At 40.6% G+C, this 288358-nt stretch overlaps 5 protein-coding genes and 2 non-coding genes across 7 annotated transcripts; 6 read left to right on the top strand and 1 right to left on the bottom strand.

Moving 5' to 3' along the window:
• The first annotated feature begins 5186 nt into the window (after positions 1-5186).
• On the top strand, positions 5187-146523 carry LOC122477337 (melanoma-associated antigen B18-like). The gene is made up of 4 exons (XM_043570258.1): positions 5187-5306; positions 143677-143750; positions 144692-145823; positions 145934-146523. Exon 3 carries the CDS (start codon positions 144741-144743, stop codon positions 145800-145802), a length of 1062 nt encoding a protein of 353 aa, XP_043426193.1. The 5' UTR covers positions 5187-5306; positions 143677-143750; positions 144692-144740; the 3' UTR covers positions 145803-145823; positions 145934-146523.
• Positions 146524-152449: 5926 nt separating this feature from the next.
• Positions 152450-152578, bottom strand: LOC122478122. The gene has a single exon (XR_006295872.1). It is a non-coding gene; the product is annotated as a U8 small nucleolar RNA (small nucleolar RNA).
• A 19435-nt stretch (positions 152579-172013) lies between these two features.
• LOC122477494 (melanoma-associated antigen B17-like) lies at positions 172014-176666 on the top strand. Its single transcript, XM_043570514.1, has 2 exons — positions 172014-173853; positions 174969-176666. Exon 2 carries the CDS (start codon positions 175006-175008, stop codon positions 176032-176034), a length of 1029 nt encoding a protein of 342 aa, XP_043426449.1. The 5' UTR covers positions 172014-173853; positions 174969-175005; the 3' UTR covers positions 176035-176666.
• A 29994-nt stretch (positions 176667-206660) lies between these two features.
• Positions 206661-206764, top strand: LOC122478081. Its single transcript, XR_006295846.1, has one exon. It is a non-coding gene; the product is annotated as a U6 spliceosomal RNA (small nuclear RNA).
• Positions 206765-210970: 4206 nt separating this feature from the next.
• On the top strand, positions 210971-211804 carry LOC122477029 (melanoma-associated antigen B4-like; the record flags this gene model as incomplete). The annotated part of the gene is made up of 1 exon (XM_043569962.1): positions 210971-211804. A coding segment is annotated over one exon (834 nt), but the record flags the coding sequence as incomplete, so codon positions are not given.
• A 14402-nt stretch (positions 211805-226206) lies between these two features.
• On the top strand, positions 226207-226873 carry LOC122477030 (melanoma-associated antigen B5-like). The gene is given in 3 exon segments (XM_043569963.1): positions 226207-226264; positions 226267-226469; positions 226472-226873. Coding segments are annotated over 3 exon segments (663 nt in total).
• Positions 226874-230298: 3425 nt separating this feature from the next.
• Positions 230299-237845, top strand: LOC122476831 (melanoma-associated antigen B5-like). Its single transcript, XM_043569680.1, has 2 exons — positions 230299-230394; positions 236427-237845. Exon 2 carries the CDS (start codon positions 236488-236490, stop codon positions 237610-237612), a length of 1125 nt encoding a protein of 374 aa, XP_043425615.1. The 5' UTR covers positions 230299-230394; positions 236427-236487; the 3' UTR covers positions 237613-237845.
• The last annotated feature ends 50513 nt before the right edge of the window (positions 237846-288358 follow it).

Consider the following 288358-nt stretch of genomic DNA (forward strand, 5'->3'; position numbering starts at 1 on the left):
CTGGTTTACTGAGTTTCTCTACTCAAATGGTGCCGAATTTTATAACGTTTTGCATTATGAGGTCAAATTACTGCCTTTCTCCTGTCGTCTCTTGTGGAGAATGGTCTTTACATATATTCTAATGTTGAGCTACCATTGTGATCTTTCAATATATTCATTTTGGTTATATTATAATTCTCTATACCATACATTTTTCTAATACTTTGTTGGTGATTTCTTGCATGTGTATTCATGAATGAGCCTCCCTAAGTGAATTTTGGTGGGGATTAAATTAAAGCAGTAAATTAATTTATGAAGAATCAATTGCAATATTCTGTGTTTCCACTGAGCCACAGATTTACTCTTTTTTTGTCAGAATTTTGTCAAGTTATTCAAACATTTCTTCTTTTATATCCTAATTTTTTTTTTTTTTTTTGCTCTTAAAATAATTCTTGGGCATAGCATGTGCTATTGTGTTTGCTGATGCTGTTGTTACTGTTAGGATATTGTTTGGTTTTGTATTCGCTACTTGGAAGGGAATCTTTTTGTTTCTTTTTATTACTTAAATATTATTGAAATTAAACTGGGAATCTGTTGACTTAAGACCTTTGTAAGCAGTTTGTCTTGATCAGCTGGTATTTCTAGATGTGAAACTATCATTGGCAAATGATTTACTGCTTCTTTCCAGCATTATCTAATATTTTAACATTGTGTTTTATGTCTACCAGAACTTAAACCAGCTTTACATAGTGACCTGGACGTTCTGCGTTTATTTTTACTATTTTTGATGTTTATGATTTTTAAAATAATATACTTGAATATATTTCTCTAACTATCCAAGTCAAGGTTGAATGGCTTCTTTTGGGTTGGGCCTACATAAAACACAAATTACAATAGTGTTTCACATCCATTTCTTGTTGCATCCACTTTTTGCTATATATTTATACAACGGATTATTTGAAACTACATTGTTAATATCATCAAAATTAGTTTTGAAATTTGCATTCCATCTGACAACTATATTTGCTCAACAGCTTGATGTGATAACATAGGATGAACAAAGCATTCTGCCGGCAAAAGTAAATAGCAATGGGCTTAATTGAATCCAGCAACCAAATTGGAAGAAAAAGCAGGGCACCTGTAAGGTGACTTCTCCTGAAGTAGAGCTGCTGACAAGAGAGATGACATCTCCTGCATGAAACTCATAATAGTTGTTGAGGAAACTCACTTGTAGCATTCCAATGCAAAACATTTCTGGAACTAAAAAAGAATATCAATGTACTTTTCTTAATTTTAAAATGCAGTAGATAAGTTAATGAAGAGAATAGCCACCTCTGAGAACCTATTGACCTGAGAAATTAAGTGAAGAAAACAGGACAAAGTATGCCTATATATGATCTGCAGAAAAATTAAAAGGAACAGAAGAACAATATCAAAGAAGATTTCCTTGGTTTGAAAAAAGATGCTTGCAGATTCAAAGGGCTCACTAACTCTTTTGGAGAATTGATGGAAAAGATAGGCATTTAGATAAAATTCCTAAATTCAATGCGAGGAAAATAAAATGTACAAGTTTTTAGAGAGAAAGACAAGTTACTTGAAAAAGGATTAGACTGTCAATGAAATTTTTCATAAGCAATCTGGAAGCTTCAGATAGGGAAAAATAGTATGTGTAGGATGTGGAGAAAACATGATTGTAACACAGAAAAATTTATACCTAGCTCTGATGTAATTCACTTTCCAGGGTGAGCAATGGACATTTGTGGTTATACAGAAAATAATGGAACATATTACCCATCTACCTTATCTCAGGAAGCTACTAGAAAGATTATTCTAACCAAACAACAAATGGAACAGAACCTTCAAAACAGGGAGTGAGAAATAGGAGAGGAAACAGTAAATAATAAAAAACCAGAGGGGTGTCTACGTGGCTCACTCAGTTAGGCATCTGACTTTGGCTCAGGTTATGATCTCACACCTCATGGTTTCAAGCCCTGTGTCAGGCTCTCTGCGGACAGCTCAGCCTGCTTCAGATTCTGTGTCTCTCTCTCTCTTCCCTTCCCCCACTCACGTTCTGTCTCTCTCTGTCTCTCAAAAATAAACATTAAAAACATTAAAAGAAAAAACCTATGACCTAGCCATATTTGTATGTAATTGGATTGTGATATTTGGAATGAAAATTTGAAATACAAATACTAAGTGATAACACTTAGTAGTAATGATTCTTGGCAAAGAAAAATGCTGCAAGGAAGAGACTAATCATAGTAAGGTATCAAAAGTACTAACCTATCTCATCAAAACCTAAGAGTGGGTGGAACTGCAAAGAAATTAACTGAAAACATTCTAAGTAGGTCCTAAGAGTATGAAGCATTGAAAGAAGTAAAAATGTTCAAAATGTTTCATTGTACTGGAGGAAGGAGTAAACTCAAGAAGCATGGTCAGCATTTTCTTTTGGTATATTTTAAAATAACTATATGTTTGATTCTGGGCACAGAAGACATACTAGTAGAATGATAAGAGCCAGTATAAGGTCCAATTAACAAAGGAAAGAAATGGAATTAATAGTAGTGTAGCCAATCCAGCAAAAAACTAAGAAAAAATAAAGAAAAAAAATAATGGATAAACATAAAGTGAGATGGATGGAACAAAACCCAGAACATCTATTAAATTACATGTATAGCAGATGAATCCCGCTATTGAAAGAGAAACTTGAGGTTGGACTGCAAAGAAAGTCTTCAGGTGTATGTCATTCTGGACTTGATTTCCTCTTCTATACACCTATCTGCCTCTAAACTTATAAAATCATTTTTTACTTTATTATTCATATTTTTCAGATGTCTGCAGCACATTCTTTTTTTTTTAATTTTTTTTAACATTTATTTATTTTTGAGACAGAGAGAGACAGAGCATGAACGGGGGAGGGTCAGAGAGAGAGGGAGACGCAGAATCCGAAACAGGCTCCAGGCTCTGAGCAGTCAGCACAGAGCCCGACGTGGGGCTTGAACTCACGGACCGCGAGATCATGACCTGAGCCGAAGTTGGACGCTTAACCGACTCAGCCACCCAGGTGCCCCATGCAGCACATTCTTGAATGGTATATTTTCTAGAATAGCTTTGTATCATTTTGTTTACTTAACAAATCATCGGGTTGTTTTAATTTTAATGTATTTATATTTTAACTAAGGAGAATAGAAATATTTGCTATTTAGATTTGTATTTATAGGAACTCTGTATTTCTATTGGTTCACCAAAGATTTTTTTATACCTTTGAATAGAAGTTTCATTTTTTTTAATACATGTTGTACTTTTCTTGATAAATATTTTTCTTGAGATATTACCTTATAGATTGCTGTTTGTTTTTAAATTGCATTTTTTATTATGGTAAAATGCATACAACATAAAACTTAGAGTGTTATCCATTTTTTAAATGTACAGTTCAGTGGTATTAAGTACATACAACCATCACCACCAATGGATTGTAACCATTACCACCAATGGATTACTATTTAAAAATTAATATTTTTAAAATTCCAAATAGATGAAAGACCTAAATGTGAGGCAAGAAACCATCAAAATCCTAGAGGAGAAAACACACAGCAACCTCTTTGGGCTTGGCTGCAGCAACTTCTTACTGGACATGTCTCTGAGGGCAAGGGACATAAAAGCAAACATGAACTATTGAGACCTCATCAAGATAAAAACCTTCTGCCCAGCAAAGAAAACAGTCAACAAAACTAAAAGGCACCATTAGGAATGGGAGAAGATTTTGCAAATGACATATCTGATAAAGGATTAGTATCTAAAATCTATAAAGAACTTGCCAAACTCAACACCAGAAAAACAACTAATCCAGTGAAAAAATGGGTAGAAGACATGAATAGACACTTGTCCAAAGAAGACATCCAGATGGCCAACAGACACATGAAAAGATGCTCAACATCACTCATCATCAGGGAAATACAAATCAAAACTACATTGAGATATCACCTCACATGGGGCAGAGTAGCTAAAATTAACAACTCAGGCAACAACAGATGTTGGCAAGGATATGGAGAAATGGGAACCCTTTTGCACTGTTGGTGGGAATGCAAAGTGTTGCAGGCACTCTGGAAAACAGTGTATAGGTTCCTCAGTTAAAACATGAATTACCCTATGACCCAGCAATTGCACTACTAGGAGTTTATCCAAAGGATATAGGAGAGCTGATTCATAGGGGCACATGTACCCCAATGTTTATAGCAGCACTATCAGCAATAACCAAAGTATAGAAAGAGCCCAAATGTCCATCAGGTGATGAATGGATAAAGAAAAAGTGGTATATATACATATGCCATGGAATACTACTCAGCGATGAAAAAGAATGGAATCTTGCCATTTACAACAAAGTAGATGGAACTGGAGGGTATTATGCTAAGTTAAGTCAGAGAAGGACAGATGTATGTTTTCACTCACATGGAATTTGAGAAACTTAACAGAAGACCATAGGGGAAGAGAATGCAAAATAAGTTACAGAGAGGGAGGCAAACCCTAAGAGACTTTTAAATACAGAGAGCAAACTGAGGGTTGGTGGGGGTGGAGGGTGGGGGGTGGTGGGAAAAATGGGTTATGGGCATTGAGGAGGGCACTTGTTGGGATGAGCACTGGGTGTTGTATGTAAGTGATGAATCACAGGACTCTATTCCTGAAGCCAAGACTACACTCTATGTTAGTTAACCTGACAACAAATTATTTAAAAAATAAAAAATAAAAGTAAAAATTAATATTTTCAGTTATATTTTTGAATGATCTCTTTGTTGCATGGATTAGAATTATTGGTTCTATATTAATTTCATAGCCAGTAGCCATATTTCATTTGCTAACTTTTTAAGCATTTTTCATTTGTTTCTCATAAATATTCTAAGTACATACTGAAAATATAGTGTCTCTTTTCCAATGTTTAAACCATTGGGAAAGGCAGTCTCCTGCATATAGTCTTTCCACCCCCACTTAGCTGCTTAAGGATGGGCCTTGGGTCTGGAACATTCCCTTACTAAGAGATAGAGTCCACACAGCTTGTGCCCAGCTTATCACCTTGTGTGGGAATATTTTTCCTTGTTTCAGACTCAATGAGTACTCTTTTGTCTCTGATGAAAGTGTGTGCGTCATATGGCACCTAGCCAATCCCACTGTTATATCTGCCCTCTGAGAGGAAGGGACAGGGTTCCCTCCACTCTGGCATCGGAAGTCTGTGCGTAGGCGAAATGCCCTGCATCTGGCCACAAGGAGAAACCTACTGACCATAGGGGACTGACGCCCACCATCGAAGCTGACTTTGCTGTCTCCTCCTCTGTGTAAGTAAGGTAGTCCATCCAGTTCTTGACGGCAATGTTTTTTGTGTTTTTTTTTTTTTTTTGGCAATTCTCATACCAAGACGCAGTGGGCAGAAGTGTTTACAGTAATCCCCTGGGATGGCATGGTGGTCTGCACCTTTGGGATTGATAACTGGTGTATGGTACTCTGGCCAAGATAGAGCTCTCCTGCATTTTTGAACTGGCTGCATTTGCAGTGGTAACAATGATAAGCATTGTCCTCTCCACCTGAGAGCAATGGAAAAACATTGAGGATTTCAACCAAGGTCATTGCCTTTGTTTCATTTGTCTTCATTTCTTTTTTAAATATTCCAGTTATTTGTAGATTACTGCTTTACACTCCAGTCTTCATATCAGCTATCTCTTTTTTTTTTCTGTTTTGCATCATTCTTTTTTTCTGACTTTTTGGGAGAACATCTATGCTTCATCCTCTACATCAATCCTAATTTGCACTTTCTTCTTTTTTTTAATTGCTTTGTTTATTTTGAGAGAGATAGCTGGGGAGGGGCAGAGAGAGAGAAGCCCAAGAAGGTTCCACACCATCAGCGTGGAGCCCAAAGCAATGCTCAGACCCACGAACTGTGAGATTATGATCTGAGCTGAAACCAAGAATCAGAAGCTTAACTGACTGAGCCACCCAGGGGCTCTGTAGTTTGTACTTTCTCATGTGAGTTTTCATTTTACTTTTTCCTTTCTTGTCTTCTCCTCAGCTTTCCTTATTTTTATTATATCAGTTTTCTCTTAGAGTATTATTTCACTTTACTGACTTTTCATCCTAGTCTGTTCTTAAGATTCCTAGTTCCCCTTTGATAAAGAGTAACGCCAGGTAGAATAACTTAAGGGCTTTTAAAAATACCCAAACTGAGGCCCCTACATAGACCTCTTAAAATCAGAATCCATGTTTAAAAGGTCCCAGTTGATTAATACGCACTTTACAGTTTGAGAAGCACCACCTTCCTATTTTATTGATAGTACATATCATCTTTTAACATACTATATAACTAATTATCTTTATTGTCTAACCCCATTAAGATGAAAACTTCATGTAGGTAACAATTTTTTAAAGTTTTGTTCACTGATGGACCCCTTTTATCTAAGATGGCATCTGGTTTACAGTAGATATTCAGCAACTATCTGATAAATCAATGAAAAATTTTAAATAAGACCTAAAACTCTATTCTTGATAAACATAATAATTATCCTTACTTCTCATACTTAGAGCATAAGATATGGGGGAGGAAAAATAATTTTCCTTCTTCCTTTATAGGTTTTTGGCTGAGGTGCCCATATAATAAAAGACAGATTAACAGGAGAAAGAGAAATAGAAGTTCAAGAACATGTATACCTCCTATATATCTGGGAGAACCCATGAAAACTGAGTTAGTCCCTGAAATGGCCCAAGTGACCACCTTAAATGTCATCTTCACTTAAAGACAAAAGATGTATAAGGGGGTCAGTTATGGGAGGTTACCAGGGAAAGCAGGGAAAGGTTTTTAAGCAGATTTAAATTCTTGCCTTCTAAGTAGTGAATGAGGAATATGGCAGAGCAGTAGGAGGACCCTAGGTTTGCCTTGTCCCATGAATACAGACAGATAACTATCCACTCATGGTAAATACCCCAGGAATCGGCCTAAATCCTTGCCTATTCATTGATAACAGTTTCTAGAGATTTAGACTCATCCTTTTCTTCCTATTACAGAGAAAGAGATAGCCTTATAAATGATTTCGTTTATAAATACAAATTTCGCTTACAGAAGGGTAACTTTTCAGTTTTCAGAGCTTTTCCATTTTCTGATATTTCTTAAAAGTAATCAGTCTAAAATAATCCTTATGCCAAAGAGGCATAAGAGGTAGTATATCTTACTTCCCTGCAAGGCCTACTTGAAATAGATATCAATAAAATAGAGGGGTGCCTGGCTAGCTCAGTCATTAGAGCATGTAACTCTCTTTAAAAAAAAATTTAACATTTATTTATTTTTGAGAGAACAAGACAGAGTGTGAGCAAGGGAGGGGCAGAGAGACAGAGACACAGAATCCAAAGCAAGCTCCAGGCTCTGAGCACAGAACCCGACGTGGGGCTGGAACTCATGGACCGCCAGATCATGACCTGAGACGAAGTCGGACGCCCAACCGAGTCGCCCAGGTGCCCCTAGAGAATGTGACTCTTGACCTCAAGGTCTTGAGTTCAAGCCCCACATTGGGCTTGGAGTGGAATGGAATGGGATGGAATATCATTAGTACTGTGTTCAGTAGCAAGCCAGTTACTAAAATACTCTGTTTACATAAACTTTGAGTACAAATTCATCATTAAATTCTATGGGTTTTATATTTAAAATATTTCTTGAGTCTGATTACTTCTTACAAAGACACCTCTAATGCTAACACTTTATTCAAGCCATTGTCAACTCCCACAGGAAGTATTGTCCTAGCCCCCTATTTAATCTCCCTTGGTTCAGTCTTTGCCATGGATATTATTCTCCATATAGCAATAAGAATGATCTTTTAAATTTTTTTAATGTTTATTTATTTTTGAGAGAGAGGGAGAGACAGAGTGTGATCAGGGGAGGGGCAGAGAGACAGGGAGACACAGAATCTGGAGGCGGCTCCAGGCTCTGAGCTGTCAGCACAGAGCCCAATGTGGGGCTCGAACTCACAAACCACGAGATCATGACCTGAGCTGGAGTCGCATGCTCAGCTGACTGAGCCACCCAGGTGTCCCCAAGAATGATCTTTTAAATTAACAGCTGATCATGTCTTTTTTCTGATCAAAACCTTATAATTGTTTTCACGCACTCACAATACAATTAAAACTGCTTACCTTGACCTACCAAGATGCATCTCCTGCCTCATTTTTGAACCTCACTTCTTTGACCTATGATACTGTATTTTATAATAAGAAATACGTATTTGATCTTTGTCTCTGTTTTTGGCACAGCACTCCTAAACCTTGTGGAATTTCCTGTGATGAGAACCATGAAGGTGTCTTTGGTTGTGCTAACGAGGTGACTTTTGGACCAGCATTTAATAGGGGCAGGTTGCCGGGAGAGCCAACCATGTGATTAAAGGGTTGGAACTTTCAGCCCAGGGAAGTGAGAGGGGCTGCAGATTGAGTTTACTTGCCAATGGCCAAGACTTAATCAATCACGTCTTTATCATGAAGCTTCCACAAAAACCCAAAAGGACAGTGTTCAGAGATCTTCTGGTTTGGTGAGTATGTGGAGATTTCAGGAGAGTTGTGCACTGTGTAGCGTCGAGGCTCCTTGCCTTTTTCCCATATTTTGCTTTACGTGTCTCTTCTATCTGGCTGTTCCTGAGTTATATCCTTTTATTATAAACTAGTGATCTATTAAGTAAAATGTTTCTCTGTGTTCCGTCAGCTGCTCTAGCAAATCACTTGGACCAAGGAAGGGGTCATGCGAACCTCTAACTTATATAGCCAATCATTCAGAAGCACAGGGGACAACCTGGACTTAGGACTGGCATCTGAAATGCAAGGAAAGGGGGGTCATTGAAACATCCAATCTATAGCCAGTTGGTCAGAAGCACAGGTGGTAATTTGTTTATGATTGGTGTCTGAAGTAGAGGGGAGAGACCATTTTATAGGACTGAACCCATAAAATGTAGGGTCTGATACTCTTTTCAGGTAGTCATTGTCAGAATTGAGTTTGAATTCTAGGGCACCCAGCTGGTGTCTGGAGAATTGGTGGTGGTGTGGAGGGAACCCCCTTTCCCTGAGGGTGGAATTGGATAGAAAACCCTTTAATATAATCAGCTCACTCCTTTGCTCGCTCCACTTAAGCCACAGTTGCCTTCTTGCTCACTTGTCATTGCTTCTATATCATTCATGACAAGCTAATTCCAACTGGGAGTTATAACACTTGATACTCCCTCTTCTTGAAGTATTTTTCCGTCATTCTGCACATGACTTGCTCCTCCTCCTTCCCGAAGTTTCTGTTCAAATGTCACATCTTCAGAGAGTCCTTTCCTGAACATATCTCTACCATGTTCTATTCTTTCTGTCTTCATATGACTAATTAAAAACTGAAAATATTTATTTCCATGGCAATGTAAGCACTATAAAAGCTAAAATAACATTTATTCACAGCTATATCTCTGGTATCTAGAGTAGTACCTGACATACAATAAGCCCTTGGCAAAAACAGGGATGTCTTGGTGGTTCAGTCAGTTAAGCATCCGAATTCGGCTCAGATCATGGTCTTGTGGTTCGTGGGTTTGAGCCCCACATTAGGCTCTGTGCTGACAGCTCAGAACCTGGAGCCTGCTTCAGATTCTGTGTCACCGCCCCCCCCTGCGGCTCACACTCTGTCTCTCTCAAAAATAAATAAACATTTAAAAAATTTAAAAAAAAGAAATGATTATTAAATGAATGGTAGAGGGATGAATCAATGAAGTCATCTATGAATTGCATATCTTTATAGAATATGTCACATATAATTCCATGCAATTTATATACTAAGTTATGGAAGTTCATACTTTCTGTGTAAATAACTGTTCATCCCCAGTTGAAGGTAATTATGTCAAACCTATACACAATAACAATAGCATTTTACTACCTTTATTTCTAGGTTCCGTTTCCTGCTTTCTTAACCCTAGCAAACAACATCCCCTTCCATAACCCTGGATTTACCACCTTGTACATACTCAATTTGGACATGCATAAGGAAAGAATCCATGATCTTAAGGATAATTCAGTAGTAACTTGCCAAACTAAAACGCAAAGAGAAAAAATAATTTTAAAAAAGAGAATATCCAGGCACTATAAGGTAATTTCTCATGGTGTAACGTGCATAATTTTAATACCAGAAAAAAAGAGAAGCACAAGTTTTTGAAGTTAAACAGCTGAGAAATTTAGAAATTAATAATAGACAACAACTTTCCCCTCAAAAAAATACCCTGCACCTTGTCATATCATATTCACACTTGAGGAAATCAAAAACAAAGAGAAAATCGTACATGAAGCCACAGGGTTCAAAAAAATTAAAACTTAGAATTTTATATCTGGCAAAATTATTATTCAAAAGTGGAGCAATAAAGCCATTTTCTGACATAAAAAAAAACTGGAGAATATATTGCCACTAGACCATCCCTACAAGAAATGCTGTTTAGAGTAAAACTAGTTAGGATACACTGGGCGATTACAGCATTTGGATAAGTGAAATGAACTACAGAAATGTCTTAAGAGAAAGGAGGGAAGATATTGGGATATTCTGTTATAAGACAGTATACATATAGCAGTATAGTTTTATACTTTAAAAAAGTAGAAAGAAAGTAGACTTAAGTTTAAAATACATATTGGAAGTCCTAGCACAGCTACTAAAAAAAAAAAACAAACTTTAAAAGAAATATAATGTGTGTATACTAAGAGAGGAGATAAAATGAGATTATGTAAAAGACTCATTTAAAACCAGACAAGGCAGGGGAAAAAAGCAGGGGGTTGGGGGATGGGGTGTGAAAGAAACAAAAAAGATGCAATGAATGTAAAAGTTACAAACATGGTAGAAATTAATCCAACTCTATTAGTAATCACTTAAAATATTACTCAATATGACAATTAAAAAACATATTCTCAGAGTGGATAAAAAAAAAGATCCAACTGTATGTTGTCTACAAATATTTTACTTAAAATAAAAAGATTCTCTGGCACCTGGGTGGCTCATTCAGTTAAGCATCCAACTCTTGATTTTGGCTTGGGTCATGATCTCATGGTTGATGAGTTCCAACCCTGCATCAGACTCCTTGCTGACAGTGCAGAGCCTTCTTGAGGTTCTCTCTCCCGCTCTCTCTCTGCCCATCACACACACACACACACACACACACACACACACACACACACTCTCTCTCTCTCTCTCTCCAAATAAACAAACAAACAAACAAACAAACAAAAAAGCTTAAAAATAGAGAGATTGAGATAAGTTAAAGGAATAGAAAATTATATACCATTCTAGCACTTAACAAAAGAAATCTGGAGTGTTATATTAATTTCAGAAAAAGTAAACTTCAGGCCAAGAAAAATGATCAGAGATAAAGAGGAGCATTATATAATGAGAAAGGGGTTAATTCTCAAAGAAGACGTAACAGTCTGAAATATGAATGTACCTAAGAGGAGAGTGCAAAAAATATGTGAAATAAAAACTGAGAGAACTAAAAGTGGAAAAAATCCACTATTATCGTTGTAAGTTCCAACATCCTTCTCTCAATAATTGAAGTTCAAGTACACAGAAAATTAGTAGAAATATAGTTTGCCTGAATATCACTCACAATCTACTTAATCTGATATTTATAAGCTACTCCATCTCATGATGGCAGAATACACATTTTTCTTAAGCTCACTTGGGATATTTAGTAAGATGAACCACGTTCTTGGGTCTTAAAACTCCCGTTAAGAAATTTAAAAGAATAGGAATTACATAAAGTATGTGTTTAGACCATAGTGTAATTAAAATAGAATTCTGTAACAGTAGATAGCTGGAAAATCTCCAATTATTTGGAAATTAAGCAACACATTTCTAAATAACACATGGCTCAAAGAAGATGTATCAAGAAAAATTTAAACATGTTTTGAACCAAATTAAAATTCAACTTACCACAATTTGTGGGATGCAGTGAAAGCTTTACTTAGATACTCTGTCCTCCAGGAGATGGAACATCACTTTTTACTCCTTTGGTGTGGGCTGGGCATAGTGTGTTCCTTCCAAAAATTAAGTACGATTTGGAAAGGGGAGGAAAAGAAGAACTATCCAGTGGGGAAACCTAAACAACACTACCTCAACCAGGCAGTCAAGGTTAACATCAATGATGATAAGTCACGAAGTCACGCTGATGTGAAGAAAATGACATATTATCTTTATCATCTTTCTCCCTGCTCCATACATGTAACTCCAATCTAATCATGAGAAACATATCACACACATCCCAATTGGCTGAAATTCTTCAAAATACCTGACCAATAATCTTGCAACAGTCAGGATAATAAAAAATGAGAAATGTCTCAGGAACAATCATAGCCAAGAAGAGCCTAAAGAGATATTATAGCTACAGGTAATGTGGTACCCTGGAACAACAACAACAAAAAAGTGAGATAAAAATGAAGGAAATCTAAGGATTAAAGGACTTTTGTTTTTAATAACAATATATCACTGCTGGTTAATTGTAAGAAATCCACCATGCTAATGTCCTGTAAGATATAATAGAGACCAGATGTGTGGTGTATGAGAAATCTGAAATTTCTGATCCCTTGAAAATTGTTCTAAAATAAAACGTTTATTTTTTAAAAAGCAGTGGGGAATTGTTTCCATGTGCAGGTAAATCCTGATTTTATCCTTTCAGGGTAATGATGTTCTACAGTTCCTACTTCCACATAAACTCTGCTTATTTTGAGTTTAATAGGAAATTGAACAGCTAAAGACCTATTTTAGGAGGCTCTGTGACTAAAGAGGATTATCAACATCTCCTTCAGGGACCTGGAGTGTGTACTGCTTAAGTTTAACCCAGGCTTGCTCAGCCAAAGCTCTTCTCTAAACTTTCCATCTCCCCTGGTCTTCCTGTCCCACAACTCAAACACATAGAGAATTCTTAGTGCAGTATTTTCCCTCTATACAAGGGAAATTACTGCACACATTGATTTCATCTGTGGAAGGCACAAGTAGGATGTAAATATGAGAAAGAGGAGAGAAGAAAAAACTGCACACTTTTGGAAATAAACTTTGTTTTCCTCTTCTTGAGTCATTTGTTGGTTGCCTGGCAGCCTGCACTGGTTGGGGCTATTCTGTCCTATTGATGGGTCATCAGAGGAGACAGTTTGGTTGTTTGCAGCTTGTCCAGAAGACCTTCGGAGTTCAGCTGTGTAGTATACCTAACAGGCTGCTTCCGTATTATGTCTTTCACTGTCCTTCTGAGCACTTGCATCCTAGTTATTACAAGTCAGCGTCTTTGCCCTTACAGAATTTCTCTTCCTTCCCTGCATCAGCAGAACTTTATCCTTCCTTTCCCTCAAGTTTGCAACCCCGTTTCCTTCTTAAGACATTACAGTCATCAATACAGGTAGTTGTGTTCCGTCTTCCAGGCATCATTCAACTTTCCTGACATTCTGAGGCATTTTTGTATGCCTCCTATATTTCTCTGCAAACTTTTAGAAATAAGGTTTCCATATATTTGCTATTCATACTCTTAATATCACTGTTACTGTGCTGCAACAAGTTGTAGCTGCAAGTCAAGTATTAATTCTGCCCACTTTCCCCCTCGTTATGAGGGGAGTCCTCTATATGTCATTTCCATATCAGTCCTGTGTGTGAAAATACTAGCATGGGTATAACATTGAAGGTCTTGGAGCATAATTTCAGAAATAGTATTTATTCTTTTATATTGTGAGAAGATCCTGATTTTACTTGGTTATTTAATTAAAGGTAGATTTTTCTATCAACCAGAGCAAGCTGAATTAATGATTTCTCTTTGCAGTACAAATTATATTTTTTAAAGAATTTTTTCATGGTTATTTTGAGAGACAGAAAGAGAACATGAACAGGGGAGGGACAGAGAGAGGGAGAGAGAATCCCAAGCAGGCTCCATGCTGTCAGGGCAGAGCCCGATGTTGGGTTCAATCTCATGAACCAGAAGATCATGAACTGAAATCAAGAGCCAGACAATTCACTGACTGAGCCATCCAGGGGCCTCCAGATTGTGGTGGTTAGTGTGCTAATGATCCCAATTCCTCTTCCTCAAGGTAGGAAGGAAGTCTGTGCCAGTGTGTATTTGTATGGGTGTGTGCATGCACATTTATTCTTGTTTAATTTACAATGACTGGTTCCAGTCTAGGATTTTGTTTCTTGCTGGATTTTTGTTGTGGTTGTTTCTCTTTTGAATGTTTTAAATATGCTTTGCCCTTCTCTTTGGAGAAATGTCTATTCATGTCTTCTGCCCATTTCTTCACTGGATTATTTGTTTTCCAGGTGTGGAGTTTGGTGAGCTCTTTATAGATTTTGGATACCAGCTCTTTGTCTGGTACGTCATTTGCAAATATCTTTTCCAATTCTGTCATTTGCCTTTTAGTTTTGTTGGTTGTGTCCTTTGCTGTGCAGAAGCTTTTTATCTTCATGAGGTCCCAGTAGTTCATTTTTGTTTTAATTCCCTTGCCTTTGGAGATGTGTCAAGTAAGAAATTGAATGTGTGAAACTGTGGCTGAGGTCAGAGAGGTTTTTTCCTGCTTTCTCCTCTAGGGTTTTGATGATTTCCTGTCTCACATTCAGGTCCTTCATCCATTTTGAGTTTATTTTTGTGAATGGTGTAAGAAAGTGGTCTAGTTTCATTCTTCTGCATGGTGCTGTCCAGTTCTCCCAGCACCATTTGTTAAAGAGACTGTCTTTTTCCCATTGGATATTCTTTCCTGCTTTGTCAAAGATTAGTTGGCCATAGTTTTTGGGGTCCAATTCTGGAGTCTCTATTCTATTCCATTAGTCTATATGTCTGTTTTTGTGCCAATACCATGCTGTCTTGATAATTACAACTTTGTGGTAGAAGTTAAAGTCTGGGATTGTGATGCCTCCTGCTTTGGTCTTCTTCAATATTGCTTTGGCTATTCGGGGTCTTTTGTGGTTCCATACAAATTTTAGTAATGCTTGTTCTAGCTTCAAGAAGAATGCTGGTGCAATTTTGATTGAGATTGCATTGAATGTGTAGTTTGCTTTGAGTGCTATTGGCATTTTAACAGTACTTATTCTTCCAATCCATGAGCATGGAATGTTTTTCCATTTCTTTATATCTTCTTCAATTTCTTTCATAAGCTTTCTATAGTTTTCAGCCTACAGATCTTTTACACCTTTGGTTAGGTTTATTCCTAGGTATTTTATGCTTGTTGGGGCAATTGTGAATGAGATCAGTTTCTTTATTTGTCTTTCTGTTGCTTCATTATTAGTGTGTAAGAATGCAACTGATTTCTGTACGTTGATTTTGTATCCTGCAACTTTGCTGAATTCATGTATCAGTTCTAGAAGACTTTTGGTGGAGTCTGTCAGGTTTTCCATGTATAATACCATGTCATCTGGAAAAAGTGAAAGCTTGACTTCATCTTTGCCAATTTTGATGCCTTTGATTTCCTTTTGTTGTCTGATTGCTGATGGTAGCACTTCCAACACTATGTTAAACAACAGCGGTGAAAGTGGACATCCCTGTGGTGTTCCTGATCTCAGGGAAAAAGCTCTCAGTTTTTCCCCATTGAGGATGATGTTAGCTGTGGGCTTTTCATAAATGGCTTTGATGATGTTTAAGTATGTTCCTTCTATCCCGATTTTCTCTATAAGAAAGTTTGCTGAATTTTGTCAAATGCCTTTTCTGCATCGATTGACAGGATCATATGGTTCTTATCTTTTCTTTTATTAATGTGATGTATCACATTGATTGATATGCGAATGTTGAACCAGCCCTGCATCCCAGGAATGAATCCCACTTGATTATGGTGAATAATTCTTTTTATATGCTGTTGAATTCGATTTGCTAGTGTCTTGTTGAGAATTTTTGCATCCATATTCATCAGGGATATTGGCCTGTAGCTCTCTTTTTTTGCTGGGTCTCTGTCTGGTTTAGGAATCAAAGTAATACTGGCTTCATAGAATGATTCTGGAAGTTTTCCTTCCCTTTCTATTTTTTGGAATAGCTTGAGCAGGATAGGTATTATTTCTGCTTTAAACGTCTGGTAGAACTCCCCTGGGAAGCCATCTGGTCCTGGACTCTTATTTGTTGGGAGATTTTTGATGACTGATGCAATTTCTTTGCTGGTTATGGGTCTGTTCAAGTTTTCTATTTATTTCTGTTTGAGTTTTGGAAGTGTGTGGGTGCTTAGGAATTTGTCCATTTCTTCCAGGTTGTCCAGTTTGTTGGCATATAATTTTTCACAGTATTCCCTGATAATTGCTTGTATTTCTGAGGGATTGGTTGTAATAATTCCATTTTCATTCATGATTTTCTCTATTTGGGTCATCTCCCTTTTCTTTTTGAGAAGCCTGTCTAGAGGTTTATCAATTTTGTTTATTTTTTTTAAAAACCAACTCTTGGTTTCATTGATCTGCTCTACAGTTTTTTAAATTCTATATTGTTTATTTCTGCTCTGATATTATTTCTCTTCTTCTGCTGGGTTTGGGGTGTCTTTGCTGTTCTGCTTCTATTTCCTTCAGGTGTGCTGATTTTGTATTTGGGATTTTTCTTGTTTGTTGAGATAGGCCTGGATTGCAATGTATTTTCCTCTCAGGACTTCCTTCGCTGCATCCCAAAGCATTTGGATTGTTGTATTTTCATTTTCATTTGTTTCCATATATTTTTTAATTTCTTCTCTAATTGCCTAGTTAACCTATTCATTCTTTAGTAGGATGTTCTTTAACCTTCATGCTTTTGGAGGTTTTCCAGACTTTTTCCTGTGGTCAATTTCAAGTTGCATGGCATTGTGATCTGAAAGTATGCATGGTATGATCTCAATTCTTGTATACTTAGGAAGGGCTATTTTGTGACCCAGTATGTGATCTATCTTGGAGAATGTTCCATGTGTACTCGAGTAGAAAGTCTATTCTGTTGCTTTGGGATGCAGAGTTTAAATATATCTGTCAAGTCCATCTGATCCAATGTATCATTCAGGACCCTTGTTTCTTTATTGATCCTGTGTCTAGATGATCTATCCATTGTTCTAAGTGGGGTATTAAAGTCTCCTGCAATTACCACATTCTTATCAATAAGGTTGCTTATGTTTGTGATGAATTGTTTTATATATTTGGGGGCTCCCGTATTCGGCACATAGATATTTATAATTGTTAGCTCTTCCTGATGGATAGACCCTGTAATTATTATATAATGCCCTTCTTCATCACTTGTTACATTCTTTAATTTAAAGTTTAGTTTGTCCGATGTAAGTATGGCTGCTCCAGCTTTCTTTTGACTTCCAGTAGCATGATAAATAGTTCTCCATCCCCTCACTTTCAATGTGAAGGTGTCCTCAGGTCTAAAATGAGTCTCTTGTAGACAGCCAATAGATGGGTCTTGTTTTTCTATCCATTCTGATACCCTATGTCTTTTGGTTGGCGCATTTAATCCATTTACATTCAGTGTTATGGAAAGATAGGGGTTTAGAGTCATTGTGATGTCTGTAGGTTACATGGTTGTAGTGATGTCTGGTACTTTGTAGTCCTTGCAATATTTCATTCACAGAATCCCCCTTAGGATCTCTTGTAGGGCTGGTTTAGTGGTGATGAATTCTTTCATTTTTTGCTTGTTGGGGAAAACCTTTCTCTCTCCTTCTATTCTGAATGACAGACTTGCTGGATAAAGGATTCTCAGCTGCATATTTTTTTTTCTGTTCATCACATTGAAGATATCCTGCCATTCCTTTCTGGCCTGCCAAGTTTCAGTAGATAGGTCTGCTACTACTCTTATGTGTCTACCTTTGTAAGTTAGAGCGTGTTTATCCCTAGCTGCTTTCAGAATTTTCTCTTTATCCTTGCATTTTGCCAGTTTCACTACGATATGTCGTGCAGAAGATCGATTCAAGTTATATCTGAAGGGAGTTCTCTGTGCCTCTTGGATTTCAATGCCTTTTTCCTTCCCCAAATCAGGGAAGTTCTCAGGTATGATTTCTTCCAGTACACCTTCAGCCCCTTTCTCTCTCTCTTCTTCTTCTGGAATTCCTATGATATGGATATTGTTGTGTTTGATTGCATCACTTAGTTCTCTAATTCTCCTCTCACACTCCTGGATTTTTTTCTCTTTTTCTCAGCTTCCACTTTTTCCATAATTTTATCTTCTAATTCACCTATTCTCTCCTCTGCCTTTTCAATCTGTGCCATGGCTGCCTCCATTTTATTTTGCACCTCATTTATAGCATTTTTTAGTTCCTTATGACTATTTCTTAGTCACTTGATCTCTGTAGCATTAGATTCTCTGCTGTCCTCTATGCTTTTTTCAAGCCCAGTGACTAATTTTACGACTCTTATTCTAACTGTTGTTCTGTTATATTGCTTAAATAGGATTTGATCAGTTTGTTAGCTGTTGCTACTTCCTGGAGTTTCTTTTGAGGAGAATTCTTCCATTTTGTCATTTTGGGTAGTCCCTGTGGTAGCTCCAAACTGCAGGGCACTTCCCCTGTGCTGTCTGGAGTAACTTGTGTTGGTGGGCGGGGCAGCAGTCAGACCCAATGTGTGCTCCCAGCCCATTGCTAGGGCCACAGTTGGACTAGTGTGTACCTTATCTTCCCCTCTCCCAGGGGCAGGACTCACTGTGGAGTGGTGTGGCCCCTGTCTGGGCTACTTGCACACTGCCAGGCTTGTGGTGCTGCTTCTATGGGCTAATCTGGCATATTAGCCGGGGTGGATCCACAAGGTGCACAGGGGCAGACTCAGCTCGCTTTGCCTTCGGTGGTCCGCCTCGGGAGGGGCCTTGCAGCACCAGGAGGGAGGCAGACCCGTTGGAGGGATGGATCCACAAAAGCACAGCATTGGGTGTTTGTGAGGTGCAAGCAAGTTCGGTGATGGGAAATGGATCCCTTTGGGATTTTGGCTGGGGGATGGGAGAGGGAGATGGCACTGGCTAGGGCCTTTTTCCCCGCTGAGCTGAGCTCTATCTTCCAGGGCTAAACACCTCTCCCTCCCAGTGTCCCCTCGCCCTCCCGCTCTCCGAGAAGAGCTGTTGACTTATAACATTCCAGGTGTTAAGTCCCGCTGGCTGTCTGAACTCACACAGTCCAGGCCCTCCGCTTTTGCAAGCCAGACTTGGGGGCTCTGCCTTGCTGGGTGGGCTGGCTGCCCCTCCACTACCCCGGCTCCCTCCCGCCAGTCCATGTAGTGCGCACTACCTCTCCACCTTTCCTACCCTCTTCCGTGGGCCTCTTGTCTGCACTTGGCTCTGGAGAGTCCGTTCTGCTAGTCTTCTGGCAGTTTTCTGGGTTATTTAGGCAGATGTGGGTGGAATCTAAGTGATCAGCAGGAAGAGGTGAGCCCAGTGCCCTCCTACACCACCATCTTCCCTGTTTTTCTCTTCAAAACAATTTAATTACAGTATTGTCTGTCATAAATGATAATGCTGTTTTCTAGTTGTATTAGTTTACTGTTGTTGCTATAACAAATATAAAAAATGTAGTGGCCTGACACACCAGAGATTTATTATTCTACTGTTTTGGAAATCAGAAGTCTGAAATCATTTTCACTGGGTTAAAATGAAGATGTTGGCAGGCCTATAGTTCATCTTGTAACTTTAGGGGAAAATCCATTTCCTTGTCTTATCCAACTACCTGAAGCCGTCCCACTTATAGAATTGTGGCTCTTTTCTCCTTCTTCAAACCCAGGGGTGTAGCATCTTCTCTCCTCTCTGACCTCTGCTTCCATTGTTACACCTTCTCTCTCCGAAGAGAAGGATGCTTACAGTTATAGATTGAGCCCTGAAATAATCTCCCCCTGTCAAGACCCTTAATCACATCTTCAAAGTCCTTTTTACCATTTAATGTACCATATTCACAGATACTGTGTATCAGGATATCTTTGGAGGATAATTATTCTATCTTCTATACTAGTATAGGAAACAGTTTGCCTAGGAGTTGATTGATACTGGATTTTGAGGTTGAATTTTGAAAAGTGGTTGTTTCTGTGTTTGCCCATTACTAAAATTTATGCTATGGTGGGCCTGACCCAAACAGATATTTGGGTCTGTTACTTCCCTACATCTAGAAATGCTCTCTAGGTCTCTACAATTTAGGACTTCCCTCAGAGTATGAAAATCCAGATCCTGACAGTAACATCTGGGGATACACGTGACCGATTAGAAAACTCCATATCTCTATTAATGTACAAATCATATTTCCAGGAATAAAGTATAAATGATCTGGCATTTTACAATAGAAAGAGTAGACTGGCAGATACTTCTCATGATTTCTACCTCTACTTCAAGTGTGCTTAAAGATTTCTGAGAGTCTTTTGCCCTGTACTTGTTAGTATCTGACTGGTATTTTAACTTTCCTGTGAAATGTGAACTAGTATTTATAATGTCCATGGAGAAGGGAGAAGCAGAGGGAGAAGGGGATGGATGGTCACACTGAATTTTATTAAGCTCTATGTGTTTAACGCTATTTAGAGATTTTTTAGGTGGGTGAGTGCCCTCAAACTTTAAATAAGTTACATCAGATTGTGACATACTAAAAACTGTGAGAGAAGCAACTTCCCACAGACGAACCATTTGGCTATAAATGTAGTTCAGATAGATATAGGATAAGGATGGTTGTAGAGAGCATGTCTTTATTTTTTCATTTCTGAGCTTAAGTATCTCTTCCTTCACTGATCATGTCCTGGGACTGAGTTTGATGCCAAGTGTATTTACCCATGATAATGTATTTTACTGCACATTATAAATGATTATTTACCTATACTACTTCTTCTTTTTTTTTTTTTTTTTTAGGGAGAGTGAGAGATGGATGGGAAGAGGGGTAGAAGGAGAGAGAGAGAGAGAGAGAGACAGAGAGAGAGAAAATCCCAGACAGGCTCCACACCCAGCACAGAGCCCACACAGGGCTATATCCCATGACCCTGAGATCATGACCTGAGCTGAAATCAAGAGTGGGTTGCTCAACTGACTCAGCCACCCAGGTCCCCCTTACCTGTACTTCTTAAATAAACCTATATCCCCTCCTAAAATAGTTTCTTGCCTTTCCCTTGCATAACAGTAAATGTAATTTTACTGCCTGGTTACTTAATGTCAGAAACCTGAAAGGTCTGAGGCCACTTTCTCCCCTCATCAGTATTTACCATACATCATTAGATACACTTAATACTATCTTCTGTATGTCACCAAAACACATCTACTTCTTTCCATTCCCACTATCACTTCCCTAGCAAAGTTAACCATTCCTGAAATTATTATAATAGCCTCTAACTAGTCTCCTCTTGCCTCCCTCACAGGTTCTTCCAAAAGTGAAAATTGATCCTAATCTTAGCCCCACCATCACTCCCCAGAAAAATTCTTAAATCATTCTCCTTTCCTTTTACAGCCAAAAAAAAGCATTGAACGGTTTGTAAGGCCTTATTTTCACTAATTTGTACACCCAGACTCTTATATTTTCCCATTGTGATAGCTGAAAATATAATGCAATGACTCAAGAGTTCAGGGCTCTGGAATTAGAATTCTGGTTCATCTCAGTACAAGTCTGTGTGGTTTGACAAGTTGCTTCCTTTCTGTGATTCAGATATATCATCTGTTAAATTAGGATGATAATAATAGCTCTTCAATTGACTCATGACAATGCGTAAAAAGGGCCTCATTATGGTATCTCATGTACTTTTAAATGCTCAGTTAATTATGTGTTATAATTATTAATATTATTATTCATAGTTAACCAGGTATTTTAGTGTGTGTTCCTCCAGAATTGGAACTTGAAATAAGGATTCAAGTGTAAATACTTTTGAGAAGTGGTGGCTCCCAATGACCAAGTGGAGAGTAGAGAACCCAAATGGAGGAGAGAAGGAAGCCACTAAAATGTGTGCTAATTAGTAGGTAACCATTATAGGGAACTGAGGCTCAATCTCAGTATGAACACTGTAAGATTTTGTTGAACACACCTCATGGTTACTCTACCTAAGGAGTAAGGAATTCAGGTCTTAACCTCCAACTCATGTCTACCATTTTTTCAGGGCTCCTTTCATGGACATCAGCAACCCACCTCCTCACACAGGTCAGAGATGCTCCTCTGGTCCAAGAAAGCCCTCAGGCACAGAGTTATAGGTACTTGCAATGGGAAGCTATATGACATACACATGAACTAGCAGTCAGGTCTTAGGTTACAGGCAGCATCTGCTATAACAGGCAAGATAATTGAGGCTCAGTGAGGTGAAATGACTGGTCCACCATCATTGCTCGAAAGTGTTTGAGTCAAGATTTGAACCCAGGGACATCAGACTCCAAAGCCCTTGGAGTTTTCACCAAATTATGATGAGGATCAGATTAAAAGTAGTCTATGTGGGGCGCCTGGGTGGCTCAGTTGGTTGAGCGTCCAACTCTTGATTTTGGTTCAGGTCATAATCTTGAGGTTCATGAGATTGAGCCCGCATTAGAGTGTAGTGTATTTTTGTATATATTATATATCATAAAATATATATTAAGATCGTAATTTGAATCAGGCAGTATGACTTTAGAATTTACTTAGACTAAACTGATTTTTATACTTCAAGTATTTAAGATTTCACATTAAGAGTCAGACCTGATTCTGAATTTTGATTGTGCCTCTAATTAAATTCATATCCTAAGGGAAAATTATTTGGTCTATCAATTCCTTAATTTAATTTTACATAAATGAATCTTACATAAGTACCTACCTCATATGGTGGGTGTAATAACTAATGTGAGGATTCAATGAAAGTGATTAGTATACAGAACATGAAAAATAGGCTTGAGAAAATCACACAATATATGTCTGCAAAGGGTAGATATAAAAGAGGGAAAATCCAGCAGATATGAAGAGCAAGACACCGCAGAGCCAACATGCAACATTCCCAGAATTCTTAAGAAAAGAAATGTAAATAAATTCTAATACAGTAGAGGACAAATATCCTGAAATAAAGGGAGACTTGAATTTGTAGTTTAAAACAGCATGTTTCATGTTCCAGGAATCATGAACAGAGATCAAGACATAAATATATTCTATAAAAATGATTAAAATGGAAGGATACAGATAAATTCTAAAAGCATGCTTACCAAAAAGCAAGGAGAAATATATCAGGTTTACCCTTGATTTCTGACTGTATCATTAAAGACAAGTGGGACTGTATTAGTTTTAATTATTTTTGCCTGCAAATTATAAGAAACTTGACTTCACTAGTTATAAACAATAAAGAAAATACATAAAATGATAGGAAGTCCATAGATCAGTTGGCTTATTCATTGATTCACTAATCTCATTGAAGACCCACATAATTTCAAATATTCTTCTTTGCTCTTCTCATTGTTGGCTTAATTACTTGTTCGAATGCAAAATGGCTTCATGTCAGTGAGTATACAGACATGATATTCAGAGGAATATAAAAGGACTTTCTGCTATTGGCATTCTATCTTAGGAGTGAAGAATCTTTCCCAGGAGTCTTTCTTTAATACAGTTTATTTATTAAATTTGAGAGAGTGGGGGGGGGGAGGGAAAGAGAGAGAATCCCAAGTAGGCTCTGTGCTGTCACTAGAGCCTGATGTGGGGCTCGAACTCAGTAACCATGAGATCATGACCTGAGCCAAAATCAAATTGGATGCTTAACCAACTGAGCCACCCAGGCACCCCTTCCAGGATTCTTCAATAAGTGCTATTTATGAATTATTAATTACAATTGATTTATGTGCTGAATTCAGAACCAGTACCTGGTAATGAGAATAAGATCACCATAGAATGATATGGAGCTCAGGATAGACTCAACATCCCCGAAGTCATTTATGGGGGACAGAAGAAGGAAGACTGAGATAACTGATCAAAATCAAGGTTGAAAAGAAAAGAAAGTAATGGGTACTAGGAAGGCACCTGACAGTGTGCACTGCAAAGACAGTGGAGTAAGAGGAGCAAATTCTAAATAAATTAGAAGAGAAAATGCTGTGGCTCCGAAACTCTCTACCTATGTAAATTTCCATTCATATGTAACAATAATTTTTAAAAAGATCTCAACTATGCAAGGATTCAGAAGATGTATTGCCCAAAGGCAATCCTTAAAAACAATGTGAATTCATAACTCAGCCAACTGAATTACTGAAATATACAAGTGCTGATGATGAATCTTGAATTCAGTGGAAAATATAATGAAATGTAAATTGCTATTTGCTCATTGTAAACACAGGTTAATATCAAAATTATTAAAGAAAAGATGCAAAATAAAAAACACTATTATTAGTCTAACTATAATAACCTCAAAAAAATACTAATTCCAGAATGTATTACAATTCACAGAAGAAGATGAAGTGTAAGAATACTGATTTATTTTATCTTTCATTGAAATTTTTCAGTGACTATATATATATATGTGTGTGTGTATATATATATACGTGTGTGTGTGTTTATATATATATATACATATATATGTACATATATATGTGTGTGTGTGTTTATATATATATATACATATATATGTACATATATATGTGTGCATGTATATATACATGTATGTATATGTACATGTATATATACATATATATACACACAGTATATATATAATACATATATATATATACACACAGTGTGTATATATATATATATATATATATACACACACACACACACACACAATTTTTTAATGTTTGAGAGAGGGACAGGGAGCACGCAAGCAAGGGAGGGGCAGAGAGAGAGGGAGACACAGAATCCAAGACAGGCTCCAGGCTCTGAGCTGTCAGCACGGAGCCAGACGCGGGGCTTGAACTCACAAACTGCGCGATCATGACCTGAAGTTGGATGTTTAACCAACTGAGCCACCCAGGTGCCCCAATTCTTTTAAAGTTTGTTTATTTTGATAGAGACAGTCAGTATGGGTGGGTAGGAGCCGAGAGAGAGAGAATCCCAAGCAGGCTCCATGCTGCCAGCTTTGGGCCTGATGCAGGGCTCAAGCCCACAAAGCCCTGAGATCATGACCTGAGATGAAATGAAGAATCAGATGTTTAACTGACTGAACCACCCAGGCATCCTAGCAGTAAATATAATTTAGGTTTTGAAATTAGAAGAAGATAAGTATAAAATAAAACTAAACTGCATAACTTACAAATTATTTGAGGACAATAATAAAGCAAAATAGATCATTAAGCTAAAAAAGAAAATAAACATATCCAAGAGAAAAAATAACAGAAAAACACAGAAATTGGAGCACATAAAAGAAATTCTGTTCCATAATATATTAGTAGAAGAACATTATCAACCTGGCATTTCAGGAGTGTAGATATTCTTTCAGTATAATCAACTGCATGAGTATGTTAAAGGAAGTACTAAAAAGGATCTTGAGGAAGTTCATAATCCAAGCATGGTTGGTAAGAAGAGAGGAAAAGAAAGGACAGGGAAGGGAAGGGCAGATTTTTGATAATTACATCACAGAAGAAAGATATTTTCTAATCATGATGGGGAATATATTTTTCAAACTGAGAACTAAAAATTATACCAGTGACAAAACATAAGTATCCATTAAATTCAGTTTCTCCAATAAAAGGATCCTCCAAAAGTCTGTTACTTACAGCTGTTAAGAATTTGAGCTATTTTAATAAAGTGAACTCCAAAAGTAATAAAATGCGATTAAAGAAGTGTCCCAAGAGAATTTAATGAAAAATTACTTCTAGAGAATTTGGTAAAGTGGTATATTGAAAATATATTTAGATATTAAAAACTGACATAACAAATATATATAATTAGATAGATAAATCTAATTAATTTATAAGTAGATTAGATGAAATAAAGAACTTCCATTAAAAAACCCATTGAAGGCCACATTATCCTGATTACAAAGTCAAAGAAAGATACTGCATGAAAATAAAATTACAGACCAATATCATTTATGAATATTGATGCAAAAATCACCAATAGAGGCATGCCTCGGTGGCTCAGTCCATTAAGCGTAGACTTTGGTTCAGGTCATGATCTCACAGTTCTTGAGTTCGAGCCTCGTATTGGGCTCTGGGCTGACAACTCAGAACCTGGAGCCTACTTCAGATTTTGTGTCTCCCTGTCTGCCCCTCCCCCACTTGCACTCTTTCTCTCTATGTCTCTCTCTCTCTCTCTCTCTCTCTCTCTCTGTCTCTGTCTCAAAAATAAATAAACATAAAAAATACTAAAAACGGAAATGTTTGTACCTTTAAAAAAAAGGGGGGGAAAGACAATTCTGACATATTTTACAACTTGGGTGATCTTGTACACATTAGTTTAGTTGAAATAAGCCAGTCACAACAGGGCAAATATTGTATGATTGCCCTTAAAGGATGTATGTAGAGGTTGAGTAATTGAAGGATTAAAACTATTCTTAAATTACTGTATAGACTTAATGCAATTGCAATACAGACCTATTAATTTTGTTTAATTATTGATAACACGATTCTAAAGTTTTTCTGAAAAAACAAAACATATCTGAGTTTTTGAGAACGAATAAAATGTGAAATTTTCAGTATCAGTTATTATAATTGCTTGTAGAGCCACAGTGTTTATTTTTTTTTTTTGTTTTAAATTTTTTTTAACGTTTATTTATTTTTGAGACAGAGAGAGATAGAGCATGAACGGGGGAGGGCCAGAGAGAGGGAGACACAGAATCCGAAACAGGCTCCAGGCTCTGAGCTGTCAGCACAGAGCCCGACACGGGGCTCGAACTCACGGACCGTGAGATCATGACCTGAGCTGAAGTCGGCCACCTAACCGACTGAGCCACCCAGGCGCCCCGAGCCACAGTGTTTAAAAGAGTGTGGCACTAATTCTATGACCAAGTTAAGAAAACCCAGAGAGATAGCCAGGCATATATATGTAAATTACCTATATTAGGGTTATAAGAATAAGTTATAACCAGCGGGGAAAGAAAATATTATTGAATAAATATTTTGAGATAAATGGTTACTCTTTTGAAAAATGCATATAGGCCATGATACAATACACTTCACTAAAACTTTTCAACATTACTGAGAAAATGATGAGCATGCCAGGAGACACATGGGAAAAGGAGATGGATTCTCCATTAAAAGAAAAAAATTAAAGAGTGTACAAATTACAGAGCATTATAGAAGTTGTGCAAGTTTCAGTAGTTATAAAAAAAATGGTTAAGATTCTTATTTCCCCATGAAATTGGTAGTCATGTTGATGACATGTGTATAGGGTATGTGTGTATGTACTTGATAAGAATCCTAGAATTGATAATGCAGGAAAAATAATTTTTTGGAAGTGTAAACCCTTACAAAAACTGTCTGGAATTCATTTTAGCAATATGATAACAAATCTTAAAATTCAGTTAAAAAAAATTCAAAGGCATTATGCTTAGGAAATCTTCAATGATGTATGCAATTTAGCATATAGGGATGTTCACCATAGCATTCATTCATTCATTCATTCATTGGACAAATATGTATTGATCATGATCATTTAAAACCCACTGTCCTAGGCCCTAGTTTAAGTCCATGTTTCATAGAGTTTGCTTTCTAAAGAAGACACACAATGAAAACTGCAATGAATAAAAATGGTAACTACGTACAGTGATAAGAGCTGTGAAAATCCTGAAATGGGGTAGCATGTTAGACAGTGAAGAGAGGCAAAGGGCTCCCTCAGGTAGTGAAATTCCAGCTGAGATAGGAGTGTTAGAAAGGAGTCACCACAGATTTGGGGAACAGAATACTTTCCAAGCAGAGGAAACAGCAAAGACAAGGAGAGCATGAAATTGGAATGTTTGAGCACCAGATGGAAGGCGTATATAAGCCCAGTTAGAACAGAATGAGAGGAAGAGAGGTAGGAACTAAACGGAAAGGTAGGCAGGAAGGTGTGTATACCCTACAAAAGAACTGGGATTTTGTTCGACGCCCAATGTGAGTTATTACAGAGTTTGTGGCAGGGAAGCATTGATACCTGATTTAACTCAGCAAAATCACATTGGTTAAGGAGAACAGAATGTAGTATGGGAAAAGGAGTAGTAGAGACACCAGCTAGGAATTCAATGTGGTGAGAGATGATAGTGATTTTCACCACATCTGTTCTTCTCCAGCTTTGCTGTTCTTATGTTTCTCTCCTGAATCTTGCTGAAGTTCAGATTCTGACTCAGTTTGCAGTGGGATCTTAGATCTTCCATCTCTATCAGGCTCTCAGGTCCACAGACCACACTTGGAGTAGCAAGGCTCTAGTCTAGATGGTATGTTTAAAGTCAGGGAAGGAAGAAGGAAAAGAGTTTCCATTTACATTTGGAGTTAAAAGTGGTAGGTACCCTCGTAGGGATGGATTTGGGGAGTAAGACAAAGAAGGGAATGTTCTGGCTGCTAGAATTCTTTTTGATAGTGAAATATAAAAACAACTATTATCTAATAGACTCATGAAAGCAGATAGAGCATTATGTGAAATCTGAAAATCATGCTTTTAAACAATCTTTTTATATGAGCATGGGGCACCTGGGTGGCTCAGTCAGTTAAGCGGCCGACTTAGGCTCAGGTCATGATCTCGCTGTCCGTGAGTTCGAGCGCCCGCGTCAGGCTCTGTGCTGACAGCTCAGAGCCTGGAGCCTGTTTCAGATTCTGTGTCTCCCTGTCTCTGACCCTCCCCCGTTCATGCTCTGTCTCTCTCTGTCTCAAAGATAAATAAAAACGTTAAAAAAATTGATATGAGCAAAGAAGATTTACAATATCTTAACTGTAAAGCAGGTCCAACACACACGGACAGATATATATCAATATAAGACCATACTAGGATTTTTCTCCTTTGTATTTTTTTTTGTTTCATTTTAAAAAATCAACTTAGATTACTTTTATAATCACAAATACTTACTATTCCTTTTCTGTAAAGATCTAAAACCTGTATAGCAAGAGGCCACATCTGTTTAAGCTATAGTCATGGGCACATAAATTTCTGTTATATTTTCTCCTATACTGTTGGTACAGTTGAGGTATTTTATAATTTAAAACCACATATAAATAAGTCCAAAATTAAATCACTATTTAAAAAGATCTCTTATTTTCATAAAAAAGTATAATGTAACCTGCAGCTACACAAGCCCATCTCTTTGAGTGGGCCGTCTCACTTAGTCTTAAAATTCATTTTTATATCTCTGCAGTGTGAATTGCTTGCCTAGAGACTTGATGGTATTTGTTGACCAAGTTTCAGTGATTTTAACATAGAGTATTTACTCTTCAGTCAGGACGTGACCTTTTAATTATATATACACTTTAAAGTGTAGCCGTGACTTTCAGCTTCAGGCTTCTACCTTTCTTTCCATGAATCCTGCTGGAAGTACCAGTGTTCCAAGGTCTCTAGAGGCCTGTCTGAGCAACAGGGGTTCTTGGGGGCCTGTAGAGTGCTGGATCTGACCCTGACAGGTGGCTTGCAGTCGGAGTGAGAACGAGTGGGAGTGTTTGGCATGGCAGTATGGGGAGGGGGGCATCTTTGTACCCCTGCAGAGCCAGCAAGAGTGAGGAAGGATGATGATACTAATAAGTGAAAGTCTGATTCCATTGCTGGCAGGCCATGACAAGAAAAGAATGGATTTAGGTCTGGTCCTGTGCTTTTCAAGCAACATATCATTCCGTAAGCATTAGGTGGCGACAGCATCCATAGTCCTCTGGGAGGCAAAAGCAGATTTTATATCCTCTGCCTTGCCCTGCAGGGCTTTAAAACCTACAGAAAAGATAAGATCTGCATGGAAGGACCAATTTGAGAACATATTTTAAAAGTTCTAATGGAGCAGGCAATATCTTTGATGATAGACAACTTAGCACTTATTATATCTGGTGGCATCATTGATTTTGCATATAATCCAATCTCAAATTTTTTAAAACATTTATTCATTTTTGAGAGACAGAGAGAGATAGAATGTGAATGGGGGAGGGTCAGAGAGAAAGGGAGACATAAAATCTGAAGGAGGCTCCAGGCTCTGAGCTGTCAGCACAGAGCCCGAGCCCAGCTCGGGGTGGATCTCACAGAACTTGAGATCATGACTTGAGCTGAAGTCAATCGCTTAACAGACTGAGCCACCCAGGTGCCCCACATGTAATCCAATCTTACAAATGAATCCTAGCCAGGCTGACCTGAATATGCATGCATTTTTTTTTTCCTATTTGTGTAAAATGCCTTTCTACATACAGGGTTTCAGATGATAGCAAGAGGGAATTTTGCACGTGCTGTGTATCTTTGCAGCTCTTTATCAGTCTGCTTTATTTTCAAGTAAAGTCATATTTAATGAGTGCCTAAGAGGAGGTCAGCAACTTTTCTTTGTTTGCATTTTCACCCTTCATTTATTTCCTCAATAGGGTGGAATAAGAGGACGTTCAGATTTGGGCAGCAGCGTGACAGGGGAAACAGGATCAGGGTTGTGGAAGAAAAATAGATGGACACAAAGACTATACTCCCACAAGAAGAAAAGCAGAGAGCTGCCATTGGCAATTACCCACTGGTTTCCTAAGTGTTCGGTAGCTCATGGACCCTGGGTGGGGACTAAACTTTGGAAGGATGTTATGGAGGGCTCTTCCATACAGACACGAGCGTGTCTCCAATTGCACAGGCCCCAAATGTTCTCCCATCCCCAGTGACACGTGTGCTGTCAATTGTCGATTCTGCACTGAGCACATTAGCTGAAGCTCTACAGAAATCCTTTTACCTCTAGTTACAAAATTTAGCCAAAGTAAGAATTGTTGGTGTTCTTTCAAGGAAATTTCGCTTCTGAAGGTTTAAGTAAAACTCCTTTTACTAGTGTAATAGCCTCACATATAAGCTTCACCCACACTTATTCCTGAAGTTGAAATTCTAGTGAAATAAAGGTGTGTATGGTACTGATGCTTTCACATGGATACCGTATTCACGGTTTTATTTACAAATGCAAGATTGCCCACAAAATTCCCTGGATCACCACAGTCTCCTACTGGTATTTGCTTTCCGGGCTTATTATTTGGGGAGGTGCATAAATGATTAACTACAGCTTATTTTGTTTTAGCCATGGCATTGTATAGACTGCATTTGTCACTCTGTCTTCTCGGCAGTTGTGTGGATGATGATGAGCTGTGGTTCTAGCAGAAAATGCATCATTTATATGTGTCAGTTGGATGGCATCACATGCCTGCTCTGGACTTTCTCTCAGAGGCTGTGAGATTTATGACCATCATAAAGGTTTTTTCCCCCCATAGATCATGTTGGTAGAATACGTGTACCTTTTCTGGACTTCACCCTTTCAGAAACGAGCCGGGATCAGAAAGAATAAGATGATGTTTTGGTAATTTTCACTCCCAGAGCGGGTGAAAATGACCCCACTCCCTTCAAACTTCCCTCTCCTGCCACATTACTAATTAGAGTTAACAGAGAAATCCAGTGAATTATTTTTCCTTTTCATCATATTTTGTTTGGGAAAAAAGCATATATTTATTTTTATGAAAACGTTTTTAGAGCAAAAGATATAACTTGCTTAGCTTGGCAGAGATAAAAATCCATGCGCACACAGGACTGTTTTCACTAATATTATGCACAATTCTCGGCACCATGTCCCATCCAGATTATTGTCTGTCACTGGTATCATGTGATCAGAAAATAATTTGTATAATTGGACAGGAAATGTTTGCGGGAAATGTGAACCTTAACCGTATAAAGCTCCCATTCGTGAACTACTTAGAAAGGGAAGACATTTGGTGATTTCTCCTCTCAATTTCACCTGCCTCTGTCCCTGCCTCCCAGCAATGCAAAGAGGAATAAAACCTAATTTCTATCTCTGAAAATGGCACCGGTTAGTGAAAAGAAAAACACAGAGATGATACATACCATAAGAGATGATTAATTATGATTACACCAGAATGATGTGTGATTACCTAAGAAAATGGTCATAGGCTTCATAGAAAAGGTAATACTTGAGCTGGAGATTTCGGACATAAATTTCCCTTCCGGTTGAGACCTTTTCTATCAGTAAGAAAAAGGAAACTCAGCAAACTTGAGGTATTAAAAATATACATAATGGAGCATGTAGAATCAGACAATAGTAACATAGTTTTAAGCGCACGCGCGTATGTGTGTGTGAACGAACATACTGCTTGAACCACTGTTATATTAACATACTTATTATACCTACACATCTATATTATATTTATCTATATCTAGAAACCTACAACTACACATACAAACATACACGTGAGCAAAGACAACTGTCAGGAGGCAAAACTCTTTTTTCATCTTTTTAAAATATTTTCTTCATTGATTCCCCCCTTTATTTGCATCACACCTTGAAATTAGTGAAGATGGGGTTTATTTACTTTTTGACATTTACATCATACACCTGCATTAAAGGGTTACTGTGTGATATGGAAATATGGCTATAAAAAGTTTAGATTGAATATGCACTAACTTTAGGAAAATCACAAATTAATAACAACAACAAAAAAGACATGAGCTGCTTCATTGGTGATTCATTTCTTTTGCCTAAACATTTAATTCATCAAAGATTTATGATACTGAGTCTTGTTCTTCCTTGGGAACACCAAGGTTTGTTTGCATGTTGGTGAATTATATTCAAGAAAAGGTTATGTAATCATCTAAGTTATGTAGTAGAGAGACCGCACGTTATCCTGACAGCTTGTGAAAAAGAACCTGAATTCACAGATTCAAGGGATATTCAAGAAGGAAGGATCATAGAAATGTTGGAATACATCTTAGCCATACAGATGGAGAATTTGAGATACAGAGAAAAATGAGGTCACAGTCTTCCCTTATGTGTTGCTGACTATACTGGTTTAGTAATATGGATCTGGGTATTTTAAAATGAGTTATTTTTTTAACAAGTTAAGCAGCACTTACTGAGTGCACGTTTCTATGCAGTAAAGATAACAGTCCATTTTTATAAAACATTTATATTTTTTGGTACTGCTAATCCTTTAGTTATTTCAAAAGTTCTCTATGTCTACAGATAATGGACTTTTTCAAATATTTTATTTTGAAACTCTTTATGACATTTTTGTGGGAAACTTGAGGAGCCTTCTGTACATTCTGTGTGTCCTGAATTAAACCAGGAGCCCCCGTTTTGAGTTTTTCACTTTATAGTATAATGGGCATAATCTATTCTCAGGAAAATTAGCTTTATACTTACATGTCTGTCTACCTTTGACAGAATAGGAAGCTAGAGATGTGTGAGAATGTATACACACTTTCACAGTTGTGATACTCCTCCTTCAGAAAGTGCCAGAATATCTGCAAAGAAAACTCTTTTGTCAAAATCAATTTGATATGAAGCTTGAGTTAATGAGCAGTTTTTACAGGGCATAGAACTCTCTGGCTCTTTCTTTTTTCGTTGCCGACCACTTTTATTAATCACAGAGCAGCTACCTGTCCATTAGGATTGATTTCCGGGTCTTTGGCAGACCCTTAACTCTAAAAATTCTTTCAGCAATATAGAATCAATTTCTCCAAGGATGTAATGTATTGAACTTCAAATCCTGTAGGGTGAAATAGGCATTCTAATTAAGAGGGAATGGTGATAGGATACATATTGTATCTTGTAATATTAACTAGAACAAAATGTCACCCTGCGATCACTCTAGGACAAACTGTACACTAAGTCCTTATTACCTGCTCAGTAGTAGAAGGGGATTAGCAATGAGGTGACCTTAATCACAAAATATTGGGCAAGCCTCCTCAATTCAGAGCAAGTGTCATTCTGAAAGACACAATTATAATCTCCCCAGTCCACATGGTTGATTTTCAATTTTGTCAAGGAAGGCTGCCTTGTAGTAATTCAGTGGTTTCCGTGGTGCTGTTACTTCTTAGACCATCAGGTTTTACTTTCTGGGTTCTAAGTTTCCTAAATATGTCTTGCATTTTTCTGATTCTCCCTGGAATCAGAGAGGGCATTCATGGTCAAAGAAGAGTTGAGCAAGAGATTCTGTTTCCTGGAGGATTCACAATGCATTACCTCACTCATTCCTGGATAAGCTCAAAGCAAATATTTTACAATGGATCTTTTGAGAAGTTATCATTTGTGAATGTTTATATTTCAAAGTTGAAATTAAAGAAAGTTACAGATCTTCGAAGAGTTTATGTTATAAATTTTAAATACTTTTCCTTCCATTCTTCAAAGCACAGAGATTTTTCTTTTTCTTTCTTTTTTTTTAGTTAATAGACACTTTAATACATAGATTGAAACAGAAATTAGGGAATATAGAGATCAATGTGACTTCATTAGGACAATAAAAATTTGATCTTATATAATATTTATAAAACTTATCAGAGTAATTATCATCTCATAAATTATTTTCACTATTCATATAATATTTAGAAACCAGCTTATAGATTGCCTTTTTTCTTTCTACTTTCTACTTTCTAAGTAGTTGAATTAAGATAACTCTGGAATAAGTTACTCATTTTAGAAACTTTTCTCAGTAACTATTTGTTACTTTTATTTACTTTTTTAATTGAACTATAGTTGGCACATAATGTTACATACTGATTCCACAGATCTGTACATAATGCTCTGCTCACAAGTGTAGTTACTGTTTGTCACCATGTAATACGATTATAATACCATTGATTGTATACCCTATTCTGTCCCTTTCGTTCCCACGATTTAATTCCCCAAATGAAAGCCTTGATTTCCCACTCCTCTTTACCATTTTGCCCATTCCCATGGCCCTCCCCTCTGGCAGCCATCAGTTCTCTGTATTTATGGATCTGTTTGTTTTTTGTTTGCTTATTTTTATGCTTTTTAGATTCCATATGTAAGTGAAATCATACCAAATTTGTCTTTCTCATTTATTTCACTTAGCATAATACCCTCTAGGTCTCTCCATGTTGTTGCAAATAGGAAAATCTCTTTTTTCTTTTCTTTTCTTTTTTTTTTTTTTTTGGCAGAGTAATATACATACATACACACACAGATACATCTTGGCTATTGTAAGTAATGCAGCATACAACATAGGAGTACATCTATCTTTTTGAATTGGTGTTTTCACTTTCTTCTGGCAAATAGTAGTGGAATTACTGGATCTCATGGTATTTCTATGTTTAATATTTTGAGGAACAACCATACTGTTTTCCTCATTGGCTGTGCCAGTTTGTATTTTCACTAGCAGTGCACAAGGGTTTCCTTTTCTCCACATCCTTGATGACACTTGTTATTTCTTGTTTGTTTTGTTTTGTTTTGTTTTTTATTCTAGCCACCTGACAGGTATAAGGTAATACCTCATTGTGGTTCTGATTTGCATTTCCCTGATGATAAGTGATGTTGAGCATCTCTTCATGCGTCTGTTGGCCATCTGTATGTCCTTAGAAACATGTCTATTCAGCTTCTGTGCCCATTTCTAATCAGATTTTTTTTTGGTGTTGAGTTATATGAGCTCTTTATATATTTTGTATATTAAGCCCTTATCAGATAAATCATTCTCAAATATCTTCTCCTCTTCAGTAGGTTGCTTTGTTGTTTTGTTGCTGATTTCTTTCAAGACAAAAACTTATTTTGATGTAGTCCCAGTAATTTATTTTTACTTTTGTTTCCCTTGAATGAGGAAACAAGTCTAGAAAAATGTTGCTAAGGCTGATGTTAAAGAGATTATTGCCTATGTTTTCTTCAAGGAGTTTTGTTTTCAGGTCTAACATTTGGGTGTTTAATTCATTTTGAGTTCATTTTTGTGTATGGTGGAAGAAAGTGGTTCAGTGTCCTTCTTTTGCATGTAGCTGTCCAGTTTCCCCACTACTATTTATTGATGAAACTGCCCTTACCCCACAGTATATTCTTGCCTCCTTTGGTATAGATTGACCAGTAAAAGTGTGGGTTTGTACACCATTGATTGGTTCCATTATGTCTGTCTCTGTCCATCTGTCTATCTTGGTGGAATCATAGTGCTTTGATTACAGCCACTTTGTAGTATACTTGGAGTTTGGCATTGTGATATCTCCAGCTGTATTTTTCTTTCTCAAGATTGCTTTGGCTAATCGAGGTCTTTTGTGGTTACATACAAATTTCACTATTATTTGTTCTAGTTCTTTGAAAAATGCTGTTGGTGTTTTCAGAGGGATAGCATGGAATCTGTACATTATAAGCACAGAGATTTAAAAAATTCTGAGGGGCTTTGGTTTCTGGTGATATGATAGGTTAGATACCCTAAACAATTCTGACCGGCTTAAAAAAAATGTGTTTGAAATATATGAAAATGACTTAATGGATCCCTGAGTTGGCAAGAAAAAATTTTCCAACTTCAAAACAAAATGAAAACAGTACACCTGGAAGATGCATGTCAAAATAAGTTCTGGACGTGAGGATACAAGAGCTGCAGATGCTTAGTGAAAATGAGCTTTCTTTCCGTTGCCTGATGAGGATTAGAAGACAGGAGAAGGAGCTATGGTTTGCTCACACCAGAGACTCTAAAAAGAGAGCTGCATCCTCACTTGGATTTTAAATGAAAAGAGGATGGATGCACAAAGGCAAAAAAATGTACCTACCTTGACTTTAAAAAAGATTATATATAAAGAGTGTAAATTGCTATCGATTTAGAAGAAAGCAATTGAATGATAGGAAAAAATAGAACCTTAATCAATAACAAGACAGAAAGGAAAGGGTGACACAATGACCCAAAGCAGGATATAGAGAAAGTGTAATAATTCAGAGTAGAAATAAATTAAATATAGCAGATGATCATAATAAGTACATACAGACAAAAGTATTTGTTTAAAAGTAAAAGAGGGGTACTTGGGTGGCTCAGTCAGTTAAGCATCTCATGTCATGATCTCGTGGTTCATGGGTTTGAGCCTGACATTGGGCTGTCTACTGTCAACATGGAGCCCACTTCAGACCCTCTGTCTACCCCCCCCCCCACCTGCACACACTCCATCTCTGTCTCAAAAATAAAGCATTTAAAAAAAGAAAAGTAAAAGAAATGCAGACCTGAATTTATTACATCTAGCCATTTCTTGTGTATAAAAGACACCCTCAAGACATTAGGATACAGAAGTTTGAAAATCAAAGGATAGAATCACACATACCAGGCAAATGTTAATAAAAATAAAAGCTAATATATGTAAAGTAATAATAAAAAAACAAAAAAAGTTTGTATTACTTCTAATGAAGAGGATCATGTTTTAATGACAAAAGCTTCAATTCATCAAGAAGACATGCAGAGTCTAGAGTTATGTGCATATAATAGATGGTATCAAAATAATTACATCGCAAATTTATAGATAAAAAAGGGGAAATGGACAATTATATCAACATAGTATTTCAACATACTTCTCTCAATGATGAATAGATCAAAGGTATAAAAATCAATAAAAATACAGGAGATTAACATGTTTCATCTAATTAACATATATAGGGCACTAAACCAAAAGAATTTTATTCTCATTTCTTTTCAAGAGCACATGGAATGTTTAAGGAAATTGATCATGTGTTAGATGATAAAGCAAGTCAACAATATTCAAGAGAATGCTATAATACAGATCATACTCATTAACTACAATGCATTTAATATTTTAAATGAATAACAATAAAAGATAATTTTAAATATTTGTATTTTTAGAATTTTAGAAAACATTCAAACAACCATGGATTAAATAAAAATAATAATGACTATTATAAAATATTCACTTGATGTATGAATGTTATACCTCACTAAAGCTGTTCAGTATAGTTAAGATCTAAATACAAACCTAAATGTTCTTTAGACCCTAATAGTCATCCTCACGGTAATGCTTAAACTGATTCTTACATGTATATGTAAGAACAGAAGACAGACTCTGAAGAAGAACAGAGCAGAGATTTGGCCCAACCACGTGTCAGGACATTAAAAGCAATGGTAGTAGTAATTACGGCATAGATTGGGTATTGCAATATACATCCTGACCAAAAGAAGAGAAAATGTAGAAATTGTGGAGGGGTGGATTATTCAAAAAGGCACTGAGACAATCTGTAATCTATGTGGAAAAGCAAATTAGATCCCTACCCTCATATACTATAAAAATTGAGTTGGATTAGATACTTCAGTATAACATTTTTAAAAAATTGAAACTTTTAGAAGAAAGTATAGAAAGCTATCTTTTTTTTCCTTTTTAATGTTTATTTATTTATTTTGAGAGAGAGAAAGAACATGAGTGGGAGAGGAGCAGAGGGAGAAGGAGAGAGAGAGAATCCCGCTGACAGTGCAGAGCCTGATATGGAACTTGAACTCGTGAACCATGAGATCATGACCCCAGCCAAAATCAAGAGTCGCACGTTTAACCAACTGAGCCACCCAGATGCCCCAGTATAGAAAGCTACCTTTATGAACCCTGGGTAGTAAAGAATTTCTTAAACAAGACTAAAAATCCATAGCTATAAGAAAAAACCATAACCTGAAAATTAAGAATATTTGATTAACAAGAGACACTGGGAAAAGAATGAAAATTCACAGTACTTATTTTGGAGAAGTCATTTCCAATTTGTATAACTGATAAATATCTATTTATGTATCAATTGTTTAATTATCTAGATAGATATCTATCTTTAGATAAATAATTGATACCTAAGATAAATAATTGATAATAAAAATAGGAAAATAGACAAGAACCATGAAGAAAGTTGCCAGAAGAAATAAGTCCAAATATATTGAGAAAAAAAATACCTGTGCAAACCTATTTTTTTAAGTTTGTTTATTTTTGAGAGAGAGACACAGTGTGAGTAGGGGAAGGGCAGAGAGATGGGGGGGGGAGAGAGAGAGAGGAGAGAGAGAGAAAGAGAAAGAGAAGGAGAGAAAATATGAATCCCAAACAGGCTCCATGCCATCATCACAGAGCCTGATGCAGGGCTCGAACTCAGGAAACTGAGGTCATGACCTGAGCAGAAACCAAGAGTTGGCTGCTTAACCGACTTAGCCACCCAGGTGCCCTATTTTTTTTTTTAACTAATCTCCATACCCACCATGGATGCCAAAATCACAACTCTGAGACCAAGAGTTGCACACTTCACTGGTGGAGTCAGCTGTGCACCCTATATATATGTGTGTATACATAGGTATATATGTGTATATGTACATATATGTATACATATAAATGTGGGTATATACATATGCTCATCATTAGGACCATAAAATTAGCAGTTAATATTTGTCCCAGATTACTAAGAGTTACCAATATGTTTTCAATATTGTTAATAGTCCAGAAAAAACATACAAAGAGAAATGAAATATAGAAACATTTACTCATATTGCTTGGGCACAATGAATTACTGAGAAAACCATTCAGATTTTGTAAACCAGTTATTCAAGTGGTTCACGTATCCAAGGGCTTCTACCCACAGAATTCTTAGTCTGTAAGAATTAAGTGATTATTTTTATTGAGTTCCTAGATTTATTTTTCTACGAGAGATGTAATAGATATGAAAACTTGGTATAACTTTTATAGTTTCAAAAGTACTTTCAAACAAACACTTGCCTTCATGAGGCAAATAAAGGGATGCTGTCCGTGTTAGAGATGAATCACTTGAGGCATAGTGATTGAGTGGCCTGCCTCTATTCAAACATGTACTTAAGCCTCAGAGCTGTATTTAAAGCCTGGCCTTCTAACTTCAAATTCTGTGCAATATATCATATCTCCTATGCTAAATAGTGTTAATTACTGTCATAAAAAATATGTCAGTCAGTGTCTTCATATCCTAGGTAATTTTGTATTTGTATTTTGTGATACTGGAGATTGGTTCTCAAGAAACATTAAAAAACAATTAAGATCAACAATTGCCATAAAAATCCCTCACCCCCTTACTCACCACCCGAGCCTGTGACATAGAGCAATTCTTCTTTCTCATCCACTCACATTCAGTATTTGAAACACAGAGAAACCCAAAAGGAAATCCTCTGACTTCGGTTGAGAACCTTGGCGTTTCCAAAACCCGCTGCCCTCTCCTTTTTTTTTTCTTTTTCTTTTTCTTTTTCTTTTTCTTTTTCTTTTTCTTTTTCTTTTTCTTTTTTTCTTTTTTCTCTTTTCCTTTTCCTTTTTTCCTTTTCCTTTTCCCTTTTTCTTTTTCCTCTCTGGTACCAGTCTCTAATTAAGTATGCAGAGTGTTGCAGACCCCCCAGCGAGTTGATCCATTAAAAGACATTTTGTTGTTAAATATTTCATTGTTATGAGCTCACATTTAAACCTAAAGAGCAATTTGTGAAAGAATGAAGTATTCAAAGATTTTATAGCCCGTAAAACGACAAGGAAATTACTTTTAAGAGAACTGCCACATCATGGAGACCCTGCCTTTTTGCATTTCTCTCTTTCCTGCTGGTTTTTTGCCTGTTTTTCTCTCCACCACCCCAGTACATGAGATCTGAACCACAGAAAATTACACACTTTGAGACATGAGTCAACCCAGGGCATAGGATGATTAAAGATGCAAGATCTTGCTACTTAATTTCATTCCCTCCTCCTTTAAGATGGTCTTTTTCAAGTCTACCATCTGTGCTATACCACTACCTAGAGGACTCCTTTCGGTGTGCAGTCTCACTGGCATTACAAAATCATTTTCTCACATAAGGTACCTGTCCTGGGAAAGTAAAGGAGGCCAAAACACACCAAGGGAAAGGCAGGAACGAGTACCATTGCAAAATACCAGTACAGCCAGGGCTCCTGGACATGTATAAAGGTCATGTTGAGAAGGTGAGAGAAGCCAGCTTTGCCGTCTTTACTTCTGGTCCCGATGCCTGTCTGCCCGAAAGCTGCACTGAAAACAACCCCCTTCCCCTAGTGTCCTAAAGCTGTTTGTGCAGCTGTGCCTCCCCCTAAGTGGTTTCCCAGCATAATGCTTCTAGGGTGAGCATATTAAGCTGAATCATGGTCTCTTCCGACATAGATAGCACAGCTCCACGTGCACCAAGATAAGAGGCACAAAGGAAATGCAATCAGTTCAGCTACTGCTAATTTACCACTGTACAATAAAATTAAAGAAAAATGAAAAATAAAATACTTCAGGGGCACCTGGGTAGCTCAGTTGGTTGGGTGTCCGACTTCGGCTGCGGTCAGGATCTCACACTTCCTGAGTTCGAGCCCTGTGTCGGGCTCTGTGCTGACAGCTCGAAGCCTGGAGCCTGTTTTGGATTCTTTGTCTCCTTCTTTCTGCCCCTTCCCCGTTCATGCTCTGTCTCTCTCTGTCTCTCAAAAATGAATGAAAGTTAAAAAATTTAAAAAAATAAAGTACTTCACTGCCGAGGAAGACCAGAAGAATCTCTCATTAATTCCCCCTTTTATTTTTAGGCCCTGATTTTAAAGATGAAAGTTTTGAGTTACAAAAATTATATGACTTGTCTGAGGTGCCTCAACTGATAATTGATACGGTGAAGTCACCAAGGCAGTGTAATATACTGGAAGTTTCCTAGTCTAATCACACAATTAATTCTTTTTTAAAAAATGTTTGTTTATTTTTGAGAGACAGCATGAGCAGAGAAGGTGCGGGGTGGGGGGGTGGGGGGGGGTTATTCCAAAGCAGGCTCAGCCTTGACAGCAGAGAGCCTGATGAGGGGCTCGAACTCACAAACAGTGAGATCATGATCTGAGCTGAAGTTGGATACTCAAGTGACTGAGCCACCCAGGCGCCCCACATAGTTAATTGTTAAAGTATCTTCTTAATTTTTTTAAGTTATTGTTTATTTATTGTTGACAGAGAGAGTGTGAGCGGGGGAGGGGCAGAGAGAGGGAGACACAGAATCCAAAGCAGGCTCCAGGCTCGGAGCTGTCCACACAGAGCTGATGCGGGGCTCGAACCCACGAGCAGTGAACTCATGACCTGAGCTGAAGTCGGTCGCCCAACCAACTGAGCCACCCAGGCGCCCCTGAAGTGTTTTGTAATGAACACTCTGAGTCACACTGAGAGAGAGAACACTCATTTCTTGGTCAACCAGAACATTGTGGGCCAGTTTTAAGGATAAGAAACATTTTTTTCCTTTTTACCTGAAGTTTAGTTCTCTGGATGTTCCATTTCTTCATTGCCTTTTGGCCTCTTGAAACTAAAGGGAACATTGAGCCTTGTTTTGCTTCTGCCTGACCTCCATCTATTTTAATTATGCTTCCAAGGACTTTATTTAGCCCTGCCTCACCCCCGTCACTGTTTCTAAATAGCGGTATTGGCCCCATCTGCATCTCCTTTTCTCTCTGCAAATGGCTCCATATTCTTCAACCTCACTTCCATTACATACTACTCATGTAACTCAGTTGTTGGCTGGCCTCCTTCATTTCTTTTCATGATTATTATAATTATTATTTCATCAGGACAGTTTTGCAGTAACCATCTGCTTCCGTTGCCCACTTGTGTAAATATATCCACAAGGTAAAATGTGAGCCATCGAAATTATTGGATCAAAGCATTTGTGCGTTGTTTTAGTGTGTTAGAGCAAATACTCAGCACCCAGGAAGAGACAGGGAATCTGGAAAAGACTGTTTTTGCGTACCAGTGCCGGCCCAGTGGAGTCACCTCCAAAGGCTGAGCCCAGACCTTGGCATTGGGCTCCTTTTATGGCTGGGATGGTAGGGGGTTGCAAGACAAAAGGAAAAGGGGAGGGGGCCCTTATCAGTGGTGCTACAGGGGTAGTGGGTGGAAGCAGGAGGCAAACAAAAAGTGGAGGGGGCCCTTATTGTGGTGCTGTGCAGGCAGTTGGTGGACACAGGAGGCAAGCAAGCTTACAGAAGCCAAAAGTATGCAAGGGAAGTATCCAGCCTCGCACATCTGGCTTGCCCCTTTTATCTAGGTTTTACTAGCTTTTCTTTGCAAGAGGACACTTCTGTATCTTTTTCCATTCCATTATCTGCCAATTATATTTGTCCCCTTATGCTTCCAGATGACAATTCATAAGCTCTTTGAAAACAGAGTGTGCTGTAGTGGAAATCATTATTCTGAATGTCATGAGTTGGCTGTGACTTTGACAAGGTATCTAGGGCAAAGTGTTGTGATTTATAAAAAGAAGGGTCATTCCATCATTGGCATTGTTTTTGCCCTTACTTTGTAGCACTCCGTAACTCCTACTTATGTTCATTATGAATTCGTTATCTTGAAATTTTAAAGTGATCCTCAGAAGTATTTTCATTGTTTTATGCTCTCTTTCTTGTCTATCAAGTATGGCCTTTCAAAGACCCCTATTAAAATATGGTACTAGAAATAAACACAAAACTCGTGATCTACTCTGACCAATAAAGAACAGTGAGGTACCACTTCACTGTTTATGGAGACTATAGTTCTAATACTGTAGCCTTTTGCTGTGTTAGGTTTTCTCTTTTTCTGTTTGGTTTGATTTTTAAAACTGTGTTAACTGAACTTCTTTAGAAGTGAAACTTAATATTCTTTGACTTGTTGACTATTGTCAATCCATGTTTTCCTTATCTTATATGTTGTTTAATTACTATTTGAAAACCAAATTACAGGAGAATACATTTAGCTCAGTTAAATTTCATTTGGGGTATATAATCCCAGTACATTTGGTATGTTTTTAGTGTGGCTTCTGCTGCCAATTATGTTAGTATAACTTTTAGCTTTCATTCTCCCTAAACGTTATTTCATATCATACAGTAGGAAAAGTTATCCCTCAACCTTAGTTTCCGTAGCTGGGTCTGAAAATGAAACTGACAAAAAAAAAGGTTAGAGAGGGAGAGAGCCAAAGCATAAGAGACTCTTAAAAACTGAGAACAAACTGAGGGTTGATGGGGTGTGGGAGGGTGGGGAGGGTGGGTGATGGGTATTGAGGAGGGTACCTGTTGGGATGAGCACTGGGTGTTGTATGGAAACCAATATGACAATAAATTTGATGTTAAAAAAATAAAAACAAAACAAAACAAAACAAAACAAAAAGAAACTGACAAAGATAGAGTTACAGAAGAAAAGGATACCAATTTATTGAATATTAGGTTTTTTTTTTTTTTTTCAACGTTTATTTATTTTTGGGACAGAGAGAGACAAAGCATGAACGGGGGAGGGACAGAGAGAGAGGGAGACACAGAATTGGAAACAGGCTCCAGGCTCTGAGCCATCAGCCCAGAGCCTGACGCGGGGCTCGAACTCACGGACCGTGAGATCGTGACCTGGCTGAAGTCGGCCGCTTAACCGACTGCGCCACCCAGGCGCCCCTTTATTAGGTTTTTTTAATATTTATTTTGAAAGAGAGCGTGCACATGTGTGAGCGGGGGGAGGGGCAGAGAGAGAGGAGGGAGAGAATCCCAAGCAGGCTCTGGGCTGTCAGGATGGAGCCCAGCCTGGGGGCCTGATCTCCACAACCATGAGATCATGACCTGAGCTGAAATCCAGAGTCGGGCACTTAACCAATTGAGCCACCCTGGTGACCTTTGAATATAAGTTTTATGTCACATGGAAGCCTTCATAACAAAATGAAAGCCCAAAGAAACACTTAAAGTGGAGTACTTTTATGCTAGGTCTGATGAAGATTGGACAGTCATGTAGAAATATGCTAGGTCAGGGGTGCCTGGGTGGCTCAGTTGGTTAAGCATCTGACTCTTGGTTTCAGCTCAGGTCATGATCTCATATTTCGTGGAAGCAAGTCCTACATCCAGCTCCACACTGTTAGTAGCATGGAGCCTACTTGGGATTCTCTCTGCCTCTCCCCAGCTGGCACTCACTCTCTCTTTCTCTTTCTCAAATAAATAAGCATAAAAAATATGCTAAGTCAAAGAGCATGAGGGAAATGTAGTAAACTGGGGATACACAGCAAGTGCTGTTTGTTTGGATTCCTTTTGGAATCTGTCTTTATAGATAAAGGATACAACTCTCCTCCAGGTATAGAGAGAGGGTACCTCTCACATGAGGGTTCAATGACCGGTTTCAGGAGATAAGGGCTGGGGAACATCAGAGTGACCTTCCTGCTTCTTCTGTTTTCTCAAACTCCTTCAGCTTAAAATATTCAGTATGGCTAGGTGTCATATTTGGGGGTAACTGGTCCTGAATCCCATCAGCATGTTTCTCTGTCTTTGCACACAGAATGCCTCGAGGGAAACAAACCTGGAGCATGTCCTATAGCATGCTGCACAGTTGACCGTGAGCTATTAATCTATATTGTGACTGTTTCTGTGACGAGCAATCCAAGTATCTACCGTTATTTTAAATCTCATCCACGGGATCCCATTAGAAATTCTGAAAATATAAGTCTTCCTGAAATTAAAATATACCTGCAGTATTCCTGTAGTTATCAATCTAGGAAATTTACCAAAAAAAGAATGTTTTCCATAATCCATTTGCCTTCTGTTTACTACCATTTTTTCTAGCTTAGTTGTTTATTATTAACTAATTAATAATCTTATAAGGTACCAATTAAATTGAGATTTGACAATGAACTTCCTCATTTATGCTTCCTGCTACCTGTTTTTCTTGTTCTGAAAAATCAGCATGTGTATTTCTTTTACTCTCATGCATGACTTCCATTGTCTCATTTCTCATAAATTTTTTTACTATGTTCTATGATCATTTGTAATGTACTTTCGTTATCTTAGGACATAACTTATTGAAATAGGAGATTTGATCTCATTTATAGTAGGCAGTTGCTATTCTACTTATCTTTGGGCGTTTATTGATTTTGAGCTTGTACTAAATAATTTGTCATAAATCTCGCAAATGTTAAGTAATGTTACTTATTAGAAAGTATAGGAGTGCCTGGGTGGCTCAGTTGGTTAAGTGTCCAACTCTTGGTTTCAGCTCAGCTCATGATCTCAATAGTCTGTGGCTCCGCACTTGACAGTGCAGAGCCTGCTTGGGATTCTCTCTCTCTCCCTCTCTGCCCCCTCACACTGTCCCTCTCTCAAACTAAATAAACTTTAAAAAAAAAAAAGAAATACTAAAAATACTTAAAAAAAAGAAAGTAGAAAATCAGCATTATATAAAAGTAACACCTAAGTTTACTTACCTTTTGTGGGGCAGGATCTCAAAGAGAACAAGTGAGTTGAATTTTTAAGCTTGTTAGTATATTGAGGTTCAAATATTCATTCGATTCTATTTCTCTAGAAAAACAGAAGCATGTTGAATCATTTACTGTAATCTGTCTTCATTCTTAGTTATCTTACTTCCTACGAGTGTTTACATTAAGCAACCAAATCCTCTAAAATTCTGAAGTATATTCCACAAGTGCTTCTACATTAAAATACTCTACAAAACGGTTTTACATCCAAATATATTTGGAAAACCCTTTTTTGTGTATCCCAATGTTGGGAGATTCATATTTCACCTTAGCATGCTATTACTTTTGAGAAATATTGTTGAGCCCAGCCTTCCAAAGTGATAAAAACTCCTTGCCTTTCTTTTAGCATCGGGTGGAGTAACTCTTTGGGTAGTGCTGCAGAAAGCCAAATTTTGCAGTGGAACTGAAGCCACATTTCATGTGGAGTCAGGTTCAAATTCCTCTTGCTCTGGTTCTTCCATCATATTTCCAGACTTAGGAATATTTATTTTTCTTAATTTTTACCACCCTGTTTATTATTTATGATATTTATTGGCTCTTCTGTTCTTCATACAAGTGCAGTGAATAAGACATAATCTTTGATTTGTGTCCCTCTTGGATCCATTCTTTTTAAGGCTATTTACCCAGGTACTCAGTCACAAACCAAACCTAATTATCAAGTTTTTCTCATAAATAAAGTTCTTCCTACTGAATAATTTTATTTATGCTTAACAACTCTTTCACTCGTTTATACTAACAGTGCTCATTATTTTAACTTTGAATTAAAACTTACTTGATTATTCTAGTACATAATTACATAAAAACATTCTGTTTTCTGAAATCAGCTTCATACAGCATAATACTTTCTCCAGTATAATTGTAATTAACTTGTGTCTCACAGAAGACAAAAATAAATAGAGTGGTGATTAGCAGTTCATGTTCAGCAGGCAGCTTATCCTGGATTCCAATTCTGCTTCCGATGTTATTTAACTTGTTTTCTCATTTCTTAAATGATAAAGGTTCCTTTCTCAGAGAGTTGCTGCAAGATTGGGAATTGAATGGCAAAACAAAGTTATCAAACAGAGTTACAAGAATATAGTAAGCACTTCATTCACTATAATTTAAATATGAAACAATGTGCAGTTGTTAAATGTACAGTTCAATGAATTTTGGCAAATGTGTACACCCATATAGTATACGCCGCTAGGAAGATATAGAGCATTTCTAGCATCTCAAAAATTTCTCTAGTAACTCTTTCTGGTCTACTCCACTTTCTCCCCAGACAACCACTGTTCTCATTTCTATTACCATGTATCAGTTTTGCCTGTTCTAGAACTTCATGTAAATTGAATCATAATAACTGCCTTCTTTTGCTCAAAACAATCTGAAAAATTCATCCACGGTTTTGTGTGTTTCAGTAATTTATTCTTATTACTGAACTGCTACCACGCTATTTTTGTCATTTATTAGCAATGTAACAATTCCCCCTAAAATGTACGCAAAAGCATGCAAAGTATCATTAATCCATAAAAATATTGTTTTCAAAAAATCACACATATAAATGTGTTCTACTTTTTCAGTTTTGTTTATATCTGAGTTCAATAATGAGTCTGTGTTAGCTAATTTTTTTGAGAGAGAGAGAGAAAGAGCACAAGTGGGGGAGAGGGACAGAGGAAGAGAGAGAATCTTAAGTAGGCTCCCTGCTCAGCACAGAGCCTGACATGGGAGTTGATCCCACGACCCTGAAATCAAGAGTCAGATACTCAACTGACTGAGCCACCCAGGCACCCCTGCATTAGTTAATTTTTAAAATCGTCTTTTTTTTCTTAATGGTATTATTATATGGGACTTTTGTTTTCCTTTTAAGTAGGCTCCATGTCAGCACGGAGCACAGTAGGGCTTCAACTCAAGACCCTGAAATCAAGACCTGAGCTGAAATTAGGAGTCAGACATATAACCAACAGAGCCATCTGAGTGCCCCTTAATGAGATTATTTAGAATTGTCATATTTTTTTTTTGTCCTCTCATTCCTTCAAGACTTTTTTTTTGTTTGGAATTTCTAGCCGTTTTTCTATTTTCTCTGAGTTGTTTTTTTTTTTTTTAATTTATTTTTGAGACAGAGAGAGACAGAGCATGAGCAGGGGAGGGGCAGAGAGAGGGAGACACAGAAGCCGAAGCAGGCTCCAGGCTGTCAGCACAGAGCCCGATGTGGGGCTCGAACTCACAGACTGTGAGATCATGACCTAAGCCAAAGTCAGAAGCGAACTGACTGAACCACCCAGGCGCCCCTATTTTCTCTGAGTTTTTAAGTGTCCCTGAAGTTTCGCCATATCTGAATATGCTCAGTTTCGTTTCCTTTACTCTTTTTTTTTTAATTTTGAAAAATTTTAGTACTTTTTAAAAATGTATTTATTTTTACTTTAGAGAGTGAGCAAGAGTGCATGCAAGCAAGGAGACCGACAGGGAGGGAGGGGGAGGGGGGGAGGGGGAGAGGGGGAGGGGGAGAGGGAGAGAGAGGGAGGTAGGGAGAGAGAAAGAAAGAGAGAAAGAGAGAGAGAGAAAATCCCAGGCAGGATCCACACTTAGCACAAAACCTAATGCAGGCCTTGATCCCACGACCCTGGGATCATGACCTGAGCCCAAATCAAGAGTCCAACGCACAACTCACTGAGCCACCTAGACGTCCCACGTTTCCTTTACTTTTACCTATCCTAAAACCTCATGGTAAATTCCTCCACGATCCCTTCCATATCCACATCACCAACTAGTTTTTGTTGTTTGGAATTAAGTTTAGAATTGCAGCTTCCGGGGCGCCTGGGTGGCTCAGTCGGTTAAGTGTCAGACTTCGGCTCAGGTCATGATCTCCTGGTCCGTGAGTTCGAGCCCCGCGTCGGGCTCTGTGCTGACTGCTCAGAGCTGGAGCCTGTTTCAGATTCTGTGCCTCCGTCTCTCTGACCCTTCCCCGTTCATGCTCTGTCTCTCTCTGTCTCAAAAATAATAAAATAAAACGTTAAAAAAAATTAAAAAAGAATTGCGGCTTCCATAATTCTCAACATTGCTTTTATAATTGCAACTTGCTGGTGAGATTCTACCATATTTTCTTACTACCAATAAGAACTTTCACACAAATCTTTAACTTTTTGTCATTCAGTTTAGGTTTCTGAAATGGTACTTACTTTTTCTGGATTTATATTTCAGTGACCAAACCAGAATATTATAGTGTTTGTACATTGGTATTTCAGTTTAAATCATGTTTAAATTTTGCATTTAAATAATGTTAACGAGCATTTAGTGATGGAACTGGAAACAGTTAATGTATTTTACTGAATTCCTTTGAAGACCGTGTTTCATCATATTCATCTTCATATTATAAGGCTTTAATAGGCAGTTACCAGGATATAATAAACCTTTATGGATTAGCTGATATAAACTTTGCCTACTAGAATTAATATAATTAAATTAAGAAGAGATTGTTTATGTCTCCTTTATTTTCCAAACTCCTAAATGAGAATATAGTATAAATAATGAAGAAGTTTTTGATAGCTTATGATCAGAATTGGAAAAACTTGAATCAAATAATGAAATAGCTACTGATTTGATTCGAGCCCTGGGCAAATTAATGCATCCTTCTGTACTTGAAGTATTGGTCTTAGTATGTATATATATAAGTGTGTATGTATGTTTTAACTTTGTGTTTTATTGAGGCATAATTGGTATACAACATTATATTAGTTTTAGTTGCACAACATAATAATTCAATATTTGTATATATTATGAAATAATCACCACAATAAGTTTAGCTAACATCCATCAGCATATATAATTACAGAATTTCTCTCTTATGATGAGAACTTACAAGATTTACTCTCTTAGCAACCTGCATATATGCAATACAGTATTATTAACTGTAGTCACCGTGCTGTACATTATATCCTGCTCTTAATGTTTTTAAATGAATTGAGGAACATTATAATATCTCTTCATAGGGTTTTTATGTAGGATGTAGGTTTAATATGATAATTTATGTAATGTGTGTTGACCTGGCAAACAAGTATTCTTCCTATATAATTTATTATTATCAATATTATTACTACTACTACTGTTATGGTCGTTTAAAAGATAGCTGTTATTTAAAAGGTATCTGAATAAAGGTAATGTCTGGTTGTTTGCATAAATAATTTTAGGACTCAGGGTAAAGCTCGTAAAGACCTAAACCCATACAGACAAGCGTCCAGAACAGTAAATTCTGGGTTTTGTAAACACATTGAATTCTGGTATTGAAACTTAAATATCTGTTGAGAATTGAGCTCAATAGTACTCAGGATTCTCACCCACCTATCTGAAATGTCACACACAGCTGGGTTGGAATAATATATAGCCTGAGACCGTACTGAATCACTTTAACATTCCAGCAGAGAGGTAAGACAGTTACATGTCTGTTAAAACTTCAAGATGACTAAATCTTACCACCGGTATATCTGTGTAGAGTAAAAAAAAAAAACTGTAGTTGTTACCAAGTTGCATGAAATTAAAAAAAAACAAAAACAAAAAATAAAAACCTTATATATTGATCTTTATGGCAAATACAGGCTTTGTAACTTAACAAATATATCTAGGCCTGCACTGTAATTCTCTCTTTTAGAATTTCTACTTATGATTACATACAGAGATACACATAGTCAGATTAAGATAATCTACTTCATTCATGATAGTAACAAAAAAGGAAATAAAATTTGTAACAAGAAGATTCATCATTATTAAAAAAAATCTATTAAACTAAAAACTTGTTTTATCAAAAGGAAGACCATGGAATTAATTATATATAGTGACACTTTACAATCTGTCAGAAGAGATTGTGTTGAAAAGAAGCTGAATGGGCTTGGTTCCTTCCTAGTGGTCCCAGTGGTAAGGATTTCCTATAGAAGAGAACAAATACCGAGTTTGCCATGGCAATTCTTCATATACATTTGTGACAACATATAGAGATCCTTTGAGCTTGGGAGACTACCAAAGTCTCTAAAATAAAGCCCAATAATTACACATTGGGCATTAACTGGTAGCACAAGCTTCATCTGTTGAGATTTGGGAGAGAAAAGTGATAACCTGTGTCATTTTAAGCAACTCTCAAGATAGTAAATTAATCAAAAAAGAGGCATTGGTCTCAAGTGCGACAGTTTCAAAAGGAGTTGGGAAAAGTTAGTTAAGGCCAGACCGTAAGGCTTCTTTTTGCACAGAATAGGCATCCACAGCACATTTCACAATAAATAAGAGAGACTAATGAAGAAAAGCAAATGTAGGGTCAAATTTTTAGAATAACAAGTTTAGGTGAAATCTGAAACACACACACACACACACACACACACACACACACACACACACACCCCACCCCACCCCACCCCACCCCACCCCACACCACACCACACCACACATTTCTTAGCTGTCCAGACACTGGCAAACCTCATGGTCTCTAGTTCTATCCTACCTAAACCTTGGGCACCACTCCCAATGCAGGGTTTGTGGACCCCAGTCTGGATAGATTCAGCTTCATCACTCACTTGAGAGCAGGTCTTGCCTGAGTGTGCAAGAGCCCAGTCCTCTGAAGCAAATTCAGTACAAGGTTGGTTTTACTGTCCTCAGAGTGGTAGGGTATGATCCTCAGACACCATGCCCACCAAACACTAGTTGTCAAACTCTCACCTTTATTGGTTTATTCAGCAGTGTTTTCGTCATGGTTTTGTGTCAGGGAGCTGTTTGTTTATTTTGTGTGTGTGAGTTTTGAAGAGAATTTTATTTTTTTATTTTTAAAAAATTTTTTGATGTTTATTTTTGAAGGAGAGAGAGACAAAGAGTGAGGGTGGGAGGGGCAGAGAGGGAGAGTCACAGAATCTGAAGTTGGCTCCAGGCTCTGAACTGTTAGCACAGAGCCTAATGCGGGGCTTGAACCTGTAAACCACAAGATCATGACCTGAGCTGAAGTCGGAGGCTTAACCGACTGAGCCACCAGGCGCCCCCTGAAGAGAATTTTAAAGGAATTATTTACAGAGGAAATTTGGACTCTGTTTTTGAATACCTCATCACTTGTCCGGAGTCCTGCTTATTAAAAGGATCCCTTGAGACATATCAATACTATATATCCAACCAACTTCTATAAATGCATAACACTTTTGTCCCTTGGAGGGTGACAATGGGTTTATTGACTAGTGCTTCACATCCTTTGATGTTCCTCTGATCACCCCTGCAGCCACATGAGTAATCATATATTTCCCATACTCTTCAAATATATACTGTATTAGCAGATAAGGAACCTGTTGACTCAGGATAACCTTAAAACTGTTTGACTTTAAAAGAATTTCCCAGAATAATCATCCTGGTCCCAAGTGTTCAATTATTCTTTTCCTTTTCCCATAAGTTTGCAACTCAGATTCCAAGAGACTTTGTGAGGTAGGAGAAATTTAGGTAAAACGTAACATAATATAATTAACTTTCCACTTGCCTCCTAGGTTAGGAAGAATTTATGGGGCTCTGTCTAGGTTGATACTTGGGTGACTCAGCATTAAATCAAGCCTGCTTTTAGTATGGATTTTGCCTGACCCTTGAAAGCAGATTTGTATTTTCTCTTTTTCCAGTAACAGGATTCACATTCTTATCATCTTCCCAGTTCTCTCATCTCTCAAAAAGTGAAGCCTTGTCTTATTCTTAAGGCTAAGAAATTGAACTTCCATCAGCTCAGTATCAGGAATTTTTGACTAAATAATGCAAAAATTGTTTGCTGTCTGGGTTGTCTTGGGAAATGCCTAGGAGTAGAATTGCTGGTGACTGTTAAGATTTCCTTTGTATCACTGTGTTTCTGAAATTGTATCGTAACATGCTTGTCCCCGTCTTTCTGACTGTGTATGTCTGTGTATTCAATCCTGCTTCTGATTCATTGAGGTTCTTGGATTTATCAGCTTTAGTTTGTCAAATCCGTGAATGTTTTGGTATCATTTCTATACTTATTTTTTCTATCTCACTCTGCCTTCCTCTTTTCTCTGGGACTCCAGTTACACACATTTTAGACCATCTAATAATATCCCATAGTTCAGGGGTGCCTTGGGTGGCCCAGTTAAGTGGCTCAGGTCATGATCTCACAGTTTGTGAGTTTGAGCCCTGCATCAGGCTGTTTGCTGACAGCACAAAGCCTGCTTTGGAATCTCTCTCTCCCTCTCTGTCTGCCCCTCTCCTGCTCATGCTGTCTCTGTCTCTCTCAAAATAAATAAATAAAGTTAAAAAAAAAAAATATATATATATATATATATATGGTATCCTGTAGTTCATTTATTCAATCCTTTCTTCCCCATCTATCTGTGCTTCATTTTGGATAGTTTTTATCACTATGGCTTTATCTTTCTTGATCTTTTCTTGGGCAGGTCTATTCTGCTGTAATCCCATCCAGTAAAATTTTTATTTTAAATGCTGTAATTTTTGTTTCTGTAAAATTTAACTTGAATGTTTTTATATCATAAATGTGAATCCTCATTATCTTTCTCTTTTTTTAGATTTTTGAACATATTTATAATCACAGTAAAGCTGGAGCAAAGGACAATTAGCTTATCAAGTTGATTTAATATAGAACTGAATTGGGGAAGCACTGGAGAGTTTGTGTAATAATCTCAGAGAGAATAAGGTCTTGTAGGATTAGGACAAGTGGGAGAGAAAGGGGTAGCATGGAGAGAGACTGGGAAAGCAGATTCTACAACTGTGAGGATCAAAGGAGAAGAAAGAAGTCACCTCTGATTCTCGTTTTCAACCCGAGTAACAGCACAAAAGATCTTTCCTCCCTCCCTTCCTTCCTACCTACTTAGCTACCTATCTATCTAGAAAAGCCAAGAGGAAAATTAACTTTAGTCAGAAAGATAATGGATTTTAACACTTGGAATGCTGGTGAGGAGGCAGGAACAAAAAAAAATCCTTTGGAAACTCGAGTCAAGACCTTTAGAGAAAAGAGGTCATAGTTGATGTAAAAGTAGATAAGGTCACCAAAGGAGAGAGTCTAGGCTGAAGGCAGAACCTTTGGTTACACTTAACATTTAGTGTTCAAGAAAATGTGCAGAATACACAACCTTTTTTTTTTTTTTGTAAGTAATCTCTATTCTCAACATGGAGCTTGAACTCATAACCCTAAGATCAAGAGTCCCATGCCCCACTGACTGAGCCAGCCATTTGCCCCACAAACCAGTTTTTGTGAGGGGGAAACAGTCTGTAGACATTTTGGATCAAAATCTGTATATTAAATACTGATAGAAACAGAAGATTTTATATACTTTTAAAGCTTCCTGAAATTGGAATTAATAACTAAATGGTAACAATCTCAAGGAAGACAAAAAGATTTGAATTGAACAATGGCATGCTTATTTGGTTTCCAATTGTGTTAAAGTTCATTATTTGACAGCTGGGTCTGTTTTCAAACACAGAGTTAGTTCTTTCTCCCAGTGGGAGAGAAAACACATGTTAATAAGAAAATAGTATACATATGCTATTTATATTGTTACACCAAATATCCCATTGTTTAATAGGTGATTTAGTTTTGAAGCAAACCTATTTGGCGAGTTGTCAAAAGTGTAATAATATCCTATTATTTGTTAAGCTCTATTTATACAAAGAACATTTCTATTATTTCTCCATCTAAGTGGAGTCTTAATGTAATATGATCCTACAGGAGTGAAAAAAACAAGTGCTACCCCTGGTATTTGCTCAGGAAAGAGGAAGGTGAACCTTCTCTCCACCCCTGGCCAACAGACACATACATTTAAGGAAAGAAGCTGAGGAGCCTTGACCTTCACTTTTGCTTCAGAACTTTATCTCAGACCTGGGAGGTTCTTCGAGAAACACTGCCGTTTCAAAGGCTCTGTGTGTTGCTAAAGATGGAGTCTTGAAAATCACTTTTGATGGTAGAAAGCTCTTTCCTTTAGGAAAATACAGTTGAAAGGATCTGGTGTCAGATCAAGTAAAAGAAAAATCCAAAATGGCAAAGTTCAGAACAATAGGAAGCCTAAAATGTTCTGAATACTAATGTAACATGGTTATTTTATTTGAAGAATTTTTAAAGAAGATTTTAGTTTTCCTTGGTGTCTGAGAAAGCAGCTTGTTGAAGGAATCTGAAAGTGGATTGGAGAACATATGAGAGAAATGACTAGCTCTTGATGACTCACAGAGGAGTTTTTTTTGTTTTTTTTTTTAATAGGAAGCCAAGGCTGCGGTGGGGGGAGGGAAGAACTGACAGTTAGGAATTACCTATGCTAGACTTTGGAAACATTATTATCTGATTTGCAAAATACCTTACCCTTTTATTCTGTAATTATTCCATCCTTTAATAAAAGTGTGATAATCATTAAAAACTCTAGTATCAGCTTAGTTTAAGCACCACCATAGGAAGTGGAGAGAGGAATGTGTTTGGGGATGTAGAAAGCCTGGAAAAAAGTAGAAATACAAATCATTTATATGAAACAATAGGTTTTCAATCCCTGGAAGACAGCACAAGACTGTGATGACTGAGAAAGGAAAACAATGTATATAGAAATGCAACAGATGTAGAAATGCCAAGATGATTTCATTTCAAAATGCAAAATGTGGAGGAATCATACTACCTGATAATCAGGTCTACTATAAAACTGTAGTGATGAAGAACTTTTAAAGATAAACACATACAGGGGTGCCTGGGTGGCGCAGTCGGTTAAGCGTCCGACTTCAGCCAGGTCACGATCTCCCGGTCCGTGAGTTCGAGCCCCACGTCCGGCTCTGGGCTGATGGCTCAGAGCCTGGAGCTTGTTTCCGATTCTGTGTCTCCCTCTCTCTCTGCCCCTCCCCCGTTCATGCTCTGTCTCTCTCTGTCCCAAAAATAAATAAACGTTGAAAAAAAAAATTTAAAGATAAACACATACATACACACACACACGCGCACACACACACAAAGATAAACACATACATAATTGAAACAGGATAGTCTAAAATGGATCCACTCATACGTGGTTAATTTATGACTAAAGTGCAAAGGCACTGTGATAGAGAAAACGTAGTCTTTTCAGTAATGGTGCTGAACTATTAGACATCCATGTGCAAAATTGTTTTTGAACTTTACCTCATATTAAACACAAAAATTGAATCAGAATCACTAGTAGGTATAAATGTAAAGCTAAAAACATAAGGCTCTTAGGAGAAAACGTAAGAGAAAATACTTAGGACTGAGGCAGAGATTTCTTGGATAGATTATAAAAAGTACAGTCCATCAAAGGAAAAGAAAAGTTTAGAATTTGGTACTACACAATTAAATTATAATTAAAAATCAAATTTTTAAAACTTAATTTATTTTTACTTTTTTAAAAGTTTATTTTATTTTGAGAGAGAGAGAGAGAGAGAGAGAGTGTGTGTGAGCAGGGGAGAGGGGCAGAGGGAGCGATAGAATCCCAGCCAGGCTCCACACTCAATGCAGAACCCGATGCGGGGTTCGATTCCACAACAGTGAGATCAAGACCTGAGCCAGTATCAGGAGTCAGACATGTAACTGAGCCACCTAGGAACCAGTATTTTTAATTTTTTTTAATTAAAAAATTCTTCTCTTTGAAAGATACTATGAGAAAATAAAAAGATAAGCTGCTGACTCAGAGGAAGTATTTGGAAAATACATACATGATTATGATGGTCAGTTTCAATTTAACTAGGCTATAGTTTCCAGTTATTTAATTAAAACTAATGTAGGTGTCACTGTGATGGGTATTTTGTAGCTGTGGTTGGCAACTACAGTCAGTTCGCTTTAAGTAAAGTAGATTATCCTCAATCATCTGGGTGGGCCACATCCAATCAGTTGAAAAGCCCTAAAAGCAAAACTGAGATTTCCTTGAAGAAGAAATACTGCCTGTGGAAGAATAAATTCTGCCTACAATTTTGTTCTCCTTCAATATTGCATTGGCTTTTCTAGGTATTTTGCCTCTCCATACAAATTTTGGAATCCAGTTATCTGTCCATATGCACAGAATCACATGCTGAGATTTTGAGTGATATTGTATTGAATTTATAGGTTAAGTGGGAAGAGCTGACATCTTGACAATATCGTGTCTTCCTGTCCATGAACAAAAGAGTTCTCTCTGTTTATATATTTTTTCTTTGATTTTGTTCATCAAAGTTTTATAGTTTTCTTCATGTTGATCCTGTATTATATTGTTAGATTTATACCTAAATATTTCATTTGGGGGAGTACTAATATAAATGGTATCGTGTTTAATTTCAATTTATATTTGTTCATTGCTGATATATAGAAAAGTCATTGACTTTTGTTTATTAACCTTGTATCCTGCAACCTTGCTGTAATTGCTTATTAATTACAGTGTTGTTTTGTCAATTCTTTCAAGTTTTCTACCTAGACCATCATATCTTCTATGAACAAATACAGTTTTATTTCTTCCATCCCAATCTATATGCCTTCTGTTTCCCTTTCCTGTCTTACTGCTTTAGCTGGGGCTTCCAGTACGATGTTGAAAAGCAGTGGTGAGAGGGGATATCTTCCCTTTTTACCTTACCTTAGGAAAAGTTCAAGTTTCTTACCAGTAGGTATAATGTTAGCTGTAGGTTTTTTGTAGATATTCTTTATCAAGTTGAGGAAGTTCTCCTCTGTTTCTAGTTTACTAAGAGTTTTTATCATGAATATGTGTTGGGTTTTGTCAAATGCTTTTTCTACATCTATATGATATGATCAAGTGACTTTTACTTTTTTAGCTTGTTGATGTGGTTAGGTTAATTGATTTTCAGATGTTAAACCAGCTTCACTTGCTAGGTCCCCAGTGAGTTTTTAAATGCTGCCAGTTTTCCACAATGAGCCTCCAGCAGTTCATCAATTATGCTTCAGGATTTCCTGCCCTGGAAATTTTATTACAGTGTTTCTTTGCATTTCCATATTTTATTTCATCCTTGGCTTATCAGCTGTGTGACCTTGGGCAAATTCCTTAACTTTTCTCTCCCTCAGTTTCTTCATCTGTAAAATTGATATGATACTTACCAAGTTGTCACATTGGCTAAGTGAATTACTATAAAACACTTGAAATTGTTCCTATCTATATAGTGAATATTAAACAAATTTCATGCTATTATTACTGTCTTCCTCTGTCACTGGATGATTAAAAGACAGAATTATGATGAGTGTAGTTACTTGAGACCCAAGAATAAAGTAAAATAAGTAGAAATGCAAAGAAATATTGTCATAAAGTTGGATGTGACAGAAACAAAATCAACTACTTTGAGGCAAGTTATTACATCTCTTCAACCCTTAACATTATATTTATTCTTTAGCCTATTTCAACTTTGTTTATGAAAAAGAAGTTCTAAAGTAATTCTTAGAGACTTGGATAAATCTCAGTATAGTTTTTTTTTTTTTTAATTTTTATTCAGAGTGGGGGAGGGGCAGAGAGGGAGAGAGAATCCCAAGCAGGCTTTGTGATGTCAGCACAGAGCTGGATGCAGGGCTTGAACTCATGAATTGTGAGATCATGACCTCAGCTCACTTTAGTAAAGTAGTTCAGGGGTGCATGGGTGGCTCAATTAAGTGTCTGACTCTTGGTTTTGGCTCAGATCATGATCTCACAGCTCGTGAGTTCAAGCCCCCCATCAGGCTGTGTGCTGACAGCACAAAGCCTGCTTGGGATTCTCTCTTTCCCTCTATGTCCCTGTCCTGCTCGTGCTGTCTCTGTCTCTCTCAAAATAAATAAATAAAGTTAATAAAATAAGATCCTGTAGTTCATTTATTCAGCCCTTTCTTCCCCATCTATCTATGCTTAACCGACTGAGCCACCCAGATGCCCCCAGAGTACAGTTTTCATAGTTAGGACAGCTCTGCCTCATTAGTTTGAATTAGAAGGAAATACATTTGGATCACAAGTAGGAGGTTTGGATATAATCTACTAAACTTCTGGACCTACTGATAAGTATTTTTCACCATGAAAAAGAGTCTTGAAGACACAGTAAATTTCCAGCTTAGACACAAACGTTTTCAGAAAACTGCATTAATACAGACAATAAGGGTTTTTAGAATTTATCTTGAAATCACATCATCTTACCAAAAGGGCAAAATATAAATGAACTGATACTGTCTGCTTAATTTGAGGGGCAATGCTTTGTGGTGTTTCTAATAATACAGAAAATATAATATTTCTGATAAGCTGAATATTTAGAAGACCTGGGACTTTAAAAAATAATTTGTAAAAATGATAACAGATTGGATTCTAGGATATAAGTTCTAATTACAGGGGTCTGTGGAATTATTTTCTATTATGACTACAGCATAATGGTATTTCGAAGTTACTTTGTTTCCATAGTACTAGAAAAGAAGACCTTTTTCTCCCAGAAAGATATAAACAGTGAAATGGGACAACACAAGTGAGGAAATGAGGACAAAATGATGCTTAAATTCTTCTAACAAAAAATGATAAGTAAAATTTTTGTAGCCAGTCTGTCAGTTCACATTTGTATAATTTTATACCTAGTTCTTTAAAATTATAAAGAATTTAATGCTGTAGGTTAGCACATTACTTGGAGAGAGAGATATATAGGCCATATATATATGAGTGTGTGTGTGTATATATGTATATATATATGTATATATACACACACACACTCATATATGTATATACACATGTATATATACATATGTGTATATACATATATACACACACATACCCACGTTTGTCTATGTATGTATATGTATGCATGTATGAGATATATATTCTGAACCATCCATGAGGATGTCAAGACCATGCTGATATCATTTTCATACATAGTGATCAGGAAATTTCATAGACAAAGAAATTACAGGATTAGAAAGTGGTTTTGGCATTTAGTTTCAATGCTCTTAAATTCAACTTCTTTTTCATTCTGTTGCTTGTTATCTTTGTAATGGCTGGTACTCTTAAAGTATTTTGGTGACCTTTTACTTAAAAGAAAAGATATCTACTCTCTGTCTTCACATTTAGATAATCCATTGTTAAATGATATCAAGTATGAACTAGAAAGCTCTTATTCCATTTGATCACTGAATCCAAAGGAAACAAATACCTAGGGATACCACTGTACTTTGCACTAACTTATGTAAGGCTCATTTTTCTAAGAGGCTCATATATGCAGAATGTAGGTTAGAAATATGAAAAAGTTTTAAAGCTTCTGGAAAAAATATGGAAAAGCAACATGGGTAAATTTAGGGTGGGGATAATGAGTTACATATGTTCCACACTCCCTGAGCTTACGACTACCTTTTAACAATGGCGAAATAATCCTTATAATCTTCCTTTTTATGAACAGTTCACAATTTTGATGTGTTTTTGAAATTGTTACAGTATTGTAAAAGTGCCTCTTAGAAAGCCTATTTTTTTTTCTTCAGTCTAAGATTTTGGTAATTGAAGGGTAAATTTGAATTATCTAGACAATTAACTTGGCCTGGAGTGGAATCACTCCCTTGCTTGTGGGTTCGACATTATGGAACATTTCGTGTTGCCTGGTTATAGCTGAGAAATCATGTATATGATAACATCTCAAACACATTACGTGCGTTAGATACGGCACTGAAGGAGTATGCTATGAAATAGCACCACTGCTGGAAGCAATGTCAGCAGCTTGCAAATGCTTTAATCCTCATATCTTTGCCTTCCACACAAAACAAACAAAAATATTGAAGCCTGTCCAAACTGGCCTTTGCCCACATGTTTGCCAAATGGCCTATTTTTTGTGTGTCCTTCACTCCCTGATGTTGTAGATGCTACAGAGTCATTTTATCATATTTCTAGTTTCTGTCTAATCTGACTCTCTCATTAGATAAACGAGGAAAAGATTCAGAGAGCTTAGGGTGTATTTTTATGCACTTATCAGCTCTGGATGAAGCTCACATCTAAATTTCCTCATTTCTGGCTTTTTTTTCACTTTTACTATGATTCTAAATAAAAGTTGCATTTTTCAGGAGATACATCCAGTGGACAAGGATCCACAGGGCTAAGATGCCCCAGAAACACAGTCTTTGCTTTCCCTGGAATAAAAGCTTTCTTCTTCAAACTAAAGTTCTTTTTACCTGCTGCAGACTAGGCTGAACTTGACTTTTTGGTTTTATTCAATTCAAAGCTGCATCTCTGAAGTTGTAATTCTTACTAGGCACAGTTCTTAGTCATTTCTTCATCTGACTGGAACCAGAGTTGCTAATTCAGGATGCAGAATTACTTATAATAGTAGAGCCAGCAGCATCAGGTGCTGAATATGTGTCCTGAGTAATTTTCACACATTAACTCATTAATCATCTCATCTGGGATGATTACTACCACCCATTTTTTTTTGCAGGTTAGGAAAATGAAAGACAGAGAGGAGGTTAAATAAATGGACTGAGCTCACATCACAAGTATGAGGACAAACTTGGATTCACATCCAGGCAGGCAGGTTTCAGAGGCCATACACATTAACCACTAGTCAAAACTACCATTCCAAGGGTTATGGATGAATCTTTAATAGTCCCACTGCAGCTAGGAAGTAAATTTCTATACTTTATTAGGAATAAATTTAACTAAACTTACTATTACAGGAAGGAAGGAAAAGTAATTTGCATGCAAGTCCTTCGTCTCTTTTTCTCTCTAGTCACTTGTCAGTCTATTTGATCAATGTTGGAAAAAATAGCAATGACAAAACCCACTTTAGTGGGGCCCAGAACACAGAAACAACTAAACAAGCAAGCATGCACACCAGGTGGTGAAAAGCACCCCGAAGTGCCGGGTCTGTTTTATTTCAGTAATCGGGAAAGCCACATCTGTATTTGAGATATTCTAGTTACTTAATAATTCTTAGCTGAATGATCATACTAATAACAGTGTCTGATATTTACCACAACCCTGATCTATCAGGTGCATTACTTTGATATGGCCATGTTTTGGCCACAGAAAAGAGATCAGACTGACCTACTTGCCTTTAGATGGTGGTGGCTTGCTGCCCTTGAACCAGCTGGAATCACCTTCTCTGTGGGCAAACCCTACCATCTAACACAGCCGATTATGGTCTTCTAATCATTCTGTCCTCAGACCTTCAGCTCTGATATAGTTATGTTCAAAACCTCGGTTCACTGATGGCTCACCTATCCATTCACCTTCTTTCTATTGTTTGATGATGGGTGGGGAGGTGGCACAGAGGGGCCTCTGAATCACCTGTATCCAAAAATAAAAATAAGCCACACCAGGGATTGAGTGTGCAAGGAAAGAAGGGGATTTGTGCTATATCTTGACAAGGATTTGGATTACACAAATGTATGCATTTGTAAAAATTTAGTAAGCATACCCTTTAAACTTGTGCACTTCATTGTGTGTGACTTTTACCTCAAAAGCAGTATTACTGGCAAACAGGGATATTATGCTGAAATGTTTAGGGGAGAACTGTTCAGAAGTCTGCATTTCACTTTGCATTGCCTCGGTGTATAAGATGGGCTGTTAAATGGGTAAACAGAGTCAAAATGTTAACGATAGAATTTATAGAGGACTTAGGTGTTTAAATGTCTTTAAACTTTGCTGTAAATTTGAAATTTTCCATAATAATATTTGGGAGGGAGTGCTAACCCATGGAAAGCCAGTACATTATCTCAGGGATTGTTAACTTGGAATAACTGTATCCTAGGGGTCCAAGGTTAGAGTTTATGGGTTTGTACACTGGAGTGGAAAAAATCCCACATCTTTATTTTCACAAATACCCAACTGAAATTTAGCATTTCCTTTGACCTCCAAACATAGTAGCCTTAATAGAGCCTGTGAGTTCTTCAGCACTACAGCTGTTTCACATGACTGAGTTAGTGTTTAAACCCATCACTATTTTGAAATTACAGTGAGGTTGAGAGTCTTTATTGTTTAATCTTGTAATTAAAAGCCAACATTACAGTATCACAATTTATTTTAAAATATTTGTAGCCATCAGGCTATAGTTTATTTTTTTTTCACAATAAGCATTTTTTCATTATTTTATCTGTTTTTCATCATGATAAGGGTACTCTTTAATCCCCATCACCTATTTTACCCATTCCCCTAAAATATTTTGATAAATGCAGTTTCATGTAATTGGTTTCTTTTGTAATCCATTATGTCATGTTTGGTGTATTGAAAAACATTATTTTGGGAGGTTCACAAGCACCAGACTTTCTCTGTGGCACAAAAATGTATCAGATCCCTGACGGATCATCTACCATGCTCTGCTCTCCTTCCCATGATATGTCAAATGTGGCTCCATATAGGATGTGGGGCTTGCGTGGAAGCTGTGCATCGTCCCTTAGTCTAGGCCTGGAAATGATGGTCTCAAGCCCCAAGGATCCATTGCGTTGTTGAAACTCAGTAGTAGAACCAGTCAAAGATCTTTTCAGTTCATTACTTTCTGTCTCTCCTCCCCATGCAGTACTTGGGGGACAGACTTATACTATAGACAAATATTTCTGGTTTATCTGAAATTCAGATTTAACTAGGTGTCCTATGCTTTATCTGGTTACCTCAGTCATAGGACCAAGAAATATCTGGATAGATATTTAAGTGAAGGCATACAAACCCTACCAGATAACATCAACCTGCAGATAGGACTGACTAGTGTGTGTGTGGGCAGGGGAGGGGAGTGTTAATCTTGCACCTGAAATCCAGGAAATCCCACCTGCTAGGTGTGCTGGTTAGTACTGGTTACTGTTTTATTAAAAACACAGTTACTCCATCCTGTGGATTCAGTGTGGATTGACTTAGCGAGTTTGGATGAAGCTTTATTATTCCTCAGTTCTTTATGTTCATTTTCTCATTTGAACATCATTAAGATCTCAGAGAGTGGGCACGTTTCCCCCAGTTCAAAGAGGTTAATAAACTTGTCCTAATTTACACAACCGTTCATTGATAGAGGCAAGGATTTAACCTAAATCTGTCTGGCTCAGGCTTTTCCACATTGTTTCTCATGTTAAGTCAGAAAATGTCAGGAAAGCTCATTATGCTAGGTGTGTTAGAGAATTTCATTTTTTTTTAAATTTTTTATTTATTTTTGAGAGAGAGAGCACGAACAGGGGAGGGGCAGAGAGAGGACACACAGAATCCGAAACAGGCTCTAGGCTCCAAGCTACCAGCACAGAGTCAGATGCATCGCTCGAACTAATGGTCCTCGAGGTCATGACTTGAGCCGAAGTCAGACGCTTAACCTACTGAGCCACCCAGGCGCCCTGAGAATTTCATATTTTAATGGAGGGAAATAATAAGGTAGCATTTAAGAATATTTACAAATGTTTAGTCCTGCTGTAACTGAAAAAAACAATTTTTTTTAATCCTGTCTCTTTTGTTTAAACATTGAGACAGATTGTATAGACAACGCAGAGGTTTTTTTTCTCCTAGTTTAGGAAATGCTGAGAGAGGTGATAAAAATCAACAAAGATAAAAATGTATACAAGTTTGTTTTTAAATTAAATGTCATTAAAACATTAAAAGGCCCAACATAGTAACAGTGTATGGAATATACTAATATTTAGCATGCAAAATGATGACAGAGCAGAAAGTAGTGATTACAATAAGACAAAACCAAATAATACACAAAAAGTAAGTAAATGCAGAATGTGGTATTTAATCAGTGAAAAACATAGCTGAATGGCTATAAATGTCACATCTTCCTTATATATTAGAAAATATGAGTGCTGTTTCCTCTTATGTATGTCCCTGAGCAAAACCAAAACTGTCAGTGATGTTAAAGGGGATGAGATACTATAAAAACAAAAGACAATTATGTTTGCTGAGTACAATAATTACTTTGTACTTTTAATTGTCCTGTGCTATTATAGTAAACATGCCACTTTTGTTTAAAAAAAAAAAAAGAAAGTATTTCGAGATACTAAAGGTGTCTTTCAAAAAGGATACTTTGCAATTCCGGACAAATATCAAAGGAATAGCCTTATTTTGTAAAATGTAACTGCTTTTACAAAGGTTGGGTATTGATTGATGCATGTGTGAATTAAATCATATTATAAATAGTGGAAGTCTTTTTAAGAACTCCTGAATATATTTGTTCAGAAGTATATTGATACTCTGTAATGTGAATGAATACCTGATAAATTTGACTCTGCAGATTCTGAATTTTAAAAATCGCCTTTTAAAGTACAATACAACTACGGGCACCTGGGTGGCTTGGTTGAGCGTCTGACTTTGGGTCAGGTCATGATCTTGTGGCTCCTGAGTTCAAGCCCCACGTCGGCCTCTGTGCTCACAGCTCAGAGCCTGGAGCCTGCTTCACATTGTGTCTCCCTCTCTCTCTGCCCCTTCCCTGATCACACTCTGTCTCTCTGTCTCTCAAAAATAAATAAATGTTAAAAAAAATTTTAAGCACAAGACAACTCTATGATAACTCAAGCATTTATAGTATTTTTCTTTTGGCTAATTCATGCATACCCTCTATGTAGCATGTATTTTAATTTCTACATATTCATCATTAACGAACAATTTGAATGAAACAATTTAAGGCATTTTATGGAATGGGGCAAGCTATATTTATATATTACAACTGTATGAATAATTGTTATTATTATACAATACATCATTAGTTACACAGGTATCAGTATACGACCATATGGCCTTATTTTTTTTAAGGTATAACACTCCTCCCCAGTTCTGAATGGTAGAATTTTTTTATTGAAGTATAGTTGACACAGAATGTTACATTAGTTTCAGGTGTGCAACATAGCGATTGAACAAGTGTGTATGTTATTCTGTTCTCACCACAAGTGTACTACCATCTGTCACCGTACAACACTATTATAACACCACTGACTATATTCCCTGTGTTGTACCTCTCATCCCTGTGACTTCCCCATTCCTTAACTGGAAGCATGTGTCTTTCACTCCCCTTCACTCATTTTCCTCACACCCTGCACCTCTGGTAACCATCAGTTTGTGGTCTGTATTTATGAGTCTGTTTCTGCTTTTGTTTGTTCATTCATTTATTAGATTTCGTATATAAGTTAAATCGTAGGGTATTTGTCTTTGTCTGACTTACTTAACATAATACCCTCTTAGGTCCATCCATGTTGTCACACATGGTAAGATCTCATTCTTGTCTATGGCTGAGTAATATTCCATTATATATATAGATATATTTATATATATCTATATCTATCTATCTATCTCTCTATCTATCCCCCACATTCTTTATTCATTTATCTGTTGATGACACTTGGGTTGCTTTCATATATTTGCTGCTGCAAATAATCCGGTGGTAACCATAGGGAAGCATATATCTTTTCTTTTCCAGCTGGAGTTTTCATTCTCTTCGAGTAAACACCCAGTAGTGGAATTACTGAATCATGTGGTATTTCTATTTTTGATATTTTTGAGGAGCCCCCATACTGTTTTTCTCCACAGTGGCTACACCAATGTACATTACTACCAATAGTGCGGAAGGATTCCCTTTTCTCCACATCCTTGCTAATCCTTGTTATTTTTTTGTCCTTTTAAAATAAACTTTTTTAGTTCTCTCTACACACAACATAGGGCTCGAACCCATGACCCTGAGATCAAGAGTTTCACACTCTTCGAAGCCAACCAGGCACCCCATTTTTTGTCTTTTTGACTCTAGCCATCTGAGAGGTATTAGATGATTTCTTCTTGTGGTTTTGATTTCCGTTTCCCTGATAATTAGTGAAGTTGAGCATCTTTGTAGATCTCTGTTGGCCCTTTGGCTGTCGTCTTTGGAAACATGTCTATTCAGGTTCTCTTCCCATTTTTTAATTGGATTTTTTTTTTTTGGTGTTGAGTTTTATGAGCTCTTTATATATTTTGGATATTAAGCCCTTACCACATAAATCACTTGCAAATATTTTCTTCCATTCAGTAGGTTGCCTTTTTGTTTTGTTGGTTTCCTTTGCTGTACAAAAGGTTTTATTTTGGAGTAGTCCCAGTAGTTTTTTATTATTATTTTTTGAGGGTTTTTTTTGTATTATTTTTTGTTATTTTTGTTTGCCTGAGGAGACAAGTCTAGCAAAATGTTACTAAGGCTGATGTCAAAGGGATAGCTGCCTATGCTTCCTTGGAGGAGTTTTATGGTTGGGGGTCGCAGATTTAGGCCTTTATTCCATTTTCAGTTTATTTTTGTGTATGGTGTAAGATAGTGGTCCACTTCCATTTTTTTGCATGTAACTGTCCAGTTTTCCCGGTACCATTTATTATAGAGACTATCTTTTTCTCATTGTATATTCTTGCCTTCTTTTTAATAGGCTAATTGACCATATAAGTGAGGGTTTATTTCTGGGCTCTCTGGTCTGTTCTATTGATCTCTGTGTCTATTTTTGTGCCAGTTGAATAGTAGAATTTTCATAGTACAGAGCTGTCATTCTCTTTTTTTTGCTAAGTTGACTCTTCATATGCCAGGGATTTTTTTAGATGCTGTATATGGACAAAGCCAAACAAATGATTTAAAATGAAAATAAGCCCAGCAACTTACTGGTTTTTCTCCATGATGTCACATACTGTTTCATCTTTATAATGTTCTATAAACTGACTCCTCTGATGCTTTTCCTCTGCTGCTGATACCTATAACTGGTCGTGCACCTGTTCCCCCAAATATCACCATGCCCATAAGGCCTGTGTGAAACCTGAGGCGGTCAGAAAAATCACAGGAGGTTTAATTAAGCCCTTATATATTTCATTCTTGTTAATGCTGATTGACACACTTGACTCTTCACTTCTGCATTCATTGACTTGGACCCTGAATTTTGAATTACAAATTAATGTAAAAATTCTCAAGAGGGGCCATACATTGGAATCTCAAGAAACACATTTGCCTTAATTGCTTGCTGACATACATGAGAGAAAATCCAGGGATGGGGCCATAGTATGAGGCAGGTGTACTAAGTGTGTACTCATGGCTGAAAACTGGCTCTATACCTCTGGTTTTTGTTCCCTTTCCTCTCATCTCTTCCTATCCCCTGACTTTTGACCTTTAACTTCTGACGTAGACCTTATGTCCAATATCCTTGAGTTTTGATGGGTAAACCATTTACTTTCTTGGGCCTCAGTTAAATTATTTAATTACTTTGTTTAGATTTTACTTTCTACTTTCTCTCTATGGCCCACACCTGTATGTTGTTTTCCAAGTCCCTAGTTCTGTATCCATAAAAACAAAACAAAAAACAAAAAAAACCCATGCTTTCATTCATCAAGTTATCTTGCTACATTTCAGATATAATAATCCCTTTGATGGTCTATCATCTCAAAATTAGGAAAACAAAGGCCTGATATTTGTACTGACATTTGATTGTTATTACTTTAACTTTTATTATTTATGATTAAGCAATTCTATAAATATGCCAGAGTCCCACAAACAGTATGTTAAAAATTAAATTCTAGCTATCAATCCTTACAGCTAGTGGGCATGGCAATATTCCTAAATAATGCTAGGTATCATTTAAACTTAGGAAGGAATTTTAGTTTCAGTTGGAAGTTTTAAGTCAGAATGCTTGGGGCTGGTAAAGGAACTGCTATGCTATTCAGGTGTGACCCTCACACCTTTAAATCCCAAGGCCTGGCTCAGATTATTGAATCATTGTTCCAAAGGCATAAAGGCATTCAATATTAAAAGCATTAATATTTTATTTTTTGCCTCACAGCTAAAATGTTTCTCCTACCACTGTGCATCATAAAGTCATGCTGATAAAGGGTGGACAGGTGTAGGCATATTATTCGGTTCACTTATTCCTAGTTAATTACCTTTATGGTTCAAATACCAAGTGATAATAGGAAAGCTTGATAAATAGCTCTCCATTAAAATGCTCGGATTATTATAAAAAATGACTTGCTTTCTGCCAGCCAATTCTCAGCATATTATTCACTTCATAGTATGATGTCTCCAAAGCAAGACATAGATATTTTTCCCCTTATCAGAGGGATATTTGATAATAGCTTCAAGCTAGTTAGGACATGCCAATAGAATATTTCCTACAATATGCACTTTAACATGTAATTTGCTTTTAATTTTTTATTTAAGAAAATAAATTTAATGTTAAATTTCTACATGCATTTTTCTTTAAATTTTGTATTATAAAAGCATAAAAAACATTTCTGTCCAGGAAAATTTATTAATGCTAAAAAATGATTTTAGGTTTGGGGGTGCCGCTGTCTTCATTTGGTAACTATATTTTTCAAATGGTCATAATGGTTTCTGTGTGAATGCAATTAGGGTTACTCATAGTCTGTATAAACTTCTGAAGAACTAGAATTGTGTCCTTGAAGGACACTAATTAATTTCAGAGAATTTTGAAGGGCAAGCGATGAGTCATCTTGCAGTAGGCAGAATAATGCTCTCTGACCCCTAAATATATCTGTCCTAATCCCCAGAACCTGTCAGTGTGTCAGGTAATGAGGCAGGGAGGAATGAAGGTTGTTACTCAGCTGACCTTGAGGAGAGTAGCCTGTATTGTCCAGGCGGGCCCAATGTAATCCCAAGAGTCTCTATAAGTGAAAGAGGGAGGCAGAAGAGTTAGAGCAAGGCCTGTGGCCATTTGAGAAAGCATCTTGGAGGTGCAACACTGCTGGCTTTGAAAGCAGAGGAAGGGGACCACAGGCCAAGAAATGCAGGTTGCCTCTAAAAGCTGGAAAAAGGAAGGAAATGTATTGTCCTTTCAAGCCTCCAGAAGGAGCATAGACCCACTAAGACCTTAATTTTAGCCCCCTGGGCCCTGTGTTGGGCTCATGACTACAGAACTGTAAGATAGGATTTTTGTTTGTTTTTGAGCCAACAAGTTTGTGATCCTTTGTTCCAGTAGTAATAGAAAACTAATGCAGATGTGTTATTCAAAGGTTTTCTTTCTTGTTAGCTATTATGTTGGAAATGTGTCCAAGGAACTGCATTTTTTAGATAAATTATTTTTTCAAATTTTTTTGAATGTTTATTTATTTTTGAAGGAGAGAGAGACCGAGTGTGAGCAGGGGAAGGGTAGAGAGAGAGGGAGACACAGAATCCGAAGCAGGCTCCAGGCTCTGAGCTGTCAGCACAGAGCCAGATACAGGGCTCAAATCCACAAGTTGTGAGATTATGACCTGAGCCAAAGTCAGACACTCAATGGACTGAGCCACCCAAGCACCCCATTTTAAAGAAATTTTTCTAATTTTTATTTATTTTGAAAGAGAAAGAGCTCAAGTTGGGGGGGGGGGCGGTGAGGCAGAGAGAGAGGGGGACAGAGAATCCCAAGCAGGCAGCACAGAGCCCGATGTGGTGTTAGATCCCAGGAACCATGAGATGATGACCTGAGTCCAAAGCTAGAGGTGGACGCTTAACCGACTGAGCCACCCAGGTGCCCCCAAGGAACTGCATTTTAACATTACATGCAGAGGACAACCTTACATGCAGATAACATTACATGCAGAGGAATAGAGCATACCTCTTTGGGAGGAGCTGTATAAGCTGTATTCTATAAGTGTTTTTATTTTCTTAATTTTTAAAAAAATATTTATTATGAGAGAGAGGGAGGGAGGGAGAGAGAGAGAGAGAGAGAGAGAGAGAGAGAGAGAGAGAGGGAGGGAGAGAGAAAGAAAGAGCAGGGGAGCGGCAGAAAGAGTGGTAAAGAGAGAATCCCAAGCAGGCTCCACAGTGTCAGCACCGAGCCGGACGCGGGGCTCAATTCCCAGAACCGTGAGATCATGATCTGAGTCGAAATTGATGTCTAACCCAGTGAGGCACCCAGGTGCTCCAATTCTACAAGTGGTTTTAAAAAAACATCCAAAGACTTGCAGTTCCAGTTAGTATATAAAAACTCTCCAATAGTTATTGCCGTTTTAATGATAATAGCAAGCTGAATATATTAGACATGCAAAATTCTTAAGCATATAGTAGAGCTGAGGATGCAAATAAATACAAATAGACTAAGTTCTAGACATGTACGAGTTCCTCTTAGAAGACGTACACGTTTGCCTTCACTCTGGTGGAGCAATGGTAGGAGAAGACACCTACCACAGACAGAATTCGGGACAAACCAGCTCAGGTAGTGAACAAAGTTGAAGGGCAGTGAGTGGGATCTCCTGATGGATTAGAATCCTGCGGATCTTGAGCCAGAGTGAGTCTGGCTGGACCTGCCACACCTTTCCTACCACCTTTCTCTAAATGTGCAGGAGTGGTGCAAGCAGGAAGGGCTCAGAGAGGTTATCCCCGAGGCATGTGGGACCAGCCAGCTGCCATCTGAAGGCAGAGCTTAGAGCTGGTGAAATGAGAGCATTCGTTCCAAGGCCTAGCAAATGTTTAGCATGACCTTTATAAACTGCAGGCAGGGCAAGCACCGGTTAAAAATTCCCTCGAGGCACTAGAGGCCTTTCAAGGCAGATGAGCAGCTGCTGAGGGCTGAGGACGGAGCGGGAGAGACAAGGGAATTCCCCCGAGAGTGCCCGGCAGGAAGTCCCTGGAGACCAGGAAAGGGCATCAGGGCTGATGGAGAAGGAGATGTGCAGAAAGGTTCTCACGAGTCTGGTGAGCAAAGAGGAATGTCCCAGGAACCAAAAATGGGGCACCAGCGCAGGAGAGCGGTCTCTCCCATCCGGCGAACATGGGTGTCAGCCTGAGAAGCATCACAAAAAGTTCCTTGCAATACCAGTGCTCAGATCCCAAGTGTTGCGGAAGTAAAATGCCTGCTCCTTGGTGTAAAATATTGAAAGCCCCTGATGCTTCACATCAAAGAGACACATAATGTCACTTTGCTCCGTGACTGGGGATGCTATGCCGGTAAGTTGGAGTTCTCCCCATCTCCATGTTTACCTATGATAAAGACACCCTTTCTTTGGCAGTTATAACCAGTGGGGTGACACTTTTCAAGGTAGTGAATATGGAAGTCCCCAAGAACTTGCAGTCATTGGTTTCACCGTACATTGATACCCCGCCTAAACCCAAGATCACTTTGTTTATTGCTAATTGTGACTTTCTGTTTTATTCCATATATATTTTTAGCTGTCATTCTTCTATGAAGAACTTTGTCTTCCTTCACCCTTCCATCTTTTCGAGTACTACTACAGACTTAATCGATTCCCCTACCACCACCAAATTGTGTTCTAGCCTTTACTGTCACTAGCCTTTTTGGTGGTCAGTTGAACAAAATTTGGCCAGTGGGAACCTATTCAAGTTGACGTATTCTCATTGATATTGGAGCAAGTCTTTGGCAAGAAATTCTAAGCTTTTAGTTTCTTCCATATCCAGATCTAGAATCAATCTTTTGTTCAAGGATCCCTGGTCTTTTTATTTTTATTTTTTATTTTTTATTTTTTTAATGTTTATTTCTGAGGCAGAGAGAGACAGAGCATGAGTGGGGGAGGGTCAGAGAGAGAGGGAGACCCAGAATCAGAAGTAGGCTCCAGGTTCTGAGCTATCAGCACAAAACTTGATGCGGGGCTCGAACCCACAAACCATGAGGTCATGACCTGAGCCGAAGTCGGTCGCTCAACCGACTGAGCCACCCAGGCGCCCCACCCTGGTCTTTTTAAAGAGTAGAGGTTTTGAGAAACAAATATTTGGGTGTTAAATGTTGTGACAGTAATCTGTTTTATTGCCTCTTGGTTCCAGTTGCACACTGCAACATATACTCTATGATAATACACACATTTTTTTAGGCTTATCTCCTGGGAAGTGAGCGTGATGTTAAGCTTTCTCAAAAGAGGGCACTGGACGGTCACTGCTGGAGAAAACGGCCCTTCTGGGGCATGGTGGGACAGCTGCGTAGGTGGGAGGCCATAGGGTAGACCTGTGCCCCATGTTGCACCCAGATTGTATGGTCCCTGGCAACTTGGTTTCTTTGGTCTGGCAATACCAGTGCCTCCAGGGCTTCTTCCCTACAGCTGCCAAATCCCTCTGCAGGCCCCATGCTGCTCACCTGTGGCCCACAGGGTTTTCACCTCCTTTGTGCACGTGTGTACCCACATACCCACACACACACGGGTGGTTGCCGATTGGCTGCTCAGTGCCCTCTTCTTTGCCTGTACTCTGAAAGGTTGCCTCTTGCTTGTCTAGTGTTTCTAGACCAGTTCTGGCTTTGGGAAACAAGGAAACTTCTCTGCAGTTGAGGGGACTGAATTACACCTTTCACCAGTGAGGTCTGAAACCCAGCCTTGGGAAGGGGCTCCCTTCCATGGTATCCTTGCTTGGGTCCTCTCCTTCAGCCAAAGAGCACCATATAGAGTTTTGGTATATCTTATAGTCAATGCTATATCCCAGATTATTATCTTTTATTAAACATCCCCCTTTTAAAGCCACACTGTAATTTCTATCTCCTCATTTGGCCCAGACTGATACACTGGTGCTCAGTGCTCTGAGTGCCATTATTTATAGGTTCTTTGAGTAGAGATGGAATTCTTGTATAAGGCACTCACACTGATCCTTCTAATTCACATATACACTACAGGCTTACTTGCCCCTACTTAATAGTTTTATCTCCCTTTCCCACATGGAGAAACTTGGTTTACAGTAACATCAGTATATCTATCATTTGCACTATCCTATGATATACACAGTGTAGTTTAGAATCAGTATACCAATACCCCTACAGACAACAAACTTTATAAAATTCAGTATTTCCTTGAAGGTTTTTATTCTGAAAAAGTATCCACTAACTATAGTCTTCTAAGAGGAACTCGTACATGTCTAGAATTTAGTCTATTTGTATTTAGTTAGTTAGTGGATATAGTATCCACTAACTATAGTAAGCAAAATGAATTTATTAATTTTTCTGTGTGGTCCTGTAATAGGTCTGACAGAGCCTTAGATTCGTTTATCTTTGTTTGCAATTTTGGGGTTTGCTTAGTACCTTTTGGTCTTTTTGAAACATAAAATATTCATTGATGCAAAGTGGATGCTGCATTTTAAAGACTTTCTAAGTCTTTCCTCTATTCGACCATCAGCTATCTTAGAGAGGCGCTATGACTGCATCCCTAATAGCTCCTTTATTCCCCCAAACATTATAATTTTCTACTTTTTAATATTCCTCCCCTAGGAAACAAAATATCCAACTTTGTTCAAATCAAAGTTAAACTGTCAGTAAATAAGCTCTACCTGGGAGCCTGAGGTGTTCTCTAAATAGCATGTGTTTAAAAACCTATTACTTGTGAAGTGATTTTTGTAACACTGTAGGTTTTTCAAATATCTTGGTGCCTTCTGCAGTATTCAGAATTACTGCGATTACAGGTGATCGTGAGTACACAAAATACTGGCATATTCCAATAAAATGTTAAAATGACCTATAAGGGGATTAGGATTCTTATTAGGATTATGATCAAAATCGTGTACAAAGTATTCTCTATATGAAAACCTAGGAAATAATGATTTTAAAAATCACGTGGATTAATTGCTACATACTATAATAAACTGTTGAAATCAGCTAAGTACTGCACACGCACACACACACACACACATTTGGTTTTTTTTAACTTTTAATTTATTTCTTTAATTTACATCCAAGTTGGTTAGCATGTAGTGCAGCAGTGATTTCAGGAGTAGATTCCTTAATGCCCCTTACCCATTGAGCCCACCCCCCTCCTACAACCCCTCTAGTAACCATCTGTTCATTCTCCATATTTAAGAATCTCTTATGTGTTTGTCTCCCTCCCTGTTTTTATATGATTTTTACTTCCCTTAGGTTCATCTGTTTTGTATCTTAAAGTCCTCATATTAGTGAAGTCATGTGATATTTGTCTTTCTCTGACTAATTTCGCTTAGCATAATACCCTCCAGTTCCATCCACATAGTTACAAATGGCAAGATTTCATTCTTTTTGATTGCCGAGGAACACTCCATTGTATGTTTCTACCACATCTTCTTTATCCATTCATCCATCAATGGACATTTGGGCTCTTTCCATACTTTGGCTCTTGTTGATAGTGCTGCTATAAACATTGGGGTGCCTGTGCCCCTTTGAAACAGCATCCCTGTATCCCTTGGATAAATACCTAGTAGTGCCATTGCTGGGTCATAGGGTAGTTCTATTTTTAATTTTTTGAGGAACCTCCATACGGTTTTCCAGAGTGACTGCACCAGTTTGCATTCCCACCAGCTGTGCAAAAGAAAGCCTCTTTCTCTGCATCCTCACCAACATTTGTGGTTGCCTGAGTTGTTGTTAGCCATTCTGACAGGTGTGAGGTGGTATCTCATTGTGGTTTTGGTTTTGATTTGTATTTCCCGGATGATGAGTGATGTTGCGCATTTTTTCATGTGTCGGTTGGCCATCTGGATGTCTTCTTTGGAGAAGTGTCTGTTCACGTCTTTTGCCCACACACATTTATATAGTAGAGTTTATCATTTTAGTTTTTGTACATAAATAGCATAAAACATTTTAACCCTATAAATATTGTTTATATGTCTAAAAATGCGATTAAATAAAAACTGAAAATGCAAACCTTAAAAGTGACTACAAATAGGAACAAATAAATGTAATATTGTATCAAACTGATAACAGTCAATTAACAAAATTCATTTTCATATAAATGGCTCTTAAATGTTTGATATAAACATGACATAAAATCCACCAGTCCACATTTTTTATAAAAATGATGAAACTGTATTTATTTGGAATGAGCATGTCTACTTGCAACTGCACCAATGCATCTATTCATTCTCAAGTAGGACATATATTTTCTGTTTTTTCATAGTGCTAATTTGCAGGATTGGTGAGGGATAAATCCAGAATTATATAAGTATTTATGGTATGTAGTAACTTTCCAGAATTGTGAATCATGAAGGGAGTAGAAAAAAAATATTATATGTCTGGTTAAGCAAAGAATACAGTCTACTAGAAGAATGATAATTGAACAAATTGGATTGGTCACACATAAAATCATGAAAATATTATGAGAAGCTTGACTTTGAAGTGTTATACAAATAATATACTTTGTTGATGAACTTTTAAAAATTCAGTTCTTTTATTCACTTTTATACCAGATCATCATTGTATAAAATATGATTTCTAATTCTTGGCCAATATTAAAGGTAATTTCTAAAAGTAATTATGTAATATTTGGTACATACTTCCAAATATATTTGGTCCATGTTATATACTTTATTCATTAAAAAGCATGATGATAAAGTAAGTACTCAAGAACATGTCATCCATCTTAAGAACTAGAGCATAGCATTATCTTGCTTTTAGTTTGGGACTCTTTTTTATATCTTCATCATGCTTTGTCAGAGGTAACTACTATTTTCAATGCTGAATTTATTATTCTCTTGCCTTTAAAAATATCACCATAATGTAATGCTCATTAATACCTTTACCTTTCTCCCAGTTAAAAAAATCTATACTTTAATATCATTATCTTTTGACTATTTCATAGCGTATTTTAAAATCACACATTATTATTTGTGTGTGTGTGTGTGCGCGCGCGCGTGTGTGTGAAGTTTCTTTTTGTTCCTTCAGGAATGTCTACCTTTCAGAGATTTCCTTATCTCTAAATTGCAACGTTTAGAGGTCTAACTGATCGCAAATTCTAATTTTAGCTTTCTTTTGTTTCTTTTTGCCCCAAACTGCTCTTATTCATACTTAATTTTTATCTGTATGACCATAGGCAAAGTGTATTTGAGCTTTTATTTTTTGAATTTCTTCACTTTTTTTAAGTTTATTTATTTTGAGAGAAAGTGAGAAAGAGAGAGCACGTGCAGAGAGAGAGAGAGAGGGAAAGAGAGAGAATCCCAAGCAGGCTCTGCTCCATCAGCACAGAGCTCGACACAGGGCTCGAATCCACAAACCACAAGATCATGACCTGAGTTGAAATCAAAAGTCTGATGCTTAACCTACTAAGCCACTTAGCCACCCCTAATTTACTTTTTTAAAAACTTTTTTCTGAACCCATGATTTCATTGCCTTCTGAATTCTTCTGTGACTTATAGTCTGTCTCCCTTTTGAGGGTTATCTCTTAGATGATTTTTAATTGTTTTTTTCTGTTTCACTGTGTCTAGTGAGTGTGTGTGTGCACGCGCGCATGCTCATGCACGTGTATTTCATCCTGATGGAGATTTGCTGGGTTACTTGAATCTGTGGTATGATATCTATCGTGAGTTTTGGTAATTTTTTCAACCGTTATCTCTTCAAATATTGCCTCTTCCTTATTATTCCTCTCTTCTCCTTCTAACTGATATTAACAATATATTAGAGCTTCTTAGTGTATCATCCATGACTTTTATCCTCTCTTTGGTTGTTTGGGATTTTTGTTTTATTGTGTTTTATTAATTTTCTGACCTGTCAGAAACTGACCTATAGTTGAGTTAACGAATTCTCTTTGTAAATTTTGTTTGACTTCCACTTAAGTAATTTTCTCTTAAACTGCATCAATCTGCTATCAAACACATATATTGAATTCTTGATTTTAATTGCTTTTGTGTTCTAGTGATTGTTTTGTTTTCTTACATGCTATGTCATGTTTATAATTCTGTTTCCTGCATATATTTTCAAGCCTTTCTTATTATATATTAAAGAAAGTATAGTTATTTTATACCCTGATAATTCTATTAGCTCTAAGGTGTATGGATCTGTATGTTCTACTCTCCTCTCTCTTGCTTCTCTATCCCCAAAAGGCCACTAAAAACTAGTTTACGTTTATAGCTATTGCTTTCCAAGAAGCATATGCCCTGAGGAAAAAAATTACTTTCGGTGCTGAGCTTCTTTCTCTTGGTTCTTGCAACTTCCCCTACATCTTGGTCTGGCAATTTCTTATTCTAGTATCAGCTGTTTGATGCACTAAGGAATTTATTTTTAAAAGTTCATCCAATTGTTTTCATTGTCCTCAGTGGGAAAGTTGGTAATAATTCTCTAGCTCTCTTTTTCAGACGTAGAAATCACCAGATGGCCTCATTCCTTTACCTTTAAAGAATAGTTTTGTCATATTTGTTTGTATCCTTAAAAATACGATGTTTAGTTTTGCATATTTTGGGTCCATATAAAAATAGTATTGTATAATGTAATTCTCTGACCTAGTATTTTTACTCAGTGTTATAATCTTTGCTCTTTCTTGATAATCTATTTAAAGATACTTTGAAATTCCTGCATGCTTAGAAAAAAGTAATAAAGCTTCATAAATACCAAACTATTTAAAGATTCAGGAAATAAGTTTTTTCTATAACATTTGGGTAACAATAAATCTTTTATAATAGGCAATTGATAGTGTATATGGGGCTAGAATATCCTATTCTGTATGCTCCACTATTCCTAAAAAGTAAAGCAGAAACAGGACACCTGGGTGGCTCAGTTGGTTAAATGTCCAATTTCACCTCAGGTCATGATCTCATGGTTCATGAGTTCGAGCCCACGTTGGGCTCTGTACTGATATCTCAGAGCCTGGAACCTGCTTCAGGTTTTGTGTCTTCCTCTCTGTATTCCCCTACCCTGCTCATGCCCTGTCTGTCTCTCTCCCTCTCTCTCAAAAATAAATAAGAACTAAAAAAAAAAAAAAAGTAAAGCAAAAACATCCTTGACTACAATATGATTAACATTGATTTTAAATGTAGTCATTTTACAGTTTGTAGTTACAGTGATTCAGATAGAGAAATGTAAATTTTAAAATACATTTCTTGCGGTGCCTGGGTGGCTTGGTCGGTTAAGCGTCTGATTTCGGCTCAGGTCATGATCTCACGGTCCGTGAGTTCGAGCCCCGCGTCGGGCTCTGTGCTGACCGCTCGGAGCCTGGAGCCTGTTTCAGATTCTGTGTCTCCCTCTCTCTCTGCCCCTCCCCTGCTCATGCTCTGTCTCTCTCTCTCTCTGTCAAAAATAAATAAACATTAAAAAAATTTTTTTTAAATAAAAATAAAAATAAAATAAAATAAAATACGTTTCTTTAGGGATGCCTGGCTGGCTCTGTCCTAGAGCATGCAACTCTTCATATCAGGGTTGTGAGTTCAAGGCCTAACTTGGGTGTAGAGATTACTTAAAAATAAAATCTTTGAAAAAAAATAAAATACATTTCTTTAATACAATTCACGTTGCTCATTAGTTCTTCTAACCTGTACGTGGAAAAATTGTAATATTCCCACTAACAGTTATCTTTGTAAAACTCTGTGCTTAGTTGTGAACCTTGAATTGGACTTCTGTGCATAAAGGCAGCTTTGAGAATTGTGAAAAGCATCATTTCTAGAAATTCTAGGGAACCATAAATACTGAGGAGATGGTAGCAAATACATTGCATGGACCACCGTAAACTGGAGCTGCCCAAGTAAAAAAAATTACAAGAATGATGATATCCACCTGCTTCTCAATCAATGAATTGCATCTCCCCATACTCACTTGCCCCATAAGAATACTGAATAAATTTCACTCAAGGAATTACTGTCTTTTGAAGTAATTTTGCATAAACTGTCTATACCTCTAACTTGTCTTGATTTCTACTTTTATGTTTTAATCATCTCACACTTACATGTGAGGCTCTTTTAGATTACTTTGGTTTCTGTTGTTGCCACAGGTCATATCACAGACAGCGGGAAGCTTATTATGACACTAGGGCTGGACGGTCTAAAATATGTTGGTTTCCATTGAAGCTGCAGCTGTTCCTGCATGGCACTGGGGCAGGGGGCAGTATCTGCTTTGGATATCCCTGATCCCTGCCATGATTTTTGGCTTAAAGGTCACCCTTATGCCAGTGCTTGGTTCTCTTCTATCAACTAGACTTCACAGCAGATATGTGCTCAAATGGGGCATATGGAAGCTTTTCTGTAAACAAATGACATTCTCTGCCTGAGTATACCCTGTTAGCATTCCTCCTCTTCCAAATCAACTCAATCTTTACACTAGAAATGCAACCTTGTACTGTCTCACAGTTCAATTTTGGAAGTAAGTCACATGCTCCCACTGGTTTAGGTTCTATCTTTAATCTAGCGGGGGTTTCTACTTGACTTTCTCAAAGGATAGGCTCTTGAAAAATTGAAACCTAGTTTTCAGAACTCTTATTTCTAAAAATTGGCTTTGGTAAACTCTTGTAGATTTCAAGAGATGAACAACGACCTTTTCTTGCACTCTCCAGGTATAACATAGGACTCCCTGAGGAATGGAGCACTCTAGCAACATAAGATAATATTCAGAGAAAAACACATGAATAGATTTTGAATTATTATCTTTGTACAGATATCATGACTTAAAGAATGTTTTTTAAACTCAACTTTCCATTAAGCTCTAAAAGTAAAGATGTAATGATAGACAATGTAATAAAATTAAAGCATTGATTTATGTTGGTTTTCATCCTTAAATTATTAAGTTGTTTCTTTAGTTTCACAGTTCAGGAGCTGGGAGGTCTGAGATCAGGGTCCCAGTATGGCCACATTCTGATAGGAGCCCTCTTCACGGTTTGAAGATGGTCATCTTCTTGCTAGGTCCTCATATGGTAGAAAAGAGAGCAAGAGGAGTCAAGCTTTCTCCTATCTAGTCTTAAAATGAAACTGCTCTCATCTTGAGGGCTCTGCCTTCATGACCTAATTACCTCTCAAAGACCCCATCTCCAAATACCATCACCCTAGGGATGAGAGTGTCAACGTACAATTTGGGGGTGACAAAACCATTTACTCTATGGTACTTATGTAGTTTATTTTAAAGAGACAATATGTCAATTACTGATTTTTTTTTAAATTTATTGTCAAATTGGTTTCCATACAACACCCAGTGCTCATCCCAAAAGGTGCCCTCCTCAATACCCATCACCCACCCTCCCCTCCTTCCCACCCCCCATCAACCCTCAGTTTGTTCTCAGTTTTTAAGAGTCTCTTATGCTTTGGCTCTCTTCCACTCTAACCTCTTTTTTTTTTCCTTCCCCTTCCCCCATGGGTTTCTGTTAAGTTTCTCAGGATCCACATAAGAGTGAAACCATATGGTATCTGTCGTTCTCTGTATGGCTTATTTCACTTAGCATAACACTTTCCAGTTCCATCCACCTTGCTACAAAGGGCCAGATTTCATTCTTTCTCATTGCCACGTAGTATTCCATTGTGTATATAAACCACAATTTCTTTATCCATTCATCAGTTGATGGACATTTAGGCTCTTTCCATAATTTGGCTATTGTTGAGAGTGCTGCTATGAACATTGGGGTACAAGTGCCCCTATGCATCAGTACTCCTGTATCCCGTGGGTAAATTCCTAGCAGTGCTATTGCTGGGTCATAGGGTAGGTCTATTTTTAATTTTTTGAGGAACCTCCACACTGTTTTCCAGAGTGGCTGCACCAATTTGTAGTCCCACAAACAGTGCAAGAGGGTTCCTGTTCTCCACATCCTCTCCAGCATCTATAGTCTCCTGATTTGTTTATTTTGACCACTCTGACTGGCATGAGGTGATATCTGAGTGTGGTTTTGATTTGTATTTCCCTGATGAGGAGCGACATTGAGCATCTTTTCATGTGCCCATTGGCCATCCAGATGTCTTCTTTAGAGAAGTGTCTATTCATGTTTTCTGCCCATTTCTACACTGGGTTATTTGTTTTTTGGGTGTGGAGTTTGGTGAGCTCTTTATAGATTTTGGATACTAGCCCTTTGTCCGATATGTCATTTGCAAATATCTTTTCCCATTACATTGGTTGCCTTTTAGTTTTGTTGGTTGTTTCCTTTGCTGTGCAGAAGCTTTTTATCTTAATGAGGTCCCAGTAGTTCATTTTTGCTTTTAATTCCCTTGCCTTTGGGGATGTGTCAAGTAAGAAATTGCTACGACTGATCAGAGAGGTCTTTTCCTGCTTTCTCCTCTAGGGTTTTGATGGTTTCCTGTCTCACATTCAGGTCCTTTATCCATTTTGAGTTTATTTTTTGTGAATAGTGTGAGAAAGTGGTCTAGTTTCAACCTTCTGCACGTTGCTGTCCAGTTTTCCCAGCACCATTTGTTAAAGACACTGTCTTTTTTCCACTGGATGTTCTTTCCTGCTTTGTCAAAGATTAGTTGGCCATGCGTTTGTGGGTCTAGTTCTGGGGTTTCTATTCTATTCCATTGGTCTATGTGTCTGTTTTTATGCCAATACCATGCTGTCTTGATGATTATAGCTTTATAGTAGAGGCTAAAGTCTGGGATTGTGGTGCCTCCTGCTTTGGTCTTCTTCTTCAAAATTACTTTGGCTATTCGAGGCCTTTTGTGGTTCCATATGAATTTTAGGATTGCTTGTTCTGGTTTCGAGAAGAATGCTGGTGCAATTTTGATTGGGATTGCATTGAATGTGTAGATAGCTTTGGGTAGTATTGACATTTTGACAATATTTATTCTTCCAATCCATGAGCACGGAATGTTTTTCCATTTCTTTATATCTTCTTCAATTTCCTTCATAAGCTTTCTATAGTTTTCAGCATACAGATCTTTTACATCTTTGGTTAGATTTATCCCTAGGTATTTTATGCTTCTTGGTGCAATTGTGAATGGGATCAGTTTCTTTATTTGTCTTTCTGTTGCTTCATTATTAGCGTATAAGAATGCAACTGATTTCTGTACATTGATTTTGTATCCTGCAACTTTGCTAAATTCACGTATCAGTTCTAGCAGACTTGTGGTGGAGTCTGTCGGATTTTCCATGTATAATATCATGTCATCTGCAAAAAGTGAAAGCTTGACTTCATCTTTGCCAATTTTGATGCCTTTGATTTCCTTTTGTTGTCTGATTGCTGATGCTAGAACTTCCAACACTATGTTAAACCACAGCAGTGAGAGTGGACATCCCTGTGGTGTTCCTGATCTCAGGGAAAAAGCTCTCAGTTTTTCCCCATTGAGGATGATGTTAGCTGTGGGCTTTTCATAAATGGCTTTTATGATCTTTAAGTATGTTCTTTCTATTTCCGACTTTCTCGAGGGTTTTTATTAAGAAAGGATGCTGAATTTTGTCAAATGCTTCTTCTGCATCGATTGACAGGATCATATATTCTTATTTTTTCTTTTATTAATGTGATGTATCACACTGATTGATTTGCGAATGTTGAACCAGCCCTGCAGCCCAGGAATGAATCCCACTTGATCATGGTGAATAATTCTTTTTATATGCCATTGAATTCGATTTGCTAGTATCTTATTGAGGATTTTTGCATCCATATTCATCAGGGATATTGGCCTGTAGTTCTCTTTTTTTACTGGGTCTCTGTCTGGTTTAGGAATCAAAGTAATACTGGCTTCATAGAATGAGTCTGGAAGTTTTCCTTCCCTTTCTATTTTTTGGAATAGATTGAGAAGGATAGGTATTATCTCTGCTTTAAACGTCTGGTAAAACTCCCCTGGGAAGCCATCTGGTCCTGGACTCTTATTTGTTGGGAGATTTTTGATGACCGATTCAATTTCTTCCCTGGTTATGGGTCTGTTCAAGCTTTCTATTTCCTCCTGATTGAGTTTTGGAAGAGTGTGGGTGTTTAGGAATTTTTCCATTTCTTCCAGGTTGTTCAGTTTGTTGGCATATAATTTTTCATAGTATTCCCTGATAATTGCTTCTATTTCTGAGGGATTGGTTGTAATAATTCCATTTTCATTCATGATTGTATCTATTTGGGTCATCTCCCTTTTCTTTTTGAGAAGCCTGGCTAAAGGTTTAGCAATTTTTATTTTTCCAAAAAACCAACTCTTGGTTTCGTTGATCTGCTCTACAGTTTTTTTAGATTCTATATATTTCTGCTCTGATCTTTATTATTTCTCTTCTTCTGCTGGGTTTAGGCTGTCTTTGCTGTTCTGCTTCTATTTCCTTTAGGTGTGCTGTTAGATTTTGTATTTGGGATTTTTCTTGTTTGTTGACATAGGCCTGGATTGCAATGTATTTTCCTCTCAGGACTGCCTTCACTGCATCCCAAAGCGTTTGGATTGTTGTATTTTAATTTTCGTTTTTAATGTCTTCTCTATTTGCCTGGTTGACCCATTCATTCTTTAGTAGGGTGTACTTTAACCTCCATGCTTTTGGAGGTTTTCCAGACTTTTTCCTGTGGTTGATTTCAAGCTTCATCGCATTGTGGTCTGAAAGTATGCATGGTATGATCTCAATTCTTGTATACTTAGGAAGGGCTGTTTTGTGACCCAGTATGTTACCTATGTTGGAGAATGTTCCATGTGCACTCGAGAAGAAAGTATATTCTGTTGCTTTGGGATGCAGAGTTCTAAATATATCTGTCAAGTCCATCTGATCCAATGTCTCATTCAGGACCCTTGTTTCTTTATTGACCGTGTGTCTAGATGATCTATCCATTGTTGTAAGTGGAGTGTTAAAGTCCCCTGCAATTACCACATTCTTATGAATAAGGTTGCTTATGTTTGTGAGTAATTGTTTTATATATTTGGGGGCTCCTGTATTCGGCGCATAGACATTTATAATTGTTAGCTCTTCCTGATGGATAGACCCTGTGATTATTATGTAGTGCCCTTCTTCATCTCTTGTTATAGCCTTTAATTTAAAGTCTAGTTTGTCTGATATAAGCATGGCTACTCCAGCTTTCTTTTGACTTCTAGTGGCATGAGAAATAGTTCTCCATCCGCTCACTTTCAGTGTGAAGGTGCCCTCAGGTCTAAAATGAGTGTCTTGTAGACAGCAAATAGATGGGTCTTGTTTTTTTATCCATTCTGATAAACTATGTCTTTTGGTTGGAGCATTTAGTCCATTTACATTCAGTGTTTTTATAGAAAGATATGGGTTTAGAGTCATTGTGATGTCCGTAGATTTCATGCTTGAAGCAATGTCTCTGGTACTTTGTCTCACAGGATCCTCCTTAGGATCTCTTGTAGGCCTGGTTTAGTGGTGACGAATTCCTTCAGTTTTTGTTTGTTTGGGAAGTCCTTTATCTCTCCTTCTCTTTTAAATGACAGACTTGCGGGATAAAGGATTCTCGGCTGCATATTTTTTTTGTTCATCACATGGAAGATCTCCTGCCATTCCTTTCTGGCCTGCCAAGTTTCAGTAGAGAGATCGGTCACGAGTCTTATAGGTCTCCCTTTATATGTTAGAGCACGTTTATCCTTAGCTGCTTTCAGAATTTTCTCTTTATCCTTGTATTTTGCCAGTTTCACTATGATATATCATGCAGAAGATCGATTCAAGTTACGTCTGAAGGGAGTTTTCTGTGCCTCTTGGACTTCAATGCCTTTTTCCTTCCCCAGATCAGGGAAGTTCTCAGCTATGATTTCTTCAAGTACACCTTCAGCCCCTATCCCTCTCTCTTCCTCCTCTGGAACACCAATTATGTGTAGATTATTTCTCTTAAGCGCATCACTTAGTTCTCTAATTTTCCCCTCACACTCCTGGATTTTTTAATCTCCCTTTTTCTCAGCTTCCTCTTTTTCCATAATTTTATCTTCTAGTTCACCTATTCTCTCTTCTGCCTCTTCAATCCAAGCCATGGTCATCTCCATTTTATTTTGCAGTTCATTTATAGCATTTTTTAGCTCCTCCTGACTGTTCCTTAGTCCCTTGATCTCTGTAGCAATAGATTCTCTGCTATCCTCTATACTATTTTCAAGCCCAGGGATTAAATTTATGACTATTATTCTAAATTCACTTTCTGTTATATAGTTTAAATCCTTTTTGATCAGTTCATTAGCTGTTGTTATTTCCTGGAGATTCTTTTGAGGGGAATTCTTCCGTTTCGTCATTTTTGATAGTTCCTGGAGTGGTGCGGGACTGCGGGGCACTTCCCCTGTGCTGTCTTGAATAACTTGCATTGGTGGTCGGGTCCACAGTCAGACCTGATGTCTGCCCCCAGCCCACCGCTGGGGCCACAGTCAGACTGGTGTGTACCTTCTCTTCCCCTCTCCTAGGGGTGGGATTCACTGTGGGGTGGCGTGGCCTGTCTGGGCTACTGGCACACTGCCAGGCTTGTGGTGCTGGGGATCTGGCGCATTAGCTGGGGTCGATAAGGCCAGGTGCACAGGAGTGGGAGGGGCGGGCTCAGCTCTCTTATCCTTCTGTGATCCGCTTGGGGAAGGGCCCTGCAGCACCAGGAGGGAGTCAGACCCACTCCCAGAGGGATGGATCCGCAGAAGCACAGTGTTAGGTGTTTGCTCAGTGTTTGCGTGGTGCAGGCAAGTTCCCTGGCAGGAACCGGTTCCCTTTGGGATTTTGGCTGGGGGATGGGCGAGGGAGATGGCGCTGGCGAGCGCCTTTGTTCCCCACCAAGCTGAGCTCTGTCATCCGGGGCTCAACAACTCTCCTTCCCATTGTCCTCCAGCCCTCCAGCTCTCCGAGCAGAGCTGTTAGCTTATAATCTTCTAGATGTCAAGTCCCACTTGCTGTCTGAACACACTCCGTCTGGCCCCTCCGCTTTTGCATGCCAGACTCGGGGGCTCTGCTTGGCCGGTGGGTCGCCCCTCCGCCCCGGATCCTTCCTGCCAGTTTGTGTAGCGGGCACCGCCTCTTCGCCCTTCCTACCCTCTTCCGTGGGTCTCTCATCTGCACTTGGCTCCGGAGAATCTGTTCTGGTAGTCTTCTGGCGGTTTTCTGGGTTATTTAGGCAGGTGTAGGTAGAATCTAAGTGATCAGCAGGATGGGTGAGCCCAGCGTCCTCCTACGCCGCCATCTTCCCCTCGGAATCCTCAATTACTGAATTTTGAAGTCAAAACCTGTACACTGCTTGGATTTACTTTTATATTGGTAATTACTTTCTCCACATATTGAATTAGTCAATGGAAAATCTGTTCCATTTCAGTTAGTGAGACTTCCTTATTACTTGTCCTGATTTTGCTTTCGCATTTACTCACCTTGGCTATATATCATTCTTAAAGCCACCAAGTAGCATACACGTAACCCTCTATAGGACACAGAGCATGGAAAGTTTTTTTAATACTTGTGCCTCCATTGTATCATTTGCAAACTCTGAAATTAGCAACAGACTTAATCCAGAGTTCTTATGAAAATTAAATCAGATAATGTAAATATCAAGGACATACCATGTAGGTGTTTGATATGTTAATGATTCCCTAGTTTTAAATTTTCTTTTTTTTAATTAAAAAATTTTTAATTTCTTTTTGAGAGAGAGAGAGAGAATGAGAACAAACAAGTGAGGGAGGGGTAGAGAGAGATGGAGACACAGTATCTGAAGCAGGCTCCAGGCTCCCAACTGTTAACACAGAGCCTGACATGGGGCTCAAACCCACTGTGAGATTATGACCTGAACTGAAGTTGGCTGCTTAACCAACTGAGACACCCAGGCACACCTCTAGTTTTAAAATTTCTAATCAGTACTTTATTTTCTTTACTAAATTTGTTGATTAGATTTAACAGTTTTTTGGTGCAGTCTTGAGAATTTTCTGTATATAAAATCATGTCATATGCAGATAGAGCTAATTTTACTTTCTCTTTTGCAATTCTGATGACTTTTCTTTTTTTTTAATTTTTTTAAATTTTTAAAAAAATTTTTTTAAACGTTTATATATTTTTGAGACAGAGAGAGACAGAGCATGAACAGGGGAGGGTCAGAGAGAGGGAGACACAGAATCTGAAACAGGCTCCAGGCTCTGAGCTGTCAGCACAGAGCCTGACGTGGGGCTCGAACTCACAGACCGCGAGATCATGACCTGAGCCAAAGTTGGCCGCTTAACCGACTGAGCCACCCAGGCGCCCCTTTTATTTTCTTTTCTTAACTGAATGCTCTGGCTAGGACTTCCAGTACTATATCAAATATGAGTAATGAGGGTGTGCACCATTTTCTTGTTCCTGACCTTACTAGAACAGCTTTCAGCTTTTCATCATTGAGTATATTAGCTGTGGGTTTCTTGTACACAGCCTTTGTTATGTTGATTATGTTGTTTTTATACCTAATTTGTTAAGAGTTTTTATCATGAACTGATGTTGAATTTTGTCAGATGCTTTCTCTGCATCTATTGAGATAATCATGTGTTTTTATTCTGTTAATGTGATGTATTACTTTTATTGATTTGTATACATTGAACTATCCTTGCATACCAGGGATAAATCCCAGTTGCTTGTGGTTAATGATCCTTTTAATGTGCTGTTGAGTTCATTTTGCTAGTATTTTTTTGAGAATTTTTGCATCTATATTCATCAAGGATCTTGGCTTGTAGTTTTCTTGGAGTGTCCTTTTCTGGCTTTGTATCAAGGTAATCCTGGCCACATAAAATGAGTTTGGGAGTGTTACCTATGCTTCAGTTTTTTGGAAGAGTTTGAGAAAGACTGGCATTAATTCTTCTTTAAATGTTTGGTAAAATTCACCACTGAAGCTCTGTGGTCCTGGGCTTTTCTTTGTAGGGAGATTTTATTTTATTTTACTTTATTTTATTTTATTTTATTTTATTTATTCATTTTTAATTTTTTTTTTAAATTTTATTTATTTTAGAGAGAGAGAGCATGAGCAGAGGAGAGGGGCAGAGGGAGAGAGAGAAAATCTTAGGCTCCATGCCAAGCACAGTGCCCAATGCAGGGCTGAGTCCCATGCCCCTGGGATCATAACCTGAGCTGAAATCAAGTCAGATGCTCAACTGACTGAGCCACCCAGGTGCCCCCCACCCCTGCTTTAAAAAAAAAAAGGTTTTGGAGGGGGGATATATTTGATTACTGATTCAGTCTTCTTACTAATAATTGGTCTGTTCAGACTATCTCTTTCTGTCTTGGCAGGCTGTACATTTCTGAGAAGTTTTCATTTTCTTCTAGGCTGTCTAGTTGGTATATAGTTGTTCCATTCAGTTTTTTTCTGGCTTGCCTAAGTAACATTACAATTCTAATTCCTCTTTTTCTCATTTACAGTAGGATTTTTCTCTTCTTGTTCTTATAAGGATGATTATAAAGCTCCCCTTTCTTTTGATTCTGAATCCTCATATAATATGTTTCAGGTTTAATACTTGTTCACCAGTTTGTAAGTGGCTTTCTTAAAACACAATTTCAAATAAAAATGACTTTACTCTTAGCAATAATAGATGAATGGCTTCTTATAGGTGGTTTAAATACTAAAAAAAATGAAGTTGAAGAATTTCCTTTAAGAGAGATATTTGTTGAAGGTAAGAATTACATAAGGAAAAGCCATATCCAAAGTCACAGGAACCATGTTTCTAAATACATAAAATATTTAAACTACTCATTCAGGTATCCACTCTGACTTGGTGAGAAATATTACTCACCTAACATTCATGGTTTTCCTAAAAATTGAAAAATGTCTAATATTTGCATACATTTGTAGGCAAATATGCCATTACCTACCTAATAAGGACATTTTCTATTAGTTTTTATTAGGCAACTCAGGAAGTGGTAGATAAGCTAGATAAGTCAAAATCATATATACAGCTGGAGCAAGTATGGATCATCCAGATGCCAACTGTGCACCATAAGTAGAGAAGTATAAAAAAACCACTAACTCCTACATATCTATGTAACCTTTCCAATTCACCTGAAATCCTTCCAACTTAACACTCTTCTCCAATTTACGTAATTTTCTCATAAAGAACTCTTTTAAAATTGCAATACCTAATTCAGAGGGATAACACATTATGACATTCCCTGCCATTAGCCTACTTTCTATGATTAGTTTCGGACTGATTCCCAGGCCTACCTCCTTCAGCATCTCATACAGTAAAACTGCAACTTGGCCAAGGAATCTGTATATTGTAACAATCGTCCCTGTTGAGTCTGTTGCGGTCGGTCTTAAAAAGTATTTTCAGAAATGCTGCCTAAGAAGTCAGGGCTGCTGCACAGAGTTAATAAGCAGCTGGGGGAAACTTCAAATTGCAAAGTGATTACAGGTTAGGCAGCAGGATCTTTGAGAGTACATAATCAATTTTGTAGTTTAGGCCCAAACTGATCTCTGATGGCATCTGGGTTTGCTCTGGGAGGCCATTGCTCAACATGTCTGAATTCTATGAGACTACATAAAAAGGTTAAAAACAATCACTATAAAGGGTAACATATTAAGGCAAATTCCAAAAATATGATTTAATTAAAAATTTCATACCCATATTGAAATTTTTCTTTGCATCATTCATTCATTTTAATCATTAGTGTGACTATAAAGAAATTGCCACAGAAATTTTGTGGAAGTTGAAAATTCTATTTTCTAAACCTAAATTTGGCACCCCTTCCGTAGCATTCAGCTCTTCTTCAAAACCGTTACTTCTGGGTGCCTGGGTAGCCCAGTCAGTTAAGCATCGGACTCCTGGTTTTGGCTCAGGTCATTATCTCACGATGTCTGAGTTCAAGCCCCACATCGGGCTCCATACTGATAGTCCAGAGCCTGCTTGGGATTCTCTCTCTCCCTCCCATCCCTGCTCACGCTCTCTGTCTCTCAAAATAAATTTTAAAAAACTTAAAAAGAAAACAACACTTACTTTTGAAGACCAGTTAAGGATCTGTTTTTAATCCTCAGTTGTTAAAGGTCTAACAGAGCAGAGATTGTGTCTACTGTTGTCATCACAAAGTCATGATTGACCCAATGTCATGGAAGAACCCTGTCCTAAATGGGGAAAAAAAAAATCACATGCTGATGTAAATTGGTAGCACATTACAAAATGCATGTGTCTCTAAGTGAAATAAAAACAGTCCATTGTGAGTTTGAAGCTGAAATTGGCAGTCATCATTTATGATCTTTTATTTTAGCTTTTAACAGTTAGTTGGAAAGACCTTAGCTAATAAAGAATAATTTCCCACCTTTTAATGGTCCTAGCAACTAGAGCGTATTTTCTCTTAATGGGGCTAATCTGTCTTTTCAGATAGTCTTTTGATAAAAATGGCTTATGCTGTTATATTTTCCTTTAGATATTATTAAAATAATAAAATCTTATATGCAATTTTAATACTTATGATTAAAATGGAAATTAGCCACCTCCATATGCTCCATTTAGACTGGAATGTGTGGTGCATTATTTATTGCACAAATAGTTTTGAGGATACAAAGCCTTATTTTAGCAACTCCTTACAGGCCTACTATTTAAAACATGCCCCAGGTAGCTGTAAGATTTATGCCACCTTTTACAGCCCCTTCATACCTATTTTTCAGACTATCTACAAATATTAAAACTTACATCACTGTGATGTGAAATATCTGAGACTAAAAACTGTAATTTTATAGACAATTTGTCTTTGTGTTCATATATTTATAAATGAAAGACAACTATAAAATACATTCAAAACTGGCCTCCACAGGCAGGAAATCATTACAAAGAACTGTTGTTCAATAAGGTTTCCCAGTGTTCCTTGATTCAATTTCAGTTTGAACCGTTTTGAAGCTAAACAACAGACATTGTTAACCAGGTGTTACAGTTGGATTTTAATAGCTTTTACTTTGTTTTCTGTGGGATAAAAACTAAGCACTTGTAAAAGGAAACTTAATGCTCATTCCTCATGGGTTTAAAGAGGGGCGGGCAAACATATAATGGAAAAGTCCAGGTAGTGGATATTTGCAGCTCTGTGGACCACATACAATCGGTAGCAACTACTCAACTCTGCCATATGAGCTTTCTGGTTCTAATTTACTATAACATAAATTACTTTTATCTATAAAAATTAGAGCATATATGTACAGTTATGTATCCATATACATATATTGTACTTTTTCACATATACGTTTCTTAAAGTTCTCTTTAAAACAAGTTTCAAGTTGTAGCTCAGAAAATAGATACCAATTTCTACTCATTATCCTTTCACATAAAATGTTTACATCTAAACCTTTCAGTCCTACCCAGACGATCTTGTTTGTAGTAATTGTGCTCTTTTGTCAGTCTTTCCTCTTGCTAAGTGCCAATGTACCTGACACTGAGGTATACTTGCTGCCTTTTAATAGGTGATATCAGAAATGCAAACATAAATAATTTGCCTTATGGCATTTTATAGAATAATGTTTATCCTTCACATTCTACACCAGTTACTGATGAAAAAAATAGATGTAAATAAGATGGACTAACTGATCAATCTTAAAAAAACAAGTAATACAGCCACATTTTGAAATCTGATTTAAAATTTGTGATAATTGAATATGCCAATTTTATGTATTTTGCTATAATATAAAGAAAATGAAAAAATAATTCAATAATAAGTTGTAGGTTATTTTTTATGATATAGATTCCTATTTTATATTTTTATTATTTTTACTTTTTTAAGTTTATTTACTTAGAGAGAAAGAGAGTGAGTGCATGTGCATGTATGCATGAATAAGCCAAGGAGGGACAGAGAGAGGGAGAGAGAGAATCCCAAGCAGGCTTTGCACCATCAGTGCAAATCTCATGAAGTCATGACCTGAGCTGAAATCAAGAGTTGGACTGTTAACTGACTGAGCCACCCAGGTGACCCCTGTTATATATATTATATTATAATATATTATATATATTATAATATAATATATAATATATTATAATATATATATGTTATATATTATATATATATAATAGGCCACCCAGGTGACCCCTGTTATATATATTATATTATAATATATTATATATATTATAATATAATATATATAATATATTATAATATATATATGTTATATATTATATATATGTTTGTTTCTTTTTAAAAAAAATTATTTTTGGGACAGTGCAAGCAGGGGAGGGGCAGAGAAAGGGGGACAGAGAATCCTAAGTGGGCTCTGCACTGACAGGCTGACAGCAACGAGCCTGATGTGGGGCTTGAACTCAAGAACTGTGACATCATGACCTGAGCTGAAGTTGGACACTCAACTGATTGAGCCACCCAGATGCCCCTATATTTTTAAACTCTAATAAAGGTATGCTTTTTTAAAAAAACCTAATATGCTTTAAAAATCATTTAGTATTGATCCTATATATTATGCTTAATCACTAATTTCAAAAATAAATTTCAATAAAGGAGACAAAGTACATTGAAGTTCAGGAAAAAATGGCAAGCTCTCATTTTAGCACTCCTGGGTATTCAACTATAATTGTCATTTTTCTTAGGGTATGCAGAAGTACTAAGAAGTTTCAGGCAGAAAGCGTGCTGAATAACCAAAATGATATCACATAGGCTTTGGGAGTTTAACTAGTGCAATTCAATGAAATTGCTGATTGAAGAGATTTCTCATGTTATTAGTAAATGAATTTAGAGTTTCAAGAGACGAGTTGTAAAAATGGCAAACATTGGTAATTGTCAGATGCTTACAGTGCATTACAATGTACTTGCATCATGTAAACAGTAAATCATCACCTGTTAGCATATTAATACAATAAGAATTATAAGATTACAGAAAAAAATGAAAAAGATTAAAAGAAAAATTACTACACATAGTAGTGTCAGGTCAGAAAAGTAGCTCTGGATTACAGAAAAAGAACAAGAAGTTATGACATTTAAACCTATTTTTAGTCCTGGACATGAAGGGACTTGGCACTAAATGAGAATTTTAAGGTAATCAAAAATTACTGTGGCTGTAACAGGAAGTCATTGGGCTGAATGAACCTGATTTTACCTTATTTTTTTCTTAAATGCTATTATATTACCATTATTATTTCCACTCTTGAATCTTCTTAGCAGTTGTCATTTATACATAGATACATGTCAGAGATTGCCTTTTTTTTTTTTTTTTTTTGGTTAGCAGTTTCACTAACAGTTTCTTACAGATTTCTTGTAGATGCTGACTTCCCATGTTACATTTACAATATTGCTTAACTTGTATTTGGGTGTTCTGGCCCTTCCTGTTCCATAATGTGCTTTACTTTGCCTAATATTTGGTATAATATGCCTATCGCTATTTTATTCAGTCATGAACTGATTTATTTGATCACTACACAAAGGGATGGCCTAACTCTTGATGGATGGAGGGGCTGATTATATAAACGGAGCCATCTGGGGTGGAAGACAAGTCAAACTAGACATTTTAGTAAGTAAGCAGAAGGCAACATTATGGTTGACATCTAGGCAGTCAGCCTAAGGACAACACACTGGAAAAGTTAGTCATCCATTCTCTTGGATGATACCTAAATATTGTATTAATGATCCTAACGATAGCAGTAAGTACTATTTCTTGACTACTGGCTATATGTTTGGTACCTGCTAAGTGCATTTTATATGTTGTCTCTTCTGGAGGTCAGTCTTCTTGCCTCATATTATGGAAGAGGAAAGTAAAACTCAGAAAAGAGAATATCCATGGTCACCCAGTTAGTTATGGGAACAACTCACTTGTAAACCCAGGTTAGTAGGATTTCAGGTTTCCTGCCTTTTTATGACTAAGGTTGTCATCTCACAGAAGTACGTGATTACTAGATAGGCTACCAAGAAAATCAGTCCCCCTCTCCCCCCAAAGTCAATGATTATCAGAATTTGGATACAGGGTTTATCTCAGGAGCACTTACCAGTAATGAGGCTCAGAGTAGGATATGCTGAGTCCTACATTCATGCTGAGTCCCATATTGGTGGGTAAGACTAGAAGCATTCAAATATTTCTTTATTTTATTTTATTTTATTTTATTTTATTTTATTTTATTTTATTTATTTTTCAATGTTTATTTTTCACACACACACACACACACACAGAATCCAAAGCAGGCCCAAGGCTCTGAGCTATCAGCTCAGACCCTGACGCTGGGCTCAAACTCACGAACCTGAGATCATGACCTGAGCTGAAGTCGGACACTTAACTGACTGAGCCACCCAGGCACCCCTCTTTTGTTTATTTTAAACATAGGCAATATGATCTGAAGCACACCCATACTGGTTATTCTGTTTTGTCCCTTAAATCCATTCCCTCCTCCTCCCCCTCACCACCACCACCATTTTCTGCTCTGTTCTAAGTCCTCGGAGGCTGACCTCCACAGAGGATATTAGCCAGCTTGCCCTGTGGATTCTGGTCATAATGGATCAACAAGAAACACCAGTAGGAGACTAAAGTGTGGGAGAGAGGCCAGGGTGAGTGTTCCTGCCTACCCGAGTCCTGGTGGTGACTGCCTGCCTTCATATCTACAGTTCTTTAAGGCAGTCCCTCTTTCCTTCCAGTGTCTCCAGCTCTAACAGGGTTGTAGCTACCAGTGCTGGGCTTCTTACTCCTCAAGCCTGCTGTTGCTAATCACTTGGGTCTTGCCATCCATATTGGATGCTTTACACCTGCCACATCTCTAGGTTTTATTCCTTTGTTGAATTATTTCAGTTAAATCTTTCCCAGTGTGTCCTCTACTTTCTGCCTGGAACTTTAATACAAAAGGGACCATATTCCACGGGGTACACATACTGCCTTGAGGTAATTTTTAAGCTTCTTTTAAAAAGCTTTATTGAGGTATAATTGATATACAAACAACTGCACATATGTAATGTGTATAATCTGATGTTAAATGAGGTTGGACATACACACCCACTCGTGATGCCATCACCACAATCAAGGTTCTAGATACATCTAACACATCCCGAAGTCTCCTTGTGTCCCTTTGTGTTTTTTGTTTTTTTTATTTTATTTTGTGTGTTTATGGTAAGAACACTTGATATCTACGATCTTAAATTCATAATCCCATATTGCTGACTATAGCACTATGTCGTATAGTGGGTCTGTAGGACATAGTCACCTAGTATAATAGAAACTGTGTGACCATTGAATAATAACTCCCTGTGGAGATTTTTAATACTCCCCTTTTACTCTGAAACGTATTCTGGGTTGGAGGATAATTTATATGGTCCTCCTGTTGATACACCCTATAAGTGTTAATTTTATTTTCTTATTTTTTTAATCCAAAAACAATGGAGGAGTTGGGAGTTGAATTCATGAAGGCAGGATGGCAAAATGGACAACGCTACCGAGTCAGAAGGAGGAGGGATTTACTCCCAACTGTTAATCATGAGCTTTGTAAACTTGGGTCAGTTAGTCAATTTCTCTGAACCTGTGATATTATCTGTAAAAGGAGAGTAATAAAACCCACAGTGAAAGATTGTTTTAAACGTGAGAAAATATATAAAGTGCCCTGAATATAGTAGGGGCTTGGTAATAATATTTTATCAAAATTATTATTACTGGCATATAGGCACTTATCTTTGAACTCTTATAACAATCTTTGATACAGAGCAGGTTTAATGGAATTATGTAATGGATGATTTTCAAATGTGAAGCAATTCTAAACCAAAACTGGATTCTTAGCTAGCTTTAGTTTTGAAATAATTTTTCATAATGATCCTCTTTAACAGTGTAATTTATGTTACATTTAACTGAGTTACTCAAAAGTATACAATTATTACTTCCAATTTCAATTATAGTTATCAGTGTAGCCTGTTAGCTTGCTTAGTTTTAATATGGGCAGTCATGTCTTCCCTCCTGTCTAGCCCAGTAATTGATCTGTTCTAAGCAGTAAGTAAAGGGGACTGGATAAAAATCTCAGTGTACCTACTTTCAGGCTATGTACTATAGGCTGAAGCGGAGTGCAGAAGGCTTCTTCTTACTCTTAGACCAAAATATCGAGGAACAAAGGTGGAATGGTACCTGCCTATGACAGTTAATAACTATATGCGTAGGCTCACAAAAATTCAGATTGGCCTTGGAATGGCCTGATGTGACAGGGCTGAGAGGTAGTTGATTCTTCTGCTGCTACTTTACAGTTTTTATGGAGGATCTCTACAGCCTTTTATGAATACTCCGTGAACCATAGGTCCATGTTACAGCTAGGGTAGTACCTTTACAACTTAAGCTTTTAATCAGTCTTATCTTCAGCTACCTCAAGAAACACGAATGAAATTATTTACATCCAAAGATAATGTGTGCAAACTATGTCTAGTACATGATGCATAGGTAAAATTTCTTTTTTGCATAAGCATGAATTGGCTCTCTCTCTTTCCTCCTCTGAACAGGATAGCTATTGTAAGGGATATAGTATGGTCTAATACAATGGTGTTATACCCTATCACACATAACAACTAGTACAGAAGAAGTCAATGCTGTTAACTCTGTCATGCATTCATATGTCAACATTTACTTATATCTGACTCACAGGCATTAGGCAACACATCGGAGACATAAAGATGAATAAACCATGGTCTACTGTTCTCAAGAAGTTTACCATCTCTTGTAATTTTGCTATGCTTCCTCACCCACTGTACTCATTTATTCTCTGTAGAGTCTCCTTGGACTTTGTTGAGATATGAGTTATAATTTTTATAATTATGAATATACAAATGAATCGTCACCATTGTTATAAAGCGTACTACCCGAATTATATTATTTACACATAGACGAATGACCTGGAAGGGGGTCTTGCTCAATATTTAATGTTAAAATGTCCCTATCAAAAAGCAATCTGGTAGGTTAAGGTGAGTTATAAGCCTTGGTGTATAACTGGCAAAAATGATCCCTTACGGATCACAAACCTCAGTGTAAAATGCAAAATTGTAAAACTCCTAGAAGATAACATGGAGGAAATCTAGATTACCTTGAGTATGGTGGTGATTTCCTAGATACAACACCAAAGCCATGATCCATGAAAGAAAGAATTAATAAGCTGGACTTCATTAAAATGTAAAACTTCTGCTTTAAGAAAAACAATATCAAGTGAAGGAGAAGACAAGCCACAGAATGGGAGAAATATTTGCAAAAGACACATCTGATAATGGACTGTTAACCAAAATATACAAAGAACCTGTGTGTGCACATAGAGAGACCAGAGTAAACAGAAGATTGGGGTTTGCAGTAGGAGTTCTTATTTTCTTTCTTTATTCTTTACCAAGCATAATTTGTACACAGATTTCTTTTTAAGAAAGCATGGCCTCAAATGCCTAATTACCTTCTACAGTAGTTAGTCATGGGCTCATCTATAATCACTAGATACATTGAAGGCTAAGTATTGTCACCAGAGAGTTGATGGCTATAACGTTTGAAAGACAGGACAAAAACAGGTAACTAAGCTTTTTGTAAAAAGTAGTAATTATGTAGTTGCCATTAAGTTTCCTTTCAAAATTCTAGAAATAACCCTTTACAGAAAATATAGGTAAGAATGTTTTATTTCGCATCTGCTGGGCTCTGAACACTTAATTTCAAAGTTAGATAAATGCAGTATAAACCATTAAAAGTCTATTTTTCATACTACCTGGGGAAAAAGTGTCAGACTGAGGAGAAACTATGAAGTTGGTTTAGTTTGCCTTTGGCGTGACACAGTCCATCTGAGCTTAACCCCAACTTCATCTGTTGCTCTTCTGTCCCTTACAATCCTTCCCCCAACGGTGCTTTCAAGCTTTACTGTGTTTTTCCCTTTAAGAAAGAATGGTATGATAAATGGATTCATACTAAGAGACTAAAGCTCCTTGTTTCTCAGAATGTGTTCCACAGAGCAGAGAAGTTGGCATCGCCACATTTACTAAGGATCTGCGTTTTCATAGGTTTGCCATGTGTTTTGTATACATTTCAGTACGATAACCAGGAGATTCATATGCATGTTCAACTTTGAGAACAGTGGTAGGAACTTGGCTGTTTTCCAGAGCACTGTTCTTGAAGTGCAATCCCAGGGCAGGCAGCATCAGCATAGATAGTATTAGAAATGTAAATTCTCAAGGCCCAGTCCAGACCTTCTGCATCAGGAACTCTGGCAGTGGGGCCCAGTCACCAGTGTTTTAAGAAGCCCTCCAGGGGATTCTCATGCTTAAAAAAAAATGTAGAGACCGCTGTTGCATGGTCTGCATGTAAAGTATCTACACGTAAAGAATTGCTCATTTCAGAATTGTTGAGCCCAGTGCAATATTAAATATGGAGAGGGCTGGGAGTTTTATCTCCTAGAACCTCCTGGCCTTCCTCTAACTTGCATAATCCTGAAATTCAAGACTTTTCCAAAAATCCCCTATGTATACTTTCCAGATTAGGCTGTTAACTTGTTTCATACCTTCTGAGAGTAAAGCCCTTGATACCAATTGGTTTAATTCAAGAATTCTGCTCCATTACTATAGTTATTCCGACCTGTGAAATTTTGTAGTACCAGGACATCCGGCTGTATAACCATTTTAATTAGCTGCTGATGGCATGGAGATCACTTACTTGCTGAAATTACTTCAATAACTTAAAAACCTCTGCAAAATTTAACTGTGTATTTTTTTCTTTTTCTCCCCCAACTCGTGGTCTAGATGCCCCTTGTTTAAATTTCTTAACACTGCTTTTCAATCTAAATTGGTGTCTGTGTTTCTGTGTATGTGTATATGTCAATTAATGTTGCAGATCATAGCTTGTTGCTAGCAAATACTACTGCAAGGAGGCATCCTTCACTGATTTTAATGTGCTTTTCAACTGAAGAAGGAGTGGTGATTAATACAGCTTAAACTCCAAAGTAAACAAGAAGTATATGAAAGTATGAATGATTGCCTTTAGTAGTGATCACACTGTAGAAGAGGGCACTTTTCCTACAGTGAATGTAGTTACAATACTTTTATTACTTTAAGATAGCCTCTGTTGTTCTTCTAGGACTAGACAATGGATTAATGGAATGGCTAGGCAAAAATATTCTGTACTATTCACTTAACTTGTCTGATGTTATTTAAAGCCTTTTCTCAGTGTTCAGCAGGGGAAAAGTGCTCTTTTGCTGAAATACCTTTCCACCTTTCCAGTGGTATGGCTCTTAGTTCATTTCACCATCATGGCACTGAATGAGTTGCTTTTACTTTCAATAATGCTTATTTTGTTACAAACTATGAAATATTTGTTCTACCTTACACGGAGGTGTAAAGAAGTTAGTCTTCATGCCCAAGATAATTGAAGTGATCACTGCTTTGGCACATTCGTGTAAGTGTTAAGCATGTTCAGTCTCACTAACCCACAACAATCATCTATTAGTTATGACATATTTGATGTCTTTAACAGGGGAGCACATTAGTGTAAGTGCTTAGGCTTACAGCTTTATATGTGCCCTGGAGATGTGTTGAGACTTTCCCGGAAATTGTTCAAACTAAGTGAGAATCATAGATAACAAAGAAAACCATCTCTCGGGGAACTTTTCTTTGTCACGTTAAAAAATTTTTGGTGCTTTCTCTGAGTGCAACAAGAATACATTCATACTGGGGTTGGAATTAATAGGTAGAAACAGATAAGAGCTGTTAATTAATATCCTTTCACAACATTGAAGAGAATCATTGACCAGCCAAGAATTTACCTTTTAAGAAACTTGCGCAAAGTGGAATGTTGATAGGGTTGAGGAGTTTACTGGAAATGAAAGGTTGGTCTCCATTCCCTTCTAATGGAGCTGGGAAATGAAATCAGCCTACTTGTCAGCCATTTGTAGTAATGATTGTCATCAGCTGAGAAACATTCATTCTGTACAGAAACGGAAGTGTAAACATAAATGTAACGAATGTTTAGCTTAGTCACTATTTAAAAAATTCAGTTTTATAGCTTATTTTATAGTTATTTATAGGTATAGCAACCAGTATATAAGCCTACCCATCTCTCAAAGTTTATTTATGTTGAGAGAGAGAGCCTGTGTGCACTTTTGAGTGGGGGAGGGGCAGAGAGAGGGGGGAGAGAGAGAATCCCAAGCAGGCTCCACACTGTTAGCCCAGAGCCTGACATGGGGCTGAATCTCACAAACCGTGAGATCATGACTTGAGCTGAAATCCAGAGTCGGATGCTTAACTGACTGATCCACCCAGGCATCCTGCAAATGTAAATTTTAACTCTGGGGGCCCCTGGGTGACTAAGTCAGTTGGGTATTCGACTTCGGCTTAAGTCATGATCTCCTGGTTTGTGAGCGGGAGCACCGCATCGGACTCCCTGCTGACAGCTTTGAGCCTAGAGACTACTTCAGATTCTGTGTCTCCCTCTCTCTCTGCCCAGCCCCCACTTGCACTCTCTCTGAGTCTCTCAAAAATGAATAAACGTTAAAAAAAATTTAAAATTTTAAACTCTGTACATACACGTTTCTCCATGCATCATCTGTCAATCAAACTATGCTTGATTTCAGTCTTATTTGGTTGATAGAGTGAAGTCCTGTGTTTTAAGAATTAGTAAAGATAATGAGACTGGCACTTAGGACTTTCCATTTATATATTCTAACTTTACTAAAGTGTGGTATATATATGGTAAAGGTGGAAATGATAAGTGTATGTAACTTGTTTAATTTTTACTAACTGAATGCAGTCATAGAATTAGCACTTACCAGTACCTTGCTATGCTAGAAACCTCTCTTTGCCACCTCGGAGTTTTTACGCATCTCTTGCTCAAGAGTAATCACTACTTGTCTTCTAATAGCAAATAGTTGTACTTTGTCTTATACTGCATAACATAATTAATAGAAGATGAAAGCAAATAATCAACTAACATTTCCTTGAACACCTTGCTCCTTTCCACCAGTGGCAGTATCTTTATTCTTTGTTTTGTGGTCTGGCATGGCTGCTACAAGGTATCACACATAAATATCTAGATTTGTTCTGGGTTTTTTTTGTTGTTGTTGTTTTTAATGTTCATATATTTTTAAGAGAGAGAGTGTGTAAGTGGGAGGGAGACAGAGGATCTGAAGCAGGCTCTCACTGACAACAGAGCCCAACATGGGGCTCAAACTCATGAACCATGAGATCACAACCTGAGCCAAAGTCAGCCACTTAGCAAACTGAGCCACCCAGGTGCCCCTATCTAGATTTCTTCTATTCCACAAGTTCTGAAAGTATGATCCAGGGACGCTGGGGAGATAGCTGAGAAACTTTCAGGGTGAGGGGCCTCAAGGTCAAAACTATTTTCATAATAATTCTAAAACATTGTTCACCTTTTTCACTCATTCTCTCCTAAATGTATACTAGAGTTTTCCAGAGGCCTTAAAATGTGATGTCATAACAGACTGAGCACAAAAACAAATAGGAGAATTCACTTATCTTCTATTAAGCCACGTATTAAAGAAATTTTTAAAAATGTAAAATAGTGCCACTCTTTCCACTTCTTGTTGTTTTGGAACATCATGTTTTCTTCAATATTTTATGTTAAAATGCAGTGAGCTTATTGTTACTTTAAAATGAATTAATAAGCCAATGTTTACAAAAAATAGTGTTAATTTTTATTATATAAATATCCGTAGATATATCTTACATTTGCAAAGGTTCATGGGAGTCCTCAATAATTTATGAGTTTCGGAGTCCTGAGACCAACATGATGGAGAACCACTGTACTAGTTACTTGAAAGTTCACTTCCCACACCATTCCTCTGAATTAGCTTCCACTCATATCCCACATAACTTAACTGTCAAGTTCACTTATCATTCTTCCGTCTTTGTTTACTTGAACTTCATAAATTTGGGGTATTACCTTCTTTCCTGTTTTTCCTTTATACCTCCCCCATCTTTTATTTCCATAAAATGACTCTCATACTTTATCTCTTCTCAGGTTTACGTATAGGCTCAACTTTAATTTCCCACCTGTGATATTCAAACCTTTACAAAACACATCATGATCCATTATCAGGTACGGAATTTGATTTTACCTTACATAAAAGCTAATAAATTATCAAGCTAGCCTACTTCCTATTTCATGGATGCTCACAGAAAACACAAGACTCTGGAGTCAGAGACCAAGAAATTTATTATTCATAGCACAGCAAGCCCTGTGAGCATCAGGGTGTTTGTTTTGGCTCCCCTTTCCCCAGAGTCATGTGATGCTGATGTAGCGGGGCCCTGATGGATGTTCCACATGGAGTGGGCTTCCATTGCAGCTGAATAACACTGGGCTTGGGGTGTCTTCCTTTTTATAGCAACCAGTACATAAGCCTACCCATCTCTCAAGATTGCTCCTGCTAACCCAACCCTAACAAATGGCTTGAGTACAGAGTCATCGTGACCTTGCATTCTTGACATACCCAGCAAAAACATGCAGAAACACTCAGGTTCATGGACGCTCTCAATACCCACTGGAGAAGCTTACTAATCTGGGAACACTCTTTACAAAATGGGAGGCAATCCCCCTCACACATACAAATGTTAAAAAAATTTAAGGGGTTCAGTCATCCTTCAAAGTACATCCAAGGACTTTTGCCTTAAGGACTTATGTTTGTCAGGATACTAACATGACCATCTTCTTATCTCAATGTACATACACTCTGTGTGTGATCACTTAGCACCATCGTAAAGGCTTAGACTTTTGTTATCTGCTTTTATACTTTTACCCAAGTTTATAGTAGATACCTTTACTTGGTTATCAAATGGGCACTTCATATTCAACACAAACAAAATGAATCAAATCACTTCCCCCTCCTAAAGCGTGTGTGTGGGGGGAGCATTTTTCTGCATTGTTTAAAATTTTGATAAAAATCTCCTATCATTCTATCACTGGAGCTGAAATACAATGCCATTTTTTTTCTTTTCTCTCTCTTCTCCAATATGTCTGATGATATTTTTCTCTAAGATATTTCTTGGATCTGTTCGCTGCTCTCAATATCTGACTCTATAGCCTGTGTTCACGAGCTCTGTATCCCCTGCTATCATCTGTAGAAATAGTCCTTGAAAGATTGTCTATTATTTCTATATTATTCTCTGTATGTTTAGCTTCCTTCCTATCCACTGCATCCTCCACCCCCATTCCAAATTACCTAGAGAGAGGGAGAGGGGACAGCTTTTGGTATCAGACCAACTCTGGCTCTGAGTCTATAATGTGGGGCAATATATTGTTTCTAGTGCCACTCCTTATAACATCAGGGCAATGCTTCCTCCACTCTGAAATAAATTGTTAGGGTTATACAGTATGATATATATTACAAGTACAATTTAGGGTTAATTCTTAGAAATACTTACTCCTTTCCTGGTCTTTCTCTAAAAACAATTTCAAGGCTTTCAGTGACCATAAAAATAAATCTGTACTCTTACCATCAAATGTAACCCATTTCTTGACCTGCCAGGCACCCAGTTTTGTTTTCCCATTGCTTTTGACAGTTTTTCCATGTTGTTATATATTTTAAGTGAAATACTGATCCTTACTGCAGGAATCTAATATTAAAATTTGCTTCTACTAAAAAAAATGTGCTTCTATTGCTGCATTGTAAAACATGCAGAAAACAAATCTATTAATACTAAATTAATAACAGAAATAAATATGGGCTTACTAAGTATTTTTACTAAATTATCTAGTAAGTACTTGATAATTGAAGTTCTGATTCAAACATCACAGAGGCCATAGAGAAAAATGACTAAGAAATATGTGTAGAGATTGTTATCTTTAACCAGATAAAAACTGCCTGTTACTTACCAGCCAAAGATGGGTTTGTTCAGGAATAAAGAGAATTGCCATGCAGGACAAACAAGCTGTGGCAAAACCTCAGGCAAGTCTGGGGAACAAAGGAGAGGTACAGTTTTTAAGGAGAAAAGGGGTCAGTTGGAAGGGCTGTTATGAACTAAAAGTCCATGACAGTAAACTTGGAGTTTGAAGTATGGTGGCTGAGCTGTTGGGGGGTTGGGGTGGAGGGTAAGGAAAATGTCTCTTCCTTCTGCTGGAATACTAAAGTAGTATCCAAGTACAAGGTCAGTCTCTTTCTTTTGGGTCTGCAACTGACAATGAGTGGTAGGGTCTGAGAACTACCCCAGCCAAAGCCATTTTAGTGAGGTTTCTTACTACCAATTTTCTCAAGGTTGTAGGGAAGAGAAAAATAATGTTCCCTCTACCCTTCTAGGTGCCTGGTTGAGATCCCCACCCCCTAGTAATAAAAAAGACAGATGAACATGAGAAAAACAAACCGAAGTTTAATAACATGTGTACCTCTTTTTGTATATATGGGGGACAACTACTATATACATGTGGGACACCCAGGAAAAACTGACTCCTTAAAATGGCCCAAGCCATCATCTTAAATGTCATCTTCAGCTAAAGACACAAGATGTTGGTGGGGTTGGGGAGAGGATAGCCAGTTATCAGGAAGGGCACAGTAAACAAGGGAAAGGTTACATAGATTTAGGTCCATGCCTAATCGATTGATGAGTTTCTAGAGATTGAGTTATCCTCCTCTTTTTGGTACATAAAGTAAGATACCTGTACAAATGGAGATTTTCCTTATAATTCTTTATCTTAAGAAAGGATAACTCCTAATTGGTTTTCAGAGGTTTTCCTATGTCTGCTGGTTTTTAAAAATAATCAGCCTACAATAATCTTTGTGACAAAGAGGAATATTTTGGGGTGGCACATTCTCCTCCCCTTCATAATCTTTCATTTCTATAAGAAATATAGTGATGGGGTCCAAGTCAGAAGAAAAGAGTGAAAAAAAAACCCAATTTTTAGACTAACAACCAATTACATCCTTGCTAGAGAAGATGACAGAAGAGAAAGCTGCAACCTGGAGTTGTTCCTGTGTTAGTAAAGCAAACTGGAGTAGATGACCCCGGCTTACCTTGGGTCCACTACCACTCTACACTGTACTGCCCTGTGCTCTTTATGATTATTTATTATTGTAACCATTCTTTAGTAAAAGCTCCCAGCTTTGTACAATGCAATTATTCGATTATTTGTCACATGGCAAAACACTGTTTTACAGGAACAAATACAAGAGTATGGTTTGGTTTTAACAACAAGTTTTATATGATACATAGAGACAAATACCTACATATATGCAAGGGTAGCCTGTTTCAAAATGAACTTTGGGTTTGTGGTCATCAAGAGTTAATATCCACTTAGTGTATTAACAGATTTTATGCATTTTATTGTAACAGCCAGAAGCAAGAATAACATATTTCTTCTGTCCAGTAAGGTCTGTAGTCAACAAAAATTTACTAATGTGTATCTCAGGGGATCTTTGGGAAGAATGATACTGAGGTTGATGAATGATTGTGTTGGGTTGTTGTCTTTGCTTTTACGTGGTGCTCCATCTTATGTAGTTCTTTAAAAACCTTATTAGAATCCACCTTCAGTATAGATGTTAAATTAACAAAAGGGGAATTTCTAGGCCTTTGATATTTCCTTTAAATCTTAGAAGACCAAATCTAATTCCTAATTCTGATGAATAATTTTCCCTCTGCCTTTACTGCCCTGTAGAGGCACTCCTCATGTTGACCCAGAGTACCTTCTCTTCTTACTTCTTTTCTATTCCATGCACATAATTAGCCAAGTGATTCTTAGGTCATAACATTTTGGGAGCCATAACATAAGGCATTATAGAACCTACCCAAAGGACTAATGAACTTAAATGCAGCTAAAAATAAATGCAAAATCACGTGTAGTTAATGGGTAGTATAATCCCAATTTATTTCTTTGATTGGTTTTATAAATAGCAATATCTCTATCAGAATTAATAGTGAGTGCAGTGTCACTTACCAGTGACAATTTATTGGATCTTGATAATTTAGTTCTAGGTTGTCTTCATTGGGGATGCCTGAGACCTTTCCCTTTCATTACTAGTTATCACATTTTTACTTTAGTATTTGATTTGGGGAGAAATTATGTCTTACACTATATCAACCTTCAAATTGGCAGAGTTAATTAAGCTTACAATGAGGGTTTCAGGTCAGAGGCATCAGAACCACTGCATATGGTTGTACATTTTTGCCCTGCATACAGTCACCTGGCTGTGGGGGTGAGATGAGGATACTTGCCTAGACACGCCCTGCACCCTTGAGTGTAATTCAGGCTTACAGAAGATGGGGCACTTTTTTCCCGAAAAAAAACGTATTGCCTGTACCTAAGTCATGGAAGCCTGCCCAGAGGGAGGCTTTAACGAATTCTAAAAGAGTGCTGAGTAGGGTGGAGATGGCCCTGAGAGTAGTTTCTCTTCACAGTCATACTCGCATATGAACTGTTACCCCTATCATCTGGAGTCAAGGTTTCATAAAGTCTGCCTTTTTGCATATTAAGTCTTAATATAGTATAAATAAGGATGCTAAGTATCAGAAACCAGTTTTCATTAATGGCCTTATCAGAATTACACTGAATTTTCTAATATTCTAAATGAATATGTGACTAATTTTATTCACAGAACACACATTTTTACCATTAAAAATGACATGACACATGAATTCATCCGAGCTGTTGATTTTTTTTCCTCAGAGTGTAAGTGTGTGTGTGTGTGTGTGTGTGTGTGTGTGACGGACACGGAGCTAGGGAGACAACTGTTACCCACATATCACTGGAAAATAATTGTGCTTCATGGTCAAATTTTTCCTTGGGCTTTGTGGTTATTTTTCTCTTAGTATGCAGCCTCTTGCTCACTCTCTTGCTCTTTCTCTTTGTTTCTTAGCATGTTTATCCTTGGATATCGATAATAATAATGAGAGAAATGTAAAATGTAGCTACCCTGATAATCAGGATTAATGGAAGGGAACAGTGTTCCAGATGATCTCATATGACAATGAATTTGCCTGAACTTTAAAATATATAATTGTTTTCAATATAGATGGCATGCATGGCATATATGGGAGTTTATATATCCCATATATGGCATCTTTCTTTATATCATATACAAAAAATCCTGATCAATTAGTATAATATTTTAAAATATCTATAAAGTTATTAAAATAGCATATGCTTTAAAAAATGCCATCTTAAGTAAAACATTATTAGATCCAGAATCCATAGAAAAATATTAATATTAGTAAATTTTATTACACAAATATTACCATGGTCAAAGTTTGTTTTAAAGCATTGTAAAGTTAACAGTCAAGTATAAGACTGAGAGAAAGTACTGCAATGCATGCGACATATAGACAGTTAACTTCCAGAATATAGGAAGTATCACAGAAATCACTAAGAAACACACATCCTAATAGAAAAATGTGCAAAGGATATGACCTGACAGTTCACAGATGAAAAATACAGATGGCTAATAAACTTTTAAAGATTTATTTATTTATTTATTTATTTATTTATTTAAAGTAAGCTCTCTGCGCACTGTGGGGCTTGAACACATGTCCCTGAGATCAAGAGTCACATGCTCTATCAACTGAGCCAGACAGGCGCCCCCAGATGGCCAGTAAACTGCTAAAAGAATGCATTATTGCAGTAGAAAGCAGAGGTATATGAGTTTTAAAAACTAGGGCACATTGTTTTTCATCCATCTAGTGGGCAAGACTGAAAACAATCGTTAATCTGCTATCAGAGAGGACATAGGAAAGTGAATATTCTAATTCACATTGGTATATTATTTGGGAAAAATGTGCACCAGTCCTAGTTTAAAATGTAACGATCTTTTTATCCATTAATTCCTTTTCTAAGTCTATAACCCAGAAGAAATCATACATATGCCCACAAATGTTCAAGTACAAGAATATTTGTGATGTCTCTTTTCTACTGCAGCAAATATTACATGATACAGTCTATCCAAAGTGCTTAGCCTCTGTTTGCTCACCCACCGCTGTCAAGGAAGCTGTAAGTTGGTATGGATACTATCCCCAATTTATGTTTGAAAAACATATTTTAAAGATACTAAGGAGACACAATGGCTAAATACAATATGGGATCCTGAATTGGATCACGGGACAGAAAAAGGCCATTAGTGGAAAAACTGGTGAAAAATTAATAAAGTCTAGAGGGAATAATATCGTAGCAGTGTAAATTTCTTAGTTTTAATAAATGTACTACACTTCTGCGGGATAATAGAGGAAGCTGGGTGAAGGGTATACGGGAACTGTCTGTACCATCTTTTCAACTTTTCTATAAGTCCACATTCACCCTTTTTAAATAAAAATATGTAAAGGTATTCTCAGTATCACACAGCTAGCAAGTGGCAGAGCTACTTGGGACAGTGGGAGGAAAAGCTGTAGGCGGCAAAGGGACCCATATGGAGACAGAATTTGAGAACAACCAACTCTTTTATTTGCATTTGACCAACCTATCTGACTGCAATCTTTAAACACTACATGATAATTTTACTCTCCATGTAAAAGAAGCTGTGAAGGCAATGAAACCGAATGAGGCAATACTTAATACTCAGGAAAATCAGCAGGCTAGACAGACATGTAAACAAGTACAACATAAAGAAAGGTTCCTTGAAGCTCATTGACAACCCGGTGGGAGATGTCACCATCATAACATGGGTTTATGATATTCTGACTTTTGAAAATATATCCTGACTAGATAATCAAAAATAGTAATGCTAGAATTTAAAACTTTAAAGTGTTCTCTCTACGTATAGATGTATCCCTATTACTCTGTCTTTGTTTCTATCTATGGAGAACTCTTCTGAAAATTTTGCCAAAGTTAAGAATTCATTTGTTTAATAGATGATGGAAATAATCCTTTTGAAGTATCTTGTATGGAGCAAATACTTCAGTATACTTGTAATATGCAATGCCAGAGTTGGTGGCTTTTATCTTTATATAAGAATTAAAAATAAAAACTGAAATCCCCATCAGCAGAAAAATTAAGTAGACTTTATTACATGTAGAGTATAAAATATTGCATGCCACTTAAAATGGGAATAGCTCTAAGATATTTTGTCATTGGGAAAAATGGCACTTGGAGAATGGCGTATAATGTGAGCCAGTGAGCCTGTGATAAGCAGAATTTCTAATATACCCCTCAGTGCTAGTCTTCTGAAATCTCCAGATCCTGCAAATGTGATGAAATTTTACTTCTGCAGTTATGTTGTGTTATATGGCACAGTTATCTTTCAGTAAGATAAAGAGATTATCTAGATACACCTGCTAATCACTTGAGAACTTTGGCTGAAGTCAGATGTGAAAGATACATGAATTCCTACTGCTGATTTGAGGATGAAGTGACTGAGATGGAATGCAGGGAACCCTGAAGGGCTGAGAGTAGTCCACAGTCTATAGCCAGCAAGTAAACAGGGACCTTACTCCTACAATCAAAAGGAGCTAAATTCTGCCAGTGACAGAAATGAGCTTGGAAGAAGACTCTGAGCTCCAGGTGAGAACACAACGAGCCAAAACCTTGACTTTGGACTTGTGAAGTCCTAAGTAGACAATCTCTGCTTGCAGAAATGTGAGCTAATATATGGATGTTATTGTGAGCCATTGACTTGGTAGTAACTTATTACGGCAGCAATATAAAACTAATACAGAGCCAATCCAGGTATAATGCATACAATGCTGGTATTTTACACTCTAGGGAAAATGTGTAGAGGTAAAAAAGTGTTTGTAAAAGATACATTTGATAAAGAACCGTTATCTAAAACATACAGAGAACTTTCAGAACTCAAGAATAAGAAAACATACCACATGAATAATAAATAGACTGTAGAGGGGCACCTGGCTGGCTCAGTTGGTAGAACATGAGACTCTTACTCTCACAGTCTTGAGTTCAAGACCCATGTTGGGTGTGGAGCCTACTTAGAATAAAAATAAATAGATGGGCCATAGATATGAATAGACATCTCACCAGAGAACATGCCCAGATGACAAGCATATGAAAAGATGTTCCACATGATAAATGCAGATTAAAACAAGGACATACCACTACACACCTATTAGAATGGCCCAAGTCCAAGTGCGGGTGAGGATTTGGAACAAGAGGAACTCTCAGAGCTAGTGCCAATGCAAAATGGCACAGCCACTGTGGAAGATACTTGGGCGATTTCTTATAAAACTAAACTTATTCTTTCCATACAGTGGGGCACTTGCACTCCTTGGTATGGTCCAAAGGAGTTAAAAACTTATGTCCACAGAAAAACTTGCACATGGATATTTATAGCAGCTTTATTCATAATTGCCAAAACTTGGAAGTACTCAAGCTGTCCTTCAGCAGCTGAACGGATGAACTGTGGTACATCTCAACAATGGAATATTACTCACTGCTAAAAAGAAACGAGTTACTGAGCCATGAAGAGTTATGGAGGAACCTTACATGCATATTACTAAGTGAAAGAGGCTAATCTAAAAAGGCTACATTCTGTATGATTACAATTCTGTGACCTTCTGATAAAGGCAAAACCCTGGAGAAAGTGAAAAAAAAAATTAGTTGTTACCAGAGGTGGAGGAAGGAGGGATGAATAGGCAGAGCCAAGTAAATTTTTAGGGCATTGAAAACAGTCTGTATGATCCTATAATGATAGATACACGTCATTATACATTGGACCAAACCCGTACAATATACACCACCAAGAGTTCCTTAGTGTGAAATACTGGCTTTGGGTAATTAGGATGTGTCAATGTCAGTTCATTATTTGTTCACAAAGGTATCACTCTGGTGGAGGATATTGCCAACAGATAATTCTAGGTATGGGTGGGGACAGATATATGAGAAATATCTGTATCTTCCTCTCACTTTTGATATGAACCTAATACTATACTTAATATATAAAGTTTTTTGAAATATTCACATCGTAATGATGAGTTAATTGGGAAAAATGAAATCACTAAAAGGGAATTCATTTGTTCATTCATTGGGGTAACAGTTTGCGCATTTGTTCCAGGCACTCCACTAATCACTGAAGAGCCAGCCTGCATTATCATGAAAGGTTACAGGAACCCAAACAAATGCCTGTGTGTCCTGCAATGCTCATAACAGACATGAGCAGCTAATTCAACTAATTCTTTCCCCCTCATGCCAAATAGGACCTCAGAATCATTATGAACACAACCCAATAAGTCACCACTAGCCATTGATCAGATTTGGGCATGCAGGATATAACCTATTCATCACCCCTCCTTATCTGGTGCATTGTATATATGCTAGAGTTGAACCTTAACATAAGTCTGAAGAATAATACAGAATGTTTTCAAATAATTCAGAGCTCTACTTTAAATTTAGAAATACATCTGTTTTAATTACAGCACAGTAATCATGTGTTACTGTATTATAATAGTCCTTTGTCTGCCGATTTATAGGTTATATGCTAATTGTGTACTTGTTTTTCTTTCCTTTACATCCATCTCATATATTTACAAAAACGCAGACTGCAAAGTCATCAACATGATTAATGCAGAGTTTAAAAATTTCCGAGAATATACTCTCTCTCTTTTATACATTCAAATAGATAATAATCTAGGAATATGTTAAGCTTTGAAAATTACCGGAAAATATTTCTCACATGCGGCTGTCTTTGCTGTATGTGAAATATACTGATTGCTGGTACATTTGGTTCTGCATCTAGTAACTGATGTGTGGGTTAGTGACTTTTTCTGCGTTGGTTTGAGGCATTTAACCCTCAACCTTCCACTAAACCCAGAAAGCCAAAAATCAAACATTTTGTCACACTGTCCAGTTGATTTTCCACAGGAATGGTCTTAAAGTAAGGAAATCTAGTGAACATTTTAAAAGATGATAATGAAATGTGACCATCTACAAGTAATTGCTGCCATTTTTGAGCACAGAATCTGTGAGAAGCAACTTACATTCATTATCACATATAACTGTCACAATAAATTATCTCATTTAATTATCACAATTGTCACAAAGCACTCTTGACCACTGAAGGATGAAAACAACTGAAGTTTAGATTCACGGCCAATGCAACTAGTATGTTGTAGAGCTAGGAACTGAATTCAAATATAGCCTCCTATAAAAGTGAGGAGGATTAAGGGGTGCCTGGGTAGCTCAGTTGGTTAAGCGTCTGACTCTTGATTTTGGCTCAAGTCGGGATTTCATGATTTGTGTGATTGAGCCCTGCACCAGGGTCTGTGCTGACAGCTCAGAGTCTGCTTGGGATTCTCCCTGTCCCTCTCTCTCTTCTCCTCCCCCACTGACACTCCCTCCCTCCCTTCCTCTCAAAAATAAGAAACAAACTTTAAAAAAGGATCAAATATGTTAATTGAGTAAATACACTTCATTAATTTTCAAATATTATAGAAAAATGCATATTTATGTGTTATCACATGTGTCTTTAGAAGAGAATTTACAAAATTTAAGCTGGGCATAATGCCTCCCTGGCACAGATTACATTTCCTGGACTCCCTTGCAGCTAACTAGGCTCAAGACGTGGTGTGAAACCATTCATGTCATCTACTTAGAGGCAAAGCTGCTTTTCCTAGACTTTGTCTTTCCTCCATTCCGTAAGCTAGAAATTGATTGCGGCAGTGACCAAACTCCACCATGCAGAGGAGGAAAACCAGCCCAGCAGGTGGTGGAGGAAGATGGAAGGAACCCTGCTTGTGGCCATTCCATCCTCCCAGCCTGGAATACTCACTACTGGACTGTTTGTCATGTGACAGAGAAATAATGTTCTGTCTTATTTAACTCAAATAAACTACTGTCACTCTGTTAGAAAGTTTAGCCTTAATGAATATAATTTAGTTATCTGAGTTTTACTGTCAATCTACCCCACCCTCTACTTTAATCCTAACCCTGACCTCAACACTACACCCCTTTTTTTCTGCAATTAGTCTCACAAAACATAAGAAACAATGAAAATATATCACTAATTAACATATAAAATGGGAGACAAAAATCACATCATAATATCATGGGACTATATAGGACACAGGTATGTATTCTATACGTTCTTACAGTATTTGATAGTTCTCCTCATTTTTGCTCTTTCATGCTTTAATTCAGGTTTACATCATTAGTGTTTTTCAACACAATTTTATTAGTAGGTCTGTTTCCCCCCATTCATATGTTAAAATCTGTTTCCCCCCATTCATATGTTAAAATCCTGCCCCACAAGGTGATGGGATTGAGATGGGACCTTTGAGAAGTGATCAGGTCAAGAGGTCAGAGCCTCATGAATGGGATTAGTGCTCTTATCAAAGAGACCATGTGAAGTTATACAAAAAGACATGACACACTAAATCTGCCAGTGCCTTGATCTTGGACTTCCCAGTCTCCACAACTCTGAAAAATAAATTTCTGTTATTTATAAGCCACTCAGTAGAGTCCTCGCTTGTTTGCAACCCAATGGGGTATCAGACATGTAGGGAAATACCATCTCAGTGGATTCAGTAGTAGAGAAAGAAACCAAGTCTTATGGGAGAATAAAGAAAAAGTTGCTTCAGGAGAGTCTCCTAGTCTACATTTGTCTATTCACACTGCCATAACAAAATACCACAGACTGGACGGCTTAAACAACAAACATTTGTTTGTCAGAGTTCTGCAGGCTACAAGTCCAAAATCAAGGCAATGACACATTTGGTTTCCTAGTGAGGGCCCTTTTCCTGGCTTGCAGATGGCCACCTTCTTGTTGTGTCCTCACATGGCAGAGGGAGAAAGGGCGGGGGGGGGGGGTGGGGGCAAAACTATGAGCAAGCTTTGGTCTCTCTTCCTCTTCGTTTATTTTTTAAACATTTAGTTTTGATAGAGAGTGAGCAAGGGAGGGGCAGAGAGAAGGGAACAGAGGATCCAAAGTGGACTCTGAACTGACAACAAAGAGCCCGATGTGGGGCTTGACCTCATGAACCACGAGATCATGACCTGAGCTGAAGTTGGACACTTAACCTACTGAGGCACCCAGGTGCCCCTGTCTTCCTCTTCTCATAAGGATACTAATCCCATCATGGGATTATGGGAGAATAAAGAAAAAGTTCCTTCAGGAGAGTTTCCTAGACTAAACCTAAGTATCTCCCAAGGGCCTTACCTTCGCATACCATCACACTGGGGGTTAGAGTTCCAATATACAAATTTTGTGGCATGAAAACATTTGTTCCAAACACAGATGATGTAAAAAGTGCACTCAACATTGAAGGTTCACTGACTTCTAGCCTTTGGGTTATTACAGTTTGTTTTGAAGGCATGTAGGGTATAGGATAATTGAAAAACTCCATGCTTTCTCTTCATTCTGCAGATACTGTGGTATTTGGTTTACTCTCTGCTTCAGACTGTGCAGAAAAACTAACCCTTCACATTTATAAAGCTGGAAATAACTACTCTTGTACCTCGTACTCTAATACCATCTTGTATTAGAAAGGGCTTTTTGTTTTTGTTTGTTTTTTTATCTTGAAATAATTATAGGGTCATAGGAAGTTGCAACAGTAGCACAGAGAGATCGCATGTACCCTTCACCCAGCATCCTCTGATAATAAAATCATGTAGAACTCTAGTACAGCATCAAAACCATGACTGCACAGGTTATTCAGATGTCACCACTTCCTACAAGCACGTGTGTGTGTGTGTGTGTGTGTGTAGTTCTGCGAATCTTACCACATATGACAGCCACAATAAATATGCCAAACTGTTCCATCATCAGGAAGGAATCCCCTTGGGCTTCTCTGTTATAGTAGAATACTCCCCAGTCCTGATCCATGGTAACAACTAATATGTTTTCCATCTCGATGATTTTGTTATTTTAAGAATGCTATATAAATGGAATACTACAATTTAAAACCTTTTTTTTTTTAACAGTAAGGATACAGTACAATGCATGTGACCAATCTCAACCAGATGTTGTCTCTCATCTGGCTAATTGTTTAGGCTTTCCCCAGATATTTCCTTGTAATATCTGCTGTTGCTACATTTGGGCTCTCCTCTGTTTACGTCTGGGAACAGAAGACAAACCAAAGATGGCCACATAGTCCTGACTAAGAGGCATGCAGGACCATATTCCTAACCAAAAACACTCTGCAAGGGCTTGACAGCACTCAGTTATCTAGTTTATATGTGAAGGGACGCTTTTTTCCATCGTGCATTCAAAGGGATGATGCATCGTGCTCACTCGAAGGTTTGGGCAGCAAATGGGGTTATTTTTCCATAGGAGGGCAACAATATACAGTGACATCAATGACCATTGTTGCATCTTTGGATGAAATAAGAGTGAGAAGAAATGAAACCAACCAGCAACAAATAACAAGCATCAGCAGCATGGTCCTTCACTGCCTGGACCATCCGAGAGGTCAGAATAGAACAAGGAGACTGGGTTGCTGGTGAGCCTTGCCGTCTCAGGGCACGCAGTGAATTGGCAGCAGGTATTAGTCTTACCTTTGGTATACACAGCAAACTGGCTTCATTGCTACTCACAGTCTGCATGCTTCTCACGGCCAGGGCACAGGTGTGCTCTTGCTGTGGGAAGTGAAAAGACAAAGGGTGAGTTTTTCTTGACTAACTCTAAACCCTCCTCACATCTTAGTACCAGATGGATTTTACTAAAGGTAAAACGTTAAATCGTACAGTTACTAGAAGAAGCATAGATACATATGTATATAACTTGGGGGTAGAGAAACCTTTTAGTGCATCATAATATAAAAGACATTTTCAGAAAGTTTATACTAAATAATAAAATATTTTTGGCAAAAACCTAATATATAAGTTAAAAGACAAGTGATAAATGGATAAATATATTTTATAGTATAGTAGGTCTATAGTATGTACAGTTGGTATATTTTGTAGTCTCTCTCTCTCTCTGTCTCTGTCTCTATATATATATATACACACACACAGAGGAAAGGGTTAATATATTTAGTATGTATTTATATAATATATGTTTCATATATTAATGCTTCTTGGTAATTAAAGAAGAAACTATAAATTCTGCAATAGAAAAAATGATCGAAATAAGCATTTTTTAGTATAGTTGACACATATTTAGTTTCAGGTATACAGCATAGTGATTCAACAAGTTTATATATTATGTATGCTACGCTCTCCACGAGTGTAGCTACCATCTGTCACTGTGCAGTGTTGTTACTATACCGTTAACTTTATTTCCCTATGCTATGCCTTTTATTCCTGTGATTTACTCATTTCATAACTGAAAGCCTGTATCTCTCACTCCCCTTGACCCATTTTCCCCATCCCCCCTCCACGCTTCCCTCTCGCCACCATAAGGTTGTTCCCTGTATTTATAGATCTGATTCTGCTTTTTATTTCCTGAACAAGAATTGTAGAAAACAAATAAAAGTATTTATTGAGTGATCCTTTGTTCCTGGTATTGTGCTACGTAATTTGAAAAAAGCAGAGTATCAGAAATTTAACAATTTATTGGAAGCTTACAGGAAATTTATAGTGGGAATAGTATTAGTGGTCAGTAAATATCAAAAATAAATAGAGCCTCATACTTAGCCAAAGAAGTGCAGTCCAAACAACCATAAAATGTAAGTTTCAACTGATCAAATGGCTAATGATTAAAAAAGGAGAATAGTCAATGTTGATTTGCATGTTGGGAAATTGGCATTCTGCAGTCTACTAACAACTTTTTAGATATAATTGTCAAATATATTAAAATTACTTAGCAATATATACATATACATATAGACACAGACACAAAGGTTATCATAGCATTACTTACAATTGTGAAAAAATTGAAAGAACATACATATTCCACAAAGGGAAATGGGGCAAGAACATTACGTTACACTTCTATAATGGGGTACTATGCACCATTACGAATTATGATGTAAAACTACTTTACCTATGTACAGGTTATCAGACAAATGTGCATAGCATTTTATATGTGCAAAAACAAATACACAAATGCCATGAAAAATGATGTTTTTCTCTAGGTGGTGATTGGTCATTAGAAAGAAATTACTTCTACTCCCTATTTTCTTCTCTCTCTTTTTTTTTAAACGTAGAATTAGCACTTATTACTTGTAACAACAAAGCAGTGAAGAAAAAGAGGCACATTAAAACATAGGAGTTATAACACATCGAAAGTTAATACATTAGTGTTTTCTTGAACTCTGTTTTCTGTTTTTAAGGCTGTTCAGGAATAGCAGCTAGTTTGACCCTCAGAACAACTCTGTGAGTTAAGTGTTGTTTCAGCTGAGCAAAAAGACCCTCTAGAACACACTCACAGCAGGAGCATAAAATCAAAGATTCATCACCAGTGAATTAAAAGAAAATTGTACACATTAATCAGTGTTGGAAGAACAGGATGAGCCAGACATTGTAGAGATACCCTCTCACTTTGTTCTCTTTTCCCCCGGGAGATTCACTGGAGGCCTGTGTGCTCACTTCTTAAACCCAGTGGGGTAACTGTGAGCAGGTGGGAACTGTCAAAATTGGGTTCTGCACGCAAAGCATACTAACCAGGCCACACAGGGAAAACTGTTTCTTCCATAATAAAAGTTGGACTAGTACTATGTGGCCTTATGATTTCTTCCACCTGCAGTTTGCTATATAATTCTTCCAGTGAGGCTCCTTGCAGACTTAAATATCTTCCTCCACATTTCAAAACAATCCCTGCAATCTGTAACAGGCATTGCCTATGTACACATGCATATGTGTGCGTGCACATACAAACAAAATACATAAACAGTGCTTTTACTTTTTAAAAATTTTAATCTCCTATAACAGTATTAATATCTTTTTTTATGGATGATAAAATCGAGACCGTGTAAATGTAGTTGACCACACTGACATACTGCTGGCAAGTTGCCGAGCCTGGACTTAAACCCAAGTTTCTTGGTTCCAAAGGCAATACTGTCCCCGTTAATGCCACCTCAAGTGTCCCCAAAGGGTTTTTGACTCTGAAATTCTAAAACTTTGACTCCTTGTAGAAGAGAGCTTTAAATTATGCAGGATGTTGCTTTTTCGTAGTGAAGAGTCAAGGCAAGGTAAGAAGAAAGTGATTAATCAGGCATGGTGTAAGCACTAAAGATGCTATAGATCTTAAGTAGTTGTAGGATCAAGACCAGTGTCATTACTTTGTGGGAGTTATGTCTATCTGTTCACCATTGTATCTGCCTTAGTGATCCCATAAGTGAGAAACATATTCTCCAGCTCATTAAAACACAGTTGGCATGACCATATATATTCAAAGGTATTCAAATAAATGTCTCCTGTCTTCACTTTTGACAACTCTCATGTTGTTGTTTTTTGTTTTTGGTTTGTTTTGCTCCACCAATAGAAACTGACAAAAGGACCTAGAAGTTTAGACTTTGCTAGAAGCATAGTTCTCCTAATAGACAAACTTAAAGTTGCAAAGTTCTTTTTTCCATGGCAATCTTCTGAGTCATTGAGGCACTGGAACTTCTGCAAATTCCTTCTCGGTAGAGCACCGACGCAATTCTGTGGCCAATTCTGTGGCCCTGAAGTTCTTGATAACTTACTTAATATAGTACAGAGTTTTTCTAAGGTGAAGCTTCATTTCTGAATTCTCCCTGTCCCTGTGTTTTCTCCTGTGAAGCTCTGAGTGGATATATAATACTTAACTGGTGCTGTAATGCTCTTCTGAGAAGTCAGGGACCTTCTGAAACTCCCAGGTTTCATCATAAAGAAGATTACAATAGATTTATTGTACATAGGAAGTGAGTTATGAAGTGTTTTCTGTTAGGCATCGTTTTAACAGAGAATCTTTCTTGAAAATTTGGTGTTGGCAGAAAAGAACACTCTCGCCCGAATGAACAAATTATTTTCTTGAGCAGAGATTTTCCCATAAACTCAGTCTTCCTTGAAGAGTTATCGATTTACTTCTTGGCTTATGAATCACTAGTAAGACTAAAGAAATCAAAAGGAAAATTAAAAACATATACTTCAAAGTGAACAAAGAATTGAATCTTTTATTTTTTATCCTCTTTGATATGACTGTGGTTAGAAAAAGCTCAGGGGCAGCTATGTGGCCATTATCTTAGTAGTTCTTGGCATAATCAGACCCCACCCAGAAAATAACTGTTCTCAATTAAAAGGTATAATTTGGACGATATATTATAGACATCGATGCCTGTTACATTTCTGGGATCTTAAACCTCTGTATTTAAATTTTTAAAAATTATGTTCATTTATTTTTGAGACAGAAACAGAGGGGTAGGGGCAGAGAGAGAGAGAGAGAGAGAGAGAGAGAGAGAGAAAGAATCCGAAGCAGGCTCCAGGCTCTGAGCTGTCAGCCCAGAGCCTGATGCGGGGCTCAAACCCACCAACCGTGAGATCATGACCTGAGCCCAAGTCAGACGCTTAACCAAGTGAGCCACCCAAGTGCCCCTCAAACTTCTATATTTAAATGTTAGTCATAATTAAATCAGGTAGTAGCTATGTTTAGTCAAAGGTCATGCTAAGTGTGCCACCCAGAACAGTCTTCACAAACCTCAAGAAGTGATGAAGAGGACAAGTTCTCACATCTCCTATCTAGAAAGCTTCACTGACTGATTTTATTTTTTATTTTATTTTATTTTATTTTATTTTATTTTATTTTATTTTATTTTAGTGTCTATTTATTTTTGAGAGAGACAGAGACAGAGCAGAGTGCAAACAGGGAAGAGACAAGAGAGGGAGACCCAGAATCCAAAGCAGGCTCCAGGCTCTGAGCTGTCAGCACAGAGCCCGATGCGGGGCTCGAACTCACAAACTGTGAGATCATGACCTGAGCCGAAGTCCGACACTTAACTGACTGAGCCACCCAGGCGCCCCTGATTTCATTTTTTAAACACAATGGGAAACACACTGGTGGTTCTATTTCTTAAATACCGTATGCCCCTTCTGGCTTCAGGATGTGTACATACATGCTTTCTCTTTGCCTGGAACGTTTTTACCCACCTCTTGTCCTCAGGTCTTGGCCAAGATGACAGATCCTTACAGGGGGAGGCTTTCTCTGATCCAATTTTGCCACCCCCTGCCATTGTTCTTACAGTATTCATACTTGCCTTTATATTGTCCTTTGTGTATATATCCCACTTACGTGTTTGCTTGTTAAAATTCTGTGGTTCCCTTTGGCATATAAGGTGTATAAAGGTATTGCATCTCAAGTGTGGGTGGACTGACCATGATGCCAGTGACCTGTAGCTTCACAGGTACTTACTTATATTGGCAAATTTATATTATTTTTTTCAAGAGGGCTCCCAAATTTATTAAGTACTGGGCCCCAAGAATCTGCCTTTGCCTTGACCACTAGAGCAGACACGCTTGAAGTACTCAAAAATAATTTTTAAAAGGATGATTTTCAGGCTCCTCTGGGCCCATTATTGGGTTTCAGCGTTTATTTAAAGAAGGGATCTACTGAATTGAAACCATTAAACTTAAAACTTTTCCTTAATTACATTATGTTGTTTCAGTTTGTCTCATTAAATTAAAAATATTCTGAGCTTGGCTTTTTATTCATCTAGAAGACTTTAGTCCCGTCACATCTATCACAGTACTTGTAGTTTGTGGGGTGTTTTTTTTTTTTTCCTGTTACCTGGCTTTCCCTTACCTACGGTTGTCCCTTTTGATTTCTGAAGTACTTCCTGCTTACGTTTAACTTTTACATGGTTTAGAAGATGGAAGAGCAGATTAAAAAAACTGGTGAAAGGATTAGTATAGGCAGGTTATCTGTATCTGGTCCAGGGAAAAATATTAAATCCCTGAGTTAAAATGCAGGCAGACCCTGAGATGGAGAAAATAGCATTTTTGTTCGGGTTGTTCCCTCTTCCCAAAATGACCTCACCTAGCTTCTCTGCTTGCCTAACTTTTCAATTCTCACAATCGCAGAGGGTCTCCCAAGTGTTAGCTCTGCTCCCCTCCTTTTCCATGAGTTAGGTATTTCTAATATGTACTGCTCTAGCCCTCTGTAAGAAAAAAAAAAAAAAAAACTCCATCAGAGAGCACTCTCCACACCCATTCTTCCTTTGGTTTACTTGCTGTTCCCCATGGAGAGATTATAAGCAACCTGAGAAGTGGAAGAGTGTCTTCCATTTCTAGATCTTCAGCACTGTTCAGAATGCCTGGCAGGTTGGACAGCTCACTATGTACTCGATGACCGGATGGTGAAGTAAACGAACTATAACTAGACTCTAGTGGAAGATGCAGTGGGCAGGCAAGCCTACAGGGAATGTAAGGCTTGACCTGAAACCAGCAAATAAGTTGACATTGACTTAGCGGAGAGGCATGCAGAGGAAACAACTCGAGAACGGGCACAGAGGCGGGAGTCAGCGTGTTGTGCCTCCAGGGTGAGGAGGCAGGAATATGTGGAGCTGAGAGATTATGTTGGGAAGTAGGAAATTTCATAGGAGTGGTTATATTTAAGGCCTTACATAGAAAAGAGAGCTCTTTGTTTTGGGCGTACTATGCAAAAGGGGAGCTATGACTGTTAGAATCCAAATGCCAGAGGAGGTAGTAGTCTTTTCACTGAATTTGCTAAGGCTTGCTGCTCTTGTCGTTTGTTTGTTTGTTTATTTTTACTGAGAGTGTTCTGCTGTAATTTCTTTTGATCTTGTTCCGTGTGACATAACTAATATGGCTCGCTTGGACAGAACTGTTAGGAACATTAATTAAAATTATTCTATTACACAAGCATTTAAAGCCAGAGAAAAACTTTGGTAAATGGAAAACCTTGGAAGACATGACCTTCAAACCATTCTTTATGCGTTAGCGTCACATAAAGATACTAAATGAGAAAAACAAGAACTATTGTTATATTAATGCCAAATAATATCTATTTCAGTTAAAGGGCAACTATTATTTGAATGACTGAATGTGATGTGTTGCAGAAGAAAAATAGCCTTTCTTTCAAAGAAGTTTAGGGTTTTTTCCCTTTAAGATACTAAATGAAAATCTTGGTTATCAACTAAAATACAGTAGAGGAAAGGCTCTTTAAAATGCCATTTAAACACTTTCTAGCATTAGAGAGTGTATTTAGCGAGGAAAAAAAAAAGAGCAACCTTTTACTTAGCTGTCAGATTTTTAGAACCATGACTTAGAAACCTGAAGCTTCAAGGGCACCTGGGTGGCTCAGTCAGTTAAGCATCTGACATCGGCTCAGGTCACGATCACACGGTTTGTGAGTTCAAGCCCCACGTCTTCCGGCTCTGTGCTGACAGCTCTCAGGGAGCTCTGATCTCCCTGTCTCTCTGCCCCTCCCCCACTTGAACTCCGTCTCTCTCAAAAATAAATAAATGTTAAAAAAATTTTAAAAAGAAGAAACCTGAAGCTTCCACTTTTATCTTCTGAATGAAGTTGGCAACTTGATACAAGAGGAAAAACTGATTGCATTCTACTAAAAAGAGTGGAATTTTAATCACATGTACTTGCTTTGATCACATAATTTCCCATTAAATGAAATTGATATTAAAAAAGTTTTCAAGATGATTTTATTGTGCCTTTTATGTCAAAGTTTGGGGCCATATTAAAATTATCGAGGACTCATCCCCAAGTGCTCTGTCGTAGATGCTAGTGTATGATCAAAGAGGCCTGACAAGCAAGTAAACTTAGAAATTTGAAAAGGCCATGAAGAGGCCTGAATTTCAGAAGTATTGTCCAAGGAAAGTTTATTTTTTTTATACAAATTATCTTAAATTACTGTTTTCTTCTCCCAAGAGCAGAAACTATGACTAAGAGCAGAATACCAGAGGTATCATGACTCTGACATCTTGGGAAGGAGACAGCAGTAGTGGATTCAGCCATAAGGCAGGCAAGGTATTCTTCCTTCAGTATTTCATTCATGAGACAATTAAGAGTACTCCTGGCTTGCTTTGATGGAAAGGTAAAGTCACACAAAAACGTCTGCAGAGGGGCATCGGGGTGGCTCACTTGGTTAAGTGTCCGACTTTAGCTCAGGTCATGATCTCATGGTTTATAGGTTCAAGCCCCGCATCAGCCTTTCTACACACAGCCAACTTGGGATCCTTTGTCCCCTCCCTCTCTCTGCCCCTCCCCCTCCCCTGAGTGTACTTGCAGTCTCTCTCTCAAAAATAAATAAAAATTAAAAAAAAAAACCTTCTGCAGATAGGTTTTCTCCCAAAGGAGACCTAGGCAACTATAGCGGGTCTCCCATGGAGTCTCGGAACACATTTTTGCCCAAATATGCCTGTATTCAAGACAGCCGGGGCTTTGTACCTGCTGAAATTGCCAGCTTTACCAAAACAGAATAGTCCCAAGTTTCCCTGTGTTTCTCTATCTTCTGCTATGAAATAAACCACTTAGTTGCTTAAAACAAGAGCAATGTATTGTTTCTTAGAATTCTCTAGGTCACGAATTGAGGCAGGGCTTGGCTGGGCAGATTATCTGCTCTAGGTAACAATGGCGGTAGTTACACTCAGCTGCATTTGGCTGGTGGCTGAGCTAGTCTAGGAGATAGAAAACTTCACTCACGTGTCTGGTACCTCAGTGCTCTTCTACATGGCCCCTCTTTTTTCATCCTCCAGTTGTATGGCATAATCTTCCCTTACATCATGAAGGCTGGCTTCCTGTCCAGAGAAAGCAGAAGATGCTTCTTCATAGTTAGGCCCAGGACTCACACAGTGTCCAATCTGCTATATATATCCTGTTGGTCAAAGTAATCACCAAGCTGGCTCAGATTCAAGAAGAGAGGAAACTGACTCCATCTCCTCATGATGTGCATTCAAAAAGGGAAAGAATTGATGGTGGTCACCTTTGGAGACCAAACACTGTGTCTCTAAGTGGGTTACTTAGAGTCCCAGACTGGCCTTCCTTCTGTCCCCATAGTAGTTCTGGTGACCTCAAGCACATCTTCTGGCAATGTGGTACAAGCAAATCTAGGGCAATGTGGGAATTTAGAGTTGAACAGATCTAGAATGGAATCATGGTTCTACCTCTTCTCAATTAGGTAATGCAATATAATGAAAGCCCACTTGAGCAATGTGTTCTACATCTATGAAATTGGGATAATATTATTACCTTGGATAGTTACGGGAATTAGATACTTACATGAAGAGATTTGCATATGTCAGGTGCTGAAGAATGTCTGTTGTTGTTGTCATTATTTTTATTATTAGGTGAGTGTTGGAGAATAGCTTTCTAGCATACTTCTTCCTAAAATCCTTTCTATTCAGAAAGCAAATTGAAAGACTAGAAGGAGATTGTGATGCTTTTCTGAGACACTCAACTGTGAGAAGCTCTGGCCTTCTTTTGTCAGGAGCCTCTTAAGTGGGAAGAAATCTTAGAGAATTAAGGATAAACCACACATTCAGAATTTTAGGCTGATCTTGAAAGAGGTGAAGATTGCTGATCTTCACCCCATTTCAACATATGAATGGGATAAGCCCCAGAGAGGAAAGATGTAGGACAATATATTACAGACCTCCTATCAAGTGCTTTGGTTACATAACTCAAATATATAATAGTAATATAATTACATAAAGTAGACTTCCCTTATTGAAATACAATATATGATATAAACATATGACATGTATACTCTTGTCTAATTTCTTACATATGTATGCATATACATATGCTAAAAGACATTCATTCTGTTAATCTTCCCAAAGACAATAATTTCTTATTTTTGTTATGAAAGAACATTCTACACAAGTAGCCCATCCTTGGGTCAGGACCAGCTTCATGGGCACAGTACCTGTGCAGTTGAGAAGGTGCCCACGCGTAGAAGGCTTCATGCTTGTTTTAACACCCTTCTCTTACCCTCTTGACATCCTTAGTAATATTTGAATGAGGGACCCTGCATTTTTATTCTTCACTGAGGCTGGCAAATTACTTAGCCAGTCCTGACTTCAGTATACTGTTAGCTATGAAATCATATAATTCTGATTAGAATTAATTTAATTTTTAATATGTTTATTTGTATGTGCATGTCAGTAAGTAGATACATGCATAAAATATTCATAGATAAAATGTCCATCATTCAACAAATAATTATAGAGGGTTAACTTGGTATGTGTGTGAAGAATATATTACTTCATTATTTATCATTTTATTATTTTATATATTATTATGAGGAAGAGAGAAAGATCAAGAAGTTTTGTGATTCCTGAGACAGATGTTCCAAAGAATGTTACCTGGAAGCTCTTTATTAACTATTCAGAGGAGGGCCAGTGACAGATAGATGCCTTCTCCCCACGTGTCAACCCAGAGGTGTCTCTAGTGGCCCGCTCAGTTCTCTTGCGGTCACTCAGCCAAGAGTAATAATTTTACTGTCACAAGCATCATTTTAATTATGCAGAATAAAGTGACTCAACTGCCAAAAGTAATGTTTATGACAAAAAACAACAGTTATTTTTTCTCTCTTTACAAATACAATGAAGTATGATAACAGTATATTCAGCTTGAGGAATGACAGAATTCTCTTTCTTTCTTTCTCTCTCTCTCTCTCTCTCTCTCTCTCTCTCTCTCTCTTTCTGTATGTGGTTTTAGAATTCCTTTGCCTATGAATTAGAGTAATTACTTTATGTAGAAACAGTTTGATAAAAAACATCAGATGATTTCCAGAAACTTTGATATTTTGAAACTTAAAGAGAGAAAATAGAAGCCAGTAGTCCAATTAAGTAAGTCATTAAAGGCTGTGATAGTGAGGGAGGTCTTAGGGCTTCCAATGGTTTTGAAAATATAAAGTAGTAAATCACATTTCATTTTATCCTCACAGAAGGCATCATGATGGCTCAGCCTCCATCACAGAGGTGGGATTACCAAATGTTTGCTTCTTAGTAATGACAGTCCTGATAAGAAAATTGGCAATCTTCAGCTTATTCAAAAATCCCAAGTTTTTATTAAGCCCAGTCAACAAATCTGCAGTTTGAATTCTATTTTTGCATCTCCCTGACAAATCCCTAATTAAAAATACAATAATTTTCAGTATCACACTAAGGCAGTGGATTACAGTTTATGCTTTCTTATTTCTAAATGTTAATATGAAATTCCAGCATCTAGAGAGTCCTCCCCACCTTTTATAAATGTTGATAAAGAATTTCAGAAAAACTAAGACTATAAGCAAAACCTCTGTATATATGTGAGAGCTTTGATGACAAAGGCCTATGGTATACACATACACACAAGTTTTTGTGTTGTTTATGAACAAAAAAAAAGTCTTAAAGAACTGCTGATGTTAAAACACTTCTAGCTACTTTACCATTTTCTTGGTGTGACAAATAGAAAACAGTTTGTGTCCTCGGGAATCCATAATAAAATCTCAAAGGCACATTGCATTTTGATTAAGGTATGGATGGTGGATTAGAATCCTGCCGAGCAAATAAATATTCACTTCCCACCTCCCCTGCCCCCTACCTAGATGGGAAGAGTATATATCCATGATCCACTCATGTTGACTTTGGCCATGTAACTTGCCTCTGCCAATGGGATGTTAGCGGCGTGACATAAACTGAGACTTGAAATGTGGCTTACGTGACTCTGGGCCCGAGCTCATTCTCTTCCTCCTGCACCACTGCCATGAGAAGAGGTCACCGATAGCCCCTAGTTCAAAGAGGATGGAGAGACACATGTAGCCGACTTGGTTCCCAGCTTCAGCTTGGAGCTGAGCCCAAAGTCAGCCAAGATCACAAAACATCAGCCAACCTGAAGAAGCATGAGAGAGAAATAAATTCTTGCTATATGCATTGAATTTGAGTTTTTTCTTTTATACAACACAACTGTGACAATAGGAACCTGATTCAACCCACTATTCAAAGAAATACACAGGCATTTTTAAGCTCTTCCAGGGCAAACTCTGGTTCAGTACCTACCCAGGCAAGGTACATTAGATTCATTGCTAGAATGTTAAACAGAGACACCAAACAATATGAAATTAGTTGAGAATAACATTCTCTACAAAAATTATTTATGAAAAATTACTGTTTATTTTAAAATACACATAAATTTCAGTTATCTTCTATAATCAACAATATGTTCATACTGACATTCACCAAATATTTTTTAAGGACTATTATGCATTACTAGGCACATGTGAGGATTATATAGATTCCTAACCAGATGTGCACAAGGAGTGGCCAAGAGTTCAATAAGCCAGAAAAAAAGATCTATCTAGGAACTTTCTGACACGTTCTCCTCCTTACTTTCATCTCATGTTGTTTTCATTTGGCGTCTAACCTCTCTCCTGCTGACTTGGCTATTTTCAGAAGTCTTACTACTATTACTGTTTACTGCATTTCTCCACCTCTTTTAAAAAAAATTAATATTTGTTTATTTTGAGAGAAAGTGAGGGAGGGGCAGAGAGGGAGAGTGAATCCCAAGCAGGCTCTGCACTGTCAGCACAGAGCCTGATGCAGGGCTCGAACTCACAAACTGTGAGATCATGACCTGAGCTGACATCTAGTCAGACGCTTAACTGACTGAGCCACCTAGGTGCCCCTCTACATCTTTTTAATGAATTTCTCTTTTTACAGCATTTTAACTAAAGCGTCACCAAGAAGAAAATTCTAACCTACCTTTCTAATTTAGGGCAATTTGGTTCTTGGAAATAGGAGAAAAGAATGGTAAAATACTCAAATTTTTACCACTGTGCTCTGTAAAATGTATATTCTATCAGCTTCAAATCACTTAGCTTCACTGTGCCTCATTTTCCTTTCTCATCTGTTAGGTGGGGAAAAGAATAATGTATACTCAGACTCCTCAGCACTGACATGATCTCATGAAGTGTGTGAAAACGCTTAAGTAGTGTAAGCCATTTCTTTCTATTTATTTAGAGCCAGTTTTCAGCTATATCAAGTTTTCTTCTTATAAAAACAAACTTGCCTTTCACACAATAATGTATCTCTTGTCCAGCATCTCCCACTAAATAAAAATGCATTTCTTTTTTACAAAAGCAAGGAAACAGTTTTGTATGGAAAAACTTTTTTCTAAAATTCTAGCATTGCCATTACGGATTTACTTGTGTGTGAGGTTATTGCTACACAATAAACTCCAAATGGCTCAAAAGAGATCTTGTCAATGAATAGATTGCTCTTATGACTGATATGTTCACACTACAGTTTTGCTTCATGAGATATGTATGTTGTTTTGTTTTATTTGGTTTTGTTCTTTCTTATTTCTCCATGATGTCTTTGTTTGAAGTTGATGTGATGTGTCTGATTCAACTATAGCTTGGTCATTCCCAAGTGACTTTTCTTGGTGTTTGTCTTTGGGTTCTTTATCCAGTCATCAGTCGAATAACCAGAAAAAGAAAGGAAAGACAAACGTTTCATTCAAATAGTAAATGATTTGGCTTAGTAGATGTATAAAAAGGAATTGTTGGCTGAAACCGTTATTGAAATTTTTAAATATAATTTCTGTATTATATGCTTCTCTATATATATTTAGTTACCTATATATCCTATACCTCACTGCTATGAATATTTCAGAGCTTTCTTTTTTTCATTTTTTAATGTTTGTTTAGTTTTGAGAGAGAGAGAGGAAAAAAGCATGAGTGAGGGAGAGACAGAGAGGGAGACAAGATCCAAAGTGGGTTCTGTACCGACAGCAGAGAGCCCAGTGCAGGACTCAAACTCACAAACTGTGAGATCGTGACCTGAGCCAGAGTCAAAGTCAGGTGCCTAACCAACTGAGCCACCCAGGCATCCCTCAGAGCTCTCTTACTCTTTAAATTTGTCTACACTTTTAAAAAGGTCAAATCATGAAAATGGAGTTTCAAAAAACTCTCCAGTTGCTAACATAAAACTCACATTGAAAGACCTAGATTAAAACTAAAGTTTAATAGGAAATACTTATCTTGATTTAAAAGCCCAATGTCCTTTTAATGACTAATTTCTTCAAATGACAACAAGTGTACACATGCCTCCCTAGTTACCACAACATTAAATGTATGTGCAGTAGAACCAGAAATAAGTCTGGAGAGATTTTCCTAAGTATTGGAATGGCATGACTCTCATAAGCAGTGAAGAAGTTAATCACTTGAAAGCTTGTTGATTTGTTCAGACAAAATACATTTTTATTTTTATTTTAATTTTGGACAGAGTGTGAATGGGAGAGAATGGCAGAGGAAGACAGAAAGAGAGAGAGGGAGAAGGAGAGGGAGAGGGAGAGGGAGAGAGACGCAGAGAGAATGCATGCGCACAGAACCTGATGCAGGTCTCGATTCCACAACCCTGGAATCACGACCTGAACCGAAATCAAGAGTCAGATGTTCAGTCGACTGAGCCACCCAGGCTGCCTGAAAATAAATTTTTAAATATCATACTCATCCTAATGCTGAGCCTGGTCTCTTACATTATACATAATAGGATTGCAACAGTGCCCATAAACCATGTACCACTGAAAATAGAAAAGGACCTCCCTAATGCAAATACCAAATATTACACATTAATCACATTATGCTTTGCCATCAATTTTGCATTTACATGTAAGTACAATGCACATAGCCATTTTCTTTTGAATGAATTTTAGGTGCATTTAAAAAATACATTATGCTTATGGACACTGACATTTTTAAAAGCTGTTCAAATTGAAATCAAATTAGAACAAACCAGTTGATACTCATTTTAATCGGAACACAAATGGCTCATTGTAGGAGAAGCCAGTATTGAGTTGTTCTACTTTGCCACCGTAATGTGCATTAAATGTGCTGTCCTTCACGCAGCAACACAATGCTACCATTAACAGAACATCTGCTTTGTGCTGTTTTTCAAATGTGACAGTGAGGTTTTTCTGAAGCACATACACCATAGAACTTAATTTCACCCAATTCTCTAGATACCTTAACTAGAGGTACTGGGTATATAAGTTAAACTCTTCACAGAATGTATTTATTCATTACTTTATTATGCTTGTAGTTTCACAATATTCTGAGTGAATTAATGTATTCATTACCACCAAATGAGAACTTACTATCCCTGCTAATTAAGAGTAAAAATGTTTATTGGGTATTCATAGGAAGGGAAAGCTCCGGTACCAAAATGGTAACAATTTTTATGTATATTAAATAGAATTATGGGTGCTTAAATTCTTTTCTAGATACTCTAAGTCTTCTCTAATGGGTAAACTTCTCTACCCATTCTTTAAACACTGGCTTGCCTTCATATTTCTTATCTCACCCTGTACTCTTTTCCTTCTCATTCATGTTCATTGCTTCCATTTTCAAATACCTGCTCGTGACTTCAGATGTGCATCTCAAGGCCAGACCTCTCCTCTAACATTGAACTTCACATATTTCTGCTTACCTGCTATCTTGCCTTGAATATATACCAAAGGTGCTTCAAACAAAACCTTTTTAAAATTGAACTCAAATTCATACTTTGAAATTACATACATTCTTATTCCAAGTTTTGGTAAATTGTACACTGGTAGAATCCCCAATCTCAGCAGGTGACGCAAGTGTGCACGCACGTGCACATGCCAGGGATAGAAGCAGGCATTTTTGACACCGTTTTCTCCTATACCATCCATCTGAAAACTGGCACGTAAGTCCTGCAAATTCTGTTCATATGTGGCCTTCTCATCTAGGCACGGTTCTCCATCTCCAGTGTCACAATCTTCCAATACTGTACAAGTATCCAGAATTCTTTCTCCTACATGTTTATTTAAAGTTTATTTGAGAGGGAGGGAGGGAGGGAGGGAGAGAGAGAGAGAGAGAGAGAATATGAATGAGAATGAATCCCAAGCAGCCTCCAGGCTGTCAGCAGGTGCCTGACAATGGGGCTCGAACTCATGAACCATGAGATCATGACCTGAACCGAAGTCAAGAGTCAGAGGCTTAAGTGAGTGAGCCACCCAGGTGCCCCTTCCTACATGTTTTTGTTTATTTGGTTTGTTTTGTTTTTGTCTTGTTTCTGTTCATCTGTTTTCTACATTGCAGCCACATAGATCTTTAGAAAAAGCATATCTGATCAGGTCATGCCCCCGCTTTAATACCTTCAATGGTTTTATTGTCACCTGACAAAAAACCTAGACTCCTTACTACTCTTGCCTTTGATTTCCACACTCAAACCAAAGTGGTCTTCTTCCAGTCTGTTACGAGTGCAGCAAGCTTATTCTTCAATCAGACCCTTGAACAGGCAGGTCCCTTATGGAACAGTCTTCAAAACTTACTCCACTTTTGTTATTCTAACTCACATTTATCCTTTTCCTAGACAAAATACTAATTCTTCAGGACAGGCTTCCCAAACTTCTTGAATCACATAATATCTTACTATTTTTATCTCCCTGTCCTTTACCTTCATAACCTTGAACAGTTTGTAATGCCTCTCTCTCTCTCTCTCTCTACTGGATTTATACTTGTCTCTGCCACTAAATGATAAGCTTCATGAAGAAAAAGTCTGCCCATATTTTGTTCATCATTTTCAGCTCCCAGCACAACCCATAGCCTAATTCTTTACAATAAATAACTGTTGAAATAAGGATTGTGATATTTTATATTCAGAAAATATTAAAGTAGGGATGAAATATATGAAGTCTGGTTGGTATTCAAAGTGCATAGAATCAGATCATCTTCATTTGCTATAAGAATGCATAAATCTGACTTTGAGATTCCACTTCTGATTTGAGTAAAAAAGCAACTAATTACCTGATAAAAACAACATAGTTTCTCCTAAATAAGAGAGCTAAGCTAAAAGCATATTTCCTAAGGGTCTTTTCAACTGCATGTTCAAGGTAGTCCTGTCATGAAAAATGCCCTTATAATAAATATCACATTAATTGTTTTCTTATAACGACTGTAAGCCTACTTTAGAGTTGAGACCACTTTTTTAACCCTCATTTTGATTATCAGAATTTTGGATGTTACAAAGAGAAAACAAAATAAAAGGTAAAAAGAGAAAATTATTGGATAAGGTTGATTACATACAGCACACGAAACTGAAGAAGGTAGCTTATCCACTATCAAGGAGTTTTTGCCTCTTCTGACCAGAAAAGGAATTCTTTTGACAACCCTCTCTGTCTCTCATTCATTCTAAACCTTTGCTCTTTTTATGACTTTGGTCAAGTTCCTCACTATAGTAAACAGGAACTAAATACACAAATGAAAGGTTTTTTTTTTTTTTTTTTTTTTTTTTTTTTTTTATCTTGCAAGCTTCCCTGTCTTCGCCTGTATAATCTTATTACTAAAACCAACACCACAGGCTATGTATGATGATGCACAGAGCACACTTCCTTGCATGTCGAGGTTCCTCAGTAAATAAGTAGTTCTGATTACTTTCATTTAAAAATATTTGTCTTGCTTCCCTACACTTTCCCCTCATATCTCTGTGACTCAATAGTAGACAGATGCTTTAGAGAATGGGTGGGGACACCTATGTACCCCATCCCATAACTCAGTGACACCTTAGATCTAAAAAGCAGTCTGGGAAACTAAGCTATTTACATTTTTCCAGTCACAACCACTTCTTTCTTAGGACACATCTCATTTGTCTTGTGGTAGTTGGTCATTTGTTTTTCCATCTCTTCTTCCCTGACCCCTGAGTGTATGTGCATGCACTGAGAGCCTTAGTTCCAACATGCCGCTAAGAGTGAAAATACAAAGAAAACAAATGAAAAACAAACCCCAACCTCTTAACCCATCAGATTTTAAATGCTCCAGATACCCTGGTATCCATTCAGAACTTTCAAACAGTATTTTCTTTGCAGGTAAAAATACACTCTTTTGACATACAACCAGAATAACCAAATAACCAAACTTTTATCTTTGCTTGGCAGGCATTCTTGTTTTCCTTAATTTCAAAAAGATATTTCCAATAATCCTTCTTCTAAAGATAAAATATACAGGCTCTTAGTGTTTAAATGAGCTGAACTTACATCTTTGGTAGGCATCCTTTTTTTTTCCTCCTTAAGTCCCTATAATTTTCCCATTATCAGCCAAGGAACATTTTAGCAACTACCTGGTCAGAACTTTGATGGTGGTGATGATGATGATGATGATGATGATGATGATGGTGATGATGATGTTATTTCTTTGGTAAATTACTCCTTTCCACGTGAATTAATGGCATTTCACTTTGAAATTCCTTCTATAGTACTTATGTACTTTCTGTAAATTGTAAATTTCTTTTCCCTGGGGCACTGGGGTGGCTCATTCAGTTAAGTGTCCAACTCTTAATTTGGGCTCAGGTCATATCATGGTTATGAAATTGAGCTTCTAGTCGGGCTCTGCACTGGGTATGGAGCCTGATTAAGAGTCTCTCTTTCCCTCTCTGCCCCTCCCCCACTCACATTCCTCATGAATGAATAAATGAATACATAAACATATAAATAAAAATACATATAAATCCATAAATGAATAAAGTCATTTTCCCTTTGTAGTAAGCACCAGAGACTGACAGTAAATACTTAAAACAGGCTAGTCCACCAACCTCTCAGAATAGATTCTGAAGCCTTAACAGACAAGGGTATGGTCATGTTGAGAGACATGATGAAGGTGAACTGTCATCAAAGCCCAGGTGTCCCTGTTCCAGTTAGTTTTCCATGCATCACTCCTCATTTTGTTATATGACCGCTGCTATACCTTTGAATAGTAGGATGGAAGGGTAATTTATTGCTTCTTACATTTAAAGTTACTGTGATGGAGTGAAGAATGAATAAGTTGTAAACCTTGTGGATTTGCACTTAGTACACTGAAGACATACAGGAGGGCTTATTCATTACTGCACACTCCATTATTGGCATGGTGCTTAGCCTTACACGTATTTGTTAAATTAAAGACAAGCAGAAAGAGGGTAGCTACTGAGTTGATAACACATGAAGACATTAATGATGAAACAACAGACAGCTTAAGTTCAGTGTCTGAATGCAGCCTTTCACTTTGGGAATTAGAAGCCTCAATTTTGGCTACTGTGCCACATATCCCATTTAAGCAGTTGCCTGATGGATGCTAACAGCCATCAGGCACCATTGTTCCAAAGAAAGTAAAAAACAAAACAAAACAAAACAAACTATAGCATTAGAGACTTGAAAACCTTTTGTTCTAAATTTAGTACAGTATATGCAACTTGGGAGTTCCAGCTACCGTTATGGTCAGAAATTCTATAATCATTAATTGTTCTGGGTGTGACAGGCAGAATTTTATGATTACCCCCAATAGTTCACACTCCTATATAATTTCCTTTGAATATGAATTGGATGTCACTCCCATGATTAAGTTATGTTACATGGCACAGTTGACTTTAAGAAAGGAAGATTATTCTTGGTGGACCAAACCTAATTAGGTGAGCCCTCAAAAGGAGCAAGATTCCTTCTTCCTGGGGAAAGGGGTTCAAGTGCTAGGGATTCTACATAAGGGAGATTCTCTACTGATGGCTTTGAAAATGGAGAGATACCCAAGACCCATGGGCAAGGAGTGCAGTCGACTTCTACGAGCTAAGAGTGGTCCCTGACAGCAGGCAAAGAAACAGAGACCCCAGCCTATAGTGACAGATTAACGCGGTTCTGCCAACAACCTGAATCTTGAAAATGGATCCTTCCCAAGAGATCTCCTGATAAGAATGCAGCCCAGCCAAGACACTTTGAGAGTGAGGATCTGAGCAGAGAACACAAATGAGCTGCACCTACACTATTGACCCATAGATCTGTGACCTAATAGATGGGCATTATTTTAAGCCACCGACTTTGACATAGTTCGTTATGCAGCAATGAAAAACTAAGGTACTGCATATCTCAAAGGACAGATCAATACTGATTTTTAAGACTTTCTCAAAGTTTGAATCCAATAAATATTTCTAAACAGCTAGTCAGTTGTAAAACTTAGGAAGTATTTTCTTATATATACTTTTATTTCATCATTCCACCAACTCAGTAAAAAGAATATCCTTCTCCACTGTATATTTCTTTTAACATAATCTCATATAGAGTAATTTTATAGCTCAAGATCACAAAGGCAGACTATGGAATAATGCCTAGAATTTAAAGGCGAAGTAGGTGAGGAGTTAAGATGGCAGAGAAATAGGGGGATCAGATTTCCCTGGTCCCTCAAACACAAATGTATTGAGGTCAGATCACTTGGAACACCCAGGAAATCAATCTGCAGAGTGGCAGAAGGATCTCCACAGGTGGAGGGAGAAAGCTTGGTGGGATCGATGGTTGGTTCACCGAACAAATCAAAGCACACCTGGTTGAAAGTCCAAATGCTCCACCACTGCAAGCAAGGAGGAGCTCTGCAGAGGAATGACCAGTGGAATAGAGTGGCCAAAACACAACAGAGTACACACAACATACTCCAAAAACACTTTCTGAAGTGCCAGGCCTTGGAGAGTCTATGACCCCTTTTTAATATAGTAGTACTGGCAGGTGCAGGACATATAAAAGCTATTAAAACATGTAAGAGAGGGGCGCCTGGGTGGCACAGTCGGTTAAGCGTCCGACTTCAGCCAGGTCACGAGCTCGCGGTCCGTGAGTTCGAGCCCCGCGTCAGGCTCTGGGCTGATGGCTCGGAGCCTGGAGCCTGTTTCCGATTCTGTGTCTCCCTCTCTCTCTGCCCCTCCCCCATTCATGCTCTGTCTCTCTCTGTCCCAAAAATAAATAAATGTTGAAAAAAAAATTAAAAAAAAAAAACATGTAAGAGAAACCTAGCCAAAATAACAAAATAGAAGAATCCTCAAAAGAAAATTCAAGAAGAAATGACAGCCAAAGAATTGTTCAAAACAGATAAAACAATATATCTGAACAAGATAGAACAACAGTCATAAAACTAATACCTGGGCTTGAAAACATACAAGACAGCAGAGAATCTATTGCTACGGAGATCAAAGACCCAAGAAATAGTCACAATAAATTAAGAAATGCTATAAATGAGATGCAAAATAAACCAGATACAGTGACAGCAAGGATGGAAGAAGCAGAAGAGAGAATAGGTGAAACAGAAGATAAAATTATGGAAAATGATGAAACTGATAAAAAGAAGGAAAGGAAATTACTAGATCATAAGAGAATTAGCTAAGTGACTGCATAAAATGAAACAATATCCATATCATAGGAGTTCCAGAAGAACAGGAGAAAAGGTCAGAAGGTTTATTTGAACAAATTATAACTGAGAACTACCCTCATGTGGGGAAGGAAACGGGCATCCAAGTCCCAGAGGCACAGAGAACTCCCTTCAAAATCAACAAAAATAGGTCAACACCATGACATATCATAGTGAAACTGGCAAAATACAAAGGTGAAGAGAGAATTCTGAAAGTAGCTAGGGACAAACGGGTCTTAACCTACAAGGGTAGACACATAAGGGTAGTAGCATACCTGTCCACTGAAACTTGGCAGGCCAGAAGGGAGTGGCAGGAAATATTCAATATGCTAAATAGGAAAAATAGGCAACCAAGAATATTTTATCCACCAGGGCTGTCATTTAGAATAGAAGGAGAGATAAAGGCTTTTCCAGACAAACAAAAACTAAAGGAGTTTATGACCACTAAACCAGCCCTGAAGGAGATTCTAAGGGGGGCTTTGTGAGTGGAAAGCAGTAAAGACTACAAAGGACCAGAGACATCACCACAAATGTGAAACCTACATATAACACGATGGTAATAAATCCAAATCTTTCAATAATCACTCTGAATGTAAACAGACTAAATGCCCCAATCAAAAGACATAGGGTACCAGAATGGATAAACAAACAAGATCCATCTGCATTCTGACTACAAGAGACTTATTTTAGACCCAAGGACATCTGCAGACTGAAAGTTAGGGGGTGGAGAACCATCCATCATGTTACTGGATGGCAAAAGAAAGCCAGAGTAGGTATACTTACATCAGACAAACTAGATTTTAAAACAAAGACTGTAACAAGATGAAGGGCATTATATAATAATTAAGGGGTCTATCTATCAAGAAGAGCTAACAATTGTAGGGGCACCTGAGTGGCTCAGTTGGGTAAGTGTCCAAGTTTAGCTCAGGTCATGATCTGATAGCCCCCCCCCCTACATGGGGCTCTTGGGTATGAGCCCCATGTAGGGCTCTGTGCTGATAGTTCTGAGCCTGGAGCCTGCTTCAAATTCTATGTTGTCCTGTCTCTCTGCCCCTCTCCTGCTCCACTCTGTCTCCCTCTCAAAAATAAATATTTTTTAGAAGGTTAAAAAAATAATAAATAAAAACAAGAGCTAACAATTGTAAATGTTTATGCCTCCAAAGTGAAAGCACCCAAATGTATAAGTCAATTAATCACAAACATAAACAAATGTATAGATAATAATACCATGATTGTAGGGGACTTTAATATTCCACTTACAGCATGGGCAGATCACCCAGGCAGAAAATCCATAAGAAAACAACAGCTCTAAATGATATATTGGACCAGGTGGACTTAACAGATATAATCAGAACTTTTCATACTAAAGCAGCAGAATACACATTCTTCTCGAGTACACATGGAACATTCTCCAAAATGGATCACATAATGGGTTACAAAACAACCGTCAACAAGTATAAAAAGATTCAGATTATACCATGCATATTTTCAGATGACAACACTAAGAAACTTGAAATCAACCACAAGAAAAAATTTGGAAAGCCCCCAAATACATGGAGTTTAAAGAACATCCTATTAAAGAATGAATGGTTCAACCAGGAAATTAAAGAAGAAATTTAAAAATATATGGAAGCAAAGAAAAATGAAAACATGATAGTCCAAATCCTTTGGGATGCAGCAAAGGCAGGCCGAAGAGGAGAATACATTGCAATTCGTCCCTATGTCAAGCAAGAAAGGTCTCAAATATACAACCTAACTTTACACCTAAAGGAGCTAGAAAGGCAGTAGCAAAGAAAGCCCAAAGCCAGCAGAAGAAGAGAAATAAACAAGATTAGAGCAGAAATAAACAATATAGAATCCAGAAAACCAGTAGAACAGATCAGTGAATCTAAGAGCTGTTTTTTTAAACAATAAACAAAATTGATGAACCCCTAGCCAGACTTCTCAAAAAGAAAAGAGAGAGGATCCAAATACATAAAGTCACAAATTAAAGAGGAGAGATCACAACCAACACCAAAGAAATACAAACAATTATTAGAGACTACTATGAAAAACTACATGCCAACAAACTGGACAATCTGGAAGAAATGGAAAAATTACTATACACTCACACACTACCAAAACTCAAGCGGGAAGAAATACAAAATTTGAACAGTCACATAACCAGCAAAAAAATTGAATTCATTATCAAAAGTCTCCCAATAAATAAGAGTCCTGGGCCAGGTGGCTTCCCAGGGGAATTCTACCATATATTTAAAGCAGAGTTAACACCTATTCTTCTCAAACTGTTGCAAAAAATAGAAACAGAAGGAAAGCTTCCAGACTCATTCCATGAGGCCAGCAGTACCTTGATTTCAAAACCAGACAAAGATGGCACTAAAATGGGGAATTACAGGCCAAAATCCATGATGAACATGGATGAAAAAATTCTCAACAAGATACTAGCAAATGGAATTCAACAGTACATTAAAAGAATTATTCACCATGATCAAGTGGAATTCATTCCTAGGCTGCAGGGATGGTTTAGTATTCAAAAATCAATCAGTGTGATACATCACATTAATAGAAGAAAGGATAAGAACCATATGATCCTGTCCATAGATGCAGAAAAAGCATTTGACAAAATACAGCATCATTTCTAAATAAAAATCCTCAAGAAAGGCTAGACAGAACATACCTTAACATCATAAAAGCCATATATGAAAAGCCCACAGCTAACATCATCCTCAGTGGGGAAAAACTGAGAGCTTTCCCCATGAGATCAAGAACACAACAGGGATGTCTACTCTCACCACTGTTGTTTAACGTGGTGTTGGAAGTCCTAGCCTCAGCAGTCAGAAAACAAAGTGAAATAAAAGGCATCCAAAATCCAAAAGAATAAGTCAAACTTCACTGTTCACAGATGACATCATACTCTACATGGAAGATCTGGAAGACTCCACCAAAAAACTGCTAGAGCTGATACAGGAATTCAGCAAAGTCAGAGGATATAAAATCAATGTACAGAAATCAGTTGCATTTCTATACACCAATAAGGAAGCAACAGAAAGAGATAACAGAGAATTGATCCCATTTACAATTGCATCAAAAACCGTAAGATACCTAGTAATAAACCTAACCAAAGAGGTAAAAGATCTGTATGCTGAAAACTATAGAAAGCTTATGAAAGAAATTGAAGAAGACACAAAGGAATGGAAAAACATTGCATGCTCATGGATTGGAAGAACAAATATTGTTAAAATGTCGATACTACCCCCCAAAAATCGACACATTCAGTGGAATCCCAATCAAAATAGCATCAGCATTCTTCACAGAGATAGAACAAACAATCCTAAAATTTGCGTGGAACCATACAAGAGCACGAATAGCCAAAGTAATGTTGAAAAAGAAAACCAAAGCTGGAGGCATCACAATCCCAGACTTTAACCTGTATTACAAAGCTGTAGTCATTGAGGCAGTATGGTATTGGCACAAAACCAGACCCTAGATCAATGTAATAGAACAGAGAACCCAGAAATGGCCCCACAAATGTATGGCCAACTAATCTTCAACACAGCAGGAAAGAGTATCCAATGGAGAAGACAGTCTCTTTAGCAAATGGTGCTGGGAGAACTGGACAGCCACATGAAAAAGAATGAAACTGGACCACTTTCCTACACCATACACAAAAATAAATTAAAAATGGATGAAAGACCTAAATGTGAGACAGGAAACCATCAAAATCCTAGAGGAGAAAGCAAGTAGCAACCTCTTTGACCTTGGCCGTGGCAACTTCTTACTGGACATGTCTCTGAAGGCAAGGGAAATAAAAGCAAACATGAACTATTGGGACCTCCCCAAGATAAAAAGATTCTGCACAGCAAAGGAAACAGTCAACAAAACTAAAAGGCAACCAACGGAATGGGAGAAAGTATTTGCAAAAGAAATATCAGATAAAGGGTTAGTGTCCACAATGTATAAAGAACTTCCCAACCTCTGCACCTGAAAAACAAATAATCCAGTGTAAAAATGGACAGAAGACATGAACACTTTTCTAAAGAAGATATCCAGATGCCAAACAGACACATGAAAAGATGCTCAACATTGCTCACCATCAGGGAAATACAAATCAAAACCACAGTGAGATACCACCTCACACCAGTTTGAGTAGCTAAAAATTAAGAACTCAAGCAACAACAGATGTTGGTGAGGATGTGGAGAAAGGGGAACCATCTTGCACTGTTGGTGGGGATGCAAACTTGTACAGCCCTCTGGAAAACAGTATGTAGGTTCCTCAAAAAATTAAAAATAGAATTACCCTACGACCCAGCAATTGCACTACTAGGAATTTTTCCAAAGGATACAGGAGTGCTGATTTGAAGGGGCATATGCACCCCAATGTTTATAGCAGCTCTATCAACCATAGTCAAATAATGGAAAGAGTCCATCAACTGATGAATGGATTAAGAAGATGTGATATACACACACACCACATCTTCATACATATATATGTATATATGGGTATACACACAAACACACACACACCACATCTTCATACATATAGATGTATATATGTATACCCATATATACATATATATGTATATATATACATATATACATATATATGTATATATATGTATATATGTATATATATATACCCATATATACATCTATATGTATGAAGATGTGGTGTGTGTGTGTGTTTGTGTGTATACCACACATATACACATACAATGGAATACTACTCAGCAATGAAAGAATGAAATCTTGCCATTTGCAACAATGTGGATGGAACTAGAGGGTATTGTGCTAACCTAAATAAGTCAGTCAGAGAAACACAGATATCACATGGTTTCATTCAAATGTGGAATTTGAGAAACTTAACAGATGATCATCGGGGAAGGGAAGAAAAAATAAATAAAAACAGAGGGAGGTAAACCATAAGAGACTCTTAAATACAGAAACCAAACTGAGGGTTGATGGGGGTGCAGAATATGGGTGATGGGAATTGAGGAGGGCACTCGTTGTGATGAGCACTGGGTGTTGTATGTAAGTGATGAATCACTGGATTCTATTCCTGAAGCCAAGACTACACTGTATGTTATCTAATGGGAATTAAAAAAAAGAAAAGAAAAAATAAAATTAAATAAATAAATAAATAAATAAATAAATAAAACGAGGCAAAGTATAATTAAATATTAATGCTCTTAGTGTGTGAGGCCAGGATCAGTATTAAACACTGAAGACTTACCAGCACTGGGGCTAGGTTAAGGCAAGTGAGGCATTTACCCTGAGCTCAAAATTTAAGCTCTGGGGTAGACCAAATTAGAATTAGTCTAAGCAGCCAACCTGGTAAAATCTTTGGAGAAGGGTATGTGCTGACTTGATCAGAGGCACAAAGGAAAAGAATCTCATGGTGAAAAGGACCAGTTTGGATGCCTAAGAAAACTCTGAGACTCATACAAGAAAAACTCCTTGCGGTGAAGGTTCCAAGACTTGGGATCCTTTTCAGATGAGGATCTACAAGTGACTCATTGATTTGCACAGTCCTTCTGAGATTGTTAAACAGATTACTTCCACCCGCATTCAGCCAGGAGTTGAGGTTGAAGTCACCATTGCAGATGATTAAATCAACCTTTTCAATAAATTATTAGTTGTTAAAAAGAAAAAAAAAAAGTAAACTGGCATACTGACAGATTAGCTACATAGAAAGAACACAGAAAGTATATTCCTGCAAAGAAAACTAGCTTTGAATAAATTACAGTAAAATTTTCTGTTTTCTAAAATTAGAACTATCTGTAGGCACAAGTGTTATGTCATGTGACAAAGACTAGGGCCTGAACATGGATTATTCCAGTGCTACTCATTAATAATTATTAACCGATTAATTATTCAGCCAGTTATTAACTGATGGAGTTCTCAAACAAGATTTTTTTGTTATTTAAAATGACAAAAAATTACAATTCTGAGCTAAAGCGTTTACTGGAATTAAAGAGATCTAGCTTTCTTTATCCATATATGTCTCGCTAGGCAGTAAAATGGGCCAATTATAAAGGCTTGCCTCAAGAAAACAAAATGGAAGATAACAGAAGGTTCTACCTTTAGATATATTTCAGCTAAACTCAGAAGAAATGACGGAATTCAAGAATTACAATTCAGCAGCCCCTAATGGATTAATGGATGACACTGACCATCCTCAGTGACTGCCAACAACACTACAAAGGAAACAACAGATGTTACGTGCCTCCTAATGGAATTAACACATTGTCACTTCAGGAGTGATTTTGCCAACAGAGACAAATCAATAAACCTTAATCTGAACAAGCTTCTCATTATAACTATTGAACATTATTGATGCTGACTGTCAAGTATATTGAGTTATTTTATCCCTTGTAATGTTGCATGTGATTGGCAATTTCTATTATAAATATCATTTCTTTACATTTGAAAACCCAAGTAAAATGAAACAATTTTTAGCAAAATATAAATCACTAAATAGGTCCATAAAGAAATATAAAACTTTAATTGAACAATACAACCTGAAATTGTAGTCCTGATACATTTTCAGGGCAAATTTTGCTCTCAAAATGTACTATGACCAGCCAGGTTGAAAGGTCATTACACCAAATGATGAAGGAAAAGCTAATCACCACATTAGGTAAGCTCTTATAAGCCATACAAGAAGATGGGAAATTACTCAACCACTTTAACAGGCTAACTGTCCTTGATACAAAGACTAGATGAGTATGCCTCAAGGTGGGGGGGGGGGGGGAGGGAAACTTGAGTGAAGCTCACTCATATACATATTCTAAATAAATTCATAGCATATTCAATGCAGCAGCAAATTAAATGAAATAGTCTGTGTCCAAGGAATGCAAAGATCATATCACATTGAAAAAAACCTGTGACTTGGAATTCACTATGTTAACAGAAAAGAGAAAGCATTTTATCCTGTTCTGAAAGTAAAAAGCCTTTGATAAAAATTCAACCCTAGTTCATGCTAGTAACTTTTAGCAAACATATTAGAATGGAATTTCCATATTGTAAAATCAACAGCACATATATGTAAAGGATGAAATGTTAAAACATTCCCAGTATGGTCAGGACAAGACAGAGAGGTGTGGTACCATTTCTCCTGTTCAAGTCGAGACTCTATTGCATAGCTAATATACAGCCATATGTAGCAATACCAAAATAAGTTATGGATTATGAAAAGAGATTATCAGATATCCTAATTAAAAACTCCAAAGAAATTGGCTGTCCAATATTTAAATGTATGAGGAACTTTAGGAAGCTGATTTAGATCACTACAGCAAAATCAGAAGTCGGGGTGCCTGGGTGGCTTGGTCAGTTAAGCATCCAACTCTTGACTTTGGCTCAGGTCATGATCCGAAAGTTTGTGGGTTTGAGCCCCCCATTTGGCTGTGCACTGAAAGAGTGGAGCCTACTTGGGATTCTCTCGCTCTCCCTCACCCTGCCCCCCCCCCTTCTCAAATAAATAAACGTCAAAAAAAAAGTCTAGCCACACAAAATAAATAACAGGTTATGTAATGGAAAATATACCATTCAAAAGAGTAGCAATATCCAAAATATACCTAAAAAAAAAAGAACTAGGAAATATATACATGATCTTTATGGAAGCAAATATAAAAAAAATTATTAACAGACTTCGGTAAAAGAAGTCTCAAATAGAGCAATATACCATGCTTATTTATGGTGAACAGAATACCCTACAGATGTCAGTTCTTATTTACAGATTTCTGCTTTACAGATTTCTGCCTTATAGATTTCTGCTGGGCTCCAGTTAGCAGAAGAGAGGTATCGAAGCACCAACAAGGAATCAAGGTATGACAGTGAGGAATGAGGGGAGAACCTACCAGAAAAGAAGGGACAACAAAGAGGTTCCCCTCACACAACCTCCTCCACACCCCCCTTCAACCCACCCTCTACCTCCTCCCCACACCACCCCCCCCCCCCCCCCCCCGCTGTCATTCTAGGAAGGTCCCTGTGACAACTGCTAGGCTCTGCTCCTGCCTTACTTGCTACTGGGGGTTTCTGATGGAAATGAAAGGCTTGGTCTGAGGTGCGCTTACTAAATTCACCAGAGGGAGAAGTCCCGGCCTCTCCCTGTCAGAAGTCAGGAAAGACCCGTGTCTGAGTTCAGCATAATTCCCTTGACACCAGAACTCAGGGAAGGCCCCCAACCCAGAAACCTACCCGGGCTTTTATGCTAGGGAGCCCATGTGGGTGTGGCCGGAAGTGCTCACCCTGACTTCCGCTACATCCCGCTGCTGTGGAACTTGAGGTCTAGTCTGAGTGGTGTGGTCTCACGCGTGGCCGAGGGAGGAGGCCCCCGATCTGGCAGGTGTTGAGGTGAGTAACTTGTTGGAACTGAAGGGTTGCACTCCTTTCAGACCCTAGGTGCCCCAGAGAGGGCCCCGTTCTCCTCTGGTATGCCCCACCCCCACTGCCACCAACTCGTGGCACAAGCTGTTAGGACTAATGCCCTCTTACTTTCACGTTGGGAACGGTTGGGATGGGAGGACTATCCTTGAAGGGGCCGCAGAGGGAGGTTTCAAAGGACCAGTCAGGAGCCAAGTTTAGTATTCTGAATTAGAACTGAGGTTACAAGCCCCCGAGGAAGAGTGGAGATCCAGAGTCCTGCCCGCCCGTGTTTTGTCGGTTCCTAAAACAGTACCCACAAAACAGTAAGCGGAGGCGGCTTACCTCGGAGAGCAGGTAGAATATCCCTACCAATGCACTCCATCTCTTCCTCCATATTCTAGGGTGACCTCTTCATTAGCCGAACTGCTTGCACTCCCACCTGCTATCACCATGCCTAGAGGTCAGAAGAGTAAGCTCCGTGCCCGTGAGAGACGCCGCCAGGCCCGTGGTGAGACCCAGGGTCTGGAGGGCCCTGAGGCTACTGCAGAAGCACCAGCAGGCGCAGCAGCCATAGTAGCAGGAGAGTCCCCCTCCCCTGCCTGCCCTCTCTCTGGGGATAGAGCTCAGAATTTGTCTGCCGCTGCGACATCCAGCAGTCCTCAGGCAGCCAAGGGGAGCTCCTCTCCCGCCAGTGCTGGTGCAGCTGTTTCATGCACCAATTCAGATGAAGGTGCCAAAAGCCAAGATGAGGGAAGCCAACAATCCTCTAAGGGCACTGAGTTCTCACGCAGAGATCCATTAAACAAGAAGGTGGTGTTGTTGGTACAGTTCCTGCTGCAGAAGTATCAAAAGAAAGAGCCAGTTACGAGGGCAGACATGCTAAAGTATGTCATCAAAAAGTACAAGTGTCATTTCAATGAGATCCTCAAGAGAGCCTCTGAGCACATGGAGCTGGCCTTTGGTATTGATGTGAAGGAAGTGGATCCCATCCGGCACTGCTACGCCCTCCTCAGCAAACTAGACCTCAGCGTCGATGGCACGATGCATGAAGAAGAGAACATGCCCAAGACCGGCATCCTGATGATCGTGCTGGGGGTAATCTTCATGAAAGGCAACTGCGCCCGGGAGGAGGAGGTCTGGGAAGTCCTGAATCTGATGGGCGTATATTCGGATAAGAAGCACTTCATCTATGGGGAGCCAAAGAAGATCATCACGGAAGATTTGGTGCAGCTCAAGTACCTGGAGTACCGGCAGGTGCCCAACAGCGACCCTCCGCGCTATGAGTTCCTGTGGGGCCCCAGAGCCCACGCCGAGACCAGCAAGATGAGAATCCTGGAGTTTCTAGCCAAAGTTCACGATACGGTCCCCAGTGCTTTCCCAGCCTGGTATGAGGAGGCTTTGAGAGATGAGGAAGAGCGAGCCCGAGCCCGAGCGGCAGCCAGGGCTCGTATCACTGCCATGGCCAGTGCACGTGCCAGGGCCATGGCCTCCAGCTCATCCCACACAAAGTGAAGTCTCAGGCTGGTCCAAAAGGTATGTCACCATTCTAACAGTGGAGGGGCAGGGTGGGGCCGGAGAAGTGTGTATCATCTGTGTTCCTGTTGTGTATTGGTAACTTGGAATGTCACCTTCTTTTTTTTTAGGTTGTATTTCATATGTTCAAGTTTGAAGCAGTTCGTTTTCTTTGTGGAAAAAAGCAGTCAACGTTCTAAATAGTGGATGGCAGTGGCCAGGGTAGGTCTGGAAGGAACACAGTGAATATCATCTTGGTGTTCTTGTTCTATATGGTAAACTTAAGCGTCCTTTATTTTTTTTTCTTTCTTTTCCTCTTTCTTTCACTCTTTTTTTTCTTTTTATTTCAAGTGTTATTTCTTTAATAGAAAGTTTACATTATTTTCAAATCTAAATTAATGATTTTGGTTGCATATTTGTTGCGGTTTAATAGGCTTCAGGGAAGGAGTTTTATTATTTAGTAAAACACATTGGGAAACCTTTCATGCTTACCAAAAAAGAACGGTAAAAGATGGTATTGTCACAAGCATTTCCTTGGAAATGCAAAACACTTTAGCAGTAAAATTACTAAGATCAAAAAATGGAGAGGATAGAAGTGAAAGCCATTTGTTCTTGGTTTTCCGTATACATTTTAGTCTCTTGTTCTGGAAGAATACAAGATGGCGTGCTTGGATTTGCTTATTAAAGAATGTAGGAGAAATAAAAAGTTGAAACACTAGAATTCATGCTTGCTGGCTCATTTATTTTCCAAATACTAATTAAGCGTCTGCTCTTTGAAAGTCACAGTGCTAGAAATGGGGAAGCTGGGATATAAATACAACACTCCTGTCTTTAGAATGTGACAGTCCAGGAACAGTAATCGCATATGGAGGATGGTGAAAGACCCTCTAAGACCTAAAGGACCACTAAGAATGAGTAAAGAGGTTAAGAGGCAGGGAGGGGTTGGGAGAGGTGGGATGGGGAGGGTGTCTAGCTAAGAGCAGTAAGACACACATTCCCCGAGGAAAGGCAGTTTGGGGCTTTAGGAAACTACAAGTTCCTTGGTGGGCCAGGCTGTTAATTTAAGCTGCCTGGTGGGCCACGGGAGGCTGTGGGGCGAGTGAGCGGGGGCCAGCCAGACAGATGGTTTCTCGGTGTTGAAGGACAAAACCCAGGAATGCAAAGCTGCTGTTGAGTTACTTTGGTATCATCAGTGTCCCGGAGGAAGACCTCCTTCATGGGCAGAAATGGAAGGTAGCCGGTGTTCTTCCTCACGGGCAGTTGGACACACGGCACAATCTCATTGTCTCAGGCACAGCATCTCCAGGGAATGTCTAATAAGGGTGGTATTACTCTGAGGTGGGATGTTGAGAACTTACTATGTTGTCTGTCTTTGCTCTGAACTGGGTGGGGAACCAGGTCCAAACGCATTTAAATGGCCTTTTAATTGGATTATCAGGAGTGTGATTTTGCCAATTCTAAGGGAGGATTAGATTTTTGGTGCTGGTGTAATGAATGAAAATAGGGGTGGTTTGGATGTAAAGGCCCCTGGGAGCGAAGGCGTTGGTCCTTGACACATTCTAGGACATCTAAGTCGCATCTGGCTGGGGAGACTCTTCCACACCCAAGTTAAGTAACACATCCTGAACCTGGGAAAAATTTTCTTTAGTTGTACTTGCTAAGCAGCATTATGGATGAATTTGGTGTCATTTGTCTGAGAAAGCTGCATATTCTTTGATAACTCCTGAATTTAAAAACCTCATAAAAATAAAAATAAAAATAAAAATAAAAATAAAAATAAAAATAAATAAAATAGGGGTGCCTGGGTGGCTCATTTGGTTAAGCGCCCGACCTCAGCTCAGGTCTCTATCTCACAGTTTTGTGAGTTCAAGCCCCACATTGCGCTCTGTGATAACAGTGCAGAGCCTGCTTGGGATCCTCTGTCTCCCTCGCTTCCTGCCCTTCTCCTGCCTCCTCTTTCTCTCTCTCTCTCAAAAATAAATAAACATTGAAATAAATAAATCTCCCCAGGGGGACGGTGGTATTGTCTGCAGTTAAAAAAAATCGAATCCCATGATGATTACCATTCATTGAAGACCTCCTGTTTTCCAATTACTCTGCCAAGCGCTTCCTAAGCATTACATTTAGTCCAACAGTCCTAGGAGATAGAGCTTATCAGGCATACTTTGCAGTTAAAGAACTTGTCATTTTCTCCAGTTCACATGGCCGATACCGGCAGAGCCGGGACTAGATCCCTGGTCAATTTTATTTGGAGCCCATACTTTTGGATTCCTCCAGCTTGAGGCAACCTTCCGTCCCTTCTTGTTCTATTCTTCTCACTACTCCAAGATGTATCACAGGTAATTAAAAACCAGGACACTGGCCTAAGTGCTAAAAGCAGTCCTCGTGAAGGACGGTGAATATGAGAATAAAGCACAGTTGGGGTGTTTGTGGGCCTCGTTTACTGAGTCGCCTCTTGTCCCAGCCCTTTCCAGCCTTACAACATCTGTCCCCTGACTATTCCCCAGTGTGTCCTGCTGTCCTAATTGGAACCTCTTTTGCTGACCAGCTCTTCACTGTGTCTGCTCTAGGGTGCACCCAGCTTCCTGTGATACAGACAGTCCCGAATCACCTGCCCTCCACCTTAGAGCCTTCCACCTCTCTGCAGGTGTACCTGGGAGGTCCTGTCCCTCAGTGGAACCATAGACCGTGAAGTTTATATACTTGATTACTACAGCACCGCCACCCATCCCTACAACAGTATCAAAGTATGTCCCAAATGAGCTGGTCACTAGAGTCCTATTTTGTAAGAAAATACAAAGAAAATATGGGTTCTTGGGATTTAAATGAAGTTAGATGGGGGGGGGGAGGTCGGTATAAAGGACACAGATATTGTCAGTAGGATTTTGCAGGAGTGTGTTATTTTGCTGGTCACTGAACACATAAACCAATGACTGAGCTTACTTAGATGGTCAGTAATCAAAGCTTCCCTTGTAATTTTTTAAGCATGGAAATCACTCTGCAGCAAACATCTACTGACGCTGAATTCCTCAGAACCTAGAGTTCTTCTAGCAGGAGAAAAAAATGGTTTCTTGACAGACACACTAACTTTCAACAGCAAAGGCTAAAATAATTGGCCCTCTTTCTGCTGCCTCTTATCTCAGTACTTGCCCCAGAGGCAAATGCTGGGTTGTCTTTGTGCCTCATGGCATCCGTAAAAGTGTCCTGCATGTTCAGTCACGCTGAGGGTTGCCCAGACTCACAAGTGAAAGTTTTGACCGTGCTTCAATAGAAATAGAACATTCTCATCCTACGGAGATTCTAGAATTCATTTAAAAGGTGAGTTCAGAAAGGTGCTATTGAGTGCAAAAGGTGAGCCTTCCTTACTGCGATATTACGGGATCCTTTTGAAAATTAAATGTGATCCAGTGTTTCAAAGAACGTGCCACATAGCAGGATTGGAAAAATTTGCAGAATTGCGAGGCAAACTGGCCTCCTTAGAAACTCCAAGGGGAGGGTTGTTTTCACAACAAATTTTGATAATTGCTCTTTATCTCTTTGTTGAGCACCTACTAAGTTACAGTTTATGGGAAAGGCTGCAAGTGCTCCTGGACACCATGTCTCACTCTTCTTCCTGGGCTGACAGGGAGACTGCATCCTCACTTAGGGAGAGTCATGTGACTACTGCTGCCACTGAAATAGGACCAGAAACAGTATTTGTCACCTCCAGGCCAAGGTATTTGAGAGCCAGTGTGTCTCATCCATGCTTTCTGTTTCATTTAGCAGCCAACCTTGAGACCCTTGTTGAGAAGTGGAATCATGGGAGCAGCCTGGACACCTGCCAACTCACGTCAGAGTTTATGTGTATGAGAAACAAACTTTTGTTGTTGCTATGATTTTTAATTTTTATTAATTTAAAAAAATTAATGTTTATTTTTGAGAGAGCGAGAGACAGCATGAGCAGGAGAAGAGAGGGGCAGAGAGAGGGGGAGACACAGAATCCGAAGCAGACTCCAGGCTCAGAGCTGTCAGCACAGAGCCTGCCGCAGGGCTCAAACTCATGAACCGCGAAATCATGACCTGAGCTGGTCAGATGCTCAATCGACTGAGTTGCCCAGGCGCCCCTAATTTTATTTATTTATTTGTTTGTTTGTTTGTTTGTTTATTTATGTTTATTTTTGAGAGAGAGTGCGCACACAAGCTGGGGAGAGTCAGCGAGTGGGGGGACAGAATATCTGAAGCCGGCTCTGTGCCGACAGCAGAGAGCACAATGCGGGGCTGGAACTCACGAACTGAAATGTGAGATCATGACCTGAGCCAAAGTCGCTTCTGACTGAGCCGTTCCCAAACTTTTGTTGTTTTAAGCCCTGGCAGGTTTGCTGTTTTATCACCTATCAGTCACTTTATCTGATTAATGCACAGCTACTATCTTCGTGGTTCGGTATATTTAAATATTTTAATAACAAAGACAATAGTACATTCTTGTAAAAAATTTTGACGATACAGATAAATTACAATATCCTCTCCTCAAAATTCAGTCCCCTCTTCAGAGGCATTCACAGTTAACAATCTGATGCGTGTCAGGTTAAAGCTCATCTGAGACTTTTTCATATGTAGATGTGCTATAAAAATACATTGAATTTTTAAGATTTGCAATTAACAGTGTACATGTTGTTTTGCCTCTTGACTTTGACTTAATAAAATGAATGCAAGATATTTCCATGACAGCAGATACAGATCCATCACCCTCTTTTCATGACTGTCTCCAATTCTTTTTTCTTTTAAAGTAGGTTTATTGGGGGTCGCCTGGGTGGCTCAGTTGGTTAAGCGTCCGACTTTGGCTCAGGTCATGATCTCATGGTTCGTAGGTTCGAGCCCCACATCAGGCTCTGTGCTGACAGCTCAGAGTCTGGATCCTGCTTCGAATTCAGTGTCTTCCTCTCTCTCTGCCCCTCCCCAGCTTGTGCTCTGTCTGTCTCTCTCTCTCTCATAAATAAACATTAAAAAACTAATAAGATAGGTTTATTAGGATATACTATACAAAAACCAGCTCATACTTAAAATGTACAGTTTGATGAGGTTGGACATATGTATACATCTGTGAAATCATCATCATGATCAAGGTAATAGACATGTCACCTCCAAAAGGTTCCTTGTGTCCCTTTGGTTGTTTTTCTAAAAGCGCTTCACATGAAATGTCTCAAAATTTTAAGTGCATAATACAGTATTATTAACTGTAGGTACAATGTTTGCTGTAGATCTTTAGATCTACAACAGATCTTTAGAACTAATTCAGCCTGCGTATCTGAAACTTTGTATCAATAGAAAAACTCCCCCTTAACCCTTTCTCTTGGTCCCTGGTAACCACAGTTCTATTTTCTGATTCTATAAGTATGATGATTTTAGGTACCTCGTGTAAGTGGAACCATGCAGTATTTGTCCTTCTGTGGCTGGCTTATTTCACTTAGCATAATGTCCTTCAGGTTTACCTATGTTGTTGCAAATGGCAGGATTTCCCCTTTATTTTATTTTTTTTTTTTACTTGTTAAAATGTTTGTTTATGTATTCTGAGCAAGAGAGAGAACGAGCGAGAGCTGGAGAGAGCACGTGAGCGAACAGGGGAGGGGCAGAAAGAGAGGGACGGAGAGAATCCTAAGCAGGCTCTGTGCTGTTGGCTCAGAGCCCTACCTGGGGCTCCATCTTACAGACCAAACCATGAGATCATGATCTGAGCTGAAATAAAGAGTCAGATGCTTAACCAGCTGAGCCACCCAGGTGCCCCAGGATTTGCCCTTTAAAGCAGAATAAGACACTACTGTGTTGATGCAAAATGAACAAACCTTTTTTTTTTCTTTTTTAAGTTTTAAAGGAACAGAGTTTTTTATTCGAGCCCCAGTTTGGGCAGCTGCCCCAGATACACAATCTTCATGAAGAAGAGATCATTCCAGGGAAGGAACATTTGGTGCAGGGTTATATGTTTTGTTTTGTTTTGTGTTGTGTTGTTTTGTTTTCCATACTTACACATCATCATGACAAAGGACATTATAGAAAGAGACTTTACCTATGTTTTCAGTACGTGCAAGGCTGTGTGAATTTAATCTTGTGGGAACCAGGGAGGTTTTTTTTTTTTTTTCTTTATGTTTGGAATGTTCTTTTCATTGTTTAAGTGAAGCAGATGTATAGTGTTCTGACCAGAAATAGAGCTCATGCTTCAAGATTTTGCCGAGTCATTTTGACCTTGGTAAATGTTAATGTTCCTTTATTTCATCAACTCTGTGATGCATGTATATATATTTATTAAAATATATATATTTATCATATTTTCTTTATCCATTTCTCTTCAATGGACATTTAGTTTATTTCCATAACTTGGCTATTGAGTCTCTATACCCAGGATCACTTGATAGTTCTAGTTTTAATTTTTTGAGGGAGTTTCATGCTGTTTTCTATAGCGGCTTGCCATTTTACATTCCTATCAACAGTGCGCAAGGGTCCAATTTCGCCACATTCTTGCCAACACTTACGTTTTTGTTTTTTTTTTAAATAAGCATCCTAACTGGTATGAGGTGATATTTCATTGTGGTTTTGATTTGAATTGCCCTCATAATTAGTGATGTTGAGAATCTTTTCTTAGACTTTTTGGCCTCTTAAAGGAGAGATCGTCGGGAAGAATATAGGAGCAATCAAGGCATTGCAACTCTTGATTATACAAAGACATTAATCATGGGAACTCAAATCCTCATGTTCCAAGCCCTCCCCCAAAAAGAAAGAACAGGTAAGGATCATCCTACTTATGTTCGTGCAATAATTAATTTAACCATTCTCCTCCTAATGGCCATATAAATTGTTTCCTCACGGACATATAATTGTTTCATTCGTTGCTATGATTAACAGGACTGAAATCAACATCTTTGAATGTGAAACCTTTGGCAAGTGTGCATGCTTTCTCGTAGGAAAGATGTAGCAAAGTACAAGCTTGATTAAAGCAGGTGAGTGTAAAGATTGGGAGTTTTTATAGGTAATGTTGAACTTCTGTTCCAAAAATGCCATACCACTTCATAGTCTGGCCAGTTAATGTGTGTGAATGCCTTACGTCCTCAGAGGCATTTTACTTCATCGTACTTTGAAGTTTTGGTCAAACTTTGGGATAAAAGATAGTGTCTCATGATTGTTCTACTTCCTTTTTTCCAAACGGGTTGAATATAAAATTTAATTAATACAGACTGGGATTTCTGCATTAATGTCTTGAGTGCCTAGATTTTTCTAGGCATACTTTATATTTTGAAATACCAGTAAAACATTCCTCCTTTACTTTGAAAAGCAAGAACTTGACAGAATGATCAGCTGCTGAGCAGTGGAGCCAGGCAGGACACTCTTAGCTAGTCAAGGTCAGAGGTCCTAGCAATTGCCTGAGTCCATGAGACAGAGACCATGGGTAAAATCTCATTTGGAGAGCCCAGGGCAGGCTGGAGGTCAGCATTTTGGATCTGGAGTGGAGCTGAAAGTGCACAAAGAACCGTAAGGAGTGGAGGTGGGAAATCTGGCTAGAGGGTCCAAGAACTTCCGTTAACAGGTTTGGCAAGTCTCTGAAATGCCACCACCAGCTGAAGTTGTGAGGTGGTCTCGATGGGCAGGTCTACTGCATGAAAGGACTAAAGGCATGCCAGACACCCCACCCTGCCTCTGAAGTCTCCTGGCCCAAAGTCAGGCAGAATATCACCCAGTGATGCTGCACATGCTGGATACCGGGAGGACTCCATCTCTTGGCTACTGTGGTGGTTCACTGCATCCTTGCCGGTGCTGCAGGAGACGGGTGTCTCTCCCGGTCTGCAGCGCCCTGTCCACTGAGTTTGGGGCAGTATGAGTGGGCAGGTTTGGTAAGTGCTGACAGTTGAAACAGGCCAGGAGTACCAGTGGGCAGAGGAAGGCGCCTCCCACTACAAGGAGGTGGAGATTGAGGGGAGGTGTTCTTAGGCCATTTGCCTCCGTGATCCTACAGATAAAGGGCTGAGTGTGGACACGTCTGGAAAAGATGCTCCAGGAGGTATCTCCATCTCCATGTCCTCCGAGTGTCCTCCGTGGTTCCTGAGGTCCTGGCACACCAGAGGCCAGATGCCCCACGGCTGTATTCGGCAGCCTCTATCGCCACCAGGTATCTCTTAGGGTAAGAGGTTGACTCAGAATGCAGACGTGAGTAGGGCGGATGGAGAATCTGTCACATTGGCACGGTTTATTAAATTGACCATGGATGACAGGGATATGTGGAATCCGGAGCTCTGTCTTTATGGTTGTAATAACCTAGAGTTGATGTACTTGAAAAAAAAATTCGATGCTAGCCGTCCCCAGGTTATCACACGATCTGTAGCACAGTGTAAATCACTACCCACTGGTGTAGCATGGGGAGGATTTGTGTTTCTAAGTTGCATATCTAGCCTAAGTGGCAACTGAGAGTAATGTACAGTGAAGGGGACGAGAAATTAGGTTTACTTGCCTGTATTAGAAATTTAATAGATGTTGTATATTCTCCTGTTAACAGTTTTTTCCCTTTTATTTGTGACTGCTGCTTCATCTTTTTCCACCAATTGTAACACACGTTATTCCTTGCCTCTCCTTCCACATTTGCATAAGGAAGTCTCATATCCACAGTCTTTATAGAGCTCTGCATTTTATTTTCAGTCACTGCATCTGTCAGAAGCATATTATTATCAGTTGGCCCAACCAACTGCAATCGACCCCAGAAATTGTGTCCCTTGAGGACAGAAAACTGGACACTGGTGGTCACGAATAATTGTAGAAGTTACAGCCTCCCTGTTTCAAAGCTTTTCTTTTGAAATAATGTAAGGCTTACATAAAGGGAGTTCCTATGGCTCTTACAGCAAAGTTCAGTCGAACAAAACTGTTTACATTGTGATAGTTCATTTACCACAATTCATAAATTTACATTGATAGAGTAGTAGTTAACTGCCGTCAAATCCGGATTTCACCAGACTCAAACAGGCAATCGCTCCTTTTTGTTAGGTTTTGTTTTCTTTGGTGTGGTATATAACTAAAGACACTTTTTTCACTTGTATAAATCTGTATGAATCCTACCAGAATACAGACACAGAAATTCCTAAGAAACCCAGAGAAACTCCCTATGTTCCTTCTTTTGGGGTGTATTTTGTTTATATTTTTTCATCATGATAAGTGTACTCTTTAATCCCCATCCTCTATTTCGGCCATCCCCCCACCCACCTCCCCTCTGGTAACCATGTGTGTTCTCTATGGTTAAGAGGCTATTTCTTGGTTTGTCTCTTTTTTTCCTGTGCTCATTTGTTTTGTTTCTAAATTCTACATGAGTGAGATCATATGGTATTTGTCTTTCTCTGACTTATTTCACTTAGCATGATACTCTAGCTCCGTCTGTGTCATTAGAGACGCAGGATTTAATTCCTTTTTATGGCTGAATAATGTTCCTGTGTGTGTGCCCCACATCTTCTTTATCCACTTATCAGTCGATGGACTGCTGCTTCCATAGTTTGGCTATTGTAAATAATGCTGCAGTAAACATCGGGGTGCATGTATCCCTTTGATTTAGTATATTTACATTTTGGGGGTAAATATCCAGTAGGCTGATTATTGGACAATAGGGTAGTTCTGTTTTTTAATGTTCCTTCTTTATAATCCTTGGCAACCGCTGACCTAGTCTATGTTAGTATCATTTTTTTGAAAGTGTTAGACAAATGGAATTAAAAACTACATAATGTTATGAAATGAGCTTTTTCAGTTGGCATAATGTACTTGAAAGATACCCAAGTGGAGAGGAGAAATACTATATCCCTTTTGCTTGCTGAATGGGATTCCCAGTACAACAGTTTATCCCTTTAGCCACTGAAGGAAACTGGAGTTCTCTGTAGTTGGGGCTATTACAAATACAGTTGTTATGTTCATTTGTGTTTGGTGTCTTGTGTGAACATTTATTTTTATTTCTCTAGGGTAAATTTTCAGAAAGGACTTGTTCTGTCATACAGTAAGTATATGTTTAATTTTTTTCTTTAATGACCATTATATTTTTGAGAGAGAGAGAGAGAGCACAGAATCCGAAGCAGACTCCAGGCTCTGAGCTGTCAGCACAGAGCTCTATGTGGGACTCAAACTCACAAGCCATGAGATCATGGCCTCAGCTGAAGTTGGATGATTAACCGACTGAGCCACCCAGGTGCCCCAGTATATGTTTAACTTTTTAAGAAACTAGTAAATCGATTTCCAGAGATCCTAGACCATTTTACTTTCTCACCATCAATGAGTGACAAATCTAGGTAACTGTTCCATATCCTCATCAGCACTTGAGATTTTCAGTAATTTCTATTTTACCTATTCAAGTGGGTATGTAGTAGTATGGCATCGTGGCTTAAAATTACATTCTACCAATGGATAATGATATGTGTTTTTTCATCTCCTTGTTTACAATCCATATATTCTCTTTGGTGAATGGTGTGTTTAAGCCTTAGGCCCGTTTTCTTTCTTAAGTTCATTTATTCATCTTGAGAGAGAGAGAGCAAGCACAGGGGAGGGGAGGAGAGAGATGGAAAGAGAATCCCAAGGAGGCTCTGCTGTCAGTGCAGAGCCCAAAGCAGGGCTCGAACTCACAAATACACCTAATTTCTAATTAGATTGTTTCTTACTGTTAAATATAGAGACCTATATTTGGGAGGCGGGGGGAGGTGTGTGCAGGAAGATGCAAATATTTGATCACATAGGTGATTTGCAAATATTTTCCCCCACTATGCGGTGGAGGTGAGCTGTGCGTCTTAAAGATGTTCGGTTCTGTAGCCTGCAATAAATGCATATGACAACATCAACAGAGCAAAAAATTTTTAAAGTTCTGCCCCTCTATCTTCCCAGTGTGTCCGGGGATAACCAGTTCCGACTGCTTCATTGTGTGAAGGTGAGAGAGCGCCAGAGACCACTGGTATCAGTATCCACGGGGTTATGTACGCACATCTGAAACCTCCTTAGAGGTCAGTACGGCCCTTTATTATTATTTCCATGTAAATCACACTTAGTAAGGCTAGTACTTTCTCAGCAAACTCGTGAGATGGTGTATATATACAGATGCATGCATTCTCACTAACACACAGAATTGGTAGATACTTGTGTGTGCCGTCGCGGTGAGACTTTAAAACCAAGACGGTAGCTCTGTCGGTGTGGTTCCTTTGGCTCAAATGCAAAGCCAGTGGGCATTACCAAGTCAGACACGATGAAAATAATACAAGGACCGCTTCCTGGTGACCTTGTGGGCTGTTTCTGCACACATGGAGCTAGGCTTTTGCCTACTTCAGAGAAGTGTATTCTGTCGAGCACTTCTATGGCCCTGTCAGCAAACTAGATGTCACTACGGGTGGGAGGTTCCATGGTGGCAGCAGTTGCCTGAGCCTGGTCTCCAGATGACTCGCCTGGCTGTGAGCTTCATGAAGGGCAACTACTACCCCACTGAGGAGCAGATCTAGAATTCCTGAATGTAATGGGGGCGTAGGCTGGGAGGAGGCATTTCTTTGGGAGCCCAGGAAGCTCACTACCAGAGATTTGGTGCCGCAAAAGTACCTGGGGTACCGCCAGGTGCCGGCTAGAGACCCACCATGCCCCGAGCTCCTGTGGGGCCCGAGAGCCCATGTGGAGACGGGAAAGAGTCAAGTCCTGGAGGTTTGAGGAAGGCCACTTACAATGTCCACTGTTCCTTCCCATATCAATATCATGAGGCTTTCCAAAGTGGTTTCTTCAGTTTTTGTAGTTTGTGGTTGAACACCGCCGTCTCGGGGTTCCCTTCCCCACACACACCCCTTCCCTTCTCTAGCAGCACACCACACCACACTACCCTTTCCCTTCTGTGTCCACACACGCACAGGGCTCTGCTCTCCATCTTCTCCCTGCCCCTTCCTTCCGTGTGCGTGCGATATCGTGTGCTGCAATATCCCCTCCCGCCTCTCTCCTTTCCCTTGCCTTCCCTCGTGTCCACACACTGCACTTTCCCCTCTTTCCCACCGTCCACACACGAGCTACAGTATCCGTTCCCATCCTCCTTTTCCTGTCACCACCTACACTACACATTTCCTTCTCTTCCCTTCCCTGCTTTGCCACATACACCCTAGCCCTGTCGTTCCTTTCCTTCTCTTTGTGCTTTATCCCTCCCTCCTCCCCCCTCCACACAACTATAGTCTTCCTACCCTTTATCCACACACAGTGGATATCCACACTCCCTTTCCTTCTCTTCCTGCACACACACAACGCACTGCCCTTTCCCTTCTCCACACAACCCCCCCCCCAAACACTACATGGCCTCTTCTCATTTTCCCTTCTCCCCACAAGCTACTGTGGCCCATTCCCTCTATTCTCTTCCCTTCTTTTTTTCTACATGCACAGACAACACTATCCTCTCCCTTTCCTTTCCTCCCCTGGAAGAGTTCTAGTGTGCGTGTGTGGACGAGGGCACAAAGAATCCCTTCCTTTCCCTTCTCTACCCACTCCACTTCCTGTCTCCTTCCCTTCAAGATGCACACCCTACCCTCCCACCCCTCATCCTAACACACAAGGGCACTGTCCTTTCCCAGTTCCCCTTCCATTCCCTCTCACCCACACTACTCTGTTCTCTCCCTTCCCCTCCCCTCCCCTCCCCACACCACACTATCCTCCATGTACGTGTTTTACTCCTCCCTCCTTCTCCCCCGCACACTACCCAGTCCCTTCCTTTCCACACTACACTATCCGTTCCCACCTCCACGCACTACATTATCCCCTCCGTTCGCTTTATGTTCCTTTTTTCCTACACACATATTCGAACTTGTCTTCCCTTCCCACCTTTTCTCCACATCCACCCACACATACACACTACGCTGTTCTTCTCCCTTCCCTTCTCCACACGAACTACTCTCTTCCCATTTTTCCCTTCCCCACATACACGAGACTGTGCTATCCCTTCCCTCTCATGTGTCACCTTCTGTTTTCTACACAGACACTATACTCTAGCTTTCCTTTCCTCCCTTCGTCCGCACAACACACACTCCCCACTACTCCTTCCCTTCTCTGCACACACACGCTACAATGTATTTTTCCATTTTCCCTCACCCAAACTGCACTATCCCTGCCCCCCCCCACTAAATTGCGCATTCCACGCCCCTCCTTTCCTTTGCACACACATTTACATTGTCCCTTCCCTGCGATTCTCCTTCTTCATACACGTACCACTATGCTATCCCTTTCCTACAGACACATACACACGCTCCCCCATCCATTCTGTTCCCTTTTCCTTAACCACACATACATACACTATTCCTTCCCCAAACCACACACTACCCTATTTATTCGCTTCTCTCCTTTCCTATATACACACAAGACACCACAGTATCCCTTTCCTTCTTTCTCTGCTCCCCCCCACTCCACTATCCCTTCTCTTTCCCCCTCCACACTTACATACTACATTGTCTGCTCCCGGCCCTTCTTTCCACGTATACACACATTATACTGTCGCTTATTGCCCCCAACATACATCCTATACACGAACTTTCTTTACCACCCTCCCCCACCACACGTACGGCATCTCCTGCCTTCCCTTCTCTATGCACACACATTACGGTCTCCCTTCCCTTCTCCACACAGACATACTACATTATACTATAGTTTCGTGTTTTCCCTCCCCTTCCCTCCCCACCAACACTACAGTGTCCCTCTCAGCACACAAACAATACACTACCTCTCTTCTTCTCTCTTGCCATTCTCTATGTGGTCTTTTGTTATGCAGAAGATGTTCAGTCAACTCTTAGTTCTGCCTAGGAAGGAACTGTTCTATAAATAGGTGTAGATTAGGTGTCTCCAAGGAGAAGGTGAGTTCAGAGCCTCTCTGTGTTGCCATCTTGGGCCAGAACTCTCATTGCTGTGTGTCGGGTTTAAGAGTAGGAGATCGGTAATTTCAAAAGAAACTTGGGAACTCTTCCCCCTTATTTTAGGATCTCAAACAGGATATTGCCTGCATTGAGTAGGTGTTTCTCTGGAAATTTGTTCTGCTTGAAAGATCGCTGACTCATGGCTTCCTAATACTTGCAGTCCATCGCTCTGTAAAATTAAAAGATGCATATGTGAGTTGGCTTAGCTTTATCTAAGAAAGTAGGAGAAATTAAAACTTGAATTAGTTAACATGTTCATTGGCTCATTTATTCTCTAAACAGTCACTGAACATGTGCTCTTTGGAAGACACGTAGGTATTCTTGGGTCGCTATGGATTTTGTGTCTAAGAGCAGTTGGAAGCTGTGTCAGGGTAGTGTAAAAAGGATGGAAGAGATTCAATTCCAGGTGAGAGCAGCTAAGTGTCCTTCTGGACATTTGGGAAACCAGTTTTTCAGTGGAAGGGATGTTTCAACCTTAGCTATGTGGTAGGTGAGGTCAGGCTGTGGGAGACCCTCAGATTGTGTGGCTCAGCGTGGAGAGATTTAAAGAATAAAATGTAGAATGGCTCTTCATACTCTGTTTTAAAAATGTTTTTAAATGTTTGTTTACTTTGAGAGAGAGAGATAGGGACAGAGAGAATCATAAGCAGGCTCCACTCTCAGTGCAGAGCCCAACGTAGGGCTCCATCCCACGACCATGAGATCATGACCTGAACCAAAATCAAAAGTCAAATGCTTAACTGACTGAGCTACTCAGGCACCCGCCCCCCCCCCCCCACCAGTTACTCTTGAATTCCGGATAAACTAGAAAGAAAGTTTCCATTGGGGGAAGAAGCAAGGTAGGTGCTATAAGTACTTGTCTCATGCATTTGATCACGGTGAGTGAAGTAATTGTTTTATATTCTCAACTGCAAATACATGCTATCTTCCATAAAAAAAGGAAAGATAAGGGGCACCTGGCTGGTTCAGGTGATAGAGTATGTGACTTTGGATCTCACGGTTGTGAGTTAGAGCCCCATGTTGGGCATAGAGATTACTTAGCTCCAAGGGTGGATGCAAGAACCCACAAGATGGAGGTGACAGCCAGGGAAATGATCCATAGGCTTTGAAATCTAATAAGGAACTGACAATATTTACTCAATGGTATTTCAGAAGTGCTACTGTCCACTGCCTCTTGTACCTCCCATTTGCTTATTTCTGAACAAGAGTGTCTCCGATCCTGCCAGTGCACATTGATGTGTCAGGACGGATGACCTGTCTCCTTGCTTCCTAGGTCCACAAATAGGGTTTGACTCTGCTTAATAAACTTCCTCCCAACAGCCTCTTCATCTACAGCTACACTTAGAGATTTAGATGATGAGACTTGGATTTCGAGCTGATGTAACGGGATAAGACATTTTGGGATCTTGGGCAGGTTTTGCATAAAGTAGGGACATGAGATATTGGGCCCCACAGGGTGGACTGTGGCAGACACAATCCCCTTATGACAAAGGCGATCAGATGTCATCCCCATGATTATATCACATTATAAGTGTTGGGTAAATAATTAGAAACACACTATTATGCGGACTCAAAAATTTGTCTCCACAAAATATATATAAAATAAAAGCCAATTGGACTTCTTCATAAAGAATTAATGCAAAGGAGGAAAGGGAACTACAGTAGGGAGAATGTCAAGCAATAGTTAGGCAAAAAGAGTTTTCCTTTTGGAGAGAGGAGTGCACAAAGCTAGAGAGAACTGGGTACAGGGAAGCAGGACAGAGGGTGGTGTGAATGGATGGAAGATCAGAGAATATTTTACTCTGAGGCCAGCCTGTTCACAAGAAGGGTTGTAGCTGGCTCTGGTGAGGGTGGGCATGGAGGGGAAGAGAAGCTTAACCAATGTTGGGCTAATAAGCATTTTGTTTCAATGGGATCAGTGTCGACAAGCACTTGAGCTAACTATTTATGAGGCCAAGAACGGGACTTTTGAGGATCTGTGTCTGGCCTTGTCAGAGGTAAACAAAGGAGCGCCCTGAGTCTTACCTAAGTGATATGGAGGATGGATCTTTGAAGCAAGCGGTTTCCTGGAACACAAAGAACGTGCGAACTGCCTCAATTTGACTGTTTTCCCGGATCAGAGGGCTCAGGTAACATTCAACATTATCATGTGGGAAAGAACAAAGTTTTATTAATGAATAAGTAGTAAGCCAGACTAGGATGTACATCCCAGGCAAGCAGACAAAGCCAAAAAGAAATCTTACTCTTCTGTATTGCCACGCAGATACAACCCATTATACACACGTTCTTAAGAGAAAAGATAACTAATCCCCAAGTAAGAGGACTTGATGTCTCCATTGGTCACACATATTTCTTCCTAAATGTACTTTTCTGGGATGTAAAATTGGTAAGAAGCTTCTTTAGAAAAAGTGTAAATAGAAAACCTTTTTCTTCTAAAGGCTACAGTAAGTGCTATTTAAAAAGAGGTGTGTCAGGGGCGCCTGGGTGGCTCCTTTGCTTAAACGTCTGACTCTCGGTTTTGGCTTGGTCATGATGTCATGGTTCCTGAGTTTGAGCCCCACATCCGTCTCTCTGCTGTCAGCACAGAGGCTGCTTCGGATCTCCTGCCCCTCCCCTGCTCTGTGAAAATAAATAAACTTAAAAAAAAAAAAAAAAGGCAGGGGAAGTCTCATTCCCTTTTGACACAAAAAGAATAAAACTTTTTACTTTTTAATTTACTTATCCTGATAATACCCCCCTTTGTTACTGAAAACCAGTAGAAGTACAGTTTTAGAAATCATCTCATTGCCATTTCTACCTTTCTCTGGGCGAATTGCAGCCATCTATATAGCCAACAAGTCGTTAGTAAATTATAAAGCGATGCAATTATAAGAATAAGGTAGGATAAATTCAGTGCATTATTTGCCTTGGGGGAAAAACTTTAAATATATCATACTAATAGTTAATAGTCAAAGCATATTCTTGATTATCAACGTGTGAAACTTCTTCATCACACATTAATTTTACAAACTGTTGTGATGCTTTATTGTTTAAGCTCTCAAATAATTAACTATCTGAGTAGTATTTAGTAATTCCTTATAAAATATTACCCAATCCAAGCCTAAGGGGAGCTTAACTCTAGAGCCTCGTGATCTAAATTTTTAACTAAGAGTTGTATTTCTCCTGAGTTTCCCTTAGTCACAGAAGTAACATCTACATGAGGGCTTAGGCCCTTCAATAACAGCTCCAAAGAATTTTTCCCACACGGGAAATAGACACCCATGGCCATTATCTAGTATCAAAATCTTATTAAGAGACACTTGTCAGGGCCCCCTGGGTGGCTCAGTCACTTAAGCATCTGACTTGACGTCTGCACAGGTCATGATCTCTGGGTGTGAGATCCAGCCCTGTTTCTGCTTGGCCCTGGGTGGGGAGCCTGCTTGAGATTCTATCTCCCTCTGATCTTTCCCTGCTCACTCACATGCAAATGTGCACCTCTCTCTCAAAAAAAGAGAGATTCCTGTCAAAGGGCACAGTTCGAACTTCCAGTTTTTACTGTACATGACTCTGTTTTTAAGCCTCAAGGACAAGCCTTCTGAATACCAGACAGCATTGGTTTATCTGTATATATTGGGGCCGGAGAGGATTTGCACCCCAAGATGAATGGGGTGACATCTGCTCTGTCCTCCGATGCCTCTATTCATAAGTAATCGATTTTTTAGAGACCAGTACCTGCTGGGTGGGCCCTGAGGCCCCACCTCTCAGGTCAGGTACACCAGGTCGTGTGGGCCTTACAGTCCACAGCCTGCCTCTTACCTCAGATTGCAGCCCAGCTCTCATGCTTCTCATAGCCATTAAATGACTACCCTCCCTTCAAAAAACAAAAACAAACAAACAAACAAAAAACTGCTGATCCCAATAGGAAGGGCTGGTTTTTCTCATATTGAAGAAAAATGGAAATCATATGGTCTTTTGGTTAACTTTCGCATATTGACATTTATCAGCCTAACACCTTTTTTTTTTAAGTTTATTTATTCATTTTGAGAGAATCCTAAGCAGGCTTGTGCAAAGCCCAGTGCAGGGCTTGATCTCATGAACCACAAGATCATAACCTGAGGCAACAGCAAGAGTCGGAGGCTCAACCAACTGAGCCAGCCAGGTGCCCCAGCTTAACACCTTTTTTTTTATTTGCTTTGTTCCAAGTGACTAGTTCAACTACTCTTGATCCTGGTGCCTTCACATGAGGGCATGGTCTTATATTCAAGTTCTCAATGACTCCATAATGTTAATCGTCAATGCCTTCCTGTTTACCTGGTGTATGGATGACATGGGAATTGTGTAGGCAGAATCTTGACTAAGATGTAAAAGTGGACCCAGGCTAGGGCGCATAAGGTACAAGAACCTGTGTCCTCAAACACAGCAGGTGATTAATTAGCATACCTGCTGTTCTTTGTTATTAGCATAATAAAGTTAGGCCTTAGTCCCCTTGTGCAGGGAAATCCACTAACCACTAACAAAGGGAACCACCACACGTGTAAAAGATCACGGCCTCTTTCCTTCCAGGACTTGATTTGATGTAGGGAAGGATAAAGAAAAGCAGGGGAGCAGGGAGGGGGGTAGCTGAGAAAGGGAGGAGGGTTCTGTGAGAGAAAAAGTCCCTTTCATTCTCATTTCCTCTTCCATGGTTTCCAATTTTTCCTTCTGGCTATTCAACTCATATTTAACTTTGCTGTAAGAATGATATGAATTCCATACATACCAATAACTCATTTGGTTGAGATGAGGACCTTTTGAGAATCTCTGCAAATACATTAATTTATACAAATTAAAAGACGTGCCCTCGGGCCACTGCAAGAGGAGACTCTTACAGGTACACCATTCCTTATGTGACAGATTACATGTTAAAGACAACCAAAGGCAACATTCCCAGCTTCTCTTATTTTCCATAATCAAAGCTAATGGTGATCCTGGGAGTTTAGAGCCCACATTATCATGCTTTTTTAATAATAAAATCTTGAATTCAGAGAGGTTGGTTTCTCTGACAAGTATTCCAAAAGAGCAGAGAGCTAGAAGGAAGACTTTATGAGTGAAGGTCTCTTACTTGAGTCTTGTGGGTCCACAGAACTTCTGTGCATTCACTCAATTTAGGAACTTCCAGAAGTCTTATCCTCATTTCCAAATCTGTGGCGGTAGTTAATGAAAAACAAAATCTCCTGCCAACTCAGAAAGGCCTCTCCACAAAACATAGGAAAGAGAGAAAACAGTTTTATTATTTAATAAACACTGAACCAGAATGTGATACCCATCACAATGCTAAAGAGATTGCTGAGACAGAAAGAGATCTCACCCTTTTATGCAGCCAAACAGATATAACCCATTATATCCGTGATCTTAAGATAACAGTAACTATTCCTCAAGTAAGAGGACTTTACGGCACCATTTACTACACCTAGTTCATCCTAAATTCACCTGGTAATTTGGGGGTGGGGGAGAGTATCTTTGTTAGCTAAATGCCTTTATCCAAATGGAAGAAAAAACTCATTTCTTTATGACAGAAGACAGGTGCTGAAGTTAAAAATCTCAGGGAGACTGGGAGATAGGGGTGCTGTCTTAATGTTTACGTTTCAAGGGACTGACTCCCACTTACTTAAGAATAAATTCCTGGGCTGTAAATTGGCAAGAAGCATATTCAGCTTTTAAGAGTTACAAAGATCTCAATGAAGCAGAAAAAGAATTTACAAGTTTTTTGTTTGATTTTTCAGAGAGAGAGAGCACATGTGAGCGAGAGGGAGAGAGAGAACATCTTAAGCAGGCTCCATGCTCACCATGGAGCCCGGCAGGTGGCTCGATCCCAGGACCCTGTGATCACGACCTGAGCCAAAATCAAGAATCAGATGCTCAACTGATGGAGCTTCTTGTACCAGGCTTCTTGTACCAGAAAGAATGAAATTTTATTTTTTTTAATTGAGGTATAATTGACAAATATTTTATCAGTTTCAGGTGTACAACATGATTCGATATTGGTACTTTTTTCCTATTTTAAATTTTTATTCACCCTTATGTTTATCAAAGGGGGAATGGGATGCCTCTGACTGGATATTATATAAGACTCCATTTTGCCAGCAGAAATGTTCTTGCTATGCTGGTGGCCCTGAAGAAAAACCCTGTCATGCTGTAAAGTACCTGTGGAGAGGGCCGGTGTGGAATGGGCCACATGTCACGAAATTGCAGGCCGGCCTCCAACCAAGAGCCAGCAACAACAACAAGAATGATGTAACCACAAAAACTTTTTAGCACGAATGCCAACAAAGTGAGTGAGCTTGGATTCATCTCTAGTTTGGTCTTCAGATGAGAACACGGCTCCAATGACACCTTTGATGCAGTCAGGTGATACTTTACCACGGGGAGCACAGTTGATTTTTAGCTGGACGTCTTACACAGAGAAACTGTGAGATAATAAATTTGCGTTTATCCAGCTACATTGGTGATGGTTTGTTACGCAGCAAGAGTAGAAAATGAACACAAGAAGAGTCAACCATATTTACCTAGATATTAACTCTTTCTTTGGGTCTTTCTTCACCCCTTGTATCCCCAGGTTCTAAGCCTGAAGGGGTTACCTGCTGGCAGGAAAAACTGGTTCGTGAAACATTTGAGTAAGTAAGTGGGAACCGTTTGCTCTGTGGACGTTGGAGGTACCTGGAAAGAAGAATGGAGAGCAAAGGTGAAGGCGGGCCTTGTTCTGGGCTGAGAGCTGCCTACCATCCTGAGTGTGTCAATGAGATAACCCACACAGCGTCCTCCTCCTCCACTTCCCCTTAACCTCAGACCCTGTAGACTTGTTTCTGGGTGACTCTTTGCACACTGAAGGATAGACTGTCTTTCTCACTACAATTCCAAATACCAGTTAGACGGTGGAAAGTCCCCATTTACACACGTCCGGGGCACAACCTGCCCCGACTGGTGGGAGTACACTTGCTAGAGGAGGCGACACTCACGGTGAACATATCCACAGCTGTCTGCCCGCCATCACCGTGGAATCACCATCATTTGCTGCTTCCTGACTTCCCTCGGCTCAGACTAGCCCTGATGACAACAAGGAGACCGATCTCCTCCTTGTACCCTAAGTACCGTAAACCCCGGTATGGCTCTCTGTGTGAGGCCGCCCCTGATAAATAGAATCTGCAGGATAACTCCACATGGGCAAACGAATGGGGAGAGGCCCGAAAAGACCTCAATAGACATTTTACCAAAGAAGACATCCAGATGGTCTACAGACACCTCAAAAGATGCTCACCATCACTAATCAGTAGGGAAATGCAAATCAAAACCACAGCAAGGGATCACCTCACACCTGTTAAATGGCTGAAATCATAAGTGTTGGGGAGGATGTGGGGAAAAAGTAACCATCATGTGCTGTCGGTGGGAATGCAAAAGGGTACAGCAACTGTGGATTTACCCAAAGAAGACAAAAATACTAATTCAAGACGATATATGCAGCCCCTGCTTATTGTATTATTTACAACAGTGAAGATAAGGAAGCAACCTAAGTGTTCATCATTAGACAAATAAATAAGGAAAATACGGGGTGCGCATGCACACACACACTGTAATATGCTTATTCATAAAAAGGATGAGGGACACCTGGGTGGCTCAGTCGGTTAAGCATCTGACTCTTGATTTCAGCTCAGGTCACGATCTCATGGTTCATGAGATCAAGCCCCTCGAGGAGCTCTGCACTGACAGCACAGAACCTGCTTGGGATTCTCTCTCTCCCTCTCCCCTGCTCATGCTCTCTCTCTTTCTCTGTCTCAAATAAATAAACATTTTCTTTTAAAAAAAAGGATGTCATTTGAGACAACACAGATGGACCTAGAGAGTATTATGCTAAGTGAAAAAAACTCAGACTAAGACGAATACCATATGATTCCACTCATAAGTAGAATCTTAAAAAAAAATTCAAATACCAATGATCATATAAAAAGCAGAATCACACCTATAAATAGAACGGATGGTTGCCAGAGGGGAGGAGGTGGGGGATGGGTAAAGGGGAAATAAGGGATTCCAGTTGTGGAACAAATAAATCATAGGAATAAAAGGCACAGCATATGGAATCTAGTCATTGATACTGTAATAGTGATGTCATGGGATAGACGGTTGCTATACTTGTGGAGAGCACAGCATCATCTATAAGCTTGTCAATTCACTAAAATGTACACCTGAATTTAATGGAACATTGTATGACGACCACACTCAAAAGAGTGTTACAAAAAAGGAGGGGGGAGAATCCCAGGCTCCCAATTCCCCCCCTCCCCCCCATAGCAGGAGTCCTCATTCTGGTGCAGAAGGAGGTAGGACACTGCTCCCATCTAAGTTCCTAACAACGTCTTAGTTCTCTTCAGTGTGTCATCAGTGCTGTACCCCTGGTCACTACTGTCTTGAACGCTGTCCAGGTTAGGCTTTCTGAAGGTCCCAAGATTGACAGGTTGGTCGGGACTAGCATAGAGGGAGGTGGAATGAACGGAGCACTGACCCAGGGAGTCTTCTTCTGAGCCAGTGCTAAGTACCGGAGTACTACTCTCTGAAAATGAAGGCCCGGAATGGCATCCAGGCCAAATAAGCAGGACACAAGAGGGCTCAAAGAGCTGCCATTTCTTCTCGTCCTCTCTAGCTCACACCTTCCCCAGTCTTTCTGTTACTCAAGGGCCTGCTGTCCCCAAGTCTTTTCATCTCTTTGCCTCCAAATGTCCTACTTGACCCATGCTGGTGCCTTTCTAGTTGATAGAATATACAAAATCTTTGTGCACTTCTCACTGGGATGGTTACAATATATGGAGTGGGAGCTTTTTAAGCCCCCTTAGAATTGCATTTTGTGTCCAGCATGAGGGAAGCGTTCCAGTTGTGTCAGTTTTCAGTTTGCCTTTCCAGATGTTCCACTGTCGTATCTCAGTAAAAAACCTGTTCTTTCTCTCCTCTGCAATGACAGTTTTAATAATATGAAGTGTATGTGTAAGTGGGTGTTGTGGGACACTATTCAGCTCTATTGGTCTATTTGTTTATAGTGGCAAATACAGCACAAAGTTTTAATTACTACAGTTGTTTTAATGTTTACTTATTTTTGACAGAGACAGACTGACAGAGATAGACTGCAAGACTCTGGGAGGGACAGAGAGAGAGAGAGAGAAGGAGACACACACAGAATCTGAAGCAGGCTCCAGGTTCTGGACTGTCAGCACAGAGCCTGACTGGGGCTCTGTCCCACGAACCAGGAGCTCAGGACCTGAGCTGAAGTTGGACACTTAACCAAATGAGCCACCAGGTGTCCCAATTACTACAGTTGTTTTTAAAATAATTCTCAATATCTAACAGAGTAAGTCCTCATATTTTTCTATGTTTATCAAGAGCACTTGGTCATTTGAAAGTAAAGTTAAGAATCAGGTTGTCAAGTTTTGTATAGAAAAATCTATATAGTTTCTTTTGGTGGGGGGGACTGGGTATTAATATACACTGTAGATTAAATATGGGAGAGCATTAACATGTTTACTATTGAGTACTCTATGAACATGATAATCCTCTATTTACTTAGATTTTCATTAATTTCCCATATAACAGCTGTATATGTTTCATTTTTATCATGTATTTTATATATAAATACATCTATCAGGTGCCAGGTATTTGGTACAGTAATTTATAAGTTATAGTTTCTTAATTTCATGGTCAAACTGCTTGTCGCTGCACAGATAAAATCTATGTTTATATATTGATCTTTTACTCAAGACCTTTTACCAATACTTTTACTGATATAACAGTTTAGCTGTTGTTTTCAGATACCCTTTACTATAACATATGTTCTTTTATCATGAATGAGTGATAAATTTGATAAAACACCTCTCTCTAGCCATGTAGATGTGACTTTTCCTCATCTCATCTGTCCACAAGGTATGCAGCCCTGTGTTCTCTTCTGGAACATGTCCGACTGCCATTTCCTCTGCTCACGCGACACCTGGATGCCAGGTCAGTTAAGCCAAGGACCGGCAACAGATGGAGGTGAGAGATCAGGGGGATGGAAGTGCCCGGGATTTTTCGTCTTCTTCCTCTCTAACGCAGGGGGCTTCTCCTTCAGTGACTGTATTACCTTCCTAGCTCCAAGGTCCTTCAATAAATGTACTTTTCCCTTTGTAACCTCTGGATAATCCCTAATACAGATGACCAATTATATTGATTTTTTTTTTCATGTGAAATCCTTTCCTTCCTAGGAAAACCTTAGGTCTAGCACATATGTGTGTGCACACACACACACACTAAAAAGTTCTAGGACTATAATGGAGACACTTACTGGACGTTAAAATTTTTCAAGCACTACTCCTAAAGCTCTACAGTAGTACCTGGGGGAAATAGCCCAAATAGTGCTTAGATTTGATAGAATTAAATATATTTATCAGAAAAAAATATTTAAAACATCCAAATGACTCAAGAGTTACAAAAACAGCAGCATATTCCACCCAGATAATTAAAAGGTAGAAAATAATGAAGAGAAATGCAGAAATGATGAAATTAGGACAGCAGAGCCAACTGATGAAAGCTGGTTCTTCGCAAATATTTCCGTAACACCTTCTGTAGGTTTTGTCAATTACAAAATAAAGCAGCAGAAACAAGGGATATTACATCAAATTCTACAAAGTATACATGTAGAAGAGATGTACAGGTTGCAAGTAACACTATCAATACTTCTACCATTATTTCAGGATAATGAACGGTGCAAAAGGAAAAGATTCTACCTAGACAATTCTTTTAGCTAACAGAAACAAAGGAATGATAGAATTAACGTCCAGCAGCCCCTAATGGATTAATCAATGAGGGTGATGCTCCTAATTGCCAACACCACCACGAAGGGGATCACAGACATCATGTATCTCATCGTGGAAGTGCACAGGGTCCCCTCTGGAGTAGTGTTACTAATAAACTAAGTTAGATCTGATTAAGCATCTTCCTGTTTCTACAGAGTATAGTTGATGCTGAGTGCCAGGTACACTGGGTTCACTATTCTCTGTACTGTGTTGTACATGTTTTTTGAATTTCAATGATAATCTGATTTTACTTTGAAGAGCATGACATAAAATTTAAAAATCCAAGACAAATGGAATATTTTTCAGCGAAACATAAATGACTAAATAGGTCCATAAAGAAACAGAAAACTTAGCTAAAACGCAAGGTATCCTCAAAACGTTCCTGAGCCAGCCAAACTTGAAGTCTTCTTACACCAAATGGTGAAGGAGAAATGAGTAAAACTTTTATATGAACTTTGCCAAACCATACAAAAAAAGAAGGGAAATGACTCACCCACTCTAAGGCGTTAGCTCTCCTTGATACAAAGATCATATCCAGATACGCTGAACAAAGAGTGCCTGAGCTCGGCTCACTCCCAGAGACGAGTAACATAAACAACTTCATGGCATATACGTGCAGTACAGTGGTCAATAAAGAAGGAAGATGTGCCAAAAGGATGCAAAGATTGTATAACATCAAAAAAATGAACCAGAATTCACTACTCTAGTGGGAGGGAAAGCATCTGACAACGTGCTGGGGTAAAGAAAAAGCTTTTGATAAAAATTCGGCACAATTTCATGGGAGTAACTGTTAGTAAACTTCTAAGAATGATTTTGGATGTGAATGTATAGCATGACACAGCCATGCACAAGAATACTAAAATAAATATGAGATGTGAATAATAAAAATAAACAGATAATAGTACCAATCTCATCTTATAACTAAAATATCCCAAGTGGGGCGCCTGGGTGGCTTAGTCAGTTAAGCATCTGACTTCGGCTCAAGTCATGATCTCCCGGTTTGTGAGTTCGAGACTTGCGTCAGGCTCTGTGCTGACACGTGGTGCTGTAGATTCTGTCTCCCTCTCTCTCAGCCCGTCCCCACCTTGCACTCTGTCTCTCTCTCAAAAATCAATAAATGTTAAAACAACTTTTTTTAAATATCCAAAGTAATAAGCAAATGCAACATTCAAATATATAAGGATCATCAAATTGCTAGTGTGTAAAAAAATCACTATAGCAAAATCAGAAGCCTGGTCACACAAAATCAACACCGAATTAGAACACGTAATGGACAATAAGCCATTTATAATAGCAACAGTATCTAAAATGTACCGAAGATGAAACCTCACAACACTGCAGAAGATCTTTATGGAGGCAACTAAAAAATGTACTGATAGAGTAAGAGAAAGAAAATGTCCCCGTAGAGCTGTAAAATATGTTTATTCAGGGGAAGAGAATTTCAGAAAGATATCAATTCTCCTTAAATTATTTAAGGATTTAGTGCCTTACCTGTAGCTTCCAAGATGAAAACTGATCTCGGGCTGCTATTTCCTGTGCCCAAAATCAACGCTTGGAAAAACTAAAGGAATAAACAAAACAATATCAACAATAACAGTAAAACAATACTGAGAAACCCCTGAGGGGTACTGAGTATGTACTGAACTAGTACTTGTGTGGGAGGAGGTTCTGAAGTTCAGACAGGTTTGTAGAAGACAGACTTGGTGGGAAGGGAAGGTTTGAAGTGTAGCCTTGATTTTTGCACTGTGCCCGGGATAGTGAATTTCTGCTGCTTCAGTGAATGAACCTGAGGCAGCTCCCCAGAGCCCATGTGCCAGGACCATGGGGTAAAGTCAGGACGGCACCAAAGTTTGGGTTACTTGACGTGGTATGAGTCAGTGAGTTCAGAGATTGTCCTAAAAACTACCTGAAATCTCTTCTGTTGGTGAGGACTGGGCCTTTATTTTTGTGGTCATCTGAATACACTATAAGGCACACATAAAATTAGAACATTTGAGATACAGTCTTTTAGCAAATTCCAGGTAAATAATAATTATTAACTATACTCACTGTGCTATACAGGTTTCTAGATCTTACTCATAACTGAAAGACTGTACCCTTTTATCAGATCTCCCCTCTTCTGTCACCCACCCCAGCCTCTGGTAACAACCATTCTCTATTACTATGAATTATATATATCTGTTTCCTTTCTAGAATCCAAATATAATTGAAATCATTATAATATTTGTCTTTTGGTGTCTGGCCAGTTTCACTTACCGTAATATCCTACTGATTCATCCATGTTATTGAAAACGGCAGAATTTGTCACAACACACGCAAAAATGGTAGCTATGGAACGTGATATGTGGAACAATTTGTGATCACCATTTCAGTGTATGCATCTATGAAAACATCACATTGTGTGTGTGTGTGTATGCATGTATATATGCATACAAAATAACGTGTAAAAACCCCAAAAGTGTTAAAATAGAATACAAGTATCATAGTAATCATGCACAGGCCAGAATTGTATCCCAGAAGCTTTCAGAAATGGCAGTGATGTCAGTCAGGAGAAGACACAGGCAGAGCTATGAGGCTAAGAAGCAACTGACTTTCTCTGTGGGGTTCTCAATACCATGGTGGGGGTGAGAGGCTTCAGTGACAAACGGGAGCAACTCCGGGACTGTGAAGAACTCGGTGCAACATCTCTAACCTCCAACACGGGACCACAGAGGACTCTGTCCTCCCGCAGCCGTCTCTGGAAGGCCTCTGGCAGCGGTAGCCAGGAGAGGTGTACCTGCACTTCATATCCCGAGTCACAGGCAGTGATGGCATCGACCTAAAGGCAGAAGAGGGACATCGACCAGCACCCAAAAGGACTCAAGGAAAGACACCGAGAGAGGATTGAGGCAGTTCCCACACGGAACACGGGCTCCCCCAAAGGCAACACCTGGCCATCGTCAGCTCGGGGGAGCCCCAGCCATGGCTGCTAAGCTCAGCCCCCCAAACATTTCCTACTGCTGGGTGCTTAGAGGGAAACGAGACGCTTGGTCCGAGGCCCTCGGACACAGCACAGCAGAGGGAGAGTTCACAGGAGCCGCTAAGAGTCCGCCAAAGCCCGCGTGCGAGTCCTGCGGGAGGGACTCCAGCCCCCCTGGAACCCAGCCCCCCCTGCGCATCCCCCCACGCCAACCCCAGAGCCCGCCCCCTCCGCTGTCGATCTGGGGGCCAGGCCCACATGACCGGAAGTGGCCCTTGCAACTTCCTCCCAGCGCTGGGCACTGAGGCCTGGTCGGACAGCCGCTGCCTCGGCTGAACACGAGGAGGGGGTCCCACGTCCCGTCAGGGGTCAAGGTGAGAGCAGCCCTGGCTCGACCACCGCGGGGACGTTTCCCCGACACCCCCAGCCCCGTCTCCCCTGAAAAGAGGGGCCCACGCAGACCCTGGCCCGTTCCGCCCCTGCTCCGGGGACTCGGAGACCCCCGTCATGGCCGTTCATCCCAAGTGCCTTGGCTTACCCCGCCGGGTGTCAGGGATTGCAGGCCTCGGCCCCAGGCTGCTGGACGCTGGCGCGGCTCAGCACAGGGAGCCATCCCTCCCAGGCCCTGTGGAGGGAAGGAGGGGACCCTCGTGAGGACTGGGGGGACTCCGTACTCCGCGACAGGGGCGACGCAGCGTCCCCGCTCCTGACCTTGGCCGGGGGGGGGGGGGGGGGGGGGAGGGTCCGGGCCCGGGCCCCGGGGACCAGAGGGAACGTGGCCTGTCTGCTCGTGTCAACCCTGCAAATGCCAAGAAAGGAAGGCCAGGCTGAGACAGCCCCGCCACGTCTAAGAAATACCAGGTGTGAGGCCGGGGGGAGCTGTGTCCCGAAGCTGCAGCCAGCAGTCAGTGGAAGGGAGGGTCCCAGGTCCTACCCGGAGCCCAAGTGGGGATTCTGCGTCATTCCCAGCACCCAAGGAACCCAGGACAGAGAAGGCCTGCCACGAGTGTTCATTCAGCACCAGGTGCCCCCTGACTCCATGGGGGGCCGAGGCGCTCCCTCCTTTCGGCCCCGTGGGTCCCCTGGAAGATGGCGGGGTCGCCTTCAGAGCAGGAGACGGGGGTGGGGGCCTGGGTCGGGCCCACAAGAACCGTGCCGAGCCTGAATGTGACGGAGAGGGCCCCCAAACCCGGGACCCAGGGCTCTCCCGCGTCAGTTCGGAACCCCGCTGTCACCCGAGTGGCCCCCAGGGAGGGCTGTCTGGCTGGGGCCAAGGCTCCCCCCACTTGGCTCAACAGGGTGCTCAGCCGGGGGAGGGGTGGGGGGGGTGGGCCAGGGGGGCAGGCTGACCGGGACGTCGGGAGCCCTGGGGGGTCGCACAGCGGTGCCCTCGAGGACCCTGCAGGGGCGGCCTTGGCCGAAGCCCAGGGGGACTCTCCCCGCTGAAGGCTCTCAGGGCAACTCCTGCCCCCCACCCCCGCCCTTACAGGTGTCCTCGCTGCCTGCCAGCCGGGCCCAGCGTCGTCATGCCGCACCGCCAGAAGAAAAAGCTGCGCGCCCGCCAGAAACGCCACGAGGGCCAGGGTGAGGGCCAGGGTGTGGGGGGTGCTCAGGCCGCCGCCGCCGCCGCCGCAGCAGCGGCAGCGGCGGCGGCGGCGGAGCCCCTTGGGGAGGCTTCCCCGGGGTCCCCCCGGGCGGGTGCAGCCCAGCAGCCTCAGGGTGCCGCGGCCCCCGGGTCCCCCGGGTCCCCCGGCGCAGGCGCCGCAAGCCCGCCACGTGAGCAGGGCGCCGAGGGCCCGGCCGCGCCCCCCGCCCCGGGCGCCCGCAAAGACCCCCTCAGCCGCAAGGCCGACATGCTGGTGCGGTTCCTGCTGGAGAAGCACGCCAGCAAGGAGCCCATCACGCGGGCCGCGCTGCTGAAGATCGTCAGCAGGAAGTACGAGGCGCACTGGGCCGAGATCCTCAGGCGCACCTCGGAGCGCCTGCAGCTGCTCTTCGGCCTCGAGCTCCGGGAGGGCGACGCCGGCGGCCGGGCCTACGCGCTGGTCAGCAAGCCGGGCCTGGAGGGCGACGGCGGCGACGAGGGGCCGCCCAAGTGCGGCCTGGTCATGGCGCTGCTGGGCGTGATCTTCATGAAGGGCAACCGCGCCAGCGAGGAGGAGGTGTGGGAGTTCCTCAACGTGCTGGGCGTGTACGCGGGCCGCAGGCACCCGATCTTCGGGGAGCCCAGGAAGTTCATCACCCAAGACCTGGTGCGCCAGAAGTACCTGGAGTACCGCCACGTGCCGGGCAGCAAACCTCAGCGCTACGAGTTCCTGTGGGGCCCGAGGGCTCGCGCCCACACCAGCAAGATGGAGGTGCTGCAGGTGCTGGCCAAGATCAACGACACGGTGCCCAGCTGCTTCCCCCAGCTGTACCAGGAGGCCCTGCTGGAAGAGGCGGCGCGCGAGAGCTCCACAGGCGCAGCCACGGTGGCCTCCGCTGGCGAGGCTGCGGGCCCTTCGGGAGCCGGGGAGCCGTCCCGGGCCCGGGGGGGCCGCGGCCGCCGAATCTAGCGAGGCGGGTGGGGCGGCTGCTCCTCCTGCTCGGGGCGGAAGGGGGCCCTTGACCTTCCAGGTAGTGCAGAGTCCGGGGGCTGGAAGGAAGTAAGTAGATCTAACAGTTAAGAAATCTTCAGTTGAACATTTTAAGTAGTGGGGGTCTAAGTGGCTTTGTTTTAACAAAACCTATCTTCTTTTTGATCTTCACATAATTATATTTTAGGTAAAGTTAAATACACAGATACATATTAGCTCGAGATATTTAATGTTTTTTCAAATGTTTTTCCTTTTAAGATAAAGTTTACTTTGCTTCAAGATATGAAGGTATGACCAACATTAGGCTCACATTTTTTTGCATTTCAAAAGGTTTTAAAGTCTCAGTTTTGCTATTTGTAAAGGAATTCAAATATATTCAGTATTTTGTTCAATATCCAGACAAGATGACATGGTACCAGAACAGGATTCAAGGAGATGTGAAAGAATCCAACAGGAAAATAGATGAGGTCACAAAGTACATGAAAAAAAAAACTCTAAAATGTTTAATGTGTTCAATTATTTGTTTGCCTTGTTGTTTTTAGTCTTGGTTTTCTAGTATTAAAAGATATCTGCCCTGGAATATCATAGCTTAATAAAGAATATTTGTTGAAGAACAGTGTTTATTTTCTAGTATCTACTGGATTAATTTTAAAAAATTACTTGGGATTTGGTAATTTGGGGTTTCAAAATAATCACATGATCACTATCAATCAGTAAAGATCCAGTATTCCCCAATAAATATGCCAAGTGCTTTACAATATATTGTGTATATTCCAACATTCCGACAAGTCAGGGTTTGCCAGACTCCTTTTACAGATAAATAACTTGCAAGATATCAAGTTCATAAGGCTGGCAATTAACAGAGCTATCGATGGTCTCGCGGACATGAAATGCTTGGCCTAACAGGGGAGGCCCCATTCAGCAGAGGGGCCTAGCAGGACAATTTTCCTGCCAGGCAACTATTGGCTATTTTGGTGTTCTCTATCGTACAGTGCATCATCTCTGACATATGCTGGATCAAAGCAAACAAAAATATTACAAAGAAGTGGGTGGTATCATCTGGAACCAAAATGTTCAGAGTAATAATGGTCATTTGTAAGAGACCCAATATTTGCCCATCACTGTACTTACTGAGTGCTTCACACACATTACAGACAGTTCCAACAGTCCTGCAGGCTGGATCTTATCCAACACACTTAACAGAGGAAGAACTCAAAATATTCTCAAGTTCAGGTGGCTGATGAAGTGACAGAACAGGGAGTAGAGCCAGGTCTGATTTCTCTGGAGCCCATACTGTGCCACTCCTCCCTCAGGGCCTCCCCCTTAGGCTTCTCTTATTCCACAATGACTCACAGGCAATAAGAAGACTTTGTAGCCAAACATCAGAAGCAGGCCTAAGGAAGGAAGGTGAGTAGGAGAATAAACCACAATATAGGGATTGTCTGTGGGCTTCATTTACTAGGATGCTGCTCTCCCTCACCCCAGGGTTTCTTGAGAGCTGACTCGGCCCAAGGTGCAGGCTTTTGTTCAGTTCCAGCATTTTGCCACATTAGAATGTCCTCCTGGGTCATTCCTAGCGTGACCTGCAGTCCAACTCTGGAAGCTGACCTGCTGGCAGTTCTTCGCCATCTTTTTCGCTAAAGGACGTTCCTTGTGGCCAACGTAAAGCCGGTCCAGAATCACCTGCCTTCCTCCTGACTTACAACATTCCAACTTCTGGGCGCCTGGGTGGCTCAGTCGGTTGAGTGTCCGGCTTCGGCTCAGGTCATGATCTCGCAGTCTGTGAGTTCGAGCCCCACGCCGGGCCCTATGCTGACAGATCACAGCCTGGAGCCTGCTTTGGATTCTGTGTCTCCCTCTCTCTCTGACCCTCCCCCACTCAGGCTCTGTCTCCCTCTCTCGAAAATAAATTTAAAAAAAATAAACAAACCAAAAAAACCCCAATCAAACCCAGAACCTCTATGATAGCCACAGAGCCTGTCATACAAAAGGTGATTATAGACAGGTTTAGACACATCCATGTAAAAGATCACTTTAGCCACTGAAGTTTAGAACCCCTGTGTCTCTTCACTACACTCTCAAAACAGGCCCTAAGTGGGCTCGTGAGTAGAGTTTGCTTTCGCACAGCTACCGGTTTGGGGATATGATCCTACAGGTAGAAAAGGTTTTTGAAAGCATCCTGATACATGCAGTATATCTTTAATGGTGTGTTATTTGAGACTGGCCTCTGAACAAATACACTGATGAGCGAGCTTAACTAAGTGGTCAATAACCAAAGCCACCCTCGCAATTTGGGCATGAGGAAAGACCATGGATTTCACTACGCAGCAAACACCTACCATGGCAGAATTCGTCAGAACCCAGAGTATTTCTAGGAGAGGAAAATGGTTTCCTGGTAGACTGAACAGCACAGATTAAAATAATCTGTCCTCCTTCTGCTGCCTCTTATCTCAGTGCTTGCCCCAGAGGAATATCCTGGTTTTCCCTTGTGCCTAACAGCACTTGTAAAGTGTTGGGCACATTCAGTCATGCTGAGGGTTGCCCAGACTCACAAGTTAAGGTTTTGACCAAACGTCAATGAAAAGAGAATATTCTTTTCCTATTGAGAATCCGGAACTTACGGTTAGTCCAGAAAGAAGCATTTGAGAGAGGGTGGTCCTTCCCTGCTGAAGCTTTACAGGATCCTCTTGATAACGTGATGTGATCTTGTACTGTGAATTCTAAGGCAGATTTAGCCTCGCCAGAAACTCCACCAGGAATGGAGGGGATTGGTCTCATAATAAATTCTAATAACTGCTCCTTTACAGGATAGCTACTATGTAAGCTTATGGGAGAGACTACAACCACTCAACCATAGGTGTTTTGCCCTCCTCTTTGGCACACTGGTAGGCTACATTGCCCAGTTCACTTGTACTTAGGGTCACATGACTACGCTTGCCACTGAGATGTAACTAGAAGCATTTTTTGTCACTGCCTGGTCTAGACATTTGACAGACAGTATCCCACCTCCATACTCTGTTCTTCCCCTCTAGGGCAAATGCTAAGATTCTCTATTTAGATGATGGAAGGAGCCTGAATCCCTGGGTCAAGTGATAGTACAAAGCCCCTTCCAACCCACATCCAGAAAGGAGCCTTCATTCCATTAAGCCATTCAGATTTCATGTGTGTCTGTCACATCAGCTAGCAGTTACTTTAACACACAGCTGCTATTTCTGTTAGGCTTGTTTAAATATCTCAATTACTAAGATAACAGTGCATAGGTTCTTGCAGCAAAATAATACAAACAATACAGAGAAATCACAATTGCCTGCTTTACATCATGCCTAGTAAATTCAGCAACATCCTCCATGGTGAATAAAATTAGCCTGTAGCAGCTACTATTCTAAAAATGATCGTATGATCCTTTTGCCCTCCCAGGACTTTTTTTTTTTTTTTTCTTCCGAGAGAGCATACACAGGCATGAGTAGGGAAGGGGCACAGGGGGAGGGGGAGAGAGGGAGAGAGAGAATGAGAATCTTAAGCAGGCTCCATGCTCAGTGTGGAACCCGATGTGGGGCTCCATCACGTGACCCTGGGATCACGACCCAAGCTGAAACCAAGAGATGGACACTTACCCAAGTGAGCCATCTAGGCGCCCCTATTTATTTTCTAACTGGAAGTTTGTACCTCTTGAACACCTTTACCACCACTTCTGGCCTCTGCAACCACCAGTCTGTCCTCTGTATGTATTCATTTGGGACCGTTTTCGTGGTGGAGTTGTTTTCTTTAATGATTCTCACATGTAAGTGAGATCATATGATATTTGTCTTTCTCCGAATTATTTCACATAGTGTAATGCCCTCAAGGACTATCCGTGTTGTTGCAAACGACAAGATTTCCTTTATTTTATGAGTGTATAATATTTTACATATATTACATTGTATTCATCCATTCATCCGTCAGTGGACACTTAGGTGGCTTCCATGTCTCAGTTATTGAACGTGGGAGTCCAGAGAACATTTTGAGTTAATGTTTTCATTTCCTTTAGATATGTAGATGTACTATAAAAATATACTGTGATTTTAACATACACTTATCTTTACTTCTGTCATTCATGCAAAAATGTGTGTTTTTATCTCAGACATTGCACTCAGTACCACAAAGTTCATTTGTGTTTCTCTTTATCTTACGTGTCTCTATTTAACATGTTGTATTTGTACTCTTGTTTCTCAGAAAAAATGGAATATAGTTATGACTCTTCTGATGTCACTGTCTACTCTTTCTTTTTTTTTAATTTTTTTTTTTTAACGTTTATTTATTTTTGAGACAGAGAGAGACAGAGCATGAACGGGGGAGGGGCAGAGAGAGAGGGAGACACAGAATTGGAAGCAGGCTCCAGGCTGTGAGCCATCAGCCCAGAGCCCGACGCGGGGCTCGAACTCACAGACTCACGGACCGTGAGATCGTGACCTGAGCTGAAGTCGGACGCTTAACCGACTGAGCCACCCAGGCGCCCCACTGTCTACTCTTTCTATTAGCCATATAGTTTCTGGATAAATGTTGAGGGATTAGTTTTTATTCTCACTAGTGGACATATTCCCGGCTTTTTTGCATGCCTGGCACTTTATGACTGGATGCCAAACATTGTGAATTTGGCCTTGTTCACACTTATCAAGCACAAGTGTGCTGAATATTGTTTTGTCAATACCTACATATTCTAGAACTTTATTCTGTAACTCAAGTAAGTTTCTTAGAAACACTCATATCTTTTCCATATTTGCTCTAAAGGTTAGGTACTTCCAAAGCAACATAAATCTACGACTAATCCTGCTTTATGACAGAAACAACTCTCTACGTCCTCTCTCTGATGCCCTGGGCATGATACAGTTTTCCCTTCTGACTTGTGGGAGCAGGAAGTAGCCCATGTGGACTCGGAAATTCTTTCTCTGTGTAGCTCTCGCACTCTGGTACTTTGTCCTGTGAACTCTAGCCTCCTGGTTCTCCCCTCACCCTCAGTCTCTTCTTCTCAACTCCTGAACTGCCAGGTTTTCACTTGAACTGCCGGTCTGTGCGCTATGGGCTTGAGGCAGCAAGCTGGCGCAATTCTAGGCTCACCTTCTTTCTTTTCAATCTCTTGGGAGTCACTGTCTTTCCTGGCCTGATGGCCATGGTATTGAAAATGGTTGTCATATGTATTTTGGCACTTTTTCCTGTTTTCTTGGTTGTTTCTGGCAGGTGGCCAGATCCATCTCCTAGTATTTCATCTTCTCCAAAAACATAAGTAGTATAGTCCAAATTTAAAAACTACATTTGTGTGACAAACAAGTGCCTTCAAACTCCAAGCCAACAACATTTAAAACACACTAGAATAGGGGCACTTGGGTGGCTCAGTCGGTTGGGCGTCCGACTTCGGCTCCGGTCACGATCTCGCAGTTCGTGAGTTTGAGCCCCGCGTCGGGCTCTGTGCTGACAGCTCAGAGCCTGGAGCCTGCTTCGGATTCTGTGTCTCCCTCTCTCTCTGACCCTCCACCGTTCATGCTCTGTCTCTCTCTGTCTCAAAAATAAAAATAAACGTTAAAAAAAATTAAAAAAAAAAATAAAACACATTAGAATAAAATTTGAAAAGAAAGACTGTGGAACACACGCCCGTGTGTGTGTGTGTGTGTGTGTGTGTGTGTGTGTGTGTGTATTCATAGAGACACATTTACATACATATAACTAGTAGAGTATAAACATTAAACATGCATGGCAAAATAACAAAAATGTTCCTCTCCTTCTGTGGAAAGGTACATGATTACTGTATTATTTATGGCTTCCATATTTTCCAACACTGATAAAACACACATGCATTTCCGTTATGTTTATAAAATACTATTAAATATTCAAAATATGATTTCTATACCGACATTAGTCAGGGTTCTCCAGAGAAATTGAACCAATAGGAAGTGTGTGTATGTGTGTGTGTATGTATATACATCTCTGTGTATCTATCTATGCATCTATGTATCTATCGGGTTTTATTATAAGTAATTGGCTCACGTGATTATGGAGGCCGGCAAGTGCCAAGATCTGCAGGAGGAGTCAACAAGCCAGAGACCCAGGGTCGCAGAAGGTGCAGTTCCAGTGTAAAGACCACCAGACGGAGCCCCGGAAGAGCTGACATTTCAGTTCGAGTCTAAAGATGGGAAAAAACCAATGCCCCATCTCAGAAACATCAGGCAGGAGGAATTCTCTTTCATACTTTGTTCTATTCAGGCCTTCAAGTGATTCTATGAGGAGTACCCTCATTAGGAAGGACAATCTGCTTTACTCAGTCAACAAATTTTAATGTTAATCTCATCCCACAATGCTCTCACAAAAGCACCCAGAATCATGTTTGACCACGGCACGCCATGGCCCAGGTAAACCGAAACATACATCTAACCATCACGACACCAAAACTAAACACGCGTTCTCTGATGTAACCTTTCAATAATCAGGAAAAAAGTTAAAATCCAAGTATTAGGCTATGTCCATTCAAACAACTTAACAGACTCCCTCCAGAAAGTTTTAAGTTATATCTCAGGAGCAGAAATTATATATGTATCTTACACAAATCGTCCCGGACATGATCGGATTCAGTTACTATTTTCAGTATTTACAGGAATGACTGTATACAACTAACAGGGCAACAACAAATAACATTGATTGCTTTCAGTATTACACATGTTGTGTTTCTATCTTTGTTATCCAGGCTTATATAAAGAAATTGTGCTATTTCAAAACACGTAATATTTTCAGTGCTGCCATCAATTCCAAGAAGTAACTGAAAAATGTACTTACTTTTTTGCTTAGAGACTTTCATGAGAACAATGTCAGTAAAGTATATTTTCCATCACAGACTATTATTTAAGACGATGCTTCCTAAGTTAACATGTGAGTATCTTTCACAAAGTAAACACCATGTAAAGAGAAGTGAGATTCATGACTTACTTGACTCTTCTCTACTTTCAATGTTCTCACCTTCTGAGTGGTTAGTTACACACCACATACCTGCTCTGGTTGTGACATTCTTCTGCTACAAAGTTTGCATTCAAAAATTGTCCTGGTAACAAAGGCATTAATGATTTTTTTCACATTGATATAATTTCATATTATTTTATGCCTAAGTTTCTCCCCATTGTACTATGCGCTCCATGTTATTTTCTTTTCCTTTATTAAAGAATTATATTCTCTCTTCTCCAGTGAACATGTTTTATTTCCTAGCTTTTGAACCATGGCTTTCTTCCCAGAACTCATCAATTCCTAAGTTTTACGGCATGCTTTTGATCCAAAGGTGATTCTGCAGATTTTCCATTACACGAGGCATATAAATATCAGTTTACTGTGCAATTCTCATACTATTTTACTTTTTCTTTTTAAAAATTTGCCTGTATTCTCCAAAAACGGTAAAAGAGAATGAAGAGACACCAGTATTTTCCCCAATACCATTATATATTTAAACCAGCTTCTCATAATTGCAAATGAAACTCTTCCCTCTCTTTCCAAATTATCATCTTGTTTCTTTAGTATGCCTTTGCTGCAGAACTAAATATGTTGCCCCATTCTCACTATTAAAAAAAAGTTTAGGGGCGCCTGGGTGGCACAGTCGGTTGAGCGTCCGACTTCAGCCAGGTCACGACCTCGCGGTCCGTGAGTTCGAGCCCCGCGTCAGGCTCTGGGCTGATGGCTCAGAGCCTGGAGCCTGTTTCCGATTCTGTGTCTCCCTCTCTCTCTGTCCCTCCCCCGTTCATGCTCTGTCTCTCTCTGTCCCAAAAATAAATAGAAAACGTTGAAAAAAAAATTAAATAAATAAATAAATAAATAAATAAATAAATAGTTTATTTATTTATCTTGAGAGAGACAGAGCGTGTGTGTGTGTGTGTGTGTGTGTGTGTGAGCCAGGGAGGGGCAGAGAAAGAGAGAAAGGGAGAGAGAATCCCAAGAAGGCTCCACACTGCCAGCGCAGAGCCCAGTGATGGCTCGAACTCACAAACCATGAAATCATGACTCGAACTCACGAACCGTGAGATCATGACCTTAGCCAAAATCAAGCATTGGATGCTTAACCAAATAAGCCACCCAGGCAACCCACCCCTTTCTTTCTTTTAAGTAGTTACACATCCCTAGTGGATCACATAGCAGTTATTATTTTACATGATTATAACATACGTTCTGTCATTTTTGCCCTCCTTGTAACTTCTGTGTTATATAGTCCTTGTTGAACATGGGGAGAATCCTTACTTTTGCCGTACCGAAAATAACGTCTGTTCAATATTGTTTTGTCAATTTCTCAGACTGACTTTAGATTTTCAGATTCCACGTCCCTGAAAACCCATCTCTCACAAAGTTCCTAACTCATCTTCATTTTATTCTGATTTGAACATCAAGGTATGACAATCCTTCTACTGTCTAAAACTGCATCTTTTACATCTGTATTCCTCTAAAAAAATGTTTCTATGTCATTTTATTACACATTTTAATTTTCCTTTGTAACACTGCTTGATTTCTTCATCAATATAATTCAGTCCTATTAGTCCCAGGAACAATTTAAGGATGTAACAATTTACATAAATTGTCAAACTCACAAAATCGCGAGATCATGACTCGAGGTGAAATCAAGAATCAGACACCTAACCAAATGAGCCACCCAGGCACCCCTACATTTTTTTAATGAGAAATGCCAAGCTGAATTCAACAAGGAGGCAGTACATAAAATGTTCATTATGTACCCCTGTTTGTTTGGGTCCTAGGTTTGGTCCTATCCTTTCTAATATCCGATGTGAAAAGGAGATAAAAAAATATTTATTAGTAATTTATAAGGCCCATAAAACGATAATTCAAATCATTATCTGGTACAGCTCTTTTTAATATACCAAAGTGAAGGCAGGAGAAACAGAAAAAGAGAGAGATCCATTTCCCTTGGTTCCTTAAACATACGAGGAGGAGACCCATAGGGACACGTACACCGCTCTGGCCTCCTCCTCCCAGGGAGTACAGCAAGCCTCCCGGCTCTCCCCCAGAAGCACGGCTCACACCCACCGGTGGCTTCGGTGGCTCAGAGGAACCCACGGACTGTGTACCTTACCAGCCAGTCTGTCTCCCAAGTGACATTCCTCCCACTCTGCCGAGCTTTTGAGGAGACTCTCCTCATCTCCTAGGCTCCCCTGCCTTCACTTTTCTTTTGCCTGTATCCTCCCACGTTGGCCCCATCCTTCCTCCTGTGGGAGAGCTCTTCCTGACAAGTGTCCTGACGGGACACAATCTTTCCTGCCCTACAGTTTCCTAACTGAGGGCACTTCGACTAGCTTCGTCTTTCTTGTGTCCAGAAGGAGGAAATGCATCCCAGAAAAAGGTTATGTGGCTGTGGAAAAAGGAGATGTAAAACCCCATCTGTGTTACGGTAATGGCCGTGACTTTATGAAGTAGATAGTTAAGAAAACGGATTCTAAAGCATCCACACAGGCTTCACAGGATCTACTGTAAAATGTAAACCCTCTTTCCCTGTTTGAGGTGTCACTGCTGAGTGCAGAGATCTCTTGAGGGACTAAGAATGTGGCATCCCAGGCTGGCGAGAGCCAACATAGTAAGAGTGCTGCTCCAGAAAAGGTGCAGGTGGTAAGTTTGTCTCTATTTTTGTTTATTTATTTTTGAGAGAGCGAGACACAGAGTGCGAGCAGGGGAGGGGCAGAGAGAGAGAGAGACACACACAGAATCCGAAGAAGGCTCCGGGCTCTGAGCTGTCAGCACAGAGGCTGACATGGGGCTTGAACTCACGAAAGTGAGTTCATGACCTGAGCCCAGGTCGGTCGCTTAACCGACGGAGCCACCCAGGGTCCCCCCTCCTCTTTTTTTTTTTTTTTGGAAGTTGGTATATTCTGCCTTTAGCAGATACTCTAATTTTTTACCTTTCCCACCTCTTGAAGCTCAGAGGTGATTCCCTGCCTCTCTTTCTATGTTAACACACACAATGTTATCATATCTGGCTGCCTTTGTGGGGCTCTGCATTTTGCTTTGAATCAGTGGCTCCATCACAAGCATATTCTCATCAGGTGGCCAGTTAATTGCACTGAGGCCTGTAAATGTTGTCCTGTGAGGGGAGAACTGGACACTGGTGGACACCAGTCAGTGTACCGTGAGTTACAGCCCTTGTACTTTAAACCTTTTGGATAAAATCATTTTAGCCTCACCAAGAAGTTGTAAAAATAGTACAAACCGAGTTCTCGGGGCACCCGGGTAGCTCAGTTGGTTAAGTGTCTGACTCTTGATTTCAGCTCAGATCATGATCCCAGGGTCATGGGATTGAGCCCTGTGTCAGGGTCCACGCTGAGAGTAGAGCCTGCTTAGGATTCTGTCTCTGTCTGCTCCTCTCCCCTACCTGCGCTCTCTTAAATACATACATACATACATACATATATACATAAGTTCCTTTTCCCCAGCTTTAGCCTGATATATGAGTTTACATAGAGTCGTGATTTATCAAGGCCCTGAATGGGGCATCTAGCCGGTCAGTGAATAGTTCGTGCCACTCTTGATCTTGGGGTTGTGAGTTTGAGCCCCATGTTAGGTGCAGAGATTACTTAAAAAAAGACTGAGAAAATAACATTGCTGCCCAAGATTATTAACTAAATTGTAATCTAATTCAGATTGCCAATTTTAACATGCACCTATTTGACAGGGGAGGAGAGTTCCCTAAGTTTTTTTTCCACATGTATTTTTCATTTTTTTTAATGCTTATTTTTGAGAGAGACAGAGACAGAGACAGAGTGCAAGAAGGAGAGGGGCATAGAGGGAGACACAGAATCCGAAACAGGCTCCAGGCTCTGAGCCATCAGCATAGAGCACGATGCGGTGCTCAAACTCTCGAACCATGAGATCATGACCTGAACTGAAATTGCACGCTTAAGTGACTGAGCCACCCAGGTGCCTGCCACTCGCGTGTATCGATTCATATAACCACTACCACAATCAGGATGCAGAACTGCTCTCCCACCATATAAAATGTCTCCAACACTCTCCATTTGAAGTCTTGCCTTTCCCAAGACCTTAAACCCTGACAACCATGGATCTATTCTCCATCACTACAGTTTTGCCATTTTGAGAAGATTCCATAAATGGGATTTTACAGTATGTAAGATTTCATATTCAGGTCGCATTTTTTGCTCAGCAGAATAGTCCCAAGATCCATTCAGGATGTTTCATGTATCATTCATTTGTTCTCTTTTTAATGCTAAGGATTCCATTGTATTGATGTACTTCAGTCTTTTATACATTGACCAATTGAAGGATAGTTGGGTTATCTTAAATCCTGGGCAGCTACAAATAAAGCTGCTATGTACATTTGTCTGGGATGCTTTGGCATTTCTTTTCTTTAAATTCCTAGGAAAAGTCTGCTTGATCGTACGGTAAGCGTGTATTTGACTACAAAAAAACTGACAAATTGATTTGTAGAGACCCTGGATCATTTTACTTTCTCACCATCCATGGACGAGCAATCCAACTGGTTGTAATCCTCACTACTGCTTGGTATTTTCGGGGGTTTCTACTTTCACTGTTATAGTAGGCGTGTCGCTGCAGGTCAGTGTTGCGTGAATTCATATTTCCTTAATGGACACTCAGGGTGAACATATCAGCATGGGCCTATTTTCCATTCACAGTTCCTCTTTTGTGAAATGTTTTCAAGTTCCACACACATTTTCTAATTGGACTCTTTTTTTATTATTGCCATTTGGCATATTCTTTCTTGTTTCATCTGGGTACAAGTCTTTTGTCAGGTGATTTGCAAACATATGCAAATCTTCTTGTTTATGGTTTTTGTTACCTGTCTTTATTTTTTTTTAATTAGGTTTATTTATTTATTTTCAGAGAGACAGAGAGCATGGGAGGAGCAAAGAGACAAGGAGAGAGAGAGAATCCCAATCAGGCTCCACACTGTCAGCACAGAGCCTGATACGAGGCTCGAACACATGAACCGTGAGATCAAGACATGAGCCAAAATCAAGAGTCAGACGCTTAACTGACCAATCCCCGCAGGTGTCCCTGTTACCTGTTTTTAAGTGCCTCTTGTAAAGCAAAAGGTTTTACTTTTGATGAAGTACAAGCGATCAATGCCTTCTTTAGGGATCTAAAGTTAGGTGCAAAAACACTTGACGGTGGGGCGGAGGGGCATGCCGTACGCTGTGCTTGCTCTGAGCCTGCAACAGAAGGTAGAGGATAAGATCAGATCAAGAAAAGGTTTTAAAGCAAAAATGAACTATTGGGACCTCATGAAGATAAAAGTCTTCTGCAAAGCAAAGGAAACAATCAACAAAACTAAAAGGCAACCGACAGAATGGGAGAAGATATTTGCAAATGACATATTGGACAAAGGGCGAGTATCCAAAATCTATAAAGAACTCACCAAACTCCACAGCCAAAAAACAAATAATCCAGTGAAGAAATGGGCAGAAGACACGACATCCAGATGGCCAACAGGCACATGAAAAGATTCTCGATGTCACTCCTCGTCAGGGAAATACAAATCAAAACCACACTGAGATACCACCTCACGCCAGTCAGAGTGGCCAAAATGAACACATCAGGAGACTATAGATGCTGGCGAGGATGTGGAGAAACGGGAACCCTCTTGCACTGTTGGTGGGAATGCAAATTGGTGCAGCCACTTTGGAAAGCAGTGTGGAGGTTCCTCCAAAAATTACGAATAGACCTACCCTATGACCCAGCAATAGCACTGCTAGGAATTTACCCAAGGGATACAGGAGTGCTGATGCATAGGGGCACCTGTACCCCAATGTTTATAGCAGCACTCTCAACAATAGCCAAATTATGGAAAGAGCCTAAATGCCCATCAACTGATGAATGGATAAAGAAATTGTGGTGTATATACACAATGGGATACTACGTGGCAATGAGAAAGAATGAAATCTGGCCTTTGTAGCAACGTGGATGGAACTGGAGAGTGTGATGCTAAGTGAAATAAGCCATACAGAGAAAGACAGATACCATATGTTTTCACTCTTATGTGGATCCCGAGAAACTTAACAGAAGACCATGGGGGAGGAGAAGGGGGAAAAAAGTTAGAGAGGGAGGGAGCCAAATCATAAGAGACTCTTAAAAACTGAGAATAAACTGAGGGTTGATAGGGGGTAGGGGAGAGGGGAAAGTGGGTGCTGGGCATGGAGGAGGGCACCTGTTGGGATGATCACTGGGTGTTGTATGGAAACCAATTTGACAATAAATTTCCTATTTCAAAAACAAGGTTTTAAAGTTCTGCTCTCTCCTCTTCCCAGTGAGCCTTGGAACACTGAATTTCCACTGCTACACTAAAGGAATCAGAGACAGCACCTCAGCCTGTACATACCATGGGTTCAGGTACTGGAGACCCTCTGACGCCAGAGAATATAACAAACACCTGAAGACTCTTTAGGAGCACCTGGGTGGCTCAGTTGGTCAGGAGTCCAACTTCAGTTCAGGTCATGACCTCACAGTTTGTGAGTTCAAGCCCCACATTGGGCTCTGCACTGGCAGCATGGAGCCTGCTTCAGATCCTCTGTCTCTGCCTCTTCCCACTTTGTGTGCTCTCTCTCTCTCTCTCTCCAAAATAAATGAACATTAAAAAAATAACATCTGAGAACTCTTTAAATACCAAAATTTTTAATTATCATTTTAATAAAGTATAAAGAATGGATGAAAAACAGAATAGTTATTATCACAGTGAATCACATGGTAAGACTAAATAGTTTTTCATGGAATTTTTGATATGATGTCTATGTATATAGGAACACAAAATCCCTCACATACATAGTTGGTAGATTTTCTTAGTATTCTGTATATAACTTACTATAATCGAGGGTCAAACAAAGCCACTGTGCTTGACATTGCAACACTAAACAATGTCAAAGCATCAAGAGCTCACAGAATCATCTGGTTTGGCACTTTTCCTTTATAAAGGAAGTTTTTTTTTAGACAGAGGATATGGAGAGAGACCAAGTCTGGTGGCTGAAGAGAAGGGACAGGTAACCCTGTTAATTTTCTGACAGCCTGCTATGGCCTGAATGTTTGTGTCACCTCCAACATTCCTACGTTGAAACCTATGTGATTAGGTCACGAGGGAGGAGCTCCAGTGAAAAGGCGCCAGAGAGATCCCTCACCATGTGAAGATGCAGTGAGAAGTCAGCAGTCCGCAATCCAGAAGATAGCCTTCCCCAAGCCAACCATACTGTCATCCTGACCCTAGACACCCACCCTTCAGAACTGAAAAGTTTCTGTTGTTTATAAGCTACCCAGTCTGGTATATTATTATAGCAGCCCGAATGGACTAGTACACAGCCTGTCACCTGTCCTGGGCACTATGCGTTTTGTTGCAGGTTCTTTATCTCTAGCCTGGGATCCTACCTATTATTTACAAAGGGTCCACTTGAGCAAAATCTCAGAGCTTGTAGAGAGTTGTAGTCAAGGAGCAGTAATCACATATGAGGATCTGCATGATGGAGGACTAAAGTGACCACAAACCTCAGAGCATAGGGACACCTGGGTGGCCCAGTTGGTTAAGCACCCAACTCTTGGTTGTGGCTCAGGGGTCATGGTTTGTAGGGGTGAGCCCCACATCTGGCTCTGCACTGAGAGTGCAGAGCCTGCTTGGGATTCTATCTCCCTTTCTCTGCACCTTCCCTGCTCTCTCGCTCTCTCTCTCCAAATAAATAAATAAACGTTTAAACAAAACACAACAAAACACCTCAGAGCATAAGCACTACTACATCCTTGCCTCTGCTTTCAGACCTGAGAGGTACCAGCCAGCTGTACTCAGCTTTGGCTGAGGTGGTACTCAGGATCTGGAGGGACGTCAGGGCGCGGCAGTAAGACAAGAAGCATCATCCATTTCCTCCGCCCCTCTTTTCTGGGTATTGCCACAAGTTGCCTGCCATTAGGAAAGAGAGCAATCTCCAGGCCTCTGACATTCCCGCAACCACCACCCACAGTACCGCTGATGCGTCACGTAGCAGAACTGAAAATGATATGAAGCACTTCATAAGCCCCATCTGCCACAGAGAACTCACGCAGAGACCCTTAAACCAAGAAGTCAGCTTAGTTGATTCAGTTCCTTTTGCTCATATATAAAATTAAAGAGCCCATCCCAGAGAGCACACATGCTGAAAAAAGGTTGACAAAAAGCACAGGGACCATTTTCCTGGGATCCTCTGGAGAGCCTCCAATGCATGGTGTTGGTCTTTGCCCTTGACTTGAAGGATTCTGACCCAACTAAGCGATGCCCTTGTTAGCACACTGGATTTCACCCGTGATGGGAATTAGAGTGCTACCAGGGGTTGCCAAAGGCTGGTCTCCTGATGACCTTCCTAGGCATGACCTTTGTGAAGAGCAACTGCACCAATGAGGAGAGATCTGAGAATTCCTGAATATTATATAGATATATGCTTGGAGAAAGCCCTTCATCTGCAGAGAAGCCAGAAAACTCATGACTAGACATTTGGTACAAGAAAGAAACTTGGAGGTTCAAGCATGCTCCTGATAGTGATTCCACATGCTGTGAATTCCTGTGGGGCCCAAGAGCTCAAAGAAACCAACTAGATGAAAGCCCTGAAATCTCTGACCAAAGACAATGATATGGTTCCATTTCTGCTACGCCAATATCAACTGTTTGGGAGATGGGGAAGGAAGAGCCTGAGCCAGAGCTGCCAATGGTACTGCCAGGGCTCAGGCAGGCCCCAGGGTAATAGCCAGAAGCTTTTCTACCCCTACTGAAGTCTTGGGGCAGGTTCTTCGCTTCCTGATTGAATAGGTCCTTCCACCTCCGACGTAGAGAAGGACTGCTGTCGGGCAGGAGGGAACACATAGATCACCATCATACTCCTGTTTTACTGGGTAACTTGGAGAGTTTTCTGCCTTCTTTCCACCCTTCCTTCCTTCCTTTTATTCTTCCTTTCTATCCTTCTTTCTTCCCACTTAGTTTCTCAACATTGTTCCTTTCAACAGAAAATTTATCCAGCTTCAGAATGTAAGCTTATGAATCACTACTTTGACCACACATTTACCATTGTGCATCAAGTTGAGGAGTAGGAGCTATGCTGTTTTGTATAACAAACTGGTAAATTTTCCATCTTATTTGGTGATTTAAAGAGAATAATATGGCAATTGAGCAACTGCTTCTTTGGAAATATGAACGAACCGAACAGTAAAACTGTCATGCTAAAGAAACAGAGAGAAAGCAAAAAATGAATGCTCAACTCTTGAATTCCCTAAACATTCAGTTTGTTCTGAAAATTTAAACATACACATACCTACACACACACACACACACACAGACTGACTGACTCAGCTTATTCAAGAATGCAGGAGAAATTAAATTTCACTAAATTAGATAATATGTTCATCGACTCGTTCATTCCCTCACTGTTAAGGGAATACCTGCTTTTTGGAAAACACCATGCTATTTCTGGGGATGCTAGGATTTCTGTGATAAGAGCAAGTGGAAATTGGTGGGGTATTACGGGAGTGCACAAGGATAATTTAAAAGAAGAAAATAGAAGGTGGGAACGTAAGCAAGAGCAATTAAGAGTAAATTTCCTGAGATAAGTCTGCTCAGGAGTTCAGTAACTGCCATTCTCCAGTTACTGAAGTTCAAGTTTCACCCTGTGGTCCAAGAGGTAAAGGCTATGGGAGTGGTGGACTGGTGCCAAAACCTCAAATGATGTGTCTCTGAGGTGAGAGACGAAAGCAAAGTAGCTCTTAGCAGTTACACGTGATTCCCTGAGAAACCGGGAGAATGTTTCAATTGGAGCATTGTGGGTAGGCATTGTGTACCTGTCCCACCGCATGTCAGAACCATGTGCAAAGTTTAAGTGTGGACTTCAGCTCAGGTCATGATCTTGCGGTCCTTGAGTCTGAGCCCTGCGTCGGGCTCTGTGCTCACGGCTCAGAGTCTGGAGCCTGTTTCGGATTCTGTGTCTCCCTCTCTCTCTGCCCCTCCCTCATTTGTACACTCTCTCAAAATAAATAAATAAACACTAAAAAATGTAAGATTGGAATCTGGAGGTGATGTCCTTGGATCAGGCCTTTGAGGATCTTAGAAGGGTGAGAAGTATTTGGTATCAGGAAGGGACATGAAACAATGGGGCCTACCGGGCAGATTGTGGCAGAAAGAACTGTTCAGGGGGCCCGTGATTCCCTGCCTCCTCGTAGCCATGCATTTGGGTACTCATACCCTGGTATCTGAGGAAGAGATTCTGACAAAAGCGTTAGGATATCACTCTCATAATCACATTATGTTACATGTCAAAGGTATGACAACACTCGTCTGATAACAGACATTGCATAAGACAGCACTTTACTATCAGATATGCTCTTGCTATCTTGCTTGCCTTGAAGAAGAAATATGCCATGTTTCAAAAGGCCTGTGGAGAAAGCAAAGTGGCAGGATTGCAGGTTAGGTTTAGGTACTGAGGTTAGTCTCCATATAATAGTCGGCCAAAACAAAACAAAAAAAAGCCCTCTAAGTCCCAAAGATGAAAGGAAATTAATTCTGGCCAACAAAATGAGCTCGAGAGTGGATTTTTCGTGGTCACTTGCCATTTCCAGTCTAACATGCAAGGAAGTCACTTGGTCACACCCCTCCTCCCGATAGGAAACCCTATGAACAAAGTGAATATTGGCAACTCATCTTAGATCCATCAGAGAACTGAGGTCACAAGGCTAATGGCTGTCCCCACCAAAGTGGAGAGAGAGACCAGTTGAAACAGAATCACAGCTCACAGGAGCCTAAGTCCAGGAGCAGAAAGCAGTACTGGAGCTGGTACCAGGAACGGAACACTTAAAGTGTATTTCACAAACTGCTGGAGACTCGCTGGAGACTAGCCTCGAGTTAAAAACTCAAGGCACGCATGGGGTGCCTGGGTGGCTCAGTCGGTTAAGCGTCTGTCTTTGGCTCAGGTCACGACCTCACAGTTCGACTTTGGCTCAGGTCATGACCTCACGGTTCCTGAGTTCGAGCCTCACATCAGGCCCTGTGGTGACAGCTCGGAGCCTGGAGCCTGCTTCGGATTCTGTGTCTCCCTCTCTCTCTGCACCTCTCCCGCTCACACTCTGTCTTTCTCTCTCTCAAAAAATAAATAAACATTAAAAATTTAAAGAAAAAAAGCTCTAAGTGGGCCTAGTCTAATAGGGACCCCTAAACTTTTCTAAGTTTTACTTCTAGGAGCCCTAGCAGGTTCTTAGAGTGACAAGAAAAGTCAGGTAAAAATGTCACTGTACTTCCAGCAGGGGAAAGGAAAAAGTAGTCATCCTCAAGACTGCCCAAAGCCTTCATAAGAAGGCTTGCCTACAGAGAAATTATTACCAGAGCCTAATCGAGTAGAGTTTTATCCAGAGCCTTAACCATCTGGGGGGGGGGGGGAATGTCAACCCTAGCCCCTCTAGCCTTCCAAGAGGAGGAAGGGAAATACCAGAAATAGGCCATCTTCACTTCCAGTTTCACTGAAGGACTGAAAAAACTGAGAAGCACTTGTGAAGTCACAGCCCAGGGGCACAGGCTCACGACAGAACTGAGAATGAATCATCAGATCATGGAACACTCCCCCATGTTCCAGACATTACTACCACATCAGCACAGCTCCTATATAGTCACAAAGGAATGCAAGGGAAATAATTGTACATGTCCCATCTTCTTTAAGAAAAACAGAGGTGATAAGGGGCGCCTGGGTGGCTCGGTCCGTTAAGCCTCTGACTCTTGGTTTCGGCTCAGGTCATGATCTCGTGGTTTCATCGTTCGAGCCCTGGGTCAGGCTCTGCACTAGCAGTGTGGGGCCTGCTTGGGATACTCTCCCTCTCCCTCTGTCTCTGCCCTTCTCCTCTTGCACTGTCTCTGTCTCTCTCAAAGTAAATAAATAACTTTAAAAAATAAAACAAAAACTTTAAAAAAAGAAAAGAAAACAGAGAAGATGAAAAGAAGGACACCAGAGAAAATTTTGTTTCTGACAGGTGCAGCTATAGCAAACAGTAAACACTGCTTAACTCCAGGCCAGAAAATCATAATATCTTTCACCTAGTACATTACATCTAGCTTTCAACAACAACAAAATTGTAAGTCATACTAAAAACAAAAAACAAAAACAGAGTTTGAAGAGGGAGAGCAAACATCAGATCCAGAATCAAATATGGCAGACATTTTGGCATTATCATATCAGGAATTTATATTTTTTTATATTTTTAAATTTTTTAATTTATTTTGGAGACAGATAAAGAAAGACAGGGCACGAGCAGGGGAGGGGCAGAGAGAGAGGGAGACACAGAATCCTAAGCAGGATCCAGGCTCCGAGCTGTCAGCACAGAGCCCGACACGGGGCTCAAACTCCCGAACTGTGAGATCATGACCTGAGCCGAAGTCGGATGCTTAAACAACCAAGCCACCCAGATGCCCCATAATATCAGGAATTTAAAATAACTATGATTAATATGCTGTGGGCTATAATGGAAAAAGGGAAATGACATATAAGAATAAATTGAGGGTAATGTAAGCAGAGAGATGTAATCACTAAGAATCATAAGGCAATGCTAGAAATCAAAAACAATACCAGAGAAATGAAGAAAGCCTTTGAAAGATTCATCAAAAGCCTGGACATGGCTGAATAAAAACATGAATGAATTTGAAAACATATCAAGCGAAACTTCCAGATGAAATGCAAAGAGAAAAAAGAATGAAAAAGATGGAAGAGAAAGGCCCAACACTGCGGGCAATGACAAAAGGTATAATATTCATGTAAAGGGAACACTAGGAGGAGAAGGAGAGAAAGAAACAGAATATATGAAATAAAACTGAGAATTTTCCAAAATTAGCAACAGTCACTAAACCACAGATATGAAAAGCTCAGAGAACGCCAAGCAGTATGATTAACAAAAACTACATCTAGACATATCATATTCAAACTGTAGAAAACCAACCAAAAGAGAAATTCTGGGGGGAAAAAAGCCAGAGAAAAAGACACCTTACCTAGAGAGACATAAGGATAAAGCCTGCATTGGCCTTCTCTTCACAAGCCAGGCAAGCAAGAACAGAGTTGAATTAAAGCTTGAAAGAGTTGAAAAAGATAAACAAAACTACCAACCTAGAATTCTATATTGAGAAAGAATCTCCTAAAGTGAAGGAGAATAAAAGATAGTCACAGACAAACACAAACTGAGGAAATCTGTCACCAGTAGACCTCCTTTGCAAAAAACTGTTTTAAAAAGTTCTTCAAAGAGAAGAAACATGATATAGGTCAGAAACTCCGACCTGTACAGAGACAAGAAGAATGTCAGAGAAGGAATAAATAAAGGCAAAATCATTTTATAATTTGATCTAATAGATAAGAGCTCAAATTAGTAACAGAAACAATCTATTTAGCAATTATGATTGATTTAGCAATCAGAAGCAAGCATCAAGCTCCATGCCGTCAGCACAGAGCCCGACGTAGGGCTCATACTCAGAAGCCATGAGATCATGACCTGAGCCGAAGTTGGACGTTTAACCGACTGAGCCACCAGGCACCCTTAGCAATAATTAATTTAAAAGTCAGTGGTCTAGGGATGCCAGGGTGGCTCAGTCGGTTAAGCGTCCAACTTCGGCTTAGGTCATGATCTCACGGCTTTTGAGTTCGAGCTTGCGTCGGGCTCTGTGCTGACAGCTTAGAGCCTGGAGCCTGCTTTGCATTCTCTGTCTCCCTTTCTCTCTGCCCCTTCCTCACTCGCCCTGTCTCTCTCAAAAATAAATAAACATTAAAAAATAAAATCAGTGGTCTAAATATACTACTTAAAAGACAAATTCTTGGAGGAGATTAAAAAAAAAAGACTGTATTACATAGAGTCCACAAGAAATCCACCTTCAATATAAAGATACTGACAGATTTAAGAAAGTAAAGAGATGGAACAAGATACACCTTTCTAGGAAAAACAAACGAAAGCTACAGTAACTGTTTTTATTTCAGATGAAGCAGAATTCAGATCAAGGAAAATTACCAGGGATAAAGAGAGGTACATCACCATAAAGGAATCAGTTCTCCAAAATAAATTACTACCTTTAATGTGTATGCACCAAAAAACACAGTGTCAAAATACATGAGAAAAAAAAAACACTGATGAGACAAATCCACGAATATAGGTAAGAGACTTCAACACACATATCTCAGTAAGTGACAAATGCAGCAGTCAGAAAATTCTTAGTAGTATAGTTAAACTGAAGAGCACCATCAATGAAGGTCTAAACAGCAGAAAACATACTTTTTTCCAAGCTCACATGGAACAAACATCAAGAAAGACCATACTCTGCAGCATAAAACACCACCAAATGTAAAGAACAGAAATGATACAAGTATGCTATAGGACCACAAAAGAAACTGGAAATCAGTAACAGAAAAATAGCACAAACCTTCAAATACATGGAGATTAAACAACATTCTTCTAAATAAAAGATGGGTCAGAGGACTCCCAAGAGAAAATTTTTTTTTAATGTGAACTACATGAAATGAAAATACATATATCAAAACCTGGGGGCACCTGGGTGGCTCAGTCGGTTAAGCATCGACTTTGGCTCAGGTTATGATCTCACAGCTTGTGAGTTCGAGTCCTGCGTCGGGCTCTGTGCTGACAGCTCAGAGCCTGGAGCCTGCTTCCAATTCTGTGTCTCCCTCTCTTTGTGCCCCTGCTCCTCTCTGCCCCTCCCACGCTCTGTCTCTCTTTCTCTCAAAAATAAGTAAACATTAAAAAAAAAAACCCTGTGGAATGCAGCAAAAGCAGTGTTTGGAAGGACATTTTTAGCCTTGAATGCATATATGAGAAGTAAGAAAGATCTAATCTAATAACCTAAACTTCCACCTTGGAAAAGCAGAAAAAGAACACCACATTAAAATCCTAAGTACAAGTAAAGAAATAATAAATATTAGAGCAGAACTCAATGACAATAAAAGTATCAGTAGAGAAAAAACAAAAGCAAAAGCCAATACTTTGAAAATGTCAATAAAATTGATGAACTTCTAGCCAGGTTAAATAAGAAAAGAAAGGCACAAAAAGTATCCAAAATTAACGAAGAGACCATTGCTAGTGATTTTGGAGACACTAAAAGGAAAATAAAGAAATGTTAAGAACAATTTTATGCTCACAATTTGATAAATTGGGTGAAAGAGACCAAATCCTTGCCAGACAAAATCTACCAAACAGTCACAAGGAAAAACAGATCCTCTGACTAGAACCATCTCTATTAAAGAAATTCCATCAATAATTAATAACCTTCTAGAAGAGAAAACAACCATCCCAGAGGGGCTCATTTTCTTTAGGAGGAAATGATATCCATTTTCTACAAAATCAGCAAATAAAAAGATGCTTAGCACAACATCGAATTTGGAAATTGGGAATTAAAACAAAGAGATACCACAACACACCTATTAATTAGAACGGCTAAATCTAAAACCCAGAAAAACCCAAATGCTGGAAAGGATGAAGAGCAACAGCGACTCTGATTAGGGGCTGGTGGGAACGCAAAAGCGGCAGAGCCGCATGGAAAGGCAGTTTAACAATCTTACAACAGTCAACATACTTTTGTCATACAATGGAGCAAATGCACTCCTTAGTGTGTAACCACGAGTTGAAAAATTATGTTCATACAGAAACCCGCACACAAATGTTTACTGCAGCATTATCCATAAATGACAAAAGATGAAAGCAGCCAGGATGTCCTTCAGCAGGTGAATGGATAAACAAATTGTGGTACATCCAGACAGTAGAAGACTGTTCAGCGATATAAATCAGTGAACTTTCAAGCTATGAAAAGACGTGGAGGAAGGCTAAACGCACGCTGCTAAGTGAAAGTAGCCTATGTGAAAAGGTTACATACTGTATTATTTCAAATGCATGGCATTCTGGTAAAGGTGAACCTATGGAGACATTAGAAAAGATGAGGGATTCAGGGGGATGGAGGGAGGGCGAATAAGTGGAGCACAGGGGATTTATAGTGCAGGGGAACCACTCTGTGTAATACTATATGGAATACTACAATGATGGCTACATTAGTCAATACCCATAGCATGTACAACACAGGGGCGCCTGAGTGGCTCAGTCAGTTAAGTGTCCAATTTTGGCTCAGGTCGTGATCTCACAGTTCTTGAGTTCCAGCCCTGCACCGGGTTCTCTGCTGTCAGTGCAGAACCTGCTTTGGATCCTCTGTCCCTTCCCTTCTTGCACTCTCTCTCACGTGCATGTATGTGTGTGTGTGTGTGTGTGTGTGTGTGTGCGCACGCGCGCATGTGGATGCACTCTCCCGCAAAAATAAACATTAAACAAAAAAGCATATACAACATCAACACACAAAGAGAGAACCCTAATGTATGCTCTCCACTTTAGCTACTAATAATGTAGCAATATTGGCTTATTAATTGTAACAAACGCACCAGGCTAATGCAAGACAAGATGTAAATAACAGGAGCTACCATGTAAGGGGCTGAGCGGGTATATGGGAACTCTGTACTTCTGTCCAATTTTTCTGTAAACCTGAAATAGCATGAAAAATATAAAGCTTCTGAATAAACAAATATCCTCTCAGAGTTATATACTCAGAATACTTTCTGTTTTCCTGGATAATCTGTTGCAGTTCACCAATTATTTTTATTGATTTTCTCACACCAAACCTTACTTTCACTTTCAGGGGGAAAAAAAACCCAACTCTTTTACTACAGTTAAATTTATTCAAATTTCTTCTATCATTAATAAGTAAAATATAACAAAGCCTACCACCCCATGAACTCTGTAACTTGAAACTTCCTCTAAATAACTCTGTTTCAGTTTTAGTGCCTGTAAGCATAAACACATACACATACTCAAAATATCATAAAGGCATTAAGAGAGAGAGAGTCAACTTGTAAAAAAAAATGTGAGCACTGAAAATAAAGCTCTACAGTACTCTACTGCTGGAAACAGTCCAAGTGGTACTTACGGGTGATATTTATTGTATTAATTAGATTGATGACAAAAATGTTTACAACATCCAAACGACTGAACAGCATATTCAACGCAAAGAAGCAAAGGTAGGAAACAATACAGATGAGTGCAAAAGTGATCAATTAGAGGACAGAAGACCCAAGTAATGAAAGCTAGTACTTTGAAAGGGTTTACCTAACCATCTTTATAAGTATTGCAATCATAAATGAAAGAAGCAGTTATATGTGATATTAGGTAAATAAAACCAGGCAAAATTAAGGTGCAGAACAGATATAGCAATTATAAAATACCACAATAAGTATTACCAAGATCTCAAGATAAATAAATGATGGACAAAGAAGTTCTACCTAGAGAATTTCAGATTTAAAAGAACTCAGGAATTACAAAATGAGAAGATTCCCATCCTGCCACCTCTAACAGATTCATGGATAAAGATGATGACTGATAACATTACCATAAAGGAAAAAACAGACATCAGCTATCTCCTAACGGAAGCGCACAATTTTACCTCTGGAGTGTGCCTGACAATAAACAAACACCTAAACTTTAATGCGAACAAGATTCTACCTCTAATATTGAGAATTGCTGCTGCTGAATGTTTGGTGATTGCATTCATTCCTCTGTTCTCCATCCTATTGTTATCTGTTTGAGAATTCCTATAATAAAAGGCTTCTATAAATATAAACATGATGTAAGTATCATGTCTTTAATATAAAAAGCGATATACAGGGAGATCCCATTTTATGGTCATTCTCGGATACTGTGTTTTTTTACAAAGTGAAGGTGTGTGCCAACCCTGTGGAAAGCAAGACTATCGGTGCCATTTTTTCAACAGAATTTCCTCACTTCTTATTTCTGTGTCACATTTTGGTAATTCTCACAATATTTCATAATTTGTCATTATTCTTATATGTGTTATGGTAGTGTGATCAATGATCTTTGAGGTACTATTGTAATTATTTTGAGGCGCCAAGAATCACAGCCATATAAGATGACAAACTTAATAATTGCTGTGTGTGTGTTCTGACTGTCCCGTCAACCAGCCATTCCCCCCATCTCTCATCTCATCCAGCCGGCCTATTCTGAGATACAGTAGTATTAAAATTAGGCCAATTAGTAACCCCACAATGGCTTCTAAGTGTTTAAGTGAAGGGAAGATTTCCAAGTCTTCCACTTTAAATCGAAAGCTAGAAATTGTTAAGCTTAGCGAAGAAGGCACGTCAAAAGCCAAGATAGGCCAAAAGCTAAGGCTCTTGCACCAAACAGTCAAATTTTACATGTAAAGGAGAAGTCCTTGAAGAAAATTATAAGTACTACTACAATGAACACACAATAGTAAAACATGGAAAGTTTCAGTGATCTGGATAAAAGACCAAACCTGTCACATTGTACATACCCTTATGCCAAAGCCTAATCCAGAGCAAGGTCCTAACTCCATTCAGCTGAAGGCTGAGAGAGGGGAGGAAGCTGCACAAGAGAAAATCTGAAGCTATCAGAAGTTGGTTCAAGAGATTTAAGTCAAGAAGCTATCTCCACAACATCAAAGTGCAAGGAAAAGCGGCAAGTGCTAATGTAGAAGCTACAGTAAGTTATTCTCAAGATCTAGCTAAGATAATTCACCAAGGTGGCTACACTAAACATAAATTTTCAGTGCAGATCAAACAGTCCTTTCTTGGAAGAAGACACCATCCAGGACTTTCACAGCTAGAGCAACGAACTCAAGGCCTGGCTTCAAAGCTTCAAAAGACAGGCCAACTCTCTTTTTAGGGACTAGGGCAGCTGGTGACTTTAAGTTAAAACCAAAGCCCATTTTCCCTTCCAAGAATCCTAGGACCCTTTAGGATTATGCTAAAAATACTCTGTCCGTGCTCTTTAAACAGAAAACCAATGCCTGGATGACAGCACACCTGTTTACAACATGACATATGCAACATTTTAAGCTCAATGTTGAGATCTACTGCTCTTAAAAAAAAAAAAAAGATTCTCTTCAAGATATTACTGCTCATTGACAATGCAACTGGTCACTCGAGAACTCCAATGGAGATGTATAATGGGATTAATGTTGTTTTCATGCCTGCTAACACAAGATCCATTCTGCAGCCCATGGATCAAGGAGTTATTTTCAAATTTCAAGTCTTATGATTTAAGAAATACATTAACTAAGACTATAGCTGCCATAGCTAGTGATCACCCTGATGGATCTGGGCAAAGTCAACTGAAAACCTTCTGGATGGGACACCTGGGTTGCCGGAGTCCAGCTCCAGCAGATCCAGGGGTTCCCGAAGGATGAACGGCGCCGGTGAAAATAAAATAAAATTAAAATAAAAAACTGGAAAATAAAAAACTAAAACTAAAATAAAAATGGACACAGACAACCGCAGTGTGTTGAACTGGCTGATTTATTGTAGCAAACGTGGCATTATATTTGCTAGTGATTTCCTTGTAGCATACGTCATCTATGTTTTTCTAACATTATCTAATTTTGAAAATGCTCCTGTGTATAAACGACCTTTAAGAAATAACATGGTGATTTTCCCCTAACTTCCCCACATACCCTTTGATTATAGATTAATTTCTTACACTATTCCATTATGCATCTGCGTTTATCTATAATCTACAAAGCGTTTGCTTTGCCGTTCGCGTGAAAGGCCCTCCATTTCTCAACACCTCAAGCGGAACAGTTACAGGGACGTCACCTCCTGACCACATGGGGCCAGAAGAACAATGTGTTCGCCTCGGTCCGAGGTGCCAGGAAGGGGCCGAAAAAGCCTTAGAAACCTATGCCCCATGCATTCTCAGAGAGACCATGCACCTAGGAACCAATGGACCATTCTGTAGCTTAACCGACTAGGTTCAGTCATCATCTGGAATGCCTCCGGGGGACCAGGTGGGCCTAGGGGTTGAAGTCACCCGTGCCCAGAGATACACTCCTTAGTTGCCAGAGTGGGGCTTTCAAATCCGTATGTCTCTCCTTTACAGGCCCTCTTTGCTGGCAAATGCATGAGGCTATCCTTCCTGTAAGTAGAGGAGTCACCATGGGGGATGGCAAGGGCTAGACGTAAGGCCGCGCAATTTCTGGCGGAACCTTATTTTCTTCCCTAACGGTTCTTTTCCCAAGGGGCCTGCCGAGGGCCATTCCCTGACAGACAATACCCCAGGTAGTTTTAAGGCCGAATTACCTAAAAGCGGGAGGACAAGAAGCTTCACTGTCGGCGGGCCGCCCTGCAGTCACCAGTCCGTCCACAGCCCGGGCCCTGCCACTCAGGCTGGGACAGCTCGGCTTCTATCACTGGATGGCTCAGTGGGTTAAGCAACTGACTTCGGCTCAGGTCATGATCTTGTGGTTTGTGAGTTCAAGTCCCGTGTCAGGCTTTGTGCTGATGGCTTGGAACCTGGAGCCTGCTTGGAATTCTGTGTCTCCCGCTCTCTCTGCCCCTCCCCCACTCGTGCTCTGTCTCTCTTTCTTTCAAAAAATAAACATTTAAAAAATTTAAAAAAAAGAAAACCTTCTGCGGGGCGCCTGGGTGGCTCAGTCGGTTAAGCGGCCGACTTCGGCTCAGGTCATGATCTCACGGTCCGTGAGTTCGAGCCCCCTGTCGGGCTCTGTGCTGACAGCTCAGAGCCTGGAGCCTGTTTCAGATTCTGTGTCTCCCTCTCTCTCTGCCCCTCCCCCGTTCATGCTCTGTCTCTCTCTGTCTCAAAAATAAATAAACGTTAAAAAAAAATTAAAAAAAAAAAAAGAAAACCTTCTGGAAAGGATTCATCATTCTAGATATCATTAGGAACATTTATGATTCATGAAAAAAGGTAAAAATGACCATATTAACAGGAGTTTGGAAAAAGTTACTCCAATCCTAATGGATGACTATGAGAATTTCAAGACTTCAGTGGAGGAAGCAATTGCAGATGTGGTGAAAATAGAATGGGACTAGAAAAAAGTGGAACCCAAAGATATGACTGAAACGTTCCAATCTCATGGTAAAACATTAATGGATGAGGAGTTGCTTTCTGTGGGTGAGCAATGTGGTTTCGTGAGATGAAATCTATTCCTGAAGATACTCTCAAACAGCATCACATACTACAGAGAAACTGTGTGTGAAAGGAAGAGTCCACACATGTGACAAACTTCACTGTTGTCTTATGTTAAGATATTGCCACAGTCACCCTAACCTTTAAAACCACAACCCTGATCAGTCAGCAGTCATCAACACTGAGGCAAGACCCTCGAGCAACAAAAAGATTATGACTGCTGAAAGCTCAGATGATGGTTAGCCATCATTAGCAATAATGTACTTTTTTTTTTTTAACATTTATTTATTTTTGAGACAGAGAGAGACAGAGCATGAACAGGGGAGGGGTGGAGAGAGAGGGAGACACAGAATCGGAAGCAGGCTCCAGGCTCTGAGCCATCAGCCCAGAGCCTGACGCGGGGCTCGAACTCACGGACCGTGAGATCGTGACCTGAGCTGAAGTCGGACACTCAACCGACTGAGCCACCCAGGCGCCCCGCAATAACGTACTTCTTAATGAAGATACGTACTTTTTAAAGACAAAATGTATTACACATTTAACAGACTACAATATAGTGTAACATAACTTTGATATGCACTGGGAAACCAAAGAATTCACTGGACTCTCTCCGTTGCAGTGTCTGCTTTACTGGAGTAGTCTGGAGCCAAAGCCACAATATCTCCAAGGTATGCCTCTGTACTTCATCTTACCATGTATATCTCAGCTCACTGTCTTACCATATAAAGCAACCAGTCAATTAATTGATACAAAAGGCATTTATTGAGCATCAACAAGCTCTAATTTTCTCCAGAAATTGTTAAAAAACAATTTCCTTCTCATTTTCCTCACTTCTAATAGAACTGGTATCCTTTGAAAAGTTTTTTTCCCCTACGGGACACTATCCTTGACGACTACATAAAACACACTCACCTTTGAATATTTAGTACAACTTCTTAAGTCCTAGCTACTTGCAGTATAATTTCAATATGGCGATTACCACCTTCTTACTTTACATATTTTCAAATGTACTTAAAGTATCCTTCATTCAAATTACATAAAAGTAACACATATTTTATACTCATGCATCATGAATAAAAACCAGTTTAATGCATATACACCTGAAACGGCATTTAGAAATTTTACTTAGTTAATCTATCTCACATAAGCAGAACCACACGAGTTTGGAGTTTTCGTTAAGCTATTTTTTAAGCTATTTTTAAATTAAGGTGTGCACACTGTTTTCTTTTTCTTTTCTTTTCTTTTCTTTTTTTTTTTTTTAGACATAATGCATTTGCACAATAGACTACAGTATAGTGTGAATGCACAGGGAACCGAAAAATTCATGTGACTTGTTTTATTGCAGTACGTATTATGGTAGTGTGGAATTAAACCTGCAATGTCTTTGATGTATGCCTACAAAACGCAGCATTTTAATCAAGATATTGTGAAATTAAATAAAAGAAAACTCATTTCAAATGGGGTCGGGAGGCTAGAACGGGGAGCTCTCATGTCCTACCACTTGTCTTCAACTGCAGACAGGTAGACATGCATTCCCAACAGGAAGAGCTCAGACTTCACCACAAGAGCAGGAGGAAAAAAGACTATCTCATTGCCCAGTAACATCCCAGCCAATGAGAGACGGTCACAACTCTGCCGATGAAAAGCCACTTTAAACTCCCAGTTTATTCCAATGGACTTTCTAAGAGCTCCGTCCAACTCCTCTTTCCATCTACCAGAGTATTCCTCGACTTTGTTCTTGGACTTGCCTGGAGTTGTGCCATAGCTTGCAAGTCCCAAACTGAAATTCTTTTCTATTTCCAAATAAACCCATTTTCCTGGTGAAATAACTACATGCTTTATTTTGAAGGTTAATAATATATATGATTAAATAGGTCCACAGAAAAACAGAAATATTCAATCAACAAAATAAGAAACTGAAACAGCAGTCCAACCCAAGGCAACATCAAAATATTTCAGGGCCATCCAGGCTTTGGGGCTTACTGCACAAAATGGTAAAGGAAAAGGTAATTATCTCATGAAAATTCTTTTAAACTACACAAAAAGATTTGCAGTTATTCAACCATTTTTTTAAAATTTTTTTTTTTTTTTCAACGTTTATTTATTTTTGGGACAGAGAGAGACAGAGTATGAACGGGGGAGGGGCAGAGAGAGAAGAGACACAGAATCGGAAACAGGCTCCAGGCTCCGAGCCATCAGCCCAGAGCCTGACGCGGGGCTCGAACTCACGGACCGCAAGATCGTGACCTGGCTGAAGTCGGACGCTTAACCGACTGCGCCACCCAGGCGCCCCATATTCAACCATTTTAATAGGCTACCTCTTGTTGATACAAAGACCAGATGAGAATCCCTCAATAAAACAACACCGAAACCAAGCTCGCTTGCACGAACACCCTAAATCAATTCATAGTGTTTCCAGTATAGCAGAGAATCAACATTAGAAAACACTGCCAAATGGAAATCACTATGTTGACAAAAAAGGGGGGAAAGGGACAGGACTATGTACGAGGATAAAGAAAAAGGCTTTCGTCCCCCAAAATATATAAGTAAATAACACTTGTTGATGATAATAAGTTTTGGCAAACTTGCATTAGACAAGAATTTCTGTGCTCCCCTCAGCAGCACATATACTAAAATTGGAATGATGCAGAGATTAGCATGGCCTCTATGCAAGGATGACAGGCAAATTTGCAAAGTGTTCCATATTTTTAAAAATATGTAAGAATTTTCATTTTCTAAAATCTACCGTGAATATAATAAATGTGAACCACTGCAATAGGGTTGAGAAGACAAAGATAAGTGGTATTAAATCCACTGTCTATGAGTGAATGAAAAAAAATACCCAGTACACAACCATCACACAAGAATAAGAATACCAAAGTAAATAAGACAAAAGAATAATGAAAAGACATTGTGGTAACAATATGATCTCTTAATTAAAAAGTTCCAAATAATTGGTACAGAAATTATTTTTTTGATTTTTAAAAAATTAATTAATTTTTTTTGTTCTTAAGAGAAAGAGAGAGTATGCAAGTGGGGGAGAGGGGCAGAGGAGAGACGGAAAGAATTCCAAGCCAAGTCCAGTCTCAGCATGGAGCCTGATCCCAGGATCCTGGGATCATGACCTGAGCTGAAATTAAGGGTGGGACACTCAATCAACTGAACCACCCAGGCGCCCCGGTACAGAAATTATTAAGATACATAAGCAACTTCGGAAAGATGATATATAAAAGATCAATATAGTCAATTATGGAATCTGGCCAACAAAATCACTGACAAATTACAATATGTAATGGAAAGTGTATCACTGAAAACAACGATAATAGCCAAGATACACCTAAAACAAAAACAAAAAGACACCTACAAGTTCTTTAGGAGACTATAAAAACTTACTGATCGACTTCTGAAAAACAGTACTCAAAAAAGCAGTTTACAATGTTTATTTATACAAAAGAGAACACTGCAAAGCTGTCAATTCTCTTTACTGTATTTACTGTATTTACTTTATTACTAGATTTATGGCTTTACCTACAGCTACAAAAATGACACCAACTCAGGTTGCTTTTTCCCATAATCAAAACCAACCGTGGAAAAACTGACAAAGAAACAAACAAACAAAACAAATATGAACAAGAGCAAAACAATAAAAATGATGAGCCCCTGGGGAATACTAACTCTGTCTTGAACTAGAGTATCTATGTGGGCAGGCGGAGGCCTGCGTGTGACTGAGGACAGTACGTAGCCTGCAAGAGAGGCAGATGACAGAACTGACTGGAGGGAAGGTTTTAAGTCCAGCCCTTGATCCTTTCAGTATTCCCTAGGACAATGAATTTCTACACCTTCAATAAAGGGAACCTAAGGCAGCTCCTCAGAGCCTAAGTGCCAGGACCAAGGGGAAATACCAGGACTGCACCAAAGCAGGGGTTTATATAGAAAGCATGAGTCCACAGGCTGTGCTAAAAACCACTTGAAAATATGCCAGTGAATGTGAACTGGCCTTTAACATCTTACGAGAACAAAACGCATAAAATAAAATAGACTACTAGCAAGTATCAAAAAAATTGCACACAAGGATGGAAACTGGTTCCAGAAACCATGATCAGTAAGAATGATGTCAGCCAAAGAAACCCCAGGAAGAGTGATCAGGCTAAGGGGCAACCCACTTTTCCATGGGATTCCTAAGGGCCTTGATAGGGGGTGTGATGAGGTATGAAGTGAGCAAAGGAAAGAACTCCAGAGTTGCTAACTCCAAGTTCCTTGAAAGAAATCCAATGGGCTCCTCCACCCAGAAAGGAGAACACAGCAGGATTCTCATTCTGTGGCAGCCACTTCTGGGAAGCCTCAGGCAGGAGTGGCCTGGTGAGAAGGAATTCATCATGAAAGGAGGCTCACAAAGTCAAAGCCTGTGGTATAAGGAGTTGGCCTTAGGCCAGCTAATTAGAGGTAACCAAAGAACTATTAGAAATGAAGCGAAACATTGAGAGACTAATAAGAGGTGCATGCACGACATAGGAGAGAACAAAATAGTCCCTGTCCTGTCCTGTTTGGAGGGCACCAAGTAGAGTTGCTAAGCTCAGAACCCCAAAAACACCCTATTTGAGGCTGGGAGGGAAATGATACGAAAATACAAAATGTTAAAAATACAAATGATACGAAAATACAAAAAAAAAAAGATACAAAAATCCAAAAAACCCCAAAAATGTTAAAATAGAATACAAGTATCATAGTAATCATGCACAGGCCAGAATTGTATCCCAGAAGCTTTCAGAAATGGCAGTGATGTCAGTCAGGAGAAGACACAGGCAGAGCTATGAGGCTAAGAAGCAACTGACTTTCTCTGTGGGGTTCTCAATACCATGTGGGGGTGAGAGGCTTCAGTGACAAACGGGAGCAACTCCGGGACTGTGAAGAACTCGGTGCAACATCTCTAACCTCCAACACGGGACCACAGAGGACTCTGTCCTCCCGCAGCCGTCTCTGGAAGGCCTCTGGCAGCGGTAGCCAGGAGAGGTGTACCTGCACTTCATATCCCGAGTCACAGGCAGTGATGGCATCGACCTAAAGGCAGAAGAGGGACATCGACCAGCACCCAAAAGGACTCAAGGAAAGACACCGAGAGAGGATTGAGGCAGTTCCCACACGGAACACGGGCTCCCCCAAAGGCAACACCTGGCCATCGTCAGCTCGGGGGAGCCCCAGCCATGGCTGCTAAGCTCAGCCCCCCAAACATTTCCTACTGCTGGGTGCTTAGAGGGAAACGAGACGCTTGGTCCGAGGCCCTCGGACACAGCACAGCAGAGGGAGAGTTCACAGGAGCCGCTAAGAGTCCGCCAAAGCCCGCGTGCGAGTCCTGCGGGAGGGACTCCAGCCCCCCTGGAACCCAGCCCCCCCTGCGCATCCCCCCACGCCAACCCCAGAGCCCGCCCCCTCCGCTGTCGATCTGGGGGCCAGGCCCACATGACCGGAAGTGGCCCTTGCAACTTCCTCCCAGCGCTGGGCACTGAGGCCTGGTCGGACAGCCGCTGCCTCGGCTGAACACGAGGAGGGGGTCCCACGTCCCGTCAGGGGTCAAGGTGAGAGCAGCCCTGGCTCGACCACCGCGGGGACGTTTCCCCGACACCCCCAGCCCCGTCTCCCCTGAAAAGAGGGGCCCACGCAGACCCTGGCCCGTTCCGCCCCTGCTCCGGGGGCTCGGAGACCCCCGTCATGGCCGTTCATCCCAAGTGCCTTGGCTTACCCCGCCGGGTGTCAGGGATTGCAGGCCTCGGCCCCAGGCTGCTGGACGCTGGCGCGGCTCAGCACAGGGAGCCATCCCTCCCAGGCCCTGTGGAGGGAAGGAGGGGACCCTCGTGAGGACTGGGGGGACTCCGTACTCCGCGACAGGGGCGACGCAGCGTCCCCGCTCCTGACCTTGGCCAGGGAGGGGGGGGGGGGAGGGTCCGGGCCCGGGCCCCGGGGACCAGAGGGAATGTGGCCTGTCTGCTCGTGTCAACCCTGCAAATGCCAGGAAAGGAAGGCCAGGCTGAGACAGCCCCGCCACGTCTAAGAAATACCAGGTGTGAGGCCGGGGGGAGCTGTGTCCCGAAGCTGCAGCCAGCAGTCAGTGGAAGGGAGGGTCCCAGGTCCTACCCGGAGCCCAAGTGGGGATTCTGCGTCATTCCCAGCACCCAAGGAACCCAGGACAGAGAAGGCCTGCCACGAGTGTTCATTCAGCACCAGGTGCCCCCTGACTCCATGGGGGGCCGAGGCGCTCCCTCCTTTCGGCCCCGTGGGTCCCCTGGAAGATGGCGGGGTCGCCTTCAGAGCAGGAGACGGGGGTGGGGGCCTGGGTCGGGCCCACAAGAACCGTGCCGAGCCTGAATGTGACGGAGAGGGCCCCCAAACCCGGGACCCAGGGCTCTCCCGCGTCAGTTCGGAACCCCGCTGTCACCCGAGTGGCCCCCAGGGAGGGCTGTCTGGCTGGGGCCAAGGCTCCCCCCACTTGGCTCAACAGGGTGCTCAGCCGGGGGAGGGGTGGGGGGGGTGGGCCAGGGGGGCAGGCTGACCGGGACGTCGGGAGCCCTGGGGGGTCGCACAGCGGTGCCCTCGAGGACCCTGCAGGGGCGGCCTTGGCCGAAGCCCAGGGGGACTCTCCCCGCTGAAGGCTCTCAGGGCAACTCCTGCCCCCCACCCCCGCCCTTACAGGTGTCCTCGCTGCCTGCCAGCCGGGCCCAGCGTCGTCATGCCGCACCGCCAGAAGAAAAAGCTGCGCGCCCGCCAGAAACGCCACGAGGGCCAGGGTGAGGGCCAGGGTGTGGGGGGTGCTCAGGCCGCCGCCGCCGCCGCCGCAGCGGCGGCAGCGGCGGCGGCGGCGGAGCCCCTTGGGGAGGCTTCCCCGGGGTCCCCCCGGGCGGGTGCAGCCCAGCAGCCTCAGGGTGCCGCGGCCCCCGGGTCCCCCGGGTCCCCCGGCGCAGGTGCCGCAAGCCCGCCACGTGAGCAGGGCGCCGAGGGCCCGGCCGCGCCCCCCGCCCCGGGCGCCCGCAAAGACCCCCTCAGCCGCAAGGCCGACATGCTGGTGCGGTTCCTGCTGGAGAAGCACGCCAGCAAGGAGCCCATCACGCGGGCCGCGCTGCTGAAGATCGTCAGCAGGAAGTACGAGGCGCACTGGGCCGAGATCCTCAGGCGCACCTCGGAGCGCCTGCAGCTGCTCTTCGGCCTCGAGCTCCGGGAGGGCGACGCCGGCGGCCGGGCCTACGCGCTGGTCAGCAAGCCGGGCCTGGAGGGCGACGGCGGCGACGAGGGGCCGCCCAAGTGCGGCCTGGTCATGGCGCTGCTGGGCGTGATCTTCATGAAGGGCAACCGCGCCAGCGAGGAGGAGGTGTGGGAGTTCCTCAACGTGCTGGGCGTGTACGCGGGCCGCAGGCACCCGATCTTCGGGGAGCCCAGGAAGTTCATCACCCAAGACCTGGTGCGCCAGAAGTACCTGGAGTACCGCCACGTGCCGGGCAGCAAACCTCAGCGCTACGAGTTCCTGTGGGGCCCGAGGGCTCGCGCCCACACCAGCAAGATGGAGGTGCTGCAGGTGCTGGCCAAGATCAACGACACGGTGCCCAGCTGCTTCCCCCAGCTGTACCAGGAGGCCCTGCTGGAAGAGGCGGCGCGCGAGAGCTCCACAGGCGCAGCCACGGTGGCCTCTGCTGGCGAGGCTGCGGGCCCTTCGGGAGCCGGGGAGCCGTCCCGGGCCCGGGGGGGCCGCGGCCGCCGAATCTAGCGAGGCGGGTGGGGCGGCTGCTCCTCCTGCTCGGGGCGGAAGGGGGCCCTTGACCTTCCAGGTAGTGCAGAGTCCGGGGGCTGGAGGGAAGTAAGTAGTAGTTCTTCATATTTGTTCTAAACTCTTAACTAATATCAACACACGTATCATTCGTATTTATTTAGGTGTTTACAAGTTTTTTTCCTAGTATCCCTTATTTATCGCTAGAATATAAACTTAAGAATGGCATGGCTCTCACCTCCATGGCTGTTCCTCAAGGGAGAGTTACAGTGTTGTTGTGTGCAAAACAAAGCCACAGACCATCGATATTGCATTTATGGTCCAGAAGTAGGTAACATGGCATGCAGTAGGGATTTTCATGGCCGTGTGAGAAGAGGAAAATGGAAAAGATCGGGGAATAGCCAACCTAGAAATACTAGTTAAATAAAAGGAAAAGGTGTTTAATTCATGGTTTGCCTTTTCCATTCAGTCTCTTAAGTAAAAATAAAAGATGTGTTCTCAAGAATGTTTGTTTTGTCTCTGTGCACTGTATATTCCCTGCTACCTGCTGGATGAAAAGTAAACTCAGATGGGGCCCTTGGGTGGCTCCGTTGGTTGGGTGACCCACCCTTGGTTTCTGCTCGGGTCACGATCTCCAGTGTGGTGGGATCAAGCCCCGGTTCGGGCTCTCTGTTGACAGTGTGGAACCTGCTTGGGATTCTCTCCCTCCCACACTCTCCCTGCCTCTCCCCCGACTCTTGCTCCTTCTCTCTGGACATAAACGAGCATTCAGGGAAAACCAAACTCAGGTGGGGGGTGGGTGGGAGGTTGGGGGTTCATACCAATCCTAACTGCCATTCGCTCAGGCCGGGTATTTTTCTACTGAGCATGTGAAATGCTTCCTATGGTACATAACTTCCAACATTCCTATAGCAAACTTCCTTTACAGACAAAGCACCGGTAAATGCCTCAAGTTCACGGGAGTGGTGAGTGACCTCCCTGGGACTGGATCCCTGCTCTGGATTGGTTTAGATCCATCTGGAGACCCATGCTCTTCCTTTCCTCCCAGCTTTTCATTCTTTCTCTTCTCATCACTCCACACTCTATCTCATGGGATAAACAAAACCCTGACCCAAAGCGGCGTTTCGGAATACACAGCCACGGTAATAATAATGCTACATAACTGTGTAGCGTGACCAAAGATAAGAAAAAACTGACATCCAGTGTCAACAGGATCACCTGTACATGCAACGTCAGACAACCTGAAAAGATCAGGGGCTCTCAAAATCCTGACGGGCCCCGCCTCGTCCCTATAAGAAGTAAATCCGTTAGAAGGAGAGGCCCGGAAGATGCTGTCTAGCTGGCAAAGAGAAGGATTCTTCTCTGACAGCAGACCATCTGGGCAGCCCCCTACCCCCAGCCTCCCAGGCCTCCCCCCAACCCCTGCCTAGTGTCACATCTTCCTAGGGACAGCGCCCAAGTCCCTGCAAGGCCTGCAGTCAGAAACCTGCTCGAGGGTCGGCAGGGATGTGGATTTCCCAGCAGTCTCTAACTGAGGAGAGGACAAAATGAGGACCCTAGACACCCACACCCCAGAACATGGGATTACCGAGGTGAGCTGCCCTCACACCTAGGGGGCCTCAGGTAGAGCTGTACCTGAGCGTCCCCTCCTCCTTCAAGGTTCTCAGAGATAGAGAAGCCTCGGTTTAAGGGCTGTGTCCTCAGGGCAGTGGAGGGAAGAGTCCCAGCCTGACAGGTAGCAAGGTGGGGACCCCGAATGAGGAGGGAGGAACTGCCCGTCCTGCCACACCAGGGGCTCCACAACACATACCCTGCTTTCCACCTCGTGTGGCTGTGGCCGGCACTCTCCGGCTGAGGCTCCCCCTCATTTCTTCTGGTGGGGAACAGAGGAGGGGGGTTCATGGGGAGGCGAGGTCTCGTGCTGAGGCAGCAGCTCCGATTCTGTCCAAGCAGCAGATCCTATCCAACAGGCCTTACTGGCATTTAAGGTGAGGATACTGAGGGCTGATGAGTGGACCCCTATGACAGAGGGGACCACACAGAGCCTCCGGCAGGGGGAAGCCAGGGAGTAGCAGCCGGCCTTCCCCGTCTAGTGTCTCAGGAAGATGACAGCCTTGCCGGAAGGCTGGCCGACTCAGTAGAGGAAGGAGTCCCATATACTCCCCGGAGTCAAGGTTAGACACCCGAGCAAAGCCCAAGGGGCTAGTCACTCGACAAGAGGGAAGTGTCCTAAAATTTAGCCCCTACTATGATCTTTCAGAGGATCCCAACAGCCCCAGACAGATAGGGTTCATCCTGACTTCCAAATCAGAATGTCCAGGCAGGTAACGGCCTTGGTCTGAGGAGCACGGCCTTAGGTGAGTGGAGGGTAGAGTCCCAGGGCTGGTCATGAGTCAAGAGGAGGACCGTGAGTGAGGAGCAAGGGGACCCCTCACCCCAGAAGAGAGGAGAACGCCCAGAGTCCCACCCTTGCTGTCAGTCCTAGGAGGCCCAGGGCAAAGCTTTCCAGCTGAGGTGTCCCCTCTTTCCACGGGAAGTGGTCTCACGGAGGAGAGGGCCTCTGCCTAATGGGAGCAGCCTCAGTCCTCACGGTGTGGAAACCTCGTCCCTAACTGGAGGCAAGTTGATGACTCTAAATCAGGGGAAAGGGACACCGACCAGAACACACGGGGCCACGCAGAGCCCGACCACTGCTGTCTTCTCTCCGCAAACCCAGGAATGTTGGCATTCCTGTCCCGCTCGTGTCCTCTGGGGGTGTCTCGTGGAGGAGGTGAGGCACTGGGTCGAAGGGGTGAGCCTCAGCGGAGCAGAGGGAGAAACTCCAGGTCATGCCAAGAATCCGGCATAGGGCCCTACGTCAAGAGGGAACCACCCAAACCATAAAGGTAGAGACGCCACAGAACACCTTGGCCACTGTTGGCCATGGGACTATAGGAAGGGTTGCCATGGGAGGCAACCCTCACAGTCCCCTAGGTGGTCTTAGGCCATGAAAAGCCTTAGTGTGGGGGAACGGGCCTCCAGGTCATGGCAAGAAGCAGTGTGAAGACTGAGTGAGGACCAAGAGAAACAACGGAAAAAAGAGAAGAACAAACGGTCCCACCACCCTGTCAGACCTGGCTGGGGGCTCCAGGCAGGAGTATGCAAATGTGTCACCCACTGGCTTCCAGCCTTGGGGGACTCAGGTCAGTAGAAAGAGGCCTCCTAGATCCTGACAGAGTGAGGACTGTAGGTGTCACCAACCTCAGAACGGTAGAGTCCCATCAAGTTTTGTCCCCTGCTGTTAGCTCTCAGAATCTCCAAACAGCTGTGACTAGATGTGACTTACATGACTTCCACCTCTGGGGACTCGGGGTGGTGAGGCCCTTGGTTGGAAGCGAGAAAAGGGACAACTGCCAGGCTGTGCCAGGGATAAGGGTAAGGGCCCTGAAAAAGGAGCAGAGCATGAAAACCATAACAATGGTGCAGCACATCATATCCGCCCTGCTGTCAGTCCCGGGAGACATCGGGAAAGATGTCAGGCAGAGTGAAGGCAACCCTCAATTCCTGTCAGGGTGACAGAGAAATAGGGAGAGTAAGAGATCAAGAGAGGAAGGAATGAGGCCATCCCAGAGTCAAACTGAGGAACCTGAGTGAGGACCAGGGAGACAAACCATCATAAGTTCCAGATTTGCCTACCACAACTTTGTGTCTCAAGCGACCACAGGCAGGGGTGGCCAAATACGGTCATCCTCACTCTTTCTACTGGGTCTCAAAGCGTTGTGGCCTTCCTAAGAGGAGATGTCTTCAGGCGAAGGTAGAGAGGAGCCACCGGCCCTCCTAGGATTCAATGTGAGAATCCTGACTGAAGACTGAGGGGCCCCTGCCCCACCCCCCAAGTGGAAGGGACAACAAAGAGTCCAGCTGCACCTCTGCTCAGCGCTTCAAGGCTCAGGGCAGGGTGGACAGGCAGAGGATCCCCTATTCCTCCCTTATAGCATGTCTAAGGATGTTAAGATCCTTAGCCTGAATGTGAAGCCACTAGAGGGCAGAAGGGTGTGTCCCAGCCCCGAGGTGACAAAGTGAGCAGCCCCCCCTGCCAGCCCCTGTGGTCACCCTGGTTCACTCCCGGGCAGGTCTGTCTGACAGTGGCCCAAGAGTCCCAACACCTTCCTCCACAGGGTGCTCAGGACCCAGGCTGACCAGGACAACAGGAGCCCTGTGGGGTCCTAGAGCAGTGCCCTCGAGGACCCTGCAGGGGCAGCCATGGTCGAAGCCAAGGTGGAATCTCCCCACTGATGGGGCTCACGTCATTTCCCTCTGATGTCAGGCAGAGCCAGGTGCCCAGGTGCCTTTGCTATTTGCTGTCCCTAACCAGTGTCGTCATGCCTCAGGGCCAAAAGAGTAAGCTCCGCCTCTGCGAGAAATGCCCCCAAGGTCTTGAGGGTGCTCAGTCTATTGTAGCAGCAGCAGCAGCAGCAGAGTCCCCCATTTTCCTCCTCTCCTGATTTGGGGGTATTCTGCAGAGATCCCCTCTTCCTGGCATTCCCCGAGAGCCAAAGAGAGCCCCATCCACCACTACCTCTATTGTAGGGGTGACCTGTCCAAGATGTGAAGACAATGCCAAGAGCCAACCAAACTGAGGAGAGGACAGCACCATCCACTGAGAGCTCCCACAGAACTCCTCTAAGCAGGAAGGCAAGTTATACTGGTACAATTTCTGCTGCACGTCTATAACATGAAGACCCATTAGAAAAGCAGTCATGCTGAAGGTGCTGACAAAATGTCCAAGAACCGCTTCCCTGAGATCCTGAGGAGAAAGGGATTGGCTTTTGGCCTTGAATTAAAGGAAGTAGGGTTCCTTTGATGCAAGAGTGATGCTAGAGCATCCCTCTGATGCTCCTGCCAGCGTCCTGGACTTCCTAACCACAGGCGTGTGAGTGGCGATAAGGATTTGCCCAAGACCCATCTCCTGGTGACACTCCTGAGCATGAGCTTCATGAAGGGCAACTGGGCCACAGCAGGGAAGAACTGAGAAGTTCTGAGTCAGATTTAGGCATATGGTGGGGGAACAACTTCGTATATGAAGAGTTCATCACCCAAGATGGAATGAGGCTCGAGGACCTGGAGTACCGACTGGTGCCCAACGGTGATCCTCCTCTCTGTGAATTCCCATGGGGGTCTAAGAGCCTGTGCTGCAACCAGCAAGAGATACGTCTGGTCATTGTGGGCCAAGGTCAATGTTACCATCTTCGGTGCCTTCCCATCCCATTATGAACAGGCTTTGAGATAGGAGGAAGAAAGCCTCTAGAGCAGATGCTGCCAGGTTGAGCGCCCAAACCAGCACGTGTTCCAGGGCCATTACCACTAACTATGCCCACATCAAGTACAGCCTCAGGGAGATTCTGGACCTTTTCACTAAAGAATGTCGTTAGTGTCGAAGCAGTGGAGGACTCTCTTAGCACTTTTTAGAAAACTAAAAGATGTGTATCTCCCATTTCTTATATTATTCAAGATGGCGAGAGAAATTAAATAATAACAAAGTAGGCATTCTGCTTGCTATCTCTCTTCCTCCACAACCGTTAACTGAGCATCTCTTCTTGGGGAGGCCTCATGCGAGTAGTAGGGATGCTACGCAAAAGAAGACCAGGCCACTGTCCATAGACTTTTAGTCTAGGAGCTGCTGCCGTATCAGCAAGACAGTGACCTAGACTCTAGGACCCATGTAAATGACGAGTGAAAAGAAGGAGTCAGGGAGAGAGAGAAGGTTCCCGATGAGAGTAGCCATGAGCAAGTGCTCTGCAGCTAGGCACTTGGGAGCTTTGCCACACCTGACTTCCTATAGAGGAGGTTGTTTGAAGTTAAGCAGGGTAGTGGACTAGATGAAGTGGTGAGAATCGTGAGCTGAGAATGGGCCCTCAGACGGTGGGTCTCAGAGCTGAGAGTCTGACTATAGGCAAGAATGAAATCCTGCCCTTAATCCTTACTTTGGGATGCTGGATACACCAGACAGGCTCTCCACCTGGGGCAGGAAGAGAAGGGGTCCTGGGCTCTGGTTCCAGTGCATGTGAACACAGTGCACACAACAGATGTTTGAGGCACATGCTGTCTAGGAGGCTTCTAAGAAACAAAGGTGACACTCCTGGAGAGTAAGATGTCATTTCACTATCTCTGCGCCGGGCTGGGAGGGCCAGAGGCTACTCCATTCCAGGGGCATTCTATTAACTGAACGATTTTCAGGGGAATTTGGCAAACTCTTATGGAAAACTAGATTCTTGGTGGTGGTGAAATGAATGAAAACAGGTGTGGTTTGGATGGAAAGGCCCCCGGGAGGGAAATTGTCCATGACACCAATTCTAGAACCTCTGCATTGCATCTAACTGGGGGAGACTCCTCCACACCCAGATTAAATAACACATTTTCAAACGGGAAAAATGTACATAGCTTTACTGGCTAAGCAGTACTTCCTTCTTTCCAAAGGTGCTGCAGTTTTTCTGACATCTCATAAAAACAAACAAACAAACCCGAAATCCCAGAGGAATTGGTATTATTGTCTGGGGTCCTAATCATCATAGTAAGAAATGCCACTCTTTAGAAGATCATTGTTTCAGATGCTTTGCAAACACTGCACATATTCCAACAATCCTACCAGGGAGGACACATCAGACTCACTTTGGAGATGATGAACTAGCCATTTTCTCCAGTTCACCTGGCTTTGAAGTGACAGACCCAGAACTAGAGCCCTGGTCTGAATTTGTCTAGAGGCCACACTGTGCCACTGCGTGTCTCCCAGATGAAGACCAACACGGTGTCTCTCAATTCGCTTTGTTTTCCCCACTCCTCCAAAATAGATCTGAGGCAATAAGAAAGAGGAACTTGCAGCCAAAATGTTAAAAGCAGGCATAGAAGAGGGTGGTTACTGTGAAAAGAGACCACAATTTGGGGATTGTCTGTGGCTTGCATTCACCTCAGTCCACATACCATTAGCCGTATGGATCCTTGGAAGCAGACCCTGCCCTGGCCGCAAGGCGTGCATCTGGTTCCAGCACTTTCCTGCAAGACGGCATCCTCGCCCGGGGCCTTCCCTGGTGTGCCCTCATGTCGAACTCTGGAATCTGTTACTGGTGTGTTATTTGAGACTGGCCTCTGAAAGACACAGCAATGAGCGAGCTTACCCAAGTGGTCAATAACCAAAGCCTCTCTTGCAATTTGAGGATGAGGAAAGACCATGGATTTCACTAGGAATCAAATAGGATGACTCAGAAACACAATGGTTAGATCACAGAAGAAAATACCGACAAAGGGAAATCACTGCCTTCACAGAAAAGGAGAAAATGCATTTTACAAGAAAAGAACATGTGCTCTACACTTCTACTCACAATACTGCTGACACCAGCAGTATAGGGTTTAGTGTCTTTATCCCCCAAACGGACCAAATCTTAAGCAGCAGCCAGGTGTCCTACAACTCAATTCCATTCTGACAACATTTACTGAAACGAGCATCAAATCTCACAAATCAAGGGCTCATTCCCAGAAGACTCTCCTATACTTAATCACAAATCTGGGCCTCCCATTCCTCTGACTGGCTATAAATCAGGGATTCCCACAAACTCTTCTTTGGGTTTGAAAATTTTCTAAAATGGCTCACAGAAGTCAGGAGTATGATGTACCTAGTAGGTTACTGATTTCTCATGAATGGACAGGACTAAATTACAGCCAAATGTAAGAAATGCATAGGGGCATCTCGCTGGCTCAGCCAGTTAAGCGTCTGACTCCAGCTCAAGTCACGATCCTGCAGTTCGAGCCCTGCATCGGGCTCTGCACTGGTGATACAGGGCCTGCTTGGGATTCTCTCTCTCCCTCTCTCTCCCTGCCCCTTTCCCACTTACACGCGTGCTCTCTCTCTTTCTCTCAAAATAAATACATCAATTAAAAAAAGAAAAAAGAAGCACAGAGCATGGTGTGGGGAAGGCGTTCAGGGATTTCTCGTCCTGTCCCCAGCTGTCCCACCCTCCCAGCACCTCCGTGAGTTCCACAAACTGGAAGTTCTCCAAAACACTTTGGTTAGGAGTTTAACGGAGGCTTCATTACAGAAGCACAAATAATGAAATCACTGGCTGTTGGCGATCAAGGTAATCTCCAGCTTCTCTCCCCTCCCCGCAGATCAGGAGGTGGGGCCGAAACTTCCAACTCCTTAAATACACGGTTAGTTCCCCCTGGGCAGTCAGTACCCATACTTAGGAGCTTTCCAAAGTCACCTCATGAACATAAACTCAGGTATGGTTGAAAGGGGCTGGTTCTGAATTGTATAAAACACCCTCCTTTCACACACCCCAGAATGGTAGAGTCCCATCGAGTTTTGTCCCCCGCTGTTAGCTCTCAGAATCTCCAAACAGCTGTGACTAGATGTGACTTATGTGACTTCCATTTCTGGTGATGACACATGTATAAGGAGGCCCTGCTACATGAGGCAGCTCGCAGACCCAGAGCCTCAGCCAGGGTGGCCTCTCCTGGTGATGGGGGGCGGGGGGAGCGCGGGGAGCCTTCAAGGACCCGGGTCAGCTGCTGTCACAGAATCCAGTGAGTCAGGTGAGGCAAAAGATGGCCCTTGGCCTTCCAAGTAGTGCAGAGTTGGGGGCGGGAGGGAACAAAATGAAGATCTTTGCCTTTTTTGTTTGTTTGTTTGTTTGTTTGTTTTCATTAAGGTCATCTGTAAGCTTTTTTTTAATTTTCAAATATTGTTCAGTTTAGTGAAGATACTCTGCTTCAGAACCTAAGGTTACTAATGCCAGAGAAATCACATTATTACCATTCACGTTTAAGTTTTAGGGTTTGCCTTTTTTTTTTTTAAACAAACTCAAATGCCTTCATTCTTTCCTTTTTGCTACAGAACTGGTTAACAGAGCACTGAAATGGGGTTTTTCATGGGAACATGAAAGAACCTCATAGGAAAATATTTGGGATCACCAGGTGGTGAAACTTACGTAAAGGACGGTAAACTCTTTGCTTTATTCTTTGGGCTCTTTGCTCATAAAATTAAATAACATACACCTGGGTATTGTGTAGCTTATTCAAAATGTCTAAGAAATTAAATAAACTTCTTGGTTTGTTTCAATAAATGCTATTTATTTCTTTTCCTCTAGTATCAGTTGAGCATCCTCTCTTTGGAAAGCCCCCTGGTAGCACTGGGAATGTTAAGAAAAATAACCAAACCAATGCACATAGAACTGTAGACTCTGGCAGCAGTTATGTAATGAAGATGGTGAAATCCACTCCAAGAAATAAATTAATGACAAGTTAAAAAGAAGAGGTGCATAAGGGGAGGTCCTAGGTGAGAAAAGTCTGGTGTAAAGTGTTCGGTTAATGCTCTGTTGGGCTTGGTAAAATGCCAGTCCCTTGGGGAGGTCATTTTAAGCCAGGCTGTGCTGTGGGCTGGATGTGGCCGGGCGAGTGGTGGGCAGCGAGGGGCCAGGTCTTTAGATGATGGTTCTCAGAGTTGGGAGCCCAGGCCTGTAGTGGAAAACAGTTTTTCACATTTACTCTGGGGTTGTGTGAAAACCAGCATTAGTCCCTAGCTGAGGCCTGAATGGAATGGGTCCTATGCGTGTGCCCCAGTGCAGGTGACACAGTACACAAATGAGGTATTTTGGGCAGAAAACGTCCAGAGAGCTTCTGAGTAATAAGGGTAATACTTCATTGAAGTGTGATGCCAAGAAGGCCCTGGACTTTCTTGCTTTTCATGGGATGGGAGTGCCCGAGCTCACTCTGTTAGAAGGGCATTTTAACTAGGTTATTCTGAGTATAATTTGTCCAACTCTTAAGAGAGGGCATGAATTTTGGTGGTGATAAAATGAATGACAACAGGGGTGGTTTGGATGGAAAGGGACCTAAAAGGGAAGTCGTTGGTACCTGACACAAAGAGAAACTTTCAGTTGCATCCAATTGAGGAAGACAGCCCCATACCTATATTAAACAACAGATGCTCTAGTGGAGAAATACTATGGATTTTATTTGCCCTGTAGCATTTCAGTGGATTTGGATTTCTATACTGTTAGTAGTTGGATATTGTCTAATACAGGCTGGAAATAAAATTCTGTGAAGAAACAATTTTATCATCAGGGGTCACAATCATCTTAGTAATAACGGCCGTTCATTAAAAGCACCAAACTTTGTGGGGTACCTGGGTGGCTCCATTGGTTAAGCATCTGACTCTTGATTTCGGCTCAGGTCATGACCTCACGGTTGGTGAGTTTGAGTTCAAGTCCCGCATCGGGTTCTACGCTGATAGTGCGGAGCCTGCTTGGGATTCTCTCTCTCCCTCTGCCTCTGCCCCTCCCTGGATCGTGCTTGTGCTCTCGCTCTCTCTCTCTCAAAACTAAACATTAAAAAAAAAAAAGCACCAAACTTTGCCTAACACCATGCCAAATGGGTAGTATCCATCACCTATATGTCTATAGTCCTACATGACAAATGTTATCAGACTCACTTTCCAAATAAAGAACCTGGAATATTCTGAAATTCAAGGCTGGCAAGTGACAGCACTGGACTAGACCCTGGCTCTGAATTCCTCAAGAGCCCACAGTGCCACTCCTCTCAGCCCGAGGCATATGTGTATCACTTACTTCACTGTTCTGCTCATTACTCCCAAATGTATTTCAGGTGTTAAAAACCATGATTTCACACCCCAGACATGGTTTTGGAATACAAGGCAAGGAACAAGCAATAGCAAAATCAATGTTAAGTATGAATAAAGAAAGAGACAGTATTCAGCAACAATAATGTTATCAACAAAGGAAATGTCAATAAACCTGAAAAGATCAGGGAATCACAGTATCATGTGGCTCAGTCCCTCTATTGTGGAAACAAATCTATTAGAAGTGAAGTTATTTAAGAGGCTAAGTCTGTGAAAAGAAAGAAGAGATCAGTGTGTAAGAAAGAAGAAAGAAGAGATCTGCGATAGCATACCACGGGCCCTGGGCCCCTGCCTCTACTATATTTTCACCATCTCACATTACTCCTGGGAATCAACTAATTTGCTGCCAGGTTTGCAGTAGGGAGACTAAGCAGGAGTTTGGAAGGATGAGGTATTTCCCAGGAAGCCTTTCAAAGAAGAGTCAGGAGAGGTGCCTGGGTGGCTCAGTTAGTTAAGCATCTCTTATTTTTGGCTGAAGTCATGATCTCACAGTTTGTGGGTTTGAGCCTCGCATCAGGCTCTGCACTGCTGGTATGGAGCCTGCTTGGGATTCTCACTCTCCCTTTTGCTCTCATAATAAACAAATTTTAAAGAAACTTAAAATAACAGCAGCTCTTTCTGCCCACAGGTCCTGTCTCCATGCTTTAATAAAATCACCTTTTTGTGCCAAAGAGGTCTTCAAGAATTCCTTCTTGGCCATCAGCTCCAAACCCCCCACAACCCCCAAAACCTCATTATTTGGTGCCTGAATGCAGGGCTATGATTTTTTTCACCTGGACTCCGAGCTTCGGTGCAAACTTGGCACCATTGGCTCCTACTGCCACCCTTGAAGTCAGGGAGCAAAGAGCAACCACTTGGACCACCCATTTCAGACTTCCCCACCAATGTCCAAGAGTTTATGACCAAGTTAACACAGTCTAGGAAACTGCATTGTGTGGTGAATCTCAGACAACTAATGAGAAAGCAAAATAGTAACTACCTGTGAGCATTAGGCCTACTATTCTTGCAAATGGAAAAGTTAACGTCAGTCAACTGGATTGTACCATGAGAAATTTTCCCCAGGTTTCTGGATGGTGCTCTGGTCATCAGAAATTTAACTCCCTTGAAACCTAATCTGGACCATCACTGCGCAAGAGTGAAATTACCATTTTTAGCTGTTTAACTGACAAATATGTATATTAATGTTTATTTTTTTTTTAATTTAAATGTTTGTTTCTTTTCAAGAGAGAGAGTATGTGTGTGAGCAGGGGAGAGGTAGAGGGAGAGGGAGACACAGAATCTAAAGTTGGCTCTAGGCTCTGAGCTGTCAGCACAGAGCCCCATGCAGGGCTCGAACACACAAATGGCGAGATGATGACCTGAGCTGAAGTCGGACGCTTAACCGACTGAGCCACCCAGGTGCCCCTTAATATTGTTATTTATACGTCTGAGGCACTGCAGAAGACATGAAATGTTTTTCAACACGATTTGAGGAATTGTTTCAAGAAAAGACTTTCCCCCAAAGCACTGAATATGAAAGACTGTGACCCTGTAATAAAAAATAATTGTATTTGGTTTTTAAACTATATAAAAAAAGACCCAAGTCTATAGGAAGACTGATAAATTAAGATTGAGGAGACCAACACCCCATAATAACTAGAGTCATAGGAAGATTAGCCTGTGACCCTTCTCAGACCCAGGAGGCCAAGGCAGAAGTGCCAAGATAAGCCTTCCCTCACTTATTTTCAGGGCTCTCAGGGACATTTGAGCTTTGGTCTACATGGGTAATCTTAGGTTGAAAGAAAGCAGAAACCCAGGGCTTGGTGGAAGTCAAGATGAAGATCCTAAGTGAAGACCAGGATCAGAGAGGGCCCCAAGGAGCCTGAATCCTGATGCCGTACTTGGAAAGGCGTAAGCAGGAGTAGCTTCATGCAGCATTCCCTGACTTTCCCTCTCTGACACCTTGGGGAGTGATGGACTCGGCCTGTGGCTTTGAGACCTAACAATAGAGGGAGGCATCCCAGGTACTGCCACTCAACATGGGCAGAATCCTGAGTGATGACTGTGGAGACCCCAGACCCCAGAATAGTGAGCTGGCACAGAGGTTGCCCCTGCCATCAACCCTGGGATGCCTCGGTAAGGATGTCAGGCTGACTCGACAAGAAAAGGGTCAGAAACCCGAGTGCCTTGCTCTAAGGGAAGGGATCTCAGGCAAGCGAAGAAAGGAGTCTCAGGTCCTAGTCAAGGTGAGGATCCTGAGTAAGGACCTAGGGAGCTCTTTTCCCTCAGAACTGAATTAATCATACAGAACTCTGACTTTGCTGGCACCCTTTGGATACCTGGGCATTGATGACAGAATACGACATACTTCCTCCTATGGTGTCATATAGGGTTGAGAAACTTGGTCTATAGGACTATGGCCTAAGCAGCAGCAGTGGGAAGATTTTTTTTTTTTTTTCGGAGATCAAAGGAATACCCTGTGGACTAAGGGAGCCACACACCCCTTAAGAGTAGGAGTAGGAAAGCATTAGTTTCTTACTCTCAGCCTCAGGAGACCAAGGACAGGTAGGATCAGATGAGAGTCCCACTTTCTTCTAGGGGTCTCAGGGTGGTGCAGGCTGTGATATGAGGGGCAGGCCTACGGGCAAGGGAGGGAGGAATTCCAGGCCATGGAAAGGGTCAGGGCTCAAAACGAGGACCAAAGGACTACTCACCACGAGGCATAAAGGAAAGCAAAGATTCTGGCTCTGCCCCTAATTTCAGCCCTTGAAGAACCAGGGCAGGAGTTTCAAGTAGAAACTGCCCCAATGCTTATATATATTAGGTTTATGGGAAATGAAATCCTTAGATCGAAAGTGCAGCTACACTTCAGTGCAAGGGGTGGAGGTGTCAGGCCCTATATGGACCCCATGTAAGGACCTTAATGAGGACTGAGGACCCCAAAGAGGCCAAGATAGAAAACTCCCCACTGAACAGTCAGACCGGGACAGGAAACATAAGCTGAGGACCCCTTTCACTTCCTCATCATGGGTACCAGGGAGGTTTGTGATGTCAACATCAGAGGAACAGAGGTGAAACAAACAAACAGACACAAACAACAAAACAAAAACCCCATGACTGGCCACTAGTTGAATGATGGTCTTGACTGTGAAATAGGTGATTTCTCAACCACAAGACCAGCAGCTCCTGCTATCACCCCAGTATGCCCGAGGCAGGTCTGACAGGAAGCAGCCTAAATCTCTAATTTCCTTCACAAGCTTCCCATGGGATAAGCCAACTGGGAGGAAAGGAGCCCTGTGGGTGGTGAGAGAAGTGCCTTTGAGGAAAACCAAGTGTACCTTCTTTATAAAGGTGCACACACCCCATCAACCTTCCTCCTCCTCTAGTGGGACCTCACCACCTGCTCTCCTACTCATACTCCTGACCAATGACGTTGATCACAGCCATCATCCCTCAGGGTCAGAAGAATAAGCACTGCACTCATAAGAAATGTCACCAGTCTCGAGGTGACACAAGAGTTCAGGCCCCTGTAGCAGTGGAAGAGTCTCCTCCCTCTTCTTCCCCTGTTTCAGAAGGTAATACCCAGAGTTTATCAGCTAATGACTCAATTAGCACTTCCGAAGAGTCTTGAGGAGCCCCATCTACCACCATTACTTCAGAAATGTTTGGTACAATATCTGATGGTGAGAATAGCCAAGATGAGAAACATATATGTTTCTCTGGGCCCCACCTTTTACTGAGATCACATGCTTTGATGGGTTTGTTGGAACAGTTTCTTCTGTACCAATATAAAATGAAAGAGCCCATTCTGAAGGAATGCTAAAGATTAGTGGCCAAACTTACAAAGAATACTATTCTGAGATCATTAAGAGAGCCTCTGAACATATCGAGATTGTCTTTGCGGTAGACTTCAAGGAAGTGGATTCAACCAGCCACTCCTATGACCTTGTCAGCAAAGTGAAACTCCCTAACAATGGGAGGGTGTGCGCCGGCAGGGGGTTACCCAAGACCGGTCTACCCTGATGACAGTCCTGGGTGTGATCTTCATGAAGGGCGACTGTGCTGCTGAGGAAGACAGCTGGAAATGCCTGAATATGATGCAAGTATATGGTGGGAGGAAGCACTCCATCTATGGGGAGCGTAAGAAGCTCATCACCAAAGATTTGGTGAAGCTAGAGTACCTGGAACACTGCCAAGTGTCCAACAGTGATCCTCCATGCTATGAGTTCCTATGGGGCCCAAAAGCCCACACTGAAACCATTAAGATGAAAGTCCTTGAATTACTGGCCAAGTTCAATGACACAGTTCCCAGTGTCTTCTCAGCAAGATATAAAGAAACTTTGGAAGATGAGGAATTAAGAGCTGAAGCCAGACCTATAGCTACTGTGTGTAACAGACTACTGAAGTCTGAGGCTTTTTAAAAAAAATTATCGCAGTAAGAAAACATAACCTCACAATAGGGATTTTCATGGAAATGTAAAAGAACCTCATATTAAATGTATTGTGATAATGGAATATAAAAAAACAATAAAACACGATCAACTTTGGTGTTCTTTACTCCTTTCAGCCTTTTGCTTTATAAAATTAAATAATTTATACCTCAATATGTTTAGTTTTAGGATATGCCAAATCATAACAAGTTAGACCTCATTCTCTCTTTTATTCCCCAAATGTCTACTGAGTACGTGCTTTCTGGAAGGCTCCATGCTAGGAGTGGGGATGCTAAGATAAAGACCCATCCTTTCCCATAGAATTTTACAAACTAGTATCTGGGATCATAAGGATCCCAAAACTCTGTGTCTTACAAAAAAGTAAAACAAAAACAAACAAACAAACAAAAAAAAAACACAATGAGGGAGAAGGGAGGTTCCCTGGGGCCAGGCAGAGTGTAAGTTCCCCCAAATAAGACCGTTTAAGTTTTGGGATATTGTGGGTCAAACCATGTCATGTAATTTCAAATTAAACTATGCAGTGGACTAGACTGAGGTTGTGGGAATGGTGATCAGATGCCATACCCTAAGATGATGCATCTCAGACGTGAAAGAAAAGAAAAATCCTTGAATCGAAAACTACACTGAGCTGTACGTTCTCAAATTAAGGTTCAATATTACGTGCTCCTTGACATTTAGTGAAACTTACAGGGCCTCAAATTGTCTTACTTGAAGTTCCCCCTCGATATTCTGTACTTACAGATAAGGCCCCTACCAAACCGTCATCTTTATCAAGGGAACAAGGCACAAACCTTGCTTATTCCTAAGCGGCAGATTTCTGTTCCCTACTAGCATGCAAAATTATTCAAAGAAGCTGATGACACAGCACCACTGGAATGAAAGGTCACCTCAAGCTCTTGACACCAAACTGTGCCTCCCACAGACTCGCTCATTCACTGTGTTCTTGACCGGTATCCCCGTGTCGCACTATGTAGCACGTGGTGCCTTATCCCCTAGCCAGCGAGGAAACATGGCTAATAACTGGTTGTCTATCTCATGTCTACATTGTCCAGTGCTGCATGTGTCAACTCCACGTAACCATAGTGTGGAGGCTCCTTCCTTACCTTGGGGGGGTAGAGAGGCGGCCATTAAAATAGATTCTTAGAAATTACTTTGGCTTCGTAGATAATCCAGAGAGAAATCTCTACTTGGGGCAGGGTATTAACCTGTGAGGAATGCCATAACAAAATAACAAAGACTGGGTGGTTTAAACCAAAATCTATTTTGTCACAGTTCTGGAGGCTAGAAGTCCAAAGTCAAGGAGCTGGCAGGGCTGGTATGCTCTGAGTCTCCTCTCCTGGGCTCCTAGATGGCCACCCTCTTTATTTGGCTGTTTGTGTGCATGAATCTCCTGTGTCTCTTTGTGGGTGCTGGTCTTATAAGGACATGAGCCAGACTGGGTTATGGCCTACCATAAAAGCTTCATTTTAACTTAACCACCTCTTATGATCTCATCTACAACTGCAGTCTCATTCTAAGGTACTGGGGGTTATGGCTTCAACATGAAATTTGGGGGGGACACAATTCAGCTCTGAAAAAGCAGAAATCATGAGCGTCTTCATTCCAGTCTCAATACAAAAGAATATAGTGCACAAATAGCTATTCTAAACACACTGTCTCCAGGGACTCTCTGAGATAAAAGGGTGAACTCCCTTGAGATGACATACACAGAAGCCACTGTATAGATACTTTCTTCCTGGAACTGGTACAGAGCCCACTCTATTAAAAGAGCATTTTAATTAGGTTATCTTGACTGTATTTTAGCAAATTCTAAGAGAAGGCTACATTTTGGGACTGGGGGTGGGGGAGGAAACAAATGAAAATAGAGGTGATTTGAATGTAAGGACAACAGGGAAAAGCTTAAAGAGTTGGTCCTGGACAAAATCCAAGGAGTTCAGAGTTGCATTCAGGTGGGGAAAGAAAAACCACACACCAAAATTAAATGTTCTGGGGGTGTCTGGGTGGCTCAGTCAGTTAAGTGTCTGATTCTTGATTTTGGCTCAGGTCATGATCTCATGGCCGTGGGATTGAGACCTGCATCAGGCTCAGCATGGAGTGTGGAGCCTGCTTGGGATATTCTCTCTCTCTCTCTCTCTCTCTCTCTCTCTCTCTCTCTCTCTCTCTCCCCCCCCCCCCCCTTTCTCTCTGCTCCTCCCCTGCTTGTGCTCACTCTCTCTCTCTCCATCAAATTAAACAAACTTTTAAAAACATGCCCTAATGGGGAAAATCTATTTAATTCTACCTGCTAAAGTGAATGTTCAGCTGATTCAATCTTCTTTTGTCTAGGAGTATTCCGTTTCCTAGGACATATCCTGGATTGAAAAAACATTCCTACATAGGAGGGTGATATTGCCTAGGTAAAAATCATAACTGTCTTTCATTAAGTGCCCAATATTTTCCAGTCATTCTGACAGATGCTTTATATACAGCATACACACTCCCAGTCTTACAAGACAGTTTACCAAACTCAGTTGGCACATGAAGAACTTCAAATATTCTCATATTCACAAGGTGGTGTCAGAGCTAGACTAGACCCCTAGTGTGCATTCATCCAGGGCATGTAATGGGCTACCACTCCCACCCTGAAACAGACCTTGTATACCTTATTCACTTTCCTTGTTGCTACTCCAAAATATATCTTAGTCTGTTAGGGGAAAAAACTGGAATACGTATACAGAGCAATAAGAATACCAAAATAAACGAGAGGTATGAATACTGAAAGGAAGGATACAATACCTGATAACATATGACGATCTGCATATGCAGTGTAGCCTAGCTTCAAAACATGGTGGTCTCGTGAGATTATCTGCCTCAGCCTGTTTCCTACAGTTAAGTATTACAGAGCAGAAGTTACCTAAAAGACCAAGTCTGGGGCAGGGGTCAAGTGAACAAATGTATCAGCAGGGTTTTTCCTCTGACATTCCCTCTCCCAACCTAAATCCACTTTCTCGTTCTTCACCTTTCGCGTCTCTGATCACCCCTGGGACAGAGACTCGTCCCCTCTAAGATGGGCACTAAAGAGATTACTAAACGGTTCGTAGGGACATGGCAGCGCTCCGGAAGCCTTTCGTTAAAGAAACAGAAGCCAAGATGAGGACTGATATAAATGAAAACTGACGAAAATAACATACAGGCATACAGGGAGTCGTGCATCAACCTACCCTCACCTGCTCTCACACCTATGCTGTCAAGATGACCTATTAAAGAAAAGTATCAAGGAGGTAAGAGGGTGGCGGTGGAGGGAAACCGCGAGTCCTCTCCACTCCCGAACAGAGGGGGCACCAGAGATCCCGCCCCCCGCTGCCAGCCTTCACCGGCCCTATCGTTGGTGACAGGAAGAAGAACCCTCACTTCCTCTTGGGGCGCCTGAGGAAGGAGAGAGACTTTCCTTTCGGCTGCCGCTCCTCAGGGCAGGCGACTGAGGAATCTTCTAGGCCCGAGCGCAAGTCAAGGTAAGAAGCCCGATTAAGGAATAAGAGAATACCTCCCTCCCCACAAATAGTGCGTCCCCTGCTCCCCACTGCCCCCCGCGCCTACTCTCAGTCTTATGGGGCCCTCGGCGGAGTGGTCAGTCAGGCGGAAAGAGATTTCCACCTAGGGGGTCACAAGAACGTGAAGGTTTTGGTGGGAGGCGCCAGTTCAGCGGAGGGGGAGAAGACCCTAACGAAAACCAAGGGGAGAAAAAGTAGGTAACAGGTGCCACCAAGGCCATGCCTGGTTCCTCGTGGCTCCCGGGGGGAATCAAACATGGCGGTCACACGTGTGTGAAGCTACCCTCCCTATTTGGAGGCTCAGGAAGCTGAAGGCCTTGAATTTAGAGGAAGGGTACTATGCTCTGAAGGAAATGAAAGAAGCGAACTCTGAGTGAGGTCTGAGGGAACCGTCGTTTCTAGAACAATGAGGTGGTGCCTAACTTACAACCGCCATCAGTCCTGGAGAGATATGGGGAAAGGCAGTGGTATGTGGACGGACACTTGTGTTTTTTTCACTCTGGTGTCACCGGAAGGTTGGGGAGAGGAGTGTATGTTGTGGGGGCCGGTGGGGGTAGGGGGCTGCGGGGGTATGTGTGGGGGGAGGGGGCGTGGGGGGCGGTGGGGGGGCATGGGGGAAGGCAGCGTCGGGAAGAGGCAGCGGCGTTGAGGGAGGAGGCAGCGGCGTTGACGGAGAAAGCTGCGGCGTTGAGGGAGGGGGCAGTGGGGGAACGGGGCATGGGGGGAGGGGGCATAAGGGGGCGTCGGGGGGGGCAGTGGGGGGAAGGGGCATGGGGGGCAGCGGGGGGAAGGGGTGTGGGCGGCGGCGGGGGAAGCAGCGGGGGGGGCATGGGGGAAGGGGGCGGGGGGGCGGGGGGGGCATGGGGGGAGGCAGCATCGGGAAGAGGCGGCGGCGTTGAGGGAGGAGGCGGCGGCGTTGAGGGAGAAGGCTGCGGCGTTGAGGGAGGGGGCAGTGGCGGGCAGTGGGGGGAGGGGGCATGGGGGGCGTCGGGGGGGGCAGCGGGGGGAAGGGGCGTCGGGGGGGGTCAGCGGGGGGAAGGGGCGTGGGGGGCGGCGGGGGAAGCAGCGGGAGGGGGCGGGGGGGCATGGGGGGAGGCAGCGTCGGGAAGAGGCGGCAGCGTTGAGGGAGGAGGCAGCAGCGGGCAGTGGGGGAACGGGGCTTGGGGGAAGGGGGCATGGGGGGGCGTCGGGGGGGGCAGCGGGGGGAAGGGGCGTCGGGGGGGCATCGGGGGGGCAGCAGGGGGAAGGGGCGTCGGGGGGCGTGGGGGGGGCAGCAGGGGGAAGGGGCGTGGGGGGCGGTGGGGGAAGCAGCGGGGGGGCATGGGGGGAGGGGGCGTGGGGGGGCATGGGGGGAGGCGGCATCGGGAAGAGGCAGTGGCGTTGAGGGAGGAGGCAGCGGCATTGAGGGAGAAGGCTGCGGCGTTGAGGGAGGGGGCAGCGGCGGGCAGTGGGGGAACAGGGCATGGGGGGAGGGGGCATGGGGGGACGTCGGGGGGGGGGCAGCGGGGGGAAGGGGCGTCGGGGGGGCAGCGGGGGGAAGGGGCGTGGGGGACGGCGGGGAAAGCAGCGGGGGGGGGCATGGGGGAGGGGGCGGGGGGGCATGGGGGGAGGCAGCGTCGGGAAGAGGCGGCGGCATTGAGGGAGGAGGCAGCGGCGGGCAGTGGGGGAACGGGGCTTGGGGGAAGGGGGCATGGGGGGGCGTCGGGGGGCGTGGGGGGGGCAGCAGGGGGAAGGGGCGTGGGGGGCGGCGGGGGAAGCAGCGGGGGGCATGGGGGGAGGGGGCGTGGGGGGCATGGGGGGAGGCAGCATCGGGAAGAGGCAGTGGCGGTGAGGGAGGAGGCAGCGGCCTTGAGGGAGAAGGCTGCGGCGTTGAGGGAGGGGGCAGCGGCGGGCAGTGGGGGAACAGGGCATGGGGGGACGTCGGGGGGGGCAGCAGGGGGAAGGGGCGTCGGGGGGGCAGCGGGGGGAAGGGGCGTGGGGGACGGCGGGGAAAGCAGCGGGGGGTGGCATGGGGGAGGGGGCGGGGGGCATGGGGGGAGGCAGCGTCGGGAAGAGGTGGCGGCGTTGAGGGAGGGGGCGGCGGCGTTGAGGGAGGGGGCAGCGGCGGGCAGTGGGGGAACGGGGCATGGGGGAGGGGGCATGGGGGGGCAGCGGGGGGAAGGGGCGTAGGGGGGGGCAGCGGGGGGAGGGGCGTGGGGGGCGGCGGGGGAAGCAGCGGGGGGGCATAGGGGGAGGGGACGGAGGGGGCATGGGTGGAGGCAGCGTCGGGAAGAGGCGGCGGCGTTGAGGGAGGAGGCAGCGGCATTGAGGGAGGGGGCAGTGGCGGGCAGCGGTGGAACGGGGCATGGGAGGAGGGGGCATGGGGGGGCAGCGGGGGGGAAGGGGCGTGGGGGGCGGCGGGGGAAGCAGCGGGGGGGCATGGGGGGAGGGGGCGTGGGGGCAGGGGGGCATGGGGGGAGGCAGCGTCAGGAAGAGGCAGCAGTGTTGAGGGAGAAGGCTGCGGCGTTGAGGGAGGGGGCAGTGGTGGGCAGTGGGGGAACGGGGCATGGGAGGAGGGGGCATGGGAGGAGGGGGCATGGGGGGGCGTGGGGGGGCAGTGGGGGGGAGGGGCGTGGGGGGCGGCGGGGGAAGCGGGCGGGGGGGCATGGGTGGAGGCAGCGTCGGGAAGAGGCGGCAGCGTTGAGGGAGGAGGCGGCGGCATTGAGGGAGGGGGCAGCGGCGGGCAGCGGTGGAACGGGGCATGGGAGGAGGGGGCATAGGGGGGTGTCGGGGGGGCAGGGGGGGAAGGGGCGTGGGGGGCGGCGGGAGAAGCAGCGGGGGGGGCATGGGGAGGCATGGGGGGAGGCAGCGTCAGGAAGAGGCAGCGGTGTTGAGGGAGAAGGCTGCGGCATTGAGGGAGGGGGCAGCGGGGGGCAGCGGTGGAACGGAGCATGGGAGGAGGGGGCATGGGGGGGCAGCGGGGGGGAGGGGCATGGGGGGCGGCAAGGGAAGCAGCGGGGGGGCATGGGAGGAGGGGGCAGTGGGGGGTGCATTGGGGGAGGGGAGGCGGAAGAAAGGGGTGTGGGGGGACAGCGGGTGAGGGGGCACAGGGGGAGGTGGTGGGGGGAGGGGGCGTTGGGGGGGCGGTGGGGGGCCGATGGGGGGTGTCGCGGGGGGCGTTGGGGGAAGGGGAGGCAGGGTGGGGTGGTGGGAGAGGGCGTCGGGGTGCGTCAGGGACACGGCAGGGGGAGGGGGCGGTGGGGGGGCGGTGGGGGGAGGGGCATCAGGGGCTGTCCAGGGTGGGGGCGGGTGCAGGGGGCAGCAGGGGAAGGCGGTCCGGGGAGGGGGCATCGGGGGCTGTCGGGGGAGGCGGTGGGGGAGGTGGGGGGGGTGTTGGTAGAGGGGGCATCAGGGGCCGTCGGGGAGACGGCAGGGGGAGGGGGCATGGGGGCAGCAGGGTGAGGGGGTGTGGGGGGGGCAGCGGGGGGAGAAGGTGGGGGAGGGGGCGTCAGGGGGAGCAGGTGTGGGGGGGAGGGGTCGTCGGGGGTGTTGGGGGGCGGTGGGGGGAGGGGGCATCGGCGGCTCTGGGGGAGGCAGCGGGGGGAGGGGGCGTTGAGGGGAAGGGGGTGTGGGGGTCGGTGGGGGGAGGGGGCATTGGGGGCTATCGGGGAAGGTGGTGGGGGGGCATCCGGGTGCATCAGGGATGCATGGGGGAGGGGAGGGGGTGTCGGGGGAGGCGGCGGGGAGCAGGGGGCGTCGGGGGACGTCTGGGGAGACGGCTGGGGGAGGGGTCATCGGGGCTACAGGGGAGGCCGTGGGGGATGGGGGCGTGGGGGGGGGTGCCGGTGGCAGGGGAGGCAGTGAGGGGAGGGGGCCTCAGGGTGGGGGGCAGCGGGGGGGAGGGGCGGGGGGCAGTGGGGGGAGGGAGCATGGGGGAGGGGGCATCAGGGGGAGCGGGCGTGGGGGGAGGAGGCATTGGGAAGGCTTTGGGAGGGGGCGTAGGGAGAGGTGGTGAAGGTGCATCAGAGGGGAGGGGGCATCGGGGGAGGGGGCGTCGGGGGCATTTGGGGAGTCAGCAGGAGGACGGGGTGTCAGGGCTGCGGGGGAAGCGTCGGGGGGCAGGGGAGGCGGCATGGGGGAAGGGTGTGGGGGGCATCAGGAGAGGAGGCATCAAGGAGGCGGTGGGGGGGGGCGTGGGGTGAGGGGGCGTCGGGGGCCACCGGTGGAGGGAGCATCAGGGGGGCAGTGGGGGTAGGGGGCATTGCGGGGGAGGGGCGTGGGAGGCGTCGAGGGGAGGGTTAGCAGGGGGAGGGGGCGGCGGTGGGTGGCAGCTGGGGGAGGGGTCATGGGGAGAGGGGTCGCTGGGGGGAGGGGGTGTGGGGGGAGGGGCCATTGGGGAGGCGTTGGGAGGGGGCGTTGGGGGAGGCGGCCGGTGGGAGGGGTTGGGGGGCAGCGGGGGGTGGGGGCATCACGGGGCTTCAGGGTAGGCAGCAGGGGTTAGGGTGTCAAGGGGCTTCAGGGGAAGCAGTGGGGGGAGGAGGCGTTGTGGGCGGCAGGAGGGCAGTGGGGGTAGGGGCCATCGGGGTGCGTTGGGGAGGCAGAAGTGGGAGGGGGTGGTGGGGGGTGGCAGGGGGTGGTGGTGTTGTGGGCGGCAGGGTATCGGTGGGGGGAGGGTGCGTCGGTGGGGGGGGCGGTGTAGGGAGAGGGCGTCAGGGGTTGTTGGGGGAGGCAGCAGGGGTAGGTGGCGGGTAGGGGCGGCGAGGGGGGCCGGTGGGGGAGGGGGCGTCAGGGTGCATCAGGGAGTCAGCGGGGGGAGGGGGAGGCGGGGAGAGGGGACGGAGGGGGCGTCGGGGGGGGGGCAGGTGTTGGGGGAGGGTGCGTCTGGGGAGGCGATGGGGGTAGGGGGTGTTGAGGATGGCGGGGGGGGGGTGGGGGGGAGGGGATGTCAGGGTGCATCGGGGGAGGGGGTGGGGGGAGGGGGTGGGGGGAGGGGGTGGCGGGGTCAGTGGAGGGAGGGGGCATGGGGGAGGGGTGTCAGGGGGCGTTGGCAGGAGGGGGCGTCAGAGGGGGCGTCATGGGAGGGGTGTCGGGGGATGCGGCGGGGGGAGGGGGCGGGGGGCGTCGGGTGGAGTAAGATTTTGTTTAAAAGCAACATGTACTCTCTGAAGTAGGAGGAGTTCTAGATCTTTCGTGACATCTGAATCAAACAATTCTTACTTTTAGAGAACGGGAAAGGGGGATGACTCCCATATTCTCCCAGCATGTTTAAGGACAGGCTGGCAGGAAGAAAAGAATCCCAGGCTACAGTAGGGGCCAAAGGAAAGATTGGAAGGTGGGGAGGGGGAAACCACTGGCTGTCGAAAAATAACAAAAAGGTCAGATCCCCACTTTTCCATTCAGGACTTGAAGGCTCAGGGCAGGGCAGTCAGGCCAAGCCTCACCCTCACTTATTTATACCAAATCTGAGTACAGCCACCAGTGAGCAGAAGGGAAGTGTACCAGGCACTAGTTAGAGGCCAAGTGAGTACCCTGAATGAGAAATGAGGACCAAAACAGCCCATGAAGGAGAGGGCTCCACACAACTCTCAGTTGGATGCCCCCCTGAGGGGGACAGGGTGTAAAGAACTACTTTACTTCTTCCTCTAGGGTCTTTGGCTTTGGTCTGAGGTATCGACTTCATGGCAATAGACTAGAGGAGACCCAGGACTGGTCAAGAGTTTTCAGGATGATCCTGAATGTAAACTTAGAACACCCCCAAAACGCAGAAGAGAGGCTCCCCACTGGCAGCCCCTGCTGTCACCCCAGTATATCCCAGGCAGGGGTGGCAGACTATACTCTAAGGTTCCCTCTAACTTCCTCCATAGAATTCTCCGGGAACAGGCTGATGAGAACAGGAGCCTTGTGGGTTCCTGGAGCAGGGCCCTCTGATAAGCCCCCAGAGGCAGCCTTGGTTAAAGCCAGGGAGGAAACTCCCTGATGAAGGTGCTCACGTCACTTCATTCTCCCTCATCCAGGGATCCGCATCTCCTGATCCTGTTTCTAGGCCTGCCTCCTGTGCCTGACCGAGGTGCCATCATGCCTCGGAGACACAAGAGTAAGTTCAAGGCTCATGAGAGACGCCGCCAGCCTCGAGGTGAAGCTCAGGGTTGCGAAGATGCTCAGGCCAAAGCAGCAGCGGAAGCGGAGTCCACTCCCTCCTCCGCTGCTCAGTGCGAAGATACTACCCAGAGTGTGCCCACTACTGGGTCAAGTGGCGCTTCTCAGCGGCGTAGAAGAAGAGCAAGAGCCGCCGCCGCCGCCGCCGCCGCCGCCGCCGCCGCCACTTCTGCAGCCGTTCCTGGCACTAAATCTGATGAAGAATCCAGCAACCAAGATGGGGAAAGGGTGAGCTCCTACGAGGCCCCATTCTACGTTGAACGCCCAGGCGAAGATTCTCTGAACAGGAAGCCTGGCTTGCTGGAGCAGTACCTTCTGTACAAGTATAAGATGAAACAGCCCATTCTGAAGGAAGACATGCTGAAGATTATCGGCCCAGATTATGAAGAGCGTTTTCCTGAGATCCTCAAGAAAGCGGCTGAGCGCATTGAGATTGTCTTCGCCGTCGACCTACAGGAAATCGACTCGACTAGATACGACCTCGTCAGCAAACTCAAACTCCCCAACAACGGGAGGGTGCGTGCTGGCAGGGGGTTACCCAAGACCGGTCTCCTGATGAATATCCTGGGAATGATCTTCATGAAAGGCAACTGTGCTGCTGAGGAAGACATCTGGAAATTCCTGGGTCTGATGCGAGTATATCCTGGGAGGAAGCACTTCATCTACGGGGAGCCCAGGAAGCTCATCACCAAAGATTTGGTGAAGCTGCAGTATCTCGAGTACCGCCAGGTGGCCAACAGTGATCCTCCACGCCATGAGTTCCTGTGGGGCCCAAACGCCCTAGCTGAAACCACCAAGATGAAAGTCCTGCAGTTCTTGTCGAAAGTCAACGATACCATCCCCACTGCTTTCCCATCCTATTATGAAGAGGCTCTGCGGGAAGAGGAAGAGAGAGCCCAGGCCAGAGGCGCAACCGGGGGTGGCCCTACCGCCAGAGTCCTCATACCTTCCAGCGTCATGGCCAGGAGTATCTTCCCACCTCTGCTGAGATCCGAGGGTTCTAATCCTCTTGACAAGATACTACAACGTTGCAGTAAGAATTAGATTATTAGCAATGTGAAAGAATCTCACAGTAAAATAGTAAGGGTGAGAGAATAGAAAAAAAAAAATTTAAACATGGTCAATCCAGTTTTTTTGGTTTCTTTTAGGCGTTAGTTTTACACAAGTTACTATGTTTTAGTTTTAAATGATTTAGACTTCAAGTTTGCTCAATAAAGATAAATTACATCTTAATTCATACTTCAAGTTTGTTCAATAAAGATAAATTAAATCTTAAATTATACGGTGTGTTTACTGACTCTTTTGTTCATCACACATGGAGTATCTGCTCACCGGAAAGCTCAGTTTAGCACTGCAGATGCTGATATAAAGGAATCCAGTCTCTACTCATAGAATTTTAGAGCCTTTGAGCCACACTCACACAAGTAAGATGCCCAGATACCCTCTCTGGCCTTTAAGTAGAGTAAAAAGAACCAGAGAGGAGGAGGGTGGTCCTTACGAGAACAATTAAGTGGAAATTTCCTAAGCAACACAACTTGGGACTTTAGGAACCTGCTAGTCTTCAGGGGGATGTAATTGTCATTTACAGTATGTGGTGCACACAGTTGAGGCTGTGGAATTACTAGGGAGAGGCCAGTTCCTTCAACAGTACATGTCAGAATTGAGAGAGAAAACCCAGTGTTAGTCTGCTTAGGCTGCTACAACAACATACCATGGAGTGGGTGGCTTCAACAACAAACATTTTCACGTTTCTGGAGGCTGGGAAGTTCACCATCAAGATACCAGCAGGTTTGATTTCTGGTGAGAGCTCTCTTTCTAGGTTAAAGACTGCCACCTTCTCCATGTATCCTCAGGTGGCATAGAGAGAAAATTCTGGTTTCTCTTGCTCTTAGGAGAACACTAATCACATCACGGGTGCTCTCTCCTCAGGGCCTCATCTAAACCGAATTACCTCCCCAAGACTGCACCTCCAGTTACGTTCACATTGGGTGTTAGGGCTTCAACATACGAACTTTGGTGAGTGGGGACACATTCAGTCTGTAATAAAAAATTGGTGCTATGAGTTATTTTGGGATTATGGATGGGTAAACCAAAGAGAAGTCTCCACCCCAGGGCAGAAAAGGAAGGGGTCCTTTGTTCTTATTCCAGTGCAGAGGAGTACAGTGTGCAAGCTATGTGATCTAGGCATGACATCTTCATGGAGTTTCTCAAAATAAGGGTGATGCCCACCTTCAGGTGAGCCGCCACTGTGCTGGCACTGTTTGCCTGGAGTTGGGAGAGCCACAGGCTGTTCCATTAAAAGGCCATTTTAATTAGATTATCATGGATGCAATTTGGCAGACTAAGCAAGGGCTTGCTTTTGTTGAGGGTGTAATAATGAATGTCAACAGAGGTCATATGGATGGAAGGGCACCTGGGAGGGATGGGAAAACTTGCACCTTGACACAAATTCTAGGAACTTGACTGGTATCCAAATGAGAAAGACAACTCTGTGCCGGAATTAAATGACAGGTGATCTAATGGGGAAAATTTAGTTCATTTTACTAGGTCAGGTAAATTTGTGGCTGATTCTTTGTCCAAGAATACTGCATATTCTCTGACACTTCCTAAATTAAAAAAAAAATACAAGGGAGATGGATGATCTCATTTGGGATCAAAATATTAATTTCCATTCCTTAAATATTGGGAATACTTGCTAATCATCTTATCATGTGGTTACATATATACATTCCAACGATCCTGTAAGATAGGCCTTACCAAACTCACTTGGAGGATAAAAACAGTCAATTTTCTCAACTTCACAAGAATGGTCACTACCAGAGCTGGAACTAGATCCTTGGTTTGAATTCGCCTAGAGGCCACATCGTTCGCCTTCTCCCCACCCGAGGCAGACCTTCCGCCTCTTAATTCATTTACTCACTCACTCTTCCAAAATGTATCTCAGACAGTATGAACGCACTTGAAACCAAATTACTAAAAGCAGGCCTGTTGAAGGGAAGGGAAACAGGAGAATAAGTCATAATTTGGGGATTGTCCTCGGGTCTCCTTTTACTAAGATCCTACTGAGAACTAATTCTGTCCAGGGCCTAGTACTGTGTCCAGTTTTAGCACCTTCCAGCATTGGAGAACCCTTCATCTGGGACTTCCCAAGTCTGCCCTCCTTCCAAATCTGGAACCTGACCTGCTGACCAATTCTTCACTTTGGCCTCCTCTGATGGCTGCACTCCATTATTAGCAGAGCTGAAAACCTGCATCACCTGCTCTAGCCCTGCCTTAGAGCATTCCAACTCCCTGGTGGTCACCTCCTTCACCACGGATATATATCATTTTAATATATCTGTTTAGGTGGTAATATGGAGATCTTCATTTCTCTCTCCCTCAACACACCAGACATTGCCTTCTCCAAAAGTTAACCCTTCTAATAGATGGTTTAAATAGCTTCTTACTATAAATTTATGAGGAATTTTCTTGACACACTTATTAACATGTGTCAAGTTTACAAGTAGAAGCTTTTAAACTTTGTGAATCAAATTGGAAAAGCTTCCCCGATTATTGTGGATCCAGAACATGACAACATGGCATTAGAATAGATGTTATTTTATAACATAACTCAGCAGTGAAATTATTTGAGTCCATAAAAGGCAAAATAAAGTAAAAGATTATCAACTTCTATCTTCGCGTTCAGTAAAATTTAACAACACATAGCTGGATTTGCTTAAGAATTTACAAGAAATTAAATCTCAATCAATTGGCTAATATGCTCATTGACACATTTATTCCCTTAATATTAATCAGGCATCTGCTCTTGGGAACAGACTGTGCTATTGCTGGGGATGCTCAGATTTGGGAAAAGGGAGTGTCTGGGAGTAGTAATATTAGAAGGGCGATAGTCAGATATTATAGTAAACCAGAGGTGTTTACACCAGAATGAGGGTGTTGGAGACCAGATGAACATGGGGAGGTAGCAGTTAGGAGCAAATGGTGCAAATATGTTTGGGAAACTGCAGGTTTCTTTGGTGAGACTGAAGTTTAGGTTGAACAATATGAGGTAAGACTATGGGAATGGAAACAAGGGCCATTTCTTCACACGGTGTGCCAAAGGACTGAGAGATTTCAGCTGGGAGTGAAAATGGCTCCTGAATCCTGGATACACTAGAAAGAAACTTCCCACAGGCAAAGGTCAAATAGGCGTTCTGGGCCCCTTTTCGCTGCATGTGAGCACTTTGCAAAGCATTACCTATATCTTATGCCCATACAAAAACCTGCACAGTTTTTGGTAAGTTTTCTTACCATTTTACTTCATTCAAAACAGAGTTTTTAAATTTCTCTTGAATTTTCATTTTTTAGTCATGTGTTATTTACTAGTGTTTTATTTAATCTCAATGTTTTGGGAATTTTCCAGTCATCATTTTGGTAATGGTTTCTAGTTTAATTCCATTATTGTCTGACATAGAAACTACATGATTTCTATTCTTATATATTTGTTAGATGTGTTTTATGGCCCAGAATGTAGTCTAGGTTGGGGAGTGCCCCACGTGGGCTTGATAGGAATGTGTACTCTGCACTTAGATGAGGAAGTCTAGAGATGTTAATCATGTCTGATTGACTTAGGATGTTAATGAGTTCCACTATATCCCTATGATTTTCTGCCTGCTGGATCTTCACATTTCTCATAGAAGGTTGTAGAAGTCTCCGACTATTATAATGGATTCATCTACTTTCTCTTACAATTTTTGCCTCTCACACTTTGATGTTCTGTTGTGAGGCACATACCTATTAAACACTGCTGTGTCATCTTAAAGAACTGACACCTTGGTCATTAGGCACTGCCCTTCTCCATCCCTGATAACTTTGCTTGATCTGAGCTTGGCTCTGTGTGAAAGTAATATACCTACCCCCATTTTCCTTTGGTTAATATTACAGTGGTCTATCTTTCTCTATTCCTTTGCTTTCAATCTATGTGTCTTTATATTTAAAGTGGGTTTGTTATAAACAACACATAGATGAGATTTCTTTCTTGGTTCATACTGATATGCTGTCCTTTAATTGGTATCTTCAGGTTGTTGATATTCCATTCAAGGTTATTACTAATATGACTAGATTAATATCTACCATATTTGCTGATCCTTTCCTGTTTTTATATTTTTGACTTTCGCTCTTTCTGCCTTTTGTAATTTTTTACATTAATTTACTTAATTGGGGGAATCATTTCACAATATATATGTATACCAAGACATCTCATTGCAAACATTAAATAAATGCAATGTGTATCTGTCATTCACACCTCAGTAAAAGTGGAAAAAAACTGGGGCACCTGGGTGGCTCAGTCAGTTAAGCATCTGACTCCTGATTTTGGCTCAGGTCATGATCTCACAGTTCACGAGATCAAGCCTCACATCAGGATCCGCACTGATGGTGTGGAGCTTGCTTGGGATTCTCTCGCTCCCTCTCTCTGCTCCTCCCCTCTGCTCATGCTCTCTCTCGAAATAAATAAAACTTTGAAAATTTTTTAAATGGAAAAAATTACTCGAACATTTTATATGGTTCTGTTTTCTCTCCATTCTTAGCATATTGATTCTTTTCACTTTTTTAAACATTTTTTCAGGGGTTGCCCTAGTGTTTACGATATATATTTACAATGAATACAAGCTCACTTTGAAATAACACTATACGACTCTACAGATAGTGCAAGTAGCTTATATAATCACAAAGTATTCTTAATTCCTGTCTCCTATCCCTTATTTCATTTCTGTCATTCATTTCACTTATATATAAGTTATAACAATCAAATACACCATGGTTATTATTAATTCAAACAAATTGCTACCTGGTTAAGAATGAGGAAAAATAAGTTTTATTTTACCTCCACTTATTTCTTCTCTAATCCTCTTCCTCTTTTAATATACATCCTATATCCTTTTTTTTTTTAAACACACTTCTTTGACCATTTTTTTGCTACATGGTTCTAATGGCAACAAATCCCCTCCATGTTTGATTGTCTGAGAAAGCACTTCTTCACTTCTGAAGTAGAATTTTACAGGATATAAAGTTCTAGATTGGTGGTTTTCTTCTCTAGACACTTTAAATATCTCACTACATTCTTCACCTGTTTGTATGGTTTCTGCGAAATAGTCACATGTAGTTCTCATCTTTGCTCCTCTAAAGGTAGGTTGCTTTTCCTCTGGCTTCTATGAAAAACTTTTCTTTTATCTTTTATTTTCTGTAGTTTGAGTATTATATGCTATAATGTGTAGGTTTCTACCACCAAGCAAGTCCCCAATTTGCCTCAAGTCTGACACTATCTATCTTGAGGATGCATAAGATCTCCCAGGTTAAGGGATCAGTCCACACAAGACTGCCCCCACAGCAGATAACAATCACAAGTCCGAGGATACTAGTTGTACTTGTGACCTATAGGCCACAAAGTTCAAAGGTGATTCTCATTTCCGCACCTCCATTAACAAGACAGGATGGCTATGTACGACTGAAGTTGTTTATTTTCCTTGTCCCATGTGGAAGGCTAGAGAAGGCTAGAATTGAGTGTCTCCTTTATCCCAGATCAGCTGAGCTCTGACAAAACCCCAATAGGTTCAACTTGTATAATATAGTTTCTTCTGAGGACAGGTCTTTTTGAGAACGGAGCAGTCTGGCATATTTCAAATGAATACTTTTCTCTCTCTGCTAGAAGCCAAAGGAGACTTTTTATCTTCATGGTGGAAATATGTAGAGCTCCTGAAGTAATACTCACAATGTGCAGAGTCTTAAACTCTCAGACTTTTCTACAAAGAGACTCCGGAAATTTCTCAGTTATAATTCAGGTTTTCCTACCCTGGTACTGGTTCCCATGGAGGTTTCTCCTCTGCTAAGTTCTGATTCTCTGTACTGACCTATTTGTCTCTCCACTTGGTGGGGGCGGTAGCATGTCCTGTGGTCTCACTTCATGGGTAGATCTAAGATTTGTTGATTTTTCAGTGTCTTCACCTTTACTTGTTGTTAGGATGGAATGATGACTTCGAAACTCCTTACATGACAGATAAGAAATTGGAACTCCGTTATTCCCTCAGTTATTCTTTCTGCCCCCTTCTCTCCTCTCTGAGACTCCTATTACATTATGCTTTTATAATTGATTGTGTTCCATAAGTCTGTTAAGTGCTGTTCATTTTCCTTAATTATGTTTTCCTTTTTCTGAGGAGTTTACCCCAATTCCTCAGACCGGATAATCTCAACTGACCTATCTTCAAGTTTACTGAGTCCTTCCTTTGCCTTCTCAGATCTCCTGCTGAATCCCTACAGTGTATTTTTCATTTCCATTAGCGGTCTTTGCAATTCCCGAAATTCCATATGGTTCCTTTTAACAATTTCTCTATCTTGGTTGATATTCCTTACTTGGTGAGACTTAATTCTCACAGTTTCCTTTAGTTTATTGTAGATGATATCCTTTATTTCTTGGATAATATTTAAAATAGTCGATTTAAGGTCTTTGTCTAGTAAGTCCAATCTTTGGGCTTCCTCCTGCACAGATTCAACTGATGTCATCTCCCCCCACACCTCATTATTTCATTGCACATCTCATAATTTTTTGGGAAAACTAAACATTTCAAATGTTATAAGGCGTCAGCTTTAGAATCAGATTCTTTTCCATTCATGCTTTATTTTTCTTCATGAATTGTGTCAACAAACTTTTTAAGATCTGTGTTCATTGCTATGTGTGACCACTGATATCTCTGATCAATTCGTTCATATGCCAGCTGGTAATTTGGCAAAGATTTCCTTAATGACCTTCATTCTCTGCAGATGGGCTCTGTGTTTGTATTGGAGTATGCCTTCTTCATCAGCTGGATGGCTTACAACTTTGCCTATACTTCTGCATCCAAAGAACCTAAATGTGAGCCTCAAGTAAGAGATTAGGGCCTTTCAGTTTTATTTTTTGACAGGACCTCCTGGAATTCAGATGATCACCCAGACTTCCAGGAATATGTCATAGCTTTGTGAAGTCTCCTTTCCCCCACAAGTATTTTACTCAACTCTTCCAGGGTTTTTATTGTTTGCCCCAACTGTTATCCACTGCCATCCATAAGTATGAGTGGCTAATGCATTTATCTTTACATGTTTTTGACAAACACTCCCTAGAAAATGACTCCATCCTGGGCAAGTTCTGAGTTAGGAGTAATGAAAGGAGTCCTTTGAACTCATCCTTCAGAGACACACTAAACAGGCCAAAACAAGGATAATTCCCAGAAAACAATGACCTTTCTGCCCTCTCTGCCACAAGGGACCCATATCTGGAAAGTGAGCTCCCATCCTCAAGGCAACCACTGATTGGGGGAGCCAGGCATGTAGTAAGTAAAAATTCCACAAAGATCTCTTACCAAGAGTCAGCTACCTTTTCCTGATTTCCCATGGCTGTTAGAAATCTATGATTCACTTTCAGAGTTCTGATAAAGTTGATTCTGACAGTTTTTACCAGTTTATTAGATTTTTTTTTCCAGAATAGATTTTTAGAGTTCGCTAGTCGACTGCTTTCATGGATTTAACTCCATTCCCCTGTTTTTAAGGACAAACATCCTTAACTTCTACGATTGCCAATTGTTTCATAATATATATGTTACTTTCTTCCACATGTTTTAAGTGGGAATGGTGGAAGGCTTGTATATATTGCTGGCCAAAGGAAAAAAAAAGTGGCTGAATATGATTAGGGTTAAATAAGATTTTGAACAACTTAATAGTAAAGGCTTTCATGATGGATTTTTGGTTCTTCAATATTCTGGCCTCATTGAATTAATCCTTAAAAAGGCAAAAATTGTTTAAAAATTATTTTTTCAATAATGTTTACATCATATACCATTTCTAAGTGCTTTTTAAAATAAGATGATAAATTCTTTCAGTGACTTATTTTTTTCATCTTCTTTAACGTTGAGTTAGTGAGGGAACTTTTCTTTTTCATACAGGCACAATAAATGCACAGCTAAGTGGTTTGCAAAATGTCACACAAAATTAGTAATGACATTAATATTATAATTTTTATCCATAATTACACACCCTAAAGAATCACGAACTCATTCATTTCCTTAGGAATCTATGGATACAGCTACGGCTGACCACAGACAGATTGTGCGACAAAAGTAACCTCTCCACAAGGTAACTTGTATATAACTACTAGAAAATAAAACATTGAAAAATACTGATTTCGATAAAACTCCTTTGGTATGTTAAGGTTCATGCGTGCATGCATGCCAGATAATAAAACAGTAAGAGGATACCCATTCTTACAAAGAATGCATATAATGAATACTGATGGGAGTCTCATGGGAATTAATATGTACAATTGCTTTCTCTGCATGAAAAGTGGTTTGTGAAAACTGAAATTTAAAGCACAATACTCAAATACTGTGTGAGTCCAAGCCACCCGCTATCCATAAAAAACAATAATGCTCTTAAAGTAGTATTTGGAAATTTAAAAGTTTCGCATGTAAGTATTGTAGAGTTCACATTATACTAAGATTATCTTTTTTTTTTTAATTAAATGTTACTAGTTCATAACATGGTCCAGTGGTGTATAAAATTTCTTCAAGACAAACAATGTTTTTGGACCAGTGGATGACACAGATGCTTCCATCTCTTCCTTTACCTGTCACTCATACGACTTATTAAGCACACTTTCAAACCCTCATGCATTTTGTAAATAAGAGTTCATCACTTTTTGATTTACAGTTTGCTTAGTACAAATTCTCATCCATAGTGAGGTGGGAAATCTTCAAATAATTACAGCAATCTAAGAATAAATGAATTCCTTAATTTAATAAAATTTTTACAAGAAATGCCACATTATTCTTTACAAAATAAAAATACTATATTACAAAGGCTGTGCATTATGTAAGTTATTATTTTTATGAAACCATCCCAAACACAGAGTACAAATTGTATTTTTGTAGATTAAAATGATTATATTTAATTATAATTGAGTTAAATTTTTATATGATTATTTAGCCTAAAAATAAAACAGCATTGCAGGGCTAAAATAATAAAGGAAAGGATGATTTATGATCTTTGATTTTGTAGTGACTTTGCTGGAATATTTTGAAAATAACACAAGTACCACAAATGAAAACGTCATTAATTTATTTGAGAGACAGAGAAAGAGAGACAGTGAGCATAAACAGGGGAGAGGGGCAGAGGGAGGGAGGGAGGAAGGAAGGGGGGGGAGGGAGGGACAGAGAGAGAGAGAGAGAGAGAGAGAGAGAATATCTTAAGAAGGAAGGCTCCATGCTCAGCAAAGAGTCCCATCCAGAGCTTGATCCCATTACCCTGAGATCATGACCTGAGCAGAAATCAAGAATTGGACAATCGACTGAGCCATCTAGGTGCCCCTCATTTAATTATTTTAAATAGTAATTGACAGTGGTCCCAAAAGACCTCAAAGGGCTGATACTTAATTTGAACAAAGAAAATTAAATGATGTAAATTCCCCTTGGAAGGATACCTCTATTATGAGTATGAAGTACAGCATCAAGCATATTATCAATAGTCAATAAATGTTCGAAAATAGGCACATCAATTAATTAACTGCATTACACATTCAATTATACTTGGCATTACTGAACTGAATCACATTCTATTAGAAATTAGTTATTCCTGTATGGGATTTGTGTTCATTCTTTTAACCAGAATATAAACTTAATCATCACATCACATTATCCTTTCAAGCCAGGTAATAGAAAAATACTATGTAAAGCAAATGACTACAATACCTTTGAATTTTCACCACAGATATCCATGGGACATGAGAAGTGAAAGGGACCATAAAGGTCCTAAAAAGTGCTTACATTGTGTAGGGGCGCCTGGGTGGCACAATCGGTTGGGCGTCCGACTTCAGCCAGGTCATGATCTCACGGTCCGTGAGTTCGAGCCCCGCGTCAGGCTCTGGGCTGATGGCTCAGAGCCTGGAGCCTGTTTTCGATTCTGTGCCTCCCTCTCTCTCTCTGCCCCTCCCCCGTTCATGCTCTGTCTCTCTCTGTCCCAAAAATAAATAAACGTTGAAAAAAATAAAAAAAAAAAGTGCTTACATTTCACATCACCTCTTTGACTTGGTGTATTCTTTAAAATCAAGCTGGATGGACAACTACAAAACCCCATTCAAGAAGCTAAGGAAACAAATGATTTCAAAATTATAGTTACGGACAGCAAGGTCAGTGTTCAGGTAACAAAACTGATTTTCAAAAAATCTTTCAATGTGAGACAAGAGTGATGACTATTTACATCAATTCCACTTACTGCTTTCGACTATCTAGTTCTAAAATGCCAAAGAGGTTTCTGCTGACAGACGTTACTTTCTTTTCCTCTTTTCAAGTGAAGGGGAGCTGAATGTGCCATACCAAAACTTATCTCTTTGTCAAAAGGATTATTTTGAGCTAATTATTTTTTATGAAATTGAGACACAGAAGTAGTTCTGAAAACTAATTAAATGCTACTCTTTTGTAGTAGACATTTACAAGGGAATCCCTATTTGTAAGGGTGTCTCCCTTTCTGTACCTGGAAGATGGGGGATTCTAAACCTCTAGAAACTCGTTATCACTGGAGAAAGAAAGGGTGTAAACTGGCCTAAGAACCATAACCTTTATTTGGGTTCTTGTCTTTGTAACCACCCATAACTGCCTTCTCCTCCTCCACCCTTCACAATATGTTCTTTTGTCTTTAAAAATTTTTTTATTATTATGTTTATGTTTTGAGAGAGAGAGAGAGACAGAGTGTGAGTGGGGGAAGGGCAGAGAGAGAGGGAAACACAGAATCCGAAGCAGGCTCCAAGCTGTCAGCACAGAGCCCGACATGGGGCTCGAACCCTTGAGTGAGATCATGACCTGAGCCAATGGCAGGCGCTTAACCGACTAAGTCACCCAGGCGTGTCTAAACTTTTTAAAATATTGTTACTAAACTTTATTTTTCTCCTGTTAATCTGCTTTTTCTCCTGTTAACATGTCTTTCATTTGGGTTCTCAGCTAAGAACACAGAAGGGTATAGTGAAGTCACTTTTCCTCACCTGAAAAAGTGTATTAAAACACACAGTTCATCACAGATGTCATTTTGCTCATTTTGTTTTACTGCTTTATAAGCATTATAACTGTTTTGGAAATAGTATTTAATCATTAACTGTTCTATAATTTGCCAAGGCAGTTAAAGAGACATCTGTGACCTCTAAAATACTAACTACATTCAGGGCGCCTGGGTGGCTCAATGGGCTGAGCATCTGAAACTTGATTTCGGTTCAGGTCACGATCTCATGGTTTGTGGGAAGGAGACCGGCTTTGGGGTCTGCCTGACAGTGGGGAGCCTGCTTGGGATTCTCCCTCTCTGCCCCTCCCCCACTCAAGCACACATGTGCACATGTTCTCTCAAATAAACATTACAAAAATATTCAATACATTAAAATCCAAAAAGATTGTGAAAAATAGGCATGTGACCTGCTTTGTCCAATCTGAAAGACTGTAACTAACATGAATGCCATCAAAATTCCCAGATATTTCTTTAACCAAGAAAATGCCAAGACCAAGCAACAGTGAAGTATGAATCCTCATATTGTTTGTGATTTCTGGGTTAACAATGCTACGTGGAGACTATTTGAAAAGGGAACTAATACAGCAGCTATCTAAAGACCCCACTGAAACACGACATCAAGAGTATCTCCATTAATCAACATACGAAGAAGACCCACTAGAAACAGGTCACAGAGCAGACACAAAGAATGACCAAATATTTTCTAATTAATGTTTAAGAAAATATAACCAAACATTCAAATATCTGACAGAAGACTCAGGAGAGAAATACAATCAAGTAGGGCGGAGGAGACAAGCAAACATGCTAAGATGCAAGTTAAGATGGTAAAGCGGAGGGAAATCACTGCAATGAAACAAAGCATCATGGACAAGGAGATGCATTTTAGAATGAACCAGAAAGGGTGCAGGACCAGTTTCCCCCAAATGTGCCACTTTCGTATGCAGACTGTTTTGAGCTGAAGGCAATCAAGACCCAGCTGACTCAAGAAAAACCTTTAAAAAAAAGTGTGTTTATTTGGAGAGAGAGAGAGAGAGCTCACAGCAGGGAGGAAAGGGCAGAGAAGGAGCTAGAGAGAATCCCAAGCTGTCAGTGCAGAACCCAATGCAGGGCTCGAACTCCTGAACCGTGAGATCATAACCGGAGCCAAAGTGAAGAGTCAGACGCTTAACCAACTGAGCCACCTAGGAGCCCCTTAAGAAAAACTTTGACCTTTCCTTTAAACTGTCTAAAAGAATTTAGATAGTGATCCTGGCCAGAAAGACAGCTATTGCCAAGAAATAACTTTTTTATCTGAATGACCTAACTATATGGCAGGACAAACTTCTCATTACCAAACAAACTTTTTTTTTTTAAATTACCGTGTGACTGATCTTACCCCCACCCCACCACCGCACCCCTTGAAGCCCCAGACCCCTATTCCATTCCTTACCTCAAGAGGGCATATAACCTCAATTGCGTGGCTAGTACTTGAGCGCATATACTTAGGCAGTCTGCACAGGTATGTAATCATACTTATTTTTCTATTACTGTATCTTGTGTTATTTGATTAGACCAGCCAAAGAACCTAGAGGAAAATTTTTTTTTCTTCCCCAACCAACCCAATATACAGTTTAAGCAGCACAATAAGAATGACTGACGATATTAATGATAAAAGAGAACATTATAAAACTGAAACCTATGTCAACCTAAACCATGTTCAAAAGGGACAAGTCCATTACTGGCGGTGAGTGGTTTCATATAACCAAAGAAATGATAGACGCCACTTTTAGGCAACAGGCTTGAGCAAGGAGACCTGAGTTAGGTAAAAGGGCCGACAGCAACTACAGGGCTGAATGCCAAACGACTCATTAAACGACCCACCTAAAAGTATCCACAGGTCTGAGCTGACCAATGGGCTACATAAACCACTCGCAGGTATCAAAAAAGGAAAATTCCATATGCTCCCACATTTTCTCACTACACCGCTTAACCAGAGCCCTCACCCCCACTGCCTCCTGGCAGACAGCCTCTCCCCTGTTGTTCTGCCAGCTGCTCCCTTGCTGTGTAGTCTATAAACTTCTGTCTCCTTGGTTTTGCTTTGGGTGAACTCTTTCCCCACCTGTGCTGCTGGCCTCCCTCCCCTGATCGGATGGCCCCCAAGATGTGACACAGTATTGAAATACAAAAATTGGTATTTTGAAGGTTATTACATACCTAAGAACAAACTAGGATGAGCTCTTAAGAACTGGTTAAACAAAAAAAGTGGTTTACTCGTGGTATTGATATTCAAGTATCTTTGTACTTTTGTATTTTTTAACTTTTTTAAATATAGGGAAATAGGTAATTTTATTTTTTTTTAATTTTTATTTTTTAATGTTTATTTATTTTTGAGACAGAGAGAGACAGAGCATGAACGGGGGGAGGCTCAGAGAGAGGGAGACACAGAATCTGAAACAGGCTCCAGGCTCTGAGCTGTCAGCACAGAGCCTGACGCGGGGCTCGAACTCACGTACCGCGAGATCATGACCTGAGCTGAAGTCGGCCGCTTAACCGACTGAGCCACCCAGGCACCCCGGGAAATAGGTAATTTTAAATATATGATGAAAATCAATACAGGGGCATTTGGGTGCATCAGTCAGTTAAGCGCCAGACATCGGCTCAGGTCATGATCTTGTGGTTTGTGAGTTCATGCCCCGTGTCAGGCTCTGTGCTGACAGCTTGGAGCCCGGAGCCTGCTTCAGATTCTGTGTCTCCCTCCCTCTCTCTGCCCCTCCCCAGCTTGAGCCCTCTCAAAAATAAATAAACATTTGAAAACAAATGGATACAGATATTTTATTGCTGGTACAGACTTTTTTTTTTTTTTTTAAAATTTTTTTTTTTTTCAACGTTTATTTATTTTTGGGACAGAGAGAGACAGAGCATGAACGGGGCAGGGGCAGAGATAGAGGGAGACACAGAATCGGAAACAGGCTCCAGGCTCTGAGCCATCAGCCCAGAGCCTGACGCGGGGCTCGAACTCACGAACCGCGAGATCGTGACCTGGCTGAAGTCGGACGCTTAACCGACTGCGCCACCCAGGCGCCCCAGACTTTTTTTTTTTTTAATTATTATTACATTTTGTCTTTACTTGGCCCTCCCCTTCTGCCTCCCCTCTAATCAATTAACGCCCCCTCTTCTGCCTTTAAGATGACCAAAACAGTCTGCATCGCTACATATCCTGTATAAATAGCTATACATATCTAAGTAGTTATTTTTGTTAATACTGATTTCATTACAGTGTCATTAAACTGAACACCTACATCTGCATCTTGGTTTCTCAATACTCCATGAAAAACATCCAACTCAAAAGGTACAGTTCTAATTCAGTATTTTAATTTTTAATGTTTTATTTATTTTTCAGAGAGACAGAGAGACAGAGTATGAGCAGGGGAAGGGCAGAGAGAGAGAGGAAGGCACAGAATCCAAAGCAGGCTCCAGGTTCCGAGCTGTCAGCACAGAACGCGACGTGGGGCTCGAACACGCAAACTGAGAGATAGTGTTTTGAGACGAAGTCAGACGCTCAACCGACTGAACCACCCAGGCGCCCCTAATTCAGGATTTTAAATAGCAATAGTAGAGACATGCTACTAATAGTAGAGACATGCCACCATATATTCTGACATTTCCTGACAGAGATGCACATTTTTTCCAGTTACCTTTTTTATTTGTTTTTAACAAATACTGCAGCAATCAACTCTCACATGCATGTGTTCTTATGTGCTTTTATTTCTATAGGATGGGACCCAGGGGTGGGTATGTGTATATTTAATTGTAATGTATGTTGCCAAATTACTTCCAAAAACCTTTTAATGCATCGGAATTTCCCTAGCAATTGTGACAATAACTGTTTCCTCGTTCACCATGCACAAAAGAGGTCAAAGCTTTTTAGTTTTAGCTCTTTTAAGAGGTAGAATGAGGAGTGCCTGGGTGGCTCAGTCGGTTACGTACCTGACTTCAGCTCAGGTCATGATTTCATAGTCTGTGGGTTCGAGCCCCGCGTCGGGCTTTGTGCTGACAGCTCCGAGCCTGGAGCCTGCTTCGCATTCTGTGTCTCATCCTCTATCTGTCCTTCCCCTGCTCACACTCTCTCTCTCAAAAAAAAAAAAAAAATAAATACAGAAATAAATAAATGTTAACAATTTTTTTAAAAGATGTAGAATGGTATTTCATGGTTACTCTAATTGGCATTTCCCCCATTGCTGGTGAATTTGAGCCTCTTTTCATAGGGCTGTTTCTCTTTGGATTTGCAACTTTGTCAACTATTCACATTTTTTTCCTACTGGATTACATGTAATATTTTTACACTTGTCATATCTATATACAATACATAAGATCTTTTATTGACTTTTAAAATTCCCCTTTGTATTTTAAAAGTACTCAAAATGGTCTGGAGCACCTGGGTGGCTCAGTCGTTTGGGTGTCCAACTTTGGCTCAGGTCATGATCTCATGGTTCATGGGTTCCAGCCCCGCATCGGGCTCTGTGGTGACAGCTCCGAGCCTGGAGCCTGCTTCGGATTCTGTGTCTCCCTTTCTTTCTTTGTTCCTCCCCCGCTTGCACTCTGTCTCTCTCTCAAAGGTAAATAAAGACTAAAAAACATTTTTTTTTGAAGTACTCAAAATGGAAAGTTGGTATCATTGCTATCAATTAATGTTCAATGTGTTAAATCCACTTAAAGAACTAAGTAAATTCAGGAGAGGAAACCCAGCTGTTTTCCTGTTAAAATTACAGCTTCTACTGATGAGGTTTTGGAGTGGTGGGGGTTTGGAACTCAAGGCCGAGAAATAATTCTTGAGACGTCTTTGGTACAAAAAAAAGGTGATTTTATTAAAGCACAGGGACGGGGACAGGGCCTGTGGGCAGAAAGAGCTGCACTGGGGTTGTGAAAAATGGTGATATACTTTGGACTTGGGGGAGGTAAAGGCAAAAGGGAAGCCTCCAGAAGGTCTTTGATATGCTGAAGAGAACTCTTAAAATACCTGAGGCCTAGCTATTGTCAAGCTAAGGTTGTTTTGCCTCTAGTAGCATTAACAATAGGAAGGTAGGGGGTTCCTGGAGAAAAGTTCTACTCTGTATTTGCCTCAAATATTTGTTAATGGGCTGCAGGTTCTACGGAAATTTAATGTTACCTGCCATTTCCTTCTTGCCTTTGTTCCTGGCTTCACAATGGAGGGGAGGGTGATGTTGGGGCTCCAGGAAAGTAAGTCTGTAAGGTTTCTGGAGATTAGGCTATTGATAAGATTGCCTTTTTATTGTCATTTACTAAGATATTTGTAAATAAATGGAGACTCTGGTCCTGCAGGACTATGATCTCTATCATTTAGCCATTTTTCCCCCCTTTCCTTTGTTCTTGGGCAGCCAGGAGCGTCCGAGCAATATCACACATATCCCAGATGTTGGAGGGTGGGGCATACTACCTTGTGTGTGGTCCTCAGCTTGCCTTAGGCTCCCTTCTCACTACCATATACTAGTCTATATGAATCCAAAAAGTTGATTTGACTTAATCAAGTAGTAACTGGCAGATTTTGTTACAAATTAATCTACTACTGACTAACTTTTAAAAATATAAATTCGGGGCGCCTGGGTGGCTCAGTCGGTTAAGTGTCCGACTTCAGCTCAGACTTCAGCTCGGGTCGTGATCTCGTGGTCCATGGGTTCGAGCCCCAAGTCGGGCTCTGTGCTGACAGCTCAGAGCCTGGAGCCTGTTTCAGATTCTGTGTCTCCCTCTCTCTGACCCCCCCCCCCCCCGTTCATGCTCTGTCTCTCTCTGTCTCAAAAATAAATAAAGGTTAAAAAAAATGTTTAAAAAAATTAATAAAAATAAAAATATAAATTCAATTAACAAACATATGCAATGCTTACTTTAACTAGGAGGCAAGGGAAAGTTACTCAAATAAGAGGGCTGACAGCTTTCAGCAAAAAGGAGAAGGCGAAGGGAGAAAAGCAGGGAAGGGATGTGTTTTGTTTTGTACAACCAACAGTTCCAGCCAAGGACACATCCAACTAGGTCTTTCACCTGAGAGCCCCTTGCTAGGTGTCTGGCCAGACAGCCTCTTACATGAGCCACTCTGAGCTGGCCTGGAGCTAAGGACAGATGCAGAAGGCCCCTGAGGTGACCTGAAGTTACCTTTAACTCATTATAATACTAAGATTTCCTCCCAAGGGTGGGATTTTTCCCCATCTCCTGAACACAGGATGTTTGCATCACGAAGTTGACATAGGAAGCATGCGCAAGTGAACCAAAGGTGCCTATGCAAGCTCCCTGCCCGCATCCTGTAATACACTGAATAAAAACTTCCTGCACTAGGTCCATGCGGACATAGTACTTTTAGAGCTATCTCCTTACTTGTAGTAAGTGCTGTGGGAAACAAAGGCAGAAGGAAATGGCAGATAAAATTAAATTTCCCTATAACCTGCAGCCCATTGACAAATACTTGAGGCAAATACAGAGGACAACATTTCTCCAGGAACTCCTACTGTCTTAATGTTAATGCTTTGCTAGAGGGAAAAACATCCTTAGCTTGACAATAGCTAGGCCTCCAGGATCCTGTGAGTCTTCTTTAGAATATGAAAATCCCTTGTGAACTTCTGCTTGTCTTTATCTTCCCTAACTCCCAAGTCTATAATCAGTCTAGATCAGGAGCAGCTCTTCCTGCCCATGGGTCCCATCCCCATGCTTTTATAAAATCCATTTTTTTGCACCAAAGATGTCCCAAGAAATCTTTCTTGGCCATAAACTCTGAAGCCCCATCACTCCAAAAAACCCCATGAGTAAAATAATAAAACATTCTATGCTTTCAACATTCTCTTGGGAGGTGCTCAATTTGATGCACCCCAAGCAGCGAACACTTGAGCTCCGTTACCCTTACTCTTTGCCAGGCAGGGTCTGGGCATTCTGCTAATTTGCTCCTGATACCAACTCTGTGAAGTTAGATATTGTGTATCGTATGACATACAAAAATGTCACAGATTTTATGAGATCACTCTGCCAACTATATATCCTTGAGCTGATTGTATTAAGACAAGAAGCAAAAGAGAAAAAAACAATTCCTAGGCAAAGTTTTCTTGTTCTCTCCTGATGATGGGGAATGATTGGGAGTGTTAGGTATATTTATTTGCTACAAAGCATTGTTATTACGCACTCTTACTTTCTTTTGGTCCCTTATGTAAGGGAATGAATAATAGATTTTCCACATCTCCAGTGGGAATCCTGAAGTCTCTACTCTGATATTTCGGTATTTATTTGGTGTCTTTTATACCCTTCTCTATGGTACTATAGAAACTGGGATGACATCTGTAAATACTTCCCTAGGAAACTTACTTTCTTTTTTGGACTAGATTTCTAAGTCAATAACAAAAGTAATTAAAGGTAAATTAAGGTAAAACAAAGGTAATTAAAGTAAAGAAAATGTGATTCCTCCCTTTCTTTTTCCTTTGCCTAAAGCCTTCAGGAAAGATCAAGAATTTGTTTTTAAATTTCTTTGATTATATTTAGCTCGTCAGCAAACTATTTCCACTTCTGTATGATTTTTATGTAAGTACAGATTTAGGTGTATATATACCATAATCATAAATATGGAAGGAAATTGTCAAGATCTTCTCGCCTCCAGCTAGGGAAATGGACTGCCCATATCAAGAAAAAGTGTTCGTCCCTGTTTTTCTGCGGTTTTCTTTAGCATCTTCAAAGATAATGTTCATTGATTTGAATTACTGTTATGATGAAAGCCAAGAAGATGTACTTGTCTCAGTTGAATATTTATTAAAGCCAAATACAAGTATATTTCTGTTGCTTTTCTGGCTTGCTCTTGTGTGTCATTACTTTTGTGTAATTAATAAATATATTTTATTACTACTTTCCTTTTTTCCCTACTGTTAAAAGTAAAATAAACTTCATTTTAACGTTTGGCATTTTTTGGCGTAAGCCACTAAAGCCTGTTTCCAAAAACGTAACTACCAGCCTAACAGATATTTAAGGATGATATAAAATACAGTTTGCATCTTGAACACCTTCAGATGTTCAGTAAGAATAATCTTGATCTTCCTCCTTAAACATTTTTCAAAAGCGATTCCTTAGTTCTGATTTGTATATGATTTCACGAATCTTCATATGCCAGGCACCAAGCACAAATTGCGGTAAGTGTTTATGTTTTCAACCTGGGTATTTTTTTAAGTTTTGCAACGTGAAGCCAATTCATCAAATGTATTTGTTCACAATATGCACGATGCATTCTGGCTTGATCCCAGTGAACTTCTTCCCATCCTGTGTGCTTCAGAAGTATCTGCTTGCTTGTCACTGTTGGCCAGTTGTGGTTTATGTAGATCAGATTTTGTTTGACATAGTTCTACTTATAGTTTAGGTTACATTCTAAATATGAAGTGTGAACAGTACCTTCTGTTCTTTTACATTCTCCCTACGATAAATGTTAAAATTATTATGTTTCAAATAAAAGAACAAAATCTGCTTTTTACCAATAAGTCCATAAAACGCCAGATGGCTTCATCAACATCTTTGGTCATTTTCAATTTGATGACTTAGGTTTGAAGCATGAACACCTTATTATATCTCCTGCCTTGAAAGTATTAGGGATGGTCTGCTCTCATCAGCATTGATCCATGCATATTAGATTCTCAGCAAGCTCTGATTTCATAATCAGCATCTGCTTTGTGTACCACAAGGAATCCCCAGGATCTAATAGTTTCCAAATGAAAGAAGGCAATATTATATATTTTTTAACAAAATGTTAAAAAATTTTTGGAATTAACTGGATAATGATTTTAATATTCTTAGTGTATTTCATGTCTGATTAAGGTAGACCATATTTACTGATCAGGAAAAAGCCAGCTTTTATAAATCAAATATTACAATAATTCTGTAAGTTCACCATTGTTTCTAAGTGATAACTTGCATTTTTGATGCTACATTTGACTCTAGTTGGGCATTTTCACTGCTTTAAAAAGTGCCCTATTTTTCTCTTCTGTATTATAATTTGCAAGTGCACATATAGTTAGGCTACCTTTAAATTAAAACCATTCCATTCTTAATTGGTAGATAAAATTTAACGGAAATAAATATAGAGTTGAAAAAGGAATGGTAAGACAAAATAAAGGAATCGTGAGAGAAAATAATTCCCAAAAAATAACCATAAAAGTTAAAACGCATTAGAAGACGTGAATACTAGCATCTGCATGGCGAGAAATACAACCATTAGTATAGAAGACAGAAGGAAAGTACAAAAATGAGAACAAGAAGGGATTAGTTCCAACAGGTAGCTTTGGACAAAAGAGAGAGAATAATCACTCTACAAATTCAGTGTCCTTGAGGGGGTGGGGAACAAGAAGAAATGGAGCAGAGGTGTGTGTGTGTGTGTGTGTGTGTGTGTGTGTATATATATATATATATATATATATACATATATACATATATACATATATATATATACATATATACATATATACATATATATATGTACATGTGTATATATATATATATATATATATATATATATACACATATAGGAAAAAAGTTTCCTTGAAAAAACAGAAAACACCAACTTTCAGATCAAACAGTGAAGGAACATTTCATTAAAGAGATATAATCAGAAGTATACAGTTAACCAGCAGGTGCATGAAAATGTACTCAATGTCACCAATCAGTGACAAAATGCAAATCAAAACCACAATATCACCACACACCTCTTAGAGTGGCTATCATCAAAATGAAGTAATAAGTGTGGGTAAGGATGTGGAGAAAATGGAACTGTCATGCACTCTTGGTGGGAATATAAATTGATGCAGACAGTACAGGAAACAGTATAGGAGTTCCTCAAAAAATTAAAACAGAACTACCATAAGCTCCAGTAATTCTGATTCTGGGTATTAATTGAAAGGAAATTGACCAGCTAGTTTGAAAATATATGTGTACCCCCAAATTCATAACAGCATTATTTATAATAGCCAAGACAGTGAAGCAACCTGCATATCTATAAATGGATGAATGGATAAACAAAATATATAGGAATATTTATTATATATTATTTTTTACTTAAATATTAATAAATATTGGGCTGCCTGGGTGGTTCAGTTGGTTTAGTATCTGACTTCAGCCCAGGTCATGATCTCGTGGTCCGTGAGTTCGAGCCCTGAGTTGGGCTCTGTGCTGACAGCTCAGAGCCTGGAGCCTGCTTCGGATTCTGTGTCTCCATCTCTCTCTGCCCCTCCCCCATTTATACTCTGTCTCTGTCTCTCAAAAATGAGTAAATGTTTAGAAAATTTTAAAAAATATGAATAAATGATTTGTTATCGATGAAACATATATATTATATGCATATAATTGAATATTATACAACCATAAAAAAGGAAATCTTGCCATTTCTGACAACATGGATGGAGCTTGAAATACCATGCAAAGTGAAATAAGTCAGATGGAGAAAGACAAACACTGGATGATATAATCATATGAGAAATCCGAATCTAAAACAAAACAAGACAAAAAAACAACCTGAACTTACACAGAGAAAACACACTGGTGGTTGCCAGAGGTGGAGGGAGGGGTTGGCCAAATGGGTGAAGATGGTAAAAACTTACTAAATTCCAGTTATAAAATATATAAGTCACTGGAATATAATGTACAGTGAGGTGATTATTATTAATAAAACTATACTGTATATTAGAAAGTTGCTGCATCTTAAAAGTTCTCATAAGAAAAAAAATTATAAGTATAGTGGTGATGGCTGCTAGTGAGACTTGAAGTGATCATTCACAATATATACAAATATTGAATCATTATGCTATATAGCTGACACTAATACAATGTTGTATATCAATTATAACTCCATGAAAAACAGATACAATCACATATGACCAATTAAATATCTGAAAATAAAGATGAAGGAAAATTTCCCATCCATCAATCCAAAAAGGGAGTTTAGAAAAAAAATGCAATTTCCTTTTTAAGGAAAGTAAACACACTCTGGCAGGATCCATACTTGGAAGAAGGCACAAATTAAATCAAGAAGAAAATGGAAAAAAAACGTTGTATCTAATCCATTCAACAATGATCAGCACCCAATTAAGTAACACCTCCTACCATTCTGTACTGGTAATGAGATTACATGAAATGTAGCATCATGAAGGTGACAAGTGTTAGAATCACCAAAGCAGTAATTAAGCCAAAGGCAAACCGAAGACTTTATATGCTTTGCTATTAAATCTACCTCACATCCTCCATTTAAGACTATATATAATACAGAAAAATATTTCACATATATATGGACAGGTATGGATGAATACAAAAGTAATAAATATGTATATGTTTATAGGTAAATACGTATGCATTGAAGTCTATGTATGCTTTGCCTAGGTACGTCAGTGTATATGCCTATATATGTATTTATGTACACATTTTTTTATCCATGAGTGTGTCTGAGGACAAGAATGAACAACCACATTGATTACATAGTAATTCTGAAGCATGAAGCATATGTAACATGTATGGATAGGTTATGCACACAATCGTATGAACAATAATGAATAAAAATGTTAGTAGTGATGTTTCCTACATGGTTATATTATAGGACAACATAAAAAATACAATCTTGAATGTTTCCTGTGTTACCAACAATGAATTTGCACTACTTATAAAATTTAAAAAAATGCCTAAATATAAACAGAGAAACAAAACATGATTAAATAATCAATTAAGCATAACAATTTAATTAACAAAAGCCTTAAATAATTAAGCGAGAACACATTCTTTGGACCCCACGCCTACAGAATAACTAAGAATAAACTACTTGTTAAGTAGCTATAATCTTACCCATTTCTGACTTTTAAGAATTACTCACATTGTAAAAGGAATGTTATAAGACCGTCAGCACATCACAAAGAACAGTATAATCTTTAGTTATGCATAGATAACTTAGGTCAAAGGCCGTTTCATACAGCTGGAAAGAATACTGCTCTGAGTATCAGAAGTGTTAGATTTTTGTCTTGGTTTGATGCTAACTCAAACTGGGAAAGTTACTGGGGGGAAAAAAAACCCACTAAAACAACTTCATGTGTGAGGAGCATTAACTGAGAACTTGTTAACCACTCCTGTGTCAAACAAGTATGCATTAAATATTGATTTACTTAGATACAGAATGAAATGTGTATGCTAGTTGAAATATAAAGTACTAAGTGATAATACCCTGCAAAGAATAACACTGAAAAATAGATTATCTCCAACTCTGAACTGGTATATTGATACTTTCTAATGTCCACTCTCTTGGTAATAAAAATGTTTGCCTACACTGTAAAAAAAAAATGAAGAAGTAAACATTTTTAGAAGTTTAATAACAAGGAGGATAGAATGACGTGTGAAAAACAAATGATTTAATGATCTGCAGATTGGAGAGTCAATTTCTAAAACTACTCTGGGGAGTAATTAATAGAATATATTGAAATAAGAAGGCACCTATCTTATGACCCAGCAACTCCACTTCTGAGTATTTATACTAGAGACATTCACACATGTCCCTTCAGAGGCATGCACAAAACTGTTTTATTTATTTGGACTGATATCCATAGTTACAACAAACGGAATAAAAGCTGTATGTCCATCAAGACGGTACTGATGAAAACCAGAGTTCCATGGAATACTCCGCAGTACTTAATACGCTTGTGACAGATATGTGTTTAATGACTTGTAAAATATATTAATCAAGGTGACTTATTGAGAAAACAGGAAGTGCAAAATGATCACATACAAGTTATATTTAAAAACACCAAATGACCTATGGCAAAGACAAGTAAAGCTGTAAATCCGTGGGAGAGAGATGTCTGGCTGATGGTACTTAGCAACCTAGGAAAGGGAAGGGCCTTGGTAGTGATATTCGAGGCAGATTTTATCTGTGATAGTGATTTTTGAAAATGACAATACATTCATACATTGTATTGTAACTGGCATTTGATAAACTTTGGTTAAGATAATGGGAATATTTTCCATTCATATAATGCTGTGGCATGCACGTTTGTTTCCCTCCCAAATTCATGTTGCAATCCTCATGCCCAGGGCAATATTAGTATAGGGGGCCTTTGGGAGATGACTAGGTCAGCAGGATTCTGAATGACATTTTTATAATGATTTATAAAAGAGGCCCAAGAGCGGTCCTTTGCCCCTTCCCCTACAAGAGAACATAACAAGAAGTCTGCAGTCTTTAAGAGGGCCCTACCCAACCTTGGCAGCAACTTGATCTCAGATCAACCCCTAGAAATGCAAGAAATACACTTGTGTTATTTATAAGCCACCCATTCTCTGGTATTTATTTAAGCAGTCTTAATGGACTAAGACATATATCCACTGATTTATATAAACACAATGCTCAATATGCTTTAAATATATTATAGCATGAGGGTTCTTATATTAAATATAAGAAAGGTACAAAATTCTATATTGAGGACCATGCAAAAATACACAAAGAAAAAGAAGAGATAAATTGTTTCTGAATGATAAATTTTGTTATTTACATGACTTCAATTATTGTTAAAGTAATTAAAATTCAATACCAATTATGTTTTAGAGAAATGGAAATGAATGTTATAATAAGAGACTGGATTTCTTTGGGAAGAAAGAGATGAAATACTCAAGTATATCTGGCAAAAAGAGAATAGATGATGACTTATTCTATTAAAAAATTAAGTACTTGAATCAAGTGTAGATATATGCCTGAATTTATAAGGATATAGACCATTTTATAGATGAACTTCGAAATGAGTTGGAAGGGATAGATTATTTAATTATTATATAAAGAACAGTGCAATTGAGGAGAAAAAAGAAATGTAGAAAACCACGTCACACCTTACAACAAAGTTCATTTCAATGTACATCTTAAAAAAAAGGAAAGGTGAGGGGAACCTGGGTGGCTCAGTCAGTTAAGCTCTAGACTCTTGGTTTCTGCTCAGGTCATGATCTCGTGGTTCCTAAATTCAAGCCCTGCATCTGGGGCTGTCAGTGTGGAGCCTGTTTGGGATTCTCTCTCTCTCTCCTTCTCTCTCTCTGCCCCTCACCTGCTCAGGGCCTCTCTCTCTCTCTCTCTCTCTCAAAATAAATAACCTTAAAAAAATTTGTTTAATGTAAAGGTGAAAAATAAAAACTTGGAAAAAATACTCAGAACTTAAGGGACTGAATATCTGATACTTAGTTTGGGATTATGTTTCTAACATATGGAATAGATACAGAACATAAAAGGAAAAATTAATAAATCTGATTAATAAAGAAACAATGCTTTACATATAAAAATATATGTAAAAGAATTAGTGAGCTAGAAAAAGATATCCAACATGGTAGTCAAAGAATTAAATCTTTAATATATGTAAAGACTTTATAAAGAAGAAATGCCTAAACAAGAAAATACTATATATACGTATATGTGTATATATATATGTATGTATATATGTATGTATGTATGTATGTGTATACACACACACACACACACACATTTTTTTTAACTTAAATTCAAGTTAGTTAACACACAGGATAGTATTGGCTTCAGCAGTAGAACCCAGTGATTCAATTCTTACATATGGCACACAGTGCTCATTGCAACAAGTGCCCTCCTTAATGCCCAAATACCATATTTTAAAAAATGGGAAAATGATACTGTAGGGGAGAACTCCTAGTCCTTGAAAATCAGATAGCACAATTATTATGCAAAAATACCTGGTCAAAGATCAAACTTGTTTGACCTTGTTGAGGGAGTGCTCCTGAAAGCACTGAACTTCATTCAAGAAACAAGGAAGACCTCTATGCATTTATTTAAACAGAAATGTGTTGATGATCATGGTGATTACCTCTGCTACAGCGATCTACTCCCCTAGTAGAGAAGAACAGTAGTATACAAATTATTCAGTTGTTTTATTTCAAAGAAACATCAGTCTGGAAAGTGTCACTGGCCGATACATACATTATTAGGAAACCCAGGAGCCAGGGAAATTCAAGTATCTATCCAAGACACTATCCATTTAATCCTGTTCTGTGTAGTCACCTACCATCTGCTGAATTTCTCTTTCTTGGCTGAATAAATGCTGAATTTAAAGAGGGTCCGTCGTTTCCTTTTGCCAGTACACCAACTGTCTGAAATTTTGCAGTCACAGAGATGGTTTGGTTATGAAGATTCTTTAGTGTCATGTTTTGATTTTAGAAAGGGATATCTAGACCTAAAGGAAAAAAACAAGGAATTTTGTGTGATGAAGCAGATCTGTGGACTCAAGATGTTTATATTGTTGAAGGAAGTTTATTTGATAAGGAAGTTGTGTCAAGAAGAGTTGTCTCCAATCCCCTTATGTGTGAGTGATCAAGCCTTGTGGACAATTATACAGAAATGAGCAAAAGTCAAGGGAATCCAAGAATCACTTTCCAGATTCCTTTAATGCTGTTATTCAAAACTGTGTTGATGGGACAACAGTTGCCAAACTTTAGAAGGCATAGAATCACACAGATGGTTTCATAGAAAAGATTTCCAAGAAATTTCATTTCCAACAAGTTCCCAAATATTACTAATGCTACTGGTACTGAAAATACACTTTGAAAACCATTGATCTAGGATCCCCAAAAGAGATTTGAAATCCCCGAGGTCCGGACCATATCTCAGATATATCTAATGACTTCATCTTTTCATTCTACCAGGTGAAGTAATGCTCCACTGAGAGTAACTTTCCAGGTAGGGAAATGTTGACATTACGTGTATGGAAAAGAAATCCTAGATGACAGATGTTTTAACAATTATTGACTTGAATTCCCCTGAAAAGACTGGTTGGTGAGAAGAAAAATCTTGGGGAAGCAAAAAACAAGTTTAATTATTGCCTTAAGTGTGAGCAATTTTATTTTAATAAGCAAATTATTTTTTGCCTTTTCCACCTTCCCATCTACAAGAAAGCTTTGGTTCTGCAGCTAATGGTACCAATTCATTAGTTTTAAGAACAATTACATGGCATTGAGAGAACTGGATTATAGGCATAAATTTCTTCTTAGGATCAGGTGCATCAAAAGTAGAAAATTCAAGTATTATTTAGGAATGAAACTTTGGGAAAGACACATTAAAAATGTTTTCTTTGAAATCTCTTTTAAAAAGGTGGAAAAAAAATGTGTATACACAATGGCCAAGATCTTGGGGCAGGGATACATTTATTTAGTAGCTGGACAATTGTCAGGTACCAAGTTCATATAAGATTCAAATAGCTGACTTATTTCAGACATTATTTTTATGTACAAAAGATGGCCTATTGAGTCAGAGCCAAAAAATATAAAGAGAAGGGATGTGGTTGGCAACATGCTTGACTTCAGTGAAATTAGTCAAAGGGAACAAAATATGCAACCCCAAAATATCACCTCTTTGTTTTTAGGATTGTTTTGAAGTCATTTTAAAGCAGCAGCAGACATAAGAAAAGCTCAGAAAATGAGTAGAAATTACTCTTTTACAGAAGACATTTATGTTTATAAGGAAAATCTTCATTTGGGAGGGTGTCACCCTCTCTGTACCAAGAATAGGATGATGAGTATCTAAAAAACTCTTATCAATGGAAAGTCATGACTTAAGTCTGCATAACAACTTCACCTTTGATTACTGTATTTTGCATAAAAAACTTTCATAACTGCCTAACCCTCCCCCCCCCGCCCCCCGCAACATCTTTCTTTTATCTGTAGCTGGAAATGGTCTTTAAGGTGATAGCTTGGGCCACTGTGGTTAGTTACTCCGTTTTCCTGTGCATCTCCTATGTATACAGGAGGTATACATGTTTAAAATTTTTTTTCTTTTCTGTTAATCTGTCTTTTATTAAAGGGAATCTCACCCAAGAGATCCTACTACACAAGAGTGGAGTGAAAATTATTTTTCCTCCTCGACACTATGATAGATCTCTTTTCTTTGGGGCAATTCAAAAACTCAGCATGAGGAAATAGCTTCTGAACAGAGGAAATATAGTATCTTAGCACTGCTCTCCCTCCCCCACTTTTTTACTGCAAAAGTTAAGGAAATGCTGTAGAGAAAAAAGGCACCTGGAGCAGGTAAGAGGATAACAAATGGAAGGCACTGAGTAGGGGGTAAATCTATTGTATTGGAAACCTCAGGAAGGAAGTGTCACCAGCTAGATCCCAACACCTGACCTTCGCTGCTCAGTTAGCTTGTTCTCATGACTTTGTCCCACATTTTCCCTAAGCTCTTCATTCCAGCTTAGGTCTTAATTCAGGCAAAAGATCACAGAGGCATAGCACCCCATAATGGAAACCAAACCTACCACTCAATAATGATTACTTGGAGGTAGAACTCCTACTGCCCACACAATCCAGACCAGTTTGAACTTATCTTTCAACTCATGCCTGCAGAGATAGACCACAGACTAACCAACAGTTATCTTTACCTCACTATAATACTGAAAGCTGTGTCCAACCAGGAACACAAGGTTCATTTACATAACGTACAATGTATGTATAGGCTTGTTTCTCTAAGGTGCATGAGCGACCTTATGCCAGGCTCTACATAGGATGGCAAGGTCCCCTTTCTAAATATCTATGGTAACCCTAAATAAATGGGTATTCACTCTTGACTGGGGAGTCACAACTTTCAAAGTTATTCCGGGTGATCTTATTACCTACTGCAAATGAAGTTTACTTCGTGCACCAATTCACCTCTTACAGTTTCTATTTGTGACTCACCAAGGAGCAAACTCACACTAGTTAAGTTACAAATTTGGTGACCCAGATGGAACAGTTGTCCTTCTGAGGTTCTGCCCTTCAGTTTCCAGGTTTTGCAACAGACAGACAAGTGGACAGTGACAGCTCACCCAGGCTAACCTGTTCAAGCTACTAGGACCAGGAGTGGAGTCCTTGGAGGGCACCCTCCCTTCTCGGTACTTATGCCCACCATTCTGGCCTTTTGTCCTCACCTCAAATCCAGTGGTGACTCTGATACTTTTACTCAGAGGGAATTCTGTTGAGCTAAGTAAGTTATGGCAGATCCATGGCACAACTATTAGAGGTAAAACTAGAGTTGTGTCACAAAGTCTGGGCAAGCCAGTTTAACTGTCAGAATACTTAGGGAAATGACAGGGTCTCTCTGGTCAACACTCTGGAAGACTGAACACTCGATTAGACTTCCATCCAGACATTGTGGGTGACAGAAGATCACATGATCCGGCCATTGGAGACTTGGATGCTCCAGCCTGACAACATAAGAATGATCTAACAAAGACTAGTCTAGGATCTGGGAGATTAAAAGAAACCTCCATCCAGCCTGGTTGTTGGGTAAGGCCTAGGAAGTTGAAAGTAATCTCTGCCCTAACTGGATGTTTGGTCTGTTTGTTATTACTCTGTTTGTTTTTGTTCCCTGTGTAAATCTCCACCCTTGCTACTTGGCCCTGGGGTACCTCCTCCTCCTTCCCTTACAAACCTGAACAAAGGAAGCAACAGCCCTGTGGGTCACTGGAAGCATTTACCTGGAACAGGTAAGAGCTCTGTTGAGTTGGTTAAAAGAAAAGCACTTGTAAAAACTGGGCATTCTAAAACTCAGAAAAATAAAAACTAACCTAAATGTTTTTCAAGTTCATGTGATCTGGGATAATGTCTGGCAAATTAAAATACACATGTCTTTTGGTGTTATCAACATCAGATATAATAATCAACTTTTATTCTATCTGAATTTATTAAATTCATATTGTACCTGTCATAATGTGTCAGCAAAAATGACTTAGAAAGATGGTTGATTTGGGAGCACCTGGATGGCTCAGTCGGTTAAGCTTCCGACTTTGGCTCAGGTCATGATCTCACAGTTTGCGGGTTCAAGCCCCAAGTTGGGTTCAGTGCTGACAGCTTTAAATAGCTTTCAAAATCTTTGGTAACCTGAAACTTTAAAGTTTTGCTAAGTTAAATGATAAATTGGGTTGAATTCATTAGATATCTAAAACTTTTTCAAACAAGAACACTAAAGCATTGATTACTGAACATAGGTTTGTCTGCTTTTGGCTTCTTTTGCAGGTAACTGAGGATACTTGGGTCTGTTGGTGAATATGTTTTATGCTTTATTAAAAAGTTGTACTCTGAAAAAAACATGATTCGAGAAATTGTGAAATATAGTCATAAACTTCTGATGTAAAGATCTGGTGTCACACACAGTTCACAACTGATTACTACTGCGTTTTCACTGGAGACTAAGGACCCTAAAAGTAAAAATTCTGCTAAATATAATGGAGACTGCTAGAAATAATAAGAGAAACAACCTGGATGCAAGTAAAATAAGATGTGTTTTTGAAAAGAAAGATATAAGGAATGGGAATACATTTTTCTTGAGGGGAAAAAAAAATTCGTCCGAAAATGCTACTGGTTATTAAAGAGAGGCTTCAGACAAAATATGAATGAAAAAGAAAGTGATAGTAGGTCTGTAAGGAAAATCTTTGAAAAAAAATCATATGGGTGGTCAGGAATGAAAGAATTTTAAAAGTACACTATTATTAGATGGAAATTTGGCTTTTCTCTGGTGAAAAGACAAACTTTTCTTAGATTATTGGTCTACTCTTGATAAGAAGTTGTAAACAAAGTTTTTCTATATGCCCAGAAAAACAAAATTTCTATGCTTTGTCTTTAACAAGACTTTGATCAGTGAAGTAAAACTTTTCAATATTAAAGAAGCTTAGTTTTGCTAACAAGTTAAAACCTTTTGCAAAATCTCATATTGCCAGCTTGGATAAATGGATGATTAAATATTAAGCTTTTGGGGTGCCTGGGTGGCTCAGTCTGTTAAGTGTCTGACTCCTGACTTCAGCTCAGGTCATGGTCTCATGGTTTGTGAGTTTAAGCTGTGCATTGGGCTCTGCACTGACAGTGAGGAGACTGCTTGGGATTCTCTCTCTCCCTCTCTCTGCCCCTCCCTTGCTCAGGCTCTCTCTCAAAATAATAAAACAAAACAAAACAAAACAAACAACAACAACAAAAAAAACTTTGTGAGGTTTTTAACAAAGTTACCAAGATTCAAATTCTAAATGAAGTCTTGACTAATTAGATTTGCTTATTTGGTATGTTATGCTACATGGGAAGCAAAGTCAAACAGATGATGATAAACTTTCTTGGATTATATATGGAAATGTTCTAAAAATTATATTATATATATATTCTTTAAGTTTTTTTATTGTTTTATTTATTTTGACAGAGAAAGAGAGAGAGCACACAGAGGAGTGGCAGAGAGAGAGAGAGAGAGAGAGAGAGAGAGAGAGAGAATCCAAAGCAGTCTCCGTACTGTGAGTATGGAGCCCAACGCTGGGCTCAATCTCATGAATTGTGAGATCATGACCTGAGGCGAGACCAAGAATAGGATGCTTAACCAACTGAACCACCGGGCACCCTTGAAATTCCTAAGGATTTAATACATCCTCTACAGGGTCATCACTCAGTATTCTAATTATTGAAATGTGTGTCACAGGAAATATCCAGAACTTGTTGACTGCATTATAATGAACTCTCATCAGATCTTTAACCACATCCATTTTTTGAATATTTTTGTCATTTACAGTTATTGTGCTCATGCTCTTGCAAAATGTGTTTCATCTTCAAGGAGATTCATAAAAAGGACTTTTTGACAAACAAAGGTTTTTGTTATCTTTCAGATCATAAAACTGAGTAAGAATTTCCACAACTAATGGAAAAGCTGCATTCAGGCAGAAGAAGAATTAATAACATGGGACTGAATGAATTGAGGAAGATGATTATACTTTTATGAATCTTGTTTGAAATGCTGACTTTCTAATGTCATCTTCCAAATTTGAGGAACCTTTTTCTCTTAAAATATCTATGACTTAGAGAAGTACGTTAAAATATACCTTTGTGAACAAATTGAAACATTTTGTTTTCTCCTTACATGAACCCTCCAGAATTCAGAAATTCTCAATGAGTATTCTTCCTTTCTTTCATGGCAATTATGATCATTTGCATAAATTCAATGAGAATTTTTTTTTGTTTTTAACAGAACACCATTGGAAACATTGATTATATTACCAAGGCTTTCAGTGGAATATCATATTTGAGAAAGACAAGCATAAATGTATGTATGACCTGACAGCTTTTAGAAACTAAGGCCAATTTTATGGAGCCAATAAAGTCCCTTGGAAATGTTGGCCTGATACTTTGCTTAGAGAGTTCTCAGCAGCCTTACCAGCTGAATAAAGGTCACTTCCTGCCAGGTGCAGGAAAGTTCAGGATATTTTGGAGACCTTGAGAAGAGGAATTTACTGAAATATACAGGTATTTCAGGCAAATCTGAAGTCAAGTATTTGGCTTAGCTTCTGGCCTTGAGAGGATATTAAAAATTCAATTTGAAATTCCTTATAAAAGTTCCAGCAAAGCAAATTAAAAAAAACAAAAACAAAACTTACATGGTGAATTGCTACTCTTGCTGAGTTTATGTAAATAATTAGGCTGAGTTTGTTAAACCTGGATTTGTTTTACACATGCTTTAGTCTTAATTTGGCTATCTTTGAGGGAAATGAGAGTGATTTTAGAGAAACACTGTTTCAATAACACATCTTGGTCAACATTAGATTCTGAATGTCTTTTAGTGGTTGTTGTTTGTCTATAAAGCTGGTCTAGATCCTGAATTCATCTGGTTTCCTTACATATCTGGCTATGAATCACCAAACTACGGTTTCCAACTTTGTTTCATTCCCTTGACTTGGAATCATTGAGAACTAAAACAACCTTTTTCCCTATCGCCCTGCAAACTAAAGTTAGGCAACTTAAAGCACTAGTATGAAGCCTCCAGACTTAGCATTACCTGATTCTGACAAGCTGATTTGTATATACACAAAAGGCACGGAATAGCTGTACGGATGTTAACCCAAATGCTGGGGCCCTTAAAAAGTACGGTGGTGGTTTGTTTTTCTAAACAATTAGACATGGTGGCCAGAGGTTGGCTCCCTTGACTAAAAGCTATAGCAGCCACATGCTTCTTGATAAAAGAAGCAGAAAAAGTAACTACGACCCAACGTATGACAGAACACTACACCAAGTTTCTAGTTTACTGGAAACCTAGGGACATCTGCGGCTGTTACAAAACAGAATGTTACAGTATCAGGCCATGCTGACAGATAACCATTGCTCCCCCCCACCCCATTACAGCTGCCACCCTACTCCTCACCTATCAGCAAGTATTTGATCAAATGTACTCTAGCCACAAAGATCTCCAGAGTAAACCTGTGTCCAACGCAGAAGAAATGTGGTTTGTAGATGGCAGCAATTTATGGAAAATAGACGAAAAAGTTCAAGATATGTGGTAGTATTCCTAAAGGTTATTGTAAAGGCTACAAGACAGGCCCCAGGCACCACAGCCTAAAAGGCAGAAATAACTGCCAATTAACCAGAGCATCAGAATTGACTAAGGACAAGGTGTGGTGTTAACTATTTATACTGATTCCAAATATGCTTTCTCTGTAATTCAAGCCAGTGGAGCCAAATGGAGGGAAAGAGCACTTATAAAGAGTGAAAACAGAAATTAAATATGGCAAGGAAATCCACAGAGTGCTAGTGGCCGCACATAAGCCTAAAGAATTAGCAATGGCTCACTGTAGAGTCCATCAAAAGGGAAATTTAGAGGTAACAAAGGGAAATAATTGGGCTGCTGCAGTCACAAAACGGTCTGCCAGGTCTGGGGGGGATTTTGCAACTGTCACTAATTCCGTCTCTACCACTGTAAAAGCTCATGCCACCCTACTTCCTGGATGAGATAAAAGAGGTTGTAAAATTGGTCAGAGGATGGAGGGTGAACAACGAGATAATCTGGGTACCTAAGCCAACCAGATTGACGAATCCTTAAGACTACACATGACTCAACTCATGATGTTAAGGAAGCTTTATACCTACCATTAATAAAGACTGTTAGCACATAAATGATGAAGGAAATTATTGAGAAAGAAACAAACAATGTGCCTAATGCCAGACAAATAATGTACAAACCAGAACCCCAGTACCCCCTGCAGTTGGATCAACTCAAATTCAGGGTACAGTGCCAGGGGAGGATCGACAAACTTCACCATAAGGCCTATAGCTCCTGGAAGGTTCAAGTACCTTCTGGTGTTTGTAAATACATTTCCCTATAGGACAGAAAGAGCTAATAAAGCAATAAAGTTCTTTTATTAAGACATAATTCCCTGATTTCAATCATCAAGGTCAACCCAAAATGAGAATGGGCCCGCCTTTATATCAAAAATGATTTCTGAGGTAACCAACGCTTTAAATATTAAGTGGAGGGTACAAACTGCCTGGAGACCTCAGGCTTCTGTGACAACAGAACATGCTAACAAAACCCTGAAAAAGACCCTGACGAAGTTGTGCCAGGAAACACAGGAATACTGGTTCAGTTTACTACCGGTAGCTCTGACCAGACTGAGAGCTGTCTCAAAGGGCAAACTAAAAGTTCATCCCAAGTGGAATGACTTATGGGAGGCTTTTCCAAAAGGCTCTGACTCCTTCTCACCTGGAAGTTTCTCTGGCCATTAGGCATAGAGTTGATCTCCAACAGGCGGTGGATGCATTCAACACGTATGGAAATGTTTGCTTCCTTCAACCCATCGGAATTAACCTTCACCCCAATGAACCGGGGGAATGGATTTACCTCAGAATGTGGAAAAATGGGTCATCATAGGATCAACTATATCCTATATGGACAGGGCCCTGCATAGTCCTATAAATCACACACTCTTCCTTAAAATTGCAGACAGCCATACCTTGGATTCCCCGTACTGAATTCACCATACCACAGCGAAAAGACCTCCGCGTCAGAGCCCCAGGAGGATATGCTACCAGCGCCGATGACAACAAATATTCCTGTAAGCTCCTTGCTGGCCTGAAACTTCTGTTCCAGAGACACCCTCAGGATAAGTAGAGCCTCCTTAAATAAGGGTTCTCACATTTAAACTATAACAATCTCTATCTGTAGGATACTAGTTCTGGATTCTTCAGCCGTATTGTTTGCTGCCAGGTCCCTTATATAGGTGAAGCCATTTTCTGTGACTACTGAATAACAAATGCCACAGCTTATTGTTGCTACATGGCAAAACAGATAATGTTCTAATCCCCTCTACCTTGGTCTAATTTTAAAAAGAACACCTCTTTTTGATGTCACTTCTGGTCATGGTAATCCTAGAGATGCCGAAAGCCATAAACACACTTGAGCCATACAAATATGGAAAACACCAGTGTCTGGCAGTGAAGTAAAATGTGAATTAAATTCTTCATCAGTGGAGCAAAAAGTGCTGGATAAATGTGATCAGTGTGGCTACAGCAGCCTTCACATCCCAAGTTTAACTAGGTTTAGTGACAATAATTTGCAGTGTTGGTAATTCTAACAGAAAGAGTGCCCCGCCATCAACAGCTCAATTTTTTTCAATATTTAGGGTCTATCTGGCCATGAGCTAAGTGATTTATATACACTTTCATGCTTCACCCACATGTTAATCCTATAAAACAGCTACTATGTTAATCCCTGCTTTCCAAATGAACCTACTGTAACTCAAAGGGATTTAATATCTAAGAAACCACCAACACACCACCAATAAAGAACCGAAGAAAATACCATATTCTAGCTCTGTCTGGAAAATAATTTCAATGTGGTAAACACATAGGAACTACCCAGAATCCAAGAGAAAATAAGCCTCTTAAGGTTTTTAAATATATCTTTTTGATTATGTTACCAAAAATATCATGGCTCCTAATTTATATGTGCAAAAGAGTGGCTTGTAAAAACTACGTAATATTGAAGGAAATAATAATCCTCACAACCCATTTCACGTATAGAATAATGACAGAGGATAAAGTTTGCAGAAGAAAGAGCTCGAGCCTTACTTAAAAGCAACGAATTTGCCAACAAAGAATAAAATCAGCAGTAGTTAAGAAACTCTCCTAATTAGCAGGGGAAAAGCTGGATCACAATGCCTTCCTCTCAAGGTTAAATCATTGCTGTGAGCCAATATTGCTGCCTATCTCCCATTTTTCCTTCCCTAAATGGGAACAATTTGCTGTTATCCCATTCCAGGACCCCTTTGGTATACTGGATGTTCACAGAGGGAGAGAGTTGTATTACTTTCCTATTGATGCGGTAACAAATTATTACACATTTAGTGACTTTAGCCAACATAAATTTATCATGTCATAGTCCGGGAGGGCAGAAGTCCAATAAAGGTGTCGCTGGTACAAAATCATTGTCAGCAGGACTGGGTCTCTTTCTGGAGACCACGGCTGAGAATCCCTTTCCTCACCTTTTCCCACAACTAGGGCTTGCCCACAGGACATGGCTCCTGACTCCTTCCTCCACTTTCAAAGGCAGCAACGGCTGAATGGGTCTCCACAACACATCACTACAATATCCTTTGATCATTTCTTCTTCTCTGACACTGACTTCTCTTCTGGCTCCCTGTTCTACTTGTAAGGACCCTGTGATTACAGATAAGAGCACCCTCCCAGATAAGCTGTGATAATTTCTTTATCCTAAATTCAGGTGATTAGAAAATTTAATTCCATTCTCTTTTGTCATGTAAATTATCATATCCATCTGTTCTGGGGCTTAGGGCTTGAATATTGGGTTTTTTTTTTTTTATGTTTTATTTATTGTTGAAACAGAGAGAAACTGAGCGCGAGTGGTGGAGGGGCAGACACAGAGGCAGACACAGAATCCGAAGCAGGCTCCAGGCTCTGTGAGCACAGAGCCCGATGCAGGGCTGAAAATCACAAACCTGAGATCATGACCTGAACCACAGGTGGAGGCTTAACCAACTGAGCCACTCAGGCACCCCAGAAGACACTTATTAAAATGGCAGACCCACAAACCAAAAAGAACAAGGGTATCTAAATATTAAAGAGAACCACACACAGGTTTGAAACATTCCTAGTGAGCCTTATATAAATGATCAATAATCTTTTATAAGTTTGAGCTTTTATTCTTATCTTTTATAGCTACTAATGACACTTTGAGTACATATGAGATAACACTGACTGAATAGTTATAATCAAAATAGTATATTATTTTATAAGAATGAGGACTGTATGGGGCGCCTGGGTGGCTCAGTCAGTTAAGCGTCCAACTTCAGCTCAGGTCATGATCTCACGGCTTTTGAGTTCTAGCCCCAGGTTGGACTCTGTGCTGACAGCTCAGAGTCTGGAGCCTGCTTCGGATTCTGTGTCTCCCTCTCTCTCTGCCCCTCCCCCATTCATGCTCTGTCTCTCTCTCAATAAATACACATTAAAAAAGTTTAAAAAAAGAGTAAGGACTAACTGGTCACGAAAGCTGTTTTTACTCACTCACCTTTTTAACATTGACCCCTTATCTTTATCACCTCATCTGAAAAATGAGTACCTCCCCACTTAGTTTATGTAGCTCCTAAGAAAGAAATGTAGGGGCACCAGGGAGACTCAGTTGGTTAAGCATCTGACTTCTGCCCAGGTGATGACCTCATAGTTTGTGGGTTTGAGCCCTGCTTCAGGCTCTGTGCTGACAGCTCAGAGCCTGGAGCCTGCTTCGGATTCTGTCTCCCTTTCTCTCTGCCCCTACCTCACTCATGCTCTCTCTGTCTCTTTCTCTCTCTCTCTCTCTCTCAAAAAAAAAAAATAAAATTAAATTAAAAAAAAAAAAAAAAAAAAAAGAAATGTAAACCCCTTAGCCTAAATGCTATGTTCACAAGGGAACATCTCATAAAGATCTATTACTTTTAAATTGAATTAACTTATAACCTTAGATATTGGTCATTTATATACATATGAATGTCCATAAAAAGCAGCTGATTTATTTTGTTCACTAGAAATACCACCTTAAACAATCATGAGGTAAAAACTCAAGTAGAACATGAAACAAGTAGCAGTTTTGGCCCCCATATACCAGTGTCGTCCAATTTCCTCTTCTCACTGGAAATATCCTTAGCTGAAGATTAAGTATTGTTTTAGACACACTGAATTAACAGATTAACAATACCGCTTCTTATCATATATACCTCAGATCAGCGACTCACCATATAAAACAATCAGCCAGTTAATCTATCCAATAGGTATTCATTGAACATCAGCCAAGCTCTTATTTTTTTTTTCCAAAAAAATGTAAAAAGCCATTTCCTTCTTATTTTCCTCACTTTTGGTATAGCTGGTATTCTTTCCAAAGTTTTTTCACTGCACAGCACTATGTATGATGACTACACAAGTGAAATACAGAAAACACACTGGCCTTTGAACATTGAGGCCAACTTCTTAAGTTCTAGCAATTTTCCTTATAATTTCAACACAGACATTAGCATTTTCTCACTTTAAATGTTTTCAAAGGTACTTAAAGTAAGCTTCAAGTTATATAAAGGTAACATAGATTTTATATTCAGACATCACAAATAACAACAGTTTAATTCACATATAGCAGAAAAGGAATTTGGAAATTTTATTTAATCTACCCCACTCAGAACTATAAGAGCCTTGGAGTCGCCATCAAGTTAAAATAATTTGAATAAAAATAAAAATGCCAATCAACAGGTTTCTTTGAGCTACAGGATGCCAGAAAAATGATTGAACTGATTTTATTCTTTCAATTGACAGTATGGACTTTTTACTACTGACTGTAACTAGCAGATGTTTTGGCATAATGTAGAGACAATTAAAGTATCCTGAACAGATGAAACTCCTATCTTCTTCTCAAAGACATGTAAAAAGAATTTGACAACTTCATCTGTAAATAAATTATAATATTTAATGACTACCAACCCTTTAGAAAGCTTTCGTACATCTATTCTAAGCTCTGTACTCTTTACTTGAAAATCTGAATTTTCCTTATTCCATTTCTAATAAAATTGGAGGGCATGTATTCTAGCCCTTGTGTAAAATACTTCTCATGCCATTCCTCATACACCACGATAGCCTCTAGGCACTCAACGTGACTACCATAGTTATATATTGATTTCTTTGTTCATTTAACACATATTTATCACCTATTTACAAGACACTATACTTGGTGCTTTAAAAGATCCATAAATGCCTTCAATATACTTAATGTTATAGAATAAAGACATGCACATTTATAACGATAATTAACAATACTTCTCTTTGTTAGTATTTATCCTATTTCTTACTGCTTGTGGGATATCCACTTTCTCTCCTGAGGCATGGACTCCAGGAAAATGAGGACTAAGTCTAACAGATTTGTGGCACAAAATAGTTACAGGATACGTATTTCATGAATGAACAAATGGTTTAATAAATAAACTTAGTACAAGCTATACTGATACATTATATTTAACATCCTTAATTTTCTTGAATTGTGTTGTATAGTTTGGATAAATGCCATCTAAATGTTTCCTAACTTTATTATATAAGCCTTGCAAGGAAATAAAATATAACTTTCAGGTTGTGAAAAGCCAGCAAACCTGTGGTGTTGAGTTTATCCTTGGTTTTTCCTATTACTAAAGTTGGAGTTATATCTTTTTTTTTAATTATATAATTCATTGTCAAGTTAGCTAACATACATTATATACAGTGTGCTCTTGGCTTTGGGAATAGATTCCTTTAATACATCACTTACATACAACACCCGGTACTCATCCCAACAAGTACCCTCCTCAAAGCCCATCACCCATTTTCCCTGCCCCGCTGCTCCTCCACCCCCATCAACCTTCAGTTTGTTGTATTTAAGAATCTCTTATGGTTTGCTCCCCTCTGTTTTAACTATTTTTTTTTTTGGTCCTACCCTTTCCCCATGGTCTTCTGTTAAGTTTCTCAAATTCCAGGTATGTGTGAAAACATACTGATATATATCCGGTCTTTCTCTGACTGACTGATTTCACTTAGCATAATACTCTCCAGTTCCATTCACGTTGTTGCAAATGGCAAGATTTCATTCTTTTTCATTGCTGAGTAGTATTCCATTGTGTATATAAACCACAACTTCTTTATCCATTCATCAGTTGATGGCCATTTGGGCTCTTTCCATAATTTGGCTACTGGTGATAGTGCTGCTATAAACATTGGGGTACATGTACCCCTATGAATCAGCACTCAGTTATATCTTAAGTTGAGGAACAGTTGATTTAAAATACTCAAATGACAATAGCTTGTTTTGGAATACTGGTAGTTTCACAGTGACTTGTTCCATATGGGATATTACTTTGAATCTTATAGCTATGTTCTGGTGATATAGTTAAATACAAATTGTTATGATAATACACCCCCCCAGAATTCAAGAAAATAGAAATGTGATTTGCCTTGGATACATTTTTAACAATTTATGACCTGATTTTAGGAATAAGCTGAGCAATTTATGTAAAATCAGCAGGGATATGCTTTTCCTTAACATTCTTACATGTCTTTACAGAATTTTTCACTAGGAATTGTATTTCAGACGTTATGTATTCCAGATGAGAAATAATAGACTGACCTAATTCTTTGCTTGACATATTATTTTTACTGGTTAAATCAAAGAATTATACTCATTATGGATAATACTGAAGAAAAAGATAACATCAATACATTGGTTAAACTCTCCATAAAATACCTAAGATATTAATGAGGTCTAGAAGGAAAGTGAAAGTTTAGATTCAGTTCAACACTCATCTAACACTATAGACTTGGTTCACTGGCCACTGAAGTACGTCAAGGAATAAGAAACAGTATCTATTCTCAACTAACTCTTAATCCCACAGCAAAAAACATACTAATTTTCAAATGTAAATTCTTAATAAGGTAGAAGGCGGCATATATCCTAGGAAAAGAAATAGGACACTAAGGGAATTCCAAAGAGAATATATAACTTTGAATTATTCCTCTAGGAGAGGAGAGGTGTTTGAAATCAGTGAAACAATCAACAGAGGGTATTCAGCATGTTTTTAAAAATAGTGGCTCAGGTTTTTTTCCAATTCTTTTGGAGAAATGAAGACCTATCTTAATGATGGGAAGACATGGAATTAAATTAAAATTCTCTTTTGGATTGGTATTTTGGATTTCCATCCTTAGTATGTTAATGTGGTAAAATGAGGAATAGAGGCTCATATTTGAATCCAGTAACACAGAACAGAGGGTATATTAAGAATATGAGTTCAGACTTTGAATCATGTTTTTTTCACCTTGAAGGTGAGACAGTTTTCTTTAAGGGGAGACAGTGATTTTCAATTTTGTTTAAAACAACTTTGTAACGATCTGACATATTAAAAACACCCAAATCTAAAGGGCAGTATTAAGATGAGATACCACAGGATAAGCAGCATGTATCAATTCCACATCTACCCATGACCATATTTCATTTAAGGAGCTATCAAAAATACAGATATATCCCTTCTCCAAAAACAAAAACCCAAAAAACCAAGATTATTTTCCATACTATCTGATAAATTCCTTTTTTTCCTGACTTTATTGAGGAGTAATTGAAAGATAGAGTACTATCTATTAAAGTGTACAACATGGTGACTAGATATATACAATGTGGAATGATTACCAAGATCAAGACAATTAACAAATCGATGATGTCATATAGTTAACTCTTTTGGGGCATGTGGTGAGAATGCTCAAGATCTACTCTTAGCAACTTTCTTTTTTTTTTTTTTAATTTTTTTTTTCAACGTTTATTTATTTTTGGGACAGAGAGAGACAGAGCATGAACGGGGGAGGGACAGAGAGAGAGGGAGACACAGAATCGGAAACAGGCTCCAGGCTCTGAGCCGTCAGCCCAGAGCCTGACACGGGGCTCGAACTCACGGACCGCGAGATCGTGACCTGGCTGAAGTCGGACGCTTAACCGACTGAGCCACCCAGGCGCCCCCTTAGCAACTTTCAATTGTATAATGCCATATTATTAGTTACAGTAATCATGCATTCCATTAGATGCTCAGAACTTATTTTTCTTATAAAGTTTGTACCCTTTAACCTACATCTCCCCATTTGCTCCTCTCCCCAGCCCCTGACAACCACTATTCTGTTCTTTCTATGAAATAGACTTTTATTCATTTTTTAAAAGGTTCCACATGTAAGTGATGCCATGCAGTATTTATTCTTCTCTGTCTGGCTAATTTTGCTTGCCAGAATGGCCTCCAGTTTCACCTATGTTGTCACAAATGGCAGGACTTCCTTCTTTTTCATGGGTGAATAAGATTCCTTTATATACCCTAACACCTTCATCCATCAGTCAAAAAACATATAGATTTTTTCTAAATCTTGACGACTACAAATAATGCTACAATGAACATGGGAATACAGAGAACACACAGTGAGGAAGGACAGGCTCTTCAATTCATGGTGTTGGGAAAACTGCATATCCACATGCGTACATCTTAGATCGCTTATAAAAATTAACTCAAAATGCATAAAAAACTTAAATGTAATGTCTGAAACCATAAAAGACCTAGAAGAAAACATAGGGGAAAAACTTGCTTGACAGAGGTCTTGGCAATAATTCCTTAGAATAGACACCCAAACAACAGACAACATATGCTGGGAGTATACCAAAATAAAGAGCTCCTGCAAAGCAAACAATAAATTGAAAAGGCAATCTACAGAATGGGAGACAAACCATCTACCTGATAAGGAATAAATACTCAAAATAAAGAACTCATACCAGTCAATAGAAAAAAAAAGGCTAAGGGGAGCCTGGGGGGCTCAGTCGGTTAACCGTGTGACTCTTGGTTTTGGCTCAGGTCATGAACTCATGGTTTCATGAGTTCAAGCTGCACCTTGGGCTCAGTGCTGGCAGCATGGAGCCTACTTGGAATCCTCTCTCTTTCCCTCCCTGTCTGCTCCTCCCCAGCTCATGCTCTTTCTCAAAATAAGTAAATATTAAACTTAAAAATTTCTTTAAAAAAAAAGAGGGGCACCTGGGTGGCTCAGCGGTTAAGCTTATGACTTCGGCTCAGGTCATGATCATGCAGGTCCAAGAGTTCAAGCCCTGTGTCAGGCTCTTTGCTGACAGCTCAGAGCCTGGAGCCTGCTTCAGATTCTGTGTCTCCCTCTCTCTCTGCCCCTCCCCTGCTTGCACTCTCTCACTCAAAAATAAACAAACATTAAAAATTTTTTTTCAAAATTAAAAAAAAAGACAAAAGCTAATAATTCAATTAAAAATGGGCAAAGAGGTGGGGCGCCTAGGTGGCTCAGTCGGTTAAGCGTCCGACTTCGGCTCAGGTCATGATCTTGTGGTTCATGGGGTTGAGCCCCACATCCGGCTGTGTGCTGACAGCTCGGAGCCTGAAGCCTACTTCAGATTCTATGTTTCCCAATTTCTCTCTCTGCCCCTCCCCAGCTTCCACTCTCTCTTTCTCTCTTTCTCAAAAATAAATAAACATTAAAAAAAACGAGCAAAGGAACAAAACAGACATTTTTCTAAAGAAGAGCTACATTGGTCAATAGGTACATGGAATGGTGCTCAACATCACTCATCATTAGGGAAATGCAAATCAACACCACAATGAAATTATTCCTTACACCAGACAGGATGGCAAGTATAAAAAATATAAAACATAACAAATGTTGGTGAGGATTTGGAGAAAGGAAACCCTTATTTATTTTTGGTGGGAATGTTAACTGGTACAGTCATTATGGAAAACAGGATGATTCTTTCTCAAAAAATTACAAATAGAACCAGAACTATCCAATGACCCAGCACTCCCACTTCAGGGTATATATCCAAAGGAAATGAAATCAGCATATTTAAGAGGTATCTGCATACCCATATTGATGATAACTTTTTAAAAAAGGTCTGATAAAATTTGATTTTCTCTATCAATTTTGCTGAACTTTTTACCAATGCAATAAAAAACCCGACTCAACAAGGACATGCTGACTCTAAATAAAATCATTTATGAGGCAGCTGCTTCCAAATTTGTGTTGTGCAATAGGTGCCTACCGGATTGTTCTGATTCTAGTGGAAGAGATGACCTAGGTCCAAGAGACAAGAGTGTGAAAGGAAGAACTTAAATATAGAAATAACTACAAGAAAATGTTGGATTAAGATGTATAGTGGGAGAGAAAAGGAAGTCAAAGAACTCGTGTGCTGAGAACAAACCCGACTGATCTATCCATTCAACATGATCGTTACAAGGAGAAGCAATTTCATCTTAAAAATGGAAACGGTAGGAGATGTTAATTGAATGCAAAATGGAAGATCCCACTTAAAGTCAGGACTAGAATATAAGGTAGATATTCCAATGACACTAAGTGGATACGAATGCTTGTAAGAGAGTAAGACTTTTGTTGGAAAGTATGATTCAGACCAGTAACCTCACAGCACACTTACATGATTTCCAGCAGATCGTTTCACCTTTTTGACTAGGTGTCACCGTTAGCATAAGTTTTTAGTTTTTTTTACACTGTTGGATCAAGTATTTCGCCTTATGATGGCAAATCTCAACTGAAGAGTGAGGTCATTTATTACTTCAATCACCAGAATACCACCATAAAATAAAGTTATAATTATTATTTGTGGGGACCCTAATGGAAAAGTTTTCCATGATCTCAGTTCATGTGTTGGACAGGAAAGGAAAAAGCTGGCCAGGAAGCCAGCTTCTGTGTTGCTGGCATGTAAGAAGAAACCACATACATAAAGGTAGTTTAGGACACGGGATGTAAAAACCCAGGTGAAGAACTCCATGGATTAAGGAAGAAATGAAATCGTAGGTTAAGTTTTAGTCAGGAATAATTATTAGAGCAGTACAGGGTCGGACTAAACAGAGTACAATGCTTTCTGTTCAATAAAGAAGTCACCCAGTATTTATATGGGCAGATTTGATTACTTGAGACTAGCCTCTCCATAATTTTTGTTATTATTACCCTAAGTGATGAAACCTGACTAGTCATGTGGTTAAAAACGTTCTCTTGCAAATCTTTGCTTTACTGTAGTAAACAAGGTACAGGAATTGGAAGCACAAGACCAATGAGCACTGTGATGCATACAGAGTATATATGGATGAACACACACAGGCTTCCATCTTGCTTGAGGCAGCCCCGAGTGGATCGATAATATGAACAGTGCCCTTTGTGTGTGATGACAAGAACATAAACATTATGTAATCTTGTCTCGCATATAATGCTGAGGACAGTTTTAACATAGCATTTAACATTTTTAAACTACACAGGGTCATAAGGTTATTTCTATTTTTACAAGGCATTATATCAAATACAGTACTACAATTTTATAAAGACATTGGTCAAACTATATAGCCTATAATTTCTGATGGTTAAGTGCACTTTGCACTTGTCTGGGTGACTGAATGTGAAATGGGACAAATCTTAAATTTTTCTTTACATGTTTGTTTATTTTTGAGAGAGAGAGAAAGACAAAGCACAAGTGGGGGAAGGGGCAGAAAGAGGGAGACACAGAATCCAAAGCAGGCTCCAGGCTCTGAACTGTCAGCAAAGAGCCCAATGCCGGGCTCAAACCCACAAACTGTGAGATCATGACCTGAGCCGAAGTCGGACACTTAACCAAATGTGCCACCCAGGCTCCCTTGAAATGGGACAAATTTTAACAGTCCCAGGGAACATTAATTAGGAAAGAATTAAAATTTTGTATCATGTAAACTGCAACATTTAAAATTTCATATTCTTTTCTAATCCTACTTTATTCTTCCTAGTATTTAATGTTTATAGATTCGTAATGTAAATATGTTTCTTTGAAAATAAATTTTTAAACATTTTCTATTAATATTAAACATCAAATAATAAAACACATGTATCTGAAATAAATATAGAAAATCTTCTTAACCATTCCCTAGCTTGTAACAGACTCCTAATATAACTTCTCTGGAAGTAATGTCCAAAATTTAAGCTACAACACATTAAAACTATACAGGCTTATAATTCCATGTCTTGATTGGTTTTAGGGGAAAAAATTAACTCAAGAGGAAATTTAAAGTTTTGACTCATTCTAAATTTTTTTTTAACATTTATTCATTTTTTGAGAGACAGAGCATGAGTAGGGTAGGGGCAGAGAGAGAGGGAGACACAGAATCTGAAGCAGGCTCCAGGCTGTGAACTGAGAACACAGAGCCCAACGTGGGGCTCAAACTCACAAACCATGAGATCATGACCTGAGCCAAAGTCAGACACTTAACCAAATGAGCCACCCAGGCGCCCTGAATTTTGGCTCATTCTATTGCCCACATGCACATGTCTCCAGACAAGTGATGGCCGTAACTACTTCTGGTGCCGGGAAACTTTACGATGTTAAGTAATGTCTTCACTCCTCAATTTCTTGTGCTATAAAATTTACTTAAGGCTTTTGACTCCCTTCCGTGTAGGATGAGGATGTCACTGCCTCCATGCATCCTCCACATTCTTTTCCTCTCTCATCTCCCACCATCTGTCACCTACAGATTTACTTTTACACTTGTCAAGGTTGTTAAATCCTACATTTTCTTCTTCAACCGTAATCATAACTTTCTTGCCTTGCCTATAAATTTGCAAAGCTTAAAATTAAATTCACTGTAAAGTCAACATAATGCAGATACTATGAGTGCAGAAATAGTATTTCCTGACCAACCGAGCAGTATGCCAAGATTACCAAACTTTGTTTTGGATAAAATGTATTGACTTTAATTTATTTGAAGTAAAACATTTCAGTAATCAAGATTATGTATACACATGTTTGGACCATAGCTGCCCTGGGACACTGTTTTTTTCCCTGAATTTAATGATTTCACTTTTATTTGAGGGAAAAAGAGAGAGCGAGAGGGAGAGTTTATTTCTATCTCGAAGACCTCTCAAGAACTCCAGCCTGATATATCCAACTCCATGTCTCCTGCCCCCTCAAATGTGTTTTTCATTCGCTCTTCTTGTCCCACTAAATGGACACTCTGTTGTTTGAGTTCTTCACAGGCAGTACTTGGCTGTCAATCTTAACTCATGTCTTTTTCTCTCCTATGCATCCACTCGAGCCCAAACTCCTGTCAGCTCTGCCTTTAAATCACATCTCAAATCTATCTCTTGTCATTTCCCTTGTTAAAGTCCTACTCCAAGTAACTGTCATCTTTCCTCAGAATTATTTTACCAGTGCCTTTATTGGCTTTCCTTCTTCTACTCTTTCCCCGTAACAATCCATTTTACACACAACAGAGGGACCCTATCTCATTCAGAATTAAATCTAGTATTTATTATGGCCCTAAGTTTACAGGAGGTCATTCATTAGGTTTCTATTTTCTTCCACTCCAGCACTTCGTCTTACTCTCTACACTTCAGGTGCACTGTCCTCTTTCACATTCCTACAACTTGAGATTTCCGCCCAAGGTCGCTGTTATGAGAACGTCTCCATCCACACCACTGAATAGCCGGTGCTTTCTTTCACTGGGCTCGCTTTTCCCTTCATAACCATTGTAATAACATCCCAAATGACACACTTCGTTAGAGTTGTTTGTATATCCTATCTCCTCCAACTAGGGTATTATCTCCTTGAAAACGTGTTTTCTGTATCCTGCCCCCGCCACTGCTGCACATACTGCTGTGTGTAGAATCAAGTATGTGCTCAAGAAACATTCACTGCATGAAGCTCTCAATTATACGCTTGGGTATTTCTATCCTCTGAGTCAAACAGCCTACTGGAGGGTGTTGTCTTTGTTCTACAAAGACATCTTTCCCAAAGGCCTTTCTCCTCCTACTGCCAAGAGCTGCATTTTTCAGGACGGGGACACATTGCTGAAGAGAATTTCTTAACCCACTGTCCTGGGATCCACCTGCTGCTTCCTGAACCCCGGGCCTTCCTCTCTCTTGATTTTATTCTCATTTTGCTGAAGGGAAACTTACAGTAAATTTTCAGAATGTATGTTTTGGAAGGAAACTACTTAATTCATTGCTTATCTGAAAATACATTCATTTTGCTGGTGAGGTCATTCTCCATTTTAAATGCTTTTCTTAGAACTTTCAAATCCGTCCCAATGTGTTCTCCATTTAGTATCTCCAATACCAAGTATGATGCTTTTTCCCCCCTTTTAAACATTTTTAACATTTTTTTTCATCACAGGTGTTATGAAATCATGTTACATTTATGTGTGGGTCTTGTTCTCTTTCTGAATTCAGTTTTCAATAAACCCTTACATTCAGAAGGTATCTTCCTTTTCTGTTACAGGGCACTTTCATCTAGTATTTATTCTCTAAATTCTTGGTTTTGTCTTTCTAGAGAAAACACACGTGGATATTGTAGAATTTAAACACTCTGCATTTTAGAGATTTTGAACACTTTTCATAGCTTGATTTTTAAAACTATTTTCTAGAAGATACTCTCAATTTGCAATTTTACCTCTCATTATTTTATTGTAGCAATATTCTTTTAAATATAATTTATTGTCGGGGCACCTGGGTGGCTCAGTCGGTTGAGTGTCTGACTTCTGCTCAGGGCATAATCTCACGGTCTGTGAGTTCGAGCCCCACGTTGGGCTCTGTGCTGACTGCTCAGAGCCTGGAGGCTGCTTCTGATTCTGTGTCTCCCTCTCTCTCTGCCCCTCCCCCACTCAGGTTCTGTCTTTGTCTCAAAAATAAACATAAAAAAATAAATAAATATAATTTATTGTCAAGTTAGCTAATATACAGTGTATATAGTGTGCTCATGTCTTCAGGAGTAGATTCCCAAGATTCATTGCTTACAGACATGAATACACACTTTTCCAAAGACATCCAGATGGCCAACAGACACGTGAAAAGATGCTCAACATCACTCATCAGGGAAATACAAAACACTTATATTCTTAATTGCAATGAACTCTATTTATTTTTATAATCACTGTTTTATCGAGTACCTTGTTTTGACAGAGCTTTACTCTTTAAGTGCTCTGAAATAAAAATAAAGCAGTTTTTTCTAATTTCCCATAGACTTCGAGAATTAACTCTGTTACCTCTGACATCCATTTTTCTTGTCATTATTTTTACCCCCCCACACACCTTTTTTTAAAGAAGTATGATTTCTTCACATGTGTCAGGGTCCTTACTGTGGATCATGCCAGTCCAAGAAGGCCTAAGTGCCTGGCATACATTTCCTGTGCATTGTGAATGCAGGTCTGTTTTCATTCGGCTTTCCCTTTCAATAGTAATTCTGACATAGGAACTGTGTGATCACGTTTGGGATAGGTAAACAAGCCTCTGTCTGTGACGAGCGAACAGCAAAACAGCTTGCAGGCCGCAGTGTCTTCATACGCCAAAAGGACGGAGGTTTTACTGCTCTGGAACTTCTAGAACAAAGTTTTGGTGATGGTGGCACTGAAATAACTCACTTTTACGTTAAGAAGGCTAACTCTTTAACGGGGTCCTGTTTTGCCTAATGTATTATAGAATGAAAGACAAGAGGCCAGGTTCTTGCCTTCTCTGACGAGATGGATCCCTTACCCTGCATTAGTGTGTAAAACCACACAACTGTGGCGTCACTTCATGTGAAACAAAGGGAATCACTGGAGGGCCAAGTCTCCTGGGCCCTTGAATTTTTTATGTATCCTCTGCACTGCCTCTTTCATGGCTGAGAGTAAACTAAAGTAACTCAAGCCAATTGTCAGTTATTCTCATTCAGAGGAATCGGAACTGCCCGAGTTTGTTCTTATTTAATATACACAGCCACATTAACCAACAAAACAAAACAAAACCAAAAACAAATTCATAGTTTGACGGCAGGGGGGATGAGGGAAAAACCAATAGGAATGTGAGAAGCCTTCACAGGTGTGTGGACTGAATCAAGTCCACGTCATTCAAAAAAGAGCGTCTGAGACGTGACCTGAGATGAGCCTTCGAAAGCACTAGGCAAAGAGAGGGCTTGCTAAGGCAAAGGATACCTTTGGATAAATACTCAAAGCAGGGGACGTTGAGCTGGTGCTGGCTGGTTTGGTGGTCAAAGCCAGGCAGGTGCACACAATCTCGAAGAAGATTCCTAAGTGGCAAAGTCGGGAGCTCTGGACTCTCACCAAGGGGAAATGGGGTGCCAAGAGCTAGGCCCAGAGGACACCAAGCTGCTTTGTACCAAAACCTTTCCGGAGACTGTTGCAGCTGCTCGGATACCGCACCTGCGTCGGGCCAGCTAGGGCAGCCAGACCCACTCCACCTCTCGCTGCCCTGGCAGCGGAGCTCCAGCAGATAGGGTAATCAGTCTTTGTGTCTGTTTCCCTTCTTGGTCCCTACCTTGGCTGCATGCCAGCACGGGAAAGGCTTTTCTAAGTACAGTATGCATTGAGATTTTAAGTAGTGAAATCTAACACTTATTTTTCTTTTGTACATTCTGGAATTGGTGTTATACTTAGAAAGGCTTTTTCCAGGATGGGGCAAATAAATGTCTTCTTGGTTCCCTTAATAGTTTATTACTTCATTTTTTACATTTATATCCTTGATTCCTTGGGAATTTATTCTGGTGTACAGCATGATGTAAATTTCCAACTTTCTAAAATGTATTTTTATTACTGTTTTAAAGAGCCAACCTCATATTATGGAAAGTATGTATATATATATATATACACACACATATATATATATATGTACATATATATGGATATATATACATATATATGTATATACACACACACATTTATTTTAATAGTGAAAAGAACAGCTTTAAATCCAAATGACAGCCCTGCCTTAGTTTAAAGCTAAAGTTCTCTTTTCTGCTTATTATGGATCTTTGATAAGAAATACAATTGCTGAGAAGTCTGTTTTGCTTGCTGTTTGCTACGAGCATTGTGAGGCCTTTCCTGAATGTAACCCACTGTGTAGTAGAATGGGTTGTAAACCTAAGTGTGGTCCGATATGT

The sequence above is a fragment of the Prionailurus bengalensis genome, chromosome X, assembly GCF_016509475.1.
Source record: "Prionailurus bengalensis isolate Pbe53 chromosome X, Fcat_Pben_1.1_paternal_pri, whole genome shotgun sequence".
NCBI lineage: Eukaryota > Metazoa > Chordata > Mammalia > Carnivora > Felidae > Prionailurus > Prionailurus bengalensis.

Excerpts from the sequence above, each read along its gene's own strand:
- LOC122476831 (XM_043569680.1), top strand. The coding sequence starts at position 236,488 with ATGCCTCGGAGACACAAGAGTAAGTTCAAGGCTCATGAGAGACGCCGC.
- LOC122477337 (XM_043570258.1), top strand. The coding sequence starts at position 144,741 with ATGCCTAGAGGTCAGAAGAGTAAGCTCCGTGCCCGTGAGAGACGCCGC.
- LOC122477494 (XM_043570514.1), top strand. The coding sequence starts at position 175,006 with ATGCCGCACCGCCAGAAGAAAAAGCTGCGCGCCCGCCAGAAACGCCAC.